This window comes from Tachypleus tridentatus, chromosome 2 (assembly GCF_004210375.1).
Source record: "Tachypleus tridentatus isolate NWPU-2018 chromosome 2, ASM421037v1, whole genome shotgun sequence".
Taxonomy (NCBI): Eukaryota; Metazoa; Arthropoda; class Merostomata; order Xiphosura; family Limulidae; genus Tachypleus; species Tachypleus tridentatus.
Window position 1 is genome coordinate 119,577,146 of NC_134826.1, and position 288,049 is coordinate 119,865,194.

The window sequence follows — 288,049 nt, forward strand, 5'->3', positions numbered from 1 at the left end:
CATTCCATTTAATGAGCTGAAAATGAAAGCAAAAATTAAAGACATGAAAATCAAACACACCATCTATTAGAGCAAAAAATTATCTACCAAATGACACGAAATATTTTGCGAAAGCGTTTCATTTATGAATATATTTTTTTAACTTGAAAAAACGCTCACGAATTATTCCTCAACCCAATATTTATAACTGAATATGGAATCTATTTTCATAACATTCAGTATGATAACTAAATGATTAAATACGTTAGTGACCTTCGAATCCCTTTACATAGTACCCATTTAGCTACAGAAGAATGCAACTGGTACAAACAAAATAACCAATTTTATTTTGTGAACCAGAGCAAAAAAAAACAAGGTGGAGTAACAGCTTAGATGGACGTTATTTTTATACAATTGAAGTTTTGCTTATTGTGATGTCTTTTAAGTTTATTTTAGATTTCAACACTAAGTATATATATTTTTTTAATTATATACACATATATATCTGCATAATGTGATTTCTCATAGTGAGAAAATAAAGTTGTATTTTAGGGAAAAGAATTGGTCTGATTATAGTTATTAAGAACTGTCTACATATATTTCATACAGATAGTTTTTTTTTGTTTGTATTAAAACACAAAGATACACAATTCGTTCTCTGTGCGATAACCATCAATGGTGTCGAAACCCAGTTTTTAGGTTATAAACCTTCAGGATTGCTACTGAGCCACGGCGTAGAGACAGATATAAAGTTACTTTTATTAAAACTTCAGTGTAATATTTGTGTACAAAATATCGGAAAGGTCCAGTTCTACATTTTCTTCTAACTTTTCTCACTATTTGAGGAATAAACGTGTAACGCGATATATTCTATGCAATTACAACACTAGTGTAAAATGGTAATTTTTTAATTTCGCGTAAAGCTACACGAGGGATATCTGAGCTAGCCGTTCATAATTTAGCAGTGTAAGGAAGAGGGGAGGCAGCTAGTCATCACCACCCACCGCCAACTCTTGGGATACTCTTTTACCATCGAATAGTAGGATTGACTGTCACATTATAACGCCCCCACGGATGAAAGGGCGAGCACGTTTGGTGCGACGAGAATTCAAACCCGAGACTCTCAGATTACGAGTCGAACACCTTAACCCACCTGGCCAGGCCGGGCCTGATAAAAAAAAAAGCACTGCTATCCATTATCAGTTTAAAACTAGATGTCTGTATGTTGTTAGCCCTTGTGTAGTTTTGAACGAAGTTCTCAAACAGACCAAGAAGCTATCGGAGCTGGAAGACTTCCATTTTGTCTTTAGAACCTGCTATTTTGACGTCGCTTCACTTTTAGCTGTTTATTTTGTAATATTGTGTGACCGTGATGCCTGCCGGAAAGAGGGTTTTGGAAGAATTCGAGTTGGAAACTGGACAAACGCGGATAAAAGTGACAACACGTTTTGGTATAATACCCAAGTCCATACTGGAAAGTCATTGCGCTAGTACAGGCGTTCGCAACCTTTTGGCACTCGCGACCCCTTACCTAAAAGTTTGAAACCCATGTGACTCCTTATTTAGGGTTTACTTTTAGCAGCTTAATTTTTCTTTTATTTTCTGTGAAGGAGAGGGAAAGAAACATCTAAAAAAATATTTAAAAATTCTGTAATTATTTATTAGCAAATTAAATCACATTGGTCCAACCTGAATTCACAAAAAGAACATATATTTCTTAAAATAATATTAACATAGGTTTGAACATCTATCCAACCCAGCTAGTGAGATGCCTGACGTTGCATTTCAGCAACAAGCTTTGAAATTCGTGGCCGAACGTTTGTTAGAGCCAGTCTCATGTCATCTCCAACATCCAATCTGTTCCTATTCTTTGTTTTTATATTGACAAGAGTGGAAAATCCTGCCCCACACAGTCAGCATGATAGCTTTTCTACCTACTTTTGAAGTATGACTGATACATAGCGCACCAGAACTGAGTCACGGATTTCACCTTGAAGAGATCACGAGCTGAAGAGTCGTTCCTTAGATCCAGAAATTCATCTTGGATATCATCTGGAATGCTGGATACATCAAGTTCAGTACAAAATGGGTTCCTTACCAGGGCCTCCTGTTCCTGTGATAGCTCAGGGAAGTAACGCTCGACTTCCTTTTCTAGAGACTGAAGATGTTCGGTAATCTCATCCTTGAGGAACTGATCCAGTTGGATCTAAGACTCATCCGTCACTCCACAAAGTTTTCAAACATAGCGATGTTTCCAAGATTGGTTTTCCGACGCTAGTTCTGCAGTTTGGAAACAAAGGCCCGAAGACTATCTTGAAAAGGAGAACATGTGTTTCTCTTCCTTGAAGCTTCAAATTGAGCTTGTTCAGCTGGTCAAAATGTCGGCTAGGTGCGCAACCCTTTTATTCCATGCTTCATCTTCGAAGTGAGCTACAAGATCTTTCCTTTCTTGAGTCTCCAGGAATAGCTTTATTTCATCTTTCATTTCAAAGACACGATAACGTTTCCTTTCGACAACCAACGTACTGCTGTGTAGAAGAGAAGGACTTCGTGGTCAGCATTCATGTCTTTGGATAGTTCTTTGAATAGGCGAGTGTTGAGTGCTTGAGTCTTCACATAATTTACAATTTTGATTACAGATTCAAGCACTTCCTGCAGAGAGAGTCTTACTGACGAGAGCATATCGGTGAATCATGCAGTGGATGCCCTTTGCTTCAGGTGCTAGCTTCTTCACTCTCGACTGGAATCCTGATTTCGATCCCAGCATAGCCAGTGCCCCATCCGTACAAACCCCACACACGTTTTCCCATTGAAGATCTTCGTCTTGAAAAAAAGTTGAAACTTTTTCCATGACATCATCAGCTTTTGTTGTGGTTTCAAGTGCACTGCAGAATAAGAATTCGTCTTTGATATCACCTGAATTAATGTATCTCACGAAGACAAGCAACTGAGAACATGAACTTATATCTGTTGACTCGTCGAGCTGAAAGGAGAACAAAGGGGAACCCTTGATTTCAGTCAAAACCTGTTCCTTCACATCCATAGACATTTTAGAAATGAGCCTCTGTATAGTATTATTTGACAGGGATACTTGCTGCATCTTCTTTGCACTGGCTTTTCCAAGAATAAGATTTACTGCTTTCATCATGCAAGGTTTAAGAAGTGTTTCTCCAATCGTGCGAGGTTTTTTTTTTGTTTAGCAATTTCGAATGCAATCTCATATGAAGCTTCCACTACGGCTGCACTCTGCTGCTGAAACGACCCACTTCTATCGATTCTTTGGTTCATGCCGTTTGAAGAAACCGTGTTCTGGATGTTTCAAAACACACTGTGGTTTCTCGATGCCGTCGTTGGCGAGCGCAGTGGTGAAGCCAATGTTGAGGTAGCATTCTGAGTATCTGCGCCGTTTAGCCATGGACACAACTCACCTCTACTGCTTACTTATCTCCTTGTTTAAAATAAAATAAAATAAAAATGTTGAATAATGAACGCTTTGGCAACTGTAAATCATACACTGACTACTTGTGGGGGGTGCAGGTGAAGTAATGATGGGGTAAGTATTATAAGGGAGGGGAGGGACCGTGGCCAGTCGCGCGATTCGTCATCCACCAATCAGCAACGGACATGTGACTCACGTGTCTACAGCGAGCACACACACACTTATTTCACAGCTAAACATACACACAAGAATACGTACATGCGCGTGCGTCTCACATACTCGCTACTCACTAGTACACACATACATACAGTTGCAGACTGTTGACTTTTTTTCAGTCAGATTCCACACTGATAACTTTATAGAGTTATTCATTATCTAAGGGCTTTAACCAGCGGTACGTTTGAACAATTTTACTTTAATTCAAAATTGAAAGTACTTTTAGTTGTTTATTTAAAAGTGATTCAGATGTTAACAAATTGTCTTTCAGGGAAATATATGTATCACGTCTTAATGTAATAGTCATATAACGATATTTTTAATTTATTCGTCAATATAGCTAATGCTTGTGTGTGAAACAGTAATTTAACTCCACTGCCAGACTGTTACCAAGGGAACCATTTTGTCAGTAGCAACCCATGGTAATAACATCTTACTTTTGGAACTTGACAACAGTACAGGACTAAAGTATAACTTTGAATCTGTTTTTTATTACACCCATATTTTTGACGCAAGAGTCACAAGTACGTCTTGTAGTGGTATTTGTTTAATAAACTATAAAACATACTCGCTACTCACTAGTACACACATACATACAGTTGCAGACACATACACAGGCACATTCACTCACAGGCACGCGTACATACACCCATAATATCACCTAATGACATTGAACTAACGTAGCACACGTTTTGCTTTGCACCGAAACAAAAAAAATGTAAGAGCATGAAAATGTAATTGATGAAATAAAATTAATGTTATCCCAAGCTACTTTTAACAAGGCTACGCGACTCCCCTGCCAAGGCTTCGCGACCCCCCGGGGGATCGCGACCCACCGGTTGGGAACCCCTGCACTAGTATGAAACGAGCCTGCATTTAAAACAAACAAACAAACAAAAAAAAAAACTTGGAGAAAGTAAATTATGCCACGTAAAGAAATCACGTGGCCGTTAAGTAGTGCCAGTCAACGTGAATTCAGATTAGCAACCAATTTAAGGTTACTGATTTATACCGAAGCTCGTTTGGTATTTTGTAAATATCATTGTAACTGACAATACTGAGTGTTTTTACTCGTCAAAGATGAGCCAAGATATCTTGTCCTTAAAATGTTCAATGGATTTGTGTTTAGAGCTAAAGGTAAACAACAGGCTAGATGCCATTTACCATTGTGGAGTATGACTATTTGGTTGACAGCAGTGCTTGATCAATACCCCTAAGGATATACTGATTATTGAGAAAATGTTTCGTTTTTCAGTCAGATCCCACACTGACAACTTTATAGTTATTCATTATCTAAGCTTAGGCTTTAACTAGCGGTACGTTTGAACAATTTTACTTTAATTCAAAATTGAAAGTACTTTTAGTTGTTTATTTAAAAGTGATTCAGATGTTAACAAATTGTCTTTCAGGGAAATATATGTATCAACGTCTTAATGTAATAGTCATATAACGATATTTTTAATTTATTCGTCAATATAGCTAATGCTTGTGTGTGAAACAGTAATTTAACTCCACTGCCAGACTGTTACCAAGGGAACCATTTTGTCAGTAGCAACCCATGGTAATATCTTACTTTTGGAACTTGACAACAGTACAGCACTAAAGTATAACTTTGAATCTGTTTTTTATTACACCCATATTTTTGACGCAAGAGTCACAAGTACGTCTTGTAGTGGTATTTGTTTAATAAACTATAAAACATAGTTTGCTGTAAACTACACCCTATTTACAAATTCAATATAAACTTAGTTAAAATGAATTTAGGCCTCATGAAGAAGACTCGAAAACAACTGAAGAAAATACAAAAAAAAAAAAAAAATCAAAATTTTCAGCAAGGTTCGACTTGGGTCAGCAAAATACAGACTGAGATTACAACAGATATGTTATCTTGTTAAGTTACCAGTGCAATATACCCCATCTGAGTTGAATTGTAAGGGTAACTACTAACTCGTTACAGTAAGTTTAAACAAACTAGAAGGCAATCCAGAGTTGAATAAAGATAAAATGGTGCATCGGGAAAATATCCTCATATGATCGAGTAATGGTTTACAAAGAACGAAAGAAACCTAAACTGAACCACAATCACAAAGACTACATATTCTACTTGGGGGCATCTGAATCAAAAAATAATCTATGTGGTAGAAGAGAGTAAGTTGGGTTTACTACTTAACAAAACAATCCATTTAAATGTTGAGTAGTTTTAGTATATTTCTAATATTAAAACATACCAGATTTAATTACTTCCTAGTTTACAAACCTCACTTTTTCTACTTGTTCATATGAAAGTATCATATTTGTAAACAACATAAGCATCGTTACAATTACTTCAAAAATTACAGAGCTTCCAGTGTACAACATCTAATTTAGTAAAATGATCGGCAGTGAACGTGATATATCACAATAGCATTATATACCCTGCTTCCTATAAACCTGGCCAGGTGGTTCAGGGACTTGACTCCGAAGGTCGCAAGTTCGAATCCCGTCACACCAAACATGATTGCCCTTTCAGCCGTGGGGATTTATAATGTAATGGTTAATCCCACTATTAGTTGGTACAAGAGTTGGCGGTGGGTGGTGATGACTAGCTGCCTTCCCTCTTGTCTTACACTGCTAAATTAGGGATGGCTAACGCAGATAGCCCTCGTGTAGCTTTGAGCGAAATTTAAAACAAATCTAGAAACCTGGAACTAAAATAGTTATGTCTTACTGTAATACAATACTTGACCGACTACCAAGTAACGTTTGTTCTTCATAATTTAAAAGTGATTTAATAGAGATTTTTTTAGCCGTTACCTATTTTGAGAGTATGTACAGAAGCAGGAATTCACAAACTATGTGTGAATTTCAAATTAATTTTGTTGTTGGAAAGAGAGGATTTATTATTCTGATATACGAAGCTGTATTTCGGACGAGTAATTCATTTTTGGACTGATACATTAAAACTTGTGTTTCTATGTTGTGTAAGAATATTTATCTACATTTAGTTTTCATTCATTATATATTTATCTCGTTATCATTTCAACTGCTGTCCTACTGTTGGTTTGTTCAACTTGTAACTTGTCGGTCGCAGGATAGAATTTTTTCAGCCATGATGGAATTATAAATTTACTGTTAATCCCATTATTCGTTAATAATAAAGCATAAACTAAGAGTTGGCGGTAGGTGGTGATGATTAGCTGCATTCGTTCTAGTCTATCATTTGAAAATTAGGAACGGTTAGAACATATAGTACTGGAGCGCCTTTGCGCGAAATTCGACAAAGAAACGTAATTTCTAATTAATCATGAGAGGAATTACATGTGGAAAATTAAAAATTCATGACAAAATATCTAATATGAAGTCTTCTTGAAGCACAAATATAAAACAAACTGATAATTCATTCACAGAATAAGGAAATAAACACTTCTACAAAAAATGTAGGTCGTTCGATAAAATATTCAACGTAAAAAAAGTTATTTTTTGATGTAGCTGCAGAAATCCTTCTCTTTAAAAGGATTCAGCTTCACATATTTTAACATTATTTCACTGTTTTTAGAGAGACGAAACAACTTATCAATCGTTGCTACCTAATTAACAGCTTTAACTGAAATATTTACTAATCTTCATAATTACCAAAATTACCCTCACACCACCGCTATTTAGCAGAAATAGACCTGAACAAACATATCTTGATATAGAGGGAACAACTGATTATTGTGTTATTATTACAGTTGTATAATATGGTTTTGTAGCGATTACACAAGTATTTTACATTTAGGGAAACCTTTTATTTATTTGTAATTGTCCCCGTAACTGAATTGTAAGCTCAAGTTCATCAGGATTTGTTTTTGAATTTTGGGCAAGGTTACACTAGGGCTATCTTCGCTAGCCATCCCTAATTTAGGGGTGTAAAACTAGAGGAAAGGCAGCTAGTCATCACAACACACCGCCAATTCTTTTACCAAAGAATAGTGGGATTGACCGTAACATTTATAAGTGTCACACGATTGAAAGGGAGAGCATGTTTGGTGGGGCGGGTATTCGAACCCGCGACCTTCAGATTACGAGTCGAACACTTTAACAAGCAGGCCAGTTCATCATGAATTCATTTCTGTGGTTAACACAAACGATTATGCAACTTTAGTTACAAAAAATACACACTCCAAAGGTATGGAATGATTACATTTACAATACAAAGTACGGTTAGTAACTAATAAGCTTGCCTTTATCTGTCAGAGATAAATGTTTTGCCCTCTATACAGATTTTAAATATCTCGGAACCTCGGCTATCTACTTTTCACAAAAATAAATGTAAATGTTAAAGATGGATAACGTAAACCTTTATTTACGGTGTGTAAGTGCTACGGAACTTATCAGGCTTAGTAACTCGTTCAGTAATTGGGCCAGTTTTTTCACATACATGCAAACTGGGTAAGAAAAGTGTAATTCAGTATTACGTGGCTAGTTAATAACATATACTTTCTTTTAACCCATCCTGTACATTTATCGAAATCACGGTACTAAAACGATCAATAACCGACACAGTTAAAGCTAATTAGAACTCCCAACACGAACTCTAATCTTTTCCACTTTGTTGGTTACCGCTTCATATAGCTTCACTGACGTCGGCTTGAGGTATAATTCTAACATTCAGCCGAAGTGGTGGCCGTAAAACCACGGGTCAAGAAAGTACAGTGTGTGTGTGGTCAACGTGTTCAGACGTTGATATGAGCAAAAACAAGGCATAAAGGCAGAAGTCGAAAATGGAAACGTTCTCTTTGTCAGTAAAGCAGATGAGAAAGACCTTGTTATACTGAAGAAATCTCCAGGTGGTAATGATGAACAAGAGTTCATTACAATATAGTCAAAGTTGGGAAAACAGGATGGTAGGCTTAACGTCACAAAGCTTCCTCGAAGCACGAGATCGCGTGACTAAACGTCACTTACAACGGAAACAAGAGCTAGAAGCTAAAGTGCGAGAAGAAGAGGAGAGAAGATATAACTTAGGTGTAAGACTAGGAGTAGCACATGACCGAGTTCCGGTAAACCCAATATTTTTAAGAATTAACGCAGAGTAATATAAGAGTATCGTGTAGTTTGTCCATAATGTTGGATGACTTTTGATGTTAATAGTTTTATTTCCATCATTTTCTTAAATTTGTTATTTCCAGGAACCGAACATATTGTGGTTCATATAAAGAAGTAATTCACAGTATGTTATGTTTTATTTAATAATACATGATATCAGTAATATTTTTATCTTTCTGGAATGAATAACTATGAAAGTGGTAAACGTATTTCATCAGGAAATGTTATACTCAGGTTTTTGTTGTTCTTAAGGGACACCTAACCCCCCTGCTAAAGCCTGTTACAGCTGCAAGAAACAACATAGAGAAGTCTCGCAGTTTTGAAGATTTTGTAAAATGTCGACAGAATTAAAGACAATAAACTGTGAGTTTTATCCTGAAGTTCTGTATATACGATTTTCATCGTACCGTAAGGTGTGTGTACGTATCATAATTAACAGAAATGTAACTGTTAGCCTAAAAGTCGTTAGAGAACAAAATCATCGAATAAACATTCAGGTAATTACTATTTCTAAGCAAATCAAGTTTTGGGATTATGTTAAAAATTATATTGCAAAAGAAAATTAATAGAAACTTGTGATATTTACGTTGCTAATGTTATTAAATATTGTAAAAATAGGAATTAGTATGTTAGCAAGGAGATAAAAACACAGATTTTACCAAATTGCTTTGCAATATTATTCTGATTCATACATTCTAAATATGTGAATTTGTGTATTGCTCAGTAATGTAGTTAATGGCATAAGAATATTAAAGAAGGTGAGATAAACAACACACTGTGGTTAGTGCACATTTTATCTGATAAATGAATCACCTGCAGAATACAATTTTTCCAATCATCAAATTTAGTGATTGTAAAACTAAGATAGTTTATGCATACGTATGTTCATAGTAATATGAGCCACAAAATATAATAAATATTACATATCTGACATGAGAGATTTATTCTCATATGACATCAACTAAATACTTCACTTGTTTAACTACGACCACGTCCAGAATGACTAGTCCACATCTGATCTGACCAGTCAGGAATGTATTCTCGCTTCAAGTACTGTTCTCTCATAATAGACCGGGTTGTCACAACGTCTGTGGCTCCAAAAATAGAACCTGTAATAACCAAATGTAAAGGTTATTTTTTAATTAACTTTGAAAATCTGTAGCTAATAGAAAATTCTAAAGAAATAGTGTGGAATTCCATTAGATTTAAGGAATATAATTTAACTTTGTATCAAATAATACAATATTATGTTAACACTGGACTCAGATGAGAAACAAAATTATCCAATTAGAAAATGTCAAAACATAAATTCAAATGACTAAATTTTATACTTTAGCAATTTCCCATGAAGAGAATGCAGAAAAATACACCTGAAAGCAAAGTGGTTTCACAAATTGTGATTCTAAGATATTGGGTCATCCACTTTATTACTCTTGCATAACAGAAATGAGTCCTAGACAATCAGTACAAACTAATTACCTCCCAACCATGCTATGTAATTTTCTTTTGCTGGTGGTTGATGAATTTTTATCTTCTTGATAGGCAAGCGGCTGGAATAATATGGATCCTTTAAAAGGTTTCGAACTTCAGCCAGAAGTCTATGTTTAAACCCAGGTAACATGGTGTTACCTCCCATGATAACAAGATTTTCAGCTAGTGTTGTACGAACATCAATCGGGCTCTGGTGAAGAAAATTAAAACTATCAGGAAATTTTCATCACACCATAATAAACATAAGAATCTAGAAGTAACTTTACACCCAATGCAAATGTTTTGACTTTGCCTGAAATTTTAAATTTCTCACACAGTCTCAGTGTGGAAGTGGGAGTATGGATAAATTGTTGGTTTTTTTCACACTGATTAGGAGAGTTATTTATTTTTTGAGTGTGTATGTGAAGCATAGACCAGTGGGAAAATCTAAAAGTCATTTCTTACTATTTGTTATAGTACATTTGACTACACACACACACACACATAAAAAAAAATTATGAAGGTCAGAAAGCCAATAAAATTTAATGCTATTGTATCAGACCTATCACAACTAATTTTAATATTCAGTGTAACTTCCACAGGAATAAACCTCAGAGCATAATGAAGTGTAAGCAACAGAAAAGAGAAATATTCTATTTCTAATGAACATACTGCTGTAATCAGTGGAGTGTTAATTTGCAGATGTAAGGCAGAATGTGAAGGTTATAAACAGACTTAAAATGTTGAAGTTCAATTAATTTTGTGCAATACATCACATTTGGATATCTATGTTATGCCCATTACAGGGATCTAATCTGGACATCAAGCACCGTAAGCTACCAGGGAGGTATGAATAAAGCATGTATACATTATGGATGGTATATTTATGTTAATGGACACACTGGGAAACAATGAACACAAAGAATTTTCTAGGCACTTTCTAACCTTAGGATATATGTGGTGAAATCACTTTCTTACCTTTAAAATTGCATCCAATATCAAACTGGCTATAGACTGTTCATCACCACTTCTTTCAAACATTATTTCTGGTGCATAGCTCCTGGAATAATAATTAAATACTAAATGATTAAATATCAAAAATTCATTCTACTATTAGTGAAGCTTCTGTTTATCTACACACATTTTAGTTTCTTTCGCAAGAGAAATTACTAAAGAAAACTTGTCAAAATTGTTTTTTTGTTTTGTTTTTTTTCTTCAATATTACATAAATCAAATTTATTATTTGTAATAATTACACACAAAGTACAACATTTTTGGCTAATTAGATCTTGTTAGTGTTTCATATTATACTCTGTCATTTCTGTATCTGATTTTTAATGCATTTTTGTGGCTTAATTACACATTTAAATTTAACTAAAATTAGAGACACTTGAAAGAAAAGCCAAACTTCTTACTAATATTGTTTTAGAAAATAGTTCAGAATATTTTACCTGATCTCTCCAGGAATGGTCATTATCTTCTCTCCATTTAATGGGTACTCAACATCTGGAGGAGAAGGAGGAGGCTCTGGCACCTGGGGAATATGAATAATTGCTATCATATTACCCATTAATTTTATATCACAATGTTAGATTACATAATTATCAGAAGTCATGGTAGTTCCTTCATTTCTCCAAAAAGGGGGCAGAAAGCCTTTTGGGTCACCTGTTTTAAACACTCATACCAATATACAAGAGTGTGTTATCTGTCAGTCAGTCAGTGGAGACTAAAATGACATAAGGGATGCTTAATGTTGCAGTTTGTATTGTTGTGACTTAAGTAAAATGTGCACATACCATAAATCATAAGAAGAATTATGCATTTTGTAGGCTACAACAAAGCATGGCGTATGAACTTCAAAAGCAAAAAATAAAAATTTGTTATTCCCTAATTTTAGTTTTATTTACTCTTGAACCAGAAGTACATCTCACTCAGCTAATACTTTTGTTTAATAAGACCTCATAAACAATGTACACATTCTGAAATAAAACTGTGCTTAATAGTGATGTTTATGTTCTATCACAATTTGTCTTCTTAGGAACCAGCTTCTAATGTAATTTTTCAGTGAGATTTTCCAACAATAAGAAAAATAAAATCTTAAAAGTTATTGAGAGTACCAATAAGAAATGCAAACACATAATTTTTATTTATAGAAAATATAAAAAATTATACTCCTAAAGGTGGTTGTACTTTTACATAGAAGTGCATGTTAGGTATTTTCTATTTACAGTAAATTGTACTGTTTTCAGCCCTAAAGATTAGAACAAGAATATCACAATGATTTTAATAAACAGTGAAAACCAATCACAATTGAATAGCATCAATATTTAATAGTGTTTATTATTAAAAATTATATTAGTTTAGTAAAAAACAATTTCACATAACAGGCTATGATTTACTTAGATGGAATATCTAATGTCTCTTTTATCAGGAACTTTTAACTTTTTTAAACAACTTGAATTATACTCATAAGTACAGTGTTTGGACCTTTAATTATTTAAAAGTGTACACTGTGCTACATAGTCATACTATATTCTTAAGGCTATACAATGAATAATTAGTATTATTATTAAATTAAGAAATGTGGTAATTTTGCTTACATTCATTAAAACAAAAACATGTTGGAATATAAGCTTAAAATATGTTTTGATAATTGCAAGGAGTAATTTTAGAAATTTGGAATAGTCTTAAAGGCATGTATTTTGTTAACAGATTTAATATGTATTACAGTGTAGAAGTTAGACACCTGTTATAGATTTTAGTCTATCAATTTAAAAGTATGTTATTACTTAAAATGTGTTTGACAATTTTTTAACAATATGATTAACCCTTTACTGTTTATTTATTTATTTATTATTATTAAAACATGATATCCAATCTGGCTAAAATTATGTAGTAGGAGAAACCTCACAATTGTCCGACTCTTCTGTAAGTAAAATAGTCTAATCTTCACACCAAGTACGTGAGTTTTCAAAATTAGTCTAGTTTACAAAACATTCTACTTTAGATTCATACCTCTTCTGACAGTTTGAGCTCTAAAAGTCTTTTGCCATTTTCATATACTTGGATCTTTTGGCCTAACTCAAAAGGTGCAACAAAGCACGTTCTTACTGAAAATAAATAAAATTCATTATATCTCCAATTTCATGAAATTAAAAAAGCAATAGTTGTGTTATACTGAACATTACATTATAACAGCAAGGGCAAGCAAGTTTGACTTGTACATAGTTCACTACAAACTTACTTTGATGCCTTTCAATAGAGACATATGAACATCATGAATAGAATATACATTAGATTATGTAATTTTCTATCAAGTTATTTTAAATAATAAAAAAATAAAAGTTGAAACATATAAAGGAGAAACATCTATAAGGTGGAAATTTTGTCCACAGTGATAACCAAAAAATAAATATTTACTATGGAAATTGTTTCATCTGTAATGGACAACAATAAGGTACCTTTACAGAAATGAGCTTTTATAGTGCAATTTTTTCATTTTTTTCCCCATAAGTAACTAATTCTCAGGTTAAGGTCGTTTTTACCTACTTTACACTGACTGTTTAACGAATGTCTTTATACAACAACAGTCTTCAGTCAAAAAATCTAATATACCAATGTTTTGCTACATTACTTACTGTGTGCTTTATAAACTACACTCTAAGGTGGTATTAGTAAGGTAATGCTCAGTCATGCCGAAATAAACCAGATTAGTCAAATGTTATATGAAATGTTAAAACTAAATAGAAAAAAACAAAACAAAACACATAACGAAGAATTAGGAAGATACTTTAATGGAGTAACACTTCTACCAAAGTTCAAATACCATGTGAGCATGATGATAATCTTCAAAGTTACACTGAAGCTGAAAGAAGTGATCCAAGGTTTGATCATCCTCCATATTTCACTCTTTGTTCATTCTCCTGCAATCAAGACTGTCCAACCTCTAAGCATTTAAGACTGAATATCGTATCAGTAGGAAACAGTCATGTCAAAAGTCCTATGTTTACCAAACAAACTCTGCTGATATTTACACCACTTGAAGCACAGACCGAAATATTTGATATGCATGGTCAACTCAATTTATAGTGAAGTCAACTCTACTGAAGCATGGTGCTGGAAAAATAACCAGGAAAGAAAACAGCTTGCACCAACTTGTGTCAGGTGACAGATTCAAGTATTAAAAAAAACAAAAAAACATCAACTGTAAAAGAATAAATGTGATAGTGCAACAGCAAAAAGATCCAGTAGAATAGACTTTTATAGGTCTTACAGACTAATTAATGGTGAATACTTTAACCTGGCTGGTTTGACCAAGTCTTACTTTGATTACCTATCTTTCTAGATTCCATCTTTGAGGAATATCCATGCAAGGTTTATACAAACCTGTTCACAATGTTCTCTTTGAGCAGCTCCACACTAGGTTATCCAACAGAATTCTGAGTTTGGATAATATTTCTGCTATAAACAGTACATTGCACTTGCCATGTTTTGCTTTCAGTAATTCTATTCCTCTATATCTACCAGGACCTGATATCTAATTACACTCATCTCTTGCAAAGGACCTCTGGCTAGTTTTAGCTGGTATGTACATGGAAAAGTGTCATGTGCAATCCAGAAACAAGGTTACAGTATGCAAAAGCAGCTACCAGTTACTAAACCAAAGATGACTGTATCTATTGAAAGATTGTGTCAATCCTTGCATATCATGTTGATGAGCAAAATCATGATACAATGATTACACATATTTCAAAATAATATATAAAACACTTTCACCTGGATTTTACCTCATGAAGTGGCTGTTGGAGACAGAGGATGTAGGTATGTGAATGTGTGTGCATGTTACACAGGAAAAAACAACAACAAGATAACGATACAAAGTCCAAAACCATAAGGCTAGGGCTCTGGAACCAGTTGAGAGTTCTAGAAGTTGAAGAACTTTCAACTTTCTTTGGTACATTCTGAACTTTTCCTGGCTCCAAATCTAAATATTTTTATGAGGCAGGTATTATTCATGTTAACATTATTTTTACAGGTATTTCCACAATGAATTTCTACACTTCTCAGAAATTGTCTTGAATAGCACATAAAACTTGGAAATCCACAAATTCATGAAAGATTATCAAGCCATACACAGTCTATGAAGGGCAGTCACTAAAGTGCATTAGATGGCAGAAATAACAAATAGGTAGGCATGGTATTTACCAGTTTGGAAACTCAGTCAGGTTATTAGATGGATATATATGACTTATGTTATAACCGTGGGACATCACCATGTCTGCCCCATGCTGATTTGACCTCTAAAAAGAGAGGTCAATACAGAACAAAACTGAAGCAGGTGACACAACTTCAGACTTCTTAGTTATTTACAAATAAGTATAATCATTAAGACTGGGTGTATACCAACTGACTTAGGTAGTACCATACATACAAAAACACCTAGTTGAGGACATGGTATGTGGATTTAGTATTAAGAGAATGTATTCTACATGTGAAGACTCAGTCCTACTATGTTTCAAGTAAGGCAAACTATGGATTCAGCATGACAGTCAGTGATACACCAACATTAACCTGCTAATATACACGGCATGCAGGCACAGGTTTAGTGACATACTATGAACTCAAACATATTTAGTCTCAGTCATTCAATTTCTGGAATTTAAATAGCATAAGGAAAACAGACTCAAATGATCAACCTACTTACCTAAGGTTTTCACAATGCAGTGGCAATCATTAATGATATTTTTAAAGAAGTGAAAAATAGCTGAATGTATTTCAGCTAAAAAAATAGCTAAACATAACACAATGTTTAGGAATAACAAGGGACCTGTTTGTCTACTTTGGATAACCCATCCTCTAAGCCAAACTAAAACTACTAAAAAAATTTAAAGCCAGACCTTAACATTCATATATCTATTACATTTTCTATTAAACTCACTCAAATTTAGTATTTCCATAACATCCAAAGGCAACCCATTACATAATCCAACCACCTTATTTGAGAAATAAAACTGTCTTAGCTGAAGACAGCTTCTACTTTGCCTAAATCTACATGTCCCCCCGTAGTTCTATAATTCTCACTATTAAGTATGAAAAATGTTGACACATCAACATTATTATATCCTTTATAATTTTAAAAACTCCAATCAGATCCCCTCTCACCCTTGTATTCTCAAGAGAAAACAATTTTAAGGATCTTTATCTCTTCTCATACAACAAACCCTTTATCCCAAGTACCATTACAGTAACCCTCTTAAAAAAGACATTGAATTTTTGAAAAGGGTTCAGTATTGAACACAATGCTCCAAAGGTGGCTTAACCAGTGACCGACACAATGAAATTATAACCTCTTTAGACTTGTATTCAATATTTCTGTAGATACAACCTAAAATCCTATTTTTCCTACCATTAGCAACAGCATACTGTTTGGATGGCTTAAAAGACTGATCAATCATTACAACATGCCACTCTTACTTAAGGTTATTCCCATCCAAATTATACTTATAATTCAATTTAAGATAACCAACAGACAATATCTTGCATTTATCATAATTAAAACCCATCTGCATTATATTTTCCTAATCCACTAAATGATTTAAATCCTTTTGTAAAGCAGCAGCATTCTCTTCACAGCAAGCAACACTTAAGACCTTGATATCAAAAGCAAATTTAAGTAATTTATTGACCATTAATGTAAATAAAAAAAGCAATGATCCTAAGACTAAGCCACGAGTTACATCACTTGCAACATTAATCCTGTTTCACTGAACTTCACTAATGACAACCTTCTGCTTTCTTCCATCCAGCTACTCTTCTATTCAATTAGTTAACTTACCCACCACACATACAGAGATAAGTTTCATTACAAGCCTTTTATGTGGCACTTTCTCAGATTGTATCTGAAAATCGAGATACACCAAATTTACACTGTTATATTCATTTACATATGCAGCAACATCTTCAGAATATGTCAAAAGATTAGTAAGACAAAATTTTCCCTTAGTTAAACCATGCTGACTATCCAATAAAATTCTAAACTTTGTTAAATTACTTTGCAAAGTATCTTTTTTATAGAATTTCCGAAACTTTTACCACAACTGATGTAAGACTAATAGGCCTATTATTATTGGAACAACTACAACCTACCTTGAAGGTAGGACTGATGTATGCTAATTTCCAATCTGTTAGTACTTGTCCACTATTCAAGATCTCACAACAATTGTTATAAGTGGCTCACATATTCAATCCTTGACATTCTTAAAAACCCTCGGGGTAATATTTATCTGGCCCAGGAGTTTTGTCATTCTTTAAACTTCCCAGTTTTAATATAACAAACTCAGAATTTATGCAGTTGTCTTGTTCAATTTTTTTTCACCTTTCACCTGCTTAAGATGAGGAATACTGTTTAAGTCTTCATTAGTAAAAGCTGAAGAAAAAGCAGAATATAATAACCAGTCAATTTCATAATCACAAGATACAAGCCTTCCTTATCATCTCTCAAGGGTTTTGTCCTCATCTTAACATTTTGTTTACCTCTAAAAATTCTTACTGTTAATTTTTATGTTTCCAGGCAAATATTTTTAATACATCCTTTTGGATGTCCTAATTTCTTGTTTGACTAACTTACATAACCTTCAATAATTTTCTATTATACCAGTGAATTTAAATTCCTTATATTTGTGATTTTTCTATTTTTACTTTTGTTAGCCAACCTGTTTTATTTACTTGCAGCTACCATTTTCTTTCTGTGAGGAATATATTTGTTTGGAATTCTGAAAATTTTTCTTTAAACATTTTCCACGTTTTCTCTGTCTCTTCAAATAACTCAGCTGCCCAATTCACAATAGATAATTCTTGTTGCATCCCTTCAAAATTTGCTTTTTTGAAATTTGGAATCAAAATATCTCACTATTACTGATTTCCATATGCAGCAAAAACATCAAACTTAGTACAGCAATGATCACTTCTACCTCGGTGTTTCCCAATTTCCACCCTCTTAATCATATCTATATTAGAAGTTAACAATAAATCTTATATGGCATTGTTTTCTAGTAGGTTCTTTGTCCAGTTGGTGAAGAAATCCATCTTGAACAGTTTCCAGAAACCTTTCTCCTTCATGATTTGACTCTAGAACTTCTCAATTGATAGCTCCTCTGACTTTCTCTTCCCTACATCATTAGCCTTTACGTACACAACAAAAACTGCATCATTGTTAGTCTCCTTCATTATATCTCTTGCTCTGTCAGTTATGTCTTCCACCTGTGTCCCAGGGTAGCATAATCTATTTACTTAGTTCACAGACTATTCTATCAATATATCATGTCAAGGAATCACCTATAACAATCCTTCTCTATTCCTTTTGCTTTCCCTCCCTCCAATAGTTCTTTCTCTACATAAGCCAAAGACTGAAATCTGTTGCTCAACAGAATAGGGTCTTTACAGTTATTAAGTTCACTACTAATAATCCTAAAACTACCCTTTATAACTTTCTGAATGCCATTGTTAATCTTAGCTGATGCCTCTCTTGCATGTAAAAATTTAAGCTCTCTTGAAGTCCTGTTGTTATTTCCCACAGTTTATAACTTATCTTTATTTATTTCCTCAACTTTAATAAGAAGAGACTTCAAGTTTACCTCCAACCTACAATCTCTATATGAAATGGAACATCTTCACTACTAGACAGTAGTATTCCAGAGTTCTAAAATAAAATCCATTCTTATCAGCTAGTGCATGTAACAAACTGGGAATGCTTCACCCCTGAACTAGTCTTAACCATTGTATTATTTATAGAATTAAAATAAACAAACACTCAACACTTTAAATACCAATAACCTGTTATTAACATGGTTAAGCCTAAGTTTGACAATTAACTACTTTTTATATTATATTTATTAAATCAAACAATGTATTTAATGTCTTACAACTTCAATGAGTACTAAGCCCAATCTAACATTATACTACACATTAAACTACTAAAATTTAAATCAAAAGCTTATATCTACTATTTTATTCCCCACTTTTACTAAATCTACTTATTTTTTGATATTAAACTCCACTTTATCAAAGATGAAAATAATAAAACCAGATAATATTCAAAAATCCACAATATTATAAGAACTTGAAATGTATTTAGCAAATATAAGATAATCTAAGATTTTTCAGGCAAAGAAAAGTATTTTTAGTCTCAACCTGAATGTTATAATTTTCCTATAATGAAAAGGTATTTTCATGCACAAAATTAGCTATTCTCATTCAGTGGTTTCCTCTATGTGCAAACAATTTCTGTACGCATGCCACAAGCCTTCTGCTCCCCCCTTTTGGAATTTAAAATATTTTAACATGTCTCTCATGCAAATTATTATGCTTCATTTTGCCATGACACATGCAACTCCCTATATATTCCTCTACCAAACCATCAGTTTGGAGTTTGGCAAAAGACATAAGCACCTGATTAATATGTAGAGGAACATTGGGAAATGTGAAAGGAGGTAAGTACCTATTGGAAATACTTTTTCAGTATCAGAAAATTATAACTTCATCCTTCATCTTCAGCTCACAAAATTAGCCAGAATCCCACATTCAATAGGAAGAAAGACAGGTATAAGGGAATGATAGAAGTAACCCCTAAAAGCATCTGAAAAATACCCTTGAAAATGGGAGTTAGATATAAAGATCAGATGAAGGGAAACACACCACTTCTGATCCAAGTATATTCTTTGCCCACAGTGAAATGTGAAGAAGATCAAAATGGTGAGGGATAGGAGCACAACTAATTTGGAGAGATCAGGATCATGTTCCAAACCATATAAAATAAATATAACTCAATCCCTTAAATAGAAAACTGGGTAAAACAATAGATGTGCTCTTAAGTATGAAATGGTTAAGGCACAAGTGACTGTACTCAATAAGTTAACTAAGTTCAAAACCCACACCACTGGGAACTGACATCCATGAGAGGGTATGAGAATCATACCACCTTTACCTCAAACCCAATAGACTGGGAAATTGAGAATCACTCCATCTCTCAGGCACATCAAGCATTAGCACTGAACTATTAATCTGGAGACCCAACATCCAGTATTGAAAGGATGTATATTACATGCAATCAACTCATCTAACTAAAAACCATCCAGAAGGCACTTTCTCATATTAAGATAAAATAAGAGAGCCAAAAGAACAGAATCATAACAATCCCAAACATGTTGATTAGATGTATTCTAAATCCAAAACCAAGCTGTGGGGTATCAACATCTGCCTGCATAGGAATAGGATAAGAGTTCCCAGTCAAAGGAGTGAATTGCATCTTTTGATGTATTACTTCTTCATAACCATTTATCACAAAGGACAGAACAACATAATGCCATCTATACCCACAGAACATCAGCACTCTACTCTGCACTGAATGGTTATAGTAATTTTTGTGTGAAATACATTCAGGAGGGCACCTCCACAGTCGACTACCCCAGTAGCTTGAAACTGGAAAGTGGTAAGGACTCCCATACTCTATTAGAGAAATGAGGGTGAAAAGACAATGTAGAGTCTGGAGGAACATTGTTATCTGAGACAGTGCAATAGGTGACCACAAAACCCTATTATGAAAAGCAGACCATACCAAATTATTCACAATAAGAATAACAGGGAGGGGCAGTTATTTCTTTTCTGCTTTAACCATACAGTCCATGAGTGGACAATCTGAGCCATGCATGTTTAGGAAGCAAAATATTCCAAGTTCATTCACATAAAAGTGATTTTCCAAAATGTGCCATCTCAATGGTGAGCACTGCAGAGCCATAGGATATAAAGCACAAGTCAACATGGCTGTACAGTGCAGATTTCAAATCAAAGAGTAATTCTTCAGGTACCACTTGCTACAGAGTAAGATCCATATAATTATAAGTGACTTTGTCAGTCTGAATAGGTTTTATCTTTTTGAGAGGAACTGGGGCAAGATCCAGGGATAAAGACTGGCCTATGTAACATTTGATTACCAGGTGAATAAATAGAATAACTCCATAGGAAGGTTGCCAGCATCTAAGGCTTCAAAAGAAAATTAGTCACTGGAGTGACCCCTAAATTGGTAACATGAATTTTGAAATTAATAATGAAGAGGAGTCCACCAAATGTGAGGGGCGAAAAAGAATAATGCAACAGGAACCAACTGAACAAATCACAAATCTGAATGAAAAGAAAACCACTTTGTGAGGAAACCTTAACCTGAATGTGAATTGTTTTATAAACATGAAGCTCATCTGAATACAAACACTTCTAAATGAGAAATGATGGTTTGGTAGAGGAGTATAGAGGGAGTTGCATGCATTTCATGAGCATGTCATATTCTGATTAGTGGAGAAGTGATGTATGATGATTTGCTTGGGGGACATTTTGGAATCTTTCAATTGCAATAGGTAGGAGCAGAAGGGTTGTGGCACGTGTATAGAAAAGTATGCATAAAGAGGGCATCACTGAATATCAATAGTACAATAGCAGAAATCACTTTGCACATGGATTATTCAAAACAATATTTGATATACTCACAGAAAAATCTTTTTTAGCTTATTACAAGTACTTCTCCAAAAAAATAAGATTTCTTTGTATGTGAAGGACTTGTAACGTTTACTGAAATACTATCAAATTTTGCAAAAAATATATACACCATAATGAATATTAGTAGTATCAAATCTGTAGAGACTTTAAATGAGTAGAAACAGGTCATATGATTGGTTAAACTGACCAAGTTCATACTGAGAAAGTTAATATGTAAGTAATGTTTATATAAAAATACAGCTATTAATTCTAAATTTGAAAACATATACAGAGATGCTCCAGAAATTGCACCAAAAAACTAGAATTAAGGATCCAAGAAAATATCCCTAACTAATCACATGATGAAGTTTCAATTAAGTGTAATAAAAAGTATTGATGGAATTTGTGATAGACTGAAGCAAGAACATCATGCAAGTCTACACCTAATCAGAATGTTTACAATTATCTCAATATGCATGGAAAAAAATAAAAATATTTTGTTTTATATTATTTCTTATCTTTTTAATATTCCGTTTCTTAAATGTTCACAAAATCTTGGTTAAAGAAAAAATGACTGTCTTGGTAATAGTGGTGCTATCTTGATTACAGTGGTATACAATAATCTTCACATCTGACTTTTCTGTTAAACAAATATATAATTACTTTAAACAACTTACAAACCTTTTATATCTTCCAACACAGTTTCTTCTAGAGGCTCTGTAGGAATAAAGCAAACAAATATATTTAATTGGCAACTTTCTCGCTTTTTGCCATATACAGCAAAATACTGCAACTAATCAATAACAACAATTCTGTTTTAAAACCTTTTACGATCTATGATGCACATCACATTGATAAAATAAAAATATCTCATTTTAGAAACTTTAGAACAACTTAAAAAAGCTATTTCTACTTTCAATCAAAATTTACAGTTATAATAAAAACATTAGAAAACATGACTAATTAAACAAAACAATTGAAAAGATGAATCTAACCTAAATACAAAAATATATTCTTATATAAAAAGTTTTGAAAAAAAACTATGAATACAGTAACAATGTTTTCTTAAAGGACATTTCAAATAAGATTAATAGTGATGTGTAAGCATTTGAATATGACAAAATAAACAGACATGAAGATGTACAAAAACTAATGACTCACTACAATAATGGTAATAAATTAAACTATGAAACATGTGATAAAGAAATGCTGGAGACAGATAAACAAAATCAACTGAAGAAATACAATAAGGAAAAAATTCAATAAAATTAAACTATGATAATCAACATTCAAAAATGGTGCACTGGAAAATAACTATTATATTAGAAAACTGAGCAAGAAATACAAAAAATAAACTGATAATACAAAAGTTCTACTTTATTTTCATGAAGTTTCTACCAAATGTAGCCTTAAAAGCATCTTTACAATTATGAGAATAAAATCTTACCTGTCTGTCCTTTTTCTTCATGAAAGCCAACACAAAACAAGGAGAAAATTATTGACTCTAATAATTTTAATAACTGTATACAACTATACTTTCTATTTCTTTTTGAAACAATATGATACAAGCAGAAAACATTACTTACAAAATCATAAAACAATCTATGCATGAACTTTACTAACTGATTACTGTTTTCCAACATTGGGTGCAAGCATGAACCAAAATAAAAGGCATAATCAATATATAGATAACTTGGATACATTATGCAAACCCAGCATCATATAAACAAGTGCATAAGAAAGTCTAAGAATAAATGAAGAATACAAACAGCACAAAAAAAGGTTATATTGAAAACAATATTTTAGTTAAGTGTACTTTCAAGGTTATAGTGTTAATGTTCATTATCAGGGTTATAAAATCAACAATATTCAAACAATCAACAGCTACCTTAGGCAAACTAATAGAATGTATCATTTCATTATAATAGATAAAAACAAATTGCACTTATTTACCTGTCTATATCTGTACAATCACTAACATAACTACAACAAGTACAGAAATGAATGACAAATGTTTTATATATTTGTCATAAATAGTCCAATACTTTTGAAATGTTTCCAGTTGCAGTACCATTTATAAAACAACTGTATTGCAGATCTACACTTCCTTTTGTAGTAAACATAAAAAAAAAACATCGTTTATAGACCTACACCTCCTTTGGCAGTATGTTACAGGCCTAGCCCTCTTCTCCATAGAGTGACTAAATTTGCCAGTATTAAGTATCAAATAAATAATCACTATATTTTATTAACTTACAACAAAGGCCACAGATCTTTTGAAAGAGAAGTGAAGTACCACATATATGCAAATTGTAAGATTTCTACAAGAAATACCTTCATAAAACACCAATAAAATGATGCAGAATAAAAATTCAGCCCTTTTCAGCTTTTATGCTACATTGCTTTGTAAATTATTAGAACACCCACTGTTCCTGCAGTTTTGATTTTTTTGTGCCTATGAAATAAAACCACAGTAGTTTAAAATGTTGGGAAAAACATCAAAATAAGTAGATTATTGATTTTCTTAGTTTATCCATGACTTGAAACACTACACATTTAATTAATATAAAATTTTAAGAGAAAAGTAATGCACAGAGTCACAAATGATTAAATGCAACAGGTTTTCTTAAAATCATTCAAGATGCCTAACCTGCATACAAGAAGGTGTGACATTGTCACACAATATTCCCTCAGTTTCTGTAGAAGTCATTCCTGACAAAAACTGCGAGATTTTCACATTCTGAGGTTTTCATCCAGATACACATAAGTATACAAGAGACTTTTTGACTTTAAAGGCATTATCCACTATAGCTAATACTGCATGGTTTTACCATTAAGATGCACAAACTATTATTGACACCATTTTACATAGTCAGGGTTAAGTCTTTGCATAATGCTGGTTAAAGTTTACTAAAAAATTGCAAAATACATCAGTTGGTCACCAATTACTGTGAAGTACATACTGGACAAACAACAAGAAACCCAATCCTATAGCATCAGACAAGGAAAGTGATGCATAAAAGAGAAACTCACTTCAAGAGATGTCAGATCCCATGATAGTTAAATGGATTTCAAATTTCTTAACCAATAGAACAGCACAAGTAAAAGTCAATAAAACTATATCCAAATCATTTAATATAACTGCAGGAGTGCCCCAAGGATCAGTCCTCTCTCCACTTCTATACATAATTTTCGTCAGTGACATACCTTTTCCAAATCTAACATACACACACAATTCACAATACGCAGACGACATCACTATCTGGAGCACTTCCAGAAACCCAGTGATGGCCATGTCTCGCGTACAAAAATCACTAAATAACGTCTCAACATGGAGCAACAAGTTGAGAGTCGTGTTAAATCCAACGAAAACACAAGCAATCACCTTCTATAGGAAATTAAAGAAGCAAAGAAAAAATCTAGAAAAAATAAAACTACCACTCGGAAACACAACCATTAACATGAGCAAAAACATCACATTCCTTGGCATCATTTTCGACACAAAACTAACATGGAAAAAACATATAAACAATATACACTCATCAATCAGAAAAAGGATTTCACATCTAATGACTATAACTGGTAAACAATCGAAATGCTCACCAAACACCATTATACAAATATACAAGGCTTACATCCGTCCACTAATAGAGTACGGATGTCAAGTAACATACAATATGTGAAACAACACTCCAGAAAATCCAAGTTCAACAGAACAGAAAATTAAAATCTGCATTCAGCCTACCATCATTCACGCCAACAAATTATATACATCAAATTAGCAATTTACCAACAATAAGAGATAGAATAACGGAAATATCACTTAAATATTATCTAAAAGCAGAAAATAGAAACAAACTAATGGCATCACTACACAAATTATCCAGTGCACCAACAAAATACATTTCACCTTACAACATATTTCAAGAATCACAAATTACTCAACAAAGAATGTAAATAAATAAACCCATGTCATTAACATGTATTCCTTTTTTTTTCAGGTATCGGGCACACGACAGGCAAAACTTTCGGCGCCTGTCCTGTGAAAGTGGGTTTTCTCGGGGCACTCCCATTTCCCCCCCACAGCAAAAAACTTAGGCATTGGATTTCTAGATCCCAGGCAACTTTATTGCCAGACCCTGAATCGCGCCGTTTGATTTGAATTCTATTCATGTTGACATTTGCTTGACTTCTTCCTTTCGGGACAGGTCTCGGCCTTTCTTTCCGGTGCTGCCTTTGCCTCCACCCAAGACAACATTTAGAGAGACATCCTCCACCCAAAGAGTTAAAAATAATAATAATAATTAATTTAAAAAAAAAAAAAAAAAAAAACAACTTATTCCTAATAACAATTCATGAAAGGGGACGAAGAGGAACCACAACGTTCCTGAATACCCCAGTTGGAGAGAACTCTTCTGATTTCTCTCTCTCTAAACTAAACCCCTGCCACGTTAGTTTGTTTTGTTGTTTTTAGAGATGTCAGACAACTGCAAAGTAGTTCTATGACAAACTGAAAAAAAACTGCAAACATTTTGTTGATGACAGCTACAGATAAATTTTAAAGAAATACAATCTTAAGGGCAGTGTAGAAATATGGTTTTGGGGGAATAGTAGCATTAAAAAGTCTTATTGTTGCAAAATGAATATATTAAAGGAGCTAAATTTTTCAAAAGAGAATGTATCCTGGTCTTTGAAACAGCAGCACAAGGTTCTTTGGGTAGATGAGATTACACCTGAACTGTCTAGTTTCGATTGGTGTGTATATTTTTACTGAATAATAAATGAGATGTTATAGAAGCAGTGCCTTCTGCCAACAGGCAAACCCCTGATGACTTGAGGTAAAATATCTACTGATGATATTGGCCATCTTTAGCATATGTATGGGATCATTCATCTACCTTGAAACCCCAAAATAACCAGAAAAGTTTCTACGACTTCTATGGTAAGTGTATATTCACAAAATTTGACAAACTTTCATTAATTATTACAAGTATTTTAAAGAAAAAATTACTTTTTTAAATTAAAGATTTATTCATGAATATATAGAGAGCCAAAGTACTGACTGCACCAAATGCAAAGTAATTTTCATGGTAAAATTAAAAATAATATTTGTTCTGAAATTTTTACACTTCATTTGTAACATCTAAAAACCACCTAAATAAACATCAATAAAGCTCATAACAGTATACATTTTGTTAAACTGAACATTACTGCTTTTTGAACCATGTCTAGAGCTATAAAATTAACAATAATAGTTGTAATTACTGAGTGAACATGTAACTCATGGTAACATATTGAATGATGTTATGCACAAGAGCTACTTTAGAGCATACTTGAAGTTTTACTCTTATCATTAATCATCATTTTAACTAAGCTAATCTAACAAGTTCCTAATTTTTATATTTTAATTAGTTTTATAAGAATAAATAAATAATGTACAATAAAAACAAGAAATATAGCACTTACCTTTAGCTTGTTGTTTTTCTGCTGTCAATTGTCAATGAAATTGAAGTCTACTTTTTTTATACTGATAATACTAGTACACTGAAAAATTTATCTACTTAATGCACTTATAAACACAGAATAATAAACAAACAAAGAAAATAGTGACTTATAATGATCATAATTTAACTTTCTAATTATTGTTTAAGAGACTTAACTTAATTTTATGAATTTCTCAAGCTGAACACCATAAGAGAGGCTTTTAAACTGGAAATGAAATATACAGTACACTGTACTGAAAATAATATGATGTAAAATGTCAGATAGAATTATTGGCAATTAGTGAAAGAGAATATGATAAGTGGCTGCAATAAGTGGGTTTGACTTTCTAGAATTTACATTAAACTCTGTACTTCAGAGAGAGGTGGTAGAAAAGAGGGAAGACCTTGAAAACAAAATGTCATAATTTTCATAGCAGAAGAAATTGAGCATTTTTTAAAATACTTCCTTATAAAAATTAAACTATATATAATAATAAAATTTCATTTATTAGTTATATTTTGATGCCAAGTTTATTCATGTACACTGATAATAATGTAATTTTGAAAGTACCTCTGTAATGGGTCATGACAATGAAACTTTAACCTACCTATAACAAGAGGGTTAATATCATAGTAAAGTAGTCTATAATAATGTACCTTTTACAAAGAAGCACTCTGAACAGAATTTAGTATTTAAAGAGGAAAATACCCTCGAACATTTAAAAGAAGGGACAAGCTTATCTGCCAAGAAAAGCAATCTCAGTACTACAGAAAGCCTCTGTTTTAAGCATTAAGAAAAATGGAAACATATTAAAACCAGACTTTAAGATATATAGATACAATGCCAAAAACATTCCAAGTTATACTGGTGCCAAAGGTGGTCACACTAAATATAAGCACTAAAGAAACTTCAAAATATTACTTGTAATAACTACAAATTAGTGGCTATTTTGTGTATAAACCTTCTTGAGGTGTTCTAATAAATCTGCATGTTACCATCCTTTCAACTAAAATTTTTAAACATTTAATTACCTGAAAGAAGCTCTCCTAGAGGTTTAGGTTCTAATGCTAGAGTTTTCACTTTAGCCTTTTCCATCACTTCTGCTTCAATCCTTCTACAAATATAAAAATGATTTTAAACCAACTACAGAACACATGTATTACACAAAATATTCAATAAGTTAATGTTCTTCCTATAACTGAACAATGCACAATCCAAAATCAAAAAAATACTTGTGAAATTTGAAGTGCTTTTATAATTACATTTGAGAAACTAATATTTTCATATTTTATTGTATCTTTATTTATAAGATGAATCAACTCTGGTAACTTCAAATTAATTTACAGATGAAAAATTGGCAAGGTACTTACATTTATTGGTAACCAACATGATATTTAAAACTTTTAAATGAGCTTTCATATAAAAACATAGGTTTTTACAGAACACATATATCCCTAATATCACATGATTAAAACCTATAAATATTGCATGCATAATAATATATACATACATTAACTGCTAATTTTGAAACTTAGTGATTTTAATAAATTTCAAAAAGTTATTCTATCTATTACATATTTTGCACATAATGTGGATAGTCCTAAATCTTACATTTAAAATATCAAATCAGTTGAGGTTTTCAGAATCTATTTAAAAGTTGTCTAAAATTATTGCCTTATTATGATTGCTAGTAAAATTAGGTTTCTACCTGTGTATGGCTTGTGCTGCTACTGGTAAAGCCTGCCATGCATTCAGTATCACCACACCTTCATAGATCTGATTACCATCAGAAAAAAAACTTCACACACTTTTTTAAAACAACTGTCTTAGACTTTTTCATGACCACATTTACTGGGATAAATCAACTTTAAAATAATGATCCAGTTTTAGATCGATGAATTTCTAAGACCAGATTTAGTAGATAGAACAGTTTTCAAGTACAGATTTACTTAAAGATAAAATTAATTCCAATAAATATATATTTACTAGGAATTACAGCCTTCAAATAGTAATCCACTTTTATATACCATGAAATTTCAATACAGAGATTGACTAGGGAGAATAGTTACAAAACATGTCAACTTTTGAATACAATATAATTCAAAGACAAAAAATTATACTAATTGTTACTGATATTTTGTTTTTATGATTTTTAATTATTTGATTATGAAAATTTAATAATCCCTAGCTTTTAAGATTTAAAATGAATTTCTTGACTTTCAGATTCCTCAATGGTCATCTAACCTATGTATTTAACAAAAATGACAAATGATTTCACTGAGCATAATTAGCTCAGGAAAAAAAATAAAGTTAATAAGAAATGAGAACAGTGTTATTACTATACATACTAAAGTAACATGTAACAGTATAAATATTCATTATTAAAACATATCATTACCCACAACACTCCATTACTGCATTAATATGAAATACCTATAATTTATAAGCATGCAAAGTTCTAACAATTATGATATGGCACATTTTTCTTGCAACATTGTAACTTTTTATCATGCAATTTAAAAATTACATTCAGTATTGTTTACACTACTCATAACATTTTGCACCTAGCTAAGTACTGTACCTCCTTAGGGCTTTGACTAATTCATGTGCTGATATAATTAGTGACAAGATGAGTATAACAAATAAGAGTTACCCATAGGTGTTACAAGTTCATCAATCTAATTTCAGAAATAAAGTTTATTAGTCATGTGCTGACAGCCAAATGAAATTCAAGAACAAAATTCATTAAGTATAGTAACAGAGAAAGCAATATAAAAATGTCAAATTCCAATAAAAAACTTTTATACATTCAAAATAAAATATAGTTTTTGCAGAATATCAAATACGAAGTTAGTGTTATATACATTACAGTTACTGTGTATTACTTAATAAGCCATATAAGATTAATTTTATTCACCCAATCAAACACAAAAACAATTTTAGTTACCAAAGTAATATACCATTGAGAATTAACTTTATCATACTTGCAAAAGTACCCGACAGTATTAGGCTTAAAATGTTGTGTCATAAATAGATCAGTGGCCCCCCTTTAACCATTTTGAGCCATAGTGTGAAACACAATCCATTCATTTGATACAAACATATCCTTGCTGTATGCTGCATTAGATATCACTTTCATTTGGTATCAGTTTCACAGATTTTACTATCAATATCCTCAGTTAAGCCCTCATTATGTATCATTAAGGCAGTAAAACTAAAATGGATGCACATTTGAATCATTCATCCCAATATTTTTTTTTCACTTAAGCTTGATTTTTTAGAAGGATTGAGATCCAAATGTGTTTGCTTACCAAATTTCATTAATATTGGTTTAGCCTGTTCCTCACAATTTAAAATATTTGAAAAACAGTTTGGAAGACAATCCTGCTTTGTGTAAATACAGATAACTGTTTTTACATTTGTGAAATTTAACTAGAAAATCCTCTTACACTAATAAAAACATTTCCAGTCATTTCAAAGGATACAGGAAGAACAATTGTTTCACTATACCCTGAATCTAAAACTACAGCTGAAGAGATTCCAAGTGTGAAGAGAGACATTAAATGACTTGGGACAAACAAAATTGATGGTACCTGAAAAATAAGTTCAAGTAATATTAATAGTCAACATATATATTTCCAATATTTATATAACTGCCACTGTTGCAAACTCTCTTTGTTAACTTAAATATGGTCTAAGAAGGTCAAAACATTGTTCTGTACTTTATTTTAATTAAAAAAACATTTTTACTTCAAGTTGGTTTCTCATCATCATGAATTACTTTAGGTTTTGAATGTGTAGATGAGTGCCCGTGTGGTGTTCGTAATTTTTAAATATCACTATATATATAAATATATATATATCATTTTTCTTACTAAACTTTCTCCAATTTTTAGGCCTTTAAAGAAAACAATAAGAAAATAGCTAATTTTACAGTTATGTTCATAAAAGTCAAAATATTAGAAATTAATATTTGACTTCATTATAACTGGGTGAATAATTAGGTTATCATCAATATGTCCATGAAAAAGATGTGCAGGTACATGTCTGTCTGTCTGTAATTTATATTTGTAAGATAAAGAAACCTACCATTAACTCTTTCACAATTGGCTCTGTACAATATGCATATATTTGTATGTATATATATTTTTGCACACATTAAATATTTATACTTTTGATGTGTGTCATCCCAAAATTTAGTAGACTTCTAGTAAAGACTACTAGTACTTTGTACACAAAAACAGACTTTTAGTGAAGATTTTCGCTAAAGAATTGTTCGTGAAAATAGTCTGTTTTGTTACTAGTCCAAGTGAGAAGCGAGTTCCATGTTATGATCAAAACTACTCTTCCCAAATATCTTTTGTATAATTTCTAAAATCTCTTGAATACATTTCAAATGTTTGTTTATAGTAAGACTTTATATTTTATTTGTTATTTTCTCTACCCTAACTAAGTGGAGTCTGTAGATTTCACCAACCTTGTAACACCATAATAAAAATTAGGAAACAAATACAAGTTATGTTTTTTTCACTCTATAATGACTACTCAAGAACACAAATAGCTGAAATAATATAATATTATACATTTATATATATTTATTATTTTTATTATACTGACCTTACAGTCCTGCACAGTTAATGTAACAGAACTTGCATTCACGCATCATAAGTGCACTTATGTTACCATATCCAGTAATATAAAAGTGACCTTTAGCCTTTACTAAGTCCCTCTGTCCTGGCTACGTTATAGTGGACTAATACTGTTTTGTAACATAGTCATATTTACTGTTACACAAAAAGTTGGTTCTGCTGTTGTTGAGAGCAATAATATTTAGACTTGACAGTTTACACACTCAAAAACTCCTACTGATGTTATTGATTTTTCTTGACTTGATAGTACCTCAGAGAATTTCATTGATATATCAAAACTTTAGTAACAATATTTACAATTCTTTTCTATGTGATTTTTCACTAGCTCGCCTCATAAAATGATGTACACACACATGCATCTTATTACTGTCTGTGATTTCTATTTATAATGTACGGAATTACTTCATTTCTACGTAATTTTCTTTAGCCTGCTTCATTATACATGCACATTGACAGAAAGCAATACCCAGGTACACACCTTTATGGTTTAATTAGTATGGGTGCAAAATTTTTAAGATTCTTGATTCTTTCCTCTTGGAGCTATGGTAGTCATATATTCTTTTCGATGTAGTTTCTGCTAGCTTTCCTCATTAGAAAGATGTGCATGCACATGGATCAGTAACAATACCCAGATGCACACTGCACAGGTGAGTGTCTGTCTGTGTCCACATTATTTCTATTTGTAATATAAAGAACCACTTCTTTTCCATGTTTTTTTTACTAGCTTGTCTCATTAAAAAGATGTGCATGTGAAAACAATTACAGTTAAGATGAGAACAACACAGATGCACATCATAAGGGTCCACTTAGCATGAAAGAAAAAATTTATATGTCAGGTTCTTTCCCCTTGGAGTCATAGTGGACACATACTTTTTCTACGTGGTTTTCACCAGCTTGCCTTGTTAAAATATGGACATGCAAACATGCATGTGAATAAGTAATTATACTCAGGTGCACAACCTCAGAGTCCACTAACATGTGTGGAAAATTTCAAGTTTTTAGATTCTTTCCTCTTAGGGTCATGGTGACCACATACACACACCCTTTTATTATTATACATAAATATATTTCAATAAAAGTAACAAGTTCTTCATTTCTCTAGATTGTTTGAATATCATACACATAACAATAATATTCAGTAAATAAATAGTTCCATTTTAGTCATCATAACATTTTATCATTTACTATGCTCTCTAAACCTGTATAGGTTAACCTGATGTATTTTAATAGAAAAAAATTTCCATAGTTTGCAAATAAATATAACTTAGCATAAAAACATTACTGGAAATGAAAAGAGTATCTAAAGACACTACAAAAATTCTGAGATCTATGGCTTTTTCCTAAGTTTTATAAACTTTCCACTAAGTTCTGTTGATCTATCTCCACAGCAGCCACATCTGACCATTCTCTCAAAAAAACAACAACAAATTACTTTTCACACATCATATTCAAGTTAAGTTGACATTAGTAGTTTATAGTCTGCTTATCCAATGCTAGTTATATTTTGCCTGAAACTGTTTTCAAAGCAGAGTTTCATCAACTGTGTTTTGCATTACGTGATGCAAAAATCCCATAAAAAACAAAATCTTGAAAATGATATCCTCAACTGCTAATACCTTCTTAGTAAATATAAACCTATGCTTCAATATGGAAATAAAAATTCTAAACAATAAATATGTATGATGATTGTAAGTGAGATTCAAAGTTGTGCAGAAATTAAAGTTTGAACAATTTTATACTTTTCCTTGTGAAAATAAATGTTTACAATGTAACAAAATGTCAGTTATAAAATACTTGTGAATAAAAATTGTTTAGTTAAATTGTAAAATGTGATATACAGGTGTGCATTTAACACCTGAAAGCTGCTCACTGGCCCAGATAGAGTTAAACATAAAAAAAACTGTAGTTTTTTTTTTATAACATAGATATTTACTTCCTTTTAATGAAACATTACCTATTAAAAACAAAATGATTTATATAGACAAAATAATAACAATGTACTATAAGATTTTCAACAATAAAAAATATGATTATTAATTACTTAAAACCTTGTGTTTAATTATTATTTCTCTTTAATGATTTAAACAACAACAACAGTCAATAAAATTTTTTAACTCCATAGAAGTAAAAAAATAAAACTACACATAGATGTGTATATCCTTACCTCAAAATGACAGAAGAGAACTTTAGCAAGAACCTCTCTAAAGTCTGTTTGACATAATATAGATTCTACAATAACAACTCTTCTGTCCTTTGGATTCACTACAAGGTATCTGTAAAATCATAGATAATTACTAAGTTTTGAATAAAATGAAACATCACCAATTCAAATTTCAAAGGAAATCAGAAGCATAGAAATGATAAGTTGGCACAATAGGTTTTACTTGAGTACACTGATCTAAAAAAGATGGTAAATCTCTTTCAAAAGGCAGTAAAGTGAAACTATTCCAAAAGTTCAAAAGGTTTATTTGAATTTTTCATAAAACTGCATGACTATCTGTACTAGCTTCCCCTAATTTAGTAGTGAAAGACTAAAAAAAAAGAAGATAGATTCTAACAAATAATGGGATTGCCTGTCACAATATAACTATCCATTGCATGTCAAGTGCCATAACCACTAGGCAATACCAGATCCTATTTCCTAGGGTTTTTAATGAGCTATCTTATGCAAATTTTTTAAAAATTATTATCCTGGTAAAACTGGTAAGTGAAAAATTAGAAAGTTAATAAACACATTGTTTTCAAAACTGAAATTGTTATTTGGCAAATTTATGCTCTGAAAACTGTCAAACTGAGAAACAATTCACAAAATGATATGGTATGTGATGATAGTTTGAATTCTTGCAAGGCTATGTAAATGATGTTAAATGTTAAAATTAATACCTAATTCATTTTAATTTCTAAAGACTTGATGTGATTTAAATTGTCCAAATTGCTTCCATTACCTTCCTAGCTTTTATGATCTAACTGTCTCCCTAATACCGAATTTTGTCAGTGTACTTATAAAAATTAACTAGCAAAACAACCTATTCTGCCTTAACACCTTCAGTACAAGCACAACAGATAACATACAATTACAGACACAAAAAGCAAGAATATTAACGCAACTCAAAAAACTGGATTTCCTATAGTTGTTTTCACATTACACTCTTTTTTAAGTGTCAAGATTTAAATACAGCATTTCATCCTTTATAGCTCATCAGGAATTAGACAACGTTTTTCAACACATTAATAATTTTTTTTCTATAAAACGAGTGTTATTTGCCTACAAATAACCAACATGTTGGCTTGAATTTCACAGCACTTGCATCCAGCTTGTTTATTTATTTAGTACCATCAGAAGAATAAGATACAATGCAAAATATTCAATACATTATACTCATGAATCAGCCTGATAAATTCAAGCTTAATCTTGCTAAACTGAAGTAGACCTTCTCTTTAAGGGTCACATTGTCAATCAAATATGTTTAAGAGTTGTAACTGTCCTGATTTTTTTCTTCACATATTGTCAACATTTGGGAGAGTTGCTCTTATTCATATATTAGAATGTATTTTAATAAAATATTCTGAGTACATCACCTGCATTGGCTTCCAACAGTTTTCTTTTTTTTTCCACTGTACTAATTTTATTTACCAGTTTTTAACATACAACTGTTAACATGAAAAATGTTACACTGAAATTAAGTGAAAATTTGTTTTAATGTAGGCCCCAATCTAAGCTTTTGAAGGCAAATGGTTGCTAATCACTTTTCTTATTAGCAAATTTGGGGTTGCTAGTAGCATTACAAGTTTTCCACAAAGTTAACAGTGTTTGAGTCAATTATTTCACATGCTAAATGTTAATAAATAAATATGCATATGTTCTAATTACACACAAGTCTTTTGTACCAAGTGTTTTTAAATATTTTCAAACATTAAATTTTTTAATTATTTCACAAATGTTAAAAGATGCTTCATTCAAGTCCTTCTTAGTTTAACAAGCAGAACTACAAAAATAAGCACCAATATGACTGTTTGCAAATTTGAGCCCTGTATTGAAAGTAGATCTAGCCATACTTTTTAAACTAAGGCACAACTCTGTGCATGACTCAGGTTACTCAATACTACTAGAAGCATGAGGTTGACTGTAGAAATACTAACATTTTGGCCCTCTTATTAATATTAGCTACACAAATTTCATTAATTCTGATAATAGACTGAAAATTATGTGTTCTGAAAGAAAACTGATAATTACACTCGACCAAAAGAATCTCAGAGAGCACAGAAGTTTCATTCCTTTTGTTGGAAAAATATTTAGATTACCCTACTTTATTTTAATCTTCTCCTACTCTAAAAATTAATAGAATCACTGACAAATACACTTACTTAAAATATAACATATGAAGAAATTCTTTCAGGATAAAATATAGTTCTTGTCTGTCCTTGAAGTCCCACAGATTACTTAGCTGTTAAACAACAAAGAAAAATAGATTATCCAAAAATATACTTTCATAGTAGTAGTACCAAGCAAAACATACAATGTAAGTTCAAGGTTCTTATCTTCTGGCTTTAACAACTTGATTCAGTTCTTATATTTGTATATTATTTATACACAAAATATCCAAGAGTTTCTCACTCATTCCTACCAGACACATTATGAAACTTAGTGGTTTCTTATGGTGTGTGCTTTAAAAATATTAAAGTTACTAAGAAATCACTTCATAACCTTTAAAAAAATTAACACCTGCCACATGAGTCAGTCTAATACGCTGATTTTGGTTCAAAAGAAACTGTCATTTCAGAAAGGTTTAGATGGTTTTGATTAGACAAGGGATGACGTTTGGTACTATTTTAAAGGTTTAGGTCACAGAACAAAACCTCAAAAATACTACCATACTAAACCCAAAAATGCAATACTGAAGTTGAAAGAGATGCATGATGGATTACAAGTTAATTTCCTAGCAATTCTGAAATTAAAAAAGCCATTTCTGCAATGAAGAGTAGATAGAATGATGGCACAATGCCCAGTACAGTATCATATAGATTTTACCATGTCATATTTTCATTAATAGTTAGTTTGTGTTTTGATTACAAAATCATGCCAAGCTTCGTTCATCAAGATCTATCAAAATAAGTCTAAATCACTGGTTTCCAGCATAATCCCCTGTTGATCATTCTTGGTTCAGTATTATAATATGCTGGGCTGACTGTGTGGCAGGTGTTAAAAAAGTATGTATTTGTTCACAGAATCAATTTCTCAGAGCTAAATTCGTACTTTCTTTTGTTCATTTAGCTCATGTTTATGAATTCTATAAACAAATATTAATGTATGTCATAATTCTGAATTTTTGTTTTGAATTTTTTCATCACTAATAAAAATATATGTATACGTTAGGCAAAATATCAAGTAGCTAAATTATACAATAGCATGTTAAAATGTATATTTCATTACTTTTTCACTCAAGTATAATTCATTTTCAACAGCAACCCACTAACAGTCATTTTGGTAACTAAATGTCCCAGTAAAGAACACAGTCTCCTGAATCTATTTTTATATAACTCTGCACATTACTTATCAGCATCAGTCATTTAGAAAAGAATAATGACACATTAATCAGCAATTAAGCTCTGACACTTCCTTTGTTATAAGTCTTATGATATTCAAGCTTGATCTGATAATTCCTAGAACTTGATTTTTGGACATCCATGGTATACAGAAAATAACTAAAGAACGTATTTTATATAAGGTTTTCTCATAGAGTTTACCTATATATCACATAAATCACAAATTAAACATTCTATATGAAATTTACATTTAAAAAAAGATAATTTTGAGTTTCATATGGTTCATTCAGAGACATTTTAATGGTGAGAAGCTTATAAAATATTTGCCAAATCATCTAAGTGTCAGTTTGAATAAAACACCTGCCAAAACTTGAATTTGGATCTTCCTTAAATCCAGTTTACTAATAAAGTGAGCTAATGGCTATGTCATGAAAGTATTTCTTAATCCTAAAATAATATGTCTCCTTTGGAATAGATGTTTACAATATATTGAATTAATCATTCCAAGAGTTTTGTTATAATGGTTCAGTTTTTATACTAAACTTCCTGATTTTGGAGAATAGTTTCTATACAACATGCAAAGGATTCCTGTGAAAAACTAATGCTTTAGCCTAAAAAAACTATTTTTTTGTAAAAGATCATCCAATACGGTATATAACAAAATACTCGTTGATTTTAATAATGAAAATATTAACAAATTTTGCATATAGTAACATCTTGTTCAAAAGATTAATGAACGACTCATAGAAATAACTGTATATGTACTACTGTCTTTATACCCAATCACTGTTTTAAGAAAGGATTTTAATAACTGTGACAAAAACAAACCTACTACAAATACTATTCTTATTATTTATTTAAATTAAAAATTACTGAAAACATTTTTAATTACTAACCTATAGTCCACAAGGTACATTACATGTATAACACTACCTCAAAATAAAGTATGCTCTAAAGGACCTTTTTCTCTAAAATAAGACTGCATACTTTTTAGAATAAACAACACTAGCTTTCAACTGAAACAATACATACCCCATAGCTTGAGATTACTGGATTTCTTGATCTATTCTACTTTACATTTATGCAGATTTTCTAATTACCTTTCCTGTATGTGAATTTTTCACTTGGCTTGGAATAATCCAACGAGGACCAGCTTCACGAGCAAACCCACATCTAAAAAAAGTCAAATGTATCCACAAAAATTTACAAATCTTGTAATATAATAAGCAATAATGCTTGTTTCATTAACACTACAAGTAAACTCATAAAAGAAATTATCTAATATTTATAAAAATTGATCATTTTATATCAACACTTTTTGTGATTGAAAGACTCATTCAATGTTCTTCTGTGATCTAGTTAGTTCACAGGTGGATTATATGTGTGAAACAGAACAAACTCTCATAATGTATTCTTAAGTGAAGAATAACATTTCGATGTTCTTAGGTTATCTTCATATTGTCAACCTGAAAGGTTGAAACGTTGTTCTGTACTTCATTTTAATTAAAGTACTAATACTCATACCAACCACATTGAGAATATATTTTTATTTCAGGTGTGTTTCTCACCATCATGGAGAAACTCTCATAACATATGGATTTGCACATTTCATTACCTTTTCATTTCAAAAAAATCTTTGAAACTAATGATGCTTCTTGAAAACTGAAGTTTAAACAATACACTCTCTCACATTGTCAGTAAAGGCACCAAATTACAGTTTCTTAATGTTTGTTTACAACATACATACCATTGTTGAAATAAAATATGTTGAAGATGAAGCACAAAATAACAGTTAGTCATGGGTCAAAAGCAAACACTTTTTCTCTGTAACTGAAAGTGTTCAGTAATGTTGACCTGTTGAATACTGACATGAACAAATGTTTAATTTTTTTAATAATCTACTATAATAATATTAAGTTGACTTTGTTTTTTAATAATTTATTATAAACTTATAGTACTTAAATGGTAAAATCTGATCAAAACAACAAAAGTTTCCAAAACACAGCAGGTTACCCATCAGTTAGGAACACAAAAACTTTCACTCTGTAATAAAGTTTGACTAATGCATACGTATTTAACATAACTATAGTTCGGTTTGTACACAGTAATGGTTTAGCTTATGAAAGGAAGAAGGGAGTAGGTGCATATGTGAAAACTTCAAATTGTATCCCCATAACTTGCTATCATGAAAACTTTATAGTTCCAGAAACAAACTTTTGTCACCAAACTAAACTGATAATGAATATCATTATTTATTGAACACCAGAACATGTAAAAAAAATAATGAATAAAAATATATTTTCCATTGGCAGGATATGCATTTAACAAGAAATCAACTGAGAGATACATGATGCAAATTTTAACATTTTTCTAAATTGAAAATGAATTTCCAATAATTCTTGACACCACTAACAATACAGCTATTCTTTGACATCAGTTTTGCCCATCTAATCATTGCTCTCATGTGCTCTAATCTTTAATACCCCACTTAAATACTCTTGGCAATATCTAAATTTGCAAATTTCTCTACCCTTGTATCTGCACCCTCTATTCTCATACTGTATATAAGCACCTCATCAAGATAATGTAATCATTTTTCTCGACAAAGTATTGGTTACAGTTTTTTTTAACAAACAAATTGGCTCTAAGTTTTACTAGAAATACATTTTCAGAATAGGAAAATGTTAATTTTCAAAACATACCATTTGATGACAACATAGATAGAATCCAACATTAAAAAGATTGAGGAGCTGGTGCAGACATGATATATACAGAAAATGTCTGCATAGAACAGAAGTGTATCACAAAAAACGTGGTATACAAGTGGAAGAACCACACTATATTATGACAAGTATGCTCTTTATCTGGAATTTATTTCCTATATCAAAAGTGGAAAAATACATGAGTAATAATCATTATAGCCATTCCAAAACCAGATAGACAAGGTTCCACAACTTGGGGTTGGAATTAGTGGGTCTTGGTCCCTATATCCCATACTGGTGACTAAGGTTATTGGACTACAATGTCATATATATATAAAAATAGATAGATAGATACTTTTGATTGGATCCCAACCTGTAGCCACATCAGTGATGTGTTTTCCATAGTCAGAATTACAATGAGAAAGTAAAGAATACAAAAGTTGACAAACTTTCTCCTCCACCTGAAGAAGTCTAGAAGGAAACACCCAAGGTTCAGAATAACAGGATCATGTATGCCATACTTAACCAAAAGAATAGAATTCATCCAGTCTGAAATTATTAACATTCATTCTCACTCTTTAACCAAGTGGGCAAGGAGTATTCCACTTGCCCATGGAATTATGAAAAATATGGAACATGTACTCAACCAAGCACCTATAATGGGAAACACTATGTGCTTAGAATTATGAGGAAATAATGAAACTCCTTCCATGAACATTATACAAGGCCAACATTGATCGAATAGAAGGACCATGCACACCCTAACTGGTAGATAGGTATTTCATGTTTATTGACACAAAGCTTCTAGGCTATCTGTGCCAAACAAGATGTAGTATACTATAATAGTATATGGAAATGAAGGTAAAAATACATAAAATATGTAAAATTAAGACCTGCCAGGAAAACTGAAGCATTAGGTTCAAATGTGCTGTCAGTCACCTGAAGTTGGCCTTTCCAGTCCTGTGTTCAGGTTAAAATAAAATTAAAATGTGCAAAAGAAATCATGATAAAACAGTGTATGGTCCAATAAAAACCTTAAGTTAAAAAGACCAATGGCTTTTAAAAATGTAAAAACATGAGTGAGGCAGTCAGTATTACCTATGACACTGGCTGATGTCAAGGGCAAACCTACCTTAAAAATATGTTTAAAATGGCATCATCATTCTTGGTTGTAATGACGACATGATAATAAAATATGTATGATTGTGACCTGAGTGCCACACAGACCTCACATTGGTGCATCAGTACAAGATTAAAGGAAGTGGTGAGTTAAAAAACTGTGACCAATGCGTAGCCTAGCCAAAACAACTTCCTCCCTTTGATCTTTATAGAAACAAGATGGCCAAAAGTAGAAGAACACATTATAATACTCTGGAGAAAATGCTTCTGTCCACAACACCAGTGACTGTAAACTGGATGTGGTAAGGATTCCCTAGCTCCACTAATAGGAACTGGGGGGTTAATGAATGCTGGGGAGCCTCAAAGAACAGTGCTCTGAAAGCAATGCAATAAGTGAATAATTTTCATAAATTTTTAAAAGCAAACCAACCCCAATTTATTCAATCCAATAATTAGAAGAAGCAAGTAAAATCCCCTTTAGTTTTACTCATTATAGTCCATGATAGTATGGTAATTCTACCTGGTAAGCACCAAGACAGTCTTATGGAAAACCTCATTTCTACAGACCCTGATGTAACCACTAGTAAAAATAACCAAACTGACTGCTCGTGTGGAATTGGATTGAGAGAAGCACACCTGTTTGGGTAGCACTCATCATAAATTGGGATCCAGTGAAAGCAAGATGTAAAGAACCCAGGGAATTAAAAGGATAAGATTGTGACAAGAGTAACTCTCCCCCTTATAATCCAGCAAATGTTAAAAATGACCAAGAGATGTGGGGAAAAAATCCTCAAAGCAAGCTGTCAGAGCATGTAAAGAAAGTGCACAAAATGTATTGAGAGAATCTGAATGCCAGCCCATAAAATGTCTCCAAGTGGATAAAAGAAACGAACAGCAAAAGAAAATGTACTGAATATGATGAGATGTAACTCAGAAGAAACTTCACTAAAATTTGCAAAATTAATATCTGGAAATCCATCTCCAAGGAAAAGGGGAACATCAAGTAAAACTAAAGTATCCCAATGAATATGCAGTCAAAACAATTATCACAAAAGGAGGTAAAGTTGATTATATAACACTCTGAGGCCTAACAGGCCAAAACAAATTAACAGATTACAATCAATTGCCAAGGTGAGAAATAGATAGCAAAAGAATAGCAGAGATGGATGTATCATCTTCCCTAATTGTCAAAGATTTGAAAACCAAGGACCTATCAGATCTTAAAGGGAGAGAGAAAGTCCTACAAACATGCCAATGTCAACAACTCCAACTTATAACACCAACACATCAGTAGCCAAAAAACAGACTTCCACCAAGAAGCAGAAAACCAAGGTAAGCAAAATAGACAAAGGAGCTTACACAGACTATCTATACCATCACATAATAAAACATTAAAACTCCCAGCTTGAAAAAGAAATTGAGGAAAAAGTAGAAACTAAAGAATTCCTCCTTACCTCCAACAAGGGAAGAGTAGACTCAAAGGGGACAAAGAAAACCCCCAAATCTCACAAATCCAAATGATTAATTAAATAAAAGAAACACGATTCAACTCAGACCTATGAAATGTTAACTTCATAAAGAAAACAGAATCCAACTTCTTCCCAAGCTCAAAAAAAAAAGCAACTTCATAAAATCTAGGAAAAAATATCCCAGGACAAATGAATGTCTCCATTTCTCAGCAGATAAAAACATGGACAGCCCCAACCAAAATTGATCTCCCTAACAGTAGATAGATGCTAGATGGCAATACAAGAGTGTGTGTGTGTTTTTTTTTCTTGTAGTAAAGCCACATCAAGCCATCTACTGTGTCCACTGAGGGGAATCAAACCCCTGATTTTAGCATTGTAAATTTAGAGATTTACCACTGTCCCAGCATGAGAAAAAGAGAAAGGTCAGGTTAGCTGCTTTACTGAAAATAATATTATCGGTATCCAAACCACATATATCATATCTAATTTGTTGTTTAAATTATAATTATACTTAATCTACAAGGTGGCACAAATATCTCAATCCATAATGGAATGATGTGTAACCCTTTGTCAAAAAAAAAATGTGACCAATGCTTTGTTGAGAAAAAATGATTACGAGGATTGAGATATTTGGAAATTAAATATTGCCAAGTGCATTTCAATGTGGTATAAAAGTCTGAAGCATGTGAGACTAATGCCTAGATAGGCAATGCCAAAGAATAGCTACATTGTCAGCAGATGTTAAGTATGTTTTGTAATAAGTGTGTACTCATATGTTCATTCATTCTTTAATAAACATCTAGTACAAAAAGCCAGCACTGTCCTCCTCTGCACCCAAGAGGAATTATTGTTATTCAATCAAATGACCACCATTTGATTTTTAAAAACCATCAACCTTCAAGTACAGTCAAAACATTATATCTAGTTAACTTATCTATTACTTGTGTTCATACTATATTTAAAATGCAATAATTTACCTTAAACAAACAAACAAAATTAGTGCAAGAATAATTTCATGTGTCCCAAATATAAACATAGGTAAGCATCATTTATTTTATACTACTGTAAGAACATTTTAAAATAGTATATATTTACTGATTTGGTTAAAGCTACAATATAAATCAAAATAACATATTGTTCCTGATATGATCTTCAACAGAATTCTGAAATATTAAAAGCCTATTCACTGATAATTACCATTAGTGCACACAGACTTTGAATCAAAATCTAGAAACATTAATAATTTTGAAAAATATGACCCAGCAAACTAAAACCGTACATATCAGGTCATCCCATAAGTAATTTCCAAAAATGTAATACAGAAAGTGCTTCATCATTTCTGTCTTTGTAGAAAACTTTAATGACTAAAATATGTAATAGGACATGTATAAAAAACAAATAAAAGAAACTAACCCAACTTCACTTTTTCAGATCATTAATCAAATAAACCCTTATGAAGATAGATGTGTCTGAAGAGCACATTAAGCATATAATGTTTTATGAATTTAAAAAAGGCAATAGTGCAGCAGAAACTACATGAAACATTCAAGGTGTTTATGGTGCAAAGTCTCTCATTGAAAGAAAATGTCAAAGGTGGTTTCAAAAGTTCAGATCAGGTGACTACAGCTTAAGCAATGTGCCACATTCAGATTGTCCTGTTGAGTTTAATGATGACTTACTGCTGGCTGCACTTGATGAAGATTGTACTGTAACAGTTGAAGAACTAGCACAGAAGCTTAATTCTACCCATTCAACAGTTTGCCATCATCTACAATAGCTTGAAAAGGTGTCAAAACTTGAAAAATGGGATCTCAGAGCAAGAGTGGACATTTGCACTTCCTCTGCACTCTAGTGAATGTAACTCACCTTTTTTGGACAGGTTATTGACTGGAGATGAAAACTGAATATATTATAAAAATGTTAAGCACTGCAGACAATGGTTCAGTGCAGATGAACTGTGCAAAGCACTGTCCAAAATGGACCTCTGCCACAGGAAAGTCTTGTTAACCTTTGGGTAGGATATTGTTGATGTGATCCACTTTGAGTTCCTGCTGCTCAATGTAATAATTACATCAGTTAATTGGTTGGTTTGGTGTTTTATGGCACAAAGCAACTAGGCTATCTGCACCAAATGTCTGGTAAAAAGTTAAAGTTAAATTAGTAAAATTCATAAAAGGAAATTAAGGTAAGACAAAACAAAGTTTAAAAAAAACATAAATAACATAAAACCAATGTTTACATGTAGTCTACAGTGATAGGAGAAAAACTACAGTAATACAACTTGTAAAGGAATTTCTGTAGCATAACTGTAATTATCATAACTTGCCAGGAAAACTAACAGGTAAGTTCAAAAACCACCATTAGTCACCTGAAGTTGGCCTTTCCAGTCTTGGTTTTGAGTTATTTGAAGTTACAGCCATTTTCTAATTTCATATTGAAATAGAAGGACTTTGATTCTTAAAAAGGAATCACATTAAAAAAAGGTCTAATGTATAATTTAAAACTTGAATAGCATTAAAAAGATTAATGACATTTAAAAAACTAAAAATATTCCCAAGGTGGACAGTGTCACCATCACCAATAACATTGCCTAACATTACGAATAAACCTTGGGACAGAACATGTTTAAATGGGTGCTGTCATTGAGAGTCATAACAACAGTAAGACAGTAAAATGTGGCTTGTTGTGACATGAGTGTTACACAGACAACACATTGGTGCATCAGTCCCAAATAAAAGAAAACAATAATTCAAAAAACTGTGATCAATGCATAGTCTAGTTAGAACAACTTCCTCTTTCAGATCCTTACAGATGCAAGACAGCCAAAGTCCAATATAGGGTTTTTATTGGAAAAGCTTGTTTTTGCATTTCTCACTTCAAGTCGAATGCCAGCTGGCATGGAGCCGAGCCTTGAATACAGGACCATAATCCATGTATGGAACAGGCACAGCGTTGATAATGCAAGAGCAGATAGATTTAGATGCAGTGTCAACAAGTTTGTTCCCACAAATACCAACATAGCCCAGTATCCAAAAAAATTGGATAGAAGTAGATGTTAAAGAGAAATGAACCAATTGGTTTTGAATATTGGTGAGAACAGGGTGTGAACTAACATGAAGCAATTCCAGGGCCAGTAGAGAACTAAGCTAGTCAGTATAAATACTGCAATTTGAGTACTGCTTAGTTTCTATGTGATCCAGGGCAAGAGAACTGGCATACAGTTCAGCAGTGAACACAGAAGCTGTAGAGGGGGCTCTGCGCACAACCACTGAACTACGACAAACCATGGCTGAGCCCACACAGTCACCTGATTTTGAATCATCTGTATAAATAGGAATAGAATGATAGTTCAAAAGTTGTTCAGCAAATAGTAGACAGTATTTTCAATCAAGAGTGTCTGCTTTCTTCAGATGATTTAAAGATAGGTTACATTTGGGGACTGTAAAAAGCTTTGGTAGAAGGGACTGACCAGTGGACACAGCAATGTTATCCATGGACAGACCCAATTCATCCAACTGCACCTGGATACAAAGGCCAAAAGGAGCAATGGCAAATTGTCTGTTCTGAAAACGTATGACCCATCAAGGAATGAAAACACAGCCCTAGGTGGGGTGCTTTAGTAAGGAACAAAGTTTCAAAGCATATAATAAAAACAGTCTTTAAGGCCGAGGTCCTGATAGAGCCACAAATTAGTGATTCATAGTAGAGTTTCGATCAAATAAGAGCACAATATATCTTTAGCATAGAACCTCGATCCACTCCCCAAATGGTGGAAGAGAGGACATGGAGGATGTTCAGTGCTCTTGTACATTTGCCCTGTAGCTGCTTGATGTGTGGTATAAAGTATCCCAGGCCCATTTTCGAGCCTTCATGCCATGTGGTAGGCAGGATTCCACCAAGAACATCCAACTTCCACTGGGGCATGCAAGTTGGATAGCATCGACCATGGCCAGTCTCTCTCAAAATTATAGGAAAATGATCGCTACTTTGTGGATTATTGTTAACCCTCTATGAAAAGTGGGAGAATAGTGAAGAGGAGAAAATTGAGAGATTGATAGCAGCACTTCTCCAGAGGATTAAAAAGGGAGATGGCAACTGTTCAATGTTGCACTGAAATAAAAGAGGGCTGTTCTGATCAATTGTGAAGGTGTTGTGTTACACCAGGATAATGCACAGCTTCATACAGCAAGAATCACACCTGCAAAGATTGAAGAGCTAGACTGGGAAAAACTTCCACATCTTCCTTATTTCCAGACCTTACCCCATCTGATTATCATCTATTATGAAGTTTGCAGAACTATCTTGATGGAAAAGAGTTAGGAACACAAGAATATGTCAAAAATACCTTCTCTATATTCTTTCCCTCCAAACCCCAAGAATTTTATAGAAGTGGCATTCAGAAGCTTATGAACCATTGGCTGAAAGTTATTAATAATAATGAAACCTACATTATTGATTAAATAACATTAAAAGCATTTGAAATCCTTTCTCTTTTTCTGAACCTAAAATTGGACCTTACTTATGAGGTGACCAGATATTTCAAAAGTTACTTCTATATTGTTTATATTTACTTGCATTTATTCATAATAACAAGAAATATTTTTCTTTCATATTTTTCTGGGGGAAGGATTTTATTTGTTATCTGATGTGTTTGAGACATATTTATATCTAATTATTTTTTTCACATTTCTCATCTTCCATTTTAAGATTAATGGATTTGAAACCAGTCTAAATCTATGGATAATAACAGTTCTCTACAATCTGTTGTCTTTTAAGTGTTTACATACATAAAATATTAATATAATAATGACATTTACTTGTGTTAGTTTAATATTTTTTTCAAAATTTTAAAACTGTAACTTAGTTCTTTTTAGTCAATTAATAATACACCTGTTAGTCACTCTCTTTTTTTCAGTTATATTCAGAAAATATTAATCATAAATATAATGTAAGTGCACTTTAAATTTATGTCATTTTCATTATGATTCCCTGTTCTTTGGGCCAATGACCCTAAACCTCACATAAGGGAAGGACAGGGGCATAACATGTTCCTTATGCTTAATTCATCTCTCAGAAATGTGGGTAACAAATGATTTATTTGGTCCTTTAAGGATCTCCCTGCATACTCAACTTCCAAGAAAAGGAAAAATTAAACACTATAATGTCTTATACTTTAACATCTGGCATGTAAATTCTTGTCCTACTCCTTGTGTTTCTATGTTTCTCACTACAAACGTAATCACTATGCCTGTTAAGAAACAACTGCCCATTATATACACTTGATGATCATCTTCTTCCTCACTGCAAGCAGCCAAAGGTTAAAATTTGTCAGAGAATATTAACTAAACCTGTCTCTATAGTGCTAAAAATTTCACTCCTAAACATTCTTCTAACCAGCACTCTTCTCCTTACCTTTTCTTGCAGTAACCTTTACCAAACCTTATCCACTGCTTTGTGGCAGGATCTTCCTGATGGTGTAGTAAGTGAAATTAGTTATCTTCATATTATGTTGTTAAATAGATATAAGGGACTATACTCAGATTAACTTTTATTTTAATATTAGGATTTAATTTTTGTGCCTTAAGATAAAAGTACATTTTATATAATTTGTTTATATATCATCATTACTAATATTGGCCTTTTTATGTTACATAATATTAATAATGTTTAAAATTAAAGCTCCTCTTGTCCCTCATATCATTATAACTTTGGTGTCTGTGATGACTAGAAATCGAAATATGAACTAAAACCTGAAGGTTAATACATTAATATTATTAATAATACTTAATAACAAAGACCTTATCATTACTGTTACGCTTTTAGTGGCTGGGACTAGGAATATAGACTTCAAGTCGTTAGTCAAATAAAAACATTTCGCATAAGCATTGAACTTGCAGACCTTCCTATATTTAAAATAATTTGTGAAAATCACTAATTTGAACAGTCTACCACTATCAAGTCGTGACGTAACCCTTGAACATAGATCTAAAAGGAGGCCTAAGTTACTAATTAAAATCGTCTGTTTTCTAGGTTTCAGTTTACCGTCAAATTTAATTTCATTTATCAGTACACAACACACAATAGTTTTCTTACTTCGTGAATGCATGTCCAATATCCAGAATTACTGTATGTTTCTCGGCAACAATTCCTATTCCTTCGTATAGAGGCATTCTGTCTCACAATTTATTCGTTTAGCATACCAAAGATGCCTATTAACATTACGGTCACCATAAACAAAATCACTAGTGACACTATCCTAAAGTGAAAATAAATACAAAATAAAAACATTATTAATAACAATTATTATGTGGAAGTTAAATCAAAATACATTTTTTTGTATAATCCACCTCGATAAATAAAACTAAAGAATTAACGTTGTGATTAATAATTTAATTTTTATTTCACACCATAGAGTAACGTACACACACACTGAAAATAACATTTTCTAGTTTACTTGATCAACAAAACACTTATTTTTCCGGTATCCTTTAAGCATCTGGTGTAATTATTGTAGTGTAGTCATACAGTTGCTTAAGAATAAATGAGGGAAAGGAAAATAATAGGGCATTGCAGAAAAGTAAAGTCTCATATATGAAAGGAGCAGAGATTAGAGAACGAGTTTTCACTGATTTGAAAAGCATTTCCAATATAACTTTGCAAGCAATTAACTGTTGCAACTTTATTTATACAAATTACTTTTCCCTTTTCAAAATTTCTTAAAATTTTGTTGTGTTTTTTTAATTTTTAGTTTTAGTTTTCAACACATCATAAAACAGCCGAGAGTAATGCAAGAAAGAGAAATGAGAAAAAAACCGTTACAGATGATGAAATACTAGGATGAACATAAAACTGATGAAGTTTTTGTTTAATGATATATGAGATTAGCAGGAAAGTTTGATGTGTACACTTTTGTAAGCTTTCATTGTTACTTTATAATGACCTTCAAAATAATTCATATTTGTCATTATTCGACTCTAAGTGAAGCAACTCAAAGTACGAAAGTCAAGCGCATTAGAGAATGTTGAATTGAGTGTCTATTACACCAGCTCCTAACGTCCGTGGCCAGTGGATTCTTACATATCTCTTAGAACTTTTGTGATGTATATTAATTTTAGCCCTAGTGGCATGAACAATGATTTCAGTCTGCGTCTAGTTATTGAGGCACTTATATATTTATTTATACTTGTAGATAAATATTTATTTTTGAATCATCTGCAGTAAAGCTGCATTTTGGACTCCTAATTTACCTGTGAATTGTCTCTGAGTTACAATGATTTGATTGTAATATGGTGAATTGAAGCTGAATTAACGTAAATTCAGTTTTACAATAAGTGAATAAAGCGATACAATATGAATAATGCCACCAATTGTTGTATTTATCACCTTCCTTTTTAAGTTAAAACAAAAATAAGCTTTTTTTACTCAAGCATTTTCGGGTGGATATATAGATATATACTTATATGTACGATTATGATAAATATTAAAAGTAAAGAATGGAAAAACCGAGAAATGAAAACAAATTCATTCAAGACGATACAAGGGTGAAGTGAGTGAAATGAACATGCTCGTAACGAAGCAGTTATGAGCCTTTAAACATATGATTGCAGTATAGGTAATGCTGGTAAAATATTAAAGAAAAACTATTGTATTTATTTTATGTACATAATAAACATATTATTTAAAATATGTGAGTAAGTGCATATTCTTGTCCGTAAACAAAATATTATTATAGGTTACGCGTTTAAAAGCACATTTTAGTTTAATACACATGCCCAGTTTTGAACAGCGATAATCTTGCTTTCTGAATTGCTACACGCATTGAACAGGTTGCAAGCGAAGTTTTTGTCATTAGACTAGAATAAATATTACACACTAGCTGGGGTACCCGTACTCTGGACGGAAGTTATGTAAATTCATGATTAATGAAAGGTTATCTTAGGATATTAAAAGTTTTGTTTTACATATAATTAAAAACAACAAAGCACCCATAAACAGCAAAACACAAAAGGAAAACCGTAAATGGACCCAACAAACTTTCATGCCAAATTTGGTGAAGATCCATCAACAGGGACGAAATAATGGTAAAAAAACCCGCAAAAACTCTCGAAAACAGAAAATGCAAAATTGAAAATTTGTGTGTATTTCCTCATGAACCTAATGAGCCACCATACTAATTTTGATGAAGATCCATCCACATTCTGTAAAGTAGTTGTATGTATTTATGACGTCATATCTGTACCCTGAAAATGGAGAAAAATAAATCCGTGACGAGACAGTAAAATCGTGACCACTATTGCAAATCTACATACACATAACATAAATGTTTCATGAAGTTGGGGGTTGCACATCGCGTAGTAAAAGGTTTTCCAGCATCATTCAAGCAAGAGTTCCATTATAATACGATTTGTTTTTAATTTTACTTATAAGCTATTAGGATGTTATGTAATTCTTCGAGTAGATCTGAATGTATTTCTCGAATGTTAATCATGTCCACATGTAAAGATATTAGAGACTCTTTACCTTTTTTTTCCCACAGGCTATACTTAATGAAGTGAATAACTTAGAAGTTTAGAAACCACAGCAGAACTTAAAGCTTGTAATATAACGCTAAGCAAAACTAAAACTTTCTGATTTGCTTTGTTTGAAGTGTGAAGTCTGCGATGCTCAATTTGGTACATACTATTACGAATTTGATATACAGTTTAACTCTGGGTTGTTTTCTGAAATACTGTGCACATTTAATACAGAGAAAACAATAAAATTCAAAATAAAATGCCTTCTGAAAACTTGTAAGTTTTATTTAGTTTAATTACTAAACTTCTACATATCTTCCAACAGTTAACAATAATTAGTTAAATTCTGCGTTCAAATTCTGAGCACACATTTTTCAACACAGCGCTGTAAGAATGGAAAAAAACACCATTAATAAAACATAGATACGAGATTTTATTTCCTCAAGATTCTTTGGTTTATTATCATAAATATTCGTTTTGAGAAAACCAAATATAAAATTTCAAAGGGGTGAACGCGTTAGGAGTCGTCATTTTACTCAAACAGTGTTAGTTCTGAAATCTTCAATACACACATTCATAGTTAGTAATAATAAACAATGTAAAAAATAACAATAACAATTATCTTCACTAAAACTTACGAGCCTTGAAAAAGATATTTTATTATTATCTCAAATAATATAAAGTTATTCAACTTTCTTTTTGGTATATTTAGTTTGGTACACCTTGTATATAAACATACTAAGTATAATATTTTATTTTCATTTTCTTGCTGACATAGGGAACAATTAACACTTGAGAAGTGCTCATTTGTCATAATAGAGTTGAGCTACTGTTCAGGTTAGCTCTTAATGTTCCAACTCTAGTGGTGGGAGAAGATGGCGGCAAAACATTACTGTGATAACTTTAAAGGTGACCATGCTGAGACTAAATGCAAAAGTATTTAAAGTGAATTCGGCTACCAAACTCATGTTTGTTTCACTGGTATTGTTAGTAGGTTGGATACTAAAGATGACGTTTTAAAATTATATTTATTAGCTGTTACATCAAGTAATTTTATATGAGGGGACATTGGCTGCCAATATCACTAAATGTTGCATGGAAGCTCACTGCTTTACAGTGCTGTCTATAAATATGTATGTTTTGATAGCATATCATTCGTAGAACTCAAGAAAAATTTGAGTGTTTGTCTGAATACTAAAGCTGCTAGATATGGTGAATTAATAGCTCTGGAAATATTGAAGCCTTAGCCACTAGTTGGTAAATAAATTAACTGTGAGCCTCTGTTTTCACTGAATGGAAATTAGCTGCAGTGAGGCAACATTATCAAGCTTACTGAATTTCATAGGTACAGCAAAATAAAATTTCAACCTGCACTTTTAAAATTAGACAAACAATGCTTGGAATTCTTTGGACACAGGAACAGTTGATTCAACAGCTGATGTTAAATTTGAAGAGACCAACATTTGATGACGTACCATTTGCTAGAGAAGCGGATTGGTAAGGAACAGAATCAACTACTAAGTAGATTCCAGAGTTTATGCAGACCTCCGGTAATTAAAAGTGTAAATAACTTTCAATTGCAGTTTGCAAATAATTGCATGCATATTTTGTAGGCATCTAGGGCTGCCAAAAACATTCATGTTTAGGACTGGTATGTAGACCAACTAACTTTTAATGATTTTCTTTTGTCTTCTTTAGTGCACCTTTCAGGCCATTATGCTTCCAGAGAAATTTCTATAGCCTTTACAGACATGGAAATATCCTATTGATTTAACACATTACATTACCTGGCTACTGATAAATATAATTAAATGATTATTGCAGACTTGTTTGTTTGTTTTGAGCTAAGCAAAGAGCTACACAATGATATTATCTGTGCTCTGCCCATCACGGATATCGAACATAAGACTGTTTTTAGCATTAATTTATGAACTGTATAAACTTAATGGTAAGTCATTTAACTTTTGTAGTGTAAAAGCTACTTCCAGCTTGATAAAGCTTTTACTGCAGAGCTTGAAACAGAAGAGAAGGCTAATGGATGACATTCTTATATTTTTTGATCTGTTTGGGGTATATTTTGAAGCTGGAAAGTATACACTATGTGTGTGTGTGTGTGAAGTTTTGTTTGGGGTATATTAGGCAAGATTGGAATCTTCATGGTTTCTATTAGGATTACCCTTTTTGCTGGTTTTGCATTTTATTATGCCTGGTGATTTGTGTGATCGACTTGCAATCTGTGATTCATAGGATCGAACCCTTGACTAAGCAAGCTTGTTCTCTCATGCATGAAGGCGTTATTATGTCACGACAAATCCATCTATTCATTGGTAAATAGTAGTCGAAGAGTTACCAGTAGGTGTGTTGTCTAGCTACCTTCTTTCCAGTCGATCATTTCAAAATTAGATCTGGTGTAGCATTGCACGAAATTTAACAAAGAACACAAACACCAGTATGTTAATAACATTTTGTGGTCAACTTATCCAAGATACATACACTGTTGTTTGCTATAATTAAAGCTTATCAAAAGCTTGGAGAGGTTGGAGATGGTTGCTAGGCAATTGAGTAGCTAAAATTTAATTTAGTTGAAGTTTCATTTCAGATAAATGTTTTCATAAATGCGAGAAACAGATTTCAATAAGAATGAGTACGGGTCTAACAATATCATATATGAGTAATATTGAAACTGATATAGTCTAAAAGCTACTTGCAAATGAGGAAGAGAGAACTACAGTCTTGGCTAAAATGTTTCCATATACCGAAACAAATAAGATCATTATTTTTAATGTGAAATACAAATACACTTAGCACTGTCAAGTTGATAAATGCATGTTATATTAAACATCTACATATGTAATTTATATAATAAGACAGATTCTACGAACATCAAACAATTTTATCAGATACTCGTAGAAAGATGCGCAATTCAACATTTAGCCTATCACAACAAAACTTACCAAAACATATAAATTGACAAAATAACTTCAAGCTATTATAAATAGCGTCTGTAACCTTATGTCAGTTTGCATTAAACATTCAGTACTTGGTGGCATGAGTTCGATAAGGTTATTGATGAAATCCATTGTAATTTATCCCAACTTGTCACTAGAAGCCATTTCAAATAACATGCGTTAGCTGATTTAAGGTCATGATTAGCAATTTTCTGGATCAGTTCTGCCCAACAGTTCTCAGTGGAGTTACAAGCTGGAGATTTTGCCAGCCATGGTTGAAACAATTCTGTACAATACATGCACTGTGGATTGTGGCATTGTCATCCTGGAACATAAAGTTATTGCCAAACATTGTCTTAGCAAGAAAGATGACCGAAATATCGTCTCCACTTGATGCCTGTAGGCGGCGCTATTGACATGTTCCTGGAAGATATGAAAAGCATTTTCCACCATGACGAATAGCTGCTCAAACATGTACTACACCATCTTCTGTGTATTCCCTGTGTGGAAAACAATCTTCCCTTCTCCACGCAAACAACTATGAATCCTACCGCTAGCTTTAAAAAGTCGGAAACAAGACTCATCTGAAGATATGACATCTTGCTAGTGTCCTAATTATTAGTTAGCATGCTATTTTGCTCAAGTAACATGGTGACAGCGTTGAATTCTGGTTAATATTAATGTGCAGATAATCCTCGTTGCTAAGTAATCTTGCTTGTTTAGTCTCCTAGTTACTGTTCTTTTGGATATGCATGTGCTCATACCATTCCTGTCATAAGGTGTTGCAAGACCTCTTTCGAAGTTAATGTGTTAACCTTTTCATAATGTGTTCATCTTGGTCAGTAGTTTTTCAGTGTTTACCAGTATACTTTCCTGGAATAACTTTTCTTGTCGTCCGATGACGCCTCGGGATTCGGAATACAATAAAATGGGTGTAACCTACTGTTCTGGCAACGTCCGTATGATTTTAACTATTTTTTGACAGTCCAACAATTTGATGCCTTATAACTTCTGGAATGTGACAAGGCATGACTCTACTCTACTCTGAATAAAGCATTACTTCTTTTTAAAAAAGATTATACCCGAAACATGTCCTTTTATATAAAACAGATATGTATGTGTGTTTTGATGAACATATTCTCAAAACAACTTATATAGACCAGAATAATAACTCGTATATGTTTGTCCAATCGTACTCTACCTTCTGTTTCTACATGGGCGCTTACTCAGTAACTACTCTACGCATGTAGACAATAACATCAATATTGAACTGTATGCAAACATTTTGGTCAATATTGTACTTGCAGTACTTGGAATAAACACCATAAATAACAAATGAAGATTCTTGTGAGAAGGAATTGAAGGATCCATATTTATCTCAGACACAACCTGTTGCACATAATGAAGAAGTGTGGATTTCTAGTGTAATAGAATTGAACATGGATATTTTAAAGCTGTAGCCGTTATACAGTTAAGAGAGCTATAATGATGTGCTGTGTCTTTAGTACAACCCAAAATACATGAAGCTCAACTTGTAATTATTCTTGAGGTTCCTTAGACAAAATTATTCTTCAAACTTTGCATAACCTAGATATTAAAGTGTACCAGGGATTTTTATTATGTTAAAACATTTATTTATTATACCAGTTGACTCATTCATCTAGGATGGTTGATAACATTAGATGAAATTACTAGAAATTAACTGTGAAAATAGTACGTGACGACGTCTAGAAAGTGTGAAGGATCTGAAATATAGTATAAAGGTTTTGTATTGGTTTATTTTGGGCTTGGGTTGTTGTATAAGTAATGCTTCTTTAATTTTGTGGTCAGCTTCCGGTCAGTTACCTCTTTCTTTCTTTGTGAACCTGACTATGACCGAAAAGGTCGAAACGTTGTTCACTCCTCTACGTAAAAAATTTTCTCAACCCAAACGAGCTGTTTTTACATATATATTTATCTACAAGTGGGTTTTCTCGACATCACTGAAGGTATCTTTGTACCAAAAAACTATATAAGTTGGTTGACATACGCATGAATAGTTTACAAAAAACACAAATTTTGTTTTCCTCATAAACATTGAGCGAAATACGACAAAAATTCCAAAATTACATATGCTTCTTTTAGAACTTGTTATAAAGTATCTTTGTACCAAATTCCAGGTCCATTTGGCGAAATATAGCAGATTAATTATCAAAAACCCTAAAATAATACTTTTTTGTAGTATGCGTGTCTATATTTACTAAAAATGGGCTAGTCCATCACTTTTGTTTGTCATGTGTAGGACCTGTAAAAAGGCATCCCATGTAAATTGGGCAAAATACAGCCAAGTAATTAACAAAAATCACCAAAATTTGCTTTTTATTAACTCTGTTTCATTAAAAAAAGCAAAATGGGCAAACTCGTTTTATATATTCTTTTTTATTGCTTTAAATATGAATGATTGCACATTAGCCCAGAATATACATTTTGAAGTTGTTTGAATTTTCATCACATAAAATCTTTAAGAAAACCTAAATATAAAAGTCAATCCTCGGAGAAATTAAGAGATGGCCGTTGATCGAAAAGTATTTACAAGAAGAAAGAAATCAAGAATAAGTAACAATATAAAAACAGTATCTCTGATATATAATAAATACATTCTGTTCAAGTACTGATAAGCTTGGTATAGTGACAGATTAGTGGAATAAAGCAAAGCAGTACTCCAGGCATTTCAAGAAATTCGCCACATAAACTCTTTGTAAACATGCTATCTCTGGCCTAGTCTAACAGTGTGTCACTTAACATAAGTTTTGTATTATGTCTGACGAACGAACAGTGAAAATTATCAACTGTTCTAAGGAAATATACGATTTGTTAATGTTTATCATTGAAGTACTGAAATATATTTGGAAGAATTGTAGTTATTTAATACAGATTATGACGGAGAGAATTTCATTTGTTAACTTAATGATAACGTATGTAATGTTACATTTATGCTGATCAATATATTAGATAGACTTATTAAAGACACCTAGACCTACAAAACGAAGACTTCAATGACTTATAATTAATGTTGTATCTCAAAATAACCTTGATAATTTTAACATAAATGTGTAGTCTCACATTGCAAAAATAAAAACTTTTATTTGTATTCAGGTGTCTCTGTTTGAATTTTTTATTCCACTCATAAATGTTCTCATGTTGGTAGCTTGTGTGCTCTTCTGATGACTGTATAAAATTGAATTTAAATAATTTCCTTTGTAACTAGTGTAAAATCAACGAGTACGTTATTGGGCGGTTCCGTTAAAAATGGTTACTTTCTTCACTGGAATGTAAGAAGTCTGGACACATTAGTACCTTACATCTAAACACTTTATTTAATCTCATTTGGAAGGAGGGAAACTCTATTTTGTGATTAATTCTGCAGATTTAGAATGCTTTGGATGGAAGTTTGGTGAACCCAAAATTTTTTGCATCAGACCTACTTGTGTTGCATTAAAGCTTTGTTTAACTGTTTTGTTGCTGGTGGTTCTTGTATTTTTTATGCCATTTGTGTAAAGTTTCGAAAGTATCGTGTTCAGTTAAAGCTAAAGAATCAAATTTATATATTGAATAGATCGAGGGTTTATATGAAACTTAATAATAAATATAAATAAACCTGCTTCACTTTGATTTATGATACTTTTTGATGAAACTAGCTATTAATTTCACAATAATACGTTCTAAGAACTTGTATGAAGAACGTAAATAACTCATTTTCGCCAAAACAAAATAAAAAACGAACAAATGGCTTTGAATGAAAAACATTTTATTTGGAATAACCTAACTGCCAAAGATGGCATATAAAATGACTATAATACATTAATATTATTTTAAGCCAACGTCTCTATTTAAACTAGATAGGGCTATTTATCTTTAAGATAAAAACGAATAAATAACCTTGAGTGAGATTATAGAACCTAAATAGGTCGCGAACCAAGAACTTTCTGAATTATAGTCAGAATATGTTAAGCATTAGCTCACACTTTTCACAAATTTGTTCTGAAAGGTTACATCTTTTACATTGTTCAATGTAAGTTTCATCGTACTTGGCGTCGCACATAGTTAAGGTATTGTTCTGCTACAGAAATGCATGCCACGTTTTGCAATTTTTATTTGAAATTAAAGTCCAAATTAAAAACTAGAGGAAGTTAGATTCGAAATATTATAAGTTTTAAAGGCTGAACCCGTTATATTTGATTATTTTCTGTTGCATACTGCTTTATTCATGCATTGGATTTACAGATTATCTTTGATAGATAGGTTAATTACAGCAGATATTTAAATCCAAACTCGTACTGTATGTATGTTTACTGATAATAGTACAACCACGGCCTTGTTTTTACTAGGGTTAACACAAACTTCATTTTCAGATATGTTGCACAATATACTATTTTCTCTGTTATATGTCGTCGAATTATTGCCCACTTATACTTGTTGCTGTTAAGCTCTCTAATATAGTTTAGATATAGAAGAGTATGCATTAAGGGCGCAGTATTTTAATCCAACTAAATCGTAGAAACTATTTGCTTTGTTTTAGAGTCTAAAGTCTAAAGATTAAAGCTTTGTCATGTAACATATCTTCTTTAGAACTGAATTTATGAAATTAAACATTTTGAAAACACTTCATTGAAATGAACTGCCTGAACCAGACAAGAATACACTGTAATATTCTAAGGGAGAAGAGACAGCTGTTTTCTACAATAATGGAGATAATAAAAAAGACAACTTTTATGTTAGGAGAGGAACTATAATACTAAAGACGAGAAAACGTAATACTAATATTCTAAAAGAGAATTTTGTTTGTTGAACGTTAAGCACAAACCTACACAATCTGTACTTTGTCCACCACTGGTATCGAAACCCGGTTTCTAAAAAAGAAATTGTGGCTTTGCTGAAAATTATCGTGACATCAGCTAAATGGGATCATTTATAAAACAAAGAAAGCAGTTTACTCGAGATAAAAATAGAATACTACATTGAAATCAATAATATTTCTGAGGAGTTATAGCACTAAAAATTGGGTTTTGATACTTGCTGTAAGTACAGCACAAACAACCTGTTTTCCAGTCATAGGCAAAAACTTTCAGGTTTCAATAGTTAATCTAATTTTGTTTTTAAAATTTGTAAATAATCTTCCCATACTGTAGCTTTGTTGGTGATATTACACGCAAATGACGCCTCCAAGTGGCATAACAGTATGTCTGTAGACTCACACCGCTAGAAACGGGGTTTCGATACCCGTGGTGGGCAAAGTACAGATAACCCATTGTGTAGCTTTGTGCTTAACTTCAAACTAACAAACAAAATTGCATATGATATAAAGTGTTTTTGTAAAATTATCACAAATTTAGACCCCAGGATATTCTCTGCATATCAGTTACTGATTAAATGAGGAAATATGAAGTTATTCATTAAGTGAGAAGCAACTATAGACTTTGGGAAGATTTTAACATTGGAGGGAGGTCTGAAAGTTACTTTTGATGAAGTATTAAAGTTTAAAAACATATTTGTTATTGCTATGAAAGCGAACTCTACATGAGTGATCACGAGAATAACACTTAAAATTACAGACAACAAGAAAAGTAAAGTTACACATATTTCAAATCTGAAACACTTACGATACACGTAAAGAAAAGAAGAGCAGTTAATCGACCGACTCAGGAGTTCTGTTTATCTGTTTATTTGTTTATTTGGTTTGTTTTGAATTTCGCGCAAAGCCACACGAGAGCTATTTAAGTTAGTCGTCCAAATTTAACAGTGTAAAACTAGAGGTAAGGCAGCTAGTATTCAACACCACCCACCGCCAACTCTTGAGCCACTCTGTTACCAAGGAATAGTGGGATTGACCGTAACATTATAACGCCCACACGGCTGAAAGGGCGAACAGGTGTAGTGTGACAAAGATTCGAACCCCTTCCTTCAGATTACGAGTCAACTGCTTTAACCACCTGGCCATGCCGAGCCAAGTAGGCCTCTAAGGACAGTTATGATCTTAGTACCTGAAATTTGAACGCAGAAGAATCGCTTCTCACGAGAATGATTTCTTGAAACACAACGAAAAGATAAAATGTTAATGATTTAAAATTAACTAAAAGGAAATGAGCTGAAAAATTGAAGCAAAACTTTTTTTTCGAAAGAATCATTATCAGTAACTAAAACAGCTTATTGAAATTATTCGTAATAATTGACCTTTAGATATATTCGATATAAGCTTAGAGAGGTGTTGGGTTGCAAAAAATATCATCTGATGTGTTATCGTCATTACTCTTTGTCATACGTCAAGTAGTCCACATGACGGGCTAAAGGCTTTCTACTGCTCTCTCAAACCTCTATTTTATCCATGTATTTATTTATCATATCTTGCGTTATACTTCTCATCAAGTATCTTTCGTTCTTCCTCTGTGTCTTCTTCTTGACAGTATATTTTCCTTCAGTATCTATATCCAACCATTTGAGCTTTTCTTTTGTTGATTACTGTCTTTTTCCTCTTTCTCTTGGCCCCGCATGATCAGGTGGTTAGGGTGCTCGACTCGTAATCTGAGGGTCACAAGTTTGAATCCTCGTCGCACCAAACATACTTGTCCTTTCAGTCGTGGGGGCGTTAGATGTGCGATCAATTTCACTATTCATTGGTAGAAAGGTAGCCCAAGAGTTGGCGGTGGGTGGTAATGTCTACCTGCCTTCCCTCTAGTCTTACACTGCTAAATTAGGGACGGCTAGCGCAGATAGCCCTCGAGTAGCTTTGCGCGAAATTCAAAACAAAACAATCTCTTTATGTATCTTCACTTACCTAGTCTAACCGTCTGATCTTCAATATATTTCTTAAGCGATTACTCTCAAAATTTTCAATCTAACATCAGTTTCCTCTAATCCTTTTCATGATTCACAATTATATAACAAAAGTAAAAGAGCCACGATACTAAATAATTTAAGCTTCATCTTAATAGATAAACCTGAAGTATTCCATATTCCTTTCAATTTTATAAAAAAGCAAGTCCTACTTTTCCGGTATTGTCTTTACGTTCTTGAGAAAATCTCTATCAACACTAACTGTACTATCAAGATATTTAAAGGTTTCCACATTCTTAAATACTTCTTCATTCACAATGACCTGATTCAAATAGTTTATCTCAACGTTTTTGTCTTACCAGTGTTAATCGTTAAACCAGTCTTCTGGTCTTCATGCTCCAGTACCTCAGTCATTCTAGTCATTGTTTGTGTCTCATTACTAACAAACATACATCATCATATTCTAAATCTGTCTTATCAGTTTTAATAGCTAAACCAACCTTCTGAATTAATACTTCAGCGTTTCAATCACTTTGCTTCTGTGTCATGATACGTAAGCATATTCTAAATCTTTCACAAAGTGCTATTTCACTATTCAATACCATCAATTGTATGATGAGCTGTCCATAGCAACATCGAAAAAGAGAGATGAAAGAACGTTGCTATGCCTCACAACACAGTTTAAATTTCGAATCTCTCGGTATTGTTTTAATCAGCTCTTGCCCAACTTATAGATCCATCATGTAGCATACTTATCACATTTGTATCTTTTCTTGAAACCCATATAACATCTAAACATACTCCATATTCACTATCTATGTACAGTTTAAAAATGGTATTTATCATCCAAGTATGTACTTGAATTAGGTGCATGATATTAGCTTTAAACTGCTCATGGACTGGATGAGACAAAAAAGTGCATCAGAAACGGTGAAATAAACCATTTGTTCGACTTTTATATGTATGTGTGTGGCTGTTTCGCTATATATTTTAACTATAAACAAACAGCACACGATACACTTGTTTTTTTAAAAAATCAAAATAAATCAAATGTTTATACAAGTGTTGATTACACAGTTAATCATTACAGTTGTATTCAGAGCTTTACATAATCGTCTGTCTTCGTGAATAGTCCATACGAGCTGGTTCAGTAACTTTAAAGTAAAATTAACAATACAATCAGCAATAAATCAACTTACGTTACACTGTTGGTCATTACAATTGTATCCAGAGCTTGAAATAATTGTCGTTTTTCATAAAAGATCTACATAGGTTTGCTCAATTACTTTAGGACATTACTGAGAGGAGAGATTATTCTTCTCTAATCTATTATTACAATACAGTCTGCGATTATTTCATTTTAAAAGTCATTACTATAAATACTTTATGGCTAAACTTACAAACCCAGCCTATATCTATATCACTATATCTCTCACTAATTTTACTTTTCTTTAACTTTCACTAATTTAGTTGCACTAACTTTATCCTTTATATATACATATATATCACCGACTGAAGTTTAGAAATGTCTACTAATTACCAGACGTTATGATGTAACAATATTCACTACTAATTACCAGACGTTATGATGTAACAATATTCACTACTAATTACCAGACGTTATGATGTAACAATATTCACTACTAATTACCAGACGTTATGATGTAACAATATTCACTTAAAGCAACGAGAAATCTTCAGACGTTATGATGTAACAATATTCACTTAAAGCAACGAGAAATCTTCAGAAGGTTTTTAGTAACATGAGGTCAGTTCACAACAACTGAACTACATAACAAATAATTCGTAAACAGGTATGTAAACAAACTCGTTATAACTATCGGCTTTTATAAATAGCTTAATTTGAAACTCGCACAGTATAAACTAAATAATACTCTCGTACCAACAGTCGTGTATATCTAACGCTATTTAAGAGTACACTATCTAATACAATGTTTGATAATATCATACATGTAATCCGACGTCACCGTGACGACACATACATTCTCTTACAGTGTCAGTGAAATAAATAGTTAAACAATAAATTCAAGACGTGTTAACAGAAGTTGAAATATCACGGCCCGCTTGTCATACTACACATCAAACCCTAATAAATATTTAATGTGATTGTTTTAAAGTGGATCTAAAAATTGTGGGAAAAGTAAGTTGACCTAAGACCCTTCGTATCAGGTGTAATGTCATTGACGAAGACACATCGATAGCAATGCACAAAGGAAAAAAAAACTTTTACATAAAATTTATAAAACATATAATTTCATATGTAAGAACATTTAAAGTAACAATGCATATCACATTGCCTAAACAAGCAAAACATTATTAAAATAGCCTGTCTAGTTAAATTTACTATCATATTCATATTTCTCATGTAATCTAAGAACAAATAATGTAGAAAGTATTTCAAATGAGGCATTACTTATTAGCATTATACAATGTTACAAAACCCTTCTCATATTAAAAATAGATTTTTTTTTCCGTAACTAAACATGGACCAAAATGTTATAGGGTTTAATCAACGTTCACACCTAAGTCTATGTTTTGTTTTATATAAATAATGCTCTTTTTCACAACTAATTGCTTAAGGCTCAGAACATGTTATGTATATGGACAAAAAGTAGCTCAGTAACTCATACACAGTTTTATCTGAATTGTGAAGTGTTTTGGGTCTACTAGAAAACAAAACCATCTACCTGGCTGAATTCACAGCTCAAAGGTATGGACTCTCCGCGAATTTGGCTTAAATGAACTTCATGGAAAATTATATCTTAAGACTGGAGTAACAGATTGTGAAAAGATTCTGATACACAGTTTCATAAAGTACCGTCAAGTAAGTTCATGCAGTATCACGTGGGTGTTACAGATATTACTTCTCAGTGAATTCATGTTTATAAAAACATAATTGGAAGTTGTCACATGAAACACATTGCTAGACAGGAATAAGCTCATAACTGTAGCCACACTGGTTCCATTTCAACCAAAATACACATTTCAGATGCTTTCATCTCAAAAGGCTTGAATCTTCACTCCCATAACCTCTGTAAATGGTCGTGTTGCAATCACGTTAAATCCAAGTGGGTAGCCAGAGAAGCATAGGTTTTATTACTAATGGTGCACCTCTGCTAGGGTAATTATGGTACTACATACATTGATCTGAGCAAGAAGGATATAATGCTTGCTTAAATTTCATGCTGTTTAGATGCGGCAAAAATGCAATTGGTTTGCTTTGACACAGTTAACAAAAGAGTTGTTGAAAAGGCAGTCCTTCATTCGTCAACATGTGATACATTATATCATAGATGTATTGGCTGAACAATAAATAGAACCTTTTGAAGCATGTGGAGAGAAACACATAACCGTTTCTGAACAAGGTGATGCTACTGATATCTCGAGATTTATTCCTTCTCTTACCGGAGAAACTTAACCAAATTGCATGAAACTTATAACAAACTTTTTAAACAGTACTTAGTTTTTGCTTTAAACATAATTCTATTGGAATGGTATTTCTACAGTTCTCCATACTTTATCATTTCTAAAATTTAATTGTGAAATACTGATGTCCAAAATCATTAAAATATTTTTTCATCTCACAGTTTTTGGTGTTAATGTTGATCAAAATAATTCCATTGTATAAATTTAGTCAGCTGCAAGTTGATTGTAATTCAGTAACATGTTTCCTTTTATACATTTTTTTTGCCTTCGGTCGTAAATAATGAAAAACATGGCAAAAACTGCCAATAGTTATCAGTGACCTACGACCTGATATTTCAAATTTGCATCACCGTTGCCTTTCTCAGGTTAAGTATCACGATTTCCGCTGACAATATGCTGTTTGGTCATTTTGTGTTTAATAGATGTATTTACTTTTCCATAAATACTGTCTATTCCGAAATTTCAATTCTGTCGCAGATCAAAATCAAATAATAATAACAATTAACTTATACTAAGTTATAACTAGCATTTTCTATTGATTTAACAAATGACATTCACAAACCCAAGGTGGTTTACGAACCACATTTTGCATCACTTAAGTAACTGGTATACGTAGTCAAAAGTTCAAATGAAACGTGTATTACAAGTAACTTTACAAAGTTTGTTATGTCTCTGCCATCTTGAAATAAAACATAAAACAATACATTTTACTGTTTATCCACTTTCAGACATGTTTAGCTTTAAATTTTAAGTATTAACCCTTCGTAATTTGTTTGTTTATTGTTAAGCACAAAACTACACAATAAGTTTCTGTGCTCTGTCCATCGCGGTTATCGGAATCCGATTTTACAGTTCTTTAGATTTACCGTTTTACCTTTTTCTTTTACTATAATGATTTACAAAGTTCTTGGGTGTAATTTATTTTAAAACTGAAAGTTTCCCTATTAACTCGCAGCAAGCAGGGAGTGGAATCAGGCGTGTTTTTTATTGGTTTTTACAACTGAGAAAAACTGGGCCAAAGAAGGATAGGGTCAAGAATGCAGTGGCTTGAACCCATCCAGTTACCCTTTGTGCAAGTCACTGCAATTAGTAGTTACTTTATTTGTTTAGAAGTAAGCACAAAGCTACACAATTGGTTATCTGTGTTCTGCCCACCACGGCTAAAGAAATCAGGTTTTTATAGGTATGAGTCTGCAAACTGCTGCACCACTGGGAGGTAATTAGCAACGAAATTATCAATCCGTTAACCTAGAAAATTAATGCAGCTAAGTGGAGGAATTGCTCTAAACTTTAAATGGTTATTAAAATAGAATTTTACGATGTACATATGATGTAATGGTAATATTCATAAATACGATAGTTTGTTTGTTTTTTAATATTTCACGCAAAGCTACACGTGAAATACCTGCGCTAGCCGTCTCCAATTTAGCAGTGTAAGACAAGAGGGAAGGCAGCTAGTCATTGCCACCCACCGCCAACTCTTGGGCTATTCTTTTTTCAACGAATAGTGGGATTGACCGTTAAATTATGACGCCCCAGGTTACGAGTTGCACGTCCTAACCACCTATCCATAGGTGCTGTAGTATTTATGATAGTAATAGAGCTGAATCACAATACATGAAAAACTAACTATTTACTTCTATACAATTTTACAAAGAAATAATGAATATTAAAAAGTATTTGACAGACATCTCCGACGATAACCAAACCACATGCAAGATTACACGTCGCAAAAACACTTTAGAAAGTTACCAGATCAAATACAAAAACAACAACAAAAAACTACAAGTTTCTCAATCTCATTGACTGGCTGACATTGTTAAACGCTTTTAGCTGTGTAAAAAACAGACTTACCATTGTTATAAGTGTTCCAAATATAACAATAGCAATAAGTGAAGAGAATGCACAAGCTCACACCATTATTTGCACATATGATACTATCATGGTGCACACCCACTCTGATGGTATATATACAGAATTTAATCACAGATTAATGAATGACGTCACTTTATATGAAAAAAGTGCATAAACGAGTGGTAAAAATGTTTTAAAGAATGAGTGCACCAGCAAGTGAGGAAACAAGGTAGAAATAGGCATGCTGTAATAAAATATCTTCTTCTAAAGGATTCAAGAGGGCGTGTCCAACATCATATCTCTGCCTATTCCCCTTTTTCAGTGACACAGTTATACGTCTGCGGATTTATGCTGCTCGAATCCGGGTTTCGATAACTGTGATGGGTAGAGCGCACAAAGCCACACAATGAATTAATCTATATAGCTAAATAGCTAATGTATAGGATACTGTTTCCTTCTCATGAAATTGCAAAGTCAAGTTGTAAACAACAACAACGAAAAGATATACAAGTTATAGATTTGCACAAATATCTGATTCTTCTAGCGTTGTGTAAACAGACTTTACAGTAGTTGTATTGCCTCCAGTAATTCGATTCACAGAAATCTGTAGTCACTGTATGAAAAGTATAACCGAGTTTGATAAGTTTAGCTCACCGGGCTTATTGTATACAGGATTGAAATAATAAACTTCCCAGTGGCACAGAGGTATGTCTGTGGGCTTACAACGCTAAAACCGGGTTTTGATACCCGCGGTGAGAAGAGCACCGATAGTTTTTTGTGTAGATTTGTGCTTAACTACAAACAGAAATAAACGAAACAGACGTGAACCGAATGTTGTAAGGTTGTTTTATTGTATTACGTCCATCCCGACCTTGTTTCTTCACTTTTTCATACATTCATTCCTACTTTCTTTTTTTTCTAATTTTTTTCACTTATTTGTATTCCAACTAACACATGTTATAGGATCATTCTAATTAAAATATTAGTTTTAGAAATATTTGTTTCTTACATAATTTCTTAATTTCCGCTACTGGAGTCGTACGTTTATTTCTCTGTTTTAAAATTAAACACAAAGCTACACTAGGGGCTGTCTGTGCTCTGTCCACCTGGGGTATCGAAACCCGGATTTTAGTGGCTTGAACCCGGAGACATGCCGCTGTGCTATTGGGGGGGGAGGTGGATGAAGTTTAGCTGTTATTTGGAAGTTCGGCCAATATTTTCATCGGGTGATAGCAATTTCCCCATCATTTTGGTAGTTTAGAAAATTCTGTCATCAGTTTATTGACACTTAGAAGCTATAATATATTTAATATTTAAGCAAAATGTAGCTGTTTGGTTGAACGGAGAAGAGCCAAATATTTGTTATTTGTTCACACGATATTCAATATGTAAATTTAAGAAAACAACATTACACACAAACAGATACTTATCTGTTTTATCATAGAATACAAGCTAAAATGCGTGCGGTTTGTAACATTGTACTTTCTTCTCGTGTCAGTTTCATCCCTTCCAGCGCAGATAGCCCTCGTGTAGCTTTGCGCGAAATTCAAAACAAATCAAACCAAACCATTTCTTCTGCCACAGCATTTACCTACGAAAACTACCTAATATCATTACACCTAACTTGAACATAGACTAGAAGAGAATGAAAGAAACTAATAAAAAGACGATAAGGATTTGATAGAACAATACGTTCATGAACGGTGTTACTTATCACCGTGTCTGATTACACCACGAAAAAAGCAGACGTGCAGTTTGTATCTTTCACCGCTGACATTTAACCTTCATTTAATAATACCAGAACAGTGTATAGTCGCGTTAGGTTTGGTTTCAGTCGTGTTTTGCTGTCTAGTCTGTTGATATCTCTTTTTAAGAACCACAATTAATTAGTTGTCACCCTAAAAAACAGTTACATTAATTATGTTTTAATGGCTTCATCAACCCTTTAAGTTATTTTTCGCAAAAGGTTTTATTGATCTTCAGAAGACCAAGGTCTCAAATTTTATTCAAGTTTTGTCTAACAACAGGCATTGATGTCACAGTGACGTCAATGGGAAGTTAGTGTCAGACAAGTATCCGTTCGAATGTAATTCCGTTTGATATTCTAGTTCTTTTATGCCGCTTTTTGACCGAAATTTTTATACCAAACAAAATAATTACGAATTAAGCTATTTATTAACAAACATGAATCTTCATATATTTATCGTAGTTGTATAAAATTAGATTCTAGTCATTTATTGTGGCGTTTATTGTCATTTATAAACAGGCCTGACTCCAGCTCCTTTACCTTTGGTGGGGGTGGAGGTCCAGCGAAGCATTACTTGAGTCTTCTTAAGGACTTAAACAAATCATACATTTTTTTACATTTATAACATGATTTTAAGTCGCCAAAGAGAAGTAACTTGGGTAGGCCAGAGTGAGACATGGGGGTTGCACCTTCCATCACAGCACCTCACCTCCTTCAGCGCCGGACAAATAAGTTGAAATCACAAAATTTATACAGGCCATAAAGTCATGCAGTTGCAGTTATGTAGTCTCTGGCCATAAGGTCTCTTTCAACAGTTTAAAATAAAATGCTTTACTAATGAAAAATCTACTTTCAGTTCAATTATTTTCTTTCTAAAATTGCAGTTTTAAATTTTTTCTTCTACATCACAGTTTTTCAAATATTTTAGTTTTCAGCAGCTTGAGAGATTTATTTGAAATCTTCCTTTGCTTATACTAATAATTACACATTCGGTCATAAATATCTTGATTTGAATGGCATTTCATTTCTTAATAAGAACGAAATAACTTTAGAAGCTGTACTAGAAAACAACTACTGTGTACAACGTAAATACTGAACCCTAAATTTTAGCTTTATAAACTGTCAAGCTTATTCTCAATTCAGCAAAGCGAGGTGTTGTGTAGCATTTGAAAGAGAATCAAACTGATGATAAACACAGATAACTTAAAAAACAGTTGCATAACTAATTAAATTCTTAACTTGTAATGCATAAAATTTGTCTGAACAAGGTTTACCTGTAAAAGTGTAAATTGAAAAAAATCACTGTATTTTGTTACATCGTTCAGAAAAAACAAGAATTTAAAAAAAATATTTATTCTGACTGTTTAAAATTCAAAATAAAACAATAATATTATGTTTATTTTTTATTCCTCTTAATTCGTTCCTATCTTAGGGTTGTTTGGTATCACGTTTCTGTCTTATAATTGTTGCAGTTTAAGCTTTAATATTTATTCGAGTGACGCTATAAGTTACTCAGTTTGCAGAATGGCTTAAAATATTTAATAATACGTTTATTTTTTATTTCCTATGTTAAAAAACAAACACGTAAATTAATGTTTTCGATCAACTATTGGTTTAACCATTAAAATTAATTTTTATGTGGACAGAATTCTTGTTTGTTTGCAAAGAATATTTCTTCAAAAATGCATAGAAATTACACGCGCATACTGTTCCTAATTTTGAACTTGTAGATTAGGGGTAAGGTATTTAGTTAACAATACCCATCTCTAGTTGTTGGATTCTTCTTGCTCAATTGGAGGAATTTGACTGTTACTCTTTTAGAGCATCTCTGACGCCAACGTGCAGAACGCAGTTTTGCTGTAACGGAACACCGATAGAAAATCTCTTGGATTCACAGTCCAGCACACCAACTGATGGGCGACGACTAGTCCGAAAATATTCTTTGATAGTACTGCTACTTCAACAAAATATATTTTTAACTATCAACTCCGATATCACGAGCAAAAAAAGAACACGATAATATTATAGTTTGTAAGGCGCTTTGTTGTACTTTCCGTTACTAGTTATGCTTTTAATTTGTAACATATTTTTGAAAGTTGCTACAGAATGATCAGTTGTAGACCGACAAAGTACAAGTAATAACTTGTCGGTTCTTTTCACACTCTTTGCACCACTACAACGTCTGCGGCGAGATCCAATACCTTTCCAGAGTTACGCAAGGTCAGACTCATTTTGTTTGACGTATCGGTCTCTTTGACCCTAATTTCCAGTTTAACTGACATTAGTATTGGTCAGTTGCTATTGGGTCAAGCGGAAACTGGATCTCTTTGGTAGAAACTTTCTGAGTGGTCGAATTTTAACAAGAAATAGGCATTTATTGTGAAGTCCACATCCCTCTTAGTTATGCAATGTTAAGACGACTGGCACGCGCCACATAGCTTTGAAAATTTAGCAGAGATCAAGCCTTTACCTTTATATCTATAGACTACAGTCAACAGAAGCATATGGTGCTTAAACAAACAAAAACGAATTTCTCCACACTGTACGAGGTAATTAGTTTTGTTTTTATTTTTTGCTATTTCGATTCATGATTTAAGAATATTTAACAACTTTCCTTTTCCTTTTAAAGGAAAATGTTTTTGTTATTTTAAACCGAAGGAAAGTCATAAAAGTCATGAGAAGTTTCAAAGTATTACTTTTTTCTAATCACAAAATAATACAATATTGTGTGTAGCAGTTAGAAAAGAACAGCCAGTAAACGGAACAAATTGTCAGAAGACTTAATATCGGGGAAACTAGTTTTGATACATTCCTATGTCTTCTTCTGGAGACAACGTATGACTGATGAAGACACATGAATGTGACAAAACTAGTTTCTCTGATATCAAGACTTCTGACAATTTGTTCCGTTTACTGTGATTTTTTCTGTTGTTTCTTAGCTTTTGTAACGTGCTTCTTTTTTAAATCAAAGCCCAGAATTTGAAAGTCATCATGTCTTGCCACATTTGTTGGAAGAAGTTATCAAAACGACACAACTTGTATAAGTAATAGTAACAAGCTTAACCGACTTAAATTCACCAAATACCAGACCCTTCGACTTGAAGAAGCTTTTTCCCAGAAATCCTTTATAGACGCTCCAGAAGCCGAAGCCTTGGCTAAAGAACTGGACGTGTCTGCTCGCCAAATCAGGGTAAATTAGATGTTATTTAGTTTGAATAATAATGAAATAGGTTGCTTGAAGTTTCTGTAATTTGGTGTTTATATGTATTCCAGTATAACATGAAATGATGTTTTAAATATAAAACAATTATTATTTAATGTCTTCTTACTGTTTGATTTTGCATCTTAATATTATATGTTAGATAAAAGGAAAATATATTTAAAGCTCTTCAAGATTAATTAGGCCCGGCATGGAAGTGTGGTTAAGGCACTTGACTCGTCACCTGAGGGTCGCAGGTTCGAATCCCCGTAAAACCAAGCATGCTCATCCCTTCAGCCGTAGTGCCGTTATAATGTTACTGTCAATCCCTTTATTCTTTGGTAAAAGAGTAGCCGAAGGGTTGGCTAAATTAGGGATGGCTAGCGCAGATAGTCCTCCTGTAGCTTTGTGCGAAATTCAAAACAAACAACCAAGATTTTCTTACTGCATGCATGTATGTTTGTTTGTTTCGGATATTAGAACAAAGCATTTCTAATTTAAGCTAACAGACTAAGAAAGAAGGCATATAGTTAACAGTACCCTTCGCCAGTTCATGGGATATTTTAATAAAGTAATGAGTTTGACCGTCACTCTTATAACGCACTTACATTCCCAAAACACGAAGCGCAATTTTGTGCTAATTAGAAACGAACCATGGACTATCGAATTTATAATCCATCAAACTAACAACTTAGTCAGTGAATGATTACAAACGTAAGTTAACTGTTGTTACAGTGATTGTATTAACTCTACTAACTAAAACAAAATTAACATTCGCCCTTAAATATTTCGTTGAGCACTTATAAAGTACAACAGCTTTGACTATGGAAATTTCGTAATGGGTCTGGCATGGCCCAGTGGTTATGGGTCGACTCGCAGTATGAGAGTCGTCAGTTTGAACTCTGTCGTCCAACATATTTGTCCTTTCAGTTGTGAGAGCATTATAACATGACGGTTAGTATAACTATTCATTAGTATAATAGTATCCCAAGAGTTGGTAATAGGTGGTGTTGACTAAATGCCTTCTCTTTAAAATTGGGGACAACAAACATTTCTTGAGTATCTTTAAGTGAAATGTAATAAACAAACAAACAAATGCTTTGCTATAATGTATTACCTACACATGTATTGTTAACTCTGACCTCAATTTGTAGAATTCAATTCAATTCTCGCTTTAAGGATTTTCAAAAATTTTCTTTAATTCATTAAAGTAATTAGGTAAACTTTGTTTAATATGTAAACATTTTTTTTCGGTTTTTACTGTTACAAACAATAAAATTTTAAAAGTTTCAGAAAAGGTGTTATATAGAAGAACTATGAAAATATGTTTTGTACTGCGAAAGATATAATGAAACTTAAGAAATACTGGGAAGCGTTCACAAAATATATCAAATAAACATTTCCATTTTTGAAGACCAGGAACTGGTTTAAAAACGTTTTAAAAAATAAAGTTCGGAGAGGGCTTGCGTGCGTGTGCTTTCTTAGAGTAAAGCCACACTGGGCTGTGTGATGTGTCCAGCGCTTTTATCGTTGTAAATTGAAAGACTTAACTCTATCCCAGCGGAAGGCGAGACGGTCTGAATGGCTTGTGAAAGAAACTATTACAAATGTACAATGTTTATGTGATCATCAGGTATATTGATAATAATGATATAAGGTTGTCGAAACGTTGAACATATTTTATCAGGCCTCTTTCACAACCCACTCTAGCCGTCTCCAAATAATTTCATTACTTAAAATATTTACAAAAAATATCTTCTCGTTCTCACTAACGGACAGGGTGTTATTAAAATACGCATAGGACACAAATAAAAAAAGCAAGAAAGAAAGTAAAATATTTAGTTTGTTCTACATTTACAAATTTGCACACAAGTAAAACGTTAGCTGTTTGCTAATATATGCGTGTCTCCCTGTGGGTCAACGGCATGTCTTCGGATTTACAACGCTAAAATCTGGGGTTAGATTTGCTTCGGTAGAGACAGGAGATAGCTCGATGTGGATTTGCTGTATGCAAATATATGCTAATATACATAGCCCCTAGTGGCTCAGCGGTATGTCTGCGAACTTACAACGCAAAAAACCGGGTTTCGAGGGCAAAGCACAGATAGCCCATTGTGTAGCTTGTGCTTAATTCACACCAACAACTCATCTTCATGACTTTTGCTTATAGCAGCACACAGTAGCATATTCAATAAACGATTGCTATATAACATTTTATTTTATAGGTTCTGCCAATATAAATATTTTATAAAAATGTTGGAAAGTAAGTTAAGCGGTATAAATAAAAGAACCTAGAAGGCGTCTAGTACCACTAGGTGGTGCTGATACTTGAAGTGTGTATTTAAGTACATCTCTGCCAACTTACAACGTATATGTGTGAACATTTTCCAGTAGTTTTGATGCAATACTGGGCGAAATGGTTCACTTCCTGGATATCTCTAGCATCGCCTAGTTACATGGTATTGATATTATTAACTAAACTGTAATTATTTGATCAGCCCACATAATTTCCTTGATCTAATAAATAAACTGGTGATGAGTCAATGTGTTTTGTGCTTTATTTAATCACACAACAGTGAAGAGACTTATCTGACTTTCTATTGTTTTAAAAACACAATGAAATAAATTGTTTTTTGCATGATTATACTCTCATTGTTAAAATGTCGAAGAGAAAAACAGAAAACATAGGATAATAATCTAAATGTCTTGTTAACGTATTTATTATAATTTTGAAACATTCTGGTCAATGTGGTATGATTTTGACGCAAAGCAAAAGAAGGGCTATCCGCACAAGCTGTCCTTAATTTAATAGTGATAGACTAAAGGGAAGGAAACTAGTCATTACCACCAATAGCCAGCTCTTGGACTACTCTTTTGACAATGCAGTGGGATTGCATAGTGGGATGTTTGATGGGTATTCCAATCCGTGACTCTCAGATTGTGAGTTGAACACTCTCAAAACCAAACCACACAAAGCCATTTTCTGGTGAAACAGCTATCATAAGACTTGTGTTTATTTAGTGTTAATTGTTTGTTTTTGAATTTCGCTCAAAGCTACACGAGAGCTATCTGCGCTAGCTGTAACTAATTTAACGGTGTGAGACTAGAGGGAAGACAGCTAGTCATCACCACCCACCGCCAACTCTTGGGCTACTCTTTTCCAAGGAATACTGGGATTGACCGTCACATTATAACGCCCCCACAGCTAAAAGGTCAATAATGTTTGGTGCGACAGGGATTTGAACCCGTGACCCTAAGATTACGAGTCAAGCGCCTTAACCACCTGGCCATGCCGAGCCAAAAAACTAAAATTATGGTCTTGGATTACAATAAACCTCTTTCATTGCTTAAGGTCTATGGTAATTTGATTTGCCACAATTTTGTTAAAATGTGATAGAAAAAGGCGAAATAATATTATTATTTGTCTTATACGTTCATACTCATGATTTAACAATGTATTTTAAAATTTCTTTAATGCTATGTATATAACAGTTATCATTGCTTTTATTTAGACTTGGTTCCAAAATAAAAGGGCAAAAATGAGGCGAAAAGCCTTCAAAGCCTCTGGAAGGCCATACCCTTTGACTATTCCTCGCCTACCTCAGCTCCACATTCATAGAATTGAACAAGATCCCAGTTCTTGTACACAGAATACAAATGCTGATTGTAGCAACCAAAATCTACTCATCAAAGGACAGCAGTCACCAAAACTCTTCACACAGTATGACAAAAACTCTACTCCTGAAGGTACTTCGCGACTTCTAACATCCAATTTTTATCCTGGCGTTTCTAGACAACCACTAAGAGAAATAACCAGTAACTACACATTACCATCACAAGCAGAGGTAATACAAGAATCGATAGATTTGGACCCAAGCAATGCTGATAAATTTAGTATAGAACAAAACAACGAATTGCTTACTTTCCAAGTTTCCGGCAACGATAAAAGTTTCCAAAACTTTTATCAACAGTCATTTTATATATCAGATAATTCTTTACAGACGAAATTTTCAGAAGAACAACTCCCTGCAAATCTAAAGGATGAATTAATGGAAAAGTTTAATGATGCAAACAAAGAAATAAAAAGTACTAACTTTGAAATTATACCATCTTCTGTAGAAGTAGATAAGCATAATACTGCCTTTGGGTCATTTCTTCTCCCTCAGGTTGCCACTAGAGAAGTAGATCAATGCGAAAGCTCTTTAAAGACACCATCTTATCTTCCCGTCAGTCCTCTAACAACTTTGGTTCTTGATTCATGTGGCACTGATAACACATATGTTCCAAACTACTGTACCTTCGATATACCACCAGGTGGGGCCATCTTGGACGGTAAAAGCGAGTTATATTCGACTAACAGAGCGTTCCGAAGAAATCTGAGTACTGCGAGTATTACTTCGCTAATCCTTGATTTGACAGAAGACAACTCAGATTTGCCAGAAGTATTTGATCCCCCAGCTTCACTAACAAGAGAGGCTTCAGTTGTAAACTTAATAAGTCAATAGAAGATCAATGAGATTACCACCATAAACAATAGTCTAAAGTATTGAAATTTTTAGCTAATTCTCACGTCTCACTTTTAAAACTGTATATGTACTTTTGAATTGTGACACTGGTGGTACTTTTTATATCACTTGTGTTTTAGATTATTAAGTTAAACTTTCCATTTTTCTTCATTTTCTTTATTCTGTATTATAACATAATATCGATGATCCAGTCTCGTTAAATCTATATGGTTAGCGTGACTTTTAAGAAATAAAGTAGTAATAATGTGTGACCAGAATGGAACGTGTTAACATTTCCTGTTGTGAATTACCGTTTTCTTGCATTATTTGATACCAGTAACTTTCATCTGTTTCTTTACTGCAACAACAGTTCCTAAAAAACAAATTATTTATCTTTCGCACAAAGACTACTAAGTCGATTACTATTAAGCGTTGAATGTTATATAGAAAATCTACTTTTACAGCTATCTGTTGTGAAAACATTACAAAATTCAGCTCTAAAAGTTTATTATTACAATTATGGATATTTATTTTCATATTCACTTCATCTCAATAGCGCAACAATCAAAGAAATATAGTTATGTTCACTCACGCCTTTCGAAGAAACTCCTCAAGGTTAAATGATAATATGTCCGATAACAATTCAGGATTTGAACATAAAAATAAAATAACCAGTATCGTTATGTTCATGGACAACAATCCAAGGCTGCTGTAAACGCCATATTTAAAAAGGTGAAGTACAGGGTCCTGCGGAAAAATGTTTGCTGTACTAGTGTCATTTACAGTTAAAATGAGTACAGGCTCCAAGTGCTTGTAAATGGCACATATGCATATATATATATATATATATATATATATATACGTAATTACACAAGAATTTAAATTTCATGGTGAACTTAGCTTTTATTTTCAATTCGTTAAACTCCGATTTTTGGACTAACGAGTCCTACGGTGATAAAACTGTAAGTTTAGAGTTTACAACGGTGATCCTTGAAAGTAAATTCCTGCGGTGGACTCAGTACAGGTAATTCATTGTATAGAGTTGCATTGTAGAAACAAATATATAATAGACAATTTTTATAGTGATAGGTGAATTCCTTTTGTAGTTTAAGTGTAAAGCTGCCCAATGGGCTATCCGCGCTGTGCCCATCGCGGAAATCGAACCCTTAAATTTATCATTATAAACTGTCAAGCTTACTGTTGAGCCATCAGATAAAGATGAGTAGTTACACAGATTACAAATAAGTATGATTACTAATAATTATTTGCTTTTCTTTATACTAAAAGTATTTATCCATGATGTTTAGAATAAAGTATGATAGCTGTATAATTTTTACACATTTTACATTGCGAGATGTAACCACACATTTGGTTTCAAATAACCAATTGAGCTTTGACTTTTGCTTAAATTTGGACGTGGCTTAGATTATTTATATTATATAAATAGATGTGGCGTGAGAAATCACTTATTATTTTTTTTAAAGTATTTAAACAAAAAAAAAAGGTTGAGTTTCTGCTGGTTGATCATTAACGTCAGTGATCGACTTTAAATAAAAGAGAACTTTACTGTAGTTCAGTGTTGAAATGTTAAATGCTTGTGATTTTGGGTTAATTAACCTTACTTGTACAAATAAATCGATGATATCCTCAGTTGTGATATATGTAATATTTTGAAGTTTCTTATGAAAAATAAAATGCTTTATTTCCAGTTATTAGATATTAATGTACGTAAATAAACAACAACAAAACGCATGGTTGATGAAGAGAATGACAACAAACGTTTTTGTTTGTTTATGTTGAAAAAAAACATACAAAACACATTTCTTAGTTTAATAGCCACTAAATCGTCTTGAAAGGCTATGAAAGTTTATTATATTGATAAAACTTAAATATACATTTATTGTTTGTCATAAAACATCTATATAAAATGAATATGAAGAGAGAAAAAAATAATTTTTAAATTTACTATATTTAACAAAAACACTACTTGTTTTCCTAGTACACATTCCCATGAATAAGTGTCATAATTTTTGTGCCTATGAACATGATACAGGGCTTTCAAAGCTCATCACAGAAGGCATTCGCATCACTTTCAGTCGTTATAACTTACCCTTTCCTTAAATTAGACCACTTTAAGCGCAATCGTTCTAAACAGTGTTCATTGATTCGCGTATTATCCTGCACACTAACAATAACTTGATTTAATCTTTTAGTGTTAATTTGTTCAAGAGTAAAAAGTAAATTAATGCTAGTTCGCAGAAAAGTGATTTAGATTTAGGTTTATAACACCACATGCTTTTAAATCATGCTGTATCGTATATAAAATCTCTTCAGTAAAATTTACGATATCTTAAAGTGCGTATAGTAAAAGGTTGCCCTACCGGGACAAACAGTGTTCCTTCGCTATTTACAACGCTAATATCGAAGGTTTCATTTCCCGTCGAAGAGTGCAGGCAATTCAATGTGTAGGTGTGGGCTAAAAAAAAAACAACATCATTAGGACAGGTTATTTTCAATATATAATGGGCTATCTGTGCTGTGCCCACAGTGAGTGTCGAAACCCGATTTTTAGCGTGATAAGCCTCCAGATGTACCACTTTGCCACTGGTGAACAACGACATGTATTTCAGAACGGTTATAAACAGTGGGATTTTGCACAGCGCAACTGCAGTGTTAGAAAGAGAAAACATTATATATTTCAAGTGAAAGTCAGGTCAAGTTAAAACAAACCCCAGTAACTGTGTGATATTCTAAAACATCAATAGATAATTGAATATTTTAAAAAACAAACAAACACAGTTTTAATTACTCTAGCATTTCTTAAACAACTTGAAATGTTGTTATGGAGATCTGAAACTATAAAGTATAATTTATAATATCAATGCACACACATCACTACATATTAACATAGATGGTTTTGAAGTTAATATGGAAAGGTAAGTAAGTTAACGGAAGGATTAAGTAAAGGAAGTGAAATATTGACATCCGAGAAAAACATAACTTAAATAGTTCTAAAAATTGTTTCAAATGAATTTTATTCAGATTTTATTTATTTTATTAGAAAAAAGTAAGTCATTTTGTTTTCATGAGAATAAACCCTCTTCCCCTTAAGCAACACAGAACCTCTAATAGGGGTATTTAGTTTACTGTTTCTCTGGAATGATAACTAGGGAACATTTAAGGGAGACTGTTGTTGTTTTGAATTGAGCACAAAGCTACACAATGAGATGTCTGTGCTTTACCCATCATGGTTATCTAAATCCGGATTTTAGCGTTGTAAGTCCATAGACATAATTCTGTGCCAATAGGAGACATTTAAGGGAGACCAGCTACTTCGCAGGCTGTTTTACACAGTTGATGAAAAATAGAAAATTTATTGTTTGTTTTGGAGCAAAGCCACACTGGGTTATATACTGCGTCCAAAATAACGAATCGAACCCCGGATATTAGCGGTGTAACTCTATAAACATACTACTGTCACACCGGAATACAATGGAAAATTACAGATTTCCGAAATCAAGTTCAAAGTTAAGACACTAATTATTCCTTTACATTTTTTCGAAACAGATTTTGAGGTTAGGGAAAAATGAAAATATTACTATGATGCTTTGGTGAATAACTCTTGAATTATCCTGTATTTTTTGTGACTATTCGTTGAATAAGTGGCTTTGTTTAAATTTGAATGCGACTACCGAGGTGACCTTTAAACGTCAAGTGCAAATGATATACAGTAAGTCTTGATTTTAAGTTGTTTAACTTTCATGTGTACAACATAACATCTTAGTGTTAAATTCACACACAATAAAAATTTTAGAACAAATTTCATCTAAGTTTTTCTCGTGTTACTCAAAGCTGCATATAGAAGTTAATGCTGTATAGATAAGTGCCCGAACATGTAGAGGGTTTTTTGGAAGCACTTTAAGTTTTAACACAAACAACCTTGAAAGCTTTCCAGCAGCGATTAGGATTATAACAGCTGTGTAGTTTATGTTGTCAAGGTGATCGTATTATCGTGATGTGAAAAACTGTTTTCTAGTTTTGAACAATGTACATGCATATGCCTGGAATGGCTAGGTGGTCAGGGCGCTCGACTCATAATCTGAGAGTCACAGGTTCGAATCCCCGTCACACCAAACATGCTCGCCCTGTCAGCCATGGGGTGTTATAATGTTACGATCAATCCCACTATTCTTTATTGAAAGAGTGACCTAAAAGTCGGCGGTGGGTGGTGATAGTAAGTTACCTTCCTCTAGTCTTACATTACAGCAAAATTAAAAAAGAAACAAACATACTGGGCGAATTTGATGAAACAAAATATAAAGAATTCTACAACTAGACACATCTGTTGGCCCGGCATGGCCAAGCGTGTTAAGGCGTGTGACTCGTAATCTGAGGATCGCGGGTTCGCATCCCCGTCGCGCCAAACATGCTCACTCTTTCAGCCGTGGGGGCGATATAATGTGACGGGCAATCCCACTATTCGTTAGTAAAAGAGTAGCCCAAGAGTTGGCGGTGGGTGGTGATGACTAGCTGCCTTTCCTCTAGCCTTACACTGCTAAATTAGGGACGACTAGCACAGAGAGCTTTGTGCGAAATTCACAAAACAAAACAAACACATTTGTTTTCGTTATTTCACTTCCATGGAATTGTGAGATTTCTTTGTATCTTTTCCATAATAGGTGTCATTAGGTTTTCCTGCCAAAAAAACAAGTCACCTTGTTTTAAGACGATGTTGTGGGACTTTACCGATAGTAGACACGACTAGTTTTTAAGTGACCCTCAGTTTAAATAACTAAAAATGATTATTTTTCATTTAACAGTGTTGTCGGTCTTTGCTTACTATTTCATTTTCTAATTTATTAATTATTGCGGTCATTATTTGGTTTTATAAAATATTTACTATTACTAGAAGAAACGACAGAAAAAGAAGAAGTTTGTCTATTTTTGATAATTATTTTGTATGTAGCAGATACCCTCTGTAGTAATTTGTAAAACAATGAATGACCTTGATAAACTCTTCTGTCAATTATAATGATAAAACAAGTTGTTCCGCAGTATATATATATAAGGAATTAGCTTCAACTGACAGAGGGAATAAGAAGTGAAAACGCATCTATTACTTGTGAAGATACATCACTGATAGACAACTGTTGCAACTCAACAAGGTAAGATATTATTACTGCTCAAAGTTAGGTCTTTAAGAATATTTTAATTTACACAAGATGAATATTATTTTCTATTCTGGACGTTAGACTACATCTGAATAATTTTACCGATTTTTATCATTATTATTGGATATAACCGCTATAGTACCTTTCTACAAGGTTGATGAACATAGGTATGTTATGAGCACAAATTACTATTCCCTAGCTCCCCGCCAGAACAGTGCTAAGTCTACAGAGTTCCCATACTAAAATCAGGGGTTCGATTCCCCTCCGTTGAGGCAGCAGATAGTCCTATGTGGTTTTACTATAAGAATATATACACACACATACTATTCTCTCCCCTCGGTGAACTCAACAGATAGCTTGATGTGGCGTTGCTATAACACACACACACACACACACACACACAATATTATCTAAACAATGAAGATAAATTTTATTTTGAATATTGAATAAAGATACATGAGAGCTGTCTGCGCTATCCGTCCCTTGTTTAGTAGTGTAAGACTAGAGTGAAGGCAGCTAGTGATAACTGCCAACTCTTGGGCTACTCTTTTACCAACGAATAGTGAGATTAACCGCAGCAATATAACGACCCAATGACTGAAAGGGCAAGCATGTTTGGTGTGACGAGAATTCGAACCTATTATCCTCAGATTACGAGTCAAGCTCCTTAACCACTTAGCCATGCAGATAAATAAATACGAAGTTACTTTTGCTTCAGAATTATACTTGGAAAGCAGATGCTGTACACACAAAACTAGAATGAAAAGTGTAGCATAACTATGTACATCTGCTCATATGGCATACTTATTTGTTTGATTTAAAACCATACATAAAAATCAGTTATCTCTTACATTCTTGTGGCATGAAATAAATTATAAAACATAAATTTTTGTCTTAACTTAACAGGTCCTGGCTTAAAAGCATCTAAACAATACTAAAATTAATTCACTTCAGCATATAGTGACAACATCATAACTAACGGGATTATTTCTTATAATACATTTTGTGATATCGTTGTATATGATAATAACCAATGCATTATGCCATCAATGATATTTATAACCACATAAACATTACCGATTTTTAATTATTATTTTTAGTATCAATGCACTTTTTTTTTTTTTTTCCCAGGTATTTCTCTTTTTAAAACAATGACGTCTCTACAAAGCAACAAGCTACTACTTACAAATTTGTTTTTCAACCTGTTCGTCTGGTCAACTTCAGCAGAAAATATTGAAGTGATTACGAAAACAGGAGTTGTTGAAAGTTTTGACCATCCGTTAGTCATTGGGAGAAAAGTATATGTTTTTATGGGAATTCCATATGCAAAGCCACCTGTTGGAAATCTTCGTTTTAGCAAACCAGTGCCTATTGAAAGTTGGGAAGGAAAAGTAGGAGGTAACACTAAACCCAATTCTTGTTACCAAACAGAAATACATCATGGTCAAGAGGTTCATGATCTGTGGAAGTTGAAAACACCTGTCAATGAAGACTGTCTTTATTTGAACATCTACGTCCCTCGTAATTCAACATTAGGGTTCGGTATTGACAATCCAGAGCCTGAAGATCTGATTCCAGTGATGGTGTTCATCCACGGTGGCAAATTTCACTATGGATCTAGCTCATATGATGCCTATGACGGTGCTGTTCTTGCTGATGCCACGAATGTTATCGTGGTTACTATGAACTACCGTCTTGGTCCACTGGGGTTTCTACACCTCAATAACGACGATATTCAAGGGAACCAAGGCTTGATGGACCAGCAGACTGCACTCCGATGGATTAATGAGAACATTATATCATTTGGTGGCAATCCAGAAAACATAACTCTGTTTGGAGAAGGTACTGGGTCTGTTTGTGTTGGACTTCACCTCATGATGGAAGAAAGCAAAGGATTATTTCGCCATGCTATCATGGAAAGTATGAGTCCTTTGTTACCACACTCGTCTCATAACTTGGAAGAAGCAACTGAGGTAAAAACACTTTTGGCTAAGAAGACAGAATGTACCTCAGATGATACCAGTCAACTTCTTTCCTGTCTTCGCGGTGTGGAAGCTGAAAAACTAATATCCGCCACAGATGAAATAATAGCTGAAGGTCATGAAATGCCCTTTGTTCCAACATACGGTCCAAACAACATTATTCCAAAATCTCCTATTAAACTGGCCCAAGAGGGCCACTTTAATGACGTAATTTTGCTTATTGGAACAAACCAGGACGAAGGCTCAAGAGCTCTTGAAAATTTTCTTCCAGAAGCTAGAGAAGAAATCAGTAGAGATGAAGCCATTGCTGTAATTCAGAAAGCGCTTTATAACAAGAAACCAGATACAGTACAAAAAGTTGTGGACCATTACATGAGCGATGCAGATCCTTCTAACACCCGAGCAAATTTACATGCCCTCAAAGATGCCTTAGGAGACTACTTATTCACATGCCCTAATTTGTATTTTGTAGAATATTTAAGTAAGAGTGGAAAGCTTGCTTACTATTACTTTTTTAATTTTGTGCCAAGAAGATACCACCAGGTAGAGCTGATTAATCAAGGAGACGAAGTAGAGTTTGTGTTTGGTTTACCATTTCAAGAGGTGGGGATTCAAGAATATGCCTCTGCTGAGAGGGATCTCAGTCTGCGAATAATGTCTCACTTTGCAACCTTTGCTGAGAAAGGGTAAGGTTGAACAAACTTATCTGTTTGGTTATGTCAATATAATATAATAATTTCCTTCTAGTTCTTTACTGATAAATCTTTTGAACATCGAATTACTTATGGTTCTATCTCGCAAAGTGGTATTTAGATTTTATAGGCTGTCTAAAACAGAAAAACTCGTATTACTTGAGGGCCGGACAGTAGTGATTCCTAGAAATCTTTATTGTTGCTACTTGTATAAGATCATGAAGTATCTATTCATTCAGTCCAGATAGACGACTTCTTATTTTGAAGGTGACAATATTGAAATAATAATTGGAACATTGTTCATTAATTAAGGTTTTCTGAATTACTTGTTGTATAGATTTAACAAATAATGGAATAAAATACAAGTCAGTTCATAAATTCTGACAAGTTGGATTGGTTACATCAGTTAAACAGTTTAGTTAGTGGTCAGGAAATTGTTATTGACGATGAGCAAGGGCTAAAGCCGTCAACTCTGTTAATCAGAGAAGAAATGTTTATACGAGATAGACTGCAAATTCAAATTCAGTACATCTCGAAATTTCCATTAGTAAAAAAAACAACATAAAATTATTAATACATTTATATGTTCTCTAAACCCACAAGCGTAAAAAAAAGAGACACAGTATGGTATTATTTGTTTTAGCCCGACTGATAAGCTTGGAGTCTAAAAGAATAATTGATGTCGTGACAAATAACTTAACCCGATTAACTTGGTGTTTATAACGCATGGAATTGTTATACCGTTGTCCTAATAAATAGTGGCCTGCAACGACATAAACAGCCTTATTATTGTAAACCTTATTCAAGTGAAATGTAGATAGTTGTAGATTGCAGTAGAAAATGCCAATCCAGTGACTTATGAACACAAACTTGATCTTTCAAATGATGCCTTAACGCTTTGGCTACTGATGATCAGAATAAAAATGAAATAAAAATACTCAAATGAAACCATCTTTAAAGGTTGTTATCATAAAGTAATCTTAAATTAATAAATACATAATCCATTAATGACTGAGACAGTTAATTATTGTCAGCTTTAAATCAATATTGATTCAGACAGCTTTCTGAAAATTCTAAAACAATACTAGACTTGAAAGATATCCTTCTTATCGATCAGTTATGAATAGTATTTCTTTCTCAACATCTGATTATAATGTTACTATTTTATTAAGTTTAACTAATTTTTTTTAATTTTCTTTCTTTTTTTTCAGAAATCCTTCACTTGCCTTAAACGAGTGGCCATCTTTTAGCGAAGAATGGGCAGCCTATCAGGAGCTCAACACACTCACACCAAATTTTGCGTTCGTTTACAATCACGTTCACTGTGAATTTTGGCGAGATATTATCAAAGAGAAGCACTGACGTTTTTATATCCATAACCTTTTTGACATGGTGATTACAAAGAAGTCAAACTTATTAATTATAAAATATTAGTCGTCTCTGAAAAATGTATCAACTAATTTTCCTCGATAGACATTTTACGATAACTCCCAGTCATTTTAGACATTCTGTTATGCGGCAATCTTACTGTTATTGTTCTATTTGCAATATCTGCTATATCTTGTTAGATATCAATGGCACGTGTAAAAACAATATTATGATTCAGTTAGTGCTATTCTGTGTTTCTTTTCATGCACGCGTTATACTATATTAATTTTCTTTTGAGAGAATTTGGCTTGTTATTCGTGAATATGAATATGCTGTCGTTGTTAACCATTTAATTTGTTTATCACTTTAGTAAACAAACAAATAATTAGTCTACGTTTATGTTCAAGATGATTCTGTTTCTCGTATACAGAAAAGTTAATCACATAAATATATACAAGTCTAGCGTTTCTAACGAGATAAAAATATTTTTGTAGAGACAGGACAGTTCTTTGAAAACAGCTGCGATCTGTGTCATCCATAAAATCCATACTTCTTTTCACGGCCATTGGGGTTTATTATTGTTACTTGTGATGTAGAAAAAAAAAAAGATTAAACCGATATGCCTCTATTAAGACTAAAAACTTGCGGTATGTTAATTGATTTTAACAAAATGCCACGTATGAGTGGTTTATTGTTATTATTGTAGTTATAATACTGCTGTGAACTTGACAAAGTATTGTAAGATGCTTAATAATATTACATCCTTAAGTTCAAAACGCTGACTAGAGTTTTAAATTCATGCTAAAACAAAAATATAACCAACATTTCCAAACGTTTTTATTATTTACTTCTAAGCCTTTGCTGAACATTTCCTCTAGTTTGATAATTTGTGTTACACATCTTATACCCAAACTCTGCAACGTTAAATATAAATAAATAATATTTTTTTCTTAAGATACATGGTTGTATTTTTGTTTTATGTTTTTATTACTTCCACATAATGCTAGCGCAGATAGCCCTCGTTTAGCTTTGCGCGTAATTCAAAACAATCCACATAACGCACGTTTTATAAATTAAATGCGCTACCCATGGAATATTTAATGCTTTACAATTAAAGTTTCATCAAAAACATTTTTTGTGAATAATTGTTAATAATTGTATTATTGTTAATGTTCACGTGCAATTATTACAAGTTCAAGTTTCTTCTAGATAATATTTTCTTACACAAAACTAGACACAATAAATATATCCGGATTACTTTTTAAAAACTGTAAAAACATTTTTGAATACAGAAAACATTATTTGGGTGGCACACTTCAGTAACTTTATTGACCAGGCTATGCCACTAGAAGAAGAGACATCAACTTACAGTACTATCTGAGAAATGTTTTAGATAACAAAGTTTAGATGTTTATTGGACTAAACTTTCTCCCCAAGTGAATACACATCTTGAAACCATTGAAATAGTCAGTTAATGAGGAAAATCTGTGACGAGTGAATAGCAGAACAGCTGTTACTAACAAAAATACCTATAGGATCAAACACCGAATTTTGCCACAACGTAGGACTTCTTTAATACGACGACAAATCAACAGTCAAAAACTAGAATAAAACTAATTAACAATTAGCATCTACTACTAATAATAAATAGTAACTAATTAAGCTTAGGTTATGGTGAATACTATTATTCGTGATACCCCCAGTGGCATGGTACTATGCTTTCGGACTTACAACGCCAGAATGAGGGTTTCGATATCGTGGTGGGTAGAGTACAAATAACCCATTGTGTTGCTTTGTGCTTAACTTCAAACAAATAAACATTGTCCATGAGAACAATGAATATCTGACTGTCACAATATTCCCTCACTACTTTGCCCTCCAGGGGCTCAGCAGTAAGTTTAAGGGATTATGACGCTAAAACTCAGGTCTCAATACACGCAATAATCAGCACAGATAGTCCGTTGTACACACTCTGTGCCCAACAACATAAAAATCAGATAATTTCTTTATATAAAAATTATTTACCCTACAGTACAACACCGAAAACCAGCGAAACATTGGACACCAATGCGTGTAAAATTTAAGGTAAGCAGTTTACGCGATTTTTATCGCAAACTTTACACCAGTTAGTTACTTACCTTTTTGGATTGCTTCCAATATCTCAGTTAAGAAAAAAAATCAACCTTGAAAGATATGACAGTCAGGAACTACAGTGATGAAAACTAATATACAACTATTTACTAGCAGAGCTCAAGTTCAAACTAATAAAAAACAAAGAGTAATAAATCTTTATTCAAAAAGATAAAGAATCACGATGTCCATTCTAAAGATAATTTCTTTTTAAATGTTGGGCTATAAGTTACACGCACCTGTAATTCGTTATATGGTTTTCCTCACGCACATATAAATGTAAGCTTAATAAATGTGAAGCAGCACATAAATAATGTAGAACCTGTTAGAAAACAAGTGTACTTTCGAGTTAAAGACTTATATGCGGGTATATCATTTGTTTGCTGCTAGGAAGTTATATAGTGAAGACTCGCTTCTAAGATAATCGTGTCTGATTTCAAGGAAGTTAATACCAAGAGAAAGAAAGCTAAGAAACTAAACTCAGCCTAGTAGAAGTGGGTGTAAAAGTAGTACGTTGTGATTTCTTTTCTCTGTTTTATAAAAAAAAATGTTTTCACTTTAAAAATTGTTATCTCACTAAAGACAGTAGAAAAAAAATATTATAAGACCACGTATTGTAATTTTCCCCTCATCTCTGTTTCAGGCTTAACCTTAAGCTAGCAATTACAATTAAACCCAATAAACTTGAAACTCATAATATGGTCGAGAAGAACATCAACGTTTTTTTTTATATCCCAAATGGACAACACTTTAACAAAACTTACACTCAGTTACAAAAAAATATAACGTTTTGACTAAAATTTAAAACACAATGAAATACATAACGTAGTAATAAAAATACCTTTTAATTAAAGTTTAAAAAAATAATGTGATATTAACATAATACATGATGAGACCAAATAACTGACAGAAAGATTTTTAACATTTTAAAAATTAATATAAAACTTAATAATAGAAATATCCTGTGAGTGTAATTTAAATTTAAACGTTATATATAGTATAGTACCAAGGAAAAGAAAAGAATCTCTTTAACAATGATATACACAAAACGACCCTTTAACAAAGAAACACATGATAATACACTTTAACATAAAAACAAAATATGGTAGTTCACACTTACATATTTGGAAAACCATTTAACAACGATCTACGCAAGGAAAAGAACTTTAACAATGACTACCAATCAATTTAGAAGTTATTTTGGTAGATAGAGAATCTATCAGTTTTATCTTTTAAATAGACTGGTTAAAGAAATAAGATAATGCTTATATATGCAGGTGTGTTTATAAGCTTTCACAATTCAGGTAACAACGCATTAAACTTATACCAGTCATTAAACTTTTTTCAAATTTGCACTTTCAACACAAGCAGTACAATATGTAACTTAGAACTAGGCTTTCTTAAGTGTCCAATTTGATGTCACCAGTGTTCTGGTACAAATATCTCTGAGTACGTGCCTTACACGAATATATGATAATTTCTAAACTATAAATATTGGACCAAGTTTTCCAAACATATATAATATGTTGAGTTTGTATTTAGTTTTTTTCAACAAACCAAGGAAATAAACAATAGTGGAATGTTAAAAATAGCATGTCACCAACAGAAACATTTCATTTCAAAGAAATAAAACAAACATAAAAGTTGCAAGTATTACTCAAGTCTTTATTGTGATTAATTAGTAAACGTTTATATTTTAAAAAATTGTTGTTAGCCGATTTTCTCATTACTTCTTCATATATAAAAATATCAAAAATAATATGTCACAGTAATCATGTATTCTCCTTTACGGTTGTTTATTTTCAAGACAATAATTACAAATTCTTGAATGAATAAAAATATCACAGTCTAAAATCAGTCCTGGAGGTATATAATTTGATTTGATCGTGCTCAAAACACAGGGTATCAAGAAATATATTGGGTGTGTCCATTAGGAGTTTGTAATGAAATTAGTTTTCTAAAAGCATGATCTCCTCTGATCTATTGAAGATACTGTTTAACAATCTAATATGTCTATGGCGAAGAGGTATACCCGAATGCCAGAAGCCCTGATCTCGACAATGTACTAAGCTTTTTTCCCAGCTCATACATTACTAACGTCTCGCCCCCAGTGGTTCAGCGGCACGTCTGAGGACTTCAAAACAACAAATAATGCTAAAACTGAGAAATTTCCTTTTTCTATTGGTTATAAGCATGCCATTCAACTCAAGGTTTCGATACCCGTGGTGGACAGAGCGCAGATAGCCCATTGTGTAGCTTTGTCCTTAATTCAAAAACAACAAATATTATCGTCTCTTGGTCAAATTAACTAAATACTGCCCTAGAAATTTCCATAGGCTTTCTAATTTTGGTTATAAAGCATGTCATTCAACATTGACAGAATGTTTAATGAAATTTTGAATGTAATTCAGTTCCCTTACGGTAATCGTCGGGTTATAAACAAAGAAGAAGATGCTCCCAGATAGTAAGATTGCATCTAAGTTCTGTTTTGGAGAGAGAAAAATGTGCATGCGTGGCTTGTTTGGATTTAGCCCATATATCATATCAAATTTGTTTCAGAAGCCCTGAAAAATGGTAAAGAGCAAAAGAGATCAACTTGACGTGTATCTCTGGTAGTTTGACTTGAATTAAAAAAGATTTAATTACTAGATATCTTAATTCTGTATTTCTCGGTCAAACACAGCTGTTTCTTACAGCTGATAAAAGAGCTTAATATGGATGGGCAGTCCAAATGTTAACTGTTCATTTCATGAAAAATTAGAATCAGAGTTAAAAACTACAAATTTGGACCCATCTTTAACCTTATGATCACCACAGTCCACGAAATTCTTCGTACTACTTTCAATGCTTCTAATTGTGATTTGGAAACAATTTTTAAGTCAGTGTACTGCTTTTTCATATATTCTACAGAGAGAAAAAACTATGAGAAAATTACTGGGTTTCATGGTATGAAATGTTTGTTTGTTTTTTGAATTTCACGCAAAGCTACACGAGGGTTACCTGTGCTAGCCGTCCCTAATTTAGCAGTGTAATACCAGAGGGAAGGCAGCTAGTTATCACCACTCACCGCTAAATCTTGAGCTACTCTTTTACCAACGAATAATGGGATTGACCGTCACATTATAACTCTCCCACGGCTGAAAGGGCGATCATGTTTGGTGCGACCGGGATTCGAACTCGCGACCCTCAGATTACGAGTTGAGTGCCTTATCAACCTGGCCATACCGGTCCTTGATCGATAAGAAGCGATAAGGAGGACGTGAAAAGAAGTGGAATAGACAAAGACCATCCGATAAAGACCATCAGATGAATGGTTACACATTAAGATACTTTTGTGACTAATCTAGGTTGAAAGATATCAACTGTCAGAGCCAATGGATCGGGTACCAAAGGAGATGGAATTTGAGGTGCAGGCCCATAACAAAGGCATCCATGTATGAAGAACGTTAGGGATGGCTAGCGCAGATAGCTCTCGAGTAGCTTTGCGCGAAATTCAAAACAAAACAAAGTAAACCTATTGATCAGCCTTGATTTCCAAGGTTAATTTAATTGCTCCTCTCCTTCCTACCCTTCATCCTCTTTCAGGGCCTCTTATGTAACTATATATTACATGGATCATGCTCAGTGGTTAATTGTGCCTGATTAGACATTCTTTAATTCTAAATCTCTACTGTATGCCTGGTTTATTCCCGCTATCTTTCCCATGTATTTGTATGCTCACTGTTGAGATGGGGTGTTACACAAGATCGCTTGATAGTTAATTAATTATCTTATGATACTTTGCATTAATAAATTTGCCTGTTCCAAGCTATGCCATCCATTGCCTGCGTGAATAAACCAGAAGAGGATTGGTGCCTATCCCCGCCATACCTCAGTTGAATAACTTGGTATGGTCTACTTTTCAAAATAAAGCTCTGTGGTCACCCATTACACCATCTTCAGTGATGACATTTCTCCAGACTCTCCACTGCATTGTCACCCTCCTTCCTGGAGTGGAGTATGATAATCCTTACCACTTTCCAGTTACAAGCTACTGGGGTGTTTGATCGTAGAGGCAATATCTTGAATTAGTTCCGCAAGAAACAGATTAAAGGCATTCAGTTGAAAGAAGGGTAATAGTGTTCTGCTTGTTTAGGTGTGACTTCGCATTCTGAGGAGTTGAGCTGTCACCTTTCTGCCTCCTGATCCTATTTACTCAACAATTGGAGTTAACTCATCTCCTTATTAGATGCGATGGCCTCCAGCATTTACACAACTAATGGAGTTGAGCTGTCACCTCATGGGTGGATATGACTTTCTAATACCATTTACACAAACATATTACAGAATGATGTAGCCTCGAGATTCCATTTATGTAAACTATGGAGTTGAGCCATCACCTAACAGAGAGTTCAGGTCTCCTGATACACATTATATACACAGCTGTTAAAATTGTAACTCATCTCTTAACTGGAAGTCTTCATTCTATCTTTGTGTGGAAGCTGGTTCCCATCATTGAAGTTTTGGATTTGAGTAAACCGATCATCGTAAGTCCTCACCTGAGTTTGGTTTGTTTATCTTCCTCCTTCAATTGCTCTGTGTCTTAGGTCATAGTGATGGTGCAAGAGATTGTTTTGGTTATATCCTTGACAATCCCTCGTTCACCTCTTATGGGGATGCTATTGAATTGAGAAAGTCCCAGCCTATGCCATAGTTGAGTGACTTGATTCTCTGCGATCGACATTATTTTGGTAGTAGATGACAATTCCTTGATCACTAGATCACTGATGTTCCTGGTGACATACCCAAAAATAGGTGTGGGTCTTAATACCCAATTGTTCTGTTTGAGGCATGAACCTCATTCTATCCTTGCATGGATGTTGGTACCCTGTGATAAAGTACTGGATGCAATCAACTTCCAAATTATGGTCTGCCGCATCTTAATCACTTTACACCTCATAATTTCCACCCTTGTGTATTACACACAGATGAAGAGTATACCTGGCTCAGAATACTTCTATTGTTCCCTCGCACGGGATTTCAGATACTCTTGTGAGAGGAAGTAAGTATTGTATTAGAAGCTATAATTTTCCTACACAGAAAATGTATTTTTGATAGGTACTTATTCTTGCTTACCTTTCCTCTTCACTTCACCAATGCTCACACCTTCTGCCGAACTTCAAAGTGAAGTTTCAGTTAAGGCGTATGTAAAGGGAGTCACATATACTACGTGAAAATGTTATGCTACTATTGGTTAAGAGATGATGCATGATGATTTACTGAAGAGTGATATTGTAACATAGTAATTCCAATACGGGGTAACACAAGGCTTGAATGTGTGTTAAATAAAACGTTTACATATAGAGGGCAGCACTTAACAAGAACAGCTAGTCTTATGAGAGGTGTGTGTGTTTTCTTATAGCAAAGTCACATCGGGCTATCTGCTGAGTCCACCGAGGGGAAACGAACCCCTGATTTTAGCGTTATAAATCCGTAGACTTACCGCTGTACTAGCAGGGGGACCTTATGAGAGGAGTTGTGTACCTATCTGAAATACATTTTTTTTTCTGTATAGAAAAATTATAATTTTCATGGAATTAAAAACAAAGTAAAAAATAGATTATCAAGTACCTCTAGTAAAGTTATTCAAACACGCTAATTGTTATGAAAGATGGCATAATTTTTTTTTACATTTTGTCAATGGCTTAGAAAAATTGTTTACGCAAAAACACCAACATGATCACACCAAATAGTTGTGTACCTGACATTTGTACCTCTTATGATGAAAATTCTGTGTTAACATCAATAAGTTCAGTCTCAAAATGCAAGGCTGAAGTAGACATCTTCCTTCATCAACTACCAAAAGATAGCCATCCTGTTTGTTGGAACTATTTTATATTTTTATGGTCATAAACTGTAAGAAACTTATATTAAACAGTTATTAATCATTGTGAAAATAATAACACAAATAACCGCCTTGAAGTGGAACATAAATTACATAAAATAAAATTACCAATAGAATATGCCTTGATTACATTGCGAACTGATATTTGACTGATGTAATCAACACTGTTACTTCTTTTTTGTTCCATTCCAAATACCAAATTTGATAAAATTTTAATTATTTTCCATCAATGGGTTTCTGTACCTTTTTCTAGAAAATAAGTTTTTGCAGAGATGAATGCAAACATTTGTTCAAGATGCCTTCCTATTCATTTTGTAAAAATCTTTGTATTAAGCATATAACATACAGTAAGAAAGACAGATTAATAGCTTAAGAATAAAACTTTTTAAAACTGTCCTTCTTGGACACCAGGTAAAGGTTGCTTCATCAAAATGAGGTCACTTTATAAAACTTTTAAAATGCTTCAATTATTGAGCAAGTGTATGCAGAAAGGGTAAGTGTGATAGATGCTCACAAAGGCATAAAAAATTATTATATGATGATTATTGCTCAAGAAACATTTTAGTTTATACTATTTACAAACGATGCTAATGAGGTCGTGAAAAAAGTTATGAAAGCCTCAATAGTGCATTATTTTTAATAACTTTTACAAGCATTTTACAAGCTTTTACAACGTTTACATGTAGTCATTATTTTGATTAATCAAAACTAAACAGTGACTCGTGTACTTGAGATAGTGGTAACAGTAACTGATAAAGACTGATAAGCGGATTTTGTTTTAGAAGTTTTTGACATTGCTTTGTACTTATCAGGTTCTGAATAACTCACCCTTCATAGCGTTACACTGGTTTGATTAAGGATATAAATAACCATCCACTGCAGCATACCAAAGCTAGTTTGAATTATAACTAGTGCTGTAAATTCTTCTGAAGGCAGGCTATGCTTTAAGAAATATTTCTGTTAATATATTTTATGAGTTAACAAGTTACACTTGTGCATGACTTCTTGTTTTAACACTTTCCATACTGGAGTGGTGCCATTCATATCTCTTAGTTTTTCCTTTATACAGTGAAAATACTTAACTAAATTGCATAATACTTGAAACAAACTAACTAAATAGTATCTAGTTCCAGCTTAAAACAAGTCATTTTATTTTATATTTTTTGTCTATCTATTTTTCTATTATAAAATTTCCATAATTTTGTTGAGGGACACTTCTGAAAAATGTTAAAAATACTGTCCTTTTATATATACAGTTTCAACTTGATTTACATTCATTAACTATTTATTTTATTTGTTGCAGTATTCATCACTTCTGGCTATAAACATAAAAAACCCGCAAAAACTAACACAAATGTATTAGTGACCTATGAATTACAAACATGCTTACCCTTTCAACTGTAGGGATGTTATAATGTGATGGCAAATTTCACTATTCATTCATAAAGGAGTAGCCTAAGAGTTGGCAGTGGGTGGTGATTATTAGTTTCCTTCGCTCTAAATTAGAGATGGCTAGTGCAGATAGCCCTCATGTAGCTTTGTGCAAAGTTCAAAACAAAGAAAATAAATAAAAAAAAGAAAAATGAAATGATGTACTACCACTTTGGGGGAAAATAAAATAAGCATACCACGTGAGATTGATATTCCAACTCCCATTTGTGGAAGATAAAAATTGCTGTAATCATATGACAATTATAGAAAAGCTAAGTAACTTATTTAATACGAAAGTTTAAACAAATTATCTACTATTAGATGTAACTATTTCTAACTCAGATACAAGTTGTTTGAACTACAGAAATGCTTTTAATTTGTTATAAGTGAAAATACTCCATGATAATCTACTATTCTATGTTGTTTTGTATTATTTTTCTTATTATTGATAATATTTTAATTACTAGTGGATCTCATAAACATCTTAATGGTATAAGACTTTTCCAAAGGAAGAAATTCAGAGAGAAAACATTTCACTTTCAGAAAGAAAAGAATGTTGCAGAAGGTATTAATCATTTCTAAGTATGACAGTTCTTGCGATAAGTATATTTAAAACATGCAATAGTTTAAACACCATTAATTTATTAGTATGCAATAGTTTAATAACCATTAATTTATTGCCACTTCATGTATTCAAGACTTGGACTTTTGCAACCTCTTTTCAAATTAAAATTAATTTGCTTACACATACAAAAAAGTGCCTAGTCTTATCCTTTCAACTTGTTCTTGTTTAGGGTTAGCGATGAGGGATAGAATTCCTTAAACCCGAATTAATTAACTGAAAAGTGGTAAATCAAATGGTAGATAGGACTTCACATAAATTTTTTTCAGTATTTTAACTTATTATTAAAGGTTAATATTTTTTCTTGAAAAAGTGGTTGTTATGATTTTTTTGCCACTAAATTGAAATAAAATGCCAAAGTCTTTTCATTGTCTCCCACTACTAGTTATTGCATGCTCTGAAGACAGACAGGTTTGACCATCTGATTTGCAACCTTCCTTCAGTTGTTTTGGATACGTCACTTATGAACATAAACCTTATTTTATTACTTCATACTAAAGTGTGGAAGGAACAGCTTATGTGCAAAACAAATATCCATTTTATTATCCTATGCACTAGGATAGTTATTTCATTATTCTGTAAAAAGCATTCAATGTTATTCTATTTTTTCTCTTCTTTAAACCTCCGTGCTGTTCAATAGTAAATCTGAGTGTATATAACGCCTCATTTGGGTTTCGATATCTCCACTATGTAGATCGTAGATAGTCTATTTTATAGCTTTACCTTTAAAAACAAATTCTCTTTAATACAAAATTTGCAGTTTTTGTTAATACATGACTCTTTAGTCCAATGATATATCAATGGTATTTTAAAGCTGAGCAGAACCTTATGCTCATATAAATTAAACAACCAAGTAAAGAGCCCTTAGAATTTTGGTATAGTTGTTCTTAATTTTGAACTACTAACTATAGGGATGGCAGCCACTTAGAAACAGCACATGCCACAAAGAATTTTTCTGGTATCAAACCGAATAATGGGATCGACTGCCATTCTCATAACGGCCTAACAGCTGCAGGTACGGAGTGAAGCATTTATGGTATTTCTGGGCATTTCAAATGCTTCAACTATTGAACAACTATATATATATATATATAGTGTGTGTATATATATATATATATATATACTTCATGGCCAAAAGTATATGGACATCCCTTCTAATTAGTGAGTTCGAACATTTCAGCCACATCTATTGCTAATAGGTGCATAAAATCAAGCATACAGCCATGCAATCTCCATAAACAAACATTGGCAGTAGAATGTGTCGTACCGAAGAGCTCAGTGACTTTTAACGCGGCACTGTCATAGGATGACACCTTTCCAACATATCAGTTCGTCAAATTTCTGTATTATTTGAACTGCTCTGGTCAACTATAAGTGATATGTTGTGAAATGGAAACGTCTAGGAGCAGCAACAGCTCAGCCACGAAGCAGTAAGCCACACAAGCTCACAGAACGGAACCACCGAGTGCTGAAGCCCATAAAAATCGTCTATCGATAGTTGCAACGATCACTACAGATATCCAATTGTCTCTGGAAGCGATATCAACGCAAGAAATGTTCGTCGGAAGCTTCATGAAATGGGTTGGCCGAGCAGCTGCATACAAGTCTAAGATCCCAATGCGCAATGCCAAGCGTCGATTGGAGTGGTGCAAAACACACCACCATTGGACTCTAGAGCAATGGAAACCCGTTCTCTGGAGTGATGAATCACACTTCATTATCTGGCAGTCTGACGGACGAATCTGGGTTCGGCAGATGCCAGGAGAACGCTACCTGCCTGAATGTATAGTGCCAACTGTAAAGTTTTATGAAGGAGGGATAATAGTCTGGGGCTGTTTTTCATTGTTTGGGCTAGGTTGTTTAGTTCTGGCAAAGAGAAGTTTCGAACTTTGTGGAAACAGTTTGGGGTAGGACCTTTTTTGTTTCAGCATGACAATGTCCCCGTGCACAAAGCGTGGTCCATAAAGACATGATTTGCCGAGGTTGGTGTGGAAGAGCTTGGCTGGCCTGCACAGAACCCTGACCTCAACCCCATCAAACACCTTTGGGATGAAATGAAACGCCGACTGCGAGTCAGGTCTTCTTGCCCGACATCAGTGCCTGATCTCACTAATGTTCTTGTGGCTGAATAGGCGCGAATCTCAGCATCCATGTTCCAAAACCTAGTGAAGAGCCTTCTCAGAAGAGTGGAAGCTGTTATAGCAGCAAAAGGAGTACCAACTCCGTGTCAATGTCCATAGTTTTGGAATGAGATGTTCAACAAGCACATATGGGTGCGATGGTCGAGTGTTCACATACTTTTTGCCATGTAGTGTATATTAGTAAGTAGAAGTGTGATATGTGTTCACACAGTCAAACAGTCAAACCAAAACGCCCTATTAATTGTCAGATTACTTTCAGGTAGTTGTGTACACTATTTGGAAGATCATAAGAATACCAAAAAGATATTTTACAAAAACCCACGTTTGAAGCTGAAAAGTCAGTTGTTTAAGAGTAGTCAAGGAGCTGAAAATTCGAGAAGTTGTGGTCTTCGAGTTGCAGCTATCGCCAGTAGAGTCTCCGAGGCCTAGAGAACTATGAATACCGTGATATGGACTTGCCCAACGTTTCTCGCCTAAACTCTTTCAGAGTAACTTGTTACCATCTTTCCTAGTATTGAATAACATGGTTAACATTTTGTTGAATCGATATAGTGTAAATGAATTAGTAATGCTATTGGAAGCATAATTAAGGAACATCTTGTCAGTTATACGGAAAGAGTTTTGTTAGTTTATTTCAAGCTATTACATGATTTGATTGTAACAGGGAATACTGTGAAAAGCATATTAAAAGTGTTTGAATGTTTGAAACTTAGCCTCAGAGTCAAATTCTTTACTTTATCTGTTTCCTATACTTAGTGCTTGTGCGCTTCACTCGCCAAGTTAATATAAGTAATTTGTGACTTTTAGTAATAGTCAAATCTCCAACGGCTAGCCAACCGGCCTGCAAGTAACAGCAGCATATTTGACAATATCCTGGTATAATCCTTGGATCTACTGATTCTCAGCTTGACACAATAAACACTTGGTCATGCCTGGAGAATGGTATAAAATTCCACACTCTAATTAAAATTGTACCAAAATATATAATTTCATAATATAAGCTAAATGATAAAGACTTTCAGTATAATTTCAAATATTTGCACATTTAATATTTTAAAATTAAATATCAGAACGTTCTTAAGTACAATGTGATAACATAAACGTTTATCCATGTTTCAGTTTGTATTAGGCGTTCGACTCGTAATCTGAGGGTCGCGGGTTCGAATCCCCCATCAAACATGCTCGCCCTTTCAGCCGTGGGGCGTTATAATGTTACGATCAATCCCACTATTCGTTGGTAAAAGAGTAGTCCAAGAGTTGGCGGTGGGTGGTGATGGCTAGCTGCCTTCCCTCTAGTCTTACACTGCTAAATTAGGGACGGCTAGCGCAGATAGTCCTCTAGTAGCTTTGTGCGAAATTAAAAAAAACAAAAAACAAACAAACAGTTTATATTAGACTGACTAAATAACGGAACTAGTTTCTCTTTTGTATTAGAACGAGAAATTACTGTTGGAAATTTTATAATTATGCATAGTTTTCGAAATAGCATCAATAAACATCTTTATGGATATAACTTTTGTTGTCGTTGTCAGAAACACTTGTAAAAGTTTGAAAACGTTTAAAAACATCTTGATATGCTGAATTAATCAGAAAGTATTTCGTTGTTTGATACCAGATGTATGAAGCATTCTTGTGGATTACAAAGAGGATTCTTTACTCGGTAGCACGTGACCTTAAATTTTATTTCATTTAAAAGTAATCATGCCAAACAAGTACATTTTATATTTCTGTAACGTTATAGTATTGGTTGGTTGATTTGGTGTTTTATGGCACAAAGCAGTTAGGCTATCTGTATTAATAAAATTTCGTTACCTGATCATCAGGTTATTTTCAAAACGTTGTTAATTCATTTACTATTTTGTTATTTGAATATTTCATTTGAATTACCAGTTATCATAAGAAACTTGGAACAGTAAAATAAGAAAATTAATGAAATGGTGTATTATAGTTATTATTTGTGTTATTTATATACAGTGCTCCAAGAGAAATTCATAAGGTTGTAATAGCCATAAAGACATGTAATTCTCACTTTTTGCTGTGTACACACGCTTGATAGTTATATTTATTTGAGGTATAAGATTATTGTACTAAACATCGCTCGTAATTTTATGCTAATACATACACATACACACTTAACTACGAGCCACTACAGATGATTGCTTGCTTTGAAGTCTAAACATTATTTTTATCAGTATAAATATGAAATGTTAAAGGCTAGGTATAAAAGTATGATCGAATGTTCCAGACCAAAACACAAGAATGGAACAAATGAGACCATTGTTTTCTTAATTGTATGAAATAATACAAGAAACCGTAAGGTTTAATACATTAACAACTGTACATGGTGAACTGTTGGATGTAATTGAAAACATTTCCGCATTTGGAAACCGTGTGATAGAGAAAATGTCCAAGAAATATATGTGTGTGTGAGCTACTTCAGGCTTATCTAAATGTTAAAAGTGGTATTTATAGAATGGAAATAATACCCTAAACATATTTTTAACATTGTAAATTGACCTAGGTGTCAAATTATACTTCTGTAATGCGAATAATACTCTAAATATATATTCTGGATATTTAGTCTGATCTCAGTGTCAAAAGTAATATTTCTTTAATGACAATTATACCCTATTAATGTATTCTTAATGTTCACTCTTACGTAAGTTTCAGAACTAATACTTGTGTAATTGTAATAATCCCATAAAAATATATTCTGAACGTTTAGTCTGATGTAAATGTAAATGTTGATATTTATGTAATGCAGATAATGATCTAGATGTTTTGTTCTGAAATAGATGATAAAAGTGATATGTGTTTATTAGAAACCATGCCCTAGGTATATGTTATGAACAATTTAGTTTCATCTAAATGTTAAAAGTTACATTTGTTTAATGATAATAATGTACTAAATACACACACACACACACTCATATTTATATCAAGAGTTTAGTCTAACCTAATTGTTAAGTGATATTTATATAATGACAATTATACCCTAAACATATATATTCTGAACAGTGGATTTGTGGATTTTGATCAAAATATCATAAGTTATATTTGTGTAATGAAAATATTGCTCTAAACTTGTATTTTGAATGTAGGATTCGATCTAAGTGTCAAAAGTGTCGAAATTGATATTTATGTAGTGGGAATAGCATCCTAGACATATCTATATTCAGCATGTTTAGTTTGATTTAAATGTCAAAAATGAACTTTTTGTATTGGAAATTATGCTTTATATAGACAAATATATGTGAACTGTTTAACTTGATCTAAGTATCAAAGTATTAAGCTGGTGGTAGGACAATCGTTTATTTTTCTTTACTTTACTAACAAGATTACTTGGATGTTTTGCTTGGTTTTTGTATTTGTTGTTTTTGTTGATTGAAGATGTTTCTGCTATTTTAATGTTATTCCATGCATAAATTAATAAACTACAAACTTTAGAACGCGTCTAATTAATATGTAGATCATGTGGTTTGTAATAAATTTTTGCACTTTTATCCATATTATTTAATTTGTGGGAAGTGTAACGGATGTACTATTATACATTTATTTTAATATCTACGTTTGTTTCAGTTTAACGCATGTAACATACATTGTTAAGTTGCACAAGTCCCGCCCGTTCTCTAAATTTGTTAAATATTCTCGAGTGTAAGAACCAACAATATATGCTTTGCGAAACCACTAGCGCATCTTTGATGTCTTTTAAATGTATACTGAAACACCTGATTCCATACTGTTACGTATTATTCTTTATTTTGGACGAGTCTCCGATATACTATATTACGTACACTACGTTTTACGATTTCAAACAGCTGAAACCTTGAAATCAGAAATTAATTAAATGTTAATATTTATATCAAATTTATAATATTTGGCAACAAGACTGATACACACAATTTTCTTTCTTAATACAATTATATTTTAATATACGAGCAACTATACAATGTATAATAATGGTTATTACAAATGATGATTGATATACAACAGATTTACAAACTTATAGACAATACTGAGTCTTACATCCGGTCTAGAACTGAATATTTTATGGACGGCCTAGGTCCGCGACGAGCAGATTAATTCTCAATTAATATTGTCACACCTCGCTTAAGCTAGCTAGCTCCGTTGGCGTAATGCCACTTATAAGCTAACTTTTACCGACGAAGAAATGTAATGTCCTCGAACAAGTACTAATGCCCGAAGTAAATTCACTGAAGTTAACAGTTTATAATGTTCCTGGTCAAATTCTACAGGTAACCGAACAATAAGCGTTAATCACAGTTATAGCTTTCGAAGCTTACAATATACTGGCTGTAACTGGCAAATAATAATAATTCTTTCTCGGCGCGTCGGTTTTATATTCCAATCATGTGAGATTCTCAAACATTCAATAATGTTTGAAAACATGTAAATTCATATATTGTTGATTCTTACTCTCGAGTATATTCTATGAGTTTAGAGAACAAGTGGGGCTTATGCAGTACGCAGCCAACAGTATACGTCAGTTGCATAAAAAATATATTGAAACAAACGTAGGCATTAAAATAAACGTATAACGGTAAATCTGCTACACACACACACATCATAAATTATATATAGTAAACTGGTTTGAAATTCTTGGTTCAAATCACAGATCAAAACAATAAATCAGTTTTAAAACGTTTAAATATTTTCGGAATAATTTCTTATTATATGTTTAGTCTGAGTTCTTAATATATCCAATGAGATCGAAACCCATAAACTTTTATTCCTTGTGTGGCCCTTTGAAGACTGAATGATAAATTTTACGTTATGTTACACCAGAAACAATAACAGAAACTTGGAGAGTTGAGCACTAACATAAGATAGTAATTTAAAACTGAATGGTATAAAAAGAATTTACATGCTTGTGGTATTATTATACCAAGCCTTACGTTGACTCTACAATAAGTATTACAGTATAAGCGTCAATGTTTTCTCTTTTTGTGGTTCTCTTTTCTTAACCATCCAACTGTCTACAATTTTATGGTTTCTGTGATACGAGACGACGACTAGTGGTAGGACAAGTATTTATTTTTCTCTCTCATTGACAAGCTTACTTGATTTCTCACCTATATAACAAAGGTTTTGACATCTAGTCTAAAAGAACAAATATTGCACGCGTTTTCTTATTTTGTGCATGACTGACCTTCAGTTGCTATCCGTTACTTCACGAGGCGAGTTGTTCTATACTCAATGTTTAGTGTTCACCATTTAAAAAATAAAGACAATTCGTATTTTCAAACAGGGGACATTTCTATTTTACGTAACATCAAGATTAGATCTTTACGAGAAAGGCAGTCATGGAGATCAAGAACTCTCAAACGTAAACCAATATACTGAACGAGAGAATTTATTGATATCTTCCAGTCGACTAACTGTCTCTTTCCATGTGGTATGGTACGTATCCTTTCACTCTTAATTCCACTAGGACTAATTAATTTGCTCCCCAGCATAACCTTTGTCATGTGTTTTATAACACTTTGGCCGTCTTAAACCAATACTGCTTTTCTTCCCCAAGCTGGAAGGAATATACTTCCTCTTTGAGAAAAATTCGTTGTTTACTTTCTCATAATTTATTTAGTTTCTGGTAAGCCCAGAAGTAAACAGTGTGCTCTGACTATCGCGAGTTTTGAAAAACCAACTTTTAGCGTTATAAAATACAAGTTTTTTTTTAAATTGATCAGAGGAATATGTGTGATGATGTTTATATGTAGTGTAATGTGGTGAATAATTTTGTTAGTTTTGCAAATATGGAATAAAAATTGTATTATATTGTGATCAGATTTAAACTCATTTTCTCAACTTAATAGGTTTTAACAGAAGTAGTATTATATTCTTTATTAAAGTTAATAAGCAAATTTAAGTATCAAACCATTGAATTTGAAGCACACATCTATCCTAACGATGTCTAGTAATTATTTACTTCTTTATATATTGATATGGAGATGAATTTGCTAAAAACAGCTTTTATTGGCAATTGAAAAGATAACTGAATAGAGGCTACGCCATTTAATTATATTGAATTTCAAAACCTTATTTACAAAGTTATAAGTTATCACGTTTAATTCTTGTTTGCTCATGTAACTGACAGTATTGTTTGTCACCTGCTAAAATTAGATGGTATGAAATGAACAAAATATCAACCAACTACTGCGTCGGTTATTCTTTGAGATGTGAAAAAAAAGTGAAATATGGAGGAAAAAGGGAGGAATTGCAACCGAAGCTTCAAGTGTTGTTTTTTTTTTTAAATTACATAACGGTATCAAACATTTATTGTGAACATTTATTTACTTCAAAGTGTTTCACACTGATCATGAACGTAAGTCGCCAATATTGAGGGTCCGGCATGGCCAGGTGGTTAAGGCACGCGACTCGTAATCCGAGGTTCGCGGGTTCAAATCCCCATCACATCAGACATGCTCGCCCTTTCAGCTGTAAGGGCGTTAAAATGTTATGATCAATCCCACTATTCGTTGGTAAAAGAGTAATCCAAGAGTTAGAGGTGGGTGGTGATGACTAACTGCCTTCCCTCTACTCTTACACTGCAAGATTAGGGACTGCTAACGCAGATAGCTTTCGTGTGGCTTCACGCGAAATTCAAACCAATACTGAATATTATAGATACAGTCAGCAGATTTAGGTGCAGCATGTAAGGTCAGTTACGATATTTCGTTGATGATAGCGAAATCTGGCCGACCATTTACTGATGGTGATTTTGTCAATCTATGTATGATTACCTGCATCGGAAAAGTTGTGTCCGGAAGCAGTTCGCAAGCTATAGACGGTGGCTTTGAATAGTATGACAGTTCAACGAAGAATTTCACACCTCTCAGCAGACGTGACAAGGCAGCTTACAAATAAAGCAGTCAACTTTGTCTACTTCACTTTGTCAGCAGACGAGTCGACTGGCATCAGTTCAACAGCACAGCTACTAGTTTTTGTTCGTGGTGTGTCGTCATCGTTTGATATCACAGAGGAACTAATCAGCATGGGTTCCATGAAGGATCAGACAACTGGGTCTGCTCTATCGAGGAGACAGTACGACTGTGTAGTAGTGTTTCATTGGATTTTACGAAACTGATAAGTGTGACAACTGATGGAGCACCAGCCATGACCTGAGAAAGTGGCGGGCTGGTAGCACTGTTGATGAAGCATCGAGGAAAGCAGAACAGACAGTTGGTGAAGTTGCACTGTATTATTCACCAACAGAACCTGTGCAGTAAAGAACTTGGTTTTCAGGCATTGATGGCATTAGTGACGAAAACCATTAATTTCATCAAATCACGAGGGCTCAATCACCGTCAGTTTCGAAGTCTTCTAGAAGAAATTGATTCAGACTATGGAGACCTTATGTATCACTGTGAAGTACGCTGGCTGAGTCGAGGAAAGATGCTCCGAAGGTTCTGGGAGTTGATCGATGAGATGATAGAATTCCTCAGAAGCAAAAACAAAGACACAGAAGTGGTTTCCATGATTGATCCAGCATGGCAAGCTGATTTGACCTTTCTGGTCGGCATGACACAACACTTTAATGATCTGAATTTGAAGTTGCAAGGCAAAAATCAACTTGTCTGTCAGCTTGCAAATCACATCTCAGCTCTCAGGACAAAGTGGCAGTTGTTCCGGCAGCAAGCAGCATCAGGCAACTTCGTGCATTTTCTCACTTTTCAGTCACAGCTACAGAAGAATCAGAACATTGACACACAAGTTTATATTGGGAAGATAGATACCTTGATTCAATCCTTTAACTCACGGTTTCATGACTTTGACCAACGCAGATTGTTGATGAATTTTTTTGTTGATCCGTTCAGAGTGTTAGTGGATGACTTGTCAGCAGAATATCAGCTTGAAATTACTGATTTCCAGTCATCTGATGAATTGCGTGCTATTTACCGAGAAAACAATTTGCTTGACTTCTACAAAACGTTGTCTGATACATTTGCTAATCTGAAAGAGAATGCACTGGTCCACACCAGCATGTTTGGCAGCACGTACTGCTGCGAACAGGCTTTCTCGCATATGAAACTGAACAAAAACAACACTCGCAATCAGCTGACTGATGATCATCTAGAAGCAGTCTTGCGTCTTTCAACGTTAAACATCAAGCTCGTAGATGACATGCAGCACCATCCATCGCACTGACTTTGTGACAGTTGACGTATTAAACATTTCTTAGAATGTTTACAAAGTTATAAGTTATCACGTTTAATTCTTGTTTGTTCATGTAACTGACAGTATTGTTTGTCAGCTGCTAAAATTAGATGGTATGAAATGAACAAAATATCAACCAACTACTGCGTCTTGTTGAGTTTACATCTGCAAACTCTTTGATGTAATCGTTATTTGTGTGTTCTTAAGTGTGATGCCCATCTTGTGTGAAACAACTGTGGGACGATTTTAATCTTCACTTTTTTGTGGCCCCCAACGGTTTCAAGAATTCTGTTTATGGCTATATTGTTTGGTCGCTACATTCAGTATACTATAAGACTCGAAGCTGTAATTGTTATAAACGCTTATTAACCAGAGAACTACAGATATTTGATCAGGAACGTTTATAGATTTCGAACATTACAATCTTCAGTGAATTAACTCGGAAGTTAGTATTTCTACGAAAGCATTAAATATTGTCGTCGGAAAAACTGACGTATGAAGAATAGAGTTAGTTAGCAATCCTGTCAAGTGAATTGTATCTATGAATCAACATAAAAGTAATTTGATCGGCCTAGACTGTCGGTAAAATATTCAGTTCCAGACCAGATAGAAGACTGAATATTGTTTGTGAATTTCTAAAAGTTTTGTGTATAAATAATTATTTGTAATAACCGTTATTATCAATTGTATTGTGTTTTTTGTACATATTTGTTTTAAGAAACAAAATTGTGTGTGTCAATCTTGTTGGCAAATATTATAAATTTGATATATATCGACATTCAATAACTTCTAAATTCAAGTTACCAGTTATTTGAAATCATAATATGTAACGTACGTACTTTAATAAATCGGAGACTCGTACGTAAGACATGAGATATTTCTTGTTGTTTGTTTGTCTTTTGTCAACATTTTCATTAAATAATTTTATGCAAGGTTTCACTCCCATTGAAGTGACAATACACTTTAGTTTTATACCGAATAACACGTCCTTCGCTAGGACATTGGTGAGTCTGCGGATTTACAACGTTAAAATTAGCGGTTCGATTCCCTCGATGGACACAACAGATAGCCCGATGTGGTTTTGCTATAAGAAAACAGATACACTGAATAATATGAACGAAGAAACGTTTCTGTACATAACAAGGAAGGCGTTATTTTAAAAAAAGGCTTGATTATGTTGTGTAAGTTATAAGGAAGTAGGCTTTATCCGCCCATATGTTTCTCCTGTGAAGGTCGAATTGAAATAGAAAAAATCAGAGTGCGTGCAACCATACACGTAAAGAGCTGTCAAGGCCTTGTCTGTAGTTACAGGCGTTGATAATGGTCTTATTTTTTAACAGGTTGGAAGAACAGTGTTTTTAATCACACAGGTAGCTAGGTTTTATGTCATATAAATTATAATGTTTTACTGCGCTATAACAAGTATATAAAGTACGATTTTCATAATAATTCTCAACACGATATTATCTCACGATTGCTTGCTTTCACATATTTGTCAACATTTTGTTTCTATGATTGCAAGTATGTTTTTTAAATAAACAAGCCCATTACCATGTAAAAGTTATTGTTATATGGTATAATTCTGCATGTTCTGTAAGACACGTAGTATTTGAATGTTAACAAGCGGCAGTATTTTATTTTAAAATAGTTACACTAGTTACTGCGCAAGCTATGTAGGGCGGATCCAGAATTTTCAAAAATGGAGGGTTTTCTGAGCGGCTGAATGTTCTTTGAAATTTGAAAATTCTCTAATTCCAATTTTTGACACTTTCCATTGATTTATGTTGATTATTCACAAATTAACAATATAAAATCTGAATGTCCAATACTATTTGTTCCATAAAGAACACATTTTTTTGTAGAACTACCTGTTAGAATCAGTATCTCTAAGTTACCCCAAAATCAAGTTTTATGGAACATTGTTTATTGTAGGACTAGAGAAAGAGTGATGAACAGTTTGATAGTCATGCCCTAAAAGACGTGTAGTAGGTTATAATTAATCTTACTATTTGGAGGAAAAGATATTTCACAAATATATTCAACATTATGCAAATCACTTAGGCCTAGGTTCCTAATTAATTCCAGAAAATAAATGTAATACTTCTTCCACTTTCGTATTTATTCTACATTATAATTCCAGTCAATACTTTGTTACGTACGTTACGTATTACGATTTCAAATAAGCAGAAATTTTATTTTTAATTTAGAAGTTAATTGAATGTTGATATGTATCAAATTTATGATGTTTTCTAACAAGATTATTGCACACAATTTTCCTTCTTAACACTAATATATTTAAATATACAAACAACAATACAATTTATAATAACAGTTATGGCAAACAATGATTTATATACAAAAGTTTTAAAAACTTACAACACTGAATCTTCTATCTGGTCTGGAACTTAATATTTTATTGATGGCTCACGATGAGCGAATTAATTATGAGTTGATATTGTTAAACTTTTCTTAATGGCTAGCTAGCTAACTCTGTATTCTTGGGTGGCCTCATTCTTTAAAAGCTGACTTTTGTTTACGACGAAGATATATAATGTTCTCGTAGAAATAATAACATCCAGAGTTAATTCACTAAAGTTAAATGATTTGTAATGTTCGAAATATCTAAACGTTCCCGGTCAAATATCTATAGTTTCATGATTAATAAGCGTTTATGACAGTTATAGCTTCCGAGGATTATAGTATAGTTATTATAGCAAATCGACAATATTAAACTGTATCTCGGCGAGTCGATTTATAAGCTTTTAAGGTAAGATTCTCGAAAGTTCAGTTGCTAACAATTTTCAAAGACACGCTAATGCTTTCGTCAAACATATATTATTGAATCTTACACTCGAGAATCTTCTACAAATTTAGAGAGCAGGCAGGACTTGTGCAAAACACATTCAACAATATATGTTACATGTATTACAGATGTTAAAATAAATATACCGTAGAAAATACGTTAGAACTTTTTTGTGTGTGCATTGGAAAAAAAAAGACGGTACGTTTTGCTAATGAGGAACACATATTCATTTATTTTTTTAAAAGTCTGAAAAAAGGGCTCAATTCAATGACTATTACTGTGGTCTTTTATGAATGAAGAAAATTTGGATGAAGGGTGAGTTGAAAAAAAAAAAAGAGGTTTGATTTTCTTATCCAATAATGTATTGGAGACATATTAACATTAAGTGCTTCGCACCACTTCCACAAACACACACACTTCTAAGGTCTGTTTTGAAATTCTCTTATCACGTGCTCAGAAGCTTGTTGTATGTTGTACATTTTAAAATATAGTTCTACTTATACTTTAAAAACGCCAACCTGGTAAACATCGTGTTAGATTACATAAACTTTTAATTGACCAAATTTCTATTATTATTATCGAAATCATCTCTATCTGTGTATGTGTGTGGTCTGCTTCGTAACTTATCAAATATTGCATGACATTGAAATATGATATGACATTTTACTGGAGGTTTAAGGTTTCGAACGTGGAAGCCTTGCTATAATTGAAAAAATTGTTGTATGATGGATGATACCAAACATGTTTTTTTAAGCAGGTTCTTTATAAAAACGATAACCCCCTTGATACATTTCTTAAAGTATATCGGAACGAGGATTTGTTCAGGTCGCGTTTTTCAAGCAATCCCTAAGTTCTTTTTCTGTATATATTTGTATTTTGATTAAATTCGTCATATATGATTGAGTGGACAATGATTAAAAAAAGAGCAGGTCGGAAGCTTTTGTAGTTATCTAGAAGATCATTTTTATCTTCTCAATGCCTTTTGGTAGACAATCACTAATACTCATGTCAGGGTGACTTCATGACTTCGATCTTGTGCTGAATTTGGTATGGTTTTGATTGATAATATAAACCAGCTCGACTCTACACTGTAAAGGATTTCATTTACTGATTTCTTACTTATAATTTCTTATAATTCCTCTTTATGGGTGAATGTTGACGGTGATGTATCCAAAGTATGTTGTGTTTAGAGTTGCTCCCACGAGTTTACATAATTTTTCTCTACTTTTCTATACGATTTGTTTTTACCAGGAAAATAACCAAAATATTGTTCAAAGATGAAGTTAATAGAATTATTTGGGATCTTTTAATTCTTCGACACTTTAGTTCCAAGGTCAGATACTTCTATCGAATCAGCTGCATTTATTTGTAATTGTTTTCTTTCAAGCAAAGGTACATTTACTAGTAAAAAGGGGTTTATTTGTCATTATAATATAGGGATTCGTTAACGTCACCTGATAATGTTACGAATTTAATACTCACGAAAAGTTGGCTGTAAAGAAAAAAAAAGACAGATTGGAAGATTTTTTTACACAATATATTTTAATTTAAAAGTTTCCTATCTAGACTAACTGGTGTTGGAAAGCAAATAAAACTTTGATAATTGCTGTCTACGGTAACCGTGGCACAACTTATGCAAAAAATAATAACAATTTTGTTGTATGGGTATTCTAATTGATATGTTCATAATGCCAATCTGAAGACAGTGTTTATTGTTTCGTGCACAAACACCTATATTGGTAAAACACACCATAAATCCTATCTGCTCACCTCCATGTTATCATCAACATGATAACCAGTTCACCGTAAGAATCAAGTTTGACTGGACTCGTTTTTCTGTAACCCTGCTCCAAAAACTTGTACAACAAGATACGTGCGTGTTGAAACCCACCTCTCTGAGAACACACGTGTTGAACGTGAGGCATGAGGATCTAATCTCGTAACTGTAAGTGTCAATAGGAGGATCATTAATTTTGATAGGAAGCAAGTGAGTTTCAAATATTACAGTAGAAATAACTTTATGTCGATCGCTCGGTCATTGACATTAAAATTGTCGAGGATAAAATCTTAACATCATTTCTGGTGGGATTAAAATAACAAACGTTTTATTAAAAAATAAAGTAAAACCTCCATCTTTCTCCCATTCTTTATAATATTGCTTAGCATCACGTAACAGCGCAGGTCAGTCATTGTAATGACCAGAGGTGGTCTAGTGGTTAGCATGCTTAGACTGCTAATCCAAGGGTTCGTGGTTCTTAGACCGTTACTTCAAAAATATGTTCCGCACATTGAAGCTACTGGTGGGCTGAAGAACGATTGTCACATCTCATTATTTGATCAGTTTGTGGTTGGTACTGTTGCTAGCCTCATATTATGTCAGTTTATAACTATAGACGAATATACGCAGATCCCTTGTGTAGCTATGCGCGAATATCAGAAACGAATAACCTGGACATAAGTTATCACTTAACAACTATATGTAATATCAAATGTTTTTTTTACTGTAGACTGTTTTAAGTAGAAGTATATTAAACAGCCAGGACTATACACCTCAATAAGTTTTAATTTCATATGAACGGATATAGACCGTTTAGTTTGTTTGTTTGTTTTGGAATTTCGCACAAAGCTACTCGAGGGCTATCTGTGCTAGCCGTCCCTAATTTAGCAGTGTAAAACTAGAGGGAAGGCAGCTAGTTATCACCACCCACCGCCAACTCTTGGGCTACTATTTTACCAACGAATAGTGGGATTGACCGTCACATTATACGCCCCCTCGGCTGGGAGGGCGAGCATGTTTAGCGCGACGCGGGCGCGAACCCGCGACACTCGGATTACGAGTCGCACTCCTTACGCGCTTGGCCATGCCAGGCCAGACCGTTTAGTACAGATTATAAAATGTACTATGTGCTAGCTTTGTTTTGTTTAACATCTATATTTTTGGGAATATTTGAAAGCATTATTTTAATTCCTGGATTCTTCGGAAGAATTCCAAACGATTGTGAAATTCCACCCTATGTTTAAAAGTTATTATTATTACTATTATTGAATACTTCATACATTTGACCTCTTGTGCTCACCCCAGAGTTTATAGAGTTTGCAACAGCTACAATTTTTATCTTAAATTTGAGTTAGTTTCATAATTAAGTGAAAGCTTAAAACATACCACTGAAAGTCGAGTTTCTCTTTATTTGTGGTTCTGCTTCAACGTTGCATATTTAGTAACCACATTTAGTTTACCAATAATTCGTATACACCACCCCCATTCCCATGGGGAAGACAACCAAAAACGGATATAAACCATTTTTATTATACGACGTCTATTTGTTACGTATATAGAATTTGTCATGCAATACCTTCTAAGAATAATAATTGTGTAATGAGAAAACCATGTTTAATTAAACCAGTCACGTTCTCTAAATCCGCGCCTTTCGCGTGCGTAAAACTGACAGTATTCTTGGGAGATGATTGTTCCATTAATTTATTTATTGTTCAGTCTTTCTAGCTTTTTAACGTCACGAGAGCTAATGACATCAAACATTCCTTAAAATGTGCATTTGGACAATTAACTATATTACTAAGCCTAAACGTAAAGTATATATAAAGCTAATCCAATTAAAAAAGGGTGGTAGTATAATTAGCAATACAGAAGACTCCTTGAAACTCATTATAAGAATAGCTAGAGTAAATTTAATGTATTGTTAACGATTTTACCTTACCTAAACAGTATAATACGTCATATAAACTCACAAAAACGTTGTATAGTACATGGTATAAGTTAGTACTCAAATAGTTTTGTATTGATAACGATTTAACCCCATCTATAGATTATATAATATAAGACTTTATACGCACGGGCACAAACAGTAGTTTATAAATGTAATTATTAAGTAACTTATATTTGTTGATATTCTGTTTTGAATGTTGTCAGTAGAAACAAAATGTACCTTCTATAGAACTTTCAAAAATCAAAGATCTAAAGTGATGTTTTAAAATTTAAATCAAACACGTGGAAAGGTAGCGTCTTTGCTAAGTGTTTTTGTATATTTTATTCGTTTACGCAAAAGAAAATAATTATTGTTTTAATCTAATCGCAATTTTGTTACCTCATCGATAAGCTACAATGAAAACAAAAAATTATCACTGCACCAAGTTATATTCAACTTCTTTTAAAAAGATCTCAGATGAAGCTCAGATCTGTCCTGGGTCCTCTGATTATATTATCTGTTTATGTGAAATTCAATTTCCGAAGATGGAGTTTTTTTGTGATTTTTGGGGCACTTTGTAATAATACGCTGCTGACCAAAATCTTAAGGCCAATGAAAATAAAGAAAAATATACATTTTGCGTTGTTAGACTCAACCACTTATTTGAGTAGAGCTTCGAAAGATGAAAATAAGAAAAGGGAAAATAAAAAAAACAACTTTATTAGCATTTAATAGGGAAAAAGTGAATACTATGAAATTAGCCTAAATACTAACTGGTCAAAAGTTTAAAACCATACCAAAATGAAGTCCTTAACAGGGTAGGAAATGCCCAACAAGAGGTCTCAGTAGTGAGTTGCACGGCCATCATTGTGAATAACTGCAAACATTCGCTTTGGCATGGTAGATATATATTCCAAGTGGTGAAGATGGTTTCACGAAGATCATGCACTGTTTGGAAGTGATGTCCATTTCTATAGACTTCCCTTGCCATCCACCCCCAAACATCTTCAATGGGATTCAGTTCGAGCGAACACGCTGGATGATCCAAAAGAATCACTTTATTCGCCATGAAAAAGTCCTTTGTCCTGCGGACATTGTGGATTGCAGCGTTGTCCTGCTAAAAGATCCAGTCATTTCCACACAAATGAGGGCCTTCAGTCAATAAGGATGCTCTCTCCAACATGCCAATGTAGCCAGCTGCTGTTTGATGCCCGTGTAAAACCTGAAGCTTCATTCTTCCATGGAAAGAGAAAACACCTCAGATCATGAGGAAACCTCCTCCATTGCGTCGTGTAGAAAATGTCTCCGGTGGGATTTCCTTATCGTGCCAGTAACGTTGGAAGCCATCTGGACCATCCAGGTTAAATTTTTTCTCATCTGAGAACAAAACCTTCGTCCACTTTTCTATGTCCCATGTTTGGTGTTTCTCAGCAAAGTTTAACCTAGCTGTTTCATGGTGTGGAAGGAGGCGTGGCCTTTGAAGACATTTACGATTTTTAAAGCCTTTCTCTCGTAACTGCCGTCTTATTGTTCTTGAGCTGCATTCTGCGTCCGTAAGGACCTTAATCTGGTTCGACGATCGGCTGATGTCTTGCAGGACAACCCGTCGAATCCTTCTGCTCAACGCCGGCGAAATTTTCTTGGGCCGCCCACTTGAAATTCTCGTTCCGTATCCCTCAGGGTCTTTTAAGTAATTTGCAACAGCAGTTTTACTACGCCCAATCTCACCAGCGAAGGCACGTTGAGAGAGACCTTACATTTGCAACTCGACAATTCTGCCACGCTCAAACTCTGTCAACTTTTTAGCCTTTGCCATGTTTTTACCCGATGTAACATAGGAGATGTCAGTGGGAGATGTTGACAACGCTAATGCTTGAACACAAATGACTAAATTTCTTTACGTGTTTACCGATTAACGCTTCGTTTCTGTATGGTATTAAACTTTCGACCAGCTAATATTTAGACTAATTTCATGGTGTTCACATTTTCCCTATTAAATGCTAATTTTTTTTTGATTTTCCCTTTTCTTATTTTCAACTTTCGAAACTCTACTCAAATAAGTGGTTGATTCTAACAACGCAAAATGCATATTTTTTCTTTATGTTCATTGGCCTTAAGATTTTGGTCAGCAGTGTATATTAACATAAATATGAATTGAAGCGATTAGTAACATTTTTCGAAGTTTAATTTCATTGCTGAAGTACATAAAATTATTAATGGTATTAGTTTTGAGAATTACAAGTTAAACAAAAGAAACTGTAAGTTGTTATTGTTACGTACCAATTCTTGTGCACATTGAGAAGAACAGTAGTTCCGACGGCCAAGATATATTAAAAAAAGACGTTGTGGCAGAATTAAAAAAAATGGCAGTTGTTATTGGAGCAGCAAGTCTTCAAAAAGATAGTATAGTTGACTAGCATACTACACTTTTACAATCAACAATTTGGAAGCTGTGATTCTGCTTCCTGCAAGTTACAGTTGGTCCGTCAACTGCTGTAGGAGAACCACATGAATGGTTAGACTTTTCTTACGTATTTTAATTAATCTCGGACGAGTATCCGATTTATTATATTACGTATTACGATTTCAAGGAGCTGAAAATATTAATTTAAAAGTTAATTAGATGTAGATATGTATCAAAGTTATGATATTTGCCAACAAGATTGATACACGCAATTTTCTTCTTAAACAAATATATTTTAATATACAAACAACGATATACAGTTTATAATAACAGTTATTACAAATATTGGTTTACATAGAAGAGTTTTCAAAACTTACAAACTATACTGACTCTTCTACCTGGTCTAAAACTGAGTATTTTATCGACGTACCAGGTCCACGACGAGCAAGTCAATTTTGAGTTAATACTCTTACACCTGCCCAAGCTAGCTAGCTTTTTTTTCTTGGCTGGTCTCATACCGATTACAAGCTGGCTTTGTACCGATTAAGATATTTAATATTCTCATAGAAATACCAATCGTCTGGAATTAATTCACTGTAGCAGAACAGTTCGTAATGTTCGAAACGTATGAACGTTCCTGGTCAAATTCTGTAAACTTGTGATTAATAAGCGTTAACCACAATTATAACTTCCAAGTCTTACAGTATATTGACTGTACTGACCAACAGTATTCTATTACTGTCTCTTGACGTCTTGTGGTGGCTTGAATTTATATACCCCTTAGGCGAGATTCTCGAAAGTTCGACGGTGTTCGAAGACACACTAATATTTTCGTAAAACATAATAATAATGTTTCGAACACTAATATTTTCGAAAAACATATATTGTTGATTCTTTCTCTTGAGAATCTTCTAGAGATTTAGAGAACAAACAGGACTTGCGCAACAATATACGTCATATGCATCGAACTGAAACAAACACAGATATTAAAATGAACGTATAAGAGTAAATCAGTTAAAAGTAGGGACAGTTATTCACAAGATCCCAGTCGGATCTAAAAAAATGTCATCCTTTGAGCATGTGTCTATAATTTGTTTTTTGGCTTAATTTTTCACCTGAGCTCGAGTCACAAGCTTACAAGGGAAACATGCCTGGATTCTTATAAACAACAACGTCATTCTTAGATGAAACAGAGATCAGCTCGCTACCCATGTTGAGTTTGGCAACAACGTTTACCCCAGCCAAATCACTTCCTAAAAAAGAATGAGAAACCCTTAATTTTCAGAGTAGATCTTAATCCAACCATAAATAGCCTCGAAACTAGGTCCGATGTCAAATAAATGTTATGAAAAGGAAAATTAACACAAACCCTCAATACCCTGAGCAATAACAGACTCACCAGTTGCAGAACTCGAATCTAACGGCAATATATCCTCTAACAATAATGATTGAGTCGGCCCAGTATCGCGTAGAATACTATGTGTATGGAATTAGCAGTGACATTTGTCAAAAACACAGAACCAACAAACACAAAAGATTTAAATTCCTCTCTAATTACATCAGCCTTTTTATCAGTGGCCAAATTAACAACACCGGGTGATCTGATGAAACTACGTCCATGTGTGACAAAAAATGACCAGATTGTTTTACAAAAATGGTAGAAGGATCTTGATGAAGTTTTATCATGTCTGTAATAATATTTCGAACTAGAAAAATCTGATTTTTTAAAAAGAATCCTTAACTTTGTTGGAGTGAACAGATACGGATTTTTGTCGAAATGATGAGAATTATTTTATGTGTTGAAATGTAATCATGAGAAAGAGCAGCTGCTTTTTACAGTATTTCAACTTCCTTTTCATCCAAGTAGGTGACTTGTAAAACGTTTAAATTCCTCAATAAGACATGATTGTCTTAGTTTGTTGAAACTGTTACCAATATTTACAGAATTACATCATTGATCAAAATAAACCTCTTTTTCTTGAGGGAATTGTGTATATGTTATGCTATCTTGCTTGCGATAACCTCGACACTTTTGGCAATAAACCTCCAGTACTAACTCGTATACTTTTAGAATAGCTGCTTTAACCTTATCATAATTGGTGCAATCTTTTAGAGGGAGAGTCGTAAGATTCTATGCTTTACCAGTGATAATTCATTTTAACAATGAAAGTGCCTAGAGAATCACAATAAACCTGTAAACACTGGATGTAATTACACCCCATCTAAAATGTTTCCTGTATGGGTGAATGGTACACTGTGTTATTGTAGGCTTTATTTCTTTCATTTTTGAAGATTTGTATATGTGTTATTCACTTAGATTATTTCTGTAAATGTGATTATCAATTATGATTTTATCATTCAGTTTCACTAATCAAGAAAGTAATTATAAAGGTAAAGCAACGGGTTGAAAGCACAAAGTTCGAGCGTTTCGGGACTTTCCAACTATGATAGTGAATCTAGCATTAAGGTAAGAGCGACCGAATAGGCAGCAAGTGCTACTAATTGACTGATATTGGTGTGGTCAGTAGTTCAGGGTTAGGAATGGTTATGTCTGAATATAGGTGTGTTTAACCTATCCGATTAGTTCATGTATCGCATAAGGTTGTCGTTAAGGTTAGAAAAATCAACTACTTAAACATGTATGAACCAATCTGGGGGTATACGTCAAGGACTCGAGCATGGCTAATTGATTATCGTAACGAACTCAGGATCCAAAGGTCTCGAATTCGAGGCGTAGTGTTACCAAATACGTTTAGCACTTTCAGCTGCTGGTGTTTATAGTCGTGGTAATCAATCCCGCTAAGCGACGGGTGCTACCGACTAGTTGACATTCGAGTGATCCAGTACAACAAACCAGTAGAAGAAGAAAATCTCCCCTGTTCCCTTCACATCATATCATGTGCACCACACAAAACAGTATCGCCATTCAACATGTACTGTGCCCAAACACAAACAATATGACGCTACTTTTCAAAGCTAAGGGCAAATTAATAATGTTACGTTCTTGCTTTACAGATAGGGCACATGACAGATAGGTTATTCGGCGCCTATCCTGTGACAGTTCTCGGAGTACTTCCCTTCCCTCCCCCCCACATTAAAATTTTTGGCATAAGATTTATTGATCCCTGAAATAGAACCATTCAAACCTACATTTACATTTACACTTATGTCTACTTTCTTTTCTCTCTCACCAATATAAGAAATATTCTATTTCTGTGTGTGGGAAATAATACGTGTATATATATATACATATATATGTAGGTGTGTGTATATATATTTGCGTATGTATGTGTGTATATATATATATATATGTGTATGTGTGTGTTTATACACATTTATAAATATACGCATGTGTTTTTGGTACGTTTTCTGGACACTGACCACCTACTGTTATCTTTCTGTCATCACCTCATTCTGTCACCCCTTAACCTCTACTGCATATTTTTAAAACCGGATCTGTAAAAGGAAAATCATCCAAACTCGTATTATCGAAATTACTTCAGTTTTCTACGGCAATCTTATTCTGATCTACACGAGCGGAGTTAGGGAGAATGAAAACACAACGCTTTAGCGCCCTCTTCTTTAAATTGAATACTTGCTGCAGTTTCTGTTCTGTGTTCCACAATTCAGAATTAGTGTATGCTATGTCTGAACCACAGAAGTCTCTAACCTAGTCAGTGTCGTTAGAACATACTCTATCTGGAAGATACCTGTAGTTGTAATTCTCTTATAATGTCGTTATTGAGAAAGACAGTTTTTAGATATCTATTAAACCTTGGTGTTAATTATTGAGTTTTTTTATTTGCTAGTATATCGATAATACTAGTTGTTTATCGTATGTAACTCTTTATTTTCATCATTGTCATAGGAAACAGTTGCCTTAAGAAAACAGCAGTTTAATAGGTTTACTAAAAATCTTCGTCTTCTGTGTCCTTTCATGGGAAGCTTCACATTGTAATATAACCAACATCCATGTGACTTTAAAAACACAGACTCAAAGATTCATGATGACGAGAAATATACTTAGAGTAAAAGTGTAATCTAAAGACGGATGGTTTGGGTGTTAAAACTTTAATTAAAGTCCAGAACAACGTTTTAATATCCGTACCAGCCGTCTTTAGAATACAGAGTCGAAGATTTTTGTGTTTGAGGTGTAGATTTTCTGAGTGCCGAGAACATACTCATATTCGAATTACTTTGTTTATATTAATCTATAATTAGTATATATATTCTAAAATGTAAACTTGAAATATTATCTGTTTTATTCGTTAAATGTCACAAGGGAGAATTGGATAACTCCAGAGACAATGAATGTTAAAGATAATTTAATGTTGTTGAACAGGTTGTTTGTGTGTTGTTGCAATTGATTTTCGCCCTTTTTGTTTTTTGTTGTCATTACAAGGCCAAATGAATATATAATTATTTCTCTTATACCTGTTTCGTTCGTGTAATCTTTGAATTTAATCATTATAATATTAGTATGAGGTTACTTTTAGATAGTTTGATCTTATCGCCATCTGTGTTTTCAACTATGCATAAAGAAATCTAATTTTTTCTTTTATTAAAAATAATTTATATTTATTGCAAACTGTGATGGAGTATTAAATTAACTGTTCAGTTAGTAGTTATTTAAATATTTTATGAAACCGTGGTTTCCTTAATGCATGATTCAATGGTCAGCTGGGATTACTCCGTGACAACAGTAAAATATTCGCCTGACAGTATAATTTTTGGTTATAAGTTCGTGCTTGATTTTGGAAATAATATTTTTATTATGAGTTTTTTTTCAAAGAAGCTCTTGATATTTTATTCTGTTACTTACGAGTATTTATAAAAGCGTTTCAGCTGAGAAACTGAAAGTTAAATTTTTATGACCGCAAGATATAAAAACTGTATCAAGGAAAGAAACAGTTCACAACATCAGGAGTTTCTGTTGTTAAAACGAGCCAAAGATTCAGTATTCTTGTGGTGTTTTCGACAGACAACTAAGAATCAGGGATTGACATCTAACATACGAGATGTTAACTAGCTGGTTTTAACGTATGGCCAAAAAATGGTTACCGTCGTAAGATGTTTGAAAATATCACAATCTAACACAAATTTTGTTCCTGGATAGTATGTGTTATTTCTTAATTGCTTATGTTGTAAAAGTACAGAAAATGGTCATTATTCCCTTCAAACTTTACTTTTGTGAACTGGATAATGAAATTTAGAAATTAACCTATTTTCTATGTAAAAACTGGCAAATTTACACATTTTTATTTACATAAGGTTTGAATAAAACAGCATATGAATCAAGATTTACATGTATTTATACTAACGTTATACAAACATGTTTAGAAGTGAATAGTTTTTCGAGACTTGCGACTGTAATGTAAATCACTTTCACGTATCAGCCCCCCAAATATAGTCTCTCATCATGCTTTCGTTATACGCTCCTTGGTAGCGGCTTTTAAAGTCCAGTATATCTTGGCTGAAGTTCTCGCCTTGCTCCTCTGAGTATGTTTTCATGTTCTCCTTGAATTTATCAAGATGAACGTCAAGGATATGGACTTTCAGGGACATCCTGAAGCCCATTTTGCCGTAGTTCTTCACCAGAGCCTCAACTATTTCCACATAATGTTTGGCTTTGTGATTGCCCAAGAAGTCCCGAACAACTGCGACAAAGCTGCCCCAAGATTTTTTCTTCCTACCTGCTGAGCTTCTTGGGGAATTCTGTGCACTCCAGGATCTTCTTCATTTGTGGTCCAACGAAGACGTCAGCTTTGACCTTTTCTTCAGACAGCTTAGAGAAGAAATATCGAAAGTACTTGAAGGCTGCAGACTCCTTATTAAGAGCCGTGACAAATTGTTTCATAAGACCCAGTTTTATATACAATGGTAAGAACAACACCTTCTGGAGGTCCACTAGTGGCTCACACTTGACATTGTGCATTCTCACAGAGAACTCTGTCCATTGTGGCCAATGCTTCCTGTTGTAGTGTGCTGCGGTGTCCCAACTGTCCCAAAGGCAAAGATAATAGGGAAACTTGGTAAAACCTCCTGGGATAGGTCTATGTGTTCTCTTAGGCAGCTAGAACTAAACTGAAGTGGTGAATGGTGAGCCCCTGTATATACATTACTATGGAAAATTCTCGTAAGTTCTACAACATTCTATAATGTTCTTGTAAGTTCGAGAAAATTCTCTATCAGCTACTCAACACTGAATTTACCTCGAATGTTCTGGAAAATGGGTAAATTTGAAAATTTCATTACCTAGGTCACAAAAGCAAAGATTGAAGAGAAAAATAGATATTTTCCATTTACTTTAGCCATAAGCAATTGGGAAATTACACTATCTGCCTAGAAACAAGAAAAGGTAAAAGTTTGTTACATAGTGTATTTGTTTCTTAAACACAGACAAGCACGATTGGAATAAATCCTGATTTTAAGCCTTATAACTCCTTAAGCATACCTCTGAGCCATCGGGGAGGAATTTCTAAATTAAAGTGTTGAGGACCAATTTTTTTTCTCTAATGAAAATGAAATGAAACCAAATGATGCATGATATTTCACAGATGGAATTCATCATCGTTTATAATATTTGAATAAATATTTTAGATTTCAACCCAAAAGGAAAAGTGGAATGTGCTTTGACGATTTTGTTTCAATAGTTGGGATATACTTTTTGTTTTCTTTCTCATTGTGTCATTGATAACATTCGAGATGCTTGAGATTAGATGAGTAACAAAAAGAAGAAAAAACAAGGACTCAGCTCAAAAACATAAAGTTGAAACACAGAAAACAAAGTAGTAACGTTTTTTGTTGATCAGCTTGTGCCAAAAATACTTTATGTTTTGTGGTAACTGCCATCTTGTTTTAAAGAATGGAAACTTTTCTATGAACATTACCGGAGAGTATAGAAATGGAAAATCTGCTAACAAATACAACTCACAATTATCCAAGATACTTAATTATGCGTTTATTGCATCCTTAAGTGACTGAGTAATGATTAATTTCCAGAGTTGAACACCAGGCGCGTCAAGATACAGCAGGGGCCTCGGAGTAAACATTCTCGTCGAACCACTTTTACCTCTCTTTCTTCTTTTAAAAAACTATACAAAGAAAACCCAAAACTATGTTTTTATGATTAAATGAAGATATATTCTAAGATGATTTGCGAGCTATACGACATAATCGAGTTTCATTTGCCCAGGCCTCTGGTCAGTTAACCACTTTGTCCCCACTGTCGGTTGGTCTCTGTTAACGTAGTAACATTTACAATACAAACCTAAGTATAGCTCTGTAAAGTCGTTAAGTGTGCAGTGTTTATAACATAATTTAATAACCAACTAAAAAAAAAACAGGCTAGCAACGTCAAAACATACATATATATAAATGATTCAATGAGATGAAAATCTCTTGTTATGTGTAATCGTAACATATATTTTCTGAGTGTTGTAGAGTGCAAATGCATTTTGTGTCAAGTGAATCTTTGCACTGAACAAAGTAAGAAATAAAACTTTTTGAACAAAAGTTGGAATAGTTTAACTTGTGTTCACCCATTCAATATTAATTTCAAAAATATGTAAACAAGTTTTATTTAACTGGAATGCATCAGAGACGACAATTTTATGTGTTATACTATTTAACACCTTTGCATTGTATGTTCTGTCAATAAACGTTTAATTTTGTTTGGAATTAAGCACAGAGCTGCATAATGGGCTATCCGTGTTCTGCCCACCACAGGCATCGAAACGCAGTTGCCAGCTGTGTGAATCCGCAGACACACCGCTGTGCCACTGAGGGATTATAAATATTTAAAGCGTATATTAAATTTAAAAACCATTACGCGTTAGAAAACCATTTCAAACGATTAATTACTGATCATAATTAAATTTGAATAGTTTGATAAGGTGTGTTATACAACTTATAGATCACATTTTTTTTTGCTTTTTATTTCGTGACAAAGTGCATTGAAAACTAAACTTGAATGGAACTTAGTTTTGTAAAATAAAGTATTTACATTTCATTGCACATTTAGTTCTTTCACGTGGTTCTCTGTCATAAAATAATTATCTGTATCGAAACCATTTTGATTTTGGTATCACACTGTACCGATTTTGTTCTAATACCTATGTTCACTTCAGATCGGTAAAACATCGCATGGCTCTCAGTAGTTTCCTTAAATATTCTGTTTCTCGGCTTAAGTATAAAATTAATTAAAATAGTTGAGAACATACGAGGTGATAAAAATTTGCAGTTAAATCAGTGGAAAGTAAACAACGACGTCTGTTCTGACACGTGTTTGAGGTAGAATCTTAAACTAGTTCCGGTTGATGGAGAAGCGTAACCTGAATTGTATGGTGTAAATTTAATTTATGTAATTAAACAGTAAAAATGTATCTATTTATATTATGAATGTTCATGAACCAAATGTTGATAAGACGATATTTTACCTCAACTGAATTAATGAGAAAGGCAGTAAGATTCGTGTTTGAATCGCTAATCATTCTCCAGCGTCACGAAATGACTAAAACATATTTAATGTTCTTTAACACAGCATAAAATTATGTTAATCATTCCAGTATCACAGTATGACTGAAACAAACTTTTAATGTTCGTAAATACAGTGTCATATATATATATATATATATGTATATGTACAATTATAGTAATCATTCCAGCATCATGAGATAACTGAAAGAAATTTAATGTGTGACTTTATTTTTTCTTAAGACAAGTGTCAACTGATTTACAATTACATAAGTAGCTAGTTTGTTTATTATCACCAATGGTGTGTATTATAATTATGGTATGATATTTCCAACTCGAAATTATTTTAATGTACTAACCTGAACTGTAAGTTTGTAATGCCTAAATTGTAAATATAAATATATACATATATATATATAGCTTACAATACTTTCCACAATATTATGAATCTAAACACGATATCATTTACTACAACATCTGTGGCGTGCCTGTAATATCATAAACAATTTACATACATGATAGCCTGGTATTCTTGGTGTATAGAATATAATACGATTTGATTCAGGGTATATGAAGGTATTAAATATCTGGACAGGTTGTCGAGCATACAGATATAATGAAATCAAAACAACGTATGTCAGTTCATCATTTGAAACACCTAGGAAAAAGGGCATGGAGTTGCGAATAAGCTGTCCGACTCATTTTGCCCAAACACAGCTGTTTAATTTTGTATTAAAAAACTTTGGATTAAAAAGTTGATTTTAATTCAAGCTCACAGATATCCCGCAAACTAAATAACGAACCTAAATAACTGGACATTTTAATTTACAAGTCAGTAACTGAGTTACGTGTAAATGTTTACGTATGAAACTTACGAAAGTTTATCTTATCGTCATAAACAGGCTAGCAATCTTACAAATATTTCAGCGAAAGATACTATTTCTCAGTATACATATACAGAGAGTAAGTACATAATATAATGTACATAATGTAATTAATTTACGTAATATACTTTTATAATATAAAAATTATTTTGGATACTCATCACGTCGTTATTTTATGCCCTACATCCGTTCATTCATTATATGACAACGACTTATGTGATCATGGATTCTCATCCCTTACAAAACGCCACACTTTGTTTACCACGGATGGGTTACGACTTCTTGCAGGTCTCTTTCGGAATGGCTCTCAATTCCAAAGCTGATCCATGTTTCTTTGTTTTCCAACGTACTTACGTACAAAGGACATACTTATCTTGGTAATTATAAATTCACAATATGAATTCACCTTTATGATATCATTATGTAACTAACCTGCATCAAAAAGGGCTGTTATATGTCGTTTCAAAAAGGCGCTTCGTTTGCGGTGGTATCAAACTACCTACTGAAAGCCAAACTATTCCAAAATGTAGTTCTGATACATATCATTCCATAATGACTTTACACTAGCTATGGTTCTCACGTCACTACTTGATTTGCGCATTCAAAATATTTTTAATGTAACATACTGAGCCCTTTGAATATTGTAATGAATTTACTAACGTATATTTATTTTACCATCGACGTTTGTTTTAGTTAAATATATATTTAAAATTGTAAACTGAAGTACAAAAAAAGCGACTGCAATTTCTTTACAAACGACAGAGTTATATATTGAAAGCATCGTTAATGGCACTCTAACCTAAAGGAAAGGAAATCTTCACATCATTAAGAAAGCCCAACAATCTGTGGTTTACAATATTTAAAAATGAGATTTTTCTGTGATTCACGGTAACGTTGATGAAGAAAGTTTCAGTATTGATGAATTTAGCGCCATCTGTTGCTAAATTGATGGTAATCTCGTTCTTTTAAATCCCATTATACAGTTAAGCAAATATTTTGTTACATAAACTTTAAACATATGTGGTATTGGAAATAATTATGGAAACAGTGAATAAAAGCGGTAAAATATGCAAACATTTTGAGAACATTCCGCCTTATATTGTATGAGAATGAACTGAGCCAGAGTACAGTAACATGGTGATAATAAATCCTGTGATGAAACTGATTACAGTATAATGTAAATAGTTTACTGTAAGGTAATGTCGTATTTACGTGAATAGTTGATTATAACATTATGTTGTATTTACGTAAGTAGCCTATTTCACATAATATAGTTATGTGAGTATTTGACTGTAACGTAACATGTTTATGTAAGCACAGTGTAAAATAATGTATTTATGATTGTTTTTGAATTACGCGCAAATTGACACGAGAACTACCTGAGCTAGCTGTCCATAATTTAGCAGTGATAACACTAAAGATAAGGCATCTAGTCAAACCACCCACTGTCAAGTCTTTGATTACTCTTTTACCAACGAATTGTGGGATTTACCATTACATTATAATGCTTCTATGGGTAAAAGGACGAGCATGATCGGTTGGAAGGAGATTTTAACTCGCGAGCAACAGATTGGGAGTCGAGCGCCCCTAAGAACTCGGTCACACTGACTTTAACATAATATTGTATTTACGCAAGTGGTGTACTGTAACATAATGTATTCCTGTAAATGGTTGACTGCCTGTAATATACACTTATGCAAAGTTACGTTTTATAATTTATCTCGGATGAGTCTCCGAAATATTGGGTGTTTTTCTTACATCAAAGCCACATTAAGCTATCTGCTGTGTCCACCGAGGGGAATCGAACGCCTGATTTTACCGTTGTAATTCCGAAGACTTAGCGCTGTCCCAGTGGAGGGCACGATTTATTATGTTACGTAAGTTACATATTATGATTAAATGTCAATATGTATTAAATTTATGATATTTGCCAATAAGATTGATGTACACAATTTTCTTTCTTAACACAAATAAATTTTATTATACAAACAATAATAAAATTTACAATAAAGGTTATAATGAATAATAATTTATATTCAAAAGTTTTACAGACTTACAAACTATAGTGAGTCTTTTATCTGATATAGAAGTGACGACGAGCGAGTTAATTCTGAGTTGATATGATATTGTTACACTCTGCTCAAGCTAGCTCGCTGTCTATTCTTAATCAGCCCTCACACCGTTTACAAGCAAGCTTTTTACCGACGAAGATATATATAATGTCCTCGTAGAGATATTAACATCTGAAATTAATTCATTATTACCTTGTAATGTCAGTAAACGTTCCTGGTCAAATATCTCAAGTTCTCTGATCAGTATATGTTTATCACAGTAATAACTCCTGAGATTTATATTATACTGACCAAGAAAACTTGAAATATTTATGCAAGTAAAACGTATTTATGTAAATAGCTGATTGTAAAACGGTTTTGTGTTCAAATTGATTATGGAAAGGATATGTCATATATATATAAATCATATATATATAAATATACATATATATAAATATATATATAAATTTATATATATACGTTATATATATATAAATCAAATAAATCAAATCCTGAACATATATATTTACGAAATTAGTCCGGAATTCCTTTGAAATTGTTTTGTGCACTAAAAGCGTTCGGTAACATTCTGTTCAGTTTATATGGAGTTTAAGAAAGTTCTTCCGTGCTCTACTGTGAACGGTTGTGAAGAAAATCCTTATGGAATGAAGACTAATCTTTCAAATAAATAACATGAATAATTAAGAAAAAAAAAAAAAAATTAGTTTAATTACGAAACTGCACTGTATTCTTTTCAACACGAAATCAAACATCCCAGCCCCTACTAGTGCAGCGGTAAGCTTGTGGACTTACAATGTTAAAATCAGAGAGTTCGATTCCCCTCGGTGGGCTCAGCAGATAGCCCAATGTAGCTTTGCTATAAGAAGACACGCATACACATTCTGTCGTCCATGTTGTTTTTATGGAGAAGACAATGAACGCTTAAAAATTAAACTTCATGTTCCAGTTGACCAGAGTTGTACAGCCTGTTTGTAAATTTTTCTCTCAGAGAACGACACAGTTAATCCATTCGTTTCTTCTATAGATAGAAGAGAAACAGAAATCTGTAGTATTATATAATAGAACAACCTTTGTTTAACAGTTCTCTCATAATAAGATGTTACTTCTTACATTACATTTTCCCATTATTGATGGTTAATTTTCTTACTGGTTTGTCATACTTATATTCGATTAATAAATGTTTTACTGCTGGTTTTTGCTACTTTTTTATAATTATGTCCGGAAGTGAAAATTTATTTATTCTATGCGCTTGTCGTTTTCGTACGTTGATGGCGAACATCTAGTTATGTGTAACGTGTGTTAATATACATGTTTATTACTCAGGTTATAAGCAATGCCTAAAGATAAAGATAGCTGAAACCTTTTAGACAAAATAGTTTACATATTCAGTTTGAAATAACAACGTAAAATCAATAACAATTACCAAATTCATCATTTGGTTATAACTATAGAGTACCAAATTATATGCCTTGTAAAAATGAATAACTGGAACGGGAGAAACAAGATCGAAATAGTATTTTCGTTATAGTTTCTTTTTATGTAAAATATTCCTAAGAACAAAGTAGCATTACGAAGCAAAGATCAATTTTAATAAGGAATCGTTTAACCATTAAAACTTTAATTAAGATGTAATACGTTTTTCTGCTTCAACTAATAGGAGTGAGTTTATATGCTTACCCCATCTTCCTGTGAAAATGTTTTTATGGCATGAATTTGCTTTTTTAGTCAAATAAACAAGTTTTCATTTCACTTTACTTTGATGTAAAAAGTTGGGGAAAATCCCAGATGTCTAGATAGTGAGTGATTAACGTAACATTATGGTGTATTTATTCACATTCTATTTTTTTCAAATTCACCTAAAAATCAATATTAACCACCAGATATTTCAAATTATGTTTAGTTTTCCAATTATTCTAAACTTTGAGAAATTATATTAATAAAACTGTTGAAACTTGACTTCTTTCTAGAAAAGGAGTTGTGTCTTAGTATTTATAAGACGAACTTTATATCGAATGGTCCAGGGTTCGAGACGTGACGCCATTGAACACATTTCATATTTTTAAGTATGGGCGTGTTATAAAAGTGATGGTTCAGTCCTATTATTTTGTTCAAAGACTATAAAAAAGTGTTTGTTAAAGTAATTGTTGCTGGCTGCCCCATCCCTCTGGTCATTAGTTCAATGGAGCGAGTTGACCCTGTGGGAGAGCTCCTGATATCGGAGCTGGCAAGTCGTGACATATCACAAAATACCTCCTCCCACTTTAAGTTTGGAGTGCGTTATAAGAGTGAACGTCCATCACTTACCGTTTATGGCGGGTGGTGTAGAGTGCCGCTAATAATAATAATTTTAAAATAAGAGATGCCAAATAGCTTTAGTATAAATACAAAATACTAATATCATACAGTAGTTCAAGCTTAGAGAGTGTTATACCTGAATCTTAGAAGCCCCTGATGTGACTGTTTAGTGCACAGGCTAATAAGGTCCTTTAAGGTTGCAAATTCCAGTTAATTGGAAAACATTAATTAAAAAACGTTTCAGTTGTTTTATTAAAAATCGAAAAACTTGCAAATGATCTGTCAGATATACCGCATTTGGTAAAAGATACAGTGATTGAAATACGTAAAATAATCAGATTATTTTGTCATTAAATTAATGTCGGCTATAGTTTAGGTATCTTATACGTTACAATTTATTTTTTTTCTAGCTTATTCTGAAAGTTCAAGTGGACAACAATCAAATCACCGAAGTTCCGATTGTTCCTCAATCAACAATTGAGGATATTCTCGACTGTTGTAGAGATCTATGTTACCTGGTAGTTATTAACGAAAACAACGGTGAGTTCAAGATTAGGGCCTAGTTTCAGCATAATGTTAAAAGTAGGACGTATTAATTCAAACCTACTAAAGTGTATTTTAATTAACTCTCTGTTTTTAACTTGTCTTGGTTGTCAAAATATTTATTGTACAACATAAAACATTTTTCTCAACACTTCCCAATATACTCGTGATACATAAAACGTGTCATGCAATACTGGGCAAAGTAGGTGATAGCACTTTACTTATTAGTTCCCTGGTGGAACAGCTGCAAGTTTACGGAGTTATAAAGCTAAAATCTGGGGTTCGATTCCACGCAGCAGACACAGTAGATAACAACTGGGGTTTCGCTTTAAAATACAACCAGACAAACCTTTGTTATTATCCAACACAGAATCCGCAAAATATAATGTGATCCACTCTTTATTTTTTCAAAAACACTTGAATTTTCTTTCGTTCATCTGCCTGTTTTTCGCTATCAGACTATTACTCTTTTTTTTTAGAGCGCTCTCTTAAGAAGAAAGAGAAACCTTGGAATACAACTTCAGAGATACAGATCAATTGAAAGTAAGAGCGAAATTGTGTTTGAAGTTCGCTATAATCCTGTAGATTCTTCAGGCATAAATATTAAAGGTACAAGGAATTTATATTAAGATATTTGAACAAAGTGTCTTTCAGTGAAGACAAGTAGTGTCTATGTGTATGTTTTCTTATAGCAAAGCCACCTCGGGTTATCTGCTGTGTCCACCGAGGGGAACCGATCCTTTGATTTTTAGCAATGTAAATCCGAAGACTTACTGCTGTCTCAGCGGGGGACAAAGAAAAGAAACTGTCTCAGTATTTCATTTTTATATTGCGATTCAGAGAAAATAAAAGTGCTTTTGAAACTGGAATGTAATGTGGGCATTTTAAATATAGGGGGACAAACATTTAAATCTAGTGCCACATAGTGAGTGTGAAAATATTAATGCCAAATATAACATAAACATCTTTTGTGAAATCAAAAAATAATTAATACATTGAAATTAAATCTATTATATTTTATTGAGTTAATAAACACTAATACTTGGAAATTAAAGTATTTTACTGTGGGGTTAAAAAGCGTTAATAAAGACAAATCAAAGTAGTGGTTATTGGTTAGTTTTGAAGTGCAATAATACCTAAGAATTACGTTTTTTGGGGAAACACCATGTAATATTTTGCAAAGAAGTATACTTCTAAATACTAAAGAAACTATCGTTCTTCACTCTATAAATTTATTCAAAACGCAAAAACTTGAAGAAAGTTAAAAAAACGTCAAAGAAGGATTTATTGTTAACCCTCTCTTAGTTTTAATCTGCTTTATTTCCAAGCATCTAAGTTTATCAGTGTCGAGAGTTTAGATCATTGCTTATACACTAAAATACGACACCGTTGTTTATGTTTAACTGTAAAGTTAAGTGTGAAACGTAAAATACTGCTTCCCCTAAAACATTATGAATATATTTTTAAACCATTGCTATAAAATAATTATGGTAAACAAATCTAAAATTTTATTAACAAATGCTATTGGTAGTTTTGAAACTATTGTCCCTTTAAAAAGCCTAGAACGTACACACATTTTTCAAGGATTTTTTAGCACCTTATGAAGAAATATTTATGTTAAGTACTAAACATTTTTCATTGTAATCCATTTTGGATCTTTCAAAAGAATTGCAGGAACAATGTGAGCATGACTATAGGGTTAAATATTATAGAACAATGTATTCATGGTATATCTACATACTTAAAGTACTAGCTAGTGTTGTTTTTTCACCCTACCATTGCCATACTGCTTGTGCAGTACGTAGAAGATCTGGAACGATTATCCTACGTCAGCCTGATAAAAAGTCTCACAATTGGTCGGACCTAATGGAATGTGCCTACTAAAAAAGGTCCAAAGTTCGAGCCACAATATGCTAATGAACACATTATGCACGTAACAGTTGTAGAAATGTTCTAATTGTGATAATCAGTCGTCCTCTTTGCTTAAGAGTGGCCATACAAACAGTGGGTGCCGATGACTAGTTGTCTTTTGTTCAATAAGTAGTTATAAATCACGCATAGTTATTTCCGAAACGTGCTGTCTTTAATATAGCCATCTAACTTATGAACGTAAGATTCCACATAAAGTGAACATACCAAAACTGTAATACTGATTGACAGCTAATGTTAGCAACGGCCACCATTAACTTTTACTCTAGTCTAACCAAATAATAGAATTTGACTGTCATTTTTATAATACATTCACAATACAAAGTGTAGTGTGCGATTTTGTGGCAGTTGGAGGAAAGCAGTGTTTAAGTTCACAATCCACTGGTTAACAATTGCATTACGTAGGGCCCCAATAAATTTGGGTTTGGATATTGTTAATTGTTGCTGATGGAGCTCACTACAACTGTTTATTAGCTATTGAAAAATTAGTTGGAGTTGCTGTTACAGATAACTGCGACTGTTCATTAATTATTGAAAACTTAGAGGGTATTATGTTAGATATTACTGCGACTATTCATTAATTATGGTGTGTGTGCGTGTACGTGTGCACGAGTTGTGATACATATTGCTGCAACTGTTTAGTAAATGTGAAAGTTTGCGGGCATTCTCTTAGAATTTGTTGTGAAATATCAGTAAAATCAGAAATTGGTCGTTTGTCTTATAGATTAGTTCAAACCTAAATATGAGTACAAAACGTGATTTTTACTTTTATGTAATTAATCATGATCTAAATCTATGCTCTTTTATTTATTTTTAATCAGACTTTTCCAAAGCTATTATGTATCTAATTTATAATATAAAATGATCAAAGCTATGTCCTCACCTAATGTTCATGATAAAAATCCTTATTTTTCGCTCCACTGTTTTAAGTTTAAATCAGTTAAATATTGTATCAAAGCGAATTATATTTAGCACAATGATTAAAAGAAAATCAATTTTACTTTCCTATTGCGTTTAAACTCTTAGTTTTTCAAACTAATACAGTTTATAAACCACCAAGCTCATTTAAAGTCGCTATCAGTAAATAGAATCTCCATTTTTTTGTTTCAGAAATAATATACATTCAAAATTTGTTCATATAGAGACATTCGGCCCCTAAGTTTCATAAAAGAGAGTTAAATTTTCAGATAGCAGATGTTATTAGATTTACTTATACTGATTCCATGTTGGTTAATTCTTGTACTTCAATGTTTGACATGAAAAAGTAACGGAAAACGGTGGTTTTAGTCCTCTGTTGTTGACGTGTACGTTTGTAAGACTTAAAACAAATTTATTGTTTATTAAATCATGCAGCTCCTTTTATAAAATATCGTAATGTGCCACGCCGACTCCAATAAAAACAAATGCAAACGTTTCCAGGATCCTGTCTTCGTTATTGTTTCTTTATTTAATGGTGAATCAGTACAACGTTCTTCCCGTTGTATATAGTTGACTATGTAAAGTTTGCATAATAAGGAGTATTACTGAAACACTTGTGTTTTTGGTACTTACACACACATATATTTACTGCGAACATTAAGTATAGAGGTTGTAAAAAATGTTCAATCATAAAAGCACGACGCCACATTAAAGTTTCTGTGTGATGTACTCGCTACATGTATATTGTATGGATAAATACAAATTTATTTAAAACAACACGAGAGTTAGATTTAATACAAAAAAATGTGAGTCTGGATCTTTCAGTTTGTTTTCGATTTCGCGCAAAGCTACACGAGGGCTATCTGCGCGAGCAGTTCCTAATTTAGTAATGTAAGAGAAGGCAGCTAGTCATCACCATCCACAGCCAACTCTTGGGCTACTCTTTCACCAACGAATAATGGGATTGATCATAACATTATAACGCACCCACGGCTGAAAGGACAAGCATGTTTGGTGCGACGGGGAATCGAAATCGTGACCCTTGGATTAGGAGTCGAACGCCATAACCCACTTGGCGATGTCGGGCCGGATCTGTCAGAAACGCTAACGTCTTAATTGTGTTTTGTATTTACTTTGATTTACCACATGAAATCATATTTTGGAACGGAACTAGAAATCTAAAATTAGTCGTGAGAGAGTGGTTTGCCACAATAAAATAGAATCTAAGAAAATAAAAGTAATTTTTATACTGCATAGAGTGTGTGTGTTTTCTTATGGCAAAGCCACATCGGGTTGTCTGCTGAGTCCACTCAGGATTATAATCGAGTGTTTGATTTTAGTGTTGTAAATTCAAAGACTTACCGCTGTACCAGCGGGGGACTAGTGAATAGAAATAATCCATTATATTAAACAAGATACCGTATGTGAGCTAGTGATAGTGATGGTAGTCGTAACTCCTTTTAAACAGTATAATAAAAACCTAGATTAATAGATGCTACGAAATATCGACATTTAATGAATAAATGTAACGTTATTACACAAATCTTAACGCCTAGATGTTTATTGTTGTTTTTTGGTAGTCACACGTCAAGCTACACAAGGCCTACCTTGCGATAGCTGTCCGTAATTTCTAACTTACAGACCAGAAAACAGACAGTTAGCTTTGTTGGTTTTTTGAATTTCGCGCAAAGCTACTCGAGGGCTATCTGCGCTAGCCGACCCTAATTTAGCAGTGTAAGACTAGAGGGAAGGCAACTAGTCATCACCACCCACCGCCAACTCTTCGGCTATTCTTTTACCAACGAAAGGCGGATTGACCGTCACATTATAACGATCCCACAGCTGAAAGGGTGAGCATGTTTGGGGCGACGGGAATTCAAACCCCCGACCCTTAGATTACGAGTCGAACGAACGGGTCGATAGTTAGCGTACAGCACCCAAACTTAGGCTGCTTTTTTTTTTTATACTTCGACCTAACCGTCGCTCTTATAGCGCAACCAAGGCCCCAAGGTGCAGAACGCATTTTTGTGACAATGGAACACAAAGCACAAAACCTCGGATTCACAGTCCAGATGATTCCCGATCTAACGCCTAAAGAAAAGGTTGGTTAATGCAATAATACTTTCATCTCTTTCATCAAAATATAATTTTATGTCGAGACTTTAAAAAAATCGCATACACACTGTGAACAAATAAAATAACCTTAACATGCTCTTTGTTTCTCTTCTGACATTCGCGCTTATGACGAAAACCTAAATATTATAGATGGTATATTTATCTCCCACCAGTGTATTGTTACATTTTGTATTTTAATAGATACACCTAATGACAAGATATATTGAACACTGCTGTGTCAATGACGTTGTAGCACGTTGTCACTGATATGTCTCGGGATTTATTGGAGCATTTGCTATTTTAAATATTCCTAGCTTTACGTTTGTTGTATCTAACTTTAACAATAAACACTGTGCTAATTTTAACTATAATAGCGCTAAACATGCTCGTCCTCCCAGCCGTGGGGGCGTTATAATGTGACGGTCAATCCCACTATTCGTTGGTAAAAGAGTAGCCCAAGAATTGGCGGTGGGTGGTGATGACTAGCTGCCTTTCCTCTAGTCTTACACTGCTAAATTAGGGACGGCTAGCACAGATAGCCCTCGAGTAGCTTTGTGCGAAATTCAAAACAAACAAACAAATAACCATAATTAAATGAACATAAAAGTTTGTGTTAGAAATGACTTTAATTAAGCAGGAAAGAACGTGCATGATTGACTACTATTGTCTTTTATAATAATACTTTAAAATTGTATAGGAATATTTTCCACTAGTGTTTTGAAAAGAAACATTAATTGACTTCCTAAGACATTGTATCGAACTGTCTTCGTATAAATTAAAATACCAGTGTTTGAACGTAACACTATCTATTACAAACATATATAAATAAATATATACATATGTAACTAAATCCCGCAATTTTAGAAATATTCATATTTTGATACATTCTTAAACCATCATTATTTCTTTGTATTATTTTAATTTATATTAATATTTACATTGAAAACGTAGAAATGCAATTGGTTCCTTTTACATATATTATATTGAAACGTAATTAGAAATTCCAAGTAATTATTTGGTTTCCAGAACTTGGTTTAGGAGTAATTTGAAATTCTATTTACTTTGCAAATTGTGTTTTAACGTGATATAAAAATAGATTTTTAAGAGAATGATACCAAATCCAAGTATAATTTACATCATTTTCAGGATATAGAGTAGATAAAGTAAAGCAATTAGGCTTAATGCAAGAATATATTAGAGAAAGAAGGGAACACGCTTTATCGTGTGATCTGAAATAATAACTTCCGAGTAATAACTTATGTTTTCCACCGTTGACAGTGTATATCTCTACAAGTTATTAAACTGTTTACGTTAGATTGTCTACCTTCTCTGCTGCATGATTAAAGTTTAGAAAAGCACAGGAAGTTTCATATAACTATTTGCACTATTTCCTGTTGTAGTATTTGTTGATACGATTATTAGTTATTGCTCTTTCGTAGGCAGTCTTAACAAAACTGAGAAAGTTTCAACTCTTAACAGTTTCCTGTCAGTTTCAAAACAACAAAATATTTATGTCAGTGCAATAGTACAGAGCAGTGGTTCACAAATGTTATTGCCTAAAACTCATTGTGAACATTGATGGCTTATCGCAATCTAATAAGTAATTTTAATGTAAAAAAGTATTTGACTCACTATTTAAATAGTAAATAAACTATTAGTTTTAAAAGTCTGTTTGTGACGCTTTCATACATTCTGACAACCACGTTTTGGGTCCTGACCCATGGGTCGGGAGATGTTGAGAATAGAAGACATCAAATTCAAGGCTGATGTCTAATTTGTAAAGAACTCAGAATATACGTGCTGAGAATTACTGACAGACTTGATTTGTGCTATATGTTTTTAATTAGAATTGATCATATTTGAACTGCATTTTGTAGTTATCTATACAATGGGTGAAATTTATTAAATGTAGCTTGATAACCAATTTTACGTGCCAGCCAAGGTTTTAAGTAAAGCATCAATTCTTATACAAATTCGTATAATGATTTGAAACAAAAATTATGGTAACAGATTATCTGCCTTCTTTGTTTATAAAAAAAATCGAAACTAAAAAAATGCTTCAAAGTTTGAACTATTTTGTAATTCTTATTCTCATAACATTATGCTTTTAATACTTATAACGACAGGTTCTCAGCTGTAATTAAATGGATACAACAATTATTTTCGTCTTATTGACTGTGAGAATCAAATATTCAAAAACTAAAGAATCGAATCATTCATGAGTAATTTTTATATTACTTTTTCAAACATCCCTCATCTTTGTGTACTAATGAAGTGGATAATTTTCACACTACATTTTTCTTTCTTCTTATCACAATCATATTGTTCGGTTATAACTGTACGACCTCTACTCTTGTTGAATATTTGGATAACAACGAATTTTGAAAACTTTTATAGATAATATATATAGTAATTTATTATGGAACTTTAGTTTTACATTTTGTGCCTAAAAAAGCTGTATTTTCCCGTTTATTATTACACACGTTGATCTTTGACAAAATGAAAGTTATTTTCTGTAACGAAAACCAGAATAGTTAACAATATCGATAAGTTAAAGTATAATGTTTAGACTGTAATAATTTGATAAAATAGAAATCACTTTGTCAACAATATTTCATCAGAGTTATGAAACATTTGAAACATTTATTTAGTGTAATCTGGTGCAATATGTCATCACAGTTTATTTAATTTCACCTGGAAGAACATTTCGTCAGAATTTATTTAGTCTTCTATGGTACAGTTGTTTTTAAGAGTTTCGCTATTGTCGTCTACTGTATCAATTCATCGTAGATTATCTGGCATTATTTGTGATAGTGTTTTACCACAGTTTATTAAATTCCTTTTGTATTTAGCGCGTTATAACGCCAAAACATGCTCGCCCTCCCAGCCGTCGGGGCGTTATAATGTGACAGTCAATCCCATTATTCGTTTACAAGAGTAGCCCAAGAGTTGGCGGAGTGCCTTCCCTCTGTCTTACACTGCATAGCACAGATAGTCCAAAACAAACAAACCTTTTGTATAACGTTTTGATGCATTAGTCCGAGAGTGTCTTTTACATCGTTTCTCAACAGTACAGTGCAATTGAGTTACCAGGTTTGATTTATTAATTTTGTGAACACTTCAAGTTAATTACTTAATCTTAAAAGTATTGAAACTCCGATTCCACATCAAATGTGTTAAGAATACTATTAGTGGTTACTATATTTTTCAGTGTCTGTTACATAATGTTAACAAACTGGTTACAAATTCCTTTTATTTGCGGATTTTCTTTGCAGTGTGGAGTAGCAAAAACATTTTTTGGCTTATAGTTCGTACATTTCTTATAATGGTTCGTGCATTTCTTATAATGGTTCGTACATTTCTTATAATGGTTAGTTCGTACATTTCTTATAATGGTTCGTACATTTCTTATAATGGTTAGTTCGTACATTTCTTATAATGGTTCGTATATTTCTTATAATGGTTAGTTCGTACATTTCTTATAATGGTTAGTTCGTACATTTCTTATAATGGTTCGTGCATTTCTTATAATGGTTAGTTCGTACATTTCTTATAATGGTTCGTACATTTCATACATTTCTTATAATGGTTATACATTTCTTATAATGGTTCGTACATTTCTTATAATGGTTAGTTCGTACATTTCTTATAATGGTTAGTTCGTACATTTCTTATAATGGTTCGTACATTTCTTATAATGGTTAGTTCGTACATTTCTTATAATGGTTAGTTCGTACATTTCTTATAATGGTTAGTTCGTACATTTCTTATAATGGTTCGTATATTTCTTATAATGGGTTCTTATAATGGTTAGTTCGTACATTTCTTATAATGGTTCGTACATTTCTTATAATGGTTCGTATATTTCTTATAATGGTTAGTTCGTACATTTCTTATAATGGTTAGTTCGTACATTTCTTATAATGGTTCGTACATTTCTTATAATGGTTAGTTCGTACATTTCTTCAAATAGTGGTCTATATTAAATTCAACTTCAAATAAATTTCTTTTGCTAGCTCTAAAACTTGAAATCATTCCATATATCTACAGATATTTCCTTTTATGCAAAAGAATTCTTTAAAATGAATTATGTGACTTCTATAATTAAATTTCTCAGGAAAACATAACGTGATCCGCTTGAAAAGAACGATACAAGAAACATAGTCTCGTTATCAGGCTTACGAGTAAGTTCGTTAGATAATTTGTTTATGGACTTGTCAACTGTTTTAATTTTATAGAACACAGATTTATAGTTTTATCTGTTTGTATTACACTTTTTTATTCGTCATATCTTTGTATCCGTCTAGTTTTTTCTGTTACTTCAGTTAGTCATAAATATCTTTTTAACTATATCATTTAGTCATATCTTTTTAGTTTACTTGCTAAGTCACTATAAAGCTAATTCAGAAGCTTTTGATGACCAGTTTCTTGTATTACTTACTTTACTATTCATCTCTTTATTTATTTATTTTATTTGTAATATCTGCCTGTACTTATGTTTTTCTTAAGAATTTTTTTGTTTTGTTTCCTACCGTGTTTTTCATTTTATTTTTGCTTCTTACATGTTTAACTATAATTTACTATTCTTATTTATTATTTTATCACTAATATAAATAAATAAAATTTAAAAAACGAACAATATCATAGAAGTGTGTAAATGGTATCTAGAGTGGTGAGAAATTTGAAGAATACTTTACTAAGCTGATCCCTTAGGTTTAACAAGCAAACTCCGCGTCATACAGTTGTGCGTTTTGCCTGCTGTGAAGCTTTAATATTTATCTTTAGAAAACTCATACTTTGGGATTGTTAAATTAACTTATGTTTGAATTTGGGAGAGGTTTATTAAGTTTCTAATTTTTATGTACACGTATAAAATAAATTGATTAAATCAGATATGAAATGCACTCTGAATTCGCGTTTCATTTCTCCAAATTTTCTGAACCTAAACAATCATCAGTAGTTCATGAGAAAAGAAGTTATTATGTTTTACAATAGGTATTTATGTGTTTTATTATTGAAATTCGCATACTTATCTTAGAACCAGAATAAGGTCAACATCGCCCTGTTAGGTGTTTTTATTGCTTAGCACGAAAACTGCATGATATTTGAGATGGTTGTTGTCATTTGTTTGTTCGTCGAAGTTTTCACTCTTTGACCATCTCAGACATAACAGTTTTATCCCAGTTTGATATCCAGTGGCGTTGCTGGTTAATTGTCTAGCTTAGGTTTTAACTTTCGAAATAAGAATACTTCCTTTTTCCTTAGTTTCCATTCATCTTTCGCTGAAGTGTTTAATGTTCGGTTTCTCGTTGCAGTATTCGTTTAGATAGTTGTAAGTTCCAGAGTTGTTGGAAGAGTGTTTGAGTAGATTATATGGTGGAAAACATGAACATGAAGTTATTTTTCAACATACAATGATATTATCTGTATTTGCCAATACTATATTTTACAGAAGGTAAAATATGAATAATGTTTTCTATTTTAATACAAAACGTCATAACCAATGACAGAAGTCATACCTATTCATATAGAAATGATAAATACGTTCTAGGCACTTATTAATATTATTTGGAAACATATATAGTATTCATCGATTTTTTTTCAGTTTTGTATCCTTTCTTAATGAATTTAAACGAGATATTTTAAACATCAGAGATAAGTAAAATAAACATGTTTCAAAGCTAGAATGCAAACATATTGTGTTAGCTCTTGGAAGCTTATTAAAAACAAAGCGTATTAAAAATCTAGTCTGTCTGCCTTACGCTCTGTTTTCACTTTTGAAGTGTGAATACATTATCGTCACCATAGGGCATGACGTCAGCAGTAGGAGAAGCGCCAGTCAGTAAGCTGCTCACAAACATGTGGTTTGGTCAGTGAAGAAAGGTGCCGGTTTTCTATTGTAAGTATATTCTTGTTTTGGTCTAAATAAAACATTACAGAAAATAGATCCTAAATGTAATAGTATATTACATGTTATTGGGTGATTGTTTCAAACTGAACGTTGACGCGTGTTTGATATGTCTCAAATAACCACTTACTAGCCCGAAGCTTGTCTTATTTTCGTGCTTTACTTGATGTCTTACAATATTCTCAATAGCTGCCAAACTGCTGTTCTGTCTGTCTTAATTTTATATCTTCCTGTCGTTTACTTAAGTACCTCCTTATCGGCCCGGTATGGCCAAGCGTGTTAAGGCATGCGACTCGTAATTTGAGGATCGGGGGTTTGTATCCCAGTCGCGCCAAACATGCTCGCCCTTTTAGCCGTGGGACGTTATAATGTGACGGTCAATCCCACTTTTCGTTGATAAAAGAGTAGCCCAAGAGTTGGCGGTGGGTGGTGATGACTAGCTGCCTTCCCTCTAGTCTTACACTGCTAAATTAGGGACGGCTAGTACAGATAGCCCTCGAGTAGCTTTGTGCGAAATTCAAAACAAGCAAACAAACTTTATCCTTATCAGAATATTTTGAGTAATCCCATACCTAAATGACCATCTATTTAACTTGATATGTTTTGATGTTAGAGATACTTTTAGATTCGTTACATTAGTAAACTTCTCAAAAGAAAATATATTAGTTCGTTAAGAGAAACTATAAATTGGGAGTTCAGTATTGATGTTTTCCGAAGCTGTCTACTGAGGGTGTTAGTTTAGTATTGATGTTTTCCGAAGCTGTTTACCGAGAGTGTTAGTTCAGTATTGATGTTTTCCGAGGTCGCCTACTGAGGGTGTTAGTTCGGTATTAATGTTTTCCGAGGTCGCCTACTGAGGATGTTAGTTCGGTATTGATGTTTTCTGAGGCGTGTCTACTAAGGGTATTGGGTGATCGATAGCTCTAATATAACAACAGCAACAACTAGAGACCATTGTGCAATTTTCACATATTCATTATATATATATATTCTGTTTAAAAGTGACTTGTTTTTCTTCTATATCTGCTACTTAGATATCGTTTTCAAAATAGCTAGCAATATAAAAATAACAATGTAATAATATATGTTTTGAAAACTACATTTAACAACATCTAATCTGGATTAACTCCATCGAAGATTAACTTCTCGTTTTGAAATAAGTGATAATGTACTTAGGTACACTAATATGTCCTAAAAGTCAGTTGAGGTAAATGTTAATGAATATTATATTTTTTTAACTTGCTATTGCAGGCTTACAATTGTATGACATGCATTAATTAGTGTTCGATATTTTCACTCGGAACCACATCTTATACAACACCGGAGCTAAACAATCAGATCTCAGACCCCAAAGTTCAGGTATAGCCTTACCCAGGTGAACACTGCTGACCAGCAGAAGAACTAGCGGTCTGTATAGCTAGTGTTGATCGAATATCAGGATTCGCTGTTATGGTAATATCATTCCGTAGCTGAAAGTTAGAAACATGTCCAGTATGTAACGTTTGAACCTTTTCCTTTGCCATATGCAGTCCGGCATGCTAACCACTAGGGTATGTCCAGCCATCTCTACTCATTGAAGTAAAACAATAATCTGATGCTTATTATTAAACAAAATCTGATCTTAAAGGCAAATAAACGCAAAATATTTCGATTCAAGCAAGGCTATGTTTCGTTATTAAATGGGAATTTTGTTGTAATAACTTTCTTTTTGTTCGTTGCTCATGCTGGTGCCTGTTTTACTATAAAACAAATAGTTTCTTCCTACTTATTTTCACTAATGATTACTTTTAGAAATGCAACATGGCTGCTGTAATTTCTTTATTAAAATGTAAATAAATAATCTTTTATGTTGACACAATATACTGATACTTTTATTTCATTTTTTGTAACGTTAAATTATCGCTAGATTTTACTCTTTGACATTGTCGGTGTGGGAGTCGTTATATGACATTTTATTTAAGGACACGTGCATTAATGACATCGTGAAAAAGTAAGGAATCATGAAGAGAATGATATTACACGTAAATTAGAGTTTTGAAATACCCTGCAATAGATTACTTGCACTGAACAGTTGCCACAGTCTTTACGTTATCTTGCCTGCTTATGTATGAAAAACTTCTCATTGATTCACGATATCATACGGCGCTTGTGTAGTATGGGATAACCCAATTAAATGGCTTTGTGCAAGAGCTTGCACTCAAATAAGAAAATTTCATTAAAAACGATATGATTAAATAAGAATATGAATAGCTCTAGCATAGTGACTGGTATATCTTTAATATCATTACATCCTAAAATAAGACAGGGTGATGATTCTTAAATTTAAAAAAAAAAAGATAAACAAGTAAACAAAATTGCTCTTCTGTTTAATTCTAAGCATTTCTTTTAACGTGAATTCTCAGAATATTTTCTTTAAGTTGTGTGTGAATCCATTCTGAAAGGTATGAACAGTTTATAATTGTTGTGCAGAAGCATACTTTTTTTATACTGGAGGATCCTAAACAAGAGGCTTCATAGTCAGAGGACATATAGATGTACTTATTTATAATACAAAAAACAAAACAAATAAATAATTTACATAGACTAAAGATGTAAGAAATGCATAAATGTATAGAAAAACAAACAAGTATTGCATATAATACATAAAAGTTATAAAATACAAGTAACAATATGCCCTGTTGAAGAAGCACGTACAATAAAGTAACAATACACTCTGTTGAAAAAGCACGAACAACAAAAGTAACACTATACCCTGTTGAAAATTTTCATTAAAATTCCATATTTTCGAAATTTGGTGGTTGTCATAAAAACAGAAAAAGTCTAGCTGTTTTCAGTCTCTCACTCAAAGCGTTATTCACTGGAAATAGGCCATCTGTAGTTTGTGTTATACCCACAAACAAATTGTACTGTTGTTTGTTTTTTGAGATAATTTTTCATGAATACCAGAGTCTAGTTAGTTTAATAAAGAGCACAGAAGATGTGGTTGTGTCGTCAAATTAATTCAACATATATTAATTTAGACATAAGTGGTGCTTGTTTAATGGAATGAAATATTTTGTAGATGTTACTTCATGGTTTTAGATACACTTTACTTTGAAATTACTACATGCAGCAGTGGAAGGTGATTATGTTTCATCCAGGAAACAGAAAACAATGAAAGACATTCTCAGTGGTTTTAACTGATTAACAGATAGGATTTCGTTACTTATTAAGTAAATTCGTAGCGGATATTTTACCAGAAGTAGTATGGTATAACAATGTTTATGGTTTCAAGGACAAAATTGTCACATGATAATCATGTAAAGTCAATGTTCTCGTTAATGCAGGCTGTTCCAAGTGTTGCAAAATAAGGCAACATTTCATATTTCAGTATGAGCTATGTAGAAACTCCAAAGAAGGTAAATTAAACTAGTGCTGTTGATGATACAAGCAATTGCAATAGGAAGAAACTGATGTTACGTAACTCATGGTATGTTCTGTCTGTAATATATTATAGATCTTTCCAATGGATTTATACCTGTTCAGAAGTCACGTCTTACGAGAAAACCAAAAGAAAAGACTAACACAGGGGTGCTTTTTATACACGAACGAAAAATCAATTCGTTTAGCAGCTATCAGTGATATATTTGTTTTTTATAACAAGGAGGACATAGGTATCACTATAAACGTACAATACGTGTATTATTGGTGCTGTTGTCGACTGCATCTCAGCCATTGTTTTGGAGATCTTCACAAAATTGATGACACCCTAACTTCTGACGGGTACATGTATATTTTTTTATATATCACGTCACTCCCTAAAGAACAAGACCTCATCCTAAGCATGTAGCCGTGTGATGAAACGATACCTGAAAAAAGGGAACCAAAGGAACATTCGAAATAATAGGTTGGCTAGGAAAAGTTCTCAATATAAATATGTTTCAAGCCATCTAGACTTGCATGAAAAGTAAGACAACCCAAAAATATGACTGAATTGACGGGAATTACGCAGAATGTTTAGAACAACATTTCACAATCATATATTAATAAACGGATGGTAGCATCAAAACAATTTGTAGCGCTCAGTTTAAAACAAATAGAAAGTACTATACTGATATATTGCACACCCTATCCATTTCTTTTGTAGTTTCTATGAAGACGTATTGTAATAATGATAAATTGATCATTTCTGTATTACCCGTTATTAGTGACTCCTTATGCGTATCTCCTTGCGTTTCCATAATTATTTTTAGTATTCTACATATATTATTTTTCCTATTATTTTTATTAGTGGTATTTCTGAATCATTTACATATGGTCAAAAGCTTTCAAGTTCACATAGTTGGTTTAGTTTCACCTGCTTCTTTAATGTGAGATGCATATAATATCGTTCAATCGTCTTAGTTTCAAGGTATCGTCAATCATTTTAAAAATATTCTAAAAGAAAATACTATTTTGATTGACTTGTTATAGCTACATTAAATATTGCTTAAGTGGACGTAAGGAATTCATTTATGAACACAAGAGAATTTTGACGCTTATTAGGTCTTCATCTAGTTGTGACAGCATGACAAATTTTGATAAAGCATAGATTCTACCAAGTTTTAAAGACTATAAACCGTTAGTTTCATGATTTTTGCTTTAGGATATTCTAAACTTGCTGTTGCATTAAACTAGTTGGCTTCTCCTTGTGATATTACTTTTCAAATAAAATAATAAAATTTCAATTAAAGTAATATTAAACTTCAATTAGAATATCAATGGAGCCTGGACTGACGTTTTCATTCTTCCCAAGAACTAGCTGGAGTTTCCATCCTCTGGACTGGAGTTATGTAAATTCATGATTAATGAAAGATTATCTTAGGACATGAAAAGTTGTTTCCCTTGTATGTAACCAGCACCAAACTGGTTTTTGTATGAACTGGTATGAAACTCCATACCATATTTGATTAAGATCCATCTATGGCAGTGTAAGTGGTGAAGTAATTGTAGAAAACATAAAAGCACCCATACAAACTACAAAACATAAAATGTATCTTCACATGGATCCAACAAACTTTATGCCAGATTTTATGAAGATCCATCTATATGGGGCGAAGCAGTGGTAAAAACTGCAAAATGCAAAACTGAAAATTTATATGTACCCACGTATGAACCTCCATATCAATTCAGTTGAAGCTCCGTACACACCCTACAAAGTAGTTACGTGGACATATAAGAGACAGTACTATTATATTTATATAAGTATCTCGTATATATCAAGGCTTTATGTTTGGAATCGTTATCTTACTTAAGTTTAAAGCCAAGGACAGTTTAACATTGTCCATTGCATATTGCGTGATGAAGAAAGATGTTGTGATTCTGTTTATCTTTCTCAACGCAATGAATTATGATAACATATCTCACTCTCTCTCAGTAAGAAAACATCCCGATATCAACTCACCATCTTGTTGTGTTACATACTTGCCTAAACTTTTAATCAGTCTCTATCCACAGTCTCCTAGTTTTAAAATCCCTAGTCTTTCTTTTCTCAGACAGTTAGATTGATTCTGCAGTTCGTTCTTCTATTTTCGGTGATATTTTGCAAAATATAAACGATTGATGATATTCACATGTAAAATGTGTAAGTTTTTGGCAGCAACCTTTCAGTGTAGGTTAATTCCTTCCAAAGGCTTCAACAGTTCTTGTGTTGTGTTCATTCATTACACCTGTTTCTAAATATTTATTCCTGGAAATGGTTTGAATTGATTCGAATGTTACTATTCTCCTATTTTTTTTCGTTGGGACTGAATCATTATTTGCAGCAAATTGTTTTAACGCTCTTCGAAATTGGAAAAAGTCACAATAAGAGAGACATCATTCATATTTTTCCTTAAGTGGTTCTTATATTTACAGGCAAGATTTTAAAGCCAATTTAGACCATTCTTTCCCACTGGATTCAGCTTTTGCTGGTATTGTGTGTGTGTTTATACATGTATGGCCCTGCAACGATCTTTTCATGAGATAAGGTTTAACATGTCAGTATATTTCTATCATTATTTTATGTAATTTTCCATACCTGACAGTTCGTTTTTGTTTTTCTTTGAATTTCACTCAAACCTACAAGAGGGCTAACTGCGCAAGTCATCCAGAATTTTGACGTGATAGAATAGAAAGAAGGAAGCCCGTGAATATCCCATAACACCAACCCATAGGCTACTCTTGTCAAAATGAATAATGAATCGTGAAACACGAACTCTCACATTCACAGTCGTGCACGCTAACCACTGGGCCGTGTTGGGCTCTTGCTATCAAGTATAAAGCCTCTGACTTTTAAGCATGGGCTCAAGGCAGATGTGATGCGAATGGTTTTGCTATGATTCTTTTTTTTTCTGATATGCCCAATTTTATACGTTAGAGGGCTCTTTTTCGTGAACATGGCTTTCGCTTTGCAGTTAAGAAGCTTACTTCTGATGTGAATATGCATAGCTTCTTTGTTTGTTGCTATCCTCAAAACTCTGCTGTATGAATTTTTCAATTTCCAATAAAATTTTAAAGAGCAATCAGATACCCATAAAGCCTCTGATAAAAATGCTAAAGAACTTTGCTTGCTCGGAGAGCACGGTTCACTTTAATATACGGTATATCACTTGACAGTAGTTCCAGCACTATTATGAAATTAGCATTATTTTCCCCATAACCTATAGGTGTATGTATAATCCTGTGTAATATTATGTACATTATGTAATGTAATGTGAATTGAACTTCTTCTGAACCTATTACAATTTTAATTTTAAGAAGTATAACAATCGACAAATAAAATAAAACCAACCTTTCAAGAAAATCCTCTGGTGCCGAGATTACACAGTGAAGACAATTGTTTCAAACGCTTGTAAAGCGAATGAGAAAAGATTCTGAGTAACTAAGCTCAGCTGTAATGAAAGCTGGAGAATACAAGTGTATTGGACATTTTATCTAAAAAAATATGAAGAACCCAAGACATTCTATAATATTACAGTTTTCAAAGTTTATTTACAATTACAGTGTTACAAAGACACTTTTAGAATTGAAGCTAGGAATTTCTAAAATTTACTAATGAGAAACATTTTTGTAACCATATTTATCCAGAGACTTATGCAAACGGTGGAAATGTCGATATAAACAAAAGAAGTAATCAAAGTCTCATGATGTCTTGTTCTCTTGGAAGTGCTTCAGCTATCGCCTTGATTAACATGCGGACTAAAAAAATGATCAAGTTGTATGAAAGCCCATTACATGACGTTGAGAGGTATTGAGAGCTAAAATGTGTCTGAAAAAGAAACAATCAAAGATTGTGCTGAGCTCATGATTAATCAGCAGCAAGCAAGACAGGGAAAAGTTTCTGAAAGCATGCTGATCATTTGTTAGATATTTAGTCATGCATATCTTCCTTCTCTTAGGTCATTTCAGAAATTGCATTAGCGTTGAAATACACATCTTTTGGAACTTGTCTAGTGGCTTATGAGGTTCCATTGCGTTAGAATTGCTATATCGCGAAAGAAATAATTAAGATTTTGTTATTAAAATCAAAGTGGGAAACAAGTTTTGAATAAGTGTAAAATAGCAAACAATTTGTACTTTACCATTTTGAACCACACTCCTGATGATGGTCAAAAGGAACGCTTGTCTTTAACTGTCCGGTTCCTCTGTTTTATCATAACCCATTTCTTCGATTAAAATACTGCTTTTTGAGGAATTTTGAGATTAGAATTTGTGGTATTGATTTATACGTAAAGCCCAAAATAATTTTTTAAGTCCAGTAAAGTGTCATCAATATGAATTTACAGCCACTTTTGCTGTATGTGAATAAAATCTAACTATCCAAACAAAGTTTCATAGATTGTCTGATATTCTCTAGCAAATTTATGTTTTTTTCATGAATTGTTGAAACACAATGTTTATTGAATTATGTAAAGTAGTAAATCTTCAATTTGAACTCGTTCGTAATGCTTTTGCGGCCAAAACAGGAACCATATTTGTACATCCAGATGGGTACCACCGACACAGTCATACCAGTCCACAAAAGTTCACACAGCTGATTAGTATAATATAAATATTGTATATAAAATTAACTTATTAAACAAACGAATTAAATTGTTAATTGACTTGACTCTTGAGTTTTTATCAAACTTCACGGATGTTGGATTTGATGTTCTGATATAATAAATATGAAAGCGCTAGCACATATAATACGAATTGATTTGTCTTATCAACACATGAGGCATCTTAACAGACTTACACAACAACTGAGGAAAACCAACTTATCTAGCTATACAGGAACATGGTGCAGGTGCTGATAAACACACCTGGATTGTTAACAGGTGATATTTTAACCACCCAAACTTATTTCACCATAGAGCTTTAGGTCGCTGAGCAACGTGAAAGGATAAGTTCAGTTTGATCTCTTCCTTCCCCCTTATCTATTGTTAATAACTGTAAAAAATACTATTATTATTATTCTTTGTATCAGGTTAATATTAGCACAACACGTAATGATAAACACTGATTTATCTTCCCATTTTCAGGACCAAGTTCTTGAATAGCGCACTAGTCGCATTTAGTGCTGTTTTGTACATCGCTTTATTTGATTGCACACACAACAGTTCGCACCCAAATATTTTATTAATTTAGTCGTGTATAGTAGCAAACAGTTTCGAAGTAAAACAATACTTTAACACGCAAGATATATGTACCAACGCCTATTGTCACTTAAATATCCTTTTTTAAATACTTTGGTGGTAGTTTTAAAGTCTGGTGAAGGTAGACTTGTTCTTATAATAGAAATTTAATGGGGGAGAGGTATTTAACCCTATCATCATCATGTATAGTATAGTGATCTATTTCAATCAGTAAATCATTTTTATATACATTTCTATCAAAGTAGCTAAATGAGCAATTTATCAGTCTCTTTCTCATTCGAATTATGTTTGCATTTTTGTGCAGAAATGTAGTTTGTGTGCCTTGGTGCTCTAGATGCTATACTTAGTAAAGAATTTAGGATAGTTTATAGTTTCTTGATACCTGTTTCTGCAATATTTAACCACGCACATTCAGTTACTGGTCTAACGTGTTGTTGATGTATTTTAATTATGTTCTCTGTTCTGGTATAACGTGTTGTTGATGTATTTTAATTATGTTCTCTGTTGTTCCTCCTGTGTTTCGGGGACAAAATAAGTAATGTAATTAAATGATCAAACAATTTCCGAGTACTTAATAGAATAGCTTGCATTCCATCTTCAGGAGGTGCTTTAATTTTAGTTTGTTTTGTGGATAAAATTTCTTCCGCTTTTTTTGCGCACAACCTTCGTTTGTGTGTTGTTAAGCACAAAGCTATATAATGGGCTATCTGTGCTCTGCCCAGCACGAGTATCGAAACCCAGTTTATAGCCCTGTGAATCCAGAGACATACCACTGTGCCACTAGAGGATGTTATACAGAGTTATTGTTAATGTTTTAGTTTTGAAGATTTATTGAAGGGTCTGAGAATTTTGGTGTATATAAATATTTCTTTCTTTCCACACATTAGTTTACTTGTTATAAAGTGTTTATCCATATCTTGTTCTTCATGTGTTTTAACTGTTTTGTTTAATTTTGCCTTTAAAATCTTTTTTTTTTGTTTATTTGTATAAGCTATTTTCTTATTGGGTTTAAGGCCGGACATTTGTCTGAGTCGTAATTTTTGGTAAATCTTTTCAAATGCGTTGAAAATGTCTTAGCCTCTGTATTATAATTTAATTAAACCGTTCCAGGTCGCTGATGTGTTATGTGTTTCAAATTTCGCAATTATTTTAGCAGCGAAGCCAATGTTATCAAGGAATGTTTGTTATATACTGTTAGAAATGATCTGCAAGGACAGTGTAAGAGCACTGGTTACTTTAAGATATCGAGAACGCTGACATCGATGGATCTGAGCTTTGTAATGTACTGATCAATCTGATGGATGTGATAAGAAACGTCTCATCATTACAGTCTAGTTTCTAGAAAACTAACACCTCCCTAATATTAAAATTGAATTAAGAATTATAACGGCCATTTCTGGTGGAGTAGCAGCGTAAAAATGAGAGCTTTTCTAAGCTCAAACTGACACAGATACGCCTACGATGAAATACGGCCCAGAAATGACATTCTTCTTTCTCAGCGCTCTCAGTTGCGAAAGGTTAATCTTACTGATGATTAAGTTTATATAAGTTAAAAGCAGACAGTCTGTATTATACTTAACATCACACGATATCATTTTTAAATACCTGTATATAGTAAAACTGACTGATGATTTCAGGTTTTTTTTCAAATCCAACATTTCAAAGTTTCTTGGACATTTATGGCACTATTATTATTATTAATTTACGTTGGAGAATGCTCTTTTGTTATTTTATATACGAAATAAATAGGGAGTAAACATGTCTTTAAACTACCATTTCTAAAACTGATCTGTTTCAAAAACCTTCACACCAGGTAAGTGACTTTATTGAGTTATACGTCAAAAATGAATTGTTATTGTATTGAAATATGTTTTTATTTAGCTACTGGGTCTGTAGTGGGACAAAAACCAGAAGAAAAAAAACAACAACTAATGTGTGTGTACATAGAAATGTAATAAATTAATGATAAAGTATTGTAAATCATATACATGTTTATTAAAATAATGCAACAGAGAACATGGAAATTTCAACTTCGAAATAAATTTATATGCAGATGGCCACGTCAGGGATTCCCTTCCCGAATTTTGAAATACTGATTACAGGATATCAACTCCCTTTTGTAAACACGTCTACAGCTTAAAGAACGAAGTACATTTTATCTGATCACGTTTTGAGCCACAAACTTTTAGATTCCCAGCACGACACGCAATTCACTAGAGTGACTAGACCATCCCGACCCAGTATAATGGAGATAAGTTACTGATCGTAGAACAGCAGCCAGAATGTATAATTTATCAGACTACGAAGATATGATGTTCCATATAAGAACCACGCATCTTATATAGATGCCGAGTTCAATTAACAGTTATGCTGTTCTATATAATGAGACTCCGTATGCTACTAAAATAACAGTCATTCTGTATTATACAATGAGCTACTGTGTAATACTAAACTAACATAGTCAAGCTGTACTATCTAATGAGTTTTGTGTGGTAATCAACTGACAGAATCGTGCTGTAATATATAATGAGCAAATGTGTAATGCTTCACTGACTAACTCTTTGTGTACTATATAATTGTTCTGTGTGTATTACAAAACTAATGACTTCATGCTGTTCTATATGATGAACTCTTCTGTACTTTACAATAATAGTTGACAGTAGTAGTAACGACTTCTCAGCATGGTGGATTTGTTCTTATTTTCTTATTCACTGAAGAAGGAATTAAAATTAGTCATGAAAGTTTTTGAAGGATCTTAATAATCTGAAAAATATGTTGTAACTTTACGAAAGTGTTAACTTTATCACAAAATTGAATGTTATTTTTCAAAGTGTAAGAACACATGGTCTATTTTATGTAGTGAGGAGAAAAAAAGTCCGTTATAAATTGTTGGTGTAATGGAGTCATGAAACCAAAATTTTAAAATTCAAAGTGTCTGTCTTATAAAAGGTTATGAACTTGGACGTTTCTTTAACGATACTTATAATTAAGTCTAAGTAATGTGCATTATTTGAAATGAAATAACATTGTTGAGTTCTGTTCAAGGAGTAAGTTTAGAACTTACAAAATTTGGATAAACATATATTATCAACATACTTACAAAAGCTGGATAAAAGTTTATTGTTAACGTACTTACAAGGATGAAGAATGTGCAAAGCTTTGTTGTAAGTTTATTTACTTATTTATTGTTATGAAGGAAAATTCAAATTTGAGTACAACCTAAAAACTTCCCACATTTAGCTATAGAGTTAGTGCCTGGGGTATGAACTGTAATAAAAAAAGGAATGTTTATAAGCATATTGAGTAACAAAAATATGTAATAACAAGTTGTTGAGTAAAGTGTGAAACTAGATCCTACATAAATGAATTAATTAATGTATTGTAATAGAGAAACGAGCTGTAGAACTTGACTAGAGGGAAGAGAGCTAGTTACGCCATCCATCGCAAAATTTTGTTATTCTTTTTTTTTTAACAATTATTGAGCTTGTACGTGACGTTAAAACGCCTCTAAGACTGAAAAGGCAAGCACAATAGGTGACGGGCTTCGATCCTACAACCCGCACATTGAAATTTAATCGTCCTAATCAGAATGCCACATACTGCTGACAGCAAGTTCTACAGCTCGTTTCTCTATTACAATACATTAGTTAATTCATTTATGTAGGATCTAGTTTCACACTTTACTCAACCACTTATTACATATACTTGTTATTCAATCAATTTCACATAAAGCTACTGAAGGGCTATCTGAGCAACTCATCCCTGATTTTTGAGTAGTTTGCATAAGTAAGTTGTCAGACGCCAAAAATCACAGTTCTCATATACGTTTAAGAAACAAAGAGAAACCCACTTGAAGTAAAAATGTATTTCAAGACGGCTAGTATGGGTATTTAAACGTTTATTAGAATAAAACAGAGAACAACGTTTCGACCTTTTTAGGCCATTTTCAGTTTTAATATCCATTCCAACCATCTTGAGATACGTTTTCTCTAAAAGTTTATAGTTTACCACGTAATAACATTCAACCCGTGTTTTATAATTAAAAACCGGTGTCCTTTATCCATCTCGAATGGCCAAATTAATGTACAAAACTGTTTAGACCTATAAAATACAGCCAATATTTATATCCCCCTAATCTTATGCTTCGCTACAGCTATATAAAGCGCGGTCATAGCCTCTTAAGTAAAGCGATTTATACAGCTAAACGCATACTACTGCGTAATACACTATTGTATATACAAGACAGGGATTCCCAGTAACTTTCTACAGATAGGCATAGATATCTGCTTAGATCTATCTGTCCGTGCATGATTGAACATCACTGCGTGCTGTGTAGGCGTACATACAAGTTCAAGCAACATACTTCTCTCCAGACTGTTACTTCATAGCTTTATGTTTTGTATAACAATCTGAGTAAAAACATCAAATGACTGCATAGTTTGAGCAAGGTTGAATCTGATAACATTCTGCAAATTTCATATATTAAAACAATAAAGAATGTCGGAAAAGAGAAGAAAAGAAAGTGGATTCCAAAACCACAATTCTTCTAAAATGAAAAAGTTGCAGAAGTCAGCATTTCCATTCCAAGTACCCATTTGAATAACAATGAACATTCCTCGGGAATAGAATCTGTAAAAAGCTATTATAAGGTATTAAAGTTTAGTTTGTTTATATTTAACCTGAAAAATCAATTATGTATGTTTTCGTTTGTTTGAAATTAGGCACAAAGCTACACAATAAGCTGTTCATGCTCTGCTCACTACGGGTATCGAAACCCGGTTTTCTAGCGGTGTTAGTCTGCAGAAATGCCGCTGTGGGGCATACATCACTTAAATCACATTATTATTTTGTAACAATGAAGTAATAACGGTAGTTTAGTTTTGATTATATTTATTATAGGCTTACCTGACAAAGGGTTGTTTTTCCCACAAAAATATTAAAATTGTCAGCTACGATTACTACAATAGCCAGTATTGTGGGAACTTATGGGTCTTCAAGTTGTATAATGGCATAATAAGGAACTATTATAAATTAGATTTACAATGGTTATATTAGGATTATTGAGCTGTTAATGCTTGGCAGTTGTGTGGCGAATTTCACCGGCAATAATACGATTGAACGGCGTATTTATAGTTTGGTAATGCAGATGCATTATTATTAAATTGTCAACAGTTTACATACAAATGATCATTTTACATGCAACTTGGTCAGTAGAATGCTTAACAGACTCTCATATAATAAAACCATCTCGCGAAAACAATCAATTAGTGCAAAAACGTAGTCCTATCTCTGGATTTTTTTTTTCAATATCAATATTTCATATATGTTCAAGGATTATGTATAATAATATTAAATTGTATTATGATAAATTTCGTACAGAAATGGGAAGATAAATCAGTGTTTATCATTACGTGTTGTGCTAATATTAACCTGTTATAAAGAATAATAATAATAGTATTTTTTACAGTTATTAACAATAGGTAAGGAGGAAGGAAGAGGTCAAACTGAACTTATCCTTTCACGTTGCTCAGCGACCTAAAGCTCTATGGTGAAATAAGTTTGAATGGTTAAAATATCACCTGTTAACAATCTAGGTGTGTTTATCAGCACCTGCACCATGTTCCTGTATAGCTAGGTAAGTTGGTTTTCCTCTGTTGTTGTGTAAGTCTGTTAAGATGCCTCAGGTGTTGGTAAGACAAATCAATTCATATTATATGTGCTAGCGCTTTCATATTTATTATCAGAACAGCAAATCCAACAGACGTGAAGTTTGATAAAAACTCAAGAGTCAAGTCAATTAACAATTTAATTCGTTTGTTTAATAAGTTAATTTTATATACAATATTTATATTATACTAATCAGCTGTGTGAACTTTTGTGGACTGGTATGAGTGTGTCGGTGGTACCCATCTGGATGTACAAATATGGTTCCTGTTTTGGCTGCAAAAGCATTACGAACGAGTTCAAATTGAAAATTTACTACTTTACATAATTCAATAAACATTGTGTTTCAACAATTCATGAAAAAACAAAATTTGCTGGAGAATATCAGACAGCACGTTTGGTGAGACGGGGATTTGAACTTTTAACTCTCAGGTTAAAAATCAAGCGTCCTAACAACCTGGTCATGCTGGCACCATGTGTGAATGCATGAGAATATTTTCTGAACCATCAAATTACTATATCTGCAGCAAAATGTTTGCCCAACATACAATTCAACCACCTGAAAATATTCAACCCAGATGTGTACCACCAAAACACAGTTGGTGGTACAAAATTAAGAGACAACATGAGCTTATCTGCACATTTTACCTGCATTTCTCAAGCAGTATTACCATATTTTCATTTGCTTATGGATATAATAATTGGCACCATGTTCATTAAAGTCTAGGGGAGTAAAAAGAATCAAACGAATACAAGTATGTTTGTTTGTTTTTAATTTTGAGCAAAGCTACTCGAGGGCTATCTGCGCTAGACGTCCCAAATTTTGCAGTGTAAGACTAGAGGGAATGCAGCTAGTCATCACCACCCACCCCCAACTCTTGGGCTACTCTTTTACCAACGAATATTGGGATTGATCGTCACAATATAACGCCCCCACGGCTGAAAGGGCGAGCATGTTTGGTGTGACCGGGATTCGAACCCGCGACCGAACACAAGTAAAGTTGTGAATTGTATGTGATGAATATGAAAGGTGAAAACATTTTGTTCTATGTACGTGACATGCTGACTAATAAACGAAAACCTGGAGTTCAGGAAAAACGTAGAATTATTGATAGGATTATTGCTGTATAACAAATTTAATATTATTTTAATATATACGTTTACACGAGTGTAAGAATCAATAATATATGTTTTATGAAAGCAAGCGTGTCTTTGTTGTCACAAAGTGAATTCTCGCGAATCTTGCCTGATCAATATAAAAGCTAGCTATCGCAAGACACAGAGATGCAACAGAATATTGTTGGTCACTTAAAGTCAGTGTACTGTAAGCCTCGGAAGCTACAATTGTGTATAACGCTTGTTAATAAGAAAACTACATAATTTGACCAGGAACGTCCATAGATTTCAAACATTACAAACTGTTTAACTTCAGTGAATTAACTTCGGAGGTTAGTATTTCTAGGAGGACATTAAATATCTTCGCAGTTAAAAAGTTAGCTCATAACCGATGTGATGCCAGCCAAATATAGATAGCTAGCTAGCTTAAGCGAAGTATAATATTATCAACTCAAAATTAATCTGCTCGTCGTGGATCTGGATCGTCGATAGAATACTCAGTTCTAGACCATATACAAGATTCATTATTGTTTGTATGTTTGTAAAACTCTTATATATAAACCATTATTTGTAATAACGGTTACCATAAATTGTGTTGTTCTTTATATATTATAATATATTTATGTTATGAAAGAAAATTGAGTGCATAAATCTTGTTTTTAAATATCATAAATTTGATATTTATTGACATTCAGTTAACTCCTAAATTCAAATTCAAATTTTCGGCTATTTGAAATCGTAATAGGTAACATCATAAGTCGGAGACTCGTTCGAGATAAATTATAGTACTTAATATCTGTTATAAGAATTATTGGAAAGCTTAATGAATATGATGATCAGGTGAAGTTAGAGATGCTGGTATTTCTCGGTATTCCACACAAGTTACTATTACAACACACTAGTGTGCTGTAGTGACTCGGTATGTGCTTGGTGGGAATGTAATTGAAATGCTGCTAGTTCTCATTCCCTCCGACGGACACAGTGGTGGTGAACAAGGACTGTTCGATCTAGTAAAGAGCGCATTTGGAAATTACAACATTGATGTCAGCAAGAATGTTCCAATCGGCACAGATGGAGCAGCAACTTGCCATGAAAAGCTCTTTTGCCATGGGTACAAACGTCCACATGTGGTGCTATGTACATCTATTTAATTTAGTTGTGATACACTTGATAAAAGCAATATTGCAGCAATATCACTATTCAGTCTGCTGCAAAACAAAAACACATTTTCAAAATTTCTTTTCCTAGAAGCGTATGTATATCTGGTAAAGTAAACTGAGTCAAGTTAGGGACAGACAAAATGAAACACGTTGGTCAGGAAAATTAAATGCATTATCAGCTGGGTTTGGGAAACCTACAAACCACTACAAGGCTGTTTTTCCATATTTCATCAAGTGTCTGGTTATATTGCAAGATTCAAACTGGAAGGTTTTCTGAGGAATGAAACAACTTTAACAACTCACACATTCATGTCAATTTTCTATCATATTGCAACTGTACCAAAATACTTTCCAATAAATTGCCCAGACTTAGTTCATACTTGGTGACAAATACAAGAGTATACATTTAAACTTAGAACACCGAGGAAAGACATGCAAAGAATTGTTACTAGAGCAGATGAATTTGTTAGTAAAGGAATGAAATTTTGTGTAACACGGGTTGGCTAGATCTGTTAGACGTTGGAGAATGCGATGAAGTTAAGGTGTCAGCTGAACTGCCTGTCCAAAGAAAGAGAAAGCCAAAAGGCAAGTATGATGAAAAAAGATCTGCAAAATGTGATAAAACTACATTTGTGGCTACATAGAGAATTGATACTTTTAACGTAATATTTGATCAAGGACTAGAAAGTCTGACCAGATGATTTGCAGAACATGGTCAGCTTTATGCTGACATGCAGTGTTTTGATCCATATTGTCGTACCAGATCTTATAAAAGTAAGATCTGAACTAGAACATTCTTCTAGTGTGTATCCGAATCTAAATCAAAGTTTAGAAAACCAGTACACTACCTTGGAAGGTGTGCTGTTGAAGGAAGTGACACCGCTGATACATCTGAAACTGACCACGGAGTAGAATACAAGGACCTTATCTTGTACATAATGATCCCAGAGGTGTAAATGATATTTAGTGCATGCTTTTCAGTTGCTAGAGAGCTTTATGCTACGTTCAAAACCATATGATAACTTACATAAAGTGAATCACTTTCCTTTGATACTTTTCATCATCAGGTTCAATGTAAGAGGTGTTTATTCAAGCTAAAGATTATAAAAAAACAAGACTGAGGATCTTCTTGAAGCCATCATATTCATAAGTATTGAAGCCAGCAATCTAATTGAGATACCAAATAATCACAGGTATGCTCTCAAAATCAGTTGATGAAATAATACGGCAGCTTGTGCATTGAATTCAGATTTGAAGATACTGTCAGTGTACACAGACATTGGGCACTTATATGTATTATTCCATATATGTGTTATGTGTATATAAAACAAGAATGTACTACTTTTCACGCACATCAGAACCATGGTGTTTCATATACAGCTGAATAACATGATAATGTTACAAGTGTTAACTATTTTAAAGTAAGAGTTAAGGGCTGTCTTTAAAATAAATGCAAAATTATTCTTATAAGAGTTTTATTTCTTTTTTTGAAAGTTATGAAATTTTCACTCATAGTCAGATAATATGCAAGTACAATATGCAGTATACTGTGATATACTTCTCATAAATTTTAGATCACCATAAGAGTGCCTTTAATAAGCCTTTGCTAGTGCTCCTGATGGGATCTCAGTCCTTCTTTCAAAAGCGTGTGTGTGTTTTTCATATAGCAAAGCAACAAAGGGCTATCTGCTCAGCCCACCGAGGGGAATCGAACCCTTGATTTTAGCGTTGTAAATCCGGAGACATACCGCTGTACTAGCGGGGGGGGGCCTCTCTAAAGCAAATAAAATCCCTCGTATTGTTCTGTTGTATATACAACTCGGTGTCATTAATTATTACGTAGGGAAGGGGAAATGGGTATATTACCTTATATTGTCGGGTACTGCATGAAAAAAACAAAAACATTTTGGATAAAATGTATGGGACTAATGTTTTGGTGGGTAGCACTTTCAGAGTCCCCGCTAGGACAGCGGTAAGTCTACGGATTTACAACGCTAAAATCAGGAGTCCGATTACACTTCGGTAGACACGGTGGAAAATCTGATGTGTTTTTATAATACGAAAACAAAGACACACGCACATAGAGCACTTTGAGAACACTGTGTTACTGAATTTATTTGAACCGACTGTTTTATTGTGTTTGCAGAAAAAAACTCATATTTTCAGGGTAATAAATTTTTGGAGGCATAGTGAATAGTATGGAAATGATTTTTATATTGTGTGTTTGTTTTCTTATAGCAAAGCCACATGAGCTATCTGCTGAGCCCACCGAGGGTAATCGAACCCCTGAGTTTAGCCTTGTAAATCCGTAAACATACCCGATGTACTAGCGGGGGGCTTATATTGTTGGATATCAACGCAGAGGGGGATTTTATATTGTTTATAAATATGTTATCAAGTGTTTTATTGTGGGATAATTATTTGATTAGTGGTATATTGTACTAAGAGGAAGAGTTCGGTTTTGACCTAACAGTTAATTTGCCGAAATTGAGGTAAAAAAGTCCAAGGTCCGAGCCCGCGATATGTCAGTTATGCTTATGCTGTTCGGTAGCTGTGTATCAGTTGTATAAGAGCTTATGTATTGGTGACCTATAAAACAACTAAATTAGAATCATATACTTGTGTTATTGGTTAACATGTTACGGAAATTTCATGTGTCGACATTCTGTACATAAGACAAGTCACTAAAGAACAAACCATTAAAGAAAACAGTTTTCAGTATGGCTTCATCCTAACACGATTAAGTATAAGCTTTCCAGTATTAACGTATGGATTCCAATGATATTTTAAGTACGTTTTATTGACGTTTTTGCTAAGAAAGCTAACAATCCGACAGAAGTCGCTTTTGCTTCTGTTAAAGCTACTGCAAACGAAGTCTAAAAAAGGTTCTTTATTAATCTCTTAACTTATAAAACAGGAATTTCTTATTGCTGTGTCTTGCTTTTCAAACCCCATGATATTGATTCTAAGCTAATACTAACAGGACATTATTACGTACAAGTGTCTTCTCCACATAGAAACAACACAGATTTTCTATATTTCTTCTTTCCGGGGAATACAAGGGATCAGTATTGTTTTTGTAACACCAATTTTATTTTTATTTTGTTAACACACATACATGAAGTTTCCTTTCCAATACGTTCATGATAAGCATGAAATAACTGAAATATAACTTTAACATTTCATGAGGCATTTTATTTTCATTTAAAAAAGGCTAATACAGCGTATATTATTTGTGGACGAAACTTTAAAAATATGTGTTGTAAAAGCTCTCTGTGTCCGAAATTCTTTTTAATGGTAAGACTGATAGATGGGCGACAGTATTACCTGAAATTTCCTAATCATGAGATATATTAGTACGCGAGATGTTCCTAAGAGAAATATCTGAAGAATTAATTAGTAAAACGTTCCCTTGTATATTATTCCTAAAAAACAGCGCAAATATGTTAACAATAGAACTTGGTAGATCGTAGATTATATTAATACTGATAAGTTTCTAAAGTTTAATAACTTTTGATAGGTCTTTTTTTTATTAAACATAGTCAGAATTTTTAATGCTAATACTGAATATTGGGTGCGCTTGAAGTCTGCCACAGTTGAATTTCAGGATAATTGTAACTGTCTTTGATTCACATTTCCCTCCTCAGCACTTCCTCAATTTCACATCACAATACACTTTGGATTTTCAATAACTACATTGCTGATTTGTTATGATAAGATCTTAAATTTGTAAAAAAATTACAAACATTTTACACGATTTTGTAATAGTTTGTATTGTTGTATAGGAAAGGAACAAACGCAAGGATGTCTTTGCAACGATAATATCTATACTGCTTTTATTATAAGAAGCAAACACAGGTAACAATAGACTAATAAAGAATATAATAGTTTAAATATCAAGTAAATACATAAAAATAAGTGATTAAACCATCTCAAGTAATCTGCTCAAAAAATTAAAGGAACAAGTACATTATTTTATACAATATTATGTCACTGTTCCAAATAATATTTTTATTTTTAGGTAATTTTGCCTCATTTCAGTTTCATCTATATCCATTTTTTAATGTGTGATGAACGGTAAAACATGGAGAGATAAAATTCTTAAAAATGACCAATACCGCCAAAATTGATATCTTATATGAAATAATACTTAAAACAGCTTACATTCGTTTATTCAAGAAATGTTTGAAACATTCAATATCTAGTGCGACCTCCACGGGCTGTGACACACTGCTGACACCGATTTGGCACACTTCGAATCAGTCTATCGATGTTATCTTGAGGTATGGCAGCCCACTCGTCTACCAGGGCTTGTCGGAGTTCCTGTACATTCTGAAGAGGGTGCTGGCGTTCACTAACACGCCTCGATAACATATCCCAACAATGTTCAATCGGATTTAAATCTGGAGATCTGACAAGCCACTCAAAAGTCTCAATTTCTTCTTCGTCAAGGAAATACATACACAGTTTGGCGGCGTGGGCTCAAGGGTTAACCTGCATGAAAATGAACCCATCGCCGACAGCACCGACAAAAGGCCTCACAATAGGTTTCAGAATTTCGTCTCTATATCGCCCTGCTTTCAGAGCACCCCTTTCGAGTATGAGTAAGTCCGAGCGGCCACCCAAGCATATGTCTGCCCAGACCATTACAGAACCTCCTCCATAAGCGTCGACTTGCACAATGTTACAGGCGGAGAACCGCTCTCCTCAGCGTCTCTATACTCTCGTACGTCCATCATCACGAGACACAGAGAACCTGCTCTTGTCTGTCCACAGCACGGTGGCCCATTGACGAAGTTCCCAGTCCAGGTGCTGACGAGCAAACCTGGCTGCACGGTGTCACTAATACGTCTCTTGCAGGCCGTCTGGCTCTAAGGCATTCTTCGTGCAGACGATTGCGAACTGTTTCGATCGACTTACGGGTTCCAGTGGAATGCTAAAGGTCATTTCGCAGTGACCTAGCCGTAGTTAACCTGTCCCGCAGAGCGGCAGTCGTGATGTAGCGGTCCTCTCTGGCTGCTTTGCAGCGATGACGGCCTTGACCTGGTCTCGTGCCATAAGAGTTCGACTCCCCGGTAGTGTCGACAAAGTCGATTGATGACGCTTGGTGACACACCGAGGCACTGTGCCACCCTCTTTTGGGTCTGGCCATCCTCCAGCATCTGGACCACCCTGGCCACCTCGTTCTCTGTTAGATGGCGCCTGACTGCTTGGGTACACACAAGATGAAGGTACACACTGACAGAAAGAACCACAAAAGATCCATGTTGGTGTTTGTTTCGAGAATTAATGAGGAATGCATAGTTTCACGTAACCGCCTTATATAGGGTACCTTGAGTTGTATTCTCTTTGAGTGAGGTGAGTTTCGTTTGAGTTGCTTCAAACTTCACTCGCAAGCTTAGAAAATACTCATGTAGACGAACGGATATGGTTTTTATACATAAATTTTGTTATGACAAAAATATACTGAAATAAATAATTTTTTAGCAGTATAGTTTTAATTAGTTTACTCGTTGGTCAAGTGTACCTTGGAATACCATAAACTTGGTTATTTAATTTCAGTTGAGTACCATTTGCTAGTGTTTGTTTATCGTTGAGCTTAATTCGACATGTTTATTTTATTATTATTTTTATTTTTTGGTAGCACTTAAGTTTAAACATTTTGAAATGGAAAGACGACTATTTCCTAGATGATTCCTGTGGTGGAGAGAAAAGGATGGTTGCACAAAATATCTGAGATGTGTTTCACTATATAAGTGTTTTGGATCTGGCCATTACACCAGAGAAACAAACCACAGTTTGAGAAGCTGCTAACCGAGCATTCTGTTCCAACTTCTTCTCCAGCAGTCAGCAACTGCTAGTGTTTCTAGATCAATATAAAACTTTGCTATTCATGTTGGTTTTTGTTTCGAGAATTAACGAGGAATGCATAGTTTCACGTAACAGCCTATATAATAGGGTACCTTGAGATGTATTCTCTTTGAGTGACGTAAGTTTCGTTTGAGTAGCTTCAAACTTTACTCACAAGCTTAGAACATACACTTGTAGACGAACGTATATGTTTTTCATACATAAATTTAGTTATGACCAAAATATACTGAAATATATGCTTGTTCCTTTAATTTTTTGAGCAGTATATAAACAAAAACATAAGGGTTAAAAATTCAGATAATTAATTAGAAATTTTCAAACATAAGTAGTAGATATATATCAAAGTTATGATAGAGAAAAATAAGGCAATATATGTTGTAGTGAGAAGTAGTAGATATACATCAAAATTATGAGACAGAAAATACATTATTCCACATTATATAGTGACAAGTAGTAAATATACATCAAAATTATGATATTAAAAATACATTAACACATTACAGTTAATAGATTTACATCAAAACTGGCACAAAGGAAAATGTAACACATAGTGATAAGTAATGCTACAGAAACCTCAATGCGGCATAATTTAAGTCACAAATAACTTTACAAGGTTTTCATCACAGTTTAACTGCTTTTCGACTGGCAAGACTAGGTGGTTAAGGCACTTGACTCGTAATCTGAGGGTCGCGAGTTCGAATCCCCGTAACACCAAACATTCTCGACCTTTCAGACATGCGGGCGTTATAACGTTACAGTCAATCCCACTATTCGTTGGTAAAAGGGTGGCCCAAGAGTTAGTGGTGAATGGTGACAACTAGTTGCCTTCTCTTACACTGCAAAATCATGGATGGCTAGCGCAGATAACCCTCGTGCACTTTTGCACGAAATTCAAAACAAACAAATTAATTGCTTCTATATTTAAAAAACAAAAACAAAAAGTAAACCATAAAATATAGTTATATACTATAAAAACATGTTTACGTAATACTAGCAATTTTTAACATGACAGATGAGATCAATACATTCAAAATAAATGCCTTGATTAATTATAACTAGCACGTGAAATGACAAACTTCTGATTTAAGAAGAATTGAAACAAATGATACAATTACATATATGTTATTTTAACACAGTAGGTGGCATGATGGCAATGCACTTACTCAAAAAGCAAAAGGAACGCTTTAGTTTTGGTAAACTGTGCTATTAACTGGAAAATTATTACTGAAACCATATACATTAATCTGTGTATAAGGCGAGGGGTAAAATTAGGTGTTGGTTTAAAAATAAAAATATCGCATTATTCATCGGTAAATGCGGTACTTGTCACAATAATACGTATCACTGAATTTTCATATCATAACTTTGACACACACTACTTGTCACTACTACTGTTTTTCTGTATAATATTTTACTGTCTTTTTCGAAAACCTCTGGTACTTTGCCATTAGTAGCTTTTAATGTTAACAATCACAAGAGGTCAGAATCTGATTACTATGACCCGGCACTCGACAGGTATATTTCCAATTTTTCTGGGTGAACATAACGAATATCATAAATTCAAAACTTATAACTCATCTCTAATGAGCTAATTTTCCTATGGATATTAAACATGTGGACGTAAGTTATTCTGAACGTCTGTGGAGTTTTTATCAATGGCTAAACACATGGTTGATATTTATGTATGCACTACCATAAGAAAACCTGTTTCTACTTCGTTTGCAATGTTCCAGTGAATTAATACAGCAACAAGGCCAATAACATTTTTTCTACTATTTTATTAGTTAGATGAATGTATAGAGCATTGAATGTGATGAACCACAACTATGTAACATAATCAACAAAATACTTATGGTCAAGCTCAAGTGTAGTGGAATTTATCCAAAGTTATAATAAATATATGCTCCTCCTACATGCGCAGATGTATCAGTTAGGTGTACTTGAAAAACATAAGGACCTAAAAGTGGTTTTGACTTCTCTAATACATATGATTTGAACATTCTTACTGATGTACCAATTAATAATGATAAACTAATATTAATTTGTTGTTTAAAATGTCTTTTTTGCTTTATTAGGTGTTGGTTAAATAAATGATCATTTCTTGTTTCGTATAATCAATGTTAAGTTTCTTCATATTATGATTCCGGAGGTTCCAGCTTGATAGATCTACGAGTCCCACATTGAGAAACCTTGTTTATTAATTGAGAAAATGCTAACATTTTAGAGTAACCTTATATATTATAAAAAATTGTGTTTTGCATAAATTTTTTATAATCGTTCTAACTTTGTGAGAAAAAGAAACAGATGAATGATGACGTCTCAATGATATCCCACTTTATTGTCCCTGCATGGCCAAGCGTGTTAAGGCATGCGACTCGTAATTTGAGGATCGCGGGTTCGTATCCCAGTCGCGCCAAACATGCTCGCCCTTTTATCCGTGGGGCGTTATAATGTGACGTTCAATCGCACTATTCGTTGGTAAAACAGTAGCCCAAGAGTTGGCGGTTGGTGGTGAAGACTAGCCACCTTCCCTCTAGTCTTACACTGCTAAATTAGGGACGGCTAGCGAGTGGCTAATTGAATTAGGGATTTTTTTTATTTCTTTGCTGTGATGATAATACAAGTGTACATACCTAAATATAGGTATTTTCACGCATTTAAAGTTTTATTTTGTAGTAAGATTCTGAACGTGCTCTGAACTAGACTATACTTTTAGTGATCGTTTAGCTTTCATAAGGAATTTGTACTCAAGAATGGAACAAGCTCTATTAGTGATGTTTAATCCCATTTTCTGACACATATGAAATGCACCAAAAATAGGTATGTTAGATTTAACAAGAAAAGACAATCCACTCAAAACGCCCGTTTAATTCTTCTTCAACTTATTATTATTCTCTTACCAGACTACAACAAAAATGGCTTGGTATTTTGTACCCAAGCCTTTTGTATGATAGAATATTAAGGCATTGCGAAAGTTATACGGTGTATATGAAAAGTCGAATATTTCTTCTATATTTTGCATAAGCTAAAAAATACATTTATAATTCTAGTGTAAATGATGTTATCATTACCCCTTGAAGTTAGTTGTTTTACAAATGCTAGCCGATCAGTAGATCCGCGTGTGACGTATTCATGACGTCATACCTACACCCTGAGGATGGGAAAAATAAAGTTCTCGTGACAGAAAATCGAGGCAAAAGGGGGAAAATCTTAACTCCTATTGCAATTCACCACCTGCGAAGTATTTGCATGGATATACAACAGACAGTATTATCATATTTATATAGATTGCGTCAGTGCATTAGATCCGCGTTCGACGTATTAATGATGTCATATCTGCACATGGCCCGGCATGGCCAAACGTGTTAAGGCGTGCGACTCGTAATTTGAGGGTCGCGGGTTCGCATCCCCGTCGCGCCAAACATGCTCGCCCTCCCAGCCGTGGGGGCGTTATAATGTGACGGTCAATCCAACTATTCGTTGGTAAAAGGGTAGCTCAAGAGTTGGCGGTGGATGGTGATGACTAGCTGCCTTCCCTCTAGTCTTACACTGCTAAATTAGGGACGGCTAGCACAGATAGCCCTCGAGTAGCTTTGTGCGAAATTCTAAAAAACAAACAAAAAACATATCTGCACCTTGAGAATGGAGATAAATAAACGGGAAACGGAGGCGAAACTGGAAACTCATGACCTGTATTGCAAATCTACATACACACAGAATAAGAATTTCGCGAAGTTGGGGGTTGCAAATTGCGTAATAAAAACGTTTTTCCAGTATTATATAAGCAAGAGTTTCATTATAGTATGATGTGGTATTTCTTTAAAAAGCTTAAGTATAGGGTAAAACAGGAATTACCAGCCAATAATAGATGAACATTAGATATCTGTAAGATCTAGACACTCAATGCTTTGTACACTGTACAATCGGTGTCTTTAGGGAGCCAACTCTAATATTATGTTTGAAGTGAAAGATTAAAAATCTCAATACACATAATATTAAATTTTATTACACGCATTTGTAGAATTATTACTTTAACAGACAAAGCTTTACTTAAAACCATGTTTCAGACAAATGTTTTATTTCCAAAAGGCTGTTTTTCTACAGGTAAAATTTTATATGCGTTCTTTGGGCGTTGTATCTTACTTTAGGTATATGTGTACCCATTGATATGAATTACATTGAGAAAATTAACTACACAGAAACTATAAATGCTTATTATATTCCCTAATAAATCTACGTGAAAATTTCTAGCCGCAGCTTAACATTTTGCCTCTCGAACTAATACGATCAAAGAGTCGATAGATTCAATAAATCATCATGAACTACTAGCTAGCTACTAATTATGTTTATTGCTATTACAATGTATAAAATTAGCTACATATGAAGTAATCCTTTGCTCATAGTTGAGCATAGAAAAGCCAGCAAACAAGTCAAATAAAAAATTTGAATTCAAAAACATGCAAATAAGGAAGTAAGACAAGAGATACTGTAAATATTATTTACTCAAACTATAAATCTCTATTTTGCCTTCTTCAAACGTAATTATATGTAATGTCATGGAGCTAAAGTAGGTATTTATAGATTGAGTAAATAATGTCTACAGTATCTCCAGGTTTGTTTCCTTACTTTCTTTACGTTCCTCATTTGCAGGTTTTTAAATTATCAAAATTTTATTTATCTTGTCTCGTAGATGAACAAACTAATTTGTAACGCAACATTTAGCAAACCAAACTAATATTGTAGTTTGGTTTGTTAAAAACATGTAGACTTGGATATCTATATGTGTAGAAAATACAAAAAAAAACGTAACGCATTGTATATGTTATTGATCCTGCTAACTTTAGAACCAGATGACAAAAAACTAACATATATGTTTTTCGTCTAGGGAATAAAAAATGACCAAAAATAGATTCGTTTAAATCAAAACATGTAAAGTTATACCTTGGAGAGAACGTTATAAAACTTTATACTTTCATTTTAAGTCATGCACATCGAACGTGTCCTTCAAAGAACCTTTGTTAAATTGCATGCTTGAATTGCTTAAGAAGAGTGTCTGAGGAAGTACAGTCATAGAGTTAATATAATATGTACAGCTATTTAATATTTTTTCATATTTCCTCCAAACATTAAGAGATCTACCGTTCAATGTTTACACTCCAATACTAGCCTAACAGAGCCGAACTACCTGTGAAAGTTTGTTTAATTATAATAAACTGCCAATTGCTGTGGTGTAAACGTCATTTCTAAGTCGGGCAAACATAATAATAACAAAGTATCAGGCCTAGTATATATTTGAACAGTACATTCTTCACTAATCCTTTAGTAATATTTTTCTTTTTTCGATCAGCAGAACAATGTAGAATGGTATATCAACCAGACAGAACTTGTTTTACCCATTGCTGCTAACTATTTCGCTTAATAATAGGGATTGCTATCTAGTAATAAAAAAAAAATACGATAACTAATTAATACTTAGGCTTATGAAATCGTATAGGCTACTAACCGTGATAAAGAAATATAAACAATATTCACAGATTTTTATATATACACACGCAGACACAGAAACAGAGAAACATAGAGAATGTGTGGGTATATAAAATATAATATATGCATATAAATAAGCGGATGAGATATAGTTTTTTGTGTACAGAGTATTGGAAATAGTTACGAAAATAGGAAAGAAAAAAATGGTATAGCAAATACCAAGGGTATGTCACCTCTTTATCATGTGAAAATGAATCGCACCGAAATACATTCACTTTCTGGTAGTTTACATTGTGATTGATTGTCGTCCAACCAATCTAAAGGAATCATACTAGTGCAATGCCGATAAAAAGTATAGGCAGTTATACTTTACCTACTACTAGTATTATTATTTTGTTCGTGATTTCTAGGACTGAAATACCTCGTGGCACGTGCATAGAAAACACAGATTGAGCTGGTCAGGATATCCAGTGTGGAATATGTTTCGGTAGGAACCGTCCGTAAGATTCTAAAGAGGATACGTGAGACTGGTACTGGTGATAATAGAAGTGGTCAAGAAATTAAAATAGAACTCTCCAAAAGTGTCGTTAACCATCGCAGAGTGTTTTTTAGGAAATAGACGTCGGTTTAGTACATATCTTCACAACTATCATCTGTTTTCTCCAAACACAATTGCAAATGTTACCTCGGAAACAATAACATAAAGATTAGCCCCAAAATAGTTGAAAGATGTTTCTGAGAAGAGTTAACAGCATCTAAAGGCTAAAATGAGCATCGGACCACAAACAATGGAATAAACAAAGTTTGAGACACGTGATCTTTAGAAATGAAACTAAGATCGAAGAGCTAGGCAACAATCAATGCTAGTATGTTTGATGTCAAAGAGGACAACAGTACTGCAGTCATTGGAGGTATCACTTCGGATTGGATGATGCGTCTCATTCAAGAGTATAAGTTATCTACAAAAACTTGATGGCACCCTGACTTCTGATCCATCTTGGCATTCTCTCGTACATTTTCCAGGAAGACAATGAGGCCAAGTCAACGGCAGACATGGTGAAACAATATACTGAAATTGACGAGAACAATGGAACCCTCGTAGCTGTGGTTGGCTTACACGAAGTCCCAGAGTATGAACATTCTTGAGGCTGTGTAAGCTTTTTATAAAAACATGAGACCAAACAACACGGTTGAATAGTGGTATTATAGAACGTTTGGAATAATACTGTATAATCGTACGTTCATAGCCCGTATAGAAATAAAATGTAATGTTTAGTATAAAGCTTGTTTGTTTGTTTCGGAATTTCGCACAAAGCTACTCGAGGGCTATCTGTGCTAGCCATCCCTAATTTAGCAGTGTAAGACTAGAGGGAAGGCAGCTAGTCATCACCACCCACCGCCAACTCTTGGGCTACTCTTTTACCAACGAATAATGGGATTGACCGTCACATTATACACCCCCACGGCTGGGAGAGCGAGCATGTTTAGCGCGACGCGGGCGCGAATCCGCGACCCTCGGATTACGAGTCGCACGCCTTACGCGCTCGGCCATGCCAGGCCAAGTATAAAGCAAAAAGCTCGTACGCGAAATATTAGTGCGTTGTACACCTTGCACATTTTATTTGTATTTTCTGCAATAATGTTTTATACCATTTATAAGTTCATTAGCTAGTTGATATTACTCATTGTTTGTTTTTCACTTTTGTGTTTTTATTTTTATTTCCATCACTGTCATGTGAGCGAATATGAAATTCTTACAGCATATGTATAAAATATCTGCAGATAAATTTTTTAATGAAGATAAACTGAAACAGAAGCAAGTATCGTATATAAATTGTTATAAGTTAAAAAAATCGTGATACTTTCGTAAGTTTATAGCTTGAGGCAAACTATTTATAACATAAATATATTTTGTTAATACATAAAAACGTATTATTACAGATTATTTCTTTATATTAACGCCTTTTTCACTGTGAGCCCTTTATAAGACTGAATGGTTGCCTTCTCAGTTTATATGTTCGTTGCGCGTGAGTGATAATTTAAAACGACGATTCTGCCCAAATGTACTACGTACGAGTATTGGCCTTCAAAAGCCAGAAAACTGTACTTGAGTTTCTAGCCTAGACTAGCCTTGCGAATTGATCTGTGAAACCAAATGATGAAACCTAACACATTGATCTAACCTAATCACCCAACATGTGTGGCTGTACTGTCCACGTCAGCTTTTAATGTCGTCTTTATGATTATTTATATAAGCGTATTTTACTGAACGTATAAGATGACTTATTGTGTTTGTTTGTTTTTTATGGATAGGATGTCATATGTTTTGTATTTTCACTGAATACCACGGAAAAATGTTATATTTTGGTACTTTTACTAAATGTCACGGTACAATGTCATATTATTTGTATTTTTACCGAATGACACTCTATGGTGTTATAATTTTATGTCACTGGTGTTTTGCCCTCTAGTGGCACATCGATACCCATGGTGGACACAGTACAGGTAGCCCATTGTGTAGCTTTGTGCTTAATTTCAAACAAACAAACAGAAGTGTTTTTGTGGAAAAGCTTCAAGGTCTGTAACTCTCATGTTCAGAACTGTATATCCGTGGCGGAAACAGCATACATATTCAATCTGTAGTTTTGCGCTAACACAAGCAAAATCATATTTTTGTATTTCTTTAAAAAAATGGTTTGATATCATATTTTTATACTTTTCTATATCATTAGGAATAACTCATTATAACATCAGAATACTCGACTGAGGAAAATGGTTGAATAGGTTTCCTCTCTATTCAATCTTTTTTTTTCTTTCGTAAAACATTGCATAGTATGAGAAATACATAACAACAGTTACATTTTTCTACATGTTATATAAAGATTGTTTGAAAATTAGTAAAAAAAAAATAAAACTCATGCTTCACTCCAATGTTCATAACCAAAAAGTACAGCAGTAAGTCTACGGATTTACAACGCTAAATTCAGGAGTTCGATTCGCCTCGGTGGACTCAGTAGATAACCCGATGTGGCTTTGCTATAAGAAACCACACACACTCATAACAAAACATATTTAACACAAACCAGACATAATTACCACCTTCGTAACCATAATTAAACAGTAAATCTCAGGCTTAGTTACAACATTCATAACCAGAAGTAAACAATGGAACACGAGCTTCATTACAACGTCCAAAACTAGAAATAAATTTGAGATTTTAGAGTACGCATTTAGAGCTGTATTAATATCAAAAATATATCTTTATTTTTGTTTGTTTGTATTTTCTCACTTGATAAATATAGATTTTGATTCTTATTTGGCAATAAATCCATTAAATCTAACTCCGCTACTAAACTGTTTTATTGGGGATGGAGGGCCAACATATGTTCTTAAATATTTTAGTTAGAAGTGTTAATAACTAAATTTATCCACCTCAAATAAATGATGAATTAAAGAGAGATCCGTACTTCTATTTATCTGGAATTATGTAATCACGTGGTATAACTGATTAGCATTTAAAGTGAATGTAGTGACTGCATTAGATGGCATCGCTTTGTGAGTTGCTTAACTGAATTCATGAAAGCTAAGTAGCGTTATTTGGTTCAGCGGCAGTTAACAACAAAAACATCATCCCTGTAACTTAAATGGCAGAATATGCGAAAACTTAAGTAATAATTTTACAGCCACAACTTAATAAATTAGCTAAAAAAATGGTTCAAAAAACCTTTTTCACCATTCAAACAACTCCTCACATGAACAATTTATACAGGGCATTGTTACACCACGACGTTCAAAATCATGTCCAAGAAATTCTACTAATGTGTGTAGTTATTGTTTTGTTGTTGTGAATTAAGCAATGAGCTACTCAATGGGCTATCTGTGCTCTGCCCACCACGAATATTGAAACCCAGTTTTTAGCGTTGTAAGTCCGCAGACATACCGCTGAGCCACTGGGGGGCGAAGTTTGTGTATTTATATATAACTATGACTTCATAACAGTTTACGTTATTTAAATCTTTAGTAAATGTTTTGTTGTAGCTTTACGTTTGATAGATTTACATGGATATCTTTTAATTTCTTTGATTGTGTATTTCTAATTTAAAAATAAAGGAAGAATATGTATATATATAATGGGATTATTAGAAATTACGTTTGTAAAGATATATATGCAATCTATTTTTATTTACATACATTTTTATGTCTCTTCTGCCTTTTACTACTTTTCTTCTTCATAAGTACAAGGCGTGGTCTGATGGTTGAGGTATCGAATTGTGAATTCTGTGTCCCATTACCGAAAATTTCGCTTCTGACTTTGGGATCGTAGGTACTTTATAAGAATGATCACAAAATCACACTTTTCCATTGTGCAAGAATTGACGGTGAGTGTTAGTGACTAGCTGCCTTCACTCTAACAGGGTCCGGCATGGCCACGTGGGTTAAGGCGTTCGACTCGTAATCTGAGGGTAGCGAGTTCGAATCGCCGTCACACCAAACATATTCTCCCTTTCAGCCGTGGGGGTGTTATAATGTGACGGTCAATCCCACTATTCGTTGGAAAAAAAGTATACCAAGAGTTGGCGGTGGATGATGATGAATAGCTAGCTGCCTTCTCTCTAGTCTTACACTGCTAAATTAGGGACGGCTAGCGCAGATAGCCCTGGTATAGCTTTGCGCAAAATTCCAAAAACAAACAAACAAACACTCTAACAGCTTTATGTACATACCAGTGATACAGCGGTAAGTGTAAAGGCCTATAATGCTAAAAACCAGGATTTCATTCCAATGGTGGGCCCAGCACAAATAATCTGTTGTAAAGCCTTGTGCGAAAATTCCAAAACAAAACACACACAATTATTAAGGTAATGTTTATCAAGTAGTGTCATATTTTGCTATTTGTGTAACTTCATAGAATAGAGAACTAGCTTTTAATACTTTCACATTCAGTTTTTTTCCTTCTGTTTTTTGAAATGTATACAATAAGACCGTCTGACTTAACGTCGTAATAATAGATGATTTAGTCTTTCCGAGATTGGGCTGTTGTCTCTATGAAACGAGTAATGAATTTCGCGCAAAGCTACGCGAGGGCTATCTGCGCTAGCCATCCCTAATTTAGCAGTGTAAGACTAAATGGAAGGCAGCTAGTCATCACCACCCACCGCCAATTTTTGGGCTACTCTTTTACCAACGAATAGTGGGATTGATCGTTTCATTATAAAGCCCCACGGCTGAAAGTGCGAGCAATTTTTGGTGTGACGGGGATTCGAACTCGCGACCCTCAGATTACGAATCGAGTGCATTAACTACCTGGCCTTGCCAGGCCAATATGTGGGATCTTGGGTTTCACTCAGGGAATTCTCTTATTATAGAATTGCTTTTGCACTGAATTTCATGTTTTAGTATAAAGTTTGATTTTTACACAAGAACTATCGAACCACAAGTGTTAGAGTTATAAGTGTAATCTTACTGGGAGACTTTCTCTATAGAAAGAGCTCTTCACATTATACATATTTACAGCCTAGAATCAGTTAGTTTTGAAACATTATTGTATTTGATTGGAATAATGGGCATGTGGGAATTATTATGAAATATAATATGTTGTTCTATTTAAAAAGATATATAAATCGAGTATGAAGTTATTCTCGAATCTATTATTTATACTGTTATGGCATGCATTTCTAGTTTATAGAATATAGGAGTTTGTTGTGTTTTGATATTCACGACTTGACAACAATCCAACCTGTAAATCGTTGTAGATTTGTTTTAATGTTCCTAGTAACTTCTGAAACAGTCAAATTACTTTTAAAATTTCTCGACCAATAAATCTGAAAATTGCACGTAAACCGGCTAGGTGTTTATGCTGACAGCAGATTTGTATAGGAAGGAACAGTTCCAAGTAACACTGACTTTATGTTTTAACTTATCAAACTATATATGCTTTGTTGTTTACATTCATTTTTTTCAAAACGTTGTCACCAAATCAAATGATTTAAAGTTTGTACAATGTAAGACATTTTTAGAGTAAATTGTGGATTTATTGTATATTTCCAGTTACAAGGTAACATATAACATTTATTTATACTGAAAAAGTTAAGATAATGAAGTTATATAAAAATGTTGAAATATTTCTGCACGTGATGTCAGTTTTAGTTGAAAGAGAGTTTAAAGTTAAGCTGATGACATCCGGGAAAAATTTATTTATAATAATTATAAATACAAGGCTATACTCAAGAGCCTTTGATACGTTAATCTGCGTAATTGTGTTTTTGAATACAATGACCACGGCTGGGTCGTTCATATTCTGATTTCAATATTTCATTGTTTTTGGTTACGTATATGCAAAATCTAAAACTAATTCTAACGTTTATTCTATTAGTTTTGGGTCAAAAGATGACAAGAACGTTTGAATACACTTTTGTATATATATATATGTGTATATATTTGGCAATTAAATCACGTTTACGTTTAACTGGCCATAATCTAGTGTGTTTCATTGTTGTTGTTTTATATATTGGGTCATTAAAATAAGATATATTTGTTGACCTGGAAATCTAACGACAATCCTTGATGTCAAGCTAAATTGATAAACCAGTTTCGGTCGCATAGAACGTTTGACTTATCGATACTCTCGTTCTAAGAGGTTATTTATTAATGAATTATGTGTGTCAGAGAGTTGCTTCAGACAGATTGATCAGATTGTTTGTCCCATCTCTTCTGTAGAAGCTAATACAATTCTTTCCGAATAGTCACAATTAATTTAGCTCTGAGGCGCGACAGAACCAAACCTACTTCACAAGTATTTATGTATGGTGAAAATATTTAATTAATTACCAGAACTGAAATCAATGTATAAATATTACCATTTTTTCGCCTTAAGGGGTGCGATAAATTGCAACTTTTAGCATGTTAAATAACAAAGTGACTCAAATTTATGAATTAACTGTTATTTTAATTGATTAAACTACATTTTAATCATTATTTGCTCCAATGTTCACCTTTGGTCGTGTCTATTAAAGATTAAAATATCCTAAATAAAATACCATAGAAACATTACTTAATTACTTTATTATGATGTAACTATAGGTCATATTGGACACCTTATCTCTCATGTACATAAATAAATTTAAGTTTAAAATTGGATTTATGTAAACGTTTCTCTATACACTCTTAAAAGAAACCAACTTTTCAGCACAAAACATTTTTTGTAATACTAAATAAGCATCAATCATATATATACAATTTAAATATCAATCTAAAGAGTTGACTGTACTTAATAAACTTTTTTCGTTCCTACAATATGCTATATTTTTTTTATAACAATCGAACAGAGAGCGCTGAAGTAAAAAGTGCGCGCCATTTCATTAAAACCGAAAATTGTGCGAGAAAAATGAGGTAGATTTTATATGCTATTTTCTGCTGAAGAAACATTTTTAAAGAACATTCAGCCCTTTAATTGTGAGAACATATTCGTTTCACGGTATCTAGAGATAGCTTTCGTTGTTGTTCTTACTATTTTGTATGTGCGTATGGAATGAGAAGAATTACGTAACACTGCATGATATGTTAGGTTCGGTAGTTGAACTAATATATTTTACGAGCAATTTAAATGCAAAGCATTCTATGAATGTATTAATTTATCTTCTGTTGTTATTGAACTTCAATCTGAAACCTAAGGAAAATTACCTGTGCATATTTTGCTCTTTTTCTTCCAATAGCAGCTCACTTAAATGAAATATTCCAATTAACTTATTGCGCATTGTATATTAGTTTAGCATTTCAACAATATATTTTAAAGTTAGCCAGTAGAATAAGTCTAGGAAGACTGAATTGAATTTAAAAGCTTTAAAAGGAGATAATTTATTTCGTCTCGTTGTAACTTTATCTGGCGTAAGGAATAATTAAAATAAATAAATAAAATTTGTTTAGTGGATTATTTGATGTTGTGGTATGCGTAGCACAAGAATGAATACCTCGAATGAAATCTTTGTGGAGCTACTTTGGAAGTCAATGATTTCTGAAGCTTGAGCAGATACCAGACTTCATGCTTTGAGCATGCTTCACTGTACTATTCACTATTACTTTATATCAGCCAGAAATCACACATCTTCTGATGCAAAATACTGAGAGAAATTAATTTATTCATCAGGGCAATCATAAATATATGTGAAAATGTTTGTACAATGTACGTCTTCTTAAACACAAATACTTAATAGGACATTTCACTTTCTGTGCACACACACAAACAAGAATTGGTAGACTTTCTTTTCCAACATTTTCCACTGAATGTGTGCTTTTTTTTTGGTACCTCTAAAGGTAACTTAACGTAAAATACACATTTGCGCTTTTAGCACTCAAATCTGTTGTTTCGGAGTTAAACTTGTGTGCATTGTAATGAAACTTCAATAGGTAATCAACTGTAGTTTAACTCTTTGATACATGTTTCGATATTCTATCCATCTTGTTGTAACTTCTTTGAAGGAACAGCCAAGCCAAAAGATAGCCAGGATTTTGCAACTAATCTCTTCTCCCGATCAAGCAAATTCTATACTAAAGACACAGCAGTATGTCTTAAGACGTACAACTCTAGAAACTGGGTTTTAATACTCATAACAAGCAGAGCACAGATAGTCCTTTGTATACTTTTGTGCTTAAATTCAAACAACAACAGTTAAAGGATAGAAAGACCTTTGTGCCTCTGTAGGCTTAGAAGCATTAAAAGTTGTACCGACACTCAGTAGTTAGTTACTGATTTAATCTTTTCTAAATATGATTGATCGCTGCGTTTAGATTTTTCAAATCCCTTACCTAGTTACTCTGTTCGCGGTTCTATGAATACTCACATCTTTTCTATATTCATTTACTTGTAGATGTTATGGTGAATACTGGATGTTATTTGTCATTACTCTGATTTCAATTCATTGTTTATTGCGAACCAACACCAAATACATCTGTGGTTGACATGGAAAGCCTAGACTCAAGACGTTTCAAAGATTTCTAAGATCAATGTGGAATAGATGCAAAGCCTATACCGACTGGCCAAAGGTAGAATGTTTTCCTGAGCTTTTCGTCAATTTGGAAGCTAGGTTTAGTCCAGGAAACATGTTCTATTGTTTTGGAAAACACAGAAACAACCACCATAGCCACTTTAAAAGTGATTGTTTCCTTATTTAAATGTTTGGTCTTGATCAGTATAACTAAAGTTATTTATATAACAACATTGAGCTGTGTTAAAACCTATGGAATTGTTCCATTTATTTGTTTCCCAAGTATTCGAGGTAAATTTTCCTTTTTTTTAGCTGTCATCTAATTTGGACTTGAAACTGACGTACTGTCTGAAATTTATGGTTGTTATTACCATATACGTTAAAAGCTACCTGAAAAGTTCAAAAAAGTAACTTGATTTTGAATTTCTCAGATCTCATCATGAAAAGAAAATTCAAAACCTGCTTCTTCAACCTCCAAGAAAGAAATTACTTCAGTTTTTAGTTGGACAAAATGCTTTAACACCTTTCCTTTCGAAAGCCGTCGAACCTCAGTGTGATACAGTAGCTTTTTGTAGTCTGAATCCATTATCTCACAGAGAAGAGAGAAAAGTCGAGATTAAAGTAGCCGAGACTTGATGAAATTCAACACTTCAATAACTTGATTCATAACAGACTGCAAACCTTTAAGCAAAGATTTGGAGGCGAGCGGCTCTCTGTGAATCATGCAATGAATATTCCTAATGTTTGGATTTTGTTGGTGCACCAGAGTGATGAATCCCTTCTTTTTTCCTTGCATTGAAGGACAGCCAACAGTACAAACGCTGACACAGTTATTCCAATTTAATTTGAAGAGCAAAATGTTTTCATTCACCAACTCGAAAATGTCTTGACTTTTCGCTGTACTTTTTAAATCTTTACAAAATAAGTATTCGTTTACGATTTTAACATCTTTTATAAATCGAATAAAAGCCACAACTTGAGCTTTTCCACTAACGTCAGTGGATTCATCAATTGAAGAGACCATAGCAGAGACAATTCATCTTCAGGAGCTTCGAAGTGTTCGCAAACTTGATCCTTCAAATCCGACGACAAGCCTACAATTCTGCACGAAATTGTGTCATTGGACAGTGGATTGTTTGTTTGTTTTTTTCGCATAAAGCTACTCAAGGGCTATCCGTGCTAGCCGTCCCTAATTTAGTAGTGTAAGACTAGAGGGAAGGCAGCTAGTCATCACCACCCACCGCCAACTCTTGGGCTACTATTTTAGCAACGAATAGTGAGATTGACCGTCACATTATAACCATGGCTTGGAGGGCGAGCATGTTTGGCGCGACGGGAATGCGAACCCGCGACCCTCAGATTACGAGTCGCACGCCTTAACACGCTTGGCCATGCCGGGCCACTAAACAGTGGATCTTGTTTAATCTTTTTTGGCGGCATCTGTTTCAAGCACAGTTTCAACGATGATTGCTAACGCTGGCGCAATAGCTGATTTGGCCTTCGTATACGCTTTATTTTGTTTGTTAACAATTGAGCAACCTTATAACTTGCAATCAATCCTTTTTCAGACAGCTTCATGCAGTTCATAAGCTTTCTTGATTCCTCATGTTGTTGAGCTGCGAGATTCTCGAAGTATTCTTTTGGTTTATCCTTCACAGCTGAATGTTTTGTTTCCAAGTGTCTCTTCAGTTTACTAGAAACAAGCGCTTCGTTCGATAAAGCTGCATTGCAGAGTAGGCAGGATGGTAATTGAAAATATTCCGATTGCAAAGCGATAAAATCGTATTCGATGTATTCGTTTTTGTACTTTCGTTTGATTTCTTGCTTTTGATTCAACACATTCTCCTTTGCAGCACCAGACTTACTTAAATATTTTTCCATGGATAAATGATAAAGCTAATTCATACACGATGAACACGAAATTCCGCAGTTGATATAAAATTCCTACCTACAGCGCAGTAGCTGTAGCTTACCTCAGAATGAGAACGTGTTTCAGAAAGCAGTTTGATTGTTTGATGCATCATTTATGACGTACGAAGCGCTTGTTGCGCCACAATTAAACTAACAGTCAAACAGTTACAGTCGAGAATGAAATTTAAGTATGAACTTCTCAGCGCTCGAGTTCGATGAAAACCATCGAATGTTTTGGAAGGTTTCAGAGTGTCTCTATAGTAGCTTTTATTAACTGATGTGTTCAACTTGCTTGTAAAATCTCAAGAAAGTTGAATGTGTTTGAAAAACACCGCGGCACACCTGCCAATCTCTCGCGGCACACAGGTTGAGAATCACTGTTCTAAACATTAACTCCTTAACCCTTTCTGACAACTCGGACATCTCGAAGGATATGTCAGCAAATTGCTTAACGGAGTTAATAAAGCGAGTTACAAAAATGAGTCCAACTTTTTCGCTTCAGGTGGATGAATCAACAGATGTCGCAGGTTATGCGATGTTGCTTGTGTTTTTTCGCTATATTCACGAAGCTAGTTTTGAAGAAGACATGCTAATTTGCAAACCTTTACCCATTCAAACAACAGACGAAGATATATTTAAACTGACCGATTTATTAATGGAAGTACATGAGATCCAATGGCAGCTTTACTCAAGTATTTGCACTGATGGAGCTGCAGCCATGACTGAAAAATTTTCAGGCGCAGTGACACGCATAAAAAAGAAAAACCCGGACATCGAGAGTATCTACTGCTGTCTTCATCGTCATGCATTTACAATGAAACGAATGCTAGAAGACGTAAAAGAAGTTTTAAGTGATGTCTTAAAAATAGTTAATTTTATAAAAACATGACACTCGATGCGCGGATCTTTAGTTTACTCTGTGAAGATATGGGAAGTTTGCATAAGAATTTGCTGCTTCATACTGAAGTCCGATGGCTTTCTCGATGTAAAGTGCTTGCTCGGTTTTACTAGCTGCGTGGGGAGATGGGTTTCCTTTTATCTGAATGCCATTTTGAAATTGCATACAAATTAAGAAACAAATGCTGGATACAGAAAGTGGTTTACCAAAATTTTGGACGTATTTGCTTGTCTAAGTGAAATGAACGCTATAATGCAGGGCACCAGGGTAACGTACTTTAAAGCTCAGAGTAAAATGGAAGCGCTTCAACGTAAGCTAAAACTTTGGGCTGAATGTATACTCATGGAAGAACTTGATTGCTTCGAAAATCTCAGTGTTTTTTTACTTATGAATGAAATTTCCTTAAATGAAGATGCAAAATATCTGATTTGTGTACAACTATTTTCTCCTCATTTAGAAAAATTGCTGTAGATTCAAAATCCCTTTGTTGACTCTGCAACTATCAACGATTTACTTTTGAAAGAGAAAGAACAGCTCATAGAACTTTCAACTGATTACACCCTAAAAACAAAATTTCAGCAGGAAGAAATTACAAAATTTTGGATTCAAGTGGCTATGGAATACCCTGAGATAGTAACAGAGCTTTGAAAATGTTGATGCGTTTTCAACAACATATCTTTGTAAGCAAACATTTTCACTGTGTACAGCTACAAAGACCAAATTTAGAAACAGGCTTAATATTGAAGATAATTTGCGTTTACAGATAACAACCATTACTCTAAATATTGAACTACTTTGTGAACAAAAGCAAGTCCATCCGAGCCACTAATAAATATATAAGTACACTGTACCTTTACTGGTATAAATTTTGCAAGCAGAAAATTTTGAACAATGAGTAAATTTGTTTTCTTTAAATATTAATAGTTTTAATAAATATTTTAAAATCTTGAAGTAAACTTTATCTGTTGCTAGTGACCGATTGTTTCTATTTTTAGAGTATTTTTTATTAAGGCACCGGATTTTTTTTCTTTCCGATGCGAAGCTCCGCAGTTCTAAAAAGTTTGGGAACCCCTGATCCAACCTATAAAAGCTGGTATTTTAGCCAGATGATGGACATATATATGGGGTTCACAAAGTTCGTAAACCACACATTCATAAGCTTTTTGATTAAAATTAATAGTTTTTACGATCTTTGATTTCAAATAACCTGTAAATATAAGTTTAAGATCCTATTTTACAGTAATTTAAAATGCACATAATATTAGGTGTTTGGAACTTAGCCTTTCTTTTATAATTCTGTTGATACATCGTTGTATATTTTAATTTTAGTAACTTCTCCGCTTAGTTTTATATAAAGCCTGAATTAACAAGACACTTTTAGCTTTGATTTTACAGATCTCATCTTTAAGAACTGACATGCTTGATGCTTCAATGGGCAAGTCTCAAAGGGTTCTGTGATGTATTTTTTTATGGATGAAGATAGCAAAGTTGTTAACTATGAATTACCTTTCCTGTTAATGGGTTTGACTAATGACGTAGAGAACACACCACTCTGAGACGTTTTGGTGGATCTTAGAACAAGTTAAACATGTTGTTCAGCGGCCATTTTTACAAATTAGCCAAAGATCCTTTCATCTCTCCTACCCCCTCCCCCAGTATTATTCATGTTGTTGTCTTCTTCCTGGGAAAAAGTTCAAACCAAAGGCGACACAACAAAACGAATTACAAAATTTTATGAAAATCACATTATTTATAATTGTGGAGCATTCAGAGAGCGCTTTGCTCCCTGGTCTTCATGGTTATTCAGATTCCAAATCTACATTGAGGATTAGATTCCATACCCACTCTGTGTCAAGTTATTTGTTTTCTTCTGATAACCCTGTCAGCAATAAATTTAAAATCTGATAACGCTACATTTTGGGGCTCGATCCGCACAGTAGACAGAGCACAAATAATCCGTTTAGTAGTTTTGAACTAAAACGAGCAACAACAACAACTATTTAATTTTTGGTTGAGTTGAATGTTAATTACAGTTCTACTAAGCAAGTTTTATTCCCCAAGTCCAGTTATTATGGCTTTAGAAACTCGGCTGTTGGCGTTATGTGTCGTTCAAAACGACAGTCAACATAAATTACACTGAAGCTTTATTGCTGATACCATTCAGTCAGCTGCTTACGATTAAATATCCAATGTAATACAAATGAGTTTAAGGAAGCATTGCAGAGAATGACGTACAATAAATTAGTTTGTATGAAGTACAGCATTATTTTGCTAATTTATATTTCTGAAAATGTGTTAAGACATCTAATAGACTCGTTTTCTCAAAACACTGACTTCTGTATAATATCCACTTTTTATTAAATGACTGGTATCGTGATGTTAGTAAATGTATGGTATCAAGACATTAATTTACTTACTGATCTCAAAAAGCACTGAGACATGGTAATAAACAACTTTTATAACATTGGACTCTATCTTCCAATTAAGATTTCTTCTAATTAGCTGGTGGCAAGGTGTTTACTGAATAGATGATGTGAAGATATCTTAGCTATGGTGATATATTAATTGTCTGTAATTTGATGTTTCTGTGAAGAATGCTTCGTAAGATGATTAACAACGGCCTAGTGTGAAGGTCTTAACTGAATAACTGATATCAAGATAGGCCCGGCATGGCCAAGCGTGTTAAGGCGTGCGACTCGTAATCTGAGGGTCGCGGATTCGCATCCCGGTCGCGCCAAACATGCTCGTCCTTTCAGCCGTGGGGGCGTTATAATGTGACGGTCAATCCCACTGTTCGTTGGTAAAAGAGTAGCCCAAGAGTTGGCGGTGGGTGGTGATGACTAGCTGCCTTCCCTCTAGTCTTACACTGCTAAATTTGGGACGGCTAGCACAGATAGCCCTCGAGTAGCTTTGTGCGAAATTCCAAAACAAACAAACAAAAGATATCAAGATATTTGGATATCGTAATATATTAATTGAGAATGATTTTAAAATGCGATATAATGTAGGTTGTTATTTTCAATAGGGCAAGAATATCGTGCAAATTTAGAGGGTGTATTGACAATAGATGGCATGGCATAAATAGTTATTTTCTCTTTATAAATATATCTCATAAAATTTAATGCTGATTCAAAAACAAAACAGGGCATGACGTACACTGTTATTATCACTTGTACACGTTAAACTCTGATTTAAAAGGAAAGGATATAACCATGAGCGTTTACAAAACTTTCTCCAGGGGGTCAAAGTCTATATAAACATATGTATACTGTATGAATAAAGAAAGAAATATATTTCTCATTTTCCAGGAGGGGGGAGTGTCCCTTGCCTCCCCTCCAAACATTCATGTATATGATGATTTTAAAAGACATGATATGATATATATTGTTATATAACTTAATTTTAAAAGATATATCTTACATTTTTTTTCTCAGATTAGGTGTTCGACTGCTTCTTATTGGGGGGATTGGTTAATACTGGAAAATAACAAATGTATTAAGTAGGAAATGACATTGTTGTCATAACACTATTTCGTTCGCAATGTTTATTATGCCTGTTTTTTACCAATGCAGTAATTTTTCTTTACCTGTTTTTTATGACATATTGTCCAAAGGAACAATTCCATTTTTTTAAGTTTCCGTATAAAATAAGATTCATATTTTAGTTTTGTTTGTCAAATGTAAAAATCTATTTTTAATTGATTAGTTATTTTTGGAATGTGTGCTTGTTTGTAATTAATTAAGCGCAAACCTACAATATGGTTTACCTATGTTCTGCCCTCTACGGGTATCGAACCAGGTTTATAGAGTTGGAAGTCCGCAGATATTCCGCTCCGCCACTAGGAGACCTTTCTTTTTCTTTTTTTTTCAATGAATTTATTTGAAACGGACAAAACATTCGTGGACACCAACCACTATTTCTCGTGTCGACGTTATTTCAGAGTATATAGCACACTTTCAAGATTAAAAGAGACTCACTGTTTTATATTATTGTCCGATTGAAGCTATGGCCTAAAAAATAACTGTAACAATATTGTACTCCAGTTACAAGAACCACGTGATGAAGGTGAGAGTTTGTAAAGGATACACGGATATTTTAGAAGATTATTGTCTGACAAATTTAAGCAGGCCCAGCGCCCAGAGCAACGACAGCGTTCTTTGTGTTAACATTTAAGTTGCTTGGAAAGAACGCGTTTAGCAAGCGTCATTTCTTTATTTTTTGACGTAGTTTGTCACATTATAACGTTGTACATTACCTGATTTCGTTAGTGAAGTTTCTACTGGTGACAATAATCAGTCATTTTATAGTACATGTGCGGATCTTCCATCTGCTAAATACTTACAGAGAATCGAAGAACGATTTAACGTTTCATTCGTTTGCGTAACTATAAAGCTGCATGGGTTATTTGGATGTGTTCACCACAGAGACGTAATTTTATGAAACAACAGACATAATTAAGCAGCTGCGAAATAAAATATTTGCCAATGATTATATTGTATATTATAATTATCTCTAAGCCAACTACTTTAAACCATATTTCTGTGTTCATGTAAGAAGAAAATATTATTACAAAGTACAATTAGTAGATCCTATTTCATGAAATAAAAAAATATCATTAGAAAACATGAATAACATGTACGAGTTCATGGAAGAAAAAAACATTACAAAGCATGATTAGCTTGGGTAGTAAATCCTTTGCTCATAACTGTAAGTTGAATCAATTTATTATTGACTGCTTAGGAGATATAACATGTTTAATTTAATACGAAAACAACAACTTTCATTTCATTCTCCAATAAAATAAAATATTTCAAATAGTTTGGGTAGACTTTTTTATCTTGTTAATACGCTGCTTCTAACAGCCTTTGTTTGGTTAAGGTACTCACGTGTGCATACTTCATGACGCCACGTGTCACGTGATTTAATACAGTGACTGGTTGAGCGGCTCGCGGTGTTCCGGTATGCCAGATTATGTTCTAGTCTGCAATAAATAGTGACAGGTTGTGCATGTTTTAAGTTTTAGTTCTCTTTTACGAAAGAATTTTGGAGCTTGCAATGATATTAGTGTCATACTACAGAGTAGTTCTGTCATATAAATTTTAAAACTTTTTGCACTACTACAGAGTCAATTTTAACTGAGTTATTTCAAAACCCATATTAGGATACTTCAGCAACGGTTGGTTACCTGTGCTCAAATGTTTCCCATGGCAACCATTCTTTATCGCGAATTCGTATGAAGGACAAGCAATGATTTACAGGACACGTGTAGTTTCACAGCTTTCCTCGTTTTAAAACAGCTCGGAAGTACGGAAATGGTATTGGTAAGTACTATGTACAAAACTTCTGGTTTTCTTATACAACGATACCTGCATTTAATAATTATTACATTCAACTAGTGACAAAACTTTGTTCAAGTGTAAACTTTATAATCGAGAACCTTCTTCAGTAAAAGCGTGTTAAGCCGCAACATTTAAAATTATTTTTTACCTTATTCGGCGTAGTTTTTAATTGGCCATTGTTTGGGCTGTGTAGTTAAATGGTTGAGCTTATTTGTAGATGGTGTTTTAATCATTCATTTTGTCTACAATTTATAAACAACCCGGAAAAGGCAAAGGAACTCCTTAACTCACGTTCTTGTACATAAAGCAGAGTAAAGAACACCAGAATAGTTCAGTAAAATCACTGATATTTGAAGTAAGGAAAATGAATAATTTATTCCAGAAACTCAAACAGTACATAGGAAGAGAGATATTTAATAGAAGGCTATTAGTATTGCACTGTACTTAGTAGTGCGTTAAAAATCCCAGATTATGACAAAAATTTCTCTGAAGTTGAACATCAAAGATTATCCATCATTTATTGCTTCGTTTTCACCAAAATTTAGTCAAACTATCACCAGCTTCAGCGATTCTTTCCCTTAGTAGGGTAACTTGTCTCCAGTCGCTTTTATATTTCTGTTGAAAAATTCGATATATATCGTATGTAAAACAAACATTCGAGCGTCTGTATGTCGATTTTGACTGTATAGACTCATGGCTGAAGTCAAAGTTACACTCTAGTTCCATTCATTTGATTTATTGTATTTAATTGTGGTGACTTACTATGGACCGGAAGTAGGGTTAATACCTTAAAGTGGTTTCCTTTAAATTACTGAAGTATCTAACATTTGGTCATCCCGATGGTTCGGTGTTTGTTATTGTAGTTCCACGTAACGTAATATGATAGGTTGCCAATGAATTGTTGTGTAAACATTTGTGATAGTGTTTTAAAATATAAAACCTGTTATTGAATAATTTCACAGTCTTCTGTACCCGCTTTTCTTTTTCACGTTTATTTTCTAGTCTTGAACGTCGACTCAGCCGTAGACTGTTGAGAACAGGTACAAAAAGTAAAGCATACAATGAAACTCTACCATTAAGGTACGCTGTATTTGTTAATAGAAGATTGTGTAGGTGATTGTTCGAACTTAAGAAGTAATTGACGTTATTTCAGGTTTTATTTCCTGTATTTTAAAATTGATAATATACATCCATGTTAGAAAGACAGGTGTAACTTTACGCTTTCTGTTATACAACTTCAGTGGTTCTGATTAAGTTGGAGTTCCAATTTTATTATAGTACTTTGTTTTACTTCCAGTGAGGTCACTTAACTGGACAACTATGATAATAAATAAATGCTCCAATTATAAACAAAATATGATAAACACAGGCATTCAGTTATTCAGATCTTAAGTGCATGCGCACATGGGGGTCTTGTCTATATTGATTTGTAACCACCCGACTACTTCCTAATGTTTAAACTTTAATCTTAGCCCTGTGATATGTTATTTTTTACATTATGAGTCGCTCGCTATATTTTAGAACAATGCTAACCATATAAGCCTATGCACTTATCTACGAATACTAAGCGTTTATCAGCGTAATGTTGTATTACTGGTTATAAAATGTAACAGTTCAGGAATTTTCATTATGTTTAATGTTTTATTGGTAAGCAGGAGAGTGTATGTTTAAGCCTAAATAGAGCACTTGAAATTGCACGAAATATTTTATTTTAATTAAACAAGAGAACTTACAATGTAGAGATAAAAGAAACTGGTTAGAAGTGAGTAACATTCTTGGAACTAAGAAAAACGTTAAATGTAATACATTTGAGAGTTTTAATGGCACTTGAACTAACTAAAATATAATAATAACCCAAGACATTCAGGTCAAATTAAAACTACTCATCCATGTAATTTTTACATCTCCCACGGTGAAACTGAATTAAGTAATCTAATTGTGATGCAGGAATTTAAAGCGGATTAATGAACTGATTTCAATGGAAAATAAGTTCATATTTAATCTTCTGATTTACTTATTTCTAAGGAATTGTAAAAAAATCACCAATTTTAATTTCTGAAAAATAGTGAGCGAGTGAGATTTACAGTTGCGCAAAACTGATACTTAAAATATTCATGAAAAATTTCAAAACAGTATTATGGTTCTGTTTAAAACTTGATTTGAAACATCAAAATTTTCATCACTACCCTTTAAAATCGTATTTCGAATTTAGTTGTCAAACAATTTTGATATTGATAATTGTTTTAAGTGGGTAGGCTTTGTGTTAGCAAAACTATAAAGGCACTTACTATAGCAGTACTAATACCGTCGACGTCACAGCTTTTAAAAGTATAAAGGAAATAGAAGAAATAAATCTGAGTATTTTGCTGTTGTTTTTTTACTACTGACCTTGGAAGTAAGCTGGGTGGAACAGATAGGAATAGTCATGGTTTTCTGCACTAGCGTGGTATTCTTTCTCAACTACAGTTCTGTTATTTTTTTTACGTTTTTGTACGCTAGCCAGAGGTGTGAAGAAAATCATTGATTACGCTCATTTGATGTATATGAATGTTTATTATGTATTGCTTACTGAACTTGGAGATTACTTTAATAAGCCTTTCCAATCATCTAGCATCTTAAGAAAGTGTTACCTACATACGTACCTAAGTATTAAAATCAACTTCCCATGAGCCAGTGGTTGGCGTGCCGGTCTAATAATCCGAAGTTCGCGTCCCATTGTTGTAAAATCACACTCCGCACTTTACTGCCGTTGGTGTGTTGTAAGAGTGACAGTCAAGTCCCACTAGTTGATTAGGGTAGCCCAAGAGTTGTCGATGGGTGTTGTTGAATAGTTACTTTCCTTCTAGTCTATCAGTTTAAAATTAAGAACGACAGAATAAGATAGTAGCGTTTATATATCTTTTACCGAATATACGAAACAAAGAAACAAGCATATTGAAACAATGTGTTACACTTATGTATATATTTAAATATCTTCATATTCAAACAGTATATTGATCTCATTAACACCTAAGTCACCTGCTTAACTCTCCTAACAAAGTGTTACCTGATCATTGATACTTTTAACCAGAAATACAGCTTATGGATTTAAACTCCAGTTAAAAGCTTTTTGTCTTCAGTTATAGTTCCCTCCAATTTTGAATCGTTTTCCAAACGAAAGGCAGCAAATAAGCAGCACCCACTGCTACCAAGCCTTATTTTCGATTTTGCAGTGAATAACTAACTGGCTTGGTTGTTGTTGTTATAACACAACTTTATGAAAGTGTGAAACATTTTCATCATTGTAGCGAACCTCGGACTCGCTAATTCTCGTAGGATTGTAACTTAAACACTAGGCCAAGTATTACCTAGCTTTATTTTGTAATGTTATCTGTAATATATAGTGTAAGAATCTCGCAAACACTATTGTTTCCTCCATGTACACCTTCCAAATTTCATTGCGGAGTCTTAAATAGTGGAGCACAGAAAATGGGTCAGAGAGGTCTGGCTACTGTGGACACGCACAGTTGATGATCTATAGTATTTTTACATATTAATAGAATATTTATGTTTGGGTTATAACATGCAGTTATTTTGTTAGTTCATAGTATGGATGTTATCTAGGTTCTTTATGAGTATTATAGCATATCTGTTCTTTAGGTTCTGTGTCAATATTATACTGTAGCTGTTCTTTAGGTTCTGTGTCAGTATTATAGCGTAACCTTTCTTTAGGTTCTGTGTCAGTATTATAGCGTAACCTTTCTTTAGGTTCTGTGTCAGTATTATAGCGTAACCTTTCTTTAGGTTCTGTGTCAGTATTATACTATAACTGTTCTTGAGGTTGTGTCAATTCTTAAGGTGGGCGCTCTCTAGTTTCTCTGATGATATTATGGTGTGGCTATTCTTTAGGATCTGTTTCAGTTCTCTGGTTTGTCTGTCAATATTATAGTGTAGGTTTTATTTTTAGGTTTTGTATCAGTATTATATATGACGGTTCTCTAGGTTCTGTGTCAGTATTGTAGTATCGCTGTTTTCCGGGTTCTATGTTGATTCATAGTTTCGCTGTTCTCTAGGTAATTTGCCATTTCACAGTTTCTGTGTCTGTATTATAGTGTGGTTGTTAACTAGTTTCTGTATTTATGTATAATGTAGTTCTTTTCTAGGCGTTATTTAAGTTTGTAGTATGGCTATTCTTTTGGTTCGTGTCAGTATTATAATGTAGCTATTCGCCAAGTTCTTTGCTAGTTTGTAATATGGTTGTTCATTGGTTTCTCTGCCATTTCATAGTGGTTTACTCTTTAAGTTCTGTGTCGGTTCATAGTTTGGCTATTCTTTAGTTTTTATTTGATTATTATACTGTCGTATTCTTCTAGTATCTGTGTCAATTCATAGTGAAATATTCATGTTTTGTGTTAGTTCACAGCGTGGTTCTAATTCGGCTTCTTTGTTTCGTTATAATGTAGTTGTTCTTCGGGATCGTGTCAGTATTATAATGTGGTTGTACTCTTCTTTCTATTGCAGTATTAAAGTGTCGTAGATCCCTATTTTCTATGTCTATTCATAGTGGGATGTTAGTAGTTTCTGTGTCAGTTTGTTGGGTGTTTGTTTTCTAGATTGTTTATAATGTATCTGTTCTCTAGATTCTGTATCAGTGTCATAGTGTGATTGTTCTCTGGATTTTCTTTCAGTTCATGTTATGATTTTTCTGTAGGTTCTGTCAGTTTTCAGTGGGTCCTGTGTCAGTTCTTAATCTAACTGTTCTTTAGTTTCATTGTTTGTTTTACACTGTAGTTATTCTGTATGATCTGAGTCAGTATTACAGTATTAATGTGGCTGTTTTCTAGTATTGTAGTATGTCTGTTTTCGATGTTCTATGTTATTATTATAGTGACTGTTCTATAGGTTTTATACCAGTATTATAGAGAGGAAGTTTATAGGTTTTGTGCAAGTTCACAGTGTGGCTGTTTTCTTCCAGTTTTTAGTGTGGCTCTTCTCCAGGTGTCACTTTCTATTCTTGATGACGAAAAACTCACTTGAAATAAAAAATGTATCTCAGAACGGCTGGTATGGGTATTAACACTTTTATTGATAAGGAGAAAACAATGTTTTGACCTTCCTAGATCATTTTCACGTTAGGAAAAGGAGAGTTTGCAAGTGACCATTGACGAACACATGTCTTAGGGACGAGAGTATAAATGGGTACGGGATTGTAGAGGCCGTCGCAGGTGGATGTTAGGTTATTAATTAATATAGGTACAGAGGTTTTCCTTTATATTGGTTTATTGTTTTTTGTCTTTGTTTTCTTTAATTTCGCGCAAAGCTACTCGAGGACTATCTGTGCTAGCCGTCCGTAATTTAGCAGTGTAAGACTAGAGGGAAGGCAGCTAGTCATCACCACCCACCGCCAACTGTTGGGATACTCTTTTACTAATGAATAGTGGGATTGACCGTCACATTATAACGTCCCCACGGCTGAAAGAGCGAGCATGTTTGTTGCGATAGGGATTCAAACCCGTAACCCTCAGATTACAAGTCGAACGTCTTAACCCACCTGGTTTTAGTTGCTGTGTAAATAGGGCTTCTCTGATTTTGCATTTACTTATATTTGTTTCCATAATTGATATCTGGGTTATCAATTATGGTTATGTTGTGTTTACTTGATTTGCAGTGAAGGTGTTGTTTTTTTTTTTTGGTTCTTTGAATTTATTTTCCAATTTTCTGCTTGTTTCTCCAATATAGAAGTCGTGGCAGTTGTTGTATTGTATTTTATAAATTATGTTGGTGTTCTGTTTGTCAGTGTAGTTTTTACATAGTATGGACTTCGGTTTTATACCTGATTTTTGAATAAATTTCGTGTTTACTGGAATGTTGTGTTTTGTTAAGTTATTTCCAAATGTTGGTTATTTTTTCGCTGATATCGGGAACGTGTAGTATGCAGCAGTGTAAGGTTTTGTAGTTTGTTGTATCTTGGGATTTATTGTTTGTTTGTTGTTAGTCGAGGTGTGTGGGTGTATGTTTTTGAGGAAATTTGTTGATGTTGATGAAGTGTTGTTTTATTTTGTTTATTTCATCGTTAATTTTATCGGGTGAACATAGTTTTGTGGTTGTGTTTATTTGGTTTCTTAATATGTTGAGTATTTGTTTTGTTTCATGTGCTGAGTCCCAGGGAATGTATAATCCAGTATGTGTGATTTTTTTGTAGATTTCTGTTTTGAATTGTGTATCAGTTCTAGTGATCTTGAGGTTAAGAAATACTATTTGTATAGTTTTTTTCCCTGTTCACTGGTGAACTTAATGTTGAGATGTATCGAGTTAACGTGATTGAAAAAACTAAGTGTGTGTTCTGTAGATGTGAATCCAGCAACTGTATCATCAACATACCTGTACCAGTATAGTGGTGGGTGTGAGGCTGAATTTATCGCTTGTGATTCAATCTGTGTCATAAAATAGGTGTCAATTTGTTGTGTGATTGTAGGGTAGTTGTTTTCTAGGTTCTGCGTCTGTTTGTAGTAGAGTATTTTTAGTTTGTGTCAGTTCATAGTGTGGCTGTTCTCTGGCGTCGTTATTTATGTGGTTGTTATATGTCATTCCGTAGTGTAACATTTCTCTAGATTCTGTTTTTGTTTATAATGTGGTTGCTCTCTATGTTCTGTGTCAGTTCATAATATTGCTGTTCTTTAGGTTCTGTGTCACTTCATAATGAGGTCATTTTCTATCTTTTATGTTAGTAATATAGTGTGGCTGTTTTCAAGGTTATGTGTCAGTATTACAGCGTAGCTGTTCTCTAGGTTATAAATCAATTCGTAATGTGGCTATTTTCTGGGTTTCATGTCAGTTAATAGTATCACTGTTCTCTAGCTTCCGTATTTTTTTAAAATGTGATTGTTCTCTGTATTCTGTGTTAGTTCATAATGTTGCCGTTTTATAGATTCTCTTTCCGTTTTTTAGGTTCTATATTAGTATAAAAGTGTGGTTGTTCTGTAGGTTTGACCTCAGTTTGTAGTGTGGCTGTTATCTTAAACTTCCAGAACACAATGTTGCAAAGCGTTTTTTGTTCAATATAGTAGAAAATATTTAATCGAGAATAATGAAGTTTGAATATCCGTAAGCAATGTGTTAGCTTGAAAAATATGAAATGCTTATACTAATATTCTAGTCCTTATTATATGGTAACAGTTAAAAGAAACCTTAGTGACAGAGACACTGAATGTATGTTGGAAACCAACCGAAGCCGATCTCCACCCATACATACAAATAGATTTATCTAGATAAACAAGGACAGTTATAATGCACTCCACCCTTCAGATAATGGGTAGAGGAAATCCAAGTTCGACATTTGACCTACTTGTCTGAAGGCTAATGCCTTCTGTTGAAAGGTATGAAAGTTATTCACGAGAACAATAATTAGTTTTATATTTTCGTCAGAACGGGGGCACGGTCTTATAGCGTGAAAGAAAGCAGTTAGATGTAATAACAAAGTTCCTCAGTTTTTTTAAACATTTAAGTGCATACGAAACTCTTCATGTGCACAATAGCTGACGAGTAGAAGTTACCTATCTAGAAATATTATTATTCATCTTTTTACAAATATTGATCTGACGTTAAAAACGTTTCTCAAGTTATTAACGAATGTTAGAAGAACTAAACTTCATTGGTGCCCTGTAATACTAGCTACGAAAAATCCAGTTTTTACGTTAAACATCTCTGACTTCTAATGCTATTCAAGTGAAACTCGAATGTGCGTTGACAAATTCAGTACACTGACTTCAAACATAAAGCAAGGATAGAATTTTCTCGTCACACTACTGACCACATCAGGTTCCCTGTTGACAGTCTTAATCTACAGCTGTATGTTGGCTAGTCCACACTCATGAGAAGTTAGGCTACGCCTGCGTTGATTTTATGTAAACATAACAGTTGATATTATTTATATGTATTATTTGATCTTTAGAAAAATCATTACAGAAATATTGCTATGAACACATTGCTGCTGTTTTACAAATACTAAAATGAACATTATTATAGAAACATTATCTTTAAGTAATAACACATAACAGAAACAATATGTACACGTTATCTTTTAACATATTTTAAAACCTCGATATATCTATTCGTACAATTTTGTTTTTAAATTCAGTGGAAGTTTCTGCGCTCAGCTGCAATTTATAAACGAAATGTATTTGCCCATCGTTTTAATGTAGTAATTCCGTCTCTGGGCAGTCACACATTAGAGAATTAGTCCAGGTATCCCTTTCCCTTTACGTAACCAGCATCCTCGATAAGCTGTGGAGCAGTCTGGATGTGACATTAGACTCGGAATGTTCTGATTCACATTGGAATTAAATATAATTCTCTCCGGAATTCGTCTGTTGTTAGAAATATCTGTTTTGTTTACGTCCATTGCCGTTAACACCATGAACTCAACTAGAATCGTCTGCTCAGAGTGAATACATCATATTTGTTTTGATGCATGTTGTATTATTTCTTGCTTATAAATTTGTAAAATAAAGAATGTTTCCTTTAATCATACATTTTATTTATGGTTAATTCAAAGTTATTTATACGCTACTTGACAAATCCAAAACCTCCTTTTTATTATAAACTGCTCGAAAATTAAAAGAACAAGTATGTTTTCTTAAATAATTTATCTCCGTGTTCCAAATGTGATATTTTTATTTTTTTAGGTAATTTGCCTCGTTTCAGTTCCATCTGTATCCATTTTTTAATGTGTGATGAAGTGTAAAACATGGAGAAGTAAAATTCTTAAAAATGACCAATACCACCTAAACTGATATCTTATATGAAATAACACTTTAAACAGCTTACATTCGTTTATTCAAGAAATGTTTGAAACTGTCAATATCTAGTGCGACCTCCACGGGCTGTGACACACTGCTGACACCGATTTGGCACACTTCGAATCAGTCTATCGATGTTATCTTGAGGTATGGCAGCCCACTCGTCTACCAGGGCTTGTCGGAGTTCCTGTACATTCTGAAGAGGGTGCTGGCGTTCACTAACACGCCTCGATAACATATCCCAACAATGTTCAATCGGATTTAAATCTGGAGATCTGACAAGCCACTCAAAAGTCTCTATTCCTTCTTCGTCAAGGAAATACATACACAGTTTGACGGCGTGGGCTCACGCGTTAACCTGCATGAAAATGAACCCATCGCCGACAGCACCGACAAAAGCCCTCACAATAGGTTTCAGAATTCCGTCTCTATATCGCCGTGCTTTCAGAGCACCCCTTTCGAGTATGAGTAAGTCCGAGCGGCCACCCAAGCATATGTCTGCCCAGACCATTACAGAACCTCCTCCATAAGCGTCGACTTGCACAATGTTACAGGCGGAGAACCGCTCTCCTCAGCGTCTCTATACTCTCGCACGTCCATCATCACGAGACACAGAGAACCTGCTCTTGTCTGTCCACAGCACGGTGGCCCATTGACGAAGTTCCCAGTCCAGGTGCTGACGAGCAAACCTGGCTGCACGGTGTCACTAATACGTCTCTTTGCAGGCCCTCTGGCTCTAAGGCATCCTTCGTGCAGACGATTGCGAACTGTTTCGATCGACTCACGGGTTCCAGTGGAATGCTAAAGGTCATTTCGCAGTGACCGAGCCGTAGTTAACCTGTCCCGCAAAGCGGTAGTCGTGATGTAGCGGTCCTCTCTGGCTGTTGTGCAGCGATGACGGCCTTGACCTGGTCTCGTGCCATAAGAGTTCGACTCCCGGTAGTGTCGACAAAGTCGATTGATGACGCTTGGTGCCACCCACCTTTGGGTCTGGCTATTTTCCAGTATCTGGACCGCCATGGCCACCTCGTTCTGTCAGATGGCGCCTGACTGCTTGGGTACACAAGATGAAGGTACACACTGACAGAAAGAACCACAAAAGATCCATGTTGGTGTTTGTTTCGAGAATTAATGAGAAATGCATATTTCAAGTAACCGCCTTATATAGGGTACCTTGAGTTGTATTCTCTTTGAGTGAGGTGAGTTTCGTTTGAGTTGCTTCAAACTTCACTCGCAAGCTTAGAAAATACGCATGTAGACGAACGGATATGGTTTTTATACATAAATTTAGTTATGACAAAAATATACTGAAATAAATAATTTTTTAGCAGTATAGTGTTAATTAGTTTACTCGTTGGTCAAGTGTGCCTTGGAATACCATAAACTTGGTTATTTAATTTCCGTTGAGTACCATTTGCTAGTGTTTGTTTATCGTTGAGCTTAATTCGACATGTTTATTTTATTTTTATTTTAGGTAGCACTTAAGTTTAAACATTTTGAAATGGAAAGACGACTATTTCCTAGATGATTCCTGTGGTGGAGAGAAAAGGATGGTTGCACAAAATATCTGAGATGTGTTTCACTATATAAGTGTTTTGGATCTGGCCATTACACCAGAGAAACAAACCACAGTTTGAGAAGCTGCTAACCGAGCATTCTGTTCCAACTTCTCCAGCAGTCGGCAACTGCTAGTGTTTCTAGATCAATATAAAACTTGGCTATCCTGAGACTGGATAATACTTTCACTTTATCAACAAACAGAATTATATATAATTATTGCTGCTAATGTCACCTGCGATTGTTAGAGACCTGGTTATTACACTGACGTAGAATGTACATTAACTAGAACTACATCATTGTCGGGTTGGACATTGTACATCTCAGAAAAAGAACTAGAGTACATGACAAAACTGTGAACTTTCCTGATAGAAGAAGCAAACTGGCAAAGTTGCCACATGTTATAAAAGATCTCGAAATCGAACAGAGCAGCACGACAAATTGCATTACTGATGAGAAGGGAAAGCTGATTATTTGAATAGTTGAATCTTCATAGATAAACAACGGAGTTGATGCCTCTCTGAGGAGCGTCTCTTCAGCCACTAGTCAACCAAAGAAATGTAGGCAAACCCCTGTTTGCACTATCACAGTCTAGTTTATGTGAAAATAACTACTTCAAATCACTAATTTTTAATATGAAGACAAAAGAAACAATGAAATACTTTTTTTGAAGTATTACAATGAGTAATTGGGTCGAATTTCTCATCTGAGGGACAGATGTTTTAACACCTGATACTATTGGATAGTGATTGAAAATTAGTAGTAGCTGAGTTGTACCAAAGGTTCGACTTGCTAGAGAAAATAATCTACTGAGTGCAACTCAAAATCGTGTACCACAAACAAACTTAACCATTTGTGCAGATAACGTACAATAACTGCATAGAAGTGTCAACTCTTGTACAGTGCCAGTGAATCATTAGTATATCCTCATACACAATTTTATTATAAATTCTCCAAGTGAGTATATGCAGCTATACACAGGTACAAGGAATTTTGTTGAGAGAAGGATTTTTATAGTAACATAATAAGGGAAAAGAGAAAGCCAACAGTTATAGATACAGTTGCGTAACTTTTCCCACCATTTTTAACGTTTAGCCTCGAACATAGCCACATGCTTACAAGTACTACCAGTGATTGTGGTGCAACCACGTTAGGTAACAGTGAGTAGTCAGAAGTATTCTAGCTTTGTTGACAAACTAGTATTACTGTAGCAGTAGGAATATCAAGATAGATGTCACTGAATTGGAGGAATAGTTTCTGAGTCAATGGCTGTTTAGACACTGGAGAAGGAACTGCCAATATCCTCTAGTTCAGTTGGAAATATGGGTTTCTTTCAAGCCAGTCAACAGCAGGATTGCCGTAAACAAACAATGTCTGCTGCTACTTCAGTTAATTTATCTAGTGGAGTCTTTGCTTGTTAATGCTAGTGTCTTTGGTGGACACAGCAGCTTAATTTGCCAAAATATATGATTACCAGCTTATAATGATTTGAATGAATGGATGGGTGAGACGTTAGTTGTATGGAAGAAATGTATCTCTGCCGTGAAACCTTCAAATACTGACCTGTCAGGACCTAGAAGTAAAAGACTTACACAAGTACTTTAAGTAATCAAAGTTCTTTCAAATGTATAAGAGGTATTTTTGAAAAATATAAAACACAATACGTTATTATTGTCATCTGCTGTGGTGGTAGAACCAACACAGTATTATCCGTCCAAAAATCAAACTGTAGTTGTCCAGATAGTTATTTTAATGCTAGCTTTTTGCCAGTGTTGGTTTGTAATCATAAATTATATCTCTTCAACTTTCATCTGTAATGGCTATTAGCATGATGAATGAAATTCATTTAAGAGCAAAGATACAGTTTTCAGACTATCCAAGACTGCTGATCAAAAGTTATGAAGACAACCTGAATTCAGAACATTGGTAGAAATTTAGTATATTGCTGATATAACTTGGTGGTGTGTTTGTAGAACAAGATGATCTTCTGGGCGTAACAGGAATTCTTTTTCCACATAAAGATACCAGTAGTGTATATCCAAAATAACAGGCTTTTTGGAAGTATCAGGAATGTTTTCAGTACTGAAATAAAAGAGGTGTTAAAGAATAAAATAACCATCTGAAAGTGCTTGGTCATGTCTAATACTCATTATGAATAGGTGGCCACAAAAACTACAAAAATATTATTGTTAATAGGCATCAATATATTTTTATCATACATAAAGGAATATCAAGATACTTTTTTAAAATGTCGTAGTTCAACGTATTAGATCTGACATCCAGCTACTGACAGATATATATGGATAATTTAATTAAATTTAAAACTGCTTTTGGATACTCGAGATGTGTGAATTTCTTATCATGCCATTCAACCTGATGGGGACCTACACTGCGAGGCTTGCAATGAAAGATATATTTCGGGTGGTGTGCTGTTATTAAACTGTGTGTCTCAGTTTGCTACTTAAAAATCTGGGAATGGATAAAAAGGTAGACTTGAACTGAAACCAAAAGTGTGTGCTTGTGCACAAAATTGCTATGCAAGGATGGACTTTCCACTGATCTACAAATATTGAAGAGTTAAGAACTGGTCTCAGCCTATGACTAAAAGTAAAGTCTGCGGTTTTCTAGATTGTCATGTTATCCATGTTTTGTAGCCAACAAATCCAAACTATATACAGAATTATCCAATCTAACTAAGGCTGATTAGTTTGTTAGAGGTACTAGAGACTTACCAATCAGTTGTCATTCAAAACGTTTTTAGTTGGGTCTTCAATTTTGCCTTATCCTCATTGAGATAGTCCATTTATCCTATATACATACGCTGTTCATATCAGTATTGGAAGAGTATTGTCACAGAATCGGAAACATTTATGATATATAATCGTGTGTACCGTCTATTTTAATAGCTCTTAAATACAAAGAAACGACACTTCTTCATAAATTTATATAGTAAGTTTGTTTGATTTCTTCTAATTTCGCGGAAAACTACACGAGGGTTATCTACTCCTAATTTAGCAGTGTAAGATTACAGAGAAGACAGCTAGTCATCATCACCCATTACCAACTCTTGGGCTATTCTTTTACCACCGAATAGTGGGATTGACTGTAACATTATAACGGTCGCGGCTTCGAAGCTCCCTTATACCAAAGATGCTCGCTCATTCATCCGTGGGGGTTTCAAATTCAAACCCTCAGATTACGAGTTGAGCGCCCTAACCATTTAGCTATGCCAGGCCTCGTATTGTAAGACGTTCTCTATTCAAATGGACCATGATTTACTGAAATAGCTGACAAACGTAAAACATCCAGAAGGTACGACTAGACACAGACTTACAATGTTGAAGTACAACTTTCTTGTATAGCAACTCGTGAAGCAGCATCACGATAGCCCAGATAGATAATCTTACCAGAGCTTATACATTACTTGAATATTCACTCCTAGACGTGGCGCAGCTGTGAAAGCCATTCAGTAGCAGTGATGATGAACCATAGAGACAGTGATTTTTTTCCACATATAGGTTTTCTGAATAAACGACACATTAGAAAAATAAAGCACTGTGATGTAGCTTGGGTGCTATTTTGCTGTACATAAGATTAAATATGATCTATAACCTATATAAATTATGTATCAGTTATAAGAACCCAATCCTGTGTTTGTTTTTGAAAATTGGGTCCTTACCTATAATATGGGTAGTCAGGTCTCTGATCTTTTTATGATCCAAGGACTGGAAGTCACTAGGGAGCGTCATACACTACAGCCTATTGGCGAAATCATTTTTTGGGCTGCATTTGTATTAAGACATTAAGAGACTATGTGTACTGTTCAGAAGAGATAGGTTGACGTTTATACTATTGCTTATTATTTGACTACATAATAAATAAAATATAATTCAAAGGACTTGAAAAAGCCCATATGGATCAACATGTAAATTTCAAAATTCAGTTGTTTAGATATACACTTCACCGTATCATTCACACTTTGATGATGTATCTGAATGTGTTTCACAGTAATCTGAGGGTCGCAGGTTCGAATTCCCGTTACATCAAACATGTTCACCCTTCCAGCCGTGGAGGCGTTATATTGTGACGGCCAATCCCACTCTTTGTTGGTAAACGAGTCGTCCAAGAGTCAGTTGCCTTCCCTCTAGTCTTACACTACTAAATTAGGAACGGCTAGCACAGATAGCTCTCGTGTAGCTTTGCGCGAAGTTCAAAACAAACAACTCTCTTTTGACCTTAAACTATAACTATAGGTTGGAATGTGGCTTTCGTTCTGAAACAATTAATTTTTCTTTAAAGACATATGTGTCGAAGCTGTTTTTTGCTTTTTTTCCTTTCTTGCGGGGTTAAATAACTGTACTTTTTATATTAAATCTGGTAAGATAGAACTTTAGAGTAGTGACGTCACAGAGTAAAATGTCACAACTGAGACTGTCAAGAATCTTGTGCTCATACACGTGTATATCAGTTGTTTAATGCGATGTTCTGTGCAATCCGCTAGGGGAATTTTGCTATTTTGGATAGTTTTTAGAAAATAACAATTATTAATTATACCATCACACCTTTCATAAAATGTGAAGATAAGTGGTATTTTGAGATACATTTACATGAAACGCAGAGAGTAGTTACTGACAAGAAGACAGTTATCGAACATTATCATCATACAATCGTGTGCTGTTTTGTTGAATATCCATTTGTCTGTGTTACGTAATGTCTTTACAGCTACACGAAAAGGTGCATTTTTCATCCTATGAAAGTTGTGGACTCAATGCTTGTAATTTAATCTGATGTTGTTGTTTATTACTTTTTTACATTTTGTGCGATTTTTCAACACCTAAGACCAATATAAAACTAAACTTGTACGGAGTGTCAGACTTCCAACTTCCAGTGATATTATAGTAATGTTAAAATCTGTGTTAGTTATGTAATAAAACTTACCATTATTAAATCGTATTTCATTTTATATATGGATATGAATGTCTATCTGTATGTATGCGTAACTAAGTACAGCAAATTATTTAATATATTATTATTTTTTATTCAGAATACAAATTTATTACTGCAATATTGAATGTAAATTTACAATATATGTGGATGTCTTTCGCTCGTAACATTACACATGTTGTTTCACACTGTGGAAAGGAAATTTTTGCAGAGCAAAAGCTACTGTGTTAACACCCTTATATAGATATATAAAAGTATGATATAATCCTGTGTAACAAAATCTGTCAAAATAATTAAGCATGGTTGAAACGAGAAATGTTATTTGTATGTTTAAAGTTTAAAGCTCTAGTTAATATAAAATATTTTTAAAAAGATTAGTTTGGTTTGAATTTCGCGCACAGCTACACGAAGGCTATCTGCGCTAGCTGTTCCTAACTTAGCACTGTAAGACTAGAGGGAAGGCAACTAGTCATCACCACCCACCGCCAACTCTTGAGCTACTCTTTTACCAACGAATAGTGGAATTGACCGTCACATTATAATGCCCCCACGGCTGAAAGGACAAGTATGTTCGGTGTCACGGGGATTCGAACCCTCGTGTCTCAGATTACGAGTCGAGTGCCTTAACCACTTGGCCATGCCGGGCCTTTAAAAAAGATAGTCTACTGGATAAAACCGTTTGAACAACACTTACACATTACAAGTGAAAGTTGTAAGTTCTATTTTATAGATATTGATGTTCGCTTACATTTCTTGAATATCGTCATTTTTTTTCTTCTTTTTCTTAAATTACGTATTCGACAGTTTGTTGCTTTCGAATTAAGCGTCTTGTTTTTGTGTGTCTAGACTCCAGAGTACTGAATCGTGCGGCCAAGGAAGAAGTTAGCATCCGCGCCACATAACACGCAACCGCTACTTGAATCTTTTTACACGTAGTTATTGTGTACAAAGTCGACCCCTCTGAAATACACCCATTACAACAGCTACACCTTGCATATTTGAGACTGTAAATCATCAAGACATTAGTAACTTACACATAAAAATAAAACGAATACCTGGAACCATTGACGAGATATAAACAAGCCGAATCTAACCATATTGCTCGTTTTCTTCGTTCTCGCACTCCAAATGTTTTCATGGCGCACATGTTTAATGTTCAAACCTCATTCATCATCTCTGTCTGATTATTTTGAAATAATTAGCATTGCTTTCTCCGTTTTCACTCTTTTAGTAATTATGTTTGTTTCTTTGTGGCTCGAAACAATTGAGTTTTGTGGCCTACAGAGTTGATTTTATCTTTTAAAAAATCTAGATTTAAATTTTTCCTTTAAGCTATAAGGAGATAAACAATACCATTACTTTTGTTTTGGGGCAAAATTTTGGGGAATTTTGATAGTTGTTTTCTTGTAAAAAGTTAACTCGCCTGAGGCGATTGATGGAATTTAGACTGGCTTCTTGTGTAAACACACGAGACACGCGAGCTTTTATTTGTCTCGTGATAACCATTACTTATTTGTCCAAGCTAATAGATTTGTTTGTAAGTTTAATTCACAAGTTTCTTTTCCATACACATATTTATGTACTCGTGCGCACTGTAGCTTGTGCTAGCTGTATAACCATATATCGATATAACTTACCTGTATTCCAGTGTTATTTGCAACTTACCGTGTGAGGGGTTTATTTACTGTCTACAATTTATTCACGTATATCTACCAGTATTTAACCTTTGTAAGTGGTTTTGGCTGACTGTCAGTCTCTGGCCAGAATTGTTCAAGTTTTAACTGTTACTCACTATTAAAGTGTAGTATAAACTCGTTTAGTGTGCCTCGTGGTAATATTAACAAGGATTTTTTGTTATTATATACATGTCTAACAAAAGTATATGTATTTCACAAAATGATATGATAGCTAAACTAAAAACAGTTTGGCTGTGAAGAAAGCGCGGCAAAAAAAAAGTTGTTTATTATACAAACAGCGACAAAAAGAATTGATATGATAATGTGGCCAAGATAGTCAATGTTATGGAATACGTATAGTTCAAAACTGCTCGCTACAAACAGTAAACTCTATACTTAGTTTAATATTTTCTTATCATGTTGCCCCCAAGTGGCTCAGCAGTATGTCTGCGGACTTACAACGCTAAAAACCGGGTTTCGATACCTGTGGTGGGCAGAGAACAGATAGCCCATGGTGTAGCTTTTTGCTTAATTCAAAACAACAACAACTTATCATGTTTTTCAGTTTTATTAAGGATAACACAAGTATGAATTGCTCGTTATTTGACCGTTTTTGTTGTTTTTTGTCAGTACTAACATACACATAATCATACACAAAAGCGGTTTTTGTTTGTTTTTTGAATTTCGCGCAAAGCTACTCGAGGGCTATCTGCGCTAGCCGTCTCTAATTTAGCAGTGTAAAACTAGAGGAAAGGCAGGTAGTCATCACCACCCACCGCCAACTCTTGAGCTACTCTTTTACCAACGAATAGTGGGATTGACCGTTACATTATAACACTCTCACGGCTGAAAGGGCGAGTATGTTTGATGTAACGGGGATTTGAACCCGTGATTCTCGGATTACCAGTCGAATGCCTTAACCCACCTGGCCATGCAGGGCCCACAGAAGCGGTTATCGTTTATTAAATTTACAAACATGTTAACAAAGTGTAGAGTTTACGAGTTGTTATGCGAACTAGACAGATATTGCATATATGATGAAGAGAGACCTAACCACCTCTCCCCGTTAAATCTATACATTAGATCATTAAGACAAAATCATTTAAAATAATAATAATAGTAGTAGTATCAGAATAGAGATAAAATAAAACAGGCCATCTACGTTCTAGACTTATTAATTTAAATAATAATAATAATAAATCAAAGCACAATATAAATGGACATTGTCCTGAAAAGGACCTGACTAAGTTTCTGATATTACTCCAGCTATTCTGTATTTAAATCGAAATATATATTAATCTGGCCACTCCAACAAAGTTATGGAAGGAGGAAGAGGTCTAGTGTACCTGACCCTCCTGGGTATACACATAAATATACCTAAATACCAGAGAGAGAGAGAGAGAGAGAGCTTCTATCAATATGGGAGGTTTTTTTTTAATTCTATCAGCCTTTACAAGTTCCAATTTGTCATAAAAAAATGACAAGATATATTCTAGCAGTGAACAGAGTTTAACTTTATTCTAAATTGATTTAGCTATGAAAGGAGGTGTACATAAGTTTGCGTACATTCTTCTTGTACAGATGTAAAAATGTATACGACGCTAGTGCTTAGGAGATTCAGTAGGTTATATGAAACATACGTATGTAAGCTCAAATCCTTCCGGCATCCTGGATTTTCATCTGGTTTTACATAGAATATGATGTGTACATACAAGCACCGTTATTGTTTGGAAATTTGGTTGTATAAAAATGTTTATTAATCTGACAGTGGTGTCAGACGGTCGAGTTGTTTAGAGAAAGATGTGTAATTGTTTATTTCTCCAGTTGAGACGGTTGAGTCGGTTTGTTGGTTGTATACAGAGTTGTAGATGTTAATCCTGCCAACAGCGAGACGAATGAATTGAGTCTATTTGGTTATATAAGTGTTTTAAGTATAAATCCACCAGTGATCACGCGAGTGAGTTGGTTGTTTGGATATATGAAGATCTACGAACATAAAATCTTGCCAGTAGTAAGACGGTTGAGCTGGTAGATCAGTCATATAAAGATGTGAGAGTATGAGCCTGACATTACTCAGACGGTTGAATTGGTTATTTGGTTAAATAGAGACTTGTAAGTGTAAATTAAAAGAATATTGCTTTTTTAGTACAAAGCTACACAAACGACTATTTCTACTATGCTTATTGCGGAGAATTGAAGCTCATATTTTACCTGACTCATCGAAGGATGAAGCAAAGGACAAACTTCTCAAAACTCTTGCAGTATTTTTCATATTTATCTGCAGGCACTATTCATAAGTAGATTTCAGGTTCAGAAATGATACTAACGTTGCCTGAAATATGCATGTTATAGTTGTTGTTGGTTTTGCCCATATATTTGGAAATAAAATGTGTTAACGTTTAAAGGAAAGCTGGTAAATATTTCTTGATTATTTTTTAATTATTCTACAGAAATCTTGAATGGAATTAATTCAAAACAGACGTTACATATGAAATAAGTTAGAAGCGCGTAACTTTTCTAGGTGTTTTCATTGTTTTGTGCCCGGCATGGCTGGGTGGTTAAGGCACTCGACTCGTAATCCGAGGGTCTCGGGTTCGAATCCCCATCACACTAAACATGGTAAAGGGTAGCCCAAGAGTTGGCGGTGGGTGGTGATGACTAGCTGCTTTCCCTCTAATCTTACACTACTAAATTAAGGACGGCTAGCGCAGATAGCCCTCGTGCAGCTTTGCGCGAAATTCAAAACAAACAAATATTATTATTGAATATAGTAAAGATTAAGAGAATGGCATCTGCTACAAATCAACTAAGATTCCCGCCATTATGTTGATTTATATTTATATACATATATTATGCGTAAAACGTTTTACCATTTGTACCAAACCCCATAAGAAGTATCAGCGCTTACCGTCCCCATATTTGTAGTGATAGACTAGCCAATACTACTTTCCTCAAGCTCTTTGGTTACTCTTCTCAGACCGAATATCTTCTAATCATCATCATTAGATTAATTTTAAAGTGTAATTTTGGAAGCTAGTAAACAAGTGAAAGAAGATGAGGTAACATGTTTTCTTAAGTGTCTGGATAATCTCTTTAACTTTCATCTCAGTTTTTAAACAAGGCCACTGTTAAGTACTTGAAATTTATTCTCGTCATTAAGATGTTCAAGTATAATTTGTTCGTAAATGTTTCTATTCATAACTACAAAATATTTACATTTGTCCGATTCTTTGATGATGATGTTTTCTATTTTAAGTTTTTAATAACTAATAGTTCTTGGGGATTTAAGTTGGGTTTAGTTTGATGATTTCTATGTTTTTTATAAAACGTTACTGATGTGCAGAGATGCCAACCATTACGATTTGAGCGTAATCATTACGATTTTGGTGTATACATTACGACTATATGCTCATACAGACAAATATTACGACTTGTTGCAACTTCCAAATTATTATATATTATATAGGCCTATACAATAAAGTGATAAATTGTTCCCCCAGGGCTTGAAAGTGGTGAAAAGAAAATTTCTAGTGAGATACAAATAAATTTTGATAGTAAATAAAAGACATAGTCCAAATGGCTACTTGCGATAATCATGTTTGTGCTTGAAATAATAAAAAATATTTGTAACTCCGACGTCTACCAATAGTTTGAGTGCGGTGCTTCTCCATACTGGGTACGTGGGGGAATTCATAGTTACGTCATCAGTGCTTGTCAGCCAATCAGCGCTCGCGTAGATGGGTATTTCTTGTTTTCTAAGCGGCATAGAAACACCAATACGATCGTTCACAAGATGGGGAAAAAAAAGAGGCCTCGCGATTCTTTACAACAAGCCTGTATTAGAAATCTTCCAGATAATCCTGGTGATAGCAAATGTACTTTAAGGGTTAATTATTATATTGATCGAAATAAGGAATGTATTTCAGAGTGTTAAGTCTTGTACTTGATAAATACAGCCGATCCATAAAATGTACATTTGTTTCAGTGCCCGTTAAATCTCCATTTCTCTCTCGTACAGCAGTAAGTCTACGGATTTACAACGCTAAAATCAGGGGCTCGATTCCCTTTGGTTGACTGACTCTGCAGATAGCCCGATATGGTTTTGCTATAAGGAAACGTTCATTTCTCGTAACGTTTAAAAATATGCTCAGAACAATAAACCAGACAACGTAGGAATCTCTAAGTTTAAAACAAAGTAGTACCAACTGAAGTGTATTCATAGTATTAAAGTATTTAATTGACGTTCGGGGATGGTTTTGCATTCTCAAAATAATACTTCATTTCTCTGAGTGAAAGTAAAGATAGTCGCTCTTGTTTATGAAGCTCATTAAAGTCCTAATATTATGTTAGAATTTATTGTATGACGGAGTAAACGTGAAAAGAACATTTTATTTTTGCCACTTGCAAAAACATTCCTCCTTTAATAGCTAATATAAATTCAATCATTGCTAAACTCGATTTGCATATAATTAACTATAGTATTCTACAGACATTGAAATAAATTTTGTCTCCACACGTGCGACATTTTAGTCTCTTCTGAATCAACTCTCACGAATTGATTAGAGTAGTCCAAGAGTTGGCGTTGAGTATTGATAATCTATCAGTTCAACATTTAGAATAACTGACGCAAGTAATTCACGTATTGTTTTGTGGGATCGAATATCTGAAACAAAACAAACAACAAAGACTAGGCTTTTCTGTCCAAAAGGTATTAAAGTAACAAAAGCCTCTTTCCCAGATTAAAACATTACAAATTTTCTCAAAACAATCTTTAACTGTTCCCAAGCCAAGTAACGTTTAAACGTTGTTTTTTTTTTAATTTTCTAGATTTCATTTGTATAGCAACTGTATATTGTACAAGATAAATAAAAAAAATTAGGAATTTAAAAACCTGCAATTAGGGATCGTAAAAAAGTAAGCAAACAAAGCTATGAATATTGTAGACGTATTTCACTCAAACAGCGAACCCCAGTTTGGTTCCATGCTGTTACCTAGAATCACATCAAAACGCCGACAAAATGGAAATTATTGGGAGTTACTTTCCTCTAGAGTAATTAAGTTTTCTGGATACTTTAAGAATTATTTTAACGTATTTCAAGTGAACGTTGAGAAAGTTGTAGAAAAAAAAACATACTTGAACTGTATTTATTTTATTAGATGTCGTTCAGAAGTTTCGCCTTATTATCAACAGGTGTCGTGTTTGTTTTTTTTACGTTATTATTACGTCAACCATTTCTTCCATTTTTATCCAAATATGTATTGTACAGTAAATACATGTATATAATAATCTTTAAGAATGTATATTAGTCTTTTCTAATTTACAACAAAAATTTCAGCCCTGGGAGTGTTTTTAACGTTACGAGCAATCACTTGTTTTGGTAAATAGTATTGGTTTGGTTTGTTTTGAATTTCGCGCATAGCTACACGAGGGCTATCTAAGCTAGCCGTCCCTAATTTAGCAGTGTAAGACTAGAGGGAAGGCAGCTAGTCATCACCACCAACTGCCAACTCTTGGGCTACTCTATTACCAACAAATAGTGGGGTTGACTGTCACATTATAACGCCCCCACGGCTGAAAGTGCGAGCATGTTTGGTGTGACGCAGATTCTAACCCGCGACCCTCTGATTAAGAGTCGAGTGTCTTAACCCTTAGGCCATGCCGGACCGGTAAAGAGTAGCCCAAGTGTTACCAGTTGGTGTTGACTAGCCGCCTTTCTTCTAGTGTTCCACTTCAAGATTTGTGACTGCTGGCTCAAATAACCCTCAGTAGTTTTATACAATATCTCCCAGTGGCACAGTGGAAAGTCTGCGGAATCACACCGCTAGTAACTGGGATTCGATACCCGTTACGAACAAAGCACAAATAGCTCATTGTGCAGCTTTATGGTTAATTCCAAACAAACAAAAGTTGTGCACAAAATTCGATAAAACAAACAACAAATAAATAGTATTTTGTACATATAAACACACACACACACACACATTTTTGGGGAGAGCGTGACCTAGTGTTGGTATTCCCAGATTGTGAATCGTTGGATTTCTAGTTCTTCTTTCAGTTCCGGATACAAAAAAAAAAAAAAGAAAAAAGGAAATCCTCACTTTCAGATAGTGGGACGCTATATGAGTGACAATAAAATATCGCTATTCAATCAGACAAACGTAATCCAAGAATTGTTGCCGGATATTGTTAATTAATAACATATTCTACTTAAGCAGTGTAAACATAAATACTTTCAATATTATTACACTTAACCAAACTAGCTAGTCTTTGGGTCTGCTGTGTTTTTATGTAGAAAAGAAACGATTTTACTTTTTCTGCTCAGTTCTTTATGCTGCATGTTGTAGGAGCCAAAAACATAAACTTGCTCAGTATGTGGACCCCACCGTTCGTAAACAGGATAAAAATATGTCAGTAATGTGAGGTTTAATTAAGCTAACATGCTCCACTGTTGATAGCAAATGACCAGTGTAAGATGACACCAACAAATAAGTTGTTCTAAGTTTTCACAATTTTCAAATATTACGAGCTCATAGGTTAAATATTTTTCATATGCATAATTTGAGTTCTGAATCTATAGAAGTGGATAATATTGCTTAAGAGCAACATATATACTTTATAGATAAAAAGGTTGCATAAAACGTATTTCTCAGAATACGTACGTCTTGTGTCGTCTAAGCTGAAAATTCAGTAATCCCTAGGATGGATATGGATTTCTTAGGTAAGTTATTCTAAAACTAATTTTAAGAATGTTTGATCTTTTTTCAATTTTTTTCAGGTTTCAGTTGCATTTAGTTAACAAGTGATTTTAATACGCATTATTGTTCTAGATTTAGGAGAGAGACGCTCGGCCTGAAAGCCCTAATTTTTCTCAAAGCATTTGTCCTCTATAATTAAGGGTTAACTTACACGTAGTATGAATTCTACGAAGTTTTCGATATTTGAACATTTAATGTGAAGAAAACTTTATAGATGACTGTTTTTGAATACAAAAGTTGCGAGATAACAGTTTTGTCTGAGGTGAACAGCTTATTTTCAAATCAGCATATAAGGTATTTTATTTTTGTAGAATTCTAATGATGAAAAAAATGAAGAGTATCGAACAACTGAAAATCTTGGATACATTCTTGATGTTACTACATTAGCAAAGATTAGTAATCTAATATTAGATTACTTCAGATACCAATAAACAATTTTTAAAACTAGAGAAAATAAAAGCAGTTCATCATTTGAAAACTTGTGTATATTTTGAGGTCTACATTTTGAAATCATTTATGAGAGAAACAAATATCACGAACATTCTTTAATTGACGCATTACTATACCTAGGTTAATTATCTCGTGAATCATCATAAATTTGTTGAAAAACAAATAATCGCTAGTGCTGCGTTTTGATATATCCTCATCGATGTCGTAGTCATGAATAGTTTATACACTTGGCTTACGTTTCATCTTCCTGGAGTATTATTTGAAGGGGCAGACTATAACACAAGGAAATGGTGTCATATACCGACCTCTACTTGTCACTATACACCTTATTTGTAGGTGTTTTGATAACCAACAGGTGCCCAAAAGTTACTCAAAATGTAAATTCAGGACTTTTAAAGCAAGTTGCAACTCGGAGATTGGTAGCGTAGAAAAAAAAGAGATACACAATAAGAGAATTTTTTATTTACAGAAGTCTTGCATATAGTGTATTTTACCTTTTGGACAGCTTACAACTTTCCGTTCTGATTTTTACTGGTTTTTGGCGTGAAGACGTTTTTCTTACATGTTTTTGTAAAGAACAAAAACGGTAAAATACTGGTATACCACACTTTGTAAATCAGACAAAGAACTTAAGCGTGGTATGCCATAACCCAAATATATGTCATCGTTTATTCCGAAAAACATATACAACGGAGAGATCACCCACTCATGCCAATTTATGCAAGGTTCTGTGTCACTTTTCGAGATGGGCTTATCCCTCATCCGCAAGAGAGAATATAGGCTTTTAGCTATTGCTGTGTACTACCTTTCCCTAAAAAAAATGAATTAACACATATGTTTACGATTTTCGAAATCTGGTTATCGAGAATGTCATAACTACACGCACAACACCTGCACGAGAATATAGATGAATTTTAAGAATATTATATACTAATTACAGAAGAGTGAAATAGGTAGCTATTTCAACTATGACACACTTTCAATAAATCTGTAGCTGACGATTGTTTATCAGTTAACAATATTATCATTTGGAAACCAATAAACGTTTTTCGTCCAAGCCACAAGGTAATATCTTTGTGCTGAAAATCTCTAAAAGACATAAATATTTTACATATATGGTGTTTTAAGTTGTCATTACTCACCACAGTGAACCTATTATTGTTGTTTAACTGTGTAACAGGTGGTGAATGGAATAATAAGCTCCGTATTTAATTTTAATATTATAAACGTCGCTTGTTTACGTGAATTCGTCAGTTTAACAAAACTCAAATATTACTAAAGGTTATTACATAAAGTGTTCACAAGTAATTCAAGTTATTTCTATTAAAGTTGTTTTTACAATCCCTAACGTTTATGCCTATTATTCTGTACAAGCAAAAGTACCCGTCCGCAGTGAGGGAAACGTTTCAGTTAATCTATAAATGTATATTATTTAATGAATTTTTAAAAAGTGTAATAGTGTTGCACTCTTGGTTTTACTTAAAACCACAGCTCTGAGATAATTATACCACCCACTGCAAAAAGTAATGGTCGATCGTTTCTGTCATGCAAACAATAGAATACAGTAAACATTAACTTTTATTAAAGTTACGTCACATTTTGAAACGTGGTGTGATTAATTACTAACAATTTTGTGTAGTATATGCACTTGAGGAATAAAATCTGGCATCAACATTATCATGTCTGTTCTCCTGTTATTCTAAAAGTGAATGTTAAGTTTTACCTGTGTATGTGTAGTTTTTCAAACCGTAGAGAGACGATACGGCTCCCAATACGTATATAACATAAAACCGACTCTTTAAACTTTCTCTTCGAAACTGCCATTTTTTTTATTTGTTAGTTCCAAATTAAATATTGAGTCTTTTCTCCTGGTTAAGTAACTGGCTTTTCAAATAAGATAGGATTATATTTTTTTTGTTACTATTAGATGATAGGATTCAATACCCGTGGTAGGCACAGCACAATTTGCCCACTGTGTTGCTTCGAGCTCGACAGCAAACAAACCGTATAGTACTAAAAAAAAATAATATTTCTGTTTCATTTTTGTATCATAAAAACGTGTGTATAGTTAAGAGCGAAATATGTTTTACACACTGAACCTAAGATGAACTTTACAGGAAAGTGTACTTCAGACAAACGAACCTCTGTAATACGTTTTCGTATACCTAAAATGTGCAATAAAACGCGTTTGCTTTATTTTTTCTTTTACTAAATCTCTCTTATTATTTTATTACTATTGATACTTACCGAAAATTTGATTACTAAGCTCGAGTATAATAACTTCTAAGGGTGTTTTTTTTATATATATATTTAATAGAATGTTTGGTAAGTATAATGTGACGAAGGTTCTCGTTAGTTCAGGTATACAATACGGTTCTTCTGTTTGCATAACAAGAGCAGAGTTTCACAGAAACATGCACCTTATGAATGACTATTAAACAAGTACGAAACATTAATCTTTAAACCTTGTAAATTTAATCGTTGGCGGAGATAAATGTGTCAGATTATGTCAAATAGTAATAAATTAATTCTTGTTTTATAGAGCTGAGCTTCTTTGTTAAGGACTGCTTTAAAACCACAATGGTACGTTTTATTCATATGTATTACATTATATAAAACGAGTTGCACGGACAAGACAGGTTTTACCACAAATTTACGCATGGTTCACTAAGTTAGGGAACTTGTAAACGAGAAAACCTGGAACTCCTGTAACAAATCAAAAGATTGTTTAATGGGAAACGGAATTCACTGGGTTTTAGGAAAACCTGGAACTGATATATTAAAGGCAATGAAACCAGTTTTATTTATCCTTTTTGTTCGTTGACGAAAACAATATAAAAGTGAGCCTAATTTGGTATTACTTATTTAAACTAATAACGTTTAGTGTTGTTATTGAAAATATATTCGAATACAGTGATTGTTTAATACCATATAGTATACGCGTTCTTTTAATGCTGTTCTACCAACTGTGATGTTTGTTACCATTCGTGCAGCATGGGAGGCAGGTGTAATTCCAACACTAGGCTCGCGCATTTGGGTTTTGTGAATCCAGTAGAATCACATTCGTTCTTTGTTTTCTTGTAGTCTGGACAGTTCGTGCACGACATTATCTGTCTGTGTACTTAATTGTCTGCATCGTAGACATACTTCGCCAATCATGTACAGAGGTGTTTGTTCTTTTGTCATAGAGGAATCGGTGATTTTTCTGGGAGGACGAATCCATTCTATGGAGAACATTCTACATACAGTCAGATGGGTGTTTTCATGACTCAGGTAAATTACAGAGGGTGTATTCACGCTGTGCTCTAACTATATATAACTATAACTGTACGTACTTTCGTTGGAATATTTCATACTACACGGTATTTAAAAAACGAATATATATGCTCTTTATTTTTTTGTTAGTTTACAAGGTTAAAGGTTAGGTTGAGTGTGCTTCCTGCATAATCTACCCTATACATATATTTTCTAACTATAGAAATCACGCAGTATATAAAGTGTAATGATCAATAACTAGAGTTAATCCAGACATTTTTATAATACTACATCATTGCAGACTCAAACATGTAAAAAGTTTAATAAAATTCAATTAAACTTGTTTTTTGTTGGTCTACGGGAGGAAGTAGATACATTACATGTGTACCTGTATCGTACGAAAATGTAATGATTTGTATAATGTTAGCATTACACATCTCATAGCTTTCTGTGTAGCAGCTGTATAAACAATATTAAAAATATATATTAGGAGTTTTATGGAAGTTACTATGGCATTTTCGTGAAAAACATTTGTAAGTAATTTAGAAATTACAACATATATTCTGAAAACTAGTGAATAAATGATATATATCGAAATCTTCGTTGTTCTTCTGTGGTAGGAGTATTCTGTAAACTAGTTTTTTTAATCAGACACCTTAAACATGAATCACAAGCAAGAAATGTGTCTAGAGTTTTAATTAGCAGGTGTTAGAAAGCCAAGAAGTGATATATATCAGTCATGTTAGAAGGGGCTACAAGTGATATGTGACAAAAATACTTTTATGTTAAACTCGTTTTTGCATCTATTATAAATTCATGAAGATCCATGTGCCAGAAATGCTTTATATACATCTATTCTTAGCAGGACCTAGAAACTATTGAAGTGAGGTTTAGTAACAAAATATTGTTTATATAAACCTAGTGTAAGTAGGTGCTACAAATTTGTGAAAGCCTACGTGCCAGAAGTGCAATATGCAGATGTTACAAATTCACGAAGTGACACCTGACAACAAGTTTGTTGATATAAATAGTGTTAGCAAGCCTTACAACTTCATGAAGTGATGTGTAAAAACGATAGTTTACATAAACCTCACATGATTTCACAGTTTCGCAAAATGCTCTGACGAGAATTAAGGTGAATACTTTGGAAGACTGGTGTTGTGGAGGAAAGATCCACGTTTTATTGAATACAAAGGATGTTTTATTAGAATAAGAAAAATAAAACATTTCGGCAGAGATGATGAGTAGAAGTACCTCATGGGGTAAAGTGGAGCACTATTGATACTCCAGGATAGAGGGCTTTCTGTACTATTTGTCATTTTGTAAGAATAACACGTGAATTATCTGCTTGTAAGTTCGTGTTTTTTAATGTTGTTGTTTTATTTCAAAACGCGTTTTGTTTTAAGTAAAATCGATTAATTTATTTAAATGTTCTTTTAAGAATTTGTACCAATGCTATTCTGAGCGTACAACACGTTTTCTTACACCTTGTACCACCAACTGGCATCGCATGGCACTGTCTTTACGCCTGTACATTCTTAAGAGAAAGTAATTTTAAAACTGTGTAGATACGTACTTTAACTAATTGTGCCATAATTTATCAGTAAAGCTTGGAATTTTAAACTCCTATGGCACTTAAAAATGTGGAAAATCATTAAACAATGAAAAAAACAGCCAAAAACAGGACGCCTTTCCTGTTGAGATGAGATAATAACTCAGATTTATTACCTTGATAGCGCAGCTTTAACATTTAGTCTTAAACTATTATGTCGATTTTAAACCCACCCGCAAAATAAAGACAGCGCACAAAAGAATACCAGGCTATTCTGTGGAAGTAACGAAGTTGCATAAGCTGTGTTTAATCAGGTATGTAGACATGCGATGAGGAAAAACCTGTCGTTCTGTTTCGTTATAATTGTAAGAAACGTGGGACTGAATTCTCTAAACGCTTAGATTTCGTCGAAGGAAGAGAGGAAACACAGTCAGCAAATTATATCGTTTTTATCTCGAGTCTGTGAGAATAATAACTTATTGCACAGTGACGTCATCAGTCCAAACGGTATCAGTTCTTACAATAGTTTCTTTTAAGATTCTCGTGCATATGTCTGACGTAATGATACTACTGTATATGCGTGACTGAAATGAAATTTTAATGTTATAGGTAAACCGTCACTAAAGGATATTATATCCAGCCTTTACCACAAGAAAGCCACAACTTCAAGGTTAAAAGTTAAGTAAGAAAAATTGATTTAAGAAGGTCATAATAACTCCTCAGTGATGTCGAGAAACCCACTTGTTGAGAAATTTATATGCAAAACGGCTCGTTTGGGTTGAGAAAATATTTTACATAGAAGAGCGAACAACGTTTCGATCTTCTTCGGTCATCGTCAGGTTGTTCGCTCTTCTATGTAAAATATTTTCTCAACCCAAACGAGCCGTTTTATATAAATCATGATAACTCTGTTTAATAAAATCCAAACACGGTGAATTATATATTTAATAAGAGAAGCTTATTAACTACATGTGTAATTTCTATCAATTTGACTTCCATTTATAACACTTCACGAAGCAGCAACCTAATGTCTTTGTTCCCAAAGAAGGTCAAAATCACAGCACAAACGGGAGCCATGCAACACAGAATAAACAGACGTCAAATAATCACAGCACAAACGGGGGCCGTGCAACACAGAATAAACAGACGTCAAATAATCACAGCACAAACGAGGGCCGTGCAACACAGAATAAACAGACGTCAAATAATCACAGCACAAACGGGGGCCGTGCAACACAGAATAAACAGACGTCAACTTGTCACAGCACAAACGGGGGCTGTGCAACACAGAATAAACAGATGTCAAATAATCACAGCACAAACTGTGCAACACAGAATAAACAGACGTCAAATAATCACAGCACAAACGGGGGCCGTGCAACACAGAATAAACAGATGTCAAATAATCACAGCACAAACGGAGGCCGTGCAACACAGAATAAACAGATGTCAAATAATCACAGCACAAACGGGAGCCGTGCAACACAGAATAAACAGATGTCAAATAATCACAGCACAAACAGGGGCTGTGCAACACACAGAATAAACAGAGGTTAAATAACCACAGCGTGAACTGGAAAAACCACTAAAGTAATTTTGAAAATTTGACGAGTAAGAGAAAAGAATTATATATATAATAATGTGTTCGTCACACTATATATGACACACCCAGTGCTGACGAAACCTTTCGTATAATACAAGAGTTCATTAGGCAACATTTAATTTTTGTACTTGACGTATTTTGTACGATATATATCATCAGGTAACACGTTTGTATCATGTAACAACAGGTAACACGTTTTGTATTATGTACCACTAAGGCGTGTAGTAACATTCGCCTTCTCTATTCTGGATATAATACTTATCTTACATTGTGTATTTCTAGTTAATGCATTTCATGACGTATGTTTTCACTGTATTGATACATACTACTTATACTGTAGTATGTACCATTGGTTAACATGTTTTTGTAACATGTGTCAGTTGTATTTATATATACGCTACTATTTTGTAGCGTATGTGCCAGTTAACATGTTGTATAACATGTTTTGACCGTATTCTTATATATTTGTAATACTAATTTTTAATGTGTTGTTAATGTGCATAGTTTGAACAACTTTCTACATATTATGTTATGTAGACCGCCAAAAAACATGAAAATATTAAAACATTCCATTAAAGGGTTTCAAAATCAGTAAAGCAGACATTACTTATTGTATAGATTTTCATTCAATAAATCGTTATTACAAATTAAAATATACGTAATAATGACGTAACTGTCGTCTAAAGTAACAAGTTATAAATAATGTAACGTTACCCAGTGCTGCATGCATGTAGTTATGTATCTATAAATATCGGTAGTGGATTTTCGTGTATCATTATATACCGAACTCCGATAATTAATTTTTTTAGCCATTTTGTCTGTTTGTTTGAGGTTGATTTTTAGTTTCCTTCTAAGTATGTAGCTTGCTCTGATCAGTCCCTCGCTGGTACAGCGGTAAGTCTACAGAATTACAACGCTAAAATCGGGGATTCGATTCCCCTCGGTGGACTCAGCAGATAGCCCGGTGTGGCTTTGCTATAAGAAAGCGCACACACACACACGCACGCACACTTGCTTTGATCAAAAGTAAATACTAAAATATACAAACGCACTTTGTTATTATTGCTGTGTCGTGAGGTGAGTTTAATCATACGTACATTCAATACAATGTTTGGTTCTGTTTGTTGCTGGGAGATAATAAAAACCTTTTGTTCCTTTTTTACGTAAACTACAATGTTCTGAAGAGTATTGGTTTGTTCGTTTGGTGCTTAACAGCAATCAGACCAAACTGTATAAAAGTTATTTTGAGACTTTTAGCCTTACGAGAAAGTAATGACTGTGGTGTTCCATTATTACTAACTGTAAATTACTGACACCATATATACGTATCGATTGGACTGTGAGGTTCACGATAAAGTTAAAAAAAGTATATTTTTTATTAATTAATAAGTAAATATTTGATCATTTCAGAAATATTTATTAGCATAATAGTTTCGTGATAAATGTTCCATTGATTATTGTCAGCATTTCCAGCGTATTGACACATTTCATGTTTATTTAATTATACAACTTTAGTTGTTATCAAGACAGTATCATTTTGATGTTTTTAATATTTTATAACTAAGTGTAATTAATTAATTACAAATAGTAAGTAATAAAATGTATTAAATTAATTTAATAGCATCAAAAACCCGGTAGTCAAACTTATGCGTATAAAGTTTCACCTATTTACGCTTAGTAATATTGTTCTTATTAAAATTTAAAATATGGAAATTATTTCCGTAACACCTTGTATTTTATATCAAAGAAGGGTTCTAATTTAGAGTTTATGTTGCTGTTTCTTTTAATGCTGTATTGTTGTTGTGCTAAGTGAAGTACACGTAAACGTACAAGTTTCCATGATCTAAACAGTTTAGAATGCCAAACAAATTTCGTAATTAATGTGGAACAAGTGTAACTCGAAACGTGCAATAAACAATGTTCGTAGTCGTGTTGTTCACATGCACTTAGCTATCTGTGCTATGCCAACCACAGTAATCAAACCCCGAATTTTAATAAGTCCTCAAGCTTACAACTGAGACACCATCGGACCAACAGATGCTGACTGATGAGTTGAAGAGAGAAATAACATGGTGATTAATGCGTGTTAACATGTAAAGCTACGAAGAAGTTATTGTTATCGTAACTCAAAGAGTTTGGTCTCATTCAGTCCATGAACTTTCTAACAAATGGGTCTGAAGAATGATAAAATAAATTACGTTTGAAATAAAAGGTAAAAATGTATTAGTTTTGTTGTTTTTTCACTAGAAGTTCAATAGAACATGTACAGGCTTATCAAATGTCTAGCTAAGAGATTTCTATTTTGTACCCTAAAATCCCAGTCATTTCATGATTATTATTAACAACAAAAATGTTTATAGAATTATAACTTTCCACTGATTATTGCTTATTATTAGTATTATTTATTACAAATTGCATTAAAATAACTTCTTTTCAGCCATCATTTGCAGTTAATTATTATGAACCATGGTAGTGGTTCATAACAGGGATGGCCCATTTGTTCTTTTCTGTTATTATTATTTAATAGTGTTCCTCCAGACTGCAGCAAAAATAACTGTGCGTATTGTAATATTATTAATATTGCAATGTTACTAAACGCATCATTGCACGTTTTGTAGGTTGGTTTTTAAGTATATTTGATTAACTAGCAAATAACAGTAGCTGTATAATCGTTGACACACAGTTATTATAAAACTAGTTTTCTGCTTTATATGGAGCTACAAGTATACGTGCAGGCCCTGGATGTAAATTAATGTTTATGTGAGAGGCATAACACATGTACCATAGCGATTATTAACTTATTGTTGCAAATATATTGATGTTTCGTATCATTTGTTCATGTATAGAGCTCCCGCCCTTTCGGACACGACGATGCTGACTGGATCACAAATTTTTGTGTATTTGTTGTTGTTGTTTTTTTAGCACTGCATAGTCGATGTCGGCCACGTTACAGAAATATGTAGGCTGTTGATGGTTAGAGCGGTACCGGTGCAACACGTTGTGCATCGACTTCGAGCAATAAAGGTGCTCATTGCTAGGACAACATTACAGGCGAACGTGACGCCAGAGATGATTACATAATAGTTCCACAAAGTGGAACCAGAGAGCACTTTGCTAGGAGTACGTTGCTAAACCCCCATGAAGTCAAGAAACAATGACATACAGGACATGTATTAACATGTCTCAACATGATTAGGTTTTATACGATCGGTGTGAAATACTAATTCACGAGTTCTATATTTACTTCCTGGCTGTTTATAGGCAAATTGTTCTTTAAAAAAAAGAACTCTTAATCATTAGTTCTATTTCCTGGTTTTTATGTGTAAATCGTATAGAAAAAGACGTTTAGTTAAATATCGTGCAATAATTTAAAATTTATTCTTTCACTAGATTGACCTTACGCTATTCATATAACCTGACAATATTTCATTTCACGCATGATACTTTATTGTTTTCTGCTAGTCTCTCACAACAGAAATATTTAAGCCATAGTTTAAAAGACAACACCAAGCTCAGTTTCGAGCATCGGATTGGCAATCATAATGATGGCTGATATCAAATTATATCCAATACTACGTTTAGCAGTCAATAATATCAATTTGTAGCTTTAGGAAATAATATCAACACTGTTTCAAACCTGAAGCTTGTTTGTTTGCTTTTATTTGTGATTACATTTTCATTTTCAGCCATCTTGTTTCTGTAGTTTTTGAAGATCACAATTCCCCTTTTTAAATTAAAAAAATTAATAATCTTATATTTAAGATGTATATGCATTAATCCGTGTGCAAGTGTCTTTTTTTGCTATTAAATTGTTACTATTATTATCAGAGCCGAATTTAGATCCTGTGTTGGCTCCATGCAATATTGCGATGCTGGAGAACCCCCTCTCCTTAAGGTGATTCAAAATTGAGACTCCTTACTTTGGGCTTGAGGCCCCCATGCAGTCGTATGGGTTGTACTTCATTTATAATCCGAGGGTCGCGGTTTCGAATCCCCATCACACCAAACGTGCTCGCCCTTTCAGCCGTGGGGGCGTTATAATATGACGTTCAATCCCACTGTTCGTTGGTAAAAGAGTAGCCCAAAGTTGGCGGTGGGTGGCGATGACTAGCTGCCTTCCCTCTAGTCTTACACTGCTAAATTAGAGACACCTAGTGTTTAAATCCGGCACTGACTATTGTCTAGAAAGAAGCTAACCGTCACAAACCTAAACTGTGTCGTATATTAACCAAAATTAAGAAAGAAATTCAATTACTATATAGTATCAAAAAGTGCACTGATGGTAAAAGTAACTACAAGGATACAATGAATATCAACAAATTAATTCATCATACTGATTAAACTTAGCTACTTACCTTTAAACGTTTGTTTGTGTAAAATTAAGCAAAGAGCTACACAATGGATTATCTGTGCTCTGCCCACCACGCGTGTCGAAACCCAGTTTCTAACTTTAAGTTTTAAAGATTTAATGTCAAGATTATTCACATGGTAGCTTTTGCGCGAAATTCAAAATCCGTCATTTTTTTGACGGACAGACTTATAGTCGGATGTTATAGAAAGTGATACCAGCCGCTTTAGCTATTTTTCCAAGTAACTTAAATTATTCACTTCCTAAACAAGTGTCCAACGCCATCTTACCCAGGAAACGCGCACTAAAACTATAGTAAATCAATCTTTGTTTTGCGAGGCATAACAAAGTTTATGGTTTCTTACAGGCTTTTTCAACTTAAGTAAATTTTCTTTCGATGTAGCTGTAAGATAAAATGAACTTGTATTTGTCAATTATGGTATTCTTATGTTTAGCTTTCCCACAAATACGTTGTGGATCGATGTAAGAGAAAGAACTGAACTACGCTGTTTACTTGGCAGCCAGTAAAATAAAAGTTAACATATCCAGTTAATATTCTTCACTGAGAAGTAAAAGTAGTTAAAGATATTTCCTATTTTATTAATTCTTACAATGAAAGTTCACTAACCTAATTTCCATAAAATTTTGTTTGTAGATCTTAGTAAATTCGTAAGCACTATGTGGTTCATTATAACTTCCCCGAACTGGGGACAGAGGCCACCTAGAGAGATCACCTGTTTTTACTCTTACACCACTATACAGTTGTGTATTGTCTGTCAGTCACTCAGTAGACATTAAAATCACGTCAGAAAATCGTGCGCATACCATGAATCACGAGAAGAATTATGTACTCTACAGGCTACGACACAGCATGGCATATGAACTTCAAAAGCGATGAGTAAAAATATATCTTAATTTTGGTGTTATTTACTCGTGAACACCTTATGGATGTACGTCAAGTGTACGTTTACTAGTTCCGAGCTATAACCAAAACATTATACCATTATTTTCAGCAAAGATTTAAACTGAATTATTTAGGTGTAACTAGTGTTATTTTTCTCCTTACTGTATTTCTACGTGCTCGTTTAACAGTTTTTTAGATCTTACTTCACTTTGTTTTTATATGTTTAGTGAGTTTTGTGTACAATATATTCCATGTAGATCAAAAGCAGACGATTCGTTGGTCTCTTCTTCGTGGCTTTCAGCCAAGTTAACCTGGCATCGTTAAGTAATGCGCTTGAAATCATCCTCTTAAATATCGAAAGTCGTAAAACACAAAAAGGAAATTAAAAATAGTTCACAAAAGTAGTGTTTGAAATTATTAACAACAGAGGTCTTCCTAATTTTCAATTCGATGTACAGAATTGTTGTGCTTCTTTAATTATTAGCAGCATTGTTAAGCATACTTTCGTGAACTACTCGTATATTTATTCCTATATCTTTAGGCCCAGCATGGTCAAGTGGTTAAAGCGCTGGACTCATAATCCGAGGATCGCGGGTTCGAATCCCAGTCCCACCAAACATGCTCGCCCTTTCAGTCGTGGGGGGCGTTATAATGTGCGGTCAATTCATTGGTAAAAGAGTAGCCCAAAAGTTGGCGGTGGGTGGTGATGACTAGCTGCCTTCCCTCTACTCTTCCACTGCTAAATTAGGGACGGCTAGCGCAGATTGCCCTCAAGTAGCTTTGCGCGAAATTAAAAACAACCAACCTATCTTTCAAATAAATTTCTGTGCATTTGATTTTTTACCTGACAGTTTTTAAAAGTGCTTAAAAATCACTTAACTGAAATAAATATCAATTTATAGGTGAAGTATTAGTTTGAACGTCTATTTTTTACCTTCTACAGCACGAACTTTTAACTTTCTACATCTAGCTAGCTCAAGACTGGGACTGTGCTAAGTTACCAAACCTCGAACGAGACTAAAACTCAGCAGAACTTTTACAAAAGCATGCAATCGAAGGACGAACCGTATACCACTAATGACACAGCAATCATTAATGGCAACCACAACTCTCAAACAGTAATAGAAGTGTAGGCCTGACGTTCAAAATATCACACAGTATTTATTAAAAATAATTTCAGGTACTACTAGTGTGATATATCTGGCATTCTGTATCACACATTTTGCCACCTCATTGGTCATCCATTGTCCTTTGATCCCACAATTACTAAAATACTTATGTTCTGTGGGTGCACAGATGCAATAAAAGTTCACGTAGCGCTTTTGTTCTCTTGCTTAAATAACCAACCAAAGTAACATCGCGACAGAAGCATGATAAATGATTTCGATTTGTTATGCATCGAAATGTATATCATGGAAAACAATTTTTAGGAATAACATTGTTGCAGTTCACGAATCTGAAATATGACGAGGAAACTATAGAATTTTGTTTACTTCTAATAAATATATACATACATCAGTTTTGCTGGATAATCCAAAACACTTCCATTAACTTACATTTTGTAGTAGTATTTATTTGTCAACTCGACATATAAGGTATTCAACAGTTTCTGAGAGAAATAGAGAAGTAGTAGTTTAAGTTAAAAAGTGCCTTAATAGCAACTACCATTGGAAATCGTAGAAACTGAAGTTACTACACATACGTATAATACATAAAAATGTATACATATATGTACGTATGTGATAAACTGTACAACATGTTTGGAGTTTAAGCAAGATTCTATGGCCTTGTCTTCAAGTGGAGTAATTTATAGAATTATCTCATGTATAAAATAAAAATATTTCGCTTACAGTTATTGTTATTTCTTTGAACTTACCATGTTGGTGCAACTGGAAAATTTGACAGATTAATTGTTGTAATTTCTTTTGTTATATCAGATGTTAATGGTTATTTCTAACCGAAGCCAAGCCATAACTGGCTGATCAATAATATATTGCATACAGAAATAAATGAGTATTGAAATTTAACGAGTTTTGAAAGAAAATCATAGGGTACCAAAACAAATATTTTAAATTATTTATATTTTAAAAGTTGTCAACCTTAACTGAACGAGTAATATGAAGTGGTCTAAAAAACTCTGGGGAACATATTTGTTTATATAATTTTATATTTTTTTCATAGAATAAAACAAAAATAAACTAGGAATTTTTAAAATGCTTGGAATTGAAATAAGCCTTTATATTTCACGAGCTTAAAGCTTCTATCGCTTCAAGTTAGGTGTTAAAGACGTTTGTGTTTTGTACTGCTGATTCTATTGTAATATTTGTGTTTTCTACCACTTAATGTATTGTAATGTCGTTAATATTGTTACGTTATGATTTTTCAAGCAACGAATCCTAATTCACTAAAACGATCTGTTTTCTTGTTTGTGACTTTGAAAAAACGTCCCATCAAAGCTGATAAAGAAAAAAAAATTTAAAAGATGTTATATCAGAAGTGACCATGTGACTTCGTCATGACTTAAAAAGTCACAAATATCTTTTTACATTACGCAGAAGCAGGCTGGTCAACACCAACGATGACGTCAGCTCATATGTAATCAGACATTTTTTTTATTTTGTTTTTCTTTCGTATAACTTATATCAGAATTCTATCTTTCAAATATCAGTTATTTGTTATCGTTTATTTTTATATTAAAATGTCAAAAAATGAAATTCTTCCCATTCATACTTAAGCATACAACATTCACACTTCAATGAACAATAACTTCAGACCATTTTCTTCCTCTTACGTTTTCACGGGGGTAGTCTGTTACTTAACTTACAATCACGTGTGTATCCTCAACAACCGTTGAGAATGCATCTTTCAAAGTAGATACGTTACCAAGCAACAGTTTTTTGTGTGTGTATTTTGTTTTTCTTGCCAAACTTCACTATGCTGTGAAAAACTACCATTGTTTCAAGGAAAGGAAAAAACAAATAGTTTAAAATTTGATTTTCTCACGACCATTGAAACTGATGGAACAGCATTACTGGTCAATCTCCTCTTCTGATATACATTAATATTGTTCTCTTCGGAAGTCATTGAACTTGTGCTGTGGCGTTGACGTCAATATTGTAAACTCTGAACTTCTGTCCTTTTTGTAATATAAATAACGAAATACTAATGATCGCTTATTCCAAAACACGGTGACATTTCAGTGCTGATAATTAACCTTTGCTCTGAAGCTCACTGTTAGCCTAATTTTCCTAAAGGTTAGTTTCCAGATGTTACTCAGTTCGTAAGAAGTGTGTGACCCACCTTACATTGCACAAGCACAAAATAAAAACAAAAAAATTCTACTAACAGTAGTCTTATATAAGAAACATTTAAATTCAATGTATTACCTATACGCTCTTAAACCGTCCTCATTACAACATTAATTAAAAACACAAAAATTAGAAGTTTAAAACTTTAAAGACTGAACTTTGTCGATTTCTGACACTCCTAGTAATCAAGGAGTAATATTTCATTTTTTGTTTGTTTGTTTTTTTTTCTTCAAATAGGCTGAGCGTTGCCAAGGGTTAACGTGCTGCATTGTGAAGCTGAGGGTTTCGAGTTTGCGTTCCGTTGCTGCAAGATCGCGCTGTTTATTTTGCGGCGGTCAGCGTGACGATTAAATCCTATTATAATACCAGTTAAAATTAAGGGACAGCTATGCACAGTTAGCTCTCTTGTAGTCTTGCACAAAAACCCGTAACAACCAACCGTTTCATGTATGAATAAATAACAGTCGAGGATAAACAGTTTAATAATATAACTTTTATTCTGACTTTTGGCACACTATTGTAGAAATATAAAGACAAAAATATATTTTCAATCTGTTCGCATTCTTCTACCATTAAAAACTTGTGGAAAATACATGATTTGCTATCTCATGAAACTGAGTTAACGATAAACATATATGGGTAAAAATAAACGGTATGATTTTATTTTTGTTTTATATTTAAGCACAAAACTACACAAAAGGCTATCTGTAGCAGTATAAGTCCGCAGACATACCGCTGTGCCACTGGAGGACGAGTCGTATGAGAGTGAAATATATTTTAACGCTAAATATTTACGAACAGCACTTTTTAATTGCAGTTAAAAAAAGGAATGTTGATTTTCAGGATATCTTAAGAAACTAATTCGAACCTTCCCTGTTATATAAACATTGAAAATTTGCGGTACCGCCCAATAATTTGCATTTAATAAAACTGGATTTCGGAATTTTCCACAAACAAGTGCAAGTTGTCTTATGAAACTTCTATGAGCACATAAACAGTTGTAATCACTTTCATTTTAAAATATTGCAGTGCACTGAGATTTTTCTTCTATATGTATTTAAAACGAGCATTCAGTAAAAACAACCGTGGAAGAATGTTTCTTAAGTTTCTGTTCTATACACAACACCCAAATACCCGCTTTGTTGCCTAACGTTTCACTAGGACGAAAAGGAACCTGTTCCGCTTATCTATAAAAAAAAATTAAAAAAAAAATAAATATTTTCGAATATTTTTATCTCTTTATATTTTTGGCCTTGTAGGAGTTCATAGAATTAATTGGACCACATCCCTTCTCTCTAAGCCAATTTATCGAACATGTAATTTACATTCGAATTTCCAACCGTTTTGCGTTGTTATCTCACAAACTAAGTGTGATCTGACTTTGGAAAACTTTCATTTATCGTTCAGTTATTTCAAGATCAAATTCGTTTCTTGTGTTCAGCGTTTCTGACACTTCAAGATTTATATTGTAATGTGCAGGTCACATAAATCGTGTAACATCTGAGGTAAATTAACAAAAATACTAGTGCGTGTTTTATATTTACTTACGAAAGCACGCACGTTTGGTGTCATAACAACTTATAAAACTCATTTGTATTCAAGCAATGCGTTTTTTTTCTTCCTAGCTGCCAGAAAGGGCGGAACTGACACTTTCCGAGCTCCGCCAGATGGCAGCACGTCAGCAACAACAAATTGAAACTCAACAACAATTCTTAGTGGCCAAAGAACAACGCCTAAAATTTTTGAAACAGCAAGAAATAAAACACCATCGGGAGGCACAAATAACAGAAAGAGCTAGACTGCCGCATTTGCGAGAAAAGGTAGAAGGTCAAGAGCAAAAACTTCGTCGATTGAGGGCGCTGCGAAACCAAGTGGACCATCATCAAGTAAATAATGGTAATTTAGGTAATGTTTGGTTGATTTTTGTAAATATAATAATAATAATACATATTCTGAACTATTACTCTGAGATTTTATTCAACTTACTTTTTATGTAATTCGTGGAAGTAGAAGTTCTAAAAACCTTTTTGGTATGTTTGGTATGGTTTTATAAATTAATCATACATACTAATAGAAAACTTTTAGTGTTTATTACTGTTATATATATATAACTTAGCTGAAACCTCTTAAACTTTCTAAGTTTTTTCCGATATTATCTTTTTTTTCTTTGTCAAATTGAACCAAACTTTGTTTTTATATATTACATTTGGAAATCTCGTGTATGAAAATTTCGAATTAACGTGGAGCCCAATGGTTCCATGTGGCTGGTGCCAAGTCTAACAAACACCTTATTTTAGTAAAAAATCGTAGTTGGGTTTCTAAGTAGCTTATTTAGCACTGTCAGTCTACTTTCACAACATTAATCGCTCGTTCATATCCGGTTTTGAACGTATTTATTCTCCATTTTAGTATATCTAAATATATTCATTAGATATTGTTTTAACTTTTAAATATCAAGTTTAATATCATTCCACATTCTGTGTTCACAACCTCAATATATTAAGCCATTTTTTGTGTTTTTCTTCTTTTTTATATATACTTTTTGGAATTTAAAAGCAAACATCAAATATGTGGTTTTCCCAATTATCTAAGTACAGTATATTTCAGTACATATTTTGAGTACACCTGTAACAAAGTCGTTTTATATCATTGTCTCGCTGACCAAAATAACTGAATCCATCTAAGTATTTATTGTTTGTTAAATTTTGCACAAATATACTTTAGGACTATCTGCGCTATCAGCCTCTAGTTTATAAGTGACGGAATAGAGGGAAGACAGCTAGTAGACACCGCCCACTGCTAACTATTGGACCACTCTTTTACCAACGAAAAGTGAAGTTGACCGTAATATTATAACGACCCAATGGTTGAAAGGACGAATATGTTCGGGGACGAGATTTATGGCCACGATCCACACATCGTGAGTCGAGAATCTTAACCACCAGGCTATGCCAGCCCCATCTAAAAGTGGACATATTAAGACTGTGTGCAAGGTCGCATTGAGAATAGTGATAATGATAAAAGTTACACTGGTCATATGTAATCCTAAGAATTTTATGAAGGAAAGCAAAGGAAAATATGTATATTATGTATAGCCACCCTATATCTGTTGTATCCACTGATGACGAGATTTTTCACCGTAAAACCAGAGCCCATTTTCATCAAGATCATAGGCACATGATGGTATCGATCAAGGTAGATTGGACATAAGGCTATAATGGTAGAGAAAGAATAGATAAATACAGTAATGATGTAAAGGTCGAGTTTACAATGGTTCCAGGTTATGATGAAGCTCGCAATAAGACTGTACATCAAATCTTTAGTTGTTGTTTGTTATAAGTAAAGTTCATTTAAATTAAAAACATATAAGTGTCTTGGACTAGTTTTAATATTTCTCAGTCTACTCGAGCACTTGTGTTAGAAATATTGCAATAAAAATTGTTCAGAAGTCTACCGTACAATCATTCTACGAATATCTTAGTGTGAAAGAAAGAAATATCCTGATCAATTTTTTATCACTATGTTTTTCAACATGATCGATTTTCAGGCTTTGGTAAACTTCTTACGGTTTTTTCTTATTTGTTTGGAATTAAGCACAAAGTTATAAAATGTTCAGAGCTATCTGTGCTCTGCTGTGCCCATCACGGGTATCTAAAACCGATTTCTTGCGATACGACTCCGCAGACATACTGCTGTGCCACTGGGGAGGGTACCTCTTACGGTGTTTGAAAAATGCTTCACACTGTTGAGTTGAATTAAACACAAAGCTACACAATGGGCTATCTGTGCTCTGCCCACCACAGGTATCGAAACCCGGTTTTAGCGTTTAAGTCCGCAGACATACCGCTGAGCCACTGGGGGCTATTATAAACATCCAACGCTCGCTTAACTATGTTTATCGAGAAGTTACAAGATCAACTAGTTCATACCATGCACTGATAGTTTAAATTCAATATAGTGACTGTAACAAATTTTTCTATCGCATTTCTTAATATTTACATCTCAAGATTGAGTGGGTTGTTTTTTATTTGAAAAAATATTTGTTTTCAAAATTTATATTTACAGACTTAAATGTGATAAATAACTATTAAATAAAATGACACATCCGTAAAGGTCTTAGACTGCATTTTTGTTATCAAACACAATAAAAATATTTATAACCTGAATGTAGGAAATTATTTTTAACTGGATAACACTTTATTTATTTTTTTAGTCAATACCTACATGATAAGTCTTTATATCAATCAGTTGAAAATAGTAGCTCACTGGTCAATAAAATAAAAGTTAATAAATAGTGTGTTAAAATAAATCAGTCATGTAGTGTAAAACAATTATTAACATAATTTTGATATGTAGTGACATGTATGTGTTTTCTTATAGCAAAGCCACATCAGACTATCCGCTGAGTTCACCGAGGGGAATCGAACCCCTAATTTTAGCATTGCAAATACATAGACTTACCAGCAGGAAACATATGTAGGTGATATAGATAAAACTGATGAAAAATTATACTTGATGCAATCGTAAAGAACTTACTAATATATATTTATTTTAATATCGATGTTTATAATGCATGTCACTTACATTGTTAAATGCGTATTGCGAAAGTCCCGACTATTCTCTAAATTTGTAGATGATTCTCAAGCGTAAATATAAAAAAATGTACGATGTGTGTATGTAATGTGTGTATGTTGCCTACGGAAGTTTCGAGAACCTCGACTTAAAGCTTATAGAAACTAAACCAACGCAACGCGGAGAGACAGTTTTATATAGTATTGGTTTGCTACAGTCAGTATACTGTAAACCTTGAAAGCTATAACTGTATGTTTGTTGTTTGTTTTTGGAATTTCGCACAAAGCTACTCGAGGGCTATCTGTGCTAGCCGTCCCTAATTTAGCAGTGTAAGACTAGAGGGAAGACAGCCAGTCATCACCACCCACCGCCAACTCTTGGGCTACTCTTTTACCAACGAATAGTGGGATTGACCGTCACATTATACGCCCCCACGGCTGGGAGGGCGAGCATGTTTAGCGCGACGCGAGCGCGAACCCGCGACCCTCGGATTATGAGTCGCACGCCTTACGCGCTTGGCCATCCCAGGCCCAGCTATAACTGTAATAAACGTTTACTAATCGGGAAACTATAGATATTTGGCCAGGAACGTTTATAGATTTCGAACATTATAAACCGTTTGCTTCAGAGAATTAACTTCTGAAATTATTATTTCTACAAGGAAATTAAATATCTTCTTCGTCGGTAAAAGTTAGCTTGTAAGAGGCGTGAGGCCAGCCAAAAATAGAAAATTAGCTAGCTTAAGCGAAGTGTAAGAATGTTAACTCAGAATTAATCCGCTCGTCGTGGACTGTCAATAAAATATTCAATTCCAGATCAGATAGAAGGCTGATTATTGCTTATAAATTTAAAAAAAAATATATATATATATAAATCATTACTTGTAATTACAGTTATAATAAACTTCATTGTTGTTTGTATATTAAAATATATTTGTATTAAGAAAAAATTTATGGGTATCAATCTTGATGGCAAATATCATAAATCTAATATATATCGACATTTAATTAACTTTTAAATTTAAATTAAAATTTCCGGCTATTTGAAATTGTAATACGTTACCTAATAAATAGGAGATTCGTCCCTGATAAATTATGATCCGTTGTACCCCATTTAGCACGAAGATCCATTGTTACTTAGGAAAGGCATGTTAGCATGTTTTCAATGACAATGGACAAGAAGATATATTCTTCTTGGTTTTGATTGAACATATCTTAATCATAACTAGCAATACTTAAACTGTACGACTTCAGAACATATAATTTAGAATCTGTAGACGTTTAAACTATTTGACTTTAGAACACTCGCGTGTATTTTTTTTTCTTGAAAGTAATAGAAATATCAATAATTATAACTAATCATACGCATAAACAGATGAGAGACACTTAGAGATAAAATATTGAGTTTCAAATATGTTTAGAGTGTGACGAATTTACTTTGATATAGATGTTTGTTTAAGTTAAATTGATACTTGGAAATTTACATAACTTGTACAATTAAATCTGTATTGAAAAAATTCCACCTATCCACTAAAGTTGTAGAAGATTCTCGAATGTAGGAATTAACAATATATGTGTGTACGTAAACATTCAGTGTGTCATCAGTATTGTTGTGGAGACTGAAATATCTATAAACTCTCACACCGCCTGTAAATTTAACGAACGCGATGCTCCAAGAGACAATGTATATTACTCGTTTACTACAGTTTATATAATATAAATCTCGGAAGCTATAACTGTATTTAAGTATTAGTAATTGAGAACATCAAATATTTGATTAGGAATGTTTATAGATTTCGAGAATTACAATCTGTTTAACTTCAGCGGATTCACATCAAACAATAGTATTTTTATGGAAACCTTACATAACTTTAACGGTAGGAGACCTCGACATGTGATCAGCACAGAGCTACCTAGTTCCCTTTTAAATGAATGGTACCTGCGTCAACTCAAAATTAATTCGTTCATTGTGAACCTAGGCCTAGCATGGCCACGTGGTTAAGGTACTCGACTCGTAATCCGAGAGTTGCGGGTTTGAATCCCTGTCACACCAAACATGCTCGCCCTTTTAGCCATGGGAACGTTATAATCTGACAGTCAATCCCACAATTCGTTGGTAAGAGAGTAGCCCAAGAGTTGGCGGTGGGTGATGATGATAAGCTGCCTTCCCTCTAGTCTTACACTGCTAAATTAGGGACGGTTAGCGCAGGTAGCCCTCGCGTAGCTTTGCACGAAATTAAAAACAACAACAAAAATAAAACAATTATCGTGAACCCTCGATACGATATCAAATAAGTTCCAGACCAGATAGAAGACTTAGTACTGTTTGTAAAATTTTATATGTAAACTATTATTATAAATTGTATTATTGTTTGTATATTAAAATATTTTTGTACTAAACAGAAACTGTGCATTAATCTTGTTGGTAAGTACCATAAATTGGATGCATATTGACATTTATTTAACTTCTAAATTTAAATTATAATTTAATTCATTTTTAGGCTATTTGAAACTGAAATACTTAAGAACAATTATTTAAAAGTTGCCCCTCCAAGACTGCAAAGTGCAAGACGTATTTAGGAAACGAGTTAATGAAGCTTAGATTTAGCAGTACGAAATCAGAAGTAGTAAGTGATTTTTATGATGTTTAATTTTTTGTAGCTTTGTTACTTAAATATAATAATATTATAACCTGTTTCAAATTCAAACATCTACCCAAAATCACTGTAAGTAAATAGGGTTATACTTGAGGATATTAGGTTATCAGCCAGAATTCATAACCAAAAAAATGTATTTAGGTTTCTTTGTTTGTAATTAATAAATAGTTGGAAATAGTGAGCAAATTTTATTTGTTTTCACTTTTTTTTTGTTAATTTGAAGTGTATTGCCACCAGACTGACCAGAAGGTTCACCATAGACAGTTACCACCTTGAGCAGATAATTCAACCTGATTAGTTACAGCTGATTAAAAGGTTCAACTTGTGTTGTCACTACGGAATATGGAATGGAATTTTGGAATTTCGCACAAAGCTACTCGAGGGCTATCTGTGCTAGCCGTCCCTAATTTAGCAGTGTAAGACTAGAGGGAAGGCAGCTAGTCATCACCACCCACCGCCAACTCTTGGGCTACTCTTTTACCAACGAATAGTGGGATTGACCGTACAATTATACGCCCTCACGGCTGGGAGGGCGAGCATGTTTAGCGCGACTCGGATGCGAACCCACGACCCTCAGATTACGAGCGCATGCCTTCACGCGCTCGGCCATGCCGGGCCATTTATTCTTTAGTTTGATATATATATGCAACAATTCAAACAATAATCTTTTTAGGTTGACAAGCGTTTAGCTTGAAGGTTTGTCAATTTGGCAAAACTTGATAATTTAAGTAGTGTATTCTACTTTGATACTATCAGTGGCACAATAAATCTATTGGGTTTCATATTTCAGTGATCTTGAATTGTATGAAAGAAGGTTTAGTGGTCGTCAGTTCATATCTTTTCTTTTATTATACATTACATCTTTTTTTGAAGAATTGAACTGAACTTCCCTTGGTTTTATGACACTTAGTTGTTGGCCTCTTTATCCAAGAGGCCTCCTTAAGCTATAAAAGTCAGTTATAGTGACTACTGTATGCCTGATTCAGGTTTTAAGTATTATAATCTGAAGTACCAAAGTGGACTAGAAAAAAAACAACAAAAAACACTTAAATACTAATTATGATGTCATTTGAAATAGTGATGTGTATAACTTAGGATAATCATTAACGTACGTAAGGTCTCTTAAGATTTAAGAAATATGTCATATGTTAATGATTTCATTTTTTTTGCTTTCCTTAAAAAATCTACATATGTTTTGGTGTCTTGATGATGGTAGGACATCGAAACATATCTAGAGTATTTTTGGGGTATGTCTCTGTTTCAATAACTATTTATTGTGTAATGATTTTAACATTGTCTTCTTTTTAATTGTTAATATAAAGTATTGATATCTGTAATAATGAACAGAGTATAAACAGTTATGAGCGTTCAGTGAACGACACGATTTCACAAGTTGAAACAAAGAAGCTTTGTTTGTTTGTTTTTGTTTGTTTTGGAATTTCGCACAAAGCTACTCGAGGGCTATCTGTGTTAGCCGTCCCTAGTTTTGCAGTGCAAGACTAGATGGCAGCTAGTCATCACCACCCACCGCCAACTCTTGGGCTACTCTTTTACGAACGAATAGTGGGATTGACCGTAACATTATAACGCCCCCACGGCTGAAAGGGCGAGCATGTTTAGCGCGACGGGGATGCGAACCCGCGATCTACGGATTACGAGTCGCACGCCTTAACGCTCTTGGCCATGCCGGGCCATTGAAACAAAGAAGCCCAAAAAATGAAGAATAAGACCCGAAATAAAGTAAAAGTAGTTAAAAGGTGTTTATAACAGTCTACAAAGTGAACCAAAGCTAAATTACTGTAAAGTATATGTAAAGCTGTAATGAAGGCAAACTTAGCTGATAATGCAGAATCGTCTGAATACAAGTTCACAAAATGCTAAACACATGGCTTTGAACAAATTGCGCATGTGTATTTTTGACCTAAATAAATTAATAAAGCTCATAGAAATTGTATTTAATGTAACGTTCATTTTTTAGGAAATTAAAAATCGGGTTAATTGCTGTTTGTGTGAAATACTTTGCAAATAAAGAAACTAAAGTTTAAATTGAAGTCAGCCGTCATTTAATGACTACGAAAATGTGCCATTCTGTAGCTTATTCGTTGCATTGTAAAGTTTGAACAATAAAACACCAGGTAAGGTAATTCTGAATTGAAAAGTCAATATGCAGTATGGACTCCTCGGACAACGGCCTTTTCTAACGATAAGATATTTGTATCGTTTGTTACAGACATTCACGAGAATAATTCAGGACAAACAAACGCAAACGTATTACTTATATTTTAACACATTTTTAAAGATGTATTTATTGAAAGAGCATAAATTAATTGTGACTGTTTTCAGTGAAAATAATATGAAAATATATTATTGTTTATATATGTGCACTAAACTTTCGAATACTATTCAAGGCGTATGTTTTCCTTAGAGCAAAGCCACCTCGGGTTATCCGCTGTGTCCATCGAGAGGAATCGAATCCCTGATTTTAGCGTTGTAAGTTCGAAGACTTACCGCTGTCCCAGTGGGCGGACACTACACTATTCGTGGTATCCTTCAATATTTTATCCACACAAGTAATATCTTAGAACATTGGGATTCAGTACACGTTTTGGATCAGGGAAGGTCAGGCTCAATGTTGGTCTCTTCTTCCTTGCCTTATAGCTGACAAGATTTACCCTGATGAATCGTGCTCCGACCTTCAAAACCTGAATTGAATAATCCAGACAAACGGAAACAGAAAAAAAAAAAGTTGACTTATATGTCGAAATTTACGAACAGGAAACAAGTAAAATACAACAACAAAAGACCAAAGTCAGTAAAAATTGTTTTTTATTACGTCTCTAGCCTTGAACAATCTGTCAATGAAATTAATCAGTTTATCGTATTCCATTACTGAAGTAGAAAGACTTGAATGTTAACACGTGTGCTTATACGTCAGCAGTTGGAGTGGCTTTTATTACCTCTAGATAATTTTATTTTATTAAAGTAAAAACTCTTTCAGACGCTGATGAAAAATTACGGCACACGAGTCATAAAGGCATGAGAAAGTGCGGGAAAAATATTAGATTAATTTTTACATCGAATGTGTGCCTGACAATGCCACAAAAGACGAAGTTCCTAGACAATAGAAATATATAGCACCTTCATTTCTTTCTCTGTTTTTACATTCTTTTCCCCTTATACGGTTATCTACATTAAGCGTGAATTATCAGATCCTCTGATTTTATATGGTTGCATATATATTAAGCGCTAATTATCAGATCTTCTGGTTTTATACGGTTGTATATATTAAGCGCGAATTATCAGGCCCTCTGGTTTCATAAGGCTGCCTGACAAGATCTCGTCGTTCATGGATTATGTTCTAAAACTCCTAATAAAAAATTGCATAAATATCCTGCTGAATAAGCCAAGTCTTTAGAAAACTTATCGCTGCTATAAACACATACATATACATAACCAGCTGTGCGGTTCTACTAAAAAGAATATATTTGGATTTTATGTCCTTACGTTGTTGTTTTTCGCCTTTTTTTTCATTAAATTAAATTAATTGACCTCAGTGTACACTGGCTTTCAAAATAAACGAACACCCGCCAGAGTTTCACACACGTAAAACAGAGTAAAATACCTTCTTAAAAATCATACGAAATTAAGATGTCTTAAAAGTAATCACTGAAATCGATTAGTTTGTATAAGTGAAATTATATTTGTCACAAAATTACTAAGGTCATCTAACGCTGTCCGTAATTTTAAATTACTGACCAGAGGGACAGAAGCCCGTCAGCAGTACTTTACAATTCACTTTCCACGCTAAGTGATTGACTGTAACTCTTATAACTTACTCACAGCTTGAAGTGCAGGGAAACCTTGTGGCATCACATTGATTTTTATCTTGATAAGCGAGTCTATTTTTACAAAATTGATTGTAATCCCAATACGTTGCTCAATGAAACTTATCCCAAAATAAAGCTATGTAATCATTTCTGAATTTTACAAACAAAATCAGAGCTATATAAACGTGTTAGAATTTTAAAAGCAGCATCAATGCTATATAAATGTGGTTGAGTCTTAGAATCAACATCAATGCTGCATGAACGTGGTTTAATATTTAAAACCAAGAGCAGTAATATATAAACATAGTTGAACACAAAATAGAACTATATAAACGTGTTAGAATTTTAAAGTCTGAAACACTTATATCACAACTACATAAACGTGGTCGAATTTTAAAACCAATGTCAATGCTATATAAACATTTTTGATATTTAAACAATACCAGTGCTATATAAATATGGTCAAATTTTAAAATCATTGTCGCTGCTACATGATGTCGACAAAATTTTAATTTAAGCATACATATAGATCAGTGTTGTTTTAAAAATCTTGTGTAAAATTAATCATTATTTCATTTAACCCTTCAATATTTTAAATTATTTGTTAGGACTCAACGTAGCTAAAATGTTCCTGCACAATGCCTACCAATGTGCTAAATTATTTGATCAGTCTATTATGCTATCGTTCTGTCAATCATTCTATTTTTCACAGTCCTGAGTGTTCTTTGAAATTTCTGTCCTTGGCCATACTAGAAAATACTTTGTATGTTCTAGCCAGAATACACTTCATGTGTAGTAACTAGAATATACTTAATATGCGGTACTATTTGGTTCTTCGTCGATACTGAAGCTAAGACTTTCCAAAATGACATGAGTAAATTTAATAGAGTATTGCTATATTTAATGGGGTGTGCTTGTGTAAAATTTTTCTGAAACTTTTTGTGGTTCTTTTTAATTCAACCTCGGCCACTCTTTCCTTTTATAAATGCTATACATGTTTTAATTGTTTATTTAAGCTCTGGTTTATTTGTATGATAGATACGCACAAAATCACATAATCCTGTGTTTTGCCAACCACCATTATCGAAACTCGATTTTTAGCAATTAGATTTTAGCAATTAGCAGTAGATATACTGCTTTGCACTAAAGGGGGAAGCTTTTGTTTGTTTGTTTGTTTTTGAATTTCGCACAAAGCTACTCGAGGGTTATCTGTGCACTCCGTCCCTAATTTAGCAATGTAAGACTAGAGGGAAGACAGCTAGTCATCACCACCCACCGCACACTCTTGGGCTACTCTTTTACCAACGAATAGTGGGATTGACCGTAACATTATAACATCCCCACGGCTGAAAGGGCGAGGCTGTGTGGCGCGACGGGGATGCGAACCCGCGACCCTCAGATTACGAGTCGCACGCCTTAACACGCTTGGCCATGCCGGGCCTAGGGCGAAGCGCTGGTTCAGCTTAAGTAATCTGAAGTATATATATGTAAAAAATTGAAGTTACTGTAATGCATCTAGTGAGGCCCGGCATGGCCTAGCGCGTTAAGGCGTGCGCTTCGTAATTCGCGGGTTCGCGCCCGAGTCGCGCCAAACATGCTCGCCCTCCCAGCCGTGGGGGCGTTATAATGTGACGGTCAATCCCACTATTTGTTGGTAAAAGAGTAGCCCAAGAGTTGGCGGTGGGTGGTGATGACTAGCTGCCTTCCCTCTAGTCTTGCACTGCAAAATTAGGGACGGCTAGCACAGATAGCCCTCGAGTAGCTTTGTGCGAAATTCCAAAACAAACAAGCATCTAGTGGTATGAGCTGAAACTCTTTCTAAAATTTCTTAATATATAGCAACACTCTTTGATTGTCTTAAAATGGAACTAAGAAAACATTTTTTTTTTTTTTTGTAGACGATGACGCACTCGGTCCAGTCCTACAACTTCTAATTCTCTATCAAATCACATTTCTTCATAAGCTACTATTAAATATATCCTAAACCTCTTTTGCGATATTTACGGTCGATTAATCACTTTTCGTCTGTAATGTTCTCGTTTATCATACAAACGATAGACGTAGCAGTTCAAACGTAAATATGAAAACAATAAACTTATTTGTATGATATACGATTTGTACTAGCAGCGAACTCAATAGATCACAGCCAACTACAATTTTCTCTCATTTACCCAGGTCTTTCATAAATAACAGCGTTTGAGATTTAAAATATAAAATAATGAATTATCGCTGATTTCCTAAGCTACTTAGAAAACTGTTTTATTAAGCGGTGTTTTGTCAGGAGTAATTTCCAGCCTTTTACAATCAATTAGTTTTACAACATGAAGACATTATTTATTGATACAGATACAATCTATGTAACACAACCGAATCCATTAAAAATATATATATATTTCAAGAATTAATATCTTTAATATTTGGTACACATAAAGTTCTTATTATCTATACAGAATTGGCAGGACAAAAATATCTTATTATTATCTTAGTATCTTCTTGTCACGTGAATGACGTTTCCTTGGTAACCTGAAGTAATAGGCTACTTCCGTATGCGTAGAAAATTATTTTGAAACGAAATAAACTCGATGAAAATAATTACTGATAGAAAATGAAAACAAAAATTTATGTGCATCTAATTTTTAAGTGTAATTTCGTGTCGCAATGGTGTTGCTACACAGTTGCACAGAAAGTTAGCTATGCTACGTCTATTGCAGGGATCGAACCTAAAATAAAAGTGAAAAGGTTCTCAAGTTTACCGCTGAGTCACGGGGTTGGTTGATGACAACATCAAACGTTGGAAATCAGCTTATTACTGGTTCCAGTCATAATTATGCTATCCAATCAGTAAAGAAGTATACAACAAATCATTGCATACGTCAACCTAATAATCCTGATAAAGAGCAATAAAGTACCCAGCTGATACAGAGCTAAGTCTACGGATTTACAAGGCTAAAACCAGGGGTTTCAACTCCCCTCGGTGAACACAGCAGATAGCCCGATATGCCTTTGCTAAAAAAACACACACGCAATAAACCACCGAATAATTTCTACGAAATGTAATTTAGACAACTTATGCTTATGTGTTTTTCCCTTCTATTTAATTTTTCATCTGACGTCTTTAAATAAATGCGATATAAAGATGAACTTATTATAACACGACCATTTTCCTTATGACTAAAATTTATCAGCAATCTATTATAACACGTGAGTCGTGGTTTTATCACCGAGCAAAATGTAATATAAATTCCTTCGTATACATGCAACTTTTCAAGGTTACTATCTGAAAGGTTTTATAAAACTAAGCATTTGAACCAAATTTGGTAATCACATCGTACTGAAATATGTTTAAACAATATCTTGTATGTTGAAACTCGGCTGATAACACAAATAATAATAATAGCTATACCCAAGAGGCTTAAAAAACAGAAGAAATATTTCTTTCACTAAATGCACCAAAGCTGTCTTCATTTTTAGTTTTGTTCATTTTGATTCCACACTAGTCCAGGTATTGTTAAAAGACTGCTCAAAGAAGATGTTAATTATTGCAACATGAAGTACAATAAACAAAGAAAACATTGAAAACACTTATTAAAACGAGATGGCGGATTGGAAATTCTCTTTTCCAACACTTTAAGTTTGCAATAAGGTAGCTTGACAATGCCAAAATTGTGTATGTATATACGGGTGATTACAGAGATAGTCCTATATTCAAAGTGATTATATCTTAAAAGCTAATTACTTATCCGAGGGGAAAAACATTTCACTAAAGAAAACCGTAAGTTTTTATACAGGAAAGACGAGATACAGGAAGTTTCAAAGTCGTATAATAAAACCTGAATGCATAATCTTCAAAAAAAGAAACGCAAAAGGGATATTTTATTTTATTTTAAAGAGAAATATATGTAATAACGTTATAAGCTCAGAGTATGTGATGTTACACGTGTTAAGGCACTGATTGTCAGACCAAAATGACAATAAAAGTTGTGCACTTTGAAAACGGAGGAAAACATTGGATTTTTCGCCAAAATGCATGCGTGTCCAATAAATTTGTTTGAGAAATCTGCATGTTCTGCAAGTGCAACATGTGCAAAATCCCCTATAAAAGTGACGGGTTCTCGGTTTCCATAGGTCAGTGTTAAGCCACCGACACGCAATACAGTTACGCCAAGACTGACTGAAGCACAACGCAACAACGCCATTGGTCGCATGAAAGCAGGCGAATCTCGATCAGATGTTGCCAGAGCTGTGAATGTCCACCCAAGCAACATCACAAGGCTATGGAATCGTCACCAATAACATGGATCAACTAGTGACCGTCCACGATCTGGCAGACCTCGTGTGACCACGCCCGCACAAGATCGCTACATCCGGTTACGTCACCTTTGGGATAGGACCACCACTGCGACGTCTACTGCCTCAACCATACCAGGGCTGCGTAGGATTTCCGATCAGACCGTACGCAACCGTCGACGAGATTCTTAGGCCCTATGTGCAACCCATCATGGTGAACGTCAACGACGTTTTTCAACATGACAACGCCCGTCCTCACACAGCCCGACTCACCACTGTCTTCTTGAGACACCACAACATCAACATTCTTCCCTGGCCCTCCAGATCACCAGATTTAAACCCCATCGAACATCTTTGGGACGAGTTGGACCGACGTCTGGGACGGCGACAACCTCAACCGCAGACTCTATCTCAGCTTGCAGCAGCTTTGCAGGCTAAGTGGACAGTCATTCCACAGGCTATAATTCGTCATATCATCGCTTCCATGGGCAGGAGATGCCAAGCAGTTATTGATGCTCACGGGGGGCATACTCGTTATTGACGTTGAGTGACGTTAAATTTCAACTAGTGAGCGTGAACTTCGGCTTTGCAGACTTTGGATGTTCAGCAGTGAATGTGCAATGTTTCACACATGTCATACAGACCTACCCGGAATAAACTTGTTAACAATTTGTCTCAAATTTTGCCTTTGGCGTTTCTTTTTTTGAAGAGTATATATATACTTTTTTCGTAAGCTAGCGTTCTTCTTGTCTTTTCTTTCATTAGCACAAACTGAGTGATTTGGTTGAAATGTGTTTCAGTATGCAGGATATTGCGAAAATAAATGATTAATATCCAAAAAAAAATGTTTGTTTTAAGTTAAGCACAAGGTGACACAATAGGCTTTTTATGCTTTGCCCACCACGGGTATCAAAACCAAGTTTCTAGCGTTGTAAGTCCGCATACATACACCGTTGTGCCATTGAGGGCAAAAGTGTTTGTGACAGCTTTATGTAAGGATTGTTTGGTATGTTCATAGAGTTTTTGTTTGTTAGATTTCAGGCAAAGCTAATCATTAGCTGTCTACGATAGCCGCTTCTGATCTTGAAGTGATAAAGTGAGGGAAGTCAACATTACTAACTCACTGCTAAATCTTGGGTTATGATGACTATGAATGACGAAGAGAATAGTGAATATATTATGTAATATTTTTACCAATTCAAACAATGGCTAACCTGTCTTGAATACAGACTATGAGTTTCGATGTGATCCTAGTGAAATGTAAATACATCGAATCAAGTTTTATTTAAAATAAAAAGTTTGAAAACAATGTTTTTAGAGCCATCTTGTACCTGTAAATGAAAAAGTAATATTACAACAACAAACAGGATACAAGTTCGCCAGAAAGTTGCAAATCATCCTGTTTACACTCTAAACATACAGGTTTAAATGGTATGATAATTTTACTCTCTAGTATCTTTAGTGATGTATATTACTTTTTGTTAGTGTTCGCTTTACACAGCAGTAACTGGTAAAGTTCAATGCATGAGTGGCATCACCTTTATAATATTAAACATTTTATGTATCTGGTTTAGTTCTGTATGATACTATACTGTATTCTTACCCGAACAGACAGCGTATATTCATACATTTAACACACAAACATTGAAAAGCTTTAAGAAACGTTGTTTTCGATACACTGTGATAAAGATAATTTATTTGTTATCTAAATGGAAATCTGAGGAATTAGTCAGTAACTATTTCACAACTGTCATAATAAAAATATGCCACCTATGCCTGTTTCAAGTACTCTTTGTTTTTTTAAGCACTCAATTCTGTATTATTCAATTTGCAGATAATCCCCACAAGGTGACGCTCTTGTCAGCACTAGTAGTAAGGATGGAAAAGTCACGAGGATGCCAACGTGCCTGAAGCACTTTGTCTCCATGTTCTGCTATTACGACATTTGGAATTGGCTGAGATAGGTCACCTATATTGAAGAATATAAAATACTTTAAAAAACAAACAAACTTTATTCAGCCCAGAAAGTACAAAATCTTATAAAATAACTAATGCTGATAAATCATATTATAACTACCGATAATTTATTCTTCTTTTATACGGCCAATATACCGCAAAATTATAAAAAAAATCAAAATAGCAGTTATTAGATTCATTTATAATAATTACAAAATATAAGCTAAATCTAAAAAACAACAACATTATTTCATAGTTTTTAAAAAATGTAACTAAAACTATAATTAAAACTACTGTTTATGGTTATAAATATATATTTAAACATTATGTCCTCTGACTCTGTTTAATAACAAATTTTGGAGTTATCGCTTAAGATAGATGTAGCTTCTAAATTTTTGATATAAAGTAAAACAGCGTAAAATAATCTCAAAAAGGATTTTTTTAAATTTCAACTTAAACCACTAGATGCACAACAGTGACTTTAATTTGTAATACGTCAGAAGTCCACAGTACAAATAATGACCTACTTCAAACAGCGCCAGTAGCGAGAGATAGGCCTATAATTATAAATTGGTTCATTAGCCTCAGTAATTTTGTAAACTATCTCCCTCCCTTTTTTTTTTTTTCAGGAATGACCAGAAAATGTTCTCAACAGTAAAAGTTGAAAATGTCTAAGCGTTCTTTTATCAGTTATGTAAACTTAAGCTCGCTTAGTTTGAAGTAGGAAAAAAACCCCCCAAAAAACACAATGCGCCTCTCACCGGTGCCGTATAATGAGGTCGCTGTATATCTGTTAATTTTATCCTGACATGAAAATAAATCATCTGCAGTATGTTTTTAATATACCATTATACAAGTGTACTGTTGACCTCCTAGTCTGAATTGCTTCGTTACAAAAACATAATCTTTACTATTCTGCATAACAGTGAGATCCACTTGTTTTAAATTGGACTGTTGTGAGGTTTGTTTGTTTTTAAAAGTTACCCAATAAAACAAGTTCTTACTATACGTTAAGGCTTTCTGTTTAACTTAAAATAGGAACTAAGACTCCCCCCCTTTTGTTTGTATAAGATAATGTACTTAGTCCAGTTCTATAACATTTCTTCCTATGTCAAATCGCTTCCCAGTATAAACTGTGATTAAATACACCCTAAACCTTTTTTTTTTTTATATTTCCTGTCGATTAACCACGTCTTGTGTACAACGCTCTCATTCGTCATACAAACGATAGGCGGTTACAATGTAAAGGTGTATTCACCAATTATTTCTCGCTACTCGCTGGTGGTTGTTCCAAGTAAAGTACAATCTATACTACAAACTACAGTTTTCAGTGTTTTCCCCTTTTCGGTGAATTTGAAATTTTAAGACCAGAGTTTGACGTCATTTTCCAAACATGGTACTATAAACCTATCAAGTGATAAGTTCATAACCAAGATCAACTTCCTGGGCTTAAAAAAGGTAAGTTTTTATCCATAAAATATTTTTAGAATTCCCAATGAAAAGTTTTCTTGTTTTAAATTATATTTATTCTACGCTACTGGAGTATTAAAACCGCAGATAATTTATATATCGTGAATATATCAGTTTTATACTGTGATTATTGTGCTGAATAAGGAAACGTCTGTGGCGATGATTGGTTTTAGATTAATGAAGTGTTGATCTCAGCTTACTTTAATTAATGGTGTATTTGATACCACAATATAGACTATGCGGTTTTATTTATATTTGTTTTACACCAATGGTATATGATTTTAATCCAAACAACACGTACCAAGTTTGACGAACACTATTGTACATATATTCACTTAAATATATTTAAAAAGATGATGCAACAACAACAACAAAATAATAATAAATTTTTGTCTGTTGCATCTGGGAAATAGCAGTGTGTGGTCTAGTGACTAGCACGTGCAAATGCAAATATCGAACTGTGATACCTCTGAACATGCTCTGCACTTTCTACTCCGGGTGTGTTACAAAGTGACAGTAAATCTCTTTGTTCGGAAGAGTTTGTGAGTCCGAATCTTCGTAATAGGTTGCTCTTCGTCTGGTCATTAATTCTAAATAACTGGTGGTAATACCTGAACCCTGGGGAGTTCTTGACCTTGTGTGTCACATTAAGTGCTGCTCAGTTTAAAACATTCATATCAAAGATCCAAATTTATTCATCTTTTACCAGTTGCTATAATGTAGGCGTAAAATTTTAATAACTCAAGTCTTTTTATTTTAAGGGAGGTTGTTAAATTGCAGAAAATCCAGTGAAGTATATATATTTTTGAATATATTCATAGCTGAATTATTCCAAGTTTGGTTCGGTGTGTTTTGAATATCGCGCAAAGCTGTACGAGGGCTATCTGCGCTAGCCGTCCATAATTTAGCAGTATAAGACTAGAAGGAAGGCAGCTAGTCACCACCACACACCGCCAACTCTCGTTATACTCTTTTACCAAAGAATAGTGTGATTGACTGACACATTATAACGCCCCCACGGCTGAAAGGGCGAGCATGTTTGGTGTGATCTGGATACGAACCCGCAACTCTCAATTATGAGTCGAGAACTTTAGCCACCTGGCCACCTGTCTCATTGTTCTTGAGCTGCATTCTGCGTCCGTAAGGGCCTTAATCTGGTTCGACGATCGACTGGTGTCTTGCCAAACAACCCGTCAAATCCTCTTGCTCAACGCCGGCGAAATTTTCTTGGGTCGACCACTTGAAATTCTCGTTCCGTATCCTTCATGGTCTCTTAAGAAATTTGCAACAGCAGATTTATTACGCCCAATCTCAGCAGCAATGGCACGTTGAGAGAGACTTTGCTTTTGCATTTCTGTCAACTTTTTAGCCTTTGGCATGTTTTTACACAGTGTAACACAAAATATGTCAGTGGGAGATGTTGACAACGCTAATGCTTGAACACAAATGATTAAATTTCGTTTCGTGTTTACCGATTAACGCTTCGTCTCAGTATGGTCTTAAACTTTTGACCAGCTAGTATTTAGGCTAATTTCATAGTGTTCACATTTTCCCTATTAAAAATGTTCCCTGCTAAAAAAGTTCTTTATTTTTATTTTTCCTTTTCTTATTTTCATCTTTCGAAGCTTTACTCAAATAAGTGGTTGAGTGTAACAATGCAAAATTCACATTTGTTCTTTATGTTCATTGGCCTTAAGATTTTTGCCAGCTGTGTATATACACACAGACACAATTTAAGGAATACATATACTGGATTTCGTGTAACAGTCAATCTCACTATTCATTGGTAAAAGAGTAGCTCAAGAGTTGGCGGTAGTTGGTGATGGCTAGCTGCCTTTCCTCTAGTCTTACACTGCTAAATTAGAGACGGCTAGCTCAGATAGCCATAGTGTAGCTTTACGCGAAATTCAAAACAAATCCAAACCATATACTGAGTGGTTCCAAACCTTTGCAACAGTTTCCCAAACTCTAAATTTGACGCAATTACTTTAGTAAAAACTCACAGGAAAAAAATCAATTAGAGAATAACAAAGGAAGACCTTATTCTGATCACGTTGTCACATAAAATTGTGAGAAAAGTTATACATAATTCAAAATTGTTATCCTCTCAAGTAACTGTGGATCTAATAAAATTCATTGAGTGTTTTGAGCACAACAAATCCACACTGTCAGTGGATTATTCATAAAATTCTTGCTTGAAAGCAAATGAGAAAAAACAATACAGTACTCGAATAATTTAAGATTTTGTGGGAGTTGAAAAGTGGTAATCTTTGTGAGCAAACATGAGAGTAATATTACGTTATACAGTTATGCCTTCTTCCTCACAAACAGCAGGCAACCAGAATGCTCACACTTTTGTATTTTTAACAATACATGTCTACAAACAGCGTAAAACCAGAATAATTAAGCTTTTGCATTTTTTGAACAATATATCTTCACAAACCGTAGGCAACTAGAACACTCACACTTTAATGTTTTGAACAGTACATCTCTACAAAAGAGCGTTGAACCAGAATGATTACGATATTGTGTTTTCTTAACAATATATCTTCACAAACCGTAGTTAACTAAAACACTCACACATTTATGTTTCTAACAATATACCTTCACAAATCTCAGGCAGTCAGAAAACTCACACTTTTAACTGTATTTTGAGTTTTTAAAATAGCTGAAGAGCACGTACTTTTGACTCTGTAGGATTACATTTAGGGTCTTATTTAGCAATGCTCCAGCTCAGTTCTCCCAAACAGTTCTCAATGGAATTATAATCTGGAAACTTTGCTGGCTATGGCAATTTTGTAACGTTCTCCTGGTCGAGATAATAGTGTACAATACATGTACTGTGGGCAGTTGCATTGCCAACCTGCAAAACTTATTGTCATACCTTGCTCAAGCACATGCCAGAAATACCGTTTCCATATGATGCCTGTAGGCAGCGCCATTGACGTTTCATTGGAGAATATGAAGAGCAGTTTTCCACCATGATGAATAGCTGCTCAAACATATACTGCACCATCCCTCACGCGATTTCTATGGGAGAGACAATATTTCCTTACCTGTTCGTCCGCAAATGACGAAATTAAAACGTACCATTAGCACTAACAAGCTAGAAACGCGACTCATATGAAAAGATTACATATCACCATTGTCTTAACTGTAAGCTGGAATGTTGTCTTGCCCAACTAACATGGTGACAGCGATGTATTCTAGTTAATATCGGTTTGTAGATAGCCCTTCTTGCAAAATAACCTTGTTTGATCAACTTTCTATTCATTGTTCTTCTGGATACCCTGTCATTCTTGTTGTACTGTGTTATAAGACTTCTTTCGACCATGACTAGTTAACCTGGTCAAAATCCGGTCATAATGGGCTGTATTTTTTCGGTGTGTACCAGTAGACTTTTCTGGAATGAGTTTACTGTAGTCTGATGACATTCAGGATTCTGGATACAGAACAGTGGGGGTACTCTAGTGTTCTGACAATGTCTGTTTACTTCATACTACAGAACAGTGGGGGTTCTCTAGTGTTCTGACAATGTCTCTTTACTTCATACTACAGAACAGTGGGGGTACTCTAGTGTTCTGACAATGTCTCTTTACTTCATACTACAGAACAGTGGGGGTACTCTAGTGTTCTGACAATGTCTCTTTACTTCATACTACAGAACAGTGGGGTACTCTAGAGTTCTGACAATGTCTCTTTACTTCATACTACAGAACAGTGGGGTACTCTAGTGTTCTGACAATGTCTCTTTACTTCATACTACAGAACAGTGGGGGTACTCTAGTGTTCTGGCAATGTCTCTTTACTTCATGCCATTTATAGACGGTCGAAAAATTTGACGTCCTTTCACTTCTGGTAAGTGACGAGACATGACTAAGTACAGATAAACTGTCTGAATAAAGTGATGGTCTGTTTCGATAAAGATTATACCAAAAACACACCCTTCTAAACAAAATAACTGTGTTTGTGTGTTTTGAACAACAAATGCTCAAAACAACTGATAGACCAGAATAAGAATTCGTACATTTTTGTCTGATGTCTGATGATACGCTGCTTTTCCCTATTATTACTCCAGCATTTACTCATTAATTACTCCATGTATTTAGACAAGAACATCAGTATAAAACAGTGTGCAAACATTTTGGCCAGTACTGTATTTTGCACTGTTAGCTAAACATATGAACATAGGACTAGCCTAAGTCTCTTAAGCTTGCCGAGCCTATTGAGGTTTTAATAGATTTATGTTCGAAACATCGTAAACAGCGAGAACACCTAAATGGCGAAATAATACGTTATAATATTTATACGTAAGAACAGTATATATTTATAATTAGCTATATTCAGTATTGGTATGACTTTTATCGTCTTAGAAGCTACAGTGAAACTGTAGTGTAACCTTTTTACTAATTGGTTTTACCCAATGGAGAGCTTGTGTTTACAGATACATACATAAATATTGTACGTTTTTTGTAAAGCTGTACAATCTGCGCTGCGTCTACTTCAAGGATCGAACCGTGAATACTAACGAGTGTTATAATACCTTAAACTTACTGCTGAATCATCGAGGATGTATATTAATGCAGCAAACAGTATTAAAGTCGTTTATACAACAAATAAACCAGAAGAATGTTGGTAATGTGTTAGAAAGCAAAGAATATAAAATAGAATGAAGGGACCTATAAATCAATTCACATGAAACCTCTCAGTAATTACCTTCTACTCCCCAGCTTAATGTTCGGGTTGATTACATTGTATTCGCCCCCCCCACTTCAAATTCCAGAAATTGGGTTTCGATATCCGTGATGGACAGAGCATAAATAGCTCATTTGTGTACTTTTGTGCTTAACAACAAACAAACATATACATTATATTTTGTGGGAACTGACTGCATTATTTGTTCTAATATGATGCCTTTTTCGTAATGGTTACCCCATGTGGATTACGCGTTATGAAATACCCCAAGACTAATAAACGAGTGTACGTACGTACATAAACCAGGGTTATTAACTTGAATCTGTTTACTTAGTATTCAAGTCAATGTATTGTTGAGGACTGTTTGGGAGTCTAATGTTTTCTATTTTGTAAATACAGTTTTATTTACTCTGTAATAACTGAGAAAAACTTGTGAAATTGACAGAAGTTTTCTATCAGACAGTCTGTTTACAGCTACACAGAAGTAGAAATTGGGTTTTTCACAGTGAGGGAAGCTACTACTCTGGATTGTGTATTTTTGTTGTCTGTGCTGTCACTAGTGTTTGCATTTCGCAGAGCTGTATTTAAGACTAACTAATTTTTACACTTGACAGGCACAGCTGGCTTCTACATAAACATTTGGATAGGACGTAACATATGTGGCTTCGTTCAGATTGTTGACCGATAGTTCCAAGTAGCGTGGCCCAGGGACATCTGTCGGTTACATTTTACGAAACCAACCTCCCTTCAAATGCTAAACTCAGCAACAGTTTTAGTAACCGTGAGTGATATGCTTGTTTACAGTTTTATCTGTAAAGATTTACTTTAATTTAAACTTTTTCCAAAGTATTCTCTTCCAAAAAATGAGGATCGCATTTACAAAAACAGTCACATAATTATTTATTTTAGTATACATCATTTTAAAGCACCTGGTACGCTAAAGAAATATCAAGAAAGAAGAAATCACGATGAAGATGAAGATGACGACATAGTAAAAAAAATAGTAAGAAAAGGTCACATCTTCCATTAAAATAGATTTTAAAAGAGAGGTTAAATTTAACTGCGGCCCAGCATGCTCAGGTAGTTAGGTCATTTGACTTGTAATTTGAGGATCGCGGATTCGAATCCCCGTCGTACCAAAGATGTTCGCCCTTTCAGCCGTGGGTGCATTATAAATGTGACGGTCAATCCCACTATTTGTTGGTAAAAGAGTAGCTCAAGAGATTGCGGTGGGAGGTGAGAACTAGCTGCCTTTCCTCTAGTCTTATATACTGCTAAATTAAAGACGGCTATTGCAGTTGGCCCTCGTTTAGCTTTGCGCGATATTAAAAAAACAACATATTTAATTGCAAGAGTTTACTACGTCATTTGGAGGTTGTATAACTAGTTTGTTATCAAAATCTCGTTTGGTTTGTAAACGATTACAAATTACTTGTCTCTTACCCTGTAAATCTGACAGAGCAACCTTGTGGTCGTAAGATCCAGTGAGTAGATAGTAGGCTTTTGGGGAGAATCGAATCGTTCGAATTTCTGCAGTATGAGGCTGAAAACACTGAATTATTTTCCCGCCAGTGACATCATACAACATACACGTGGAATCATCATGACCCGAGACGAGGAGTCGTCCTGATGGATCAACACACACTGCGGCCACTGGACTTCCTGAAATTACCCAGTATATATGTGTGTATATATATATATATACTGTAAATTTGAAACTTCTAAAATTTTACGTTTTTGTTACTTTAACGTATTTCATTAATAAAGATCCAATTTTGAGAACAATGTGTCTTATATTATAAGCTATAAAATATCAAAATAACAAATATATAAATTAATTAGTAAGTGTAGCAAACATAAACTGACTTAACGTAATAAACTACCATTGATTTATTCTTTGATTCTCATCTAAAGGGAAATTTCTGTGTCAGTAGTAAAATTTGTGACTCTCTCTCAAAGGGTCCAATAGGTGGGCAAAAGTTGACATAGCTGCTGCCATCTAGTGACAACATGAAAATAAGGATAAGTTTATAAAATAAAGTTATTGTTTAAATTAAACTTTACAGGCCAGTTACGAATGGGATACATGAATATCAACTGAATTAAATTTCAATAGTAATAATCAAGTTCTTTTGACTATAATAGATTCGACAAATACATTAATATCAACTTATTAGTCTGAAAAAATTAAGTTTCAAAATACCACAAACCAATAATAATTTATTTATTAAGCACAGCTACACAAAGGGCTATCTGTGCTCTGCCCACCACGTTTCTAGCAGTTTAAGTCTGCAGACATTCCGCTGTGCCACTGGGTGGCAAGAATAACAAGCAGGGTCTACAACAGTAAACAAGTAAGATATAACAAAAGACAAACAATCATAATAATGAAAAATTATTAATTCACAACAATGTATATTATTAGACTTGCGACGAAACTACTTCATTTTTTAAATAGATTTTATTAGAAATTGTATTGCACGTTATTTCCTATGAGCGTCTTTGAGACCACTCAAACTTTCCCATTCTAACTAAATTACTGAAGCACAATAGAATGGAACATTAATGGTGAAAGATACCAAAAATGTTCACATAAGCTTTAAGATGTAAAACGTAGAATTGTATTGTCTGTCACTTAGTCCGAAGTTTGTTAAGTTTATTATGCAGTGCCACTCGTATGTATCAAAACAAATCAATGACTAAACTGAATTTGAGCTTTAAATTTCTATGAAGAACAGACTTATAAACATGTATATCTGAAAAAGAGCAAGAAAAATATAACAAGTATTATGGAAGAAAACTATTGCTAAATGAAACTATATAGGACTGGCTACTGAACTTGGGAAAAACAACAACAAAAACCCAAAGAAGATGAGGTTGGAAGTTGATATAACGCTTTATCCGGCTGATGTTAGGCCTTTTGAAGAAAGATAATGTTGAACGAAAATAAGAAATCTTGGTTTTTGTTTTAGTTATTTGCCGATTTTAGACTTTGAGACGCTCTGGATAGCTGAAAAGCGGCATATACACTGGTGATAGAGAAACTATGACAGTCAGGTTTACGTATCTAGCTGTAGAGGGCAGTTCCTGATATGGAAAGTTATTTTAAAGATATAAAAGACTTCTTCGTGCTGTCGTCTGCTGTTGAAGTAAAAACAAACGAGAAACTACAATTGGTTTTTGGATCATTACTGAACTCATATAACAGTTTACTAAACATATGGTAAATATTGTTCACAATGTAATCATCTGTTAAACTATACGTGAAAATGCATGAGTGCAAATAAATCAGATATACATTTTCAGTTGGTGTATTATAAGGATAGCAGTCAACCTCTTAACATAGATGGCTGGCTGTAGGGTAACGTTGACTGACTGCCTCTCCTCTTATAAGTCATTTAAAATTAGGGACAGCAGCAGACATATTTTGAATAAATACTAAATAGAAACATAATAAGTCAGGTTTTTAGGCTTACACAAGTAGCTATGTTTAGGGACTACAATAAAACCAGTTTTAGGGCCTTTCTGGAAAATGGCGGTTTATGTATTAAAAATATATATAAATTAGAATATGTAATCCTGTAGTCAACTTAGTTACAGATAAAAACTAGTAAATACCATTATAGAGTAAGCTGTTTACAGTAAAAAACTAAAAGATGCTAAAAGATATGTAATGTATTTGCATAGGTTACAAATTTAGGCCTAAAGGAGCTAAGTGTAACGCTCCTTACTGAGGTTTGACACTTATCCGTCTGAATATACTGCTTTAAATAACTCAATAAATAATTCCAATTAACAAGGCCGTCCCCTTTTTAGCACCAACATTACAATAAAACAAATTATAGTGGAAACGCTTTGTCACGTGTCTTTCACAATAATGATAACAGGAATAAATAAAATCTAAATGTTGTTCAGCTGATTTACATAGACAAAAATTACGATTTTCGGTTCTTAAAATAACAAAAGTAACGAGAACTAAGCCTTTAAAGTTTGAAATAAGCAAACGTAAGGGTCATCTCACTAGTTTTTATACAACGTCTAAAAGAATTTACCTGGCCCAGAACCGGAAGCGGATGGAGCGGATATAACGTTAACGCAGCCTCTGGATCGTAAGTCCCATAGACGGATTGTCTTATCATGAGATCCACTGACAAACATGGCACCTCCCCACGTATAAAGAGATAGGATTGTACCTTTAAACATTCATACAGTGTTTTAGAAAACAATAACAAATAATAGCCTTTAATAATGTTCATGTTAAGAAACAACTTAGAATAGTTAACGACAAGTTAGAAACACAACACATACGTTACTGCATGAATTAAATGAACTTGTTTGTCTTTTGAGTGTGAAATGAACGACTCATTGAGATAGCATTATAGTGGTCTTGTACTTACGTCAAACTTAATTATTTATCTGTTTACTCTGTCATCTAGAGGTCAAGTGCTTACATTCGTCTTATACGAAAATTAGAAAATTCGTCTTCTAATGTCTTGCGATCTGATGATTTAAATCTTCTGGTTAATGTGCACAGAGAAATGTATACCGAGACACTGATTGGTTATAGTTTCTTTCCCTAAATATACTGTTTACGCCAACGACAGCACTTAAATCCTCAACTGATGTCCAGTACCCGGACATCTATAATTACCGAGCAAATTATTAATATTTTACAACTAAAAAGCCTGTAACATCCCTTTAAACATACAAGTACTTTATAGCTGGCTGGGGTGTACTTGATTTTTTATGGGTACGTTGGCTGAGGTCTGAGAATTTCAGTTATAAAAAACAAAAACATACCATATCTTAATACCCCCCCTTCCAGTGGCACAGCGATATGCCTGCAGAATTACCTGGCTAGAAACTGGGTTTCAATACCCACGGTGAGCAGAGCACAGATAGTCCTTTGTGTACCTTTGTGCATAACAAAACAAAGAAATAATCCATATCTTAATTCTCATATAATCAGACATCCTGATTTATAATTAAATGTAATAAAAGAAGTGTACGTGTTTTTTATAGCAAAGTCACATCGGGCTATCTGCTGTGTTCACCAAGGGGAATCGAACCCCTGAATTAAACATTGTAAATCCAAGAGATTTAGTGCTGTTCCACATGGAAATAAGAAGTGTGCCACCACATTAAACAGTTTTACAAAAGTGCACCATATTCCAGGAGTATCAACACAGCAATATTGACTCGGATTCTTCCTTGCTGTTAGCTGGTCCAGTATGGCCAGGTGGTTAAGGCACTCGACTAGTAACCTGAGGGTCACAGGTTCGAATCCCCGTCACATCAAACATGCTTGCCCTTTCGGCCGTGGGGGTATTATAATGTGACGGTCAATCCTAGTGTTCGTTAGTAAAAAAGTAGCCCAAGAGTTGGCGGTTGGTGTTGATGACTAGCTGCCTTCCCGCTTGTCTTATACTGCTTAATTAGGGACGGCTAGCGAAGATAGTCTTCGTGTAGTTTTTTGCAAGAAATTTCAAACCAAATCTTGCTGTTACCATAACTGTATAACTGTCACTTGTGCCACATTTGAAATATTTTGATAAGCCTGATAATATGTATTGAAGTTTGTTAGTTCAAACAATGCTTTAAACAACAACGCTAGCGTAGCGCACAAAAGCAGTACAACGTCTTAGTGATATGTGGAGAAATAAATAACTTTCAAATATGTGCCAGTTCTTGTATGTTTCAACTAATAGAAAGAAATAAAACAACATTTGAATTACTTGTCATCACTGGTTGAGTTACTACATCCTGTTACACTTATGGTTATCCGAAAAAAAAACCAAAAAACCCCAAAACACACCAGAATGTCCAGTAAAGGTGTGAAACGTCATTCCTGTCTCACAATCCGTGATAAAAATCTTATTGTCCGTGGCTCCACCACTGATGAGCAAGCTGGAACGATTGCTGAGGTCTTCCATGAAACACAAGTCTCGTACAGTTCCTTTGTGCATCGTCAGCTCTGCTGCGCTACCTGTAGGTCACCAACAAAATTTTCAGTAATGATGCTGGAAACAATAAAATAAGGTGTAGAATTTGATAAAATAAGTTTCAACTTTGTAAGATATTGTTAAACAACCTTCTATATTATCATTATCTAGCAACGCGAAACCTTACTCGAAAACGCGCAAAATTAAAGTATTCAAATTTGATAGATGATTTTGAACTTACAACAGATAAACATCCAGTTCATTTGCTCACCTTCAACGTTGCATATTTCCTGATTAAACCTCATCAGTTTGATAGTCTTATCATTGGAACCTGTTGCTAGCAGGTCTCCAGTTCCATTCCAAGCCACGCAATAGATGGAGCCTCTATGGTGTTTCAGCCTCTTCATCAAGACCGCTGGTTCGCGAGTCTCGTAGTTTTCTCTGCGTGACAAATTTTAATATTAAACTAGTGTTTTAAAAGCATATTTTTGAAAATAATTTATATAATTTAATTCTAAAAATTTAGTATTTAAGATAAGAACTTATTTACTAATGATATCACAATTTAAAATTAAATATAATTATAAAAGTGAATATGTTTGGATATCGCTCAGATTTAACAACTTATTTTTAGTAGATGTCGCTGTAAAAATGTCACATTTCTGTGTTATTGTTGGATATTGAGGAGTATCAAAACGGTTTTTCTTAATTCTTATTTATACATGCTTTTAAAACAAAATTTAATTCATTATAATAATACAAAAAAATCAGTGAAATATTTTTTATGTGAAAATGAACGGGTTCTACGTAAGCGTTTTTTTTTAAATCTTATATGAGCGTTACCAAAAACAAACCTGAGGTCATGTATCTTTGGAAAAGCGCATATTTGTAGTGCCTTCGAATTAGCCCCTGTCGCGTAAAACAAGCCATTTGGGTGAAACTCTGCAGCTCTGATGACCTGGTCATCTTCAAGTCTTGTTACTGGTATAAACTTAGGTTTCTGGTTAGAGGTGTTGGTTCCGTTATGCTTGTTGGCATGGCTTGGTTCATGCTAAAACGTTGTGTATGGAGAGACAATAGGTGGCCCTATCTTATTATCGTTGTGTATGGATTTGGACATCTATAAACAGGTTTGATCTTATTATCGTTGTGTATGGATTTGGACATCTATAAACAGGTTTGATCTTATTATCGTTGTGTATGGATTTGGACATTTATAAACAGGTTTGATCTTATTATCGTTGTGTATGGATTTGGACATCTATAAACAGGTTTGATGTTATTATCGTTGTGTATGGATTTGGACATCTATAAACAGGTTTGATGTTATTATCGTTGTGTATGGATTTGGACATTTATAAACAGGTTTGATGTTATTATCGTTGTGTATGGATTTGGACATCTATAAACAGGTTTGATGTTATTATCGTTGTGTATGGATTTGGACATCTATAAACAGGTTTGATGTTATTATCGTTGTGTATGGATTTGGACATCTATAAACAGGTTTGTTTGTTTTTTCACATCAACCAGTTAGATTACTCGTCATTCATAATCTTGCCGCTCAACTATCGCTCTTTAAATAACTCAAACTGTCATATTTAGAAGATTTTGTTCATTTTACAATTATAACATCTTTTTATTTTTGTATCTCACCATGATATATGCAGCATTTTATGTCCTCTAACTCGGCCATATATTTATATAAGATAATAAAATAAAATGTTTAAGAAAACAGTTTAAAACTCATCTATTAGAATTAGTTGAAATACAATCTTAATATAGTAACAATGTAAATGTGTCTGTCAGCAGAACAGGCAACGTGGAAATCAACAGTTCCAAAGGCAGTATACGACAAGTAACAACGTTCTTATAAAGTGTCATAAGCTCTCAGTAAGCACGTGTTAAAGTCAATAGTGGCATACACGAGCACGCTTACGTTTCAGTAAGAGTAAAAAGGCTGCAGAATATATAGTTTACCTTGTTTCAGGTTATTCAAACATGGATATCCAAGGGCTATCTCCACTATTCGTCCCTAACTTTGAACCGATTGACAAGAGAGTAAGCTACAAATTAATACCACCCACCGCCAACTCCTAGGCTAATCTTGTCTGGCTGAATAGTCGGATCTGACTGTCGCCTTTCAACGCTCCCAGGATGCGAAGTGCAATTTCTGGCAGTAACGAAATGCCCTTGATACTTGACAAACCGATTTATAGTCTGATATGCTAACTATTGGACTACGCTCTTCCCAAATAAGTTTGAGTAAAGACATATTTAACCATTATGATGGCTTAGTATGAGAAAAGAATATAAATAAAATAACACCAAAACATTTAGTATTAGTAAAGACACTACAGGAAATACAATTTGATAAGTGTCGCAAAAAAGAGGATTTGATAAAATTAAAGAGAAAAGAAAGACCAAGAATGACGACTTGATGAAAGTAAAGACACTGTGGAAATTAGGAATTATTAATAAGGAAATGGGATAAAAAGGATGACCAAGATACTGCTAAAATGAGAGTTTAGCTTGAACAAAAACATAGTGAAAAAAAAGAAGTATTAGATTAAGACACTACGTAAAATAGGGTTTAGTAGGGACAATACACTACAGAAAATAGGGTTTAGTATGGACAAAACACTACAGAAAATAGGATTTAGTAGGGACAAAACACTACAGAAAATAGGGTTTAGTAGGGACAATACACTACAGAAAATAGGGTTTAGTATGGACAAAACACTACAGAAAATAGGGTTTAGTAGGGACAAAACACTACAGAAAATAGGGTTTAGTAGGAACAATACACAACAGAAAATAGGGTTTAGTAGGGACAAAACACTACGGAAAATAGGGTTTAGTAGGGACAAAATATTACATAAAATAAGGTTTAGTAGGGACAAAACACTACAGAAAATAGGGTTTAGTAGGGACAAAACACTACGGAAAATAGGGTTTAGTAGGAACAATACACTACAAAAAATAGGATTTAGTAGAAACGAAACACTACGGAAAATAGGGTTTAGTAGGAACAATACACTACAGAAAATAGGGTTTAGTAGGGACAAAACACTACGGAAAATAGGGTTTAGTAGGAACAAAACACTACAGAAAATAGGGTTTAGTAGGGACAAAACACTACAGAAAACAGGGTTTAGTAGGGACAAAACACTACAGAAAACAGGGTTTAGTAGGGACAAAACACTACGTAAGCAACAGTTGTTGTTCCTAGTATTTTACTACACAAGTAAGGTGATTCAACATGAAAACTGTTTGCAGGGAATGTCAATCTGCCATATGATATTTGTATAAATACTTAAGTAAAAGAAAGAAGTGGCATAGCCAGGTGGGTTAAGACGTTCGAATCGTAATCTGCAAGTCGATGGTTCGAATCCCCGTCGCACCAAACATGCTTACCCTTTCAGCCGTGGGGGCGTTATAATGTTACGATCAGTCCCACTATTCGTTGGTAAAAGAGTAGCCCAAGAGTTGGTGGTTGGTGGTGATGACTAGATGCCTTCCCTCTAGTCTTACACCTCTAAATTGGGGACGGCTAGCTCAGATAGCCCATAAGTAGCTTTGCGCGAAATTAAAACAAACAAACAAACAAGAGAAATAATTGGTATCTACAGATAAAAAAGAAACGTACAAAGAGATATGTTGCTCCTAACTAAACAAGTGTATGCGTTTTCTTATTTTAAACCCACATTGAGCTATCTGCTGAGCTCACCGAGGGAAATCGAACCGCTGATTTTTAGCGTTGTAAATCCGTAGACCAACTATGGGTTCACGAAACATATCATCGTTTACGGTTTATTATAAAGACTTCAACAAGTTAATGTGATTGTAGATTACAATAATTTCTCGAATTTTTTTTTGCATGTTAAAACATTTTTTTTATTCTATCCTTAATTCGAGATGAATTCTGCAAGTTTGTCTGAAATGTAACCTTATCGTTTATGAATCAGATCTGTTGTCATCTATTCACTATCCGAGGTTGAATATTTATTATTATTTACTTGTTTTAAAATTTTCGTTAAAAAAATATCGTTTAATGGTCTTTAGTTTTGGTTTGGTTTCCCACAGCCACTGCTTAGGCTGTTATTGTCTGACCTAACAGTGGGGTTTAATCATCAAACTTATAGCTTACCCACAGGCCTAAAGAGCAGAATGCAGCTTACCAGCAACAGGATGAGAACCACGAACACTCGGATCCACAGTTCCGACATGCTAACCACTAGAATATGGGTGAAATTTTAAACGGTATAAAGATTCATGTTACATAAACTACAGTGCACAATTGCACATGTTGTGGGGAAACACGAGTATGAAAGAGTCACTTAAAGGACTACTAGTTTTGCAAATCCGAATAAAACATAAATACGATATTTGAGACCAATAACACTTTCAACGGGTTACAGTTTGAAATATGCTACCCCCCGTCAAGAAAAACAACAACAAAACTTTTGGTAAAATATTTCCAGAAGTATATTTTAAAGTATATAAATCTTCGTTGCCTATTTACATTTTGTTTGACCTATCAAAGCGAGAAGAATTAATTTTAAAATGCAACATTAACCCTTTAATGGCGCTTTTATCATTCGCTGTCATACTCATTTATCGTATCATTCATTATCGACTTTGCTAAAGCATTGCACAATATGCTAATTCATTTTATTTAAAGTTTATAATATTGTAAAAATAAGCCGAATATTTAATAGAAATTTTCAATGAAGCAAATATCAAATTACAAACAAAAACTATGATTTGAATGGGCAATTTTTCTGTCCAATCAGCATCATCTACAGGTTTACTATAATGAGGTTCGAGTTCACATTTCATTTCTTCAGCTATTTATCTACAAGAATATTTTAAAACAATTTAAACATCTTTGAAATAACTTAAATTTTTTTGTGAATTTAAACCAGACGCTTGATGATCTTATACACAGTGAGTTTTAGGCCTAATCTTGACGTTTACGAAAGAGTACGTAACTTACATGTTGTTTAAGGCTATAACTCCTATTCCTGTCAGTGATCCACTCACAGCTATGACTCCTCCGACAGGGATGGAGGGGACAAGGCCGAGAAGGGTGAGTGGTAGGCGGAGAATGATGGCGTTTCTTGCGGCAATGACAGTTATGTGGAAGAGATCGACCGGATCCAGTGTAGTAGAAATGGTGCTGATAGCGATAGATATCCGCCATCTTATTTCACAGTGACTCAGAATTCTGTTCTTAATGTAGATTTATTCAACCAAAATAACTGAACTAAAATCTCGAAAGCCTTTTTAATTTTGTCTACAGAAAAAAATCTAAATAATACTGAGTATATAAGTTGTCACAGTGGTATTAACGTAATAAATTATTTAAAAAGCTCCATTTTTTTGACTAACCAGTAAGTCCATAAGATCGAATGCGCACTTGTTGTTCAATAACCGAGCTTTATCCATCTTATTGTTAAGTTATAGTTAAATCGGCGACATGCAATTGGTACTATTGTAATAACCACACTGTTAAACAGATTGAAGAAAGATATATTCGTACCAATTATTATTGTTCCAAACAGGTTAACTTTGTGGAGAAATAACTGCTTGTACAATCATAAACAAGAGATAACGTTAGAAGAAACAAACCTCGTCGTAATGGTATGACTATAACACATCTAATCAGTATACAGTCTTAAGCCCTATAGCTGGTAAGCGATGTAAACTATGAAACACATAAAACATACACTTAAAAAGCAACATGTCACATTAGTTACTCGAAGAATGCTTCTGTTTCCACCAGAAACCACTGAGATGTGGATTCTCGCCGAGTTGCTTCTATAAAGGACTGGTATGAATGAAACTTATTCACAAACATGTACAAAACTCCTCATGCACAGCAAAAGTACCAGTTTTAAAAGGACAAAGGCTTTAAATTACTGCAAAGAATTATGGGAAGGAAGCAATTAATGACGGTCTTCTTATTTCAGTATGCATGCGTATTTATCCCAGTAATCTAATAGGGTCACACGCATTCCAGAACTTACGTATATTTTGCATCGCTGATTTTGATGAGGTAATTACCAATAACGCGGCATGTAAAGGATGCATTATATAGTTCACAGAAGGACCTCTCGACAGGTGGCGACTCAATCGGGTTCCTTTCGAGTGTTGAAGGACGTTTCAAAATATTGCCATATTCCGCTGTTAAATGCGCGAACTGGATGAGGATGACCGTCTTGTAAAAAAGTGTAAAACACTGCAGGAAGTTAAATTAGCATCGTATTCACACAGTCACGTATTTGTATATCTATCTATATAACTATATGTAGAAAATACAAAGGTAAATACAAATCTGTCTTCTCTTCTTGCGGTATTTGTATGGGTGACCTACTTTCTAAACAAATACACGTGACGTTTAACGTATCCTTTTTCCTACCTTCGTCTTCATGAAAACCAGGAATTATAGTGTTATGCAAGGCACGTGTATGTGACCGGTGGGCCAAGTGACAATGATATAATGTGGTTGATGAGTTGGTGTGTATAATAATATTCTAATTGGAATGTAATAACTTGTAAGAAAAAAAAATCTAAGGATATATACACATACACAAATGTGTATTTGGGTGTCGCTGTCTATAATTAATAGAAATAAAAATATACAAATATATACATATTTCAAATGAGTTAATCGTAATTGATTCTCCTTGAATATGGATGTTGGAAAGTATATTTGGACTTTTTCTATTTACTTATACTTGTGGTTATTATTTAAGATTACGGAACAGGTTTCAAACAGACACCGCGAATGAAAATAGATAGAAGTGTGTCAGTGATTAAATGGTGTTGGTATTACATACGTACTTTTGAAAATAGGTCATATTTTTTAAAAGTCCTTTTCCTTAATCCAAAACTTTAACTATATTTAATTCTATGACGAGTATAGCAAAGTGTACATATTAAGTTAAACTTTTGTGAAAGTCAAGTGTCACGTTAATCTTATACAAAATTTTTATACTTCTCCGAATTATGCCAGTTTGTTAGTCTTAGCTTCACATGACAAATAGTCTCCCGCTAATACAGTGGTAAGTTTAAGGATTTACAGCGATAAAAATCAGGGGTTCGATTCCCCTAGGTGGACTCAGCAGGTAGCTCGATGTGGCTTTGCTATAAACACACACACTCATAACGAATGACATACTCTGTGTCAAAGATTTAAGTGAAGTGTTCGATATTTGACACCTTTAAAATTAAATCAAACATTTCTGAATCAAATTTTTCCAATTTTGACTACAGGTTAAGTATATAAGAAATCGCTACGAAATGATAGATTATATAACGTACAGGCGACCAGTTACTTACGGTTGTTATGTAACACATGTGGACAATAGCTTCATTTTCATCGAAACTTGGCTTAGGTGTTTACGCACGCTAAGATGGGCGGTGACGTCATTCACTGAAGTTACAAAGATCAGTGCAACTTTCATAAAATATCATAAGTCACTTTCAGAATAAAAATTACTCGAAGCTTTTACGCGAAAACATGTGTGTGTGTGTGTGTGAGAGAGAGAGAGGTACATGTAATGAAAGATTCAGGTAAGTTTGAACTAAATATTTTTGTGGCGGGGAATCTTGCCTAGATTTATTCGAAAACAAATGTTGCTACTCGTTTGAAGCAACTTATATATTATAGACATTTTTTTTTTTTTTACACCAAATGTGTACTTAACAATCATGTTACCGAAACAGTGACGGCCCGGCATAGCTAGGTGGGTTAAGACGTGCGACTCGTAATCTGAGGGTCGCGGATTCGCATCCCCGTCGCATCAAACATGCTCGTCCTTTCAGCCGTGGGGGCATTATAATGTGACAGTCAATCCCCTATTCTTTGTTAAAAGAGTAGCCCAAGAGTTGGCGGTGGGTGATGATGACTAGCTGTCTTCCCTCTAGTCTTACACTGATAAATTAGGGACGGCTAGCGCAGATAGCCCTCGAGTAGCTTTGCGCGAATTTAAAAAACAAACAAACAACAAACCGAAACAGTGACTGTACTGGCGCATTTGTTACACTAAAGTTGAGTTACATTTGATACTGAAATAATCCTTGTACGTTGTGTGTTAATTACCACAATACTGTTGTGTTACAAAAACATTGAAACAAAACTACTCAACAAGTTAACAATCAACTCATTGTTACAATAACTACTGAAACAATGATTATATCGAACGTATTAATAATCACATTGATGTTACGATACGTACTGAATCAGTTATTGCACTCAGTATGCTAACTATCACATTGATGTTAAAGTAAATATTGAAATGATGATTGTATCTTGCGTTTCAACAATTGAATAACGTTTAATGAATGCAGAAACAATAATTATACCTTGGATGTTAACAATTACAATGTTGTTGTGTTACAATAAATACTGTAACAACGACTATACCGGTGTTAACAATTGCAATAATATTCTTTTACAGCAATTACAATGTTGTTGTGTTACAAAAAATACTGTAACAACGACTCTACTGGTGTTAACAATTACAATAATATTGTTTTGCAATAAATACTGACACAATGACTATATTACGTCTGAATAACAACACTACTATAGTATTATAAGAAAAAACGTATTCAGCATTTATTCCTCACTGGAAGAATCATACCTGTGTCAACAATAAAATTGGTATAGTTTTACAATAAGAACTAAACAGATGACTGAAAGCCCATTATATCTTACTGAGGGCATTGTTATTGTATTACAATGAGTACTGATAAAATGATTGTACTTTGTTCTTCCTTTACCGTTTTCGCGCAAGGCTACAAAAAGGGTCATCTGTGGAAATAATCCATTATTTTGAATTTATAGAGTATAAAAAAGGTAGATAGTCAACAGGAGTCACCACTAACTCTTTGGGCTAACCAAAAATGCGTATCACACTTTTGCGGTTGCGAATAATTCTAGGATTCACTAACCATTAGACCACGCCCGACTCTTATCTATTGTTGGAGGATAAATATTATGCTATAACGGTTTGAGTGTGTGTGTTTTTCTTATAGCAAAGCCACATCGGGCTATCTGCTCAGCCCACCGAGGGGAATCGAACGCCTGATTTTAGAGTTGTAAATCCGGAGACATACCGCTGTACTAGCGGGGGTGCTTGAAAAACAGAAGAACAATACGGTGCATATTTATTTTGAATTGTTGTTGTTTGAATTAAGCTACACAATGGACTATCTGTACTCTGCCCACCCCGGGTATCGAAACCCGGTTTTTAGCGTTGTAAGTCCACAGACATACAGCTGAGCCACTGGGGGGCTATAACGGTTTGTATACGACTGATTAAAGTTTTAAATTTAGTGTTTCAAGGTCAAAGGCCATCTTAATCTTTCAGAAAGGTATCTATTTTTATCTTAATTATGCCGGTTTAGTTAGTTTTACATAATAAAGGTCTTCATTGTAATGATTTCTAATGCACTTAGAATATCTTTGTAACTAACTAGTGTAAAAAAAAAAAAAAAAGTTCTTTATGAGGAAATCTGAACATTACTAAAGGCTATAGGCAATCTATACACGATTGTCTGTAAACTTTAATACACGCAAGCTTATCACCTGCTGCACGAAGTGGGGTGTGGGTAAGAATCATCATAAGAAGAGCAAAAACGTTCGTTAAATATCTCGTAATAAAATCATCTCCAGACTTTATACAATAATAACACAATCTCATACTGTTAAATGCTTCAGAAATAGCATAATAACAGTTTAACAATTGAGTGCAATATTATGGCACTTACATAGATGACGTCACCTAATTACTTGGCAACATCACATGCCGGGAGTTGGAAACACAAAAAGGCCAAGTGACTAGACCGGTATTAAACATGCATATCACGAAATAAACTGCAGTTACAGTACGAGTTATTCTGTGATGGATTGCATTTGCAAACACTTCTACGAAACACAATGACAGGTGGAACAAAGGAGGAAGTGTATGTGAATGAAAATGATTCTGCAGGAAGCTTTTGCGACGGAGCTGTTATTTAACTTTGATATTTCAGATAATTGGAAAATAAATCACTTGCTATGATTTTAAATATTAGAAATAAGGGCTAATCGCGCATCACAAAAAGAATGCCGCAGATCTCGTGCTGCCTCAGGAACTGCTTCACCCAATGTTAGCCATCTTCAACTTGATGGCCATGATTACACACCACTGCCTGGACAACAAATTCTATTTAAACGTGTTTGTGCGAAGGAATGAAGGTCAGTTTTAGACTACGCATCCTGGAAAACGTTCGATATCAAATGTGGACACCGACTTTTCATATCATATGCAATAAGACCACAGACACATAAGTTCTTCCAGCTGCATCTGAGTCCGAAATGGATTTATATGATTCCAATTTCTTTTATCATATTTCTCCTGAAAACAGTGAATGCTCATGAGGAACGGCTAAGATCTCGTGGACTTTTGAGGGCTTTCGTCGAGTTTAAATTATTTTCTTGTAACAGTACCAAGAATATGTCCAGCTTCAATGTAATCATGGGTTCAAGAGCTCTCTTTCGTAATCACAGCCTTTATTTTGCGGATGAACGTCCGTTATACTCTGGAAGAGTATAAGTGTGGTTTTGGAATCCATTGCTATCTCAGACTCTATACCATGCGAACTTTCTGCTTTCATTGAGAACAGTGAATGCTCCCCTTAAATTGTTGGCCTGTGGCTCTACATTGTTTAAAAATATCAGGATACAAATATTTTTTTTTCCCAGAAAGGACTGAGACTATAATAATATACGAGTCTGTTCTGGTTGCAGTGCTCTGTTGGATGGTTTGAAATCAGAAGAAAACCACATATGTTATCCCTGAAACCAAGATTCATATATGCTATGTCTTTCTTCAACATTAGCAAATGTAAACAAGAGTATATCATCAATATTTTATATCAGGTCATTTCAGTTATAGGAAATGTCTAGGTACGTCAGAGAATTACGAGACTTACATTAATATATGAATGGAGAAAAACAGCGATTTCTCTCTTCATACTTGTTTTTGTCGTATTCAGATTTTCTTATATCATGAATATTACTTTGTTACTCATTACTATGTAGCTAGTAGCATGATTGAATATCTAATTATTTATCAACGAAAAAATGTAGAAGAAACATTGAAGGGTAGGTTAAGAACCTGGTAGTGAATACATGGATAAAACGACTAGCCAGTGTGTATACAGATATCTAATTAACTAGACCAGCAAATAGATACACACATTTGGATTCACAGAGTGAACAATTACGCAAATCTGAATTAACAGACCGGTATATAAATATACACATTTGGATGAACATAGTAATACAGTTACATAGCAGTAGATGAACAGACTGGTACAGTTACATAGCAGTAGATGAACAGACTGGTACAGTCCAGCAGGTGAAATGCATATTTAAATGATATCTTTAATACTTCCTATGCTATGCAAGTAGCCATTTTGTCTACTATTGAATAATAATATAAGTGTGTGATTGTGATCTTGCTACTCTATAATATTAATTCAGTTTTATGGTTATTTTCTCTGATTAATTAATTTTAAACCTCACTCCACATATAGGTATATGCATATATACTTACAAACAATCACTTTTGAAGTATTTTATACTCGTAACGCCAATTACGAACCACTGTTGTAGCATTTTATATTTGTCAAGCTAATCACAAATAGCTGTTGAATAATTTTATACTCCCCACAATAATTAAAAAAAATAGTTCAAGTATTAGTATACAAAGAATTTTTAGAGTAGACATACAATATTAATATCAGGAATTTGGTATCCTACAAATAGTCCTTAGTATACAGATTTGTACTATTAAAAAAAAGCAACAAGTAAAGCATGTTTGAAAAAAGATATTAAAAAAGATTCGAGTTTTAGTAATATTAAATTATTTAAATTAAGATATATAACAAATAATAAATGAAATGTAATTAGCTATACTTCATGGCATAATTCCGACCCTTTTGAAAATTATTTCGTATTCTCCTTTCTGCTATTTCAATCATTATTTATGTGTTAATACGTAATTTATGTACATCTCTTTGTACTACCCTAGCCCTGATGGTTGAACGGTTGATGTAAGGGCTTATAACACTAAAAAATCGTGTTTTGTTACCAGTGGTAGGCAGAGCACAGATGACCCAATGTATAGTTTTCTGCTTAAGCACAAAGAAGTCAACTGTACATTCTCTGTATTTTTTTTAAGTTCATATGAATTGCAAAATGTCCTAATGTCTAATGTTATTTTCAATACAAATATTTATAAACTCGGAATAAATAACTCTAACATTATGTTAACCCTGATATTTAAATGTAGAAACAAGTTAGTGACACGTATAACACATCTTTTACTTCAGATTAAAAAAAATGTCGTCCGTCTGGCTTTCTGCATTTGTAAAACACCTAGAGAAGCATTAGTACCACAATGGTACATATGAACGCTGTCAAGAGAAGACCATTGTTTTTATGAGACATGGCAAAATAGCATAACAGTATGTATCTAAATTGTGATTGTAAAACCAGATGGCACCATAGAAATGCTGCGTTATGTACACTGTAACATATTCAATCCCGCAAATATAAATGCATCATATGTTTCAAATGAAGTAGTGACCATAGCTCACGTATGTCAGAAGAAAGCTCTGACGCTCTTATGAAATCCATGTTTCTTTACATATTAAAAATATCGTTTTCAAACAATAAGCACCATCACTTAAGGGAGTGTATGTTTAGATGTTTTTAATATGGGTTAACTAGTAAAGTAATAAGTGAGTTACTTTGAAATGTACATCCAATTCACAAAGACTAATACTTGTATTGTTGTGTAAGACACAGCATGTATAAACAATAGTTTGATATTTTGTTTAATCTAAGGAGAAAATAAATCTGTTCTTAAAGAATTTGTTTACTGGAAGATAAACATAAAGCTGAACAAAAGCTCATCTGTGATAAGCCTTTGAGGCTAACATTCAGCTTTGGTTAATCAAAATTATGCTACTAATATTGAGTAACGTGAGCGAAGAATTGATAGGTCATGATATAGTAAATGAAATAATTGAAAATATTATAAAGTTTTAATATATTTGTTATAATGTTAAATTTAGTACTTTGCTATTGTATATTTTTTTACATTTATGAGATGAATAATCCCAGAAAAGAAAAGTAAAGAGAGACACAGGCAAATGTTGCTATCAGTAATTGCTAAGGAACTAGGAATTACTACTATAGAAATGATAAGAACAACAGAAGACAGGAGCTATTGGAAGACCACGCTCACCAACTCTCTAGATACAGGAGCTATTGCAAGACCACGCTCACCAACTCTCTAGATACAGGAGCTATTGGAAGACCACGCTCACCAACTCGCTAGATACAGGAGCTATTGGAAGACCACGCTCACCAACTCTCTAGATACAGGAGCTATTGGAAGACCATGCTCACCAACTCTCTAGATACAGGAGCTATTGGAAGACCATGCTCACCAACTCTCTAGATAGACATGGCACCAACAGAGAGAGATACATTTAACATCTGTATATGATCGATGGATGTTGAAATATACCAATTATTGTAAGTAAATTATCTTTTAGGTCATCGTACTACAAGGCCAGGTAACGAACTAGAGTGGTCTTTTAGATAACTACTGACTAATGAAATCGCCGGAGTTTGATTAAATAAGTCAAAATTTTGCTGGTGTTTCTGGACACACTGAAAGAGCAAGAAAGAAAAGGTTTGACGTGACAATAAATGTGGGTATCAGAAGTTAAAAACAAAACACACCGACTAGTTCTGTTTCTAATTCTAAACAGTAGCTATTATGATATTTATGTCATTCGATCAAGTGAACAGCTATTACTGACTTTTACTTTGGTAATTCGAATACGCTGAAAATAATATCGAGCACTTCTACTTACTTGGAGCGCCAGGTCTTCCAAAGTCAAAGGTTTTGTTCTCAAAGCTTCCCGCTTGCTACAGAGACGAAAATGGACGATATTTCCATGGGAAGGACAGAAAAATCGAGACATCATGTTCAAGTCTTATGACACAACATGGAAGCTGATGGACTGCGTCAACAGTCGCATTAGTTTAGTTGTAAAACAAACTTATTCTCTCTAAAGCTGTTTTCATTTGACGTATCTTACTGAGAAGAGGAAACAGTTTTGGCATCGTTTTCAGTAGATTAACACGTAAGCTCTATCCACTCTGCTATCACTGTAGATGTAGTATGTTTGTTTACATTGCATGGAAACGCCCAAAGCTCGAAAAAACACACACAAAAAAAACGTACCTTCCTTGTTATACTGAATTTTTGAACACAAAACGTTTCATTACAAATCTTTATAGATCGGATAAACTTACTTTTCAGACAAAGGAAGATCTAAGTAAAGTTTATTTCGCTATTAGATCAAAAGTGTTTCTTAATCAAAACACAAATATAATCTTTAAGGTTTAGGGGATCGATGAGCACGTGCTGTTGATATGATTTCTGAGTCGAAAGAAGACGCGGCGATAGGTTAAGCAACAAACACAATATAATCAGAAGCAGTAGGATGAATTTATTCAACTTAACCAGATGTTTATTTAGGGTGAGCTAATTAGTTTGCACTTTCACGAAAGACCAATGTAAATAATTTTATCCACATGTTATTTCACACACGCCATATTTTACACATTGAAAAGTACCACTATAAGTTTGAATAAGTGTGTTTTCGTACTATGATTAATTATATTTTAAACATTCACGATGGATGGGAAGTACGTATTTCCGTAAGATGTTGTTATCTGTTGAAATTTCGCTTTTGTTCATGGTTCAACCGAAACCAATTACAATTAAATATGCACGTTTCGAATACGTGCTGCGAAGAGGAAAGTTCTAAAAATAAATCAAATCGAAGAACACGCGACTAAAGAAGTTTCTAATAGCTTCTTCTGCACATCTCTGTTAATACTTCGGAGTAATTTGTTGTAAATATACCTTACATGGTTCACACGTGAGTCGTAAGTTAAAACAAGTTTTTACCATATTTCTACGGTTATAAATACACCAGAAAAACTACTGCTTCTTATGTAAAATTGGTTTAGTTTCCTCTTTAGGTTCCAGTTATAATTGCGAAAATAATCGCATTTAGTTATTTGATATAGACATCATTTAAAAGTTAAAAAAAAACATGCATTTTACCTTGTAAGTCTCAGTAAATAACACACAACAATGTGGAATATCACGTAAGTGTTCTTGTCCGATGTATTATTTCAAGCATTAGTTGTTAAAATGCACTGTGTAAAATAAGGGAGAAATGATCCACGATCCACTGATAACTCATGACACATCCACATTAACAAGCAATTTTGAAAGATGCACGCACGATTGAAATAAGATCCACATATACACTGCTTTAACGTTTCACGATGTGTGACGAAACAGGTTGGAGAAGATCTCATACAAATCTTGGGTCACTACAATTCACGGAATGTTTAATTACCGCAGTTACACGGAAGAAATACGAAGCTAGGTTGAAGTAATCGTGGAACTATCCGGAGTTGGAAAGCTGGTACCAACATTAGGTGAGGTTTTCACGATTATTTCTGGAACTTTCGAAAACAAAAGTCAGTCTTCTAGCAACACATTAAAAACACACGAGTGGCGATATTCCGCTATGTAATCTACTAAAGCCTCATTGTGCATGATGTTTCCTAACGTTGATAAAAAAAAAAAAATCTTCCGCGCACAACAAGGCACGAAATTTTAGCCAGTTTCACTACTTTCTACACACACGCGCACACATAACAACGACAAACAAAAAACAGGATATACACGCATGCTCTCTCCCGTCCACCAGGTGCCGGAGGTCAGAGGTTTAGTAATGTACAAGCTTTTACTAACTGCTTCGTAAAGAGCTTACACTACAGTGACGTGGTCATGATGGCTTACTTTGCAACGCCCCGTGTTGGATTAACATCGCATACTACAGACAAAACGATAGTGTAATCAAAATATTTTACAGAGTGATTACAGAAACAAAATAAATACAGTAAGATACTTTATATTTGTATGTATGCGGGAAATAAATTGATTATGGGGAAAATCCGAACACTGTATACGAAATAAACTCTTATGTAAATATAAGAAAATAGAATTTCAGGAGTCCGCCAGTGGTACAGCGGAATCTCTGCGGATTTATACTGCTGGAAATCGGGTTTCGATATCTGTGGTGGGCAGAGCACACACAACCTTCTGTGTAGCTTTGTACTTAAATACAAAACCAAAACCACAATTTCAGGTTCTATTAGAGTTCCGTTTATAACTTGGTACTGCGCTCTGTATGAAAACTAAACAGAAAAATGATAGAGGGAGCGAGAGATTGACTCCAACTGAAAAATGTGTATGTTGCAGTGAGAAAAAGATACAAAAGAGCTTTGATGGTTGTATTTGGAAAAGTGTTGACCGGTTGAATGACATTGTCGTTATTTAGTTGCTATATCCATATTCAACAGTTGATTTCAATGTATGAATTCAAATTTGCGTTTATTACATCATCAATGTCATATAAAGATGTGGCCAGTTTGATCGCAGCGGTTTTTGTAATTCAAGACTTTAGAATACTTTTTAAACATAACTTTTACTCCATAGATGACTTCACTCCTGATTAGTCTTAGTGTGGTTTTGTAACTCATTGTTCTGGTAAGTATTCTACTGTGCAAAGCTTTCTGCTTTCATGGAGGACATTTAAGGGTTCTGTCTTTGAAATGTTTTTCATCTCATTTTATATTGTACAGCAGTTTTACTTTACGAAGAAGTTTTGAAATTCCATATCCGTTATAATTCTACCATTGCAGCATTGCAATGGTCAAATGGTCGGGAATTTGTCCTAAGTAAAATTACAGGTGCTAAAACTTTTGCCTTTGGAACCCCACCTTGCACTTGTAGCAAGATGCCTCTGTATTAGTATATACAAGTCATTTTTAGAAAGTACTGTTAACCTCCTTAATTATTCTATGCCCTTTTGTTGCTTTCAGGAGTGATGTCATTTGAGAGGGGCGTCTACCCCTTCAAGCTCTGAAGATGCTCCAAATGGCAGTTTCTGTGTGACACTTCTGGTCTTGCCAGATTAACACATGCATATATATCATACCATAGCATAGAGCCCCAGCTGAGATGGGGGATCAAAGCGAGGCCAGTCTTCTTTGTCATTGTAACTTATCAGGCTTATATGCCAGTGTAAAATCATGTTGTCGGAACAATTTCTTGGATTTTTATTAGTCACTAGAGATTGTTGGAAAGAATAGGGTATATATTTATATAGACTTTGTTATGGAACTATATATTTATGTAGACGTTGTTAGGGGGTTGTATATTTATATAGATGCTTTTAGAGATTATACTTATTTATAAAATATTTGCGCTATGTTTTTCAAAGGACAAGGAATCAGTGATAGTGTTTAAAGCAGACAATAGTTTTATGTGTTTTCTAAGCAAGTTCAATTGTGTAGCTATGTAAGTTGCTTATACAATGAGACCTGTCTAAGACGGAATCGTACGGGACCGAGTGAAATTTCTGGCTTAAACAGGGTTTCCGGCTTAGACAGTGAACATGCATTTCCTTAAATATATATAATTTTTGAGTGGAAATTTATACTTGCTTGACTCAAGGAAAGTAAGACGTTTATGAATAAAGTTATTATTCTGTTTATGCTATATTTATTAGAATAATAACAAAAATAGACGTTCAAAATATACATAAGTACACACAATCTTAATTAAATTTATTTGAAGAAAGTATCCAATTTCAACTTTTTCGTTTTTTAATGGGTTTTCTCATGCGGGTTAAAAGAGAACGCCAGTTCTGCGGCCTTTTCATTAAGTTCATTTTACCCCTTCATTTTTGCATACAATTTGATAGTGTTAATATAACTTAACACTTGCGATGACGTAGGAATTTCTATTTCCTCACTATCTTTTCTATTTGAATCTCTCACACTGTTACCATCTTGCGATTCTATAATAGATTTTAAAACAGTTTCATCAGTTTCTGTTAAAACATACTTGTCAACGTTCACAAAACTTTCCGCGTGTACAGAATCATCTGCATCAATCTTCTCAATCAGAGTCTGGATTTCACTAGAATCGTCATAACAAACAACTTATTCACAATCTCTGCTATTATCAATAATAAATCTACAGTTTCGAAAGCACTTTATTATGCATTCATCTTTTACGCATTTGATTGAATGACTTAAAAATGCAATTGGATCTAACATGTCAATTTTCATGGTCATTTCAAATGCTCTCTTACAATCGTTTATGTTTGCAATAATATGCTGAACCATAAGTTTCCTGTATTTCAGTTTTATACACTGTATAATCCATAATGTAGTGGTTGTAGAACCGATGTTGTACATGGAGGTAGAAAGACTAAACGAACATTTGAAAGTTGAACTTTTGGGTGACAAGTTGCATTATCTAGGAAAAGTAGAATATTCCTATTTTCTTGTTCCATTCTTTTGTTCAATTTGTTCAAAAATTCCTCGAATATAGCACTTGTCATCCACACTTTATTATTCGCTTTCCATTACACAGGAAGTTGATTCTTCCTTAAATTTTTGAAATAATGCGGATTTTCACTTTTACCTATTACCCATGGTTTCTCTAGTTTTCCAACAGCAAATGCGACCAAACGTGCAATCAGTCGTTCTTTCAAATAGCGACCTCCGGAATAATAAAGGCAGAAAAAAGAACAGACTATATTTAACCAATACTTATTGTAACAAAATGACAGAGAATTTATTAATATTTAAACAAATTGTTAATTAAACAAGAGTTTATTAATATTTAAGGAAATTAATATTTTATCAAAAATATTTTTTACGCTTTACTCAGGTTCTAATCCTACTTGTTTGTAGATGAAGTAGGTGAAAGATAGTTTTCCATCTGCATTATGCAGGTTCCACCATATAGAGGGCCTTTTATAAGAGAAATATTAAGATAATGATGTAAAGGCTTGTAAAGGTTTTACTGTATTAAGTTTCACGTTTTCGGTGGCTCAAGAACAAGTCTGGGAGCTTATTTTATTAAAAATCGGGTTTTGTTACTTGCAGTAGGAAAAATACAGATAGCCCATTTTGTAGCTTTGTCGTAACCTGTGGATCGCGGGTTCTGATCTCTGTCACACCAAACAAGCTCGCTTTTTCAGCCGTGGGGGCGTTATAATGTGACAGTCAATTGCACTATTCTGTGGTAAAGGAGTAGCCCAAGAGTTGGGGGCGGGTGGTGGTGCCTAGTTGTCTTCCCTCTGGTCTTACACTGCAAAATTAGGAACGGCTAGCGCAGATAGCTCTTGTGTATCTTTGCGCGAAATTAAAAACAAACCAAACGAAACTGTAGCTTTGCTTTTAACAGCAAAGAAAAACAAAGCTTGCTTCGATTAGTAGTTTACATGTAGTTTCATACATTAAACTCTTTACAAACAGTAATTTTTGGGAAACATACAAGGCATTTTGTAATTTGTGTATAGCGAAACTGAATTAGAGCGTGAAGCCTAACAGATTATATTAATTATCGGATGAGCGCTTCCGAAGAACGATAAATAAATAAACTTTTTCATGTGTCTTGGTATTAGATAAAAAGGTTTTGAAGTTAGAAAGAAACAAAAGGAGTAACGTGGCTCAATATCTAGTCTGACAGATTAGAGATCCAGCAGGAGCGTCATCTTGAAAAAGGATTATGTTGGGTGCAAAAGAAAACTGACTTTTGTGGTCTCCTATTTAGCTGGGTGGGGGGATTCTACGACAGGTTGTAATTGTAAACGTTTCACAGGAACTGCCAGAGACGGTATTCATAATTAATTTCTCTTGTTCTATCGATAAATCCTTAAATTTTTACATTTAGAAATTTTCAAAGGCGCTGTCTCGAGGCACTCTTATCAGCCACACTGCCCAAAATGTCTTATTCTTAATTTGTGAACATGTTGAAACAGGTGACCATATATTTATTATTACATAACAATCAGATATCAGTTAGTAGCTGTTTATCTCTGAACCCTTTTGGCCCGCCATGACCAAGCGTGTTAAGGCGTGCGACTCGTAATCTGAGGGTCACGGGTTCGCATCCCTGTCCCACCAAACATGCTCGCCTTCCCAGCCGTGGGGGCGTTATAATGTTACGGTGAATTCCACTATTCGTTGGTAAAAGAGTAGCCCAAGAGTTGGCGGTAGGTGGTGATGACTAGCTGCCTTCCCTCTAGTCTTACACTGCTAAATTAGGGACGGCTAGCACAGATAGCCCTCGAGTAGCTTTGTGCGAAATTCAGAAACAAACAAACAAACTGAACCCTGCTAGTCATCGTTTACTTTAGATAGACGGGTATGGGTTTTGATGGTAAGTTGGAAAATGTTTGGATATGACTGTATTATTCCACGTTAGTTCAGCCGTTATACTATGATAAAAATACCTCGGCAAGGCTTATTGAAACAGTTGAAACTTAGCGTGACTACTTCGTTAACTAAAAAATAAATCTCTTGCCCTTTAAATTACGCGTATAATTATGCTTGAGATATTTTAATGGAATGCTATGAGAAATAAAATGCAATAGCTCAGTTTTGTAAAGAATTCTGAAATAAATATTCACTATGAGGGTATTGTACCCTATCACCATGCAACAAACGAGCGATTTCCTAGAATATTAAATTATATAACATGGAAGGCACTACTGGTCAAGTGTTTTAAACTACAAAGTTGTGAGATGAAGTTAAGGTTTATTGCCAATCCCTGTGGAGTGTATTTTTTGGAGTTCTCTGATGCTTTGTGGTGTGTATACAATAAGTTTAATGGCTTAGAACACTAAAAATCATGTTTCCATAACCACAATGGTTAGAGCACAGATAGTTCGTAGTGTAGCCTCATGCTTAACAACAAGCACACTTTCTGGTTGTTGAGAACTGAACTAGATCACAATATGATCAAAAAAGAAACGCAGTCGAAAAAAAATTGGAAGCAGTTAAGCCAGAGAAATGTTATCGCAAACATATAAGCAAGTAAAGTAAAAACTTATCAAAAGAACAACTAAATACAGGGATGGTTGAAATGAGTCCTTCAATAAGGAGACAAACAAGGTATTAGAGATGACATTTGCATCATCTCTATACAATAGTATATGCAATAATTAACATATAGTAACAGATATAACTCTTCAATCTAAACTAAACTGAATTTGTAAACATTCTATAACACTGTGTGAATGTGTTATTATGTGAGATAATGCAAGTAACATCCCTATTATCATGTTTACATTCTCTTTGAAGATTTGTTATTTGGCATCCATACATTTACTTCTTTAGTTATGTCCTTGTTTTTATTCATGCGGTGTTTAAATGGATGTAGAAAGGTTGCATTTATATAATCGACTTCTGAATACAACGAGGTTACAACTATAATATTCATCGTATATCTATCAGGTCATTCCTTAAGTAATGTCCGATTTTAGGTTGAGGAAAAGAGAAAGGATTTCAAACGTTTTTAATGTTATTTAATCAATAATGTATGTTCCATTATTATTAATTACTTCCTGCCAACGATTCACAGGATTCTAAATGCCACTTTTATAAAATTCTTGGGATTTAGAGGAAAAGAATTTAAAGAGGGTAGTTTTGACATTTTCATGTGTTCCAAGCTCTTTTCCATCAAGATGGTTCTGCAAACTTCGGAATATATGATAATCAGATGGGGCAAAGTCTGGAGAATAAGGAGGGTGTGCAAGTTTTTCCAGTCTAGGTCATCAATCTTTACAGATGTGTTCCTTGCTATATGGAATCGTGCACAACACCTTTACGATTGATCAAGGCAGGCCTTTTTTCTTTCAGTGCAATATTCAAGCGCTATAACTGATGACAATAGAAGTCTGATGTAATCGTTACATTGAGAGACAGTAACTCAAAGTGAATCACACCAACAATATCCCATCAAACACTTAATAAGACTTTACTAGGGTGGATGTCCATTTTGGGCTGTGTTTTAGCCATTGTCTGCGGTGCTTAACATTTTTTATAAAATATCTATTTTTCATTTCCAGTCTCTAACCTGCCCAAAACAGGTGAGTTACGTTCATGAGAGTGCAGTGAAGTGCAAATGTCCACTCTTGCTCTAAGGATGGCTTCTGTTAAATAATGAGGGACCCATTTGCCAATCTGCTGCAGATGACGCCGAATTGTTGAATGGGTTAAATTAAGCTTCCGTGCTAATTCTTTAACCTATTGAGGAGATATTCAAAGTACCATTTCGAAGAATAATCCAATCCATCCCTACATAGATAGTGCTGCCACCTGTTTGTTACTGAATACAACTTCACTGAGGTGATTGGACACTTGCTTATTATCAGCAAATCCCTTACTCGGTAGGTTCTAATTCTAAGAATTCATGAATTCAAACAACAATGTTAATCCCGCTTCATACCCAGTGCCAACAATGCTTTTTGTTGGATAGCAGGGCTCCTTGGGCCTTTTCGGATACAAGAAATAAAAGTGGTCTAGGCGCTATGTATATTATCAGTTTTCATATACCACAACTCCATGGCTGTAAATAATGTTAAACAAGGAAATTATAACTATTATAAATTCCATTTGCAAATCAGGTTATTACATAATAATTAGTAACACCACAAAAATTATTCCTTTTATTTTAGATGTTGTATTAGATAAATTTACATTTATTATTTCACTGTTGTATTTTCGTACAACATTGGCATAAAAGTCTTTCATTTTGTACTTGTTTTTAATAAATAATCCACAGCTAAAGGTTTTGTTTTAACAGCATTTCAAAGAATTGGGATTGTGATAAATCAAGTTTTTGACATGGTGGACTCGATCTTTTGTTACAATCGTCCACTTTTTCTCCTAAGAAATATGAATTAGTCTCACCAAGAACGGTCACGAATGACTGGTCTTACTTTCTTTAAAAAATGAACAAATTACTTCAAAAAATTCAATATTTACGTTCTATTTTGATGCGAAAAATCAACATTAACCTTCTCAGAAACTTGTAAGTGTTTAGTAGTGCCATCTCGTGAAAGTCAAGCAAATTAACTCTAGTTACAAACTCGGCCTGTCGTGATAATAAAAAGGCAAATAACATTTATCAACTGATTTTTTTGTACTTCTACTAAATTAAAGAGGATTAAACACCATACTTTAAATACAACTAAATTTGGTTTCATTCTTAACTTGGAATTGTGCACCTGTTTCAAGTGAATAAACATAAATGAGAGCCGAACAACAGAAACTGGAAAATAATTTCATATAATAATGATTTGTAATTTAAAGATTTTTTTTTTACTTCAGGAGTAACACGTGAATTTCAACGGTTTATCAACTGATAAAAATGCATATGAAGTCTACTTTTATGAGACCATTATGAGATGTATTCTGAAATGATCCCCGCAGTTTAGCGCAATTTGCGAAGTTAGTGATTGTTAAATACCAGAAAATGAGGGTTACTGAATAAGTTCTAACTAGTTTATATCATTTATATAGGCTTGTACCTATAGTATTAAGAGGCGTTTGAGACTCATGCTTACTCGGAGATTTATGAGCCGCGGCTAAGCTGCTCACAGAATTTTTGTTTTTCAAGTGCAAACTTTTATCTTACAGCTTCGTCTTCTCTTGAACATTTTGAGCTACAATTACAGTTTTGGATTTAGGAGGTCAAACTCTTTCGATTCATGTGTTTGATTATACCCAAGATATCACAGATTAACTAACTAATCTTGCCTAAAAGAATTTTGAAGTTGAGGGTAGGATGGTACAGATTCCGATGAGTAATAAAACCGACTCAGTTATATAATTGTTTGTGTGTTTGTTTTGAACTTCGCGCAAAGCTACACGAGGACTATCTGCGCTAGCCGTCCCTCATTTAGCAGTATAAGACTAGAGGGAAGGCAGCTAGTCATCACCACCCACCGCCAGCTCTTGGGCTACTCTTTTTTCCAACGAATAGTGGCATTGACCGCAACATTCTAACACCCCCACGGCTGAAAGGGCGAGCATATTTGGCGTGTCAGGGATTCAAACCCGCGACCCTCAAATAGTGAGTTGCGTGCCCCTAATCAACTGGCGATGCTAGGCCTATATACTTTTCATTTATTCTAAGTGACTATGCCAGTGTGTGTTTTATGAGTCCATTTTAGCATTAAAGTATAACCTATATGCTTTTGTTTATCTTTTACGGGACGTAGTCTGTTTATAAAAATGACCTTCCATGTGGCATGACCTCCGATTTTAAACTGAAATTATTAACAAATAAGCATCTAAATTAGAAAACAATTTTTTACAATTTCTTAGTTTACACATTTCATTTTATACTTTCAGCACAGTCTTTCAATAACATTATAAAGTTATAGTTTATTTGCTAAGTAATATGACGTAAAAGTTAGTTTTTTGGCGTATTGTTATCAAAACGAACCGTCTTTTTTATATATATTAGAAGGTATTATAATAAAAAAATATTTCTTTACTATGCGGTTTTTCGCTAGCTTGCCTCATTAAAAGGATGCGCATGCGTATGCACACATGCACGTGGATAAGATGGGTGATAGCCCCCATGTGCAGACCCTCGGAGTAAACTTATTATGGGTAAACACTTTCAGGTTTCTAGGTTCTTTTCTCTTGGAGCTATTGCAGTCACATTTCGATGTAGGTTTTTCGCTAGCTTGTATCATAAAAAAGAGACGCATGCGAGCAAGCACGTGCGTGTTTGTCTGTTTGTCTGTGATTTCTGTTTGTAATATGAGGATCCATTTCTTTATTATTACTTACCTATGTGCGGATGCGCATCTTTTTAATGTGGCAAGTTGGAATAATCAGATGCAAACCCTCAGGGTCCACTTAATATGGCTGCAAAATTTCAGGTTTTCTAGATTCTTTGAGTTATGACAGTCACACACACACAGAGACCCGCAGGCAGGCCGTTTTATTACTATACATAGTAGCTGAAGTTACTTCTATACAAATAGTGTCTAAAGCTACTTTATACTCTAACAGTAACTAAAGTAAGTTCTTCTATACAACTACACTCAAAATGATCTGACTGCTTTCAACAGTGTGACTATTTTAGTTGTTCTCAAATTAATTGACTACGCAATTAAAGAAATTCATTTTTTCTTAATGGAAATATTTATGATTAGATCAACGGTGTTGCTATGGGTTCCATATTAAAGCCATCGTTTACCAAGCTATATTGTGTTTCTATGAGAGAAAATGATTACAAAATTAACCGAAACAGTTTAAACTTCTTTATTATCATATGTATACTACTGTCACATTTATCATGTTTAATAGCTGTTTTCAAGGTTCCCACTTTATTTAGCAGCGTGGCATCTACTGTGAAGAACTATTAGGTGACAATAATGGTCTCTTCCAACGTAAATTGTATCACAAAAACACATTTACAACCTTGTACATTAATTTTATAAGTTTTACTCCGAATATATATTAAGAAAATATAGTCGTAATACTGTGTCACCTGTTTATAATACATCAAGCACATTTGATGTTTTAACAATATAGTGATTACTTAAATAGGCTAAGTGTTTGTACATCTTTATATTGGAAATTTCTACAGGGCGGACCGGTATCGCTAGGTAGGTTAAGGCGTTTGACTCGTAATCCGAGGGTCGCGGGTTCGAATCCCGGTGCACCAAACATGCTCGCCCTTTCAGCCGTGGGAGCGTTATAATGTTACGGTCAATCCCACTATTCGTTGGTAAAGGAGTGGTCCAACAAGAATTAGTGGTGGGTGATGATGACTAGCTGCTTTCCCTCTAGTCTAATACTGCTAAATTAGGGACGACTATCGTTAATAGCCCTGGTGTGGCTTTGCGCGAAATTCAAAACAAACCAAACAAACATATTTGATCGTTGGAATATCTATTCTGCTGAGTTGTTATGATAGTATAGAATAAAATAAAGTTTGAAACTTTATATGGAAGAAAAATAAACGTTTTCACTCATTGATCAACATCTTAGTTAAACTCGTTGAAAGGCTAAATATTTCAGGTGTTCATTTTGAAGGCATATTAACATTTTTATTAGTTTTAAAGAAGTATTGAATTCAACTTTGGAAAGACTGTATTTAACGTTCCTTTTTTATTTAATTTGTAATTATATTAAACACAAAATTCTGTTAAATAAATTTTACTACTATAAATTTTTTTCCATATTACTTCATATTTAAAATATGCGTGTTTGTTTTTCTATAGCAAAGCCACAGTAGACTATCTACGGAGCACACTGAGGGGAATCGAACCCCTCATTGTAATGGTGTAAATCCGTAGACATCCTGCTGTACTAGCTGGGTGCTTTTAAAATACTCATATTTGTTTTATAACTAAACACGAATTTTGCTGTCGTTTATTCATAAGATTTGATAAACTAATTGATAAAGAATATGTGAGAGACTCCCTTTTATAATTCACAAAACTAGAGTTAAAACAATTTGTAATATATTTTATAAACAAGTATAGAAACTGGGAGGGGGGAGCTCTGCTCATTGTAAAGTTAATAAAATTCCTCTATACTTGTTCCACCTTTTATATTGAGAAATATTAGCACAATGATTGCGCTATTTACTATATAATTACGCACAAAGCTGCACAATAGTCTATCTGTGTTATGCCCACCACGAGTATCGAAACCTGGTGTCTTGCGTTGTTAGTCCACAGACATGCTGCTATACCACTGCGAGACCGGTATTATGAGCAGGTGTCTAGCGTTGTTAGTCCACAGACATGGTGCTATACCACTGCGAGACCGGTATTATGAACAGGTGTCTAGCGTTGTTAGTCCACAGACATGGTGCTATACCACTGCGAGACCAGTATTATGAGCAGGTGTCTAGCGTTGTTAGTCCACAGACATGGTGCTATACCACTGCGAGACCGGAATTATGAGCAGGTGTCTAGCGTTGTTAGTCCACAGACATGGTGCTATACCACTGCGAGACCGGTATTATGAGCAGGTGTCTAGCGTTGTTAGTCCACAGACATGGTGCTATACCACTGCGAGACCGGTATTATGAGCAGGTGTCTAGCATTGTTAGTCCACAGACATGGTGCTATACCACTGCGAGACCAGTATTATGAGCAGGTGTCTAGCGTTGTTAGTCCACAGACATGGTGCTATACCACTGCGAGATCGGTATTATGAGCAGGTGTCTAGCGTTGTTAGTCCAAAGACATGTTGCTATACCACTGCGAGACCGGTATTATGAGCAGGTGTCTAGCGTTGTTAGTCCACATACATGGTGCTATACCACTGCGAGACCGGAATTATGAGCAGGTGTCTAGCGTTGTTAGTCCACAGACATGCTGCTATACCACTGCGAGACCGGTATTATGAGCAGGTGTCTAGCGTTGTTAGTCCACAGACATGGTGCTATACCACTGCGAGACCGGTATTATGAGCAGGTGTCTAGCGTTGTTAGTCCACAGACATGGTGCTATACCACTGCGAGACCGGTATTATGAGCAGGTGTCTAGCGTTGTTAGTCCACAGACATGGTGCTATGCCACTGCGAGACCGGTATTATGAGCAGGTGTCTAGCGTTGTTAGTCCACAGACATGGTGCTATGCCACTGCGAGACCGGTATTATGAGCAGGTGTCTAGCGTTGTTAGTCCACAGACATGGTGCTATACCACTGCGAGACCGGTATTATGAGCAGGTGTCTAGCGTTGTTAGTCCACAGACATGGTGCTATACCACTGCAAGACCGGTATTATGAGCAGGTGTCTAGCGTTGTTAGTCCACAGACATGCTGCTATACCACTGCGAGACCGGTATTATGAGCAGGTGTCTAGCGTTGTTGGTCCACAGACATGCTGCTATACCACTGCGAGACCGGTATTATGAGCAGGTGTATAGCGTTGTTAGTCCACAGACATGCTGCTATACCACTGCGAGACCAGTATTATGAGCAGGTGTCTAGCGTTGTTAGCACACAGACATGCTGCTATACCACTGCGAGACCGGTATTATGAGCAGGTGTCTAGCGTTGTTAGTCCACAGACATGCTGCTATACCACTGCGAGACCGGTATTATGAGCAGGTGTCTAGCGTTGTTAGCACACAGACATGCTGCTATACCACTGTGAGGCGGTATTATGAGCAGGTGTCTAGCGTTGTTAGCACACAGACATGCTGCTATACCACTGCGAGACCGGTATTATGAGCAGGTGTCTAGCGTTGTTAGTCCACAGACATGCTGCTATACCACTGCGAGACCAGTATTATGAGCAGGTGTATAGCATTGTTAGCACACAGACATGCTGCTATACCACTGTGAGGCGGTATTATGAGCAGGTGTCTAGCGTTGTTAGTCCACAGACATGCTGCTATACCACTGCGAGACCAGTATTATGAGCAGGTGTCTAGCGTTGTTAGCACACAGACATGCTGCTATACCACTGCGAGACCGGTATTATGAGCAGGTATCTAGCGTTGTTAGTCCACAGACATGCTGCTATACCACTGCGAGACCAGTATTATGAGCAGGTGTCTAGCGTTGTTAGCACACAGACATGCTGCTATACCACTGCGAGACCGGTATTATGAGCAGGTGTCTAGCGTTGTTAGTCCACAGACATGGTGCTATACCACTGCAAGACCGGTATTATGAGCAGGTGTCTAGCGTTGTTAGTCCACAGACATGCTGCTATACCACTGCGAGACCGGTATTATGAGCAGGTGTCTAGCGTTGTTGGTCCACAGACATGCTCCTATACCACTGCGAGACCGGTATTATGAGCAGGTGTATAGCGTTGTTAGTCCACAGACATGCTGCTATACCACTGCGAGACCAGTATTATGAGCAGGTGTCTAGCGTTGTTAGCACACAGACATGCTGCTATACCACTGCGAGACCGGTATTATGAGCAGGTGTCTAGCGTTGTTAGCACACAGACATGCTGCTATACCACTGCGAGGCGGTATTATGAGCAGGTGTCTAGCGTTGTTAGTCCACAGACATGCTGCTATACCACTGCGAGACCAGTATTATGAGCAGGTGTCTAGCGTTGTTAGCCACAGACATGCTGCTATACCACTGCGAGACCGGTATTATGAGCAGGTGTCTAGCGTTGTTAGTCCACAGACATGCTGCTATACCACTGCGAGACCAGTATTATGAGCAGGTGTCTAGCGTTGTTAGCACACAGACATGCTGCTATACCACTGCAAGGTGGTATTGTGAGCAGGTGTGTAGTGTTGTTAGTCCACAGACATGCTGTTATACCACTGCGAGACCAGTATTATGAGCAGGTGTCTAGCGTTGTTAGCACACAGACATGCTGCTATACCACTGCGAGACCGGTATTATGAGCAGGTGTCTAGCATTGTTAGTCCACAGACATGCTCCTATACCACTGCGAGACCGGTATTATGAGCAGGTGTCTAGCGTTGTTAGTCCACAGACATGCTGCTATACCACTGTGAGACCGGTATTATGAGCAGGTGTCTAGCGTTGTTAGTCCACAGACATGTTGCTATACCACTGCGAGACCGGTATTATGAGCAGGTGTCTAGCGTTGTTAGTCCACAGACATGCTGCTATACCACTGCGAGACCAGTATTATGAGCAGGTGTCTAGCGTTGTTAGCACACAGACATGCTGCTATACCACTGCGAGACCGGTATTATGAGCAGGTGTCTAGCATTGTTAGTCCACAGACATGCTGCTATACCACTGCGAGACCAGTATTATGAGCAGGTGTCTAGCGTTGTTAGCACACAGACATGCTGCTATACCACTGCGAGGCGGTATTGTGAGCAGGTGTCTAGTGTTGTTAGTCCACAGACATGCTGTTATACCACTGCGAGACCAGTATTATGAGCAGGTGTCTAGCGTTGTTAGCACACAGACATGCTGCTATACCACTGCGAGACCGGTATTATGAGCAGGTGTCTAGCATTGTTAGTCCACAGACATGCTCCTATACCACTGCGAGACCGGTATTATGAGCAGGTGTCTAGCGTTGTTAGTCCACAGACATGCTGCTATACCACTGTGAGACCGGTATTATGAGCAGGTGTCTAGCGTTGTTAATCCACAGACATGTTGCTATACCACTGCGAGACCGGTATTATGAGCAGGTGTCTAGTGTTGTTAGTCCACAGACATGTTGCTATACCACTGCGAGACCGGTATTATGAGCAGGTGTCTAGCGTTGTTAGTCCACAGACATGTTGCTATACCACTGGGAGACCGGTATTATGAGCAGGTATAACTTTTATCGTTCCCTTACTTTATTTCAAAGTAAGTATTAATAAATCAGTGTAACTACAAGCCATTATTTATACCAAACAATTTAAGTATTACGAATTGGTGCAGTCTTGGTCGAAATGTTTACATAAAATGGAATACGAATACACTTACTGCTGTTAAACTGAGAAATTGATGTTATAATGTTATATTAAACACCTACGTATGTATTTTGTATAATGTGGTAGGTTCTATGGACATCATGAATGATTTATTAGAACAGAAAACAATTTTATGAGACACCTCTAGAAAGATACGCAATTCGGCATTTCACCTATTGCAACAAAACCTTACCAAAACATATATAATAATAAAATATAACATCAACTTGAAACGTTATAACTTTTAATATTAAACATTCAGTACTTGGTTGGCCCTCTTAGTACTCTAATAACCTCCACAAGGTGATGTGGCATGTTGTCGATAAGGTTATTGATGTAATCCACCGTGGTTTCATTTCAACTTGTCACTTGAAGGCAATGTAGCTCAGCTACAGTAATTTTTTAGGGTCATGAATAGCAATTTTCCGGCTCAGTTCTGCTAAATATTTCTTATTGGGATTACAATAAGGAGACTTTGCTGACCATGGCAATCTTGTAACGTCCTCCTGGTCGAAATAATCCTGTACAGTGCTGTAGGCAGTGGAACTGCCATCCTGAAACACAAAGCTATCGGCATACCTTGCCCTAACATATAGCAGAAATATAGTTTCCATGTGATGCTTTAAGGAGGTGCCACTGACATTTCCCTGGATAATATAAAGAGCTGCTTTTCTACCTTGATGAATAGAACTAGCAGTCCAAACATGCACAGCACCACCTTAAAAAAGATAATCGTTTCCTCACCTGTTCTCCTATCATAATCTTTACCAACAGGAAACACAACTTATCTGAAGAGATGAAATGTCATCAATGTCTTGACTGTAAACTTTAATGTTCAAGCAACATTGAATTTTGGTTGATATCGGTTTGCAGATGACTCTTCTTGCAATTAATTTCGGTCAGCCAGTCTCCTGTAGATTGTTCTTCTGGACACTCTGGAATTAATATGCTCATACCATTCTTGTTATACAGTGTAGCAAGACTTCTTTTATCCTTGTCAACTTGATCAAAACCAAGTCATCAAGGGCTGTAGTTTTTCGGCGACTACCAGGAGACTTTTCAATGACATTTCAGAATTCTGGATACATTACACTTGTGGTAACCTACTATACTGGCAGTGCCTGTTTGCTTCATACCATTTTTAGAGAATCGAACAATTTGCACGTGACGAGGCATGACTCTGCCAAAAGTACAAGGAAACTGTCTGAACAAAGCGTTGACCTGTTTTGATAAAGATTATACCAAAAGCACACCCTTCTATACAAAACAGGTATATATGCATGTTTGACTAGCAAATGCTTAAAACACCTTATACGGACGATAACAACAACTAGAACATTTATGTCTGATCATACGCTACACTCTCTGTTACTACTCAATAACTACTCCACGCGTATAGACAATAATATCAATATGGAACAGTATGCAAAGATTTTGGCGTAAACTATAGCACTATAATTGTTTTCAAGCTTTATATTAATATAACTATTAACGAAAATATTCATAACCGTCCCCACACTCGGTTTTAATGCCTCTAGGCGGGAGAGTAGTAAGTCTTCGGGTTTACAACGCTAAAACCAGGGGTTCGATTTCCCTCGGTTGACACAGCAGATAGCCCGCTGTGGTTTTGCTACATATACACGTACTTGTATTAATATAGGTATTAACGAACATAACCATGATATCCCATATGCTTCATGTCAATATAAGCATTAATACATATAGCTGCAATATTTTCTACATTTGAAGTCATTACAAATATTAATGATTTGTTTGTTTTTGAATTTCTCGTGAGAGTTACCTGTGCTAGCCGTCTATAATTTAATGATGTAAGATAAGAGGGAGGGAAGCTAGTCATCACCGCCCACCACTAACTCTTGGGATACTCTTTTACCAACAAATAGTGGGATTGTCCGTCACATTATAACGTTCCCACAGCTGAAAGGGTGAGCATGTTTGGTGTGACGGAGATTCGAACCCGTGACTAACAGATTAAGAATCAAGTACCTTAACCACTTGACCTTGTCGGGCCTAAATATTAATGAACATGTAACTATGATCTTCTCTACACTTCATAACAATATAAGTATTAACGAACATAACTATAATATTCTTACACACATATCAGAAATAATATTATTACATAGCGTATATAATCACAACCGCACAAACACACACACTTCTTTGGATTTTTTTTTACTAGGGTTATACGTTCGTCATTACAAATATTTTGATACCAACATTAAATATAATGATAAAACATACCTCTGGCTCTGGCAATGGACAGGTGTATGGGTCATGTAAACGATGACCACTGGGATGGTGCACGTGAACTTCTGTCACGTGCGATGTTACAGGTCTTTGATCCGCGAATAATTTATTGATATGTCTTCTCACTCTTGTTTCGTCCATTGTAATGTTTGATTATCAGTGGCGAATAATAGAAGAACGTTGCTGCTTAGAAAACTGACAAACCTGTTGCGACAACCCGAGATTGTAAATCATATAAACGCTTCCAATGACAGCTACCACAAACCCCGACGTAGGTGGGGTTCTTTTGTTTTTTGTCTGACGTAGCTGAATTTCCAGTTTGTTAAGTGATGTCACGAGTCACGTGGGTGTCTCGCACACATGGTACGTTATTACAAAATTCTTAAGTTGTTCTGACTAATATTCAATAAATGTACTGTAGTAACTAACAAATCAACATTAAATACTCAATGTGCCCCAAATCCTCACGTCGTATGAGATCAGTTCCTGGTTTAGCACTAATGTAGTTTGTGTAAATTGTTTACTGACCTAACTTTCTTTCCTTGCAAAAACTTTAGTTATTTGTTCAGATTAAAAAAAAAAAGGAAAACCACGTGTCACGAATGTTAATCCTTCATCCACTTGCTGAACCAGTATCTTTCTTACATGTGGAGGTGCACAACTTAAAACCATTTTAAAATCAAATGAAACAGTTTTTATATATATAATGTGGCAACCGATATATTTTAAAAATCTAGCAATACATGAAATTGAAGAAAAAAGAATAAATTTACTTTTTTTCTGCACCAAGTGATTGTCATTAAAAAATAAGCTTCCTACTCACTGATGTTCTTTGACGTCACCAGAAAATATTTGAAGGGCCCACTTGAATAGGGAGTTAGCTCTTAAGGCCTATTTTTGGGCGTTATCTCTATAGGTAAATATGAGTTGCCCTAAAGCACAAAAAGTCAACATTAACACAAACAAATGCATACAACTATCCATTTGTTCATATACACTTACGTAGTAGTGTATATTGTAACTTATGGCTAATGTCAATGAAATGGCAGAATGATAGTAGGTCATTTCCAGTCTTGTCTTTATTTTTTTTGTGCAATCAGGTTAAGTGAGTAAAAATATACGTAGGAGGTAAATAAATGTTATTAACAATAAACCAGATGGGCATTGCGCCTAAGAGGTAAGATTTTATTACCCATCCATCTTACCTGCAGGAAATGGTATTTGTAAGATCAGCCTATTCAGATGTGTAAGTTTACTTTCAGAGAACGTTTTAACGTAACATTTCGAAGATGTTATCAGAGGTATTTCATTTATTTAAATCAACTATAAACCAATCCTAAATATTTTCTACGATCCTTTATGGAAAAATAATTCGTATAAAAAAATAATAATTTCGTCAAGTCTTCAAAGACGTTTCTGGTTCTTTCAGAGGAGCAGTGATCAGATGATCCTTCTATAGGTCAACAACGTGAATTTTTAGTGCTGTGAATAGAGATAAAAGATTTATCGGTTTGAACGTTACAAATTTATAACTTTGCAGGTTATAAAAAGTGCTTTTATTCAAACTAATGGGGTACTCGTACTCTGGATAGAAGTCATATAAATTCATGATTAATGAAAGACTATATAAAGTTGTTTCCTTTATGTATAATAAAAAAAGCAAAACCGAAACGCCCATAAAAACAGCAAAACACAAAATGTGATACGTTAATTTGCACATGTCTCCTCATGAACTCAACAAACCCTCATTCCAAATTTGGTGAAGATCTATCAACAGGGGCGAAGTAGTGGTTAAACAAAACCCGCAAAATCACTCATAAAAACCGCAAAAAAATATAAATTGAAAATTTGAGCGTATTTTCTTAGGAACCTAATGAACCTTTATATTAATTTTGGTGAAGATTCATCTACACCCTGCGAAGTATTTACATGGACATACAATAGACGGTACTATTATATTTATATACATGGCGCTAGTGCACCAGATCCCGCGTGTGACGTATTTATGACATCGTATCTGCACCCTGAGAATGGAGAAAAATAAAGTTCTCTGTGGTAAGAAACGGAGGCAAAACGGGGAAATCATGACCCCTATTGCAAATCTACACGCACACCGGATAAAAATTTAGTGATATTGGACTTGCACATCAAGTAATGAAAATGTTTTTCCAGTATCATGTAAGCAAGAGTTCTGTTAGAGTATGATATTATGGGGAGGCTATCTATATAACATGTAAATTGTGAAATATCATACGCTATTTGTGATTTATTTTTTGGAAAAATGTGAGTTTATTTCATGGAACATCCCATTTGTACTACAGTTAGTTGTTTCAAGGGTAAGTTGTTACACTTTTTTTAGTTTCAGAAATCCTGTATTATTGATCAGGAAGTATAGACTTGAGTCCCCAGTACTTTTAC

General features: G+C 34.0%; 5 protein-coding genes across 16 annotated transcripts; 3 read left to right on the forward strand and 2 right to left on the reverse strand.

The window, feature by feature from the left end:
* The first annotated feature begins 3,277 nt into the window (after positions 1–3,277).
* LOC143244948 (uncharacterized) lies at positions 3,278–26,634 on the forward strand. Of its 3 annotated transcripts, XM_076490544.1 has the most exons (3): positions 4,470–8,655; positions 8,954–9,064; positions 26,512–26,634. In XM_076490544.1, the coding sequence occupies exons 1-2, from the start codon at positions 8,449–8,451 to the stop codon at positions 9,050–9,052; spliced, it is 306 nt and encodes a 101-aa protein (XP_076346659.1). In that variant the 5' UTR covers positions 4,470–8,448; the 3' UTR covers positions 9,053–9,064; positions 26,512–26,634. The 3 variants fall into 3 exon arrangements, 2 of the variants coding, with proteins under 2 accessions (XP_076346659.1, XP_076346658.1); XR_013025402.1 differs by lacking the exon at positions 26,512–26,634 and having other exon boundaries at positions 3,278–8,825; positions 8,954–9,081; XM_076490543.1 differs by lacking the exon at positions 26,512–26,634 and having other exon boundaries at positions 4,479–8,655; positions 8,954–9,081.
* Positions 9,478–48,914, reverse strand: LOC143244947 (actin-related protein 10-like). Its single transcript, XM_076490542.1, has 13 exons — positions 48,755–48,914; positions 38,472–38,544; positions 36,193–36,272; positions 33,992–34,100; positions 30,664–30,771; positions 28,887–28,954; positions 28,210–28,292; positions 22,376–22,411; positions 13,187–13,281; positions 11,623–11,705; positions 11,150–11,231; positions 10,181–10,382; positions 9,478–9,810 (listed from the first exon to the last, which is right to left on the reverse strand). Exons 1-13 carry the CDS (start codon positions 48,829–48,831, stop codon positions 9,680–9,682), a joined length of 1,227 nt encoding a protein of 408 aa, XP_076346657.1. The 5' UTR covers positions 48,832–48,914; the 3' UTR covers positions 9,478–9,679.
* A 31,624-nt stretch (positions 48,915–80,538) lies between these two features.
* LOC143244949 (cholinesterase-like) lies at positions 80,539–85,851 on the forward strand. The gene is made up of 3 exons (XM_076490545.1): positions 80,539–80,849; positions 81,987–83,523; positions 84,741–85,851. The coding sequence occupies exons 2-3, from the start codon at positions 82,007–82,009 to the stop codon at positions 84,889–84,891; spliced, it is 1,668 nt and encodes a 555-aa protein (XP_076346660.1). The 5' UTR covers positions 80,539–80,849; positions 81,987–82,006; the 3' UTR covers positions 84,892–85,851.
* Positions 85,852–102,296: 16,445 nt separating this feature from the next.
* Positions 102,297–226,372, forward strand: LOC143236462 (apoptosis-stimulating of p53 protein 1-like). Of its 8 annotated transcripts, XM_076474754.1 has the most exons (6): positions 102,297–102,526; positions 139,231–139,321; positions 184,213–184,372; positions 185,393–185,470; positions 211,739–211,823; positions 225,146–225,546. In XM_076474754.1, the coding sequence occupies exons 5-6, from the start codon at positions 211,803–211,805 to the stop codon at positions 225,515–225,517; spliced, it is 393 nt and encodes a 130-aa protein (XP_076330869.1). In that variant the 5' UTR covers positions 102,297–102,526; positions 139,231–139,321; positions 184,213–184,372; positions 185,393–185,470; positions 211,739–211,802; the 3' UTR covers positions 225,518–225,546. The 8 variants fall into 8 exon arrangements, 4 of the variants coding, with proteins under 4 accessions (XP_076330869.1, XP_076330876.1, XP_076330860.1 ...); XM_076474761.1 differs by lacking the exons at positions 102,297–102,526; positions 139,231–139,321 and adding an exon at positions 226,245–226,372 and having other exon boundaries at positions 183,997–184,372; positions 225,146–225,425; XR_013019566.1 differs by lacking the exons at positions 102,297–102,526; positions 139,231–139,321; positions 211,739–211,823; positions 225,146–225,546 and adding exons at positions 207,965–208,063; positions 208,412–208,578 and having other exon boundaries at positions 183,997–184,372.
* A 10,448-nt stretch (positions 226,373–236,820) lies between these two features.
* Positions 236,821–285,870, reverse strand: LOC143244953 (WD repeat-containing protein 47-like). Of its 3 annotated transcripts, none has more exons than XM_076490558.1 (7): positions 285,626–285,870; positions 253,780–253,976; positions 253,197–253,366; positions 252,799–252,969; positions 251,036–251,176; positions 248,427–248,645; positions 236,821–240,831 (listed from the first exon to the last, which is right to left on the reverse strand). In XM_076490558.1, exons 1-7 carry the CDS (start codon positions 285,770–285,772, stop codon positions 240,686–240,688), a joined length of 1,191 nt encoding a protein of 396 aa, XP_076346673.1. In that variant the 5' UTR covers positions 285,773–285,870; the 3' UTR covers positions 236,821–240,685. The 3 variants fall into 3 exon arrangements, with proteins under 3 accessions (XP_076346673.1, XP_076346674.1, XP_076346672.1); XM_076490559.1 differs by lacking the exon at positions 285,626–285,870 and adding an exon at positions 266,876–267,135; XM_076490557.1 differs by lacking the exon at positions 285,626–285,870 and adding an exon at positions 257,925–258,823.
* Positions 285,871–288,049: the final 2,179 nt, after the last annotated feature.

What these genes read in the sequence shown, in the direction of transcription:
- LOC143244948 (XM_076490544.1), top strand. Translation starts at nt 8,449, where the DNA reads ATGATGAACAAGAGTTCATTACAATATAGTCAAAGTTGGGAAAACAGG. An exon ending in TAGCACATGACCGAGTTCCG is followed by an intron (nt 8,656 to 8,953) that starts GTAAACCCAATA and finishes GTTGTTCTTAAG; the next exon opens with GGACACCTAACCCCCCTGCT.
- LOC143244947 (XM_076490542.1), bottom strand. Translation starts at nt 48,831, where the DNA reads ATGCCTCTATACGAAGGAATAGGAATTGTTGCCGAGAAACATACAGTA. An exon ending in GTGAAACAATTGTTCTTCCT is followed by an intron (nt 28,955 to 30,663) that starts GTATCCTTTGAA and finishes GATGGTAATCAG; the next exon opens with ATCTATGAAGGTGTGGTGAT. An exon ending in GCAGCACAAGCCATACACAG is followed by an intron (nt 28,293 to 28,886) that starts GTAGAAACCTAA and finishes TTATATTTGTAG; the next exon opens with AAGGATTGAAGCAGAAGTGA.
- LOC143244949 (XM_076490545.1), top strand. Translation starts at nt 82,007, where the DNA reads ATGACGTCTCTACAAAGCAACAAGCTACTACTTACAAATTTGTTTTTC. An exon ending in GCAACCTTTGCTGAGAAAGG is followed by an intron (nt 83,524 to 84,740) that starts GTAAGGTTGAAC and finishes CTTTTTTTTCAG; the next exon opens with AAATCCTTCACTTGCCTTAA.
- LOC143236462 (XM_076474754.1), top strand. Translation starts at nt 211,803, where the DNA reads ATGGGTGTTTTCATGACTCAG. An exon ending in TGGGTGTTTTCATGACTCAG is followed by an intron (nt 211,824 to 225,145) that starts GTAAATTACAGA and finishes TTTTCTTCCTAG; the next exon opens with CTGCCAGAAAGGGCGGAACT.
- LOC143244953 (XM_076490557.1), bottom strand. Translation starts at nt 258,131, where the DNA reads ATGGCGGATATCTATCGCTATCAGCACCATTTCTACTACACTGGATCC. An exon ending in CCAAAGATACATGACCTCAG is followed by an intron (nt 253,367 to 253,779) that starts GTTTGTTTTTGG and finishes TTTGTCACGCAG; the next exon opens with AGAAAACTACGAGACTCGCG. An exon ending in TGCTCTGTCAGATTTACAGG is followed by an intron (nt 240,832 to 248,426) that starts GTAAGAGACAAG and finishes TCTTCAATATAG; the next exon opens with GTGACCTATCTCAGCCAATT.